Genomic DNA, 288,358 nt, shown 5'->3' on the forward strand with positions numbered 1-288,358 from the left:
ATTCTGAGATCCCATATCCAATTTTAAAAAAAAAATCTCTTAGGAGGAAAAAATGCAGGCCAATTCCCAACATCCAGCCCAGCCTTTCCCAACCTGGCCTTCTGGTTTTCAGAATTACTAGCCAGCGTGGAAGCTAGGAATGGCTAGGGAAATAAGGATGCCAGGTTGGGGAAGGTTGATCTAGCATCAACTCTACTGCTCAGAAAGTCTGTAGGCCCCATGTGGGGATCGCCTACCTGGAAAAAAAGATAGATAATTGGCGCATGATCAAGAACATCCTAGGTAGTTAGATGAGATGGCAAGGCCCATATCTACCTGCTTGTCTTCCGGGAAATAGGTGGCCATATCCACCATGGTAGCCGTTTCGCAAATGAGCAAGCTCTTTCTATGGCTGTGATTTATGAGATCACCTTCAGTATACCCTCAAAACTATCGGCTCAAAAAGGTAATCTGAGCTTCCTTGTCACCCGACTGTGAATGCAATATCTAATAAAGGCAAGGGTACAATTCAATGCTTGTATCATATTTACCTTAGACAATGGAAGGCTTGTGTTTCTTCTCTAGACCTTTTCAACTGGCATTCTTTTTGTGATGTGCTGCTCCTTTCTGTTCAGCGTTGAATAAAAAATTCAGCCTGCTTCTGGGCCATCTTGATGACAGCTTTACTATACAGCATTCCATTCCAGAGGGCTATGGGTCAAACCATAGTGTGTGTGTGTGTGTGTGTGTGTGTGTGTGCGTGTGTGTGTTCTGCCACCAGGTCTGGATCTACCCCAATTCTATAAAAAGAGGGGACATCTGATTTTAGCCAACCGATTTTGTGGGTGGAAGGAGCTGATGCCTTGGGGTGCTGTAGTTCCTTACCCTGCTGAAACATTCCTTTCTCTTACCCTGGGTAATTTTTGTTAACAGAATCATAAGTAGAAGAAAAATGCCTCCAAAGAGATATATGGGATGGAGGGAGCAGAAGAAGGAACCCCAAAATGTGGTCTGTGTGTTGCATATTCCAAAAAGTGACCATCCTTGTTCTTCTCTGTCCATATAATTTAGGTATTTAGGCCTGAAACATGCTGATTACCATGTCTGGTTTGGCCTACGGAAGGGCAGAAGTAGACTATGCAGGAATCCTACACCTAACAGGCACTCACTGGCCACCTCCTTCTTCATATCTTTTTTTTTTCTTTTTTTGCCCTGTATTAATCTATGGAGAGAACCAGTTTGGTGTAGTGGTTAAAGGCACCAGGCTAGAGACCAGGAGTTCTAGTCCCCCCTGAGGCATGAAGCCAGCTGGGGGACCTTGGGCCAGTCCCTCCCTCTCAGCCCCAGGAAGCAGGCAAGGGCAAACCACTGTCAAGAAAGCTGCAGGGACTTCTACGGGTAGTTGCCAGGAGTCAACACTGACTCAAAGGCACCAAAACAATTAATCTAAGAGCAGATAACAGTGCTCCTGAGGTCAAGAGGTAGCCCAGAGTGAGGAAGGCTGATATTCTCTAGATCAACCTAGCCCAACCCAATCACCTGCAAGGCATTGGGACTACAACTCTCCAAATTCCCAGCCAGCCCAGGAATCTCTCCAGCCTGTCTAGCAGACTCTAGCTGGGAAAGGCAGCTCCAGCTCCATGTATCCCAGTGACATGGCCAATTTGGCTTTAGGGAATCTGGGATTTAAAAAACATCTGGAATTCACTAGTTTCCCTAATCCTGCTGTAGCTGTTCTCAGCCTAAATATGTGAAGATGACTCATGACAGAGAAAAAGCAAAATGGCTGCTCCCCCCCCCCCCCAAAGAAAAGGAGAGCCTGGATGCCCTGCAAGGAACTGGGACTGGATTTTCTTTAATAACCCTGCCTTCCTTTCCATTCATCTCTCCTTCTCTCATTGTGCCTAATTTCAGATGAGATTAGGCTCATCTTACTTGGCTAGGCCTAAAAATTTCCACACTCTGAATGTTTGGGGCTGAGAAAGACAATTTACAGCGAAAGAAGAGTAGACAAGCTCAATCAGAGGCTTTGAAAGGGGAGAAATTCCATAATTCCCTTGGCTCCTTGGCAGGAAACAAAGGTTTTGTGTCTGACAGCCAAAAGTCTATAAAAATCAGTTTTTCTGGGTCAAGATGCAATCGGAGAAGGCGGGACAAGATGCTAACTTTTATTGGTGGAGTTCGGAGGGGGTGGGGGGGATGAAAGAAAACTTCAAGCCAGTTCTGACAGGGGGCCCCTGAATGCTCCAGGCAGGTATTTCAGTGTCACTCCAGTAACCACTTAAAAAAAAAAAATGCTAATATGCCTCCCATCTCTTCCTTTGGCAATGGCTAGCCTGCCTTCAACCAAAAAGCCTGAATCCTTGAAAGCGGTGATTTTTTAGATATATCATTTTATGGGGAGGATCCTTCTTTCCCCAATTAATGCAATTTAATAGGGTGAACCCACAACACCTTATGGACCAGGTGTGAGCCATGGGAAACATCCCACTTTTGGCCATACTGACTGGGAACTGTGGGAGTTGTAGTTCCAACAGGCTACATTCAGATGCAGAGTTCATCATGTCATTGGGTTCCATAGTTAAATTCCAGTTAGCCTGCATTAATTGCTAATAATTTGAGTGAGATTGCCTTCATTTTTAAAAGCACAAGGCACATACAGCACAAGCCGAGACCTTTCCCTGGCAGGGAGGTGGACTGATGGGTTCATCTGATCCCAGTGATTCGCAACCTGGTTTCTTCACATGTCAAGTACATGGATGGCTGGCCTTGCACTGTGGGGGGCAACATGGTGGAGATTTTGGCTAATTCCTCTTTTCTCCTGAAGGTGATGGCCTTGCTTTGCATGCTTTTTTTTGGAGGTCTTCCTCTTCTCCCTCTTGCAACAGCTTTTCCAGCAACAGTGTGGGCTGGAGGGAGGAGGAGTAATATACCAGAAAGCCACACCCTTGCCCCCTTCCTCCAGCGCAGGTGGGACTCCACAAAGCACTAACAGGGATTCAGACCAGCTCCTTTCTTTCCCACCCAACAGAATGTTGGAAAGAAATTATGCTGAATGTTGGAAAGGAATTATGTCAAGAGGTTCAGGACTCCGTCCATCTGTCAGCAAGATAACTCTCTCAAAACTGAGCCAAAGGGGACCACATTTGCCCCAATAAGAGAAGCCAGCAAAAGAAAGATTGTCTGTCTTTCTTTCTTTCATTTGGATTTATATGGCTGCCCATTTCACCCTAGCAACTTTGGACGACATAAAAACTCAGTGCAAAATAACAATATATAAATAACATATAGTAGCAAACATGGGCTGGATCCGGCAGGGGTGGGTGGAGAAAATAATTTCCCCATGGATGCCCCTGGAGGAAGCAGCAGCTCACTAGGATGCTGATGCCTCCATTTTAAGCCCCCTCCCATCTCCTTCCCAGTCATGTGACTCAGATCCCAGCTGTTTTCACGGAGTTGGAAAGTTTTGTCCCCCCTAGCTTGTTAAAGTATTACAAGGACAAAAAGGAAATGCCACTTTGACTGGGTTCCCCATATCTTTGCACACCAAAGCAGGCTGTATGTATGGATGAATAAGGCTAGGTTAAGTGGAAAACAAGGCCCAGATCAACCAGTTTAATGACTCACAGGCTGCTTCTCTTCTTGACATTGCCATTCTGCCTAAGAGTAGGGTATTACGATTATGATTATTTTATCCTGCCTTCGTTTATACAACTCAAGGCGGTGGACATACCTAATAATGGTTTTAAACTGACCTTTGGGAGAAGAAAATGAATGGATCATTAGAAGCTGCCATCCATTAAGTTACTCTACTTGGCAGTGATATCCCAGAGTTTCAATGTCTTTCTCAAACCTATCCAGAAGTGAGTCAGGGATCTCTGGCTGGGGCATACATTACACTGATCCATAATGTAGTTTGCTTGGTTTGGGTGTAGCAGGTTGTACTAATCCAGTCAGTGCAGTTTGCAAAGCTCTCTTTATAATTTTGCATGCTATTATTGCATTTTATTATTATATTTTATTATATAAACCAAGGTTAACCAAATCAGAGCTTAGCACAATGTCAGAACCGTAGTATGGATTGGTTTGGCCATCGTGGTGTATGAATCCAACCATCCTGGAATCTTGCACAAACATAGATTATGATTTAGCATTATGTATGAACCAGGCCACTATAACTTATTCAACAAACCATTGTTAAAACAAACTATGATTTAATGTCACCTATGAATCTAGCTTAGGTCATAAAATATGTATTCTACTACTAAACTCTGAGGGTTTTTTTCCTGTTCCCAGAAATAAAAAAGCATAATGCCTTTTCCCCTTCTCTTTCTTGTCACTTTAGCCCATGTCCTGGTATAAAAGTTTGCATTGGCCTACAAGCTCTGTGTGTCTTGGATCAGGCCAATGTGATGTTTGCTTCAGTTGGATTGTGTTCTGCTGGCAAACCTGCGCAAGCTTTGGAGGACCGCAGAGTTCTTCAAGAAGCTCTTTCAGTCCCAGACATCTGGCAAGAAATCTGCAGGAAAGAGTGGTGGAAAAAGATCCCTGACGAAAAACATACCAGGCAAGTGGGGGTGACTGCAATTCAGGAACTTTGTTGATGTCCTAGGAGCAATACAGAGGACACAAACCGAAGCAGGTCAGATATGGTTTGTAAGTACAAAATCTATTAACGAAGTACAACATCTATTAACTATTTACCAAAGAGTTAAAGCAGTTGAGAAATGAAGCCTGGCTTAAAGGTGACTTAATGCTACCTGCCCCCAACCCGACATGTTCCCCATCCACCCTCCCTTTACCTTACAGCGGTGTTGTCCAAACTTGGCCACTTTAAGATGAGTGGACTTCAACTCCCAGAATTCCCCAGCTAGCCATGCCATGCTGGCTGGGGAATTCTGGGAGTTGAAGTCCACTCATCTTAAAGTGGCCAAGTTTGGACAACACTGCCTTACAATGTTTGGCCCCAGGCAGATGAGCACAGATCCAAGCTCAGCACTGAGCTGTAGCCACCCACCATTTTTACAGTATTGTCTTATGGGGCCCATCAGGGGCCCAGAAGCATTCCTGGAGGTAGAGAGGGCTGCCTCACTTTGCAGCTTACTTCTTCTGAGAAATACAGGCAGCAAAAGCAGGTGGATCAGGAAGCCTGACAGAGGCAAGGGAGGGGTCGGGGACTCAGCAGTGTCTTCTCATTCCAACCCAGCTTTGCACAAATGTCATTGTTTGAGGTCTCTCTCCACACGCGCCTTTGGGACCAGAAGGAGAGGTCCTCTAGTGCGAGCACGCCCAGGGAACGATCTGCTTGCTGCCAGTGGGAGCTACGTTAAGCTCTTTTTATTTTCCTAGATTTCCTAAATTGATTTAACACCCTGTATATGGATTATCGGTTGCTATTTTATCTTTGTTTTATAGGTGGATGTTTTATTCTATTTTAGTGGTATGGTATGGTTTTATGAGTGCACACCACCTTGGACACCACTTGGGCATCCCGGGCAGAAAATTAAAAAAATATTTCTTTAAAAGATATTCATAGCAAGGGGTGGGGGAAGAACACCTTGAACACACTAAAGCAGGATAGAAATGCTATCCTTATGCCTTTAATTGCAGACATTTAGTTGCTCGAAGTAAAGGGTTGGAAAAATCTTTGCCAATTTAATGTTTGTGTAAATCATTCTTACAGGCATGATAAGCGCAGGCTTTATAAAAATGGATACCAGCACAAGAAGGTCCGTTTGATCAACTGTGTTGCCTCTTTCCAGCTGTGTATTTCTCTTTATTTTATGCCTGTCTGACACTATAGCAAAAGAAGTTCTCAGTGTTTTTCCTGTTGGTTGTTGGGTTTTTTTACGTCTTGCAGGATAAACTTACACAGCACAGGCCATAATTCCTAGTAGAGCCACAAATCAAGGCTGCTGCATCAGTAAAAGGCAGAGCACATGTTGGAAACTAGAAGAAGTAACAGGCACCAGATTCTTTCTGGCAAAGCTGGAAGAAATGTATGCCAAATACTTGTGAAGGGTCGCAATCAGAAGTAGAAAAATCTGGGATAAGGCTCTCCAAAATGGGATCCGCCTTAATGGGAAAAGCAACCAAGAAGAAATGATGAATAAACAAAGACTACACTGGACCTGCTTAAGTGAAAAGTCCCCAAAAGCTGTAGCCTTCTCAACTGGTGCAGATCCTGCAGCAACTCACAAGCTTCCCATAAGGTGGCAGTTCAATTAATTGGACTCTTCTTCCCCTTTTTAGTAATGCTTTTAACGGATATTTTATGTATTTATATACATTTATGTTTTTAATGTTTGTTGTGAGTCGCCCAGAGTTCCCCCATTGGGGGGAGATGGGCGGGTGAGAAATGTAATAAATAAAATAAAATAAAAAAATAAAAAAATAAATTAAAAAAAACAGTTTTGCAAGACTTTCACAATGAAATCCTCTATACGTGAACCCCAAACTAAGTCCCAGTAAAGTCAGGGCGGTAAGAGCCGGGCTAAACATTGGGGTGACCTCTAGATGGCAATATAGAGATGCAGAACCGTCATTTTTTACCGTCATCCACCGGGCCTCTGGATTTTGCAGTGCAGGTCTGGTAGCCTGAGTGCAGCCTCAGCACATTACCGTGACTGAATTACGTTCCTGTGCAAACTGTTTCCTAATATAGAAAAAACAATTTACAGTATTCCCTGACAGGGTGCCCCAGTACAAAAGGGTAGACAGATCTTCTCCAGTGTAATGAACTTGGTGGAAAGCTAATGGTATTTCAGCAAAAGGCCTTCTTTCTTTTGCATTTGGCCTCCCTATTCCATGCTCCTCTTTACCATACAACAATTTCCAATTCCTAAGGCATTCTCTACCTAGCTAACCGTGGAAACCAAATGGTATTTCACCTAGCAAGCCATAACGTCCACCTACCTCCTGCTCCGGGGGAATCTGACCTTTTTCTCATAAGTGGCATTTGATTTACACAGCATGTTTAGATTGCAACCCACGACTAATCAGTACCGATTCCCTCTCTGCAAATCAGCTATTTAATACCACTCGATCTCATATAACTTTACTGAAAAGTAAGCCTCACAGTGGCCACTACCGCATGGAGACTGTGCCAATTCAAAAGGAGCTCCAGAGTTCTGTGATTTCACAATATCAGCTGCTTTTTTCTTTTTCTTTTTTAAATACTGCAGGTCTGTGGAGTTTATGGATGACCTGTTTCTCCATTTACAGAAACTTCTTGAGTTACCCTTGCTCCGCAAAGTCTTCCAATGGGAACAGTGGCTTGACCGCTTTGCAGCTCTCCGTCATAAGAACCATTCAGATTTTTCCGTGGATATGACCAGACAATTGTATAAAACAAGGAAATGTTTCTGGTGTTCTAGAATCTCTGGATCTAGGGCAGTGATTCAACTGTCTTCTGCTCCTTGTTCTCAGCATTCGGAAACTGGCAGCAGTGAAGGCTATTGTGGATTGTCTTCAAGCTGTTTTTGAAGGTCTGGGGAGTGGAAATGGTGGTGCTGTAGAAGTGCCCTTAGAGCCATTAAACCTCTGAGATTTATTCCCAAGTACGTGCGTATAGGACTGTAGCCTAAATTATTCATTGTCTTTTTGAAGTTAAGAATACTCGTGCCATTTATGTAAGCCATTTTATCTGATTTTACATTAGTCCAATTGCACTTTAGTGGAATCAGTCTAAAACTAAAAGGCAAAAACTCTGTTTATGGGGAAGGGATTGCACAGAAAAACACAGTTAAGATAATATAGCCAAGAAATGTAAACTAGGAAGACAGAAAAACAGTTTTTTCACCAATCATTAAACAATTGACTTACATACCATTTTTCCTGCCAGATACATTCATGGTGATATGGTGGCCAATTGGTACTGAAATAACATTTAATGTTAGGGAAAATACTAACTACCAAGCCTTTAAAGAAGGCAACAGGCCAGTATAGAAAACTTTCATATTCAATCCATGGGCGGTAACATAATCTGTATTCTCATCATGAATTATATCAACATCAGCCAAAAATGATTAGAGTGAAAGCAACCTACATTTTCATCAGGAGGAGGAATATCTTTTGGTTTCTGTCTCAGGATATTCTCTGATCACAGCTTGTAAGTTTCTCTTCTAGCCATTACTGTTCTCTAACACAGAGGCCAGATTCACACGGCATTCGAAACCATAAAAACGGCTAACGAATCCTGACGGCTGTGTTTGTAAAACTTGCTAACTTAAACCAAACCAAGCACAGTAAGATTAGCATCTTCGTGGAATGTAATCTATGGTTGGTTCACACAACACTCACGTTGTGCTGAAATTCAAGTGGTTAACTTGTGGTTCTGTGTGTGGACAAAAACCAACTCCTATGCCTAGTTCTTGGTTCAGAGTGTTGTGCAAACCCAAGAAATGGAGTGAATTTAGTGAATAAGCAGACCAGATGCTCCCAGTTCAAACACTACTGTGAAAAGTCAACCTATTTCCCAGATATTAACAACAATCCCAACCTTGGTAGAATGATAATTGATAGTTGGTGGCTCGGCAATGACGCTGTCAGCTGCAGACTTGTTAATGACCTGGCAAGTGCAGATGTTAGAAAGTTCTCCTATATAGTGACCTTTTGCAACAGTGGAGTTGTCGAACATCAGGAATAACAAAGACAGATTTCGCAGAAATGGAAGGACTCACAACTACCTACCACTGAAGAATGGATAGTAAAGTTAATGGAGTTGGTGGAGATGGCCAGATTGACTACTTTGATTAAAGTAAAGACTCTGACTGGCTTTGTTTCTATTTGGAAATTGCTTCTGGACTTTTTGCTTGAAACTGAAAGAAATGAAATTTTAATTTTGGGATTTGATGACTGATATTTTTTATGGCTATAAAAATACTTTGTATTAGTTTACACATTAGAGTAAGAGGTGAATGTATTATATATTTGTACCTGTACCGAAGAAAGTCTGAAGTTATCCTTTTTTTTTCTTTTTCCTTTTCTGCACTTTAAATTGCCCTCTCTTCTCTGATTTCTTCTTTCCCATTCCCCCTTTTTTTCTGTTTTGTTATATTTTATTCCTTCTTGAAATTTAATAACTTTTTTTTAAAAAAAGGAATACAAAGACAGATTTAATTAGACCTAGACTAATTCATCAGATTGTCAACACATACAGTATCTCATGAATAAAAAAAAATCAAGCTTTCTTATCACACATGTTTTAATTTGCTTAGGATGACTATATAAATTACACGCTATCTATATAAACCACTAAGAATGTCCTCGTTACACCTAACTGGTTTGTTAGTGATTGCAATCTGTGGTCGGCCTCCTTTCCCCCAACCTGCTATATTCCAGAAATCTTTGATAAGACATTTGTTAATCTTTAAGGTGCCATAAGATGCTTCGTTGTTTTCCTTCGCCACCAGCAGCCCTTTCTTACCTTAAGCACGCTTGCTTGCTTGCTCTTGCTCACCCTCCCCACCCCCCAGCACACTTCCACATCCTGTTTATTACCAGGAGTGTGTTTCTCTGCTCATTTCCTTTGTGTTGCAAGAAATACAATTCGACAGGGAAAACAAACATCCCAAAGAGGTGCTAAAAGTGATGCATAAAGATCCCTGTAATTCTTCAGCCACGGATGAGCTCATGGCTCCTGAGGCCCAGCAACGGGGAGTCAGTTTCCACACGGCCATGGACATAGGCCAAGGAGGCATTCTGACCTCCAGGATCCGGAGGTGGGCAGGGTAGCAAAATAGGTCCCTCCCCAACGCAACCCAAGTGATCCTTCAACAGCCCATCTGTACTTGATGTTCATTGAATGGATTTACAGGGAAGCATGCGTGCGTGGTCTTTTCACGCATGCCTGTATACACACCTCTAGGCAATATGCTAGGGCCATGATGGAATGATTAAAAAGCATAAAGCATGGTGCCGGTTTTCCCTTGCATTTGTATATCTGCACACATTCAGAAATATTATATAATTTCAGCAGCGATGAAAAACCTCTCACCCCACTAGGTAACCAGTATAACAGCAGGTTGCTGTGAGAGTACAAAATGGACTTTATCTTTCCAGACTTTGTACAATATTCCTTCAAATAGGAAAAAGCATCCTCAGCAAAGTAGGTATGTGGCTATCAGCCCAGTCCTCTCTCTCTCTCTCTCTCTCTCACACACACACACATTTACAAGGAGTGCAAAGCATTTTCACACAATCAATAGTTAAATGGACCCTTTCAAGAAACAGCTGCATTTTTTTTCCCACTAATGCCCCATCTCCTGTTGCCCCCCCCCCCGACATTTTCTGTATAGTTGAATGTGCGTAGGGTTACCAGATATCTGAACAGGCAAAGGAGGACAGGGACAGTTGGAAAGGAAGACAAATGGGATCGGGGGGGGGGGCGGGGGGAGGATGCGCAGTTTCACTTTCTTGGCATCTGCAACAAAAATTACAGTGAAAAACTGCAAAGTACTTAGGCCTACATGTATATGAAATTACTCTTTCCAAGATCAGAAAGACTGGTTTTTAATGGTAGGAATGTGCTAGAGCCAATTAGGAGGCAAAAGCCTTAAGTGTGCAACTGATTAAGGTCTTGTCTATTTCAGGCAGTAGGGTATCTGCCAGAGGGTATGGGATGGTAGAGGTGGTCCTCATTTAATGACCATTCAAATTTACGCTGAATGAGTGGTAGTAACAACTAGACCTTGTACTTACAGCTGTCGCAGCAACCCTGCAGTCACACGATTGCAGTTTGGGACCTTCCATGCTGGCTTCCCACAAGCAAAGTCAATGGGGAAGCCGGCAGGAAGTCGGAAGCTGCAGTCATGTGAGGTCCTCACTTAACAACCTGCGTGGTCCTCATTTAACAATGGCAACTGGGACTGCTGGAACTGTCATTGCTATAAATGGTGTGGTCACGTAATTTTTTGACTTAACGACCATGTCATTTAACAAATAGTTTCCAGTCCCAATTAGCGTTGTTAAATGAGGATTACCTGTACTAATCTACTAATTATGGTCACAGAGCTGAGTTTGTTAATTTGCAATTGGCACTTACTAAGCGCCGGGCAGAGAAAAGCTGCTCAGGTAGCTTGTTAGATATTCAAAAAGCTGGGCAATATTTGATCTTAAGGCTATGCGTGCCAGACAGAGAACTTGAGGACAAAATAGAGGACATGGTTTCTTTTGCCAGGGGGCTTCTCACAAGCAAAGTCAATGGGGGAAGCCAGATTTGCTTAATGACCACAACAAAAAAGGTGTGACTCATCTAATGACTGCATTGCATAGCGACGGAAGTTCTGGTCCCAATTTTGGTCATAAGTTGAGGACTACCTGCAAAGCACATTTGTCAAAATGGACAGGAACACTTGAAACCTTATAAGAGGGGAAAGAATACTTTACACCAGTGTTTCTCAGCCTTGACAACTTTAAGGTGTGTGGACTTCAACTCTAAGAATTTCCAGCCAGCATGCTGAGAAACACTGCTTTGGACCACAACAGGAAAATGTGCCTGGAAGTTGCATTTACAATGAAAGTGGTATGAGTAGAGTATGATGTCATCCATTCCCGCCCTCCAAAAATGGTGGCTAGCCTTGCCTAGCAATGGGACAACCACGCAGTGCAGATAATCCATAAGGAACAGGAAAGAGGAGAGGTCCACCAAAACCAGAAGGAACGCATGCCCCCATTATTTCCTCCATCTAGAACCCAGTTGGGTGCAAGAACACTGGTAGTAGATTTGTCATTTCCTATTGGACCTCTGCTGGCTACTTCTTTTCTCTAACACTCACCATTTGTCAAGCACCTTTTAAACTGACATTCTAAAGTTGCAAAGTTTGCTTAGCAGAGGGAAATCTGGGATCTGTAGGTGCAGCAAGCAATCCTTTCAAATTGCCTCCAGGGTTTTTTGGGGGGGTAATAATTGTCCTTATGCCTAGCTTAGAATGCCCAGGTTATTGTTTCCCTTTGGTTTAATAGAGTTTGGTGGGGGCTAGCACACCATTCCATCAAAACTGGTTTGTAGCGCACATACCTTTAGATGCATTGCAGTAGCACACTGAGGGGTCTTTCATTTAGCACAGGAGTGGAAAACTTGCAGCCCTCCAGATGTTGCTGAATTACAACTCCCAGCATCCCTCACCATTGGCTAGGAGGCTGAGGATAACTTTATTTGAAGTCTGGTAAGGTGTACAGTACCACAGGTTTCCTACCCCTGAATTAGTACATTCCTAACTCAAGGTCTATCAAATGCTTTACTTTGTGTTGGCTTTCTGATTATAGCTGTCAGGACTGGCTGAGTTATTTGATCCAAGTGACAAAATGGAGATGGCAAGGAGGTTAAAAAGGAGGGAGGCCGTCCTGGAAAAAAGCAGGAAAATCAAGGGAAGAGCCAGAGAGTGAGAGATGAGGGGACACCATGATCGGACCCTATTCAGCTTTGAGGATCAACCTGCAGAATTGTCTTCACCACGGTGTACAGTCAAGAAATGTTATTGAGACCCAGCAGTTCTGTTAGCTGGCAAGAAAGAGATCGGTGGATTTTGAATTCATGTTTCTGCCATACAGGGAGATGTTTGTCTACAGAATCCAACATAAACAATCTCAGCCATCCACAGCTGCAGCGCTAAGGAGCCATCGATACCCCGGGCTTCGTTAAACAAATTGCGGGATGTGGGGGGGGGGGGGCGCTTTCAGAGCTTCCTAAGGACATGGTCACCCAGGGCAGATACAGGCAAAGGAGCATAATGTTCTTGTGCTGTCTGGAATCTAGACAAAGGAGGACTTTGGGCACAAACAGTTTGTCCTGTAGCTAACAAAATTCCCAGCTGTATCCAAAACGTGGGCCTAACGTTATACACAAACATCTATTCCAAAATATCACAACAGCTGCAGTGTTTTGTTTTGTTTGTTTGTTTTTCACTGTTTCTTAGCTTTTTAGGAGAAAAGCAATTTGGAAGGTACAGGTTTTGAACTACAAAGCGGCCTATGAGGAAGTAGGACTCAGGCATCCTCTTCTTCATGACAAATCTTTCCTTCCCCCAAAGGACGTTCATGTTGGGATCCAGACATGGGTAGGGGGACTTTGACTGATTTGCTTCTTAGCCTTTTGAATTATGGCCCCCAGGAAGGACTAGTCCTCAGAGAAGGAGGAGCCAGGGGAAGCCTTGGAGGCCACAGATGGCCAGGGCTGAATGAACCAAGCTGGGAACTCCTGGTTCTGGTGCTGCTAACAAGGTCCCAATGACCTCGAGTTCTGATCTGGCCTCCTCAGAGCAGCCCTCAAGCTTACAGGAACAACATGGGCTTCAGGTCAAGAACAGAGCGTGATGAGGCACTGAAGCACAAGCATGGAACAAAAAGCACTGGGAAATAACAGCCTAGTTGGGAATAGACTAGGGCAACCATATTTGGGTTGAAAAGCCCCAGACAGATATTGGATGACAGCAAAGGGATGCAGAGAACTCTATTTTATTTTTTTATTTTTTTGCTTCCTAGCCAGAGGTCATCGGATTTTTGCAGTCCAGATGGGTAGCCTTAGAGTAGACCCTTGGTAGGTCACATCCCAAGCTGAGCAAGTGCATTCCAGCTTTGTAAGGGCAGAAGGTTGAAGCTTGTGGTGTAAGACTTGCCATTTGGAGGAGACCAGTGTTAAAAACAACGTCCCTGCTTGAAGTGCTTCTTTGACCAGCAGCTGCTTGAAATGTGCCCTGAACTTTGGACTGACTTTGCGGACCTGATATTGCCTTTGTTTTTGCCTTTTGGATCTGGGAGGTGAATTGCTTAGTTTAATTAAAGTCTTGGACTGTCATGTCTCTGCTTTATCCATTGGGACTCGAAAGGCACTTTGTCACTTCCACATTCCCGGCCTGGCCTGTCTGGGCGGGAAAAGACAGCTTGGCTGAGATCAAGGCCCAGACATTCCCCCTCCTGAACTGGAGGCCCACATGGTGCCTTGGAAGGGATTCACAGGGAAGGATTTGCATGGCAGGGCCTGAAAGTGCAGAAACTTTTGAAAAAGTTATACCTACTGGAATGTTCCTCTCTCAAGAGGGATCTGCCCGCTACCAAACTTTTCCTTGTAAAGCCCAGAGAGTTAAGTCCCAAAACTTCAATGACTGGAATCTTTTTTTTTTTTACGTTGGAGGCTGGAGGCCTCCACATACACAGGACACATACACACGCAACCTACACACAAACATATGGGAAGCCCTCATGTATATAATTTTTTAAACTTTGTTAGCCATCCAGAGTCACTACATTTGCAAGATGGAGACCATATAAACCGATCATAAATAAATAAATAAATAAACAAATAACAATTTTTGCTCTTTTTTCTGTTTAAAAAAACAGAATTAAATGCTGCATTTACTTCTTCCTTTTCATATTTTTTCTTGTACACTAGCAATTGTTACATTTATTTCAATTTTACTATTCAGTGTATTGCTGCCATTGCCATTGATTGATTATGTGCCATCAACTCAGTGTCGACCACTAGATTTTCTCCATGACGATATTTCCTTTTTTTCCATATCCCTTTTTCCTCAAGATCTGCTTCTTAATTCTACTGAATGATTGTCTACCGGATGTTCAGAAACTCATCAATCTTCAATATTTCTCATAAACATTCAAACCAACTATGCTTTTTCAATCATTCCTGTTCCATGTGTACATATGAACAGACTTATACTTAAACCACATCTTTAAAACAAAGAGCTCTTTTTCTCAGAAGATGCTCACCAAATGGTCTCCTTTTTCATTCATTCTTTGGTCTCTGAATTGCCCAATCACTTTTCCTGTACTTTCCCATGTGATTCCCATCTTACTCATGTTACCTAACATCATATTTTTCCCATGGATTGCATCATTTCAAATGTTGCGCAATTTCCCCCAAAACTTATCTCTGATTCTTCCTATATTACCATGCACTGGACTATAACATGAAATTATCTCTTATCTATCACTTTGTATTTTCATATATGACCATAACAACCTTAATAAAACCAACTCATACTTTCTGACACACATTAGCCCTTTCATTTATTTAATGAACACCTTCACTTCCCTGCATGTATTCATCAACTCCATTCTACAAATCAAATTCCTTTCATTCAGATCCTGCCTTTTCTAAGTTTCACAGACATCTTCCTTCCTTCTTTCTTTCCTTCCTTCCTTCCTTCCTTCCTTCCTTCCTTCCTTCCTTCCTTCCTTCCTTCCTTCCTTCCTTCCTTCCTTCCCTCAACCATTTATTCAATCATTCATATATCATGGTTGCCACCAGATGGGCCCATACATAAGGATCTCTGCCATCCATCATAGCATGTTCATTTTAATTTTCACATAAAACTTTTCAGTAAGAGTGTATGTATGTTAACAGATTTAGTCTTACTCATGCTATGTGTAGCATTTGCTGCTAATGATAAGAACAGGAACTGTCCATTTTGGCAAAATTTGGTCAGTGTGGTACAAGCAGATCCCAAGCCCCGTTTTACTCCAAGCAAGTTCACACGATTCTATGCAAATGACGACTTCTAATCTAGGGACTATTTTGTAAGCCACCATAATATTCCCCATGTCTCACTATAAATGATGAAAGTAGTGTACTAATACGCACTCCCCATAAGTCTTTTGGAATGACTTAGTTTTCAAAAGTTTCCAGGAGGCTGAAAGTGTTGGGGCCAGTCTAATTTCTATGGGGAGACTATTCTGTAGCACAGGTGAATGGCCTAGAAAAGCAGTGCCTACAGACTTGCACCCCATGGAATTCGTGGAATTAGGAGATCACCAGGAGCTTCTGTCAGAATGCAGAGGTTGGGCCCATATGAAGATAGAGATTTACAACACCTAAGGCAGGTGCCCCCTTAATTCACATTAAAGTAAAAGAGGGAGGAGGAGAAGCACATTCAGACTTGCTTTACTATAGCAGTTCTAATAAAAGTAGTTTTATACCTATTTGGTGTCTGTTTCTTGATCTGGTCTACCTTGTAGGCTTGATACCAATCTTGCAAATCTGAACGTTCTTCCCTCTTCATGTGAATTTGGGGGTGCCTGCCTTAGGTGTCGTTATAAATATCTCAGTATGGGCTTAAGTCACATTTATCTAGAGTGCAGTTTCTTAAACTTTTTTCTCTCAGGACCCCTTCCCACTTTTAAAAATTATGGAGGACCCCAAAAGAGCTTTTGTTCGTATGGGTTACATTTATTGGTATTTACCGTATTAAAAATTCAAATTAATGCATTCATTGCCACTACTGCTTCTCACAATTGTTTAAGATTGTATTATTTTTCAACATAGGCTGGTAAATAATCCTTGGACCACACTTTGAGAAACACTGATCTAGAGAATACTAGGGCTTTAGGTAGACTGAGAAGTAAAAAAAATATTATGCATATGTGTGTAGAAGGCAATGGTAAATCACTTCTTCCTGTATTGTTTCCAGCAAACTGCACGGTATGCCCCTGCATTCCCCAGGATGCGAGTTCAGTTTGAAAGTGACATTACCTTCAGCTTAAAAAATACAGGCCTTGCACAAATGCAACCACTTTACCCTCGTTATGTACTTTCATCATAGGAATGACAGGGTTGAATTCAAATGTTGTCATTCATCTGTATACCTTCCAAAACCCCTTGTTTGCCACACTCTGCTTTTATAACCAAATGCCACAATATGATGCATCATGTAAGATAGTAAACAAAATGTGCATCGAAATGTGCGTTATTTATGGCGGCTCAATGCATCACTTGGTCAGGGGGGAGGAGTGCTGAGACTTGGAATCCAGCCATATTGGGAGGCCCCCCATTTCCTGGCCCTTCAAATGGTTTCTGCAAAGATTAGCACTCAGTGAAATGAGGGCGCAAAAAAAGCACTTCTTGGGGCAATAGGCATGAAGGCGCATACACATTTGGACATGGCCTTTTTTTGTCCCAGCTGAATTCCCAAGCTGGTGTGGACATGGGCCAAAAGGAATGTACGATTAGGAAAATGAGAAACCAAATGACATCACCCCTGGGGAATTATGAGAGGACAACCTGGAACCCAGCAGGGACAACAAAACCGGATGAGGGTAAGGCAGGAAAAGACGAAGCAGGCAGGCAGGCAGGAATGCAGCAGGCAGGACTGAGCATGCTTCGGAAGGGAGCTGAAGAAAGGACCAGGCAGGAGACGGGGGGACGGGAGGAAGAACTGACTCTGTTTTGGAGACAGTGGCAGAACCAAGCGCTTTGATGGTAAATGGTGATTTAAGCCTTTAAGACTCAGAGGAATAAATGACATGGGAATTAAATCATGAGGATGTGTGTGTGCGGTTGTCTGTATAAAATAAGAGCTGGCTTAACTCTTCTTTCTTGTGCTGTAGTCTCAAGGGAATTTTTCTCTGACACTTGGAAAAAAGGGTCCCCCCTCCACCCCAACCAAGATTTCTTGGCTGAATTGAGCTGGCTGTCGCTGAATCCCTGTCTGCCACTGGAGCAACTGGGTTGCCCCAGGCCTTCTCTGGCATGGCAGGATTTTCATCTGCATCCCATTTTGCCCTCTCTGCCGGACACCAGGAGCGCAGCTGCCAGTCCCTCCCTTAGAGGTTCCTGGGTCTTGCGTGAGCAGGCAGGCAGGTGCCTCCGTAAATCACTGGTTAAGAGCAGGAATGGGTTTTCACATGACTCATATTTACATGGAATTGGAGGCCTGATTTATTGCCCACAGAGCAATTACCAGCCATGTTACAGCTGTAGAGCACAGCTGGGTGGGACTGAGGAGAAGATCCATCAGATCTTGTCAGGCAGCAGAAGCTGAGCAAGGCGGGGGCTTTGGGGGAGGCTGGCTGAATTTGAACTAGACTCACTGATGAGCCCCCCACCCCACCCCACCTAGTTCTGATTCATGTTGTCTGCGCTTGCAGCAACTAGCTTTTGCCATACAGATAGAGCACCTCTGAACACATGCAGAGTGTCATCAGCTTATCATTGAGTTAGGGAAGTTCATCTATGTGATTTGTACTTCTGGAGAGAGAAAGACTTGGATGGAGGTGGATTTCTTTTTCAAAAGTGGTGGTGGGTCCAGGGTTAGGTTAACCTTGGCATTCTTAGGCGAATGCTGGGTCTCATTATCAGTTCCACAACTATTGCCCAAGGCCCAAACTCTGGCAGAATAGCAAGGTGGAACCTCCTTAAGGCTTGCTCTGGGAGTTCCTTTCATTTATTTCCCTGCCCTTCTGCTCTCAGTGGGGTGTGGCACTTCAATTTCCCAGCAGAAGTAGCGAGCAAGCAAATCTAGCTAGTTGATTTTTAATTTTAATTGCCACCATGCATCCTGAGGGATGTCTCCTTGAGGCTGCTGGCGCCATCAGAAAAGAGAAAAGCACCTGCGTCCATTCCAGCTTGGAGACCTTTGGATCTTATGATCCATAATCACCAAAACTTTCAAACACTGGAGTCCAGTTTTTCTTACTGACAGTAGACTATCGTAGCTACACATCTTGAGACAGTCCTTTTTTTCGATTTGAATTTTACATTACAAATCAATAAGTAAGAACAGAGGAACATGTGGTGGCTTGAAATTTCCAATGAAAACCTGGACCACAAGCTGAGTCATTTGTTTGCTGTAATGCTATCTATTCTTATTTATTTATTTCTTGTTTCTTTATCTGGAAACAGCCTAGGCCAATGTTTTTCAACCTTGGCAACTTAAGATGTGCCAAGGTTCAAAATGCTGGCTGGGGAATTCTGGGAGTTCAAGTCCATACCTCTTAAAGTTGCCAAGGTTGAAAAACACCGGCCTAGAGGCTATTTAAAGGTATATACATAAATACCCATGGTGCTGTTCCTTCTCGGGATAAGAAATATTATGCAAAGCACACCATGAATTAAATATAGTACCCCAAAGAAATTAAGGCATGAGGTAAGAAAAGGAAATGTAGCTAAAGCTAGTTTACACCACGTCATTCACTGTACTGCTCCGTACCCCTCTATCTGCACACCGTCCTCCCTTCCAACATGTCCATACATCAATTCACACATTCCGATTAACATTCTCGCCCCTCTCTTTTTGAGGATGTAATCACCTCCATCCAATCACAATTTTCTAGATCTCCTCCTCTCAACCCATTCCCTCCTTCTTCCTTGATTTGTTTTGCTATTTAGTCCTTATTTATTCCCTTCTATATGGCCAAACCACTAAACGTACTTAATCTCTACTGGCATTTCAGTTTTGTGCTCCATTCACATTCATTGAGCTTCGGGTCATTCTCGAACCTCTCTCTTTGCTTGTTTTAGCACACACGTCTTAAGTAACCTGTCCCTAATGCACTCACCTCATTTTTCTGTTTCTCTGGACATATCCAACTCCCACTGTTATATAAGTGCATCATGCACTGAGAGCTTTGCTCATGTGAATTAGGCGAGTGCAGTGCAAAACAAGTGGACCCTGCAATCAAGTGGAAGAAACGCTAAGAAAAACAGCAACTCCTCATTGCATCATACGGTCTGCTGAACATTTGCTGCACATCATCCAGGTTCTCTGCCAACAACATGACATTTTCTGCATATCAAGTGCATGCATATTTATATCCCCAATCAAAACAACTGTAACATTACCACAAGCATTCCTTATAAATTTAACCGTAAATGCATAAAACAGCCAAAGAGACTTCACACATCCTTGTTTTACTCCCTGCACAGTGTTGAATCAACACCTAAGAATTCTGTGTATTTTCACACTTCATTTCGATCATATCCTTCATTGCATTCAGCAACCAATCTTCATATTCATGCAGAATGTTCCATAATTCAAGCCTATTCCCTTTATCATACACTTTCTCTAAATAAGCTAATGGACAATAAATTTTCTTTCATATTCATAGATTTCTCAATGTCTTGTTGAAGAGCAACATTCTGGCCTGAACCCCCACCACACACACACACACACACTGTATTTCCCAAATTTTACTCCTGGTTGCTTCTGTCCATCCAATATGATCTGGCAGGGTCAGTGTACTCCAAGTCCCATCAGTAAGGCAATATCATCTTGTAGGGTCTTGGAGACAAGCCTTCTCAGTGGTTATCCCTGCCCTCTGGCAGCATACCCTCTGAAATCTGCAGAGCACCAACTCCCTTCTTTTTGGAAATCTTTGAAGATCTGGCTTTTTCAGCTTTTTCACCCAGGGCAGGGTGAGTTTTCATTTATGTTTTTCATGGTGTGTTATAGGTTTTGTAATTTCCCCAATGTGGGTTTTAGCGATAATATTGATATTTGTTTAATTTGTCTTTCCACATTATTGTTTTAATCCTAATTATCTATACTTTGTAAGCCAGTTTGAGTTGTTGTCATGGCTGCCGCTACCTACAAGTTGATTAAATATATTTTATTCCACCAAGTAAACTTTTTCATTCCATTTGCGTAATTCAACAGTTCTTTGTGGCACTCTGAAACTGAATCCTCAGCACTCTGTTCCATGCAGTTTCCACATCCTCTTTCCTTCCTTACTTCTACTTTCCACTCAGTCTGTTCGGACTCTTAATCTGTCTCCTAATACTTTTCATAGAGGACTTATGGTTTCTCTTCCTACAGTTATTCTACTTTCTTTTCTTTCCTTTTCTTGGTTGTCCAGTTTTTCTCAGGCTCTACTCTTCACCCCATGATATCTCATGGGAGAAGGGAAGAGTCTCCCACCACATGGAGCAGGAAGGCTAGTGAAATGGGATCAGGAAGAATGAGGCAGAACCAAACTGGATTTGAGAGGCAAGAGTGAGCACTGGTGATATGAGTGAGATCATATATTAGAAAGGAGAGAATCTACAGGGCTGGAATAAGCCGATACCTTGAAGCACAAGCTCTACTAAATGCCTGCAGTATAAGTGAGACTGAAAATAAAGGAGATAATTTTCCTGTCCTTTTGTCCACCAAATCATCTCTCAGGTTTATGTTCGGTCTCAAGAGATTCAGCTGGAGCAGAGTGTTAAAAAGGGGGTGGGGGAGATGCCAATGAGGGAACCATTGGGCACCCCTCTTTTAAAGATCATTTAGTGCTGTCACAAAGTTGGACCATGCATGTCATTGCTGGAAGACATGTACACCCGGTGGAATCATGTGGATTGAAAAAATAAGAATCTGATGACATACACATGCTTTTCTTAGCGATCCTGCCACTAAGGGGTTATCACTGACTTGCATGTTGTCCTGCAAAGAGTTAGCTACACATTCAAACCCAGCTCAGTGTATTTCTGAGAACACTGACTCTCCATCATTCAGAGATACACTTGTGGGCTTCCAGGTGTTGCTGAGCTACAACTACAACTCCCATCATCCTTCACTATGGGACATGTTGGTTGGGCTGCTGAGAGTTTGCCAAAATTTGGAGGACCACTAATTCTGCTGGTCCTGAGAAATGATTCCTTAGTTACATGCCTATAATAATTCTACATGCATTTACTTGGGAGCTTGTCCTATTAAAGTTAAAGTAATTAATTTCTGAGTAGACATATATAGAATTGTATTATACACATTAGCTCTTTTTGGTCAAGTCCCAAGATTCCCCTTGCCCCATTTCCCCATGGTTTTAACAGCCAATATAATCCAGAATGCCAAATATGAAAATTCTGCATTACAGAGCTTGCTATTGCAAAGCCGTTACGGGACTATGACTTATTTCACTAATAAATGTTTTAAAGATGCGGCAAGTACCTATAAACCTTTCATATGGAAAACAGTTTAATTTTTTTTTAAAAAAAGCTGGAAGCTGAAAGCATTAGTAGAAGTGTGTTTGTAAGATGACAGAAGGTGTTAGCAGCTGCTGATTTATTTGTATTTTTCTATCAAAACTAAGGGACTGAAGATTTATACAAAAATACAATTTCAGAAGTGTGAAAAAGATCCTGCTTTTGCTCTTTTTTTAATGTTACTAGTGTTACTTTTTTTTCTCTCTTCCATCCTCTGGCCAGTTTTGCAGAGTTTTTAGCCACTCAAGATAGCTTTCCCAGTCCATGAAGCATAATCGTTACTATTATCACACTGTGTATTCATGTGTGAGAATTCTCCTTATTGGAATCATTGGGTTAGTGTCTGTAGCATCAGATATTTATATAATACAGATATATGGGACTATATGTGAGTCTTAAAAGCATATAGTAACTTTACCAGACATTAATGAAAGCCAAAATGTTGCAAGGTTAATCCTTGTGCCACATTTCATTTATTTATTATTGCATTTTTAGGTTGACCGTAACCAAAATGCTCTGTACTGGTGTCCAAGTAAATTAAAAACATAAGCTCCAACCCAATTCATCATGTTGAGAGCAACACATAATAAAACCAAGATGCAACCAGCAGGAAGAATGAGCACAGTGCAGGACATAAAATCAAGGTAAGACCAAAATAAAATAGTATGAAGATTTAACAGCATTTAAAATATCAGAGGGAATAAAAATGCTTGATGAAAAGGCTATAATATAGATGCCACAAAATATCCTCATGGAAGCGCCTGCCACAACTGACAAGGGGTCACCACTGAATCTGTAACCACTTGCCTCACTTCTTTAAAAGTCAGGAATATTTGGAGGAAGACCTCGGCAAAATCCTCAAAATCCTAATAGGAAGACATCCATGTTTTAAAACACCTGCACGCATCTCTCTCTCTCCAGGCTCCAACCTATAAACATTTCACAAAAATTAAACTCCATGCCATTTTTTTTCTTGCCTAGTGCCATTCAGTTGTCTTGGGACTACAACACCCCCAGTTTATCTTGGCTCTTCTGCCTGGGGAGCCTGAATGTGACATTCCCATCACACCTGGAGGACACCAGGCTGAAGACAGCTGTTGCCTCACATCTTCTGCATTTCTATGGATCAGAAGCAAGGTCCAGATGAGCGTTTCCCTTTTCTTTCAAAGTAAGGATACTTTTTGAAAAAGTTTAAATAGGCATCGCTTCACTGACACTTACCTCTTAATGATACAAACTCTTGCAGAGCCAGTCTATCAAAGACCATTGCAGAAAATGTGTACAGGTAATAAGCAACGTACATCTTTTGAACTGCTTTCAGCTCTTCAGGTGGAAAAAATGAAGAGTTTCTTTCTGTTACTCCCCATTTATGCTAGTACAGTGTTACTGCAGGATCATAACACTGAAGTGGGGTAAAGGAGTTGGTGAAGGGAGAGACATGTGCTAAATCATGCATGGCTTCACACGGGCTCTTTGCACCAGTTCAGATTCCGCTGGGTATTTCTGCAATCCTGTGATGTCATCAGTAATTCAACAGCTGAGTCCATTTCTTTCTAGTTCATCTGAAACCGGAGCAAAATTAGATTTCTTTTTCCTAGCACTGCAGCTGTGGTTCATTTTCCCATTGGAGGGAACTCTTGCTTTTCGACATGTGTAACATCCCAGTTTTGGGACTGGAATGTTCCAGAGAACTTCAGAACCTATGGTTTCTCTCCTGAACCATGATGCACTTCCTCCAGATCATGTCATTGCAGGTGGATTCTTAAGTTTTCCAGAAGTATAATCCTTTGAACTGTGAGCTTGAGGTGTTCTGGGGCTGTCCGCTTCTGTTCAGAGAATTTAATTCTAGAAAACTGCCATACCATCCCAGAATAGTCTGCTCTAGGGAGGACTAGAACAGCCTGGACTTTTCTAGAAGTTCGATTTCTGAAATTGTGAGTTTTGCACATAACCATTTCCTTCGCTCCCCTTCCTGACTCTGAGTTTCAGGATCCTGTTACTGGTATCTGCTGTAAGCATAGATGAGAATGTCCTGTAAATAAATAAATTAATTTATTATACTGGTGATTTTTGTTGTTCCAGAATTTAATGTTGCTCAGGGGTGGGAAACTGATTGGATGACTTTTTGCATTCTCCTTTTGTCAACTGGTGGTGAGCACTGACTGCCTCATGTTGTGTGGTGGAGGGTTCAGAGGTGGGGCTGGCACTAGGAAGACCCAGATTCTAGTCCACCCACAGCCACAGAAGCTCAATGGGGAACATAGGGCCATTATTACTCTCTTTGCCTCACAGGGTTGTTTATTATTGAATTATTTGATTTCTATAGCTGCCCAACTCTCAAAGTGATCATGCTGTGGGGAAAAATAAGAGGAGGGACACTGTGTATACCACTTGAAGCTCCTGAACAAAAGACAGGTTATAAACCTAATCAGTAAACTAATAAATACATTTTAATGTCAGCAGAAGACAAATGCAGATCTGTTTCACCCTGCTCTGTGAAAGATTATGGTGTGGAAATGGTTTGATGTGGAAGTGCCTGGATAGGAATGTGAATATGAATCTCTTTACAATGTTGGACTTTCAGAGCCAGTGCAGCCTCACCCTTAGCATGAAGGGTTTCAGTCACAGTGATCTGAATTTAAATGCCTAACCAGGACCACCCGATCGCTGCTGAGGTGAAACAGTGACTAGCACTTCTTTTCCCAAGGCAATGGTTATAATATCTAAAGCCAGCCAAACAGGAGACAGAGAAAATCTTACAAGCACTTCTCTCCACCCCTGTAAGTAACATGTTTGATATCACATCAAATAACTAACAATTTGCTGTCCTATTCTCTACATCAATTCCCCTGTTCCTCTAAAAAGACAAAAGTATATTGTTTTAAAATGTATCACATTCAACCCCTGTCCTGTAAATGCATGATTTACTGGCACATACATCAGGGAAGCAGGATTAACGTGCCATCGCAGAGAGTGTGAAGCAGACTGCATTTTGTGCTGGGCTTTCTCACTATTGCTATCCCCATTAGTAAAGGCACTGTGTGTGTATTTGTGTGTGTGTGTGTGTGTGTGTGTGTGTCTGAACTGGCAAATGCTCACACCTCAAAACGCATGACAAGAATGGGAATCCTTGACTTGACCTGTGAAAGAAAAATCACTATTTATTTATTTAGAATATTTCTGTTCTGTTTCCCTACCAAAGAAAGACATTCATGGTGCCTAAAAAGGGCAGCTAAAAATAAGATCAACAAAAACAAATGCCCACATTGATGACAATAATCCAAAGGATCACATCAAATAGGAAAAAGCCAGATTTCCCCTTAGCTTTAAAAGCCTCCAGTGTCTGTGGAGTTCCCAGAGGTAAGATGACTCCACCGCGATTCGGCACCTACTTCTGCCCCACATCTCCAGTTTTAGGGAACCCATCCCTGGAATGGGGACTGAATGATTTAGATCATTTCCCATTCCAGAAACCCACAAGGAGGCCAGGAGGTGACAAGTTAAGGGCCAGGGCAGATGGGGGAAGCCATGGAGGAGGCTAAATGTTGCAGATCTCCAGGGGCCAACCCAGTGTGCCTTCCCTCCCTGCTTCCATGCTTGCCTCTCCCAGTGAGACTCGAAGGAGCTTTGGCACAGCTCCTTCCTCCTCCCCATCAGCCCATATAAAAGACATCCAGCAATATAATCCTCTTCCTCAGAAGACATTACCCTTAGTTCATCCATTTCATCCAAGAATGCCATTGGTTCAGGTTTTCCATTTTAATCAGGGCTTGCACAGGCCTCAGCCTTGTAATTATCATAAGGTTCCCCTGAGCACGTACAGAGTACTTCGGCCTCATCGGCCAGCAACATACAGTGGAGAATCAAGTAAGTGAATGGACTATGCCTTCCTGTCAGGCTTTAGTCTGGTATATTTTGCCTCTCTCCCCCAAAAAGAGCTCTGCTGGATCAGGCCCCAGCTCCGGCAGTCCTAAACTTTTCAATCTCCCCTTCCGCCCCCTTCCCTGGGATATTGTTGTCCGGATGCTTCAGATTTTTCTTCTGTTGTTTTTCTGTTTTTAAACAGAAAGCTGCCCAGAGTCCTTCTGGAGTCAGGGGGTGGGGGGCACCAAATCTAATGCATAAATACATTTACAGGAGGGTTTATGCTGCTTCAGCACTTACCAAAGAAATACATAGATAACCACACAAAAATGCATAGGGATGTCTGTGATAAATCCCAGGTACCTACAGCGTTAATAGGTCCACCCCTGAAGGTCGGCCTAAAGAACCAAGTTTTTAGAGGCACCGGAGAAGTCCCCAGCCCAGAAGGGAGCGGGTAGCTCTAAACTACGTTGCCCGGGATTTCAGGAGACAGGAGGTAATCCGCTCACTCCTGTCCTAGGAGATCCCTGGTTAGCTTTGTCCCCCATCAACCATTGCTCTTTTCTGCATCTCTGGCTAGCGGATGACCCTCATGCCTCATCGTGGGGACCTCTGCCCCCAGTACAATCCACGATCAGCCGCTTCAGTGTCACCAAAAATAAACCTTCTGCTCGGCCCCAATCAGAAGGCACCAGCCTCGGTTGCCCAACAGGACGGAGGGGCGAGCTCGCCTGTTGACTCCCGGGGCTCGAGAGGGTGGGATGTAAATAAGGCGGTTTATGGGACTGGAGGAGAAACGTGTGCCCCGAGGACAGAATCGCCGATGCGCCATTTCCCGTTCCCACCAGCCCCTCTCTCATTTTATGGCTTAATTAAAATCTGCCCCATAAATCGTCGCACAGCAGCCCGGCCTCCCCCCCCCGCCCCCCCCAAGCCCAGCGGGGTCCAGAGGCTCTTGGCTGTCTTTTAATGAAGAGCTTGATTCATTTGGGAGTAGACCTTTCGCAGAGATGAAGGGAGGAGGTGGCAGGGGTGGGGTGATTACTCCTGGCTCCTTTTCGATGTCCCCTGCCGCCTACCCCCCCCTCCCTCCCCAAATCAGGCCGCCTGACTCTCTCGCTTGTTTTCACTCTCATTCCCATTAAGGATGCTTAAGGAGCCCCATATATTCAGGGTGCCTGCGAAGCAGGAAAAAAGGCGCCCGGCTCAGCAAAACCATTGTCATGGCAACCCCACCCCAGCCGGACAACCCCTCCCCAGCAAAGAGCTCGGCTGCCTCTGTATGCATGGCTCCCAGGCTGGGCGTCGCGAGGAGGGCCGCCCTGAATCAGCGCACATGAGCCGGCAGGCCCGCGGGGCCCTTGGTCAGCTTCCCTGAAAAAGAGTCCTTTCCTGCCGGAGCGTGCCCAGGGTGATGGGCACCCAGGGGGTGCCCTGCTCCGCTTGCAGCATCGGACACAGACACAGCGGAAGGGCCAGGAAAACAGCCCAGGGCCCAAAGGCCACCGCCGTTGCCCGAAGAAAGAGGAGAAGGCTGCATCTGAGGCCTTCTAAGCCTCTGCGCATGTGCGCTTGTGAGAACATAAAGGTGTGTTTGTGTAAATAAACTCATCTCAATAAAATAAATACGTTTTAAATAGCCTTAATTCAATAATTAAATAAAATCATGAAAATCTATGAAAACCTGCATGTTCTGAATACAGGATGGAACGCAAAAGGAAGGTCAGGTGGTTTAAGGGCAAGCGGCCATATCTGGAACTGCACAAGTCTGGAAGAATAGCAGCAGCAAAGAAATGCAGAAAACGCTGTACGTCGGGATTTTGCAGCCCAAGTATGGTAACCCTGGTAGTTTACAAACTCTCCCTCTTTCTCACTCACACACACACACACAGGTACCCATCCTACTATTTGCTTTTGGGTAAGCAGCCTTATGCAAACTGCAGAGAAGGAGTAAGAAATAGTGAGCTAAAGAAAAGGGAGGAAACACAGCTACATAAAGTTTACACTGACCCCATTCACTATACCATCCCCGACTTTTATCTCCTTGCAAACTCTCCTTTGCTTCCCCACCCCCACCCCAAATGCATGGATTCTTTTAAACTAATCACCTTTTTCTTTTTGAAGATTTCTTCAGTTCCATCCAATTGCAATTTTCTTGGTTCTTCCTTTCCCCTCAACCTATTTAGTTTTCCTTCTTAAATTCATTTTGCAGCCCAATTCTCATTCATACTCTCTTTATGTCTCCTTAGTGTGATTTTTTTCACCCTGGTCACTTATTTTTTTACTAGCTTCATTCAGCACCAATTCTTTCTTGACCCCATTGTTTCTTCTTTTACTACACATTCCTTAAGTTCTCCATTCCCACTGCATTCAACTTACATTTATGTGTCTCCTGACATAGTATGCTACTCTCCCTTCCATATAACAATGTGGGCAGAAACATGGTCTCAGACACATTCATTTTCACTTCTTTCAGCATTTAACCATAGCGACCAACCATATACTACTCACTACATTTCTGCCAGGTTGCATGTTTTAACGTTTTTCAGTCCATTTCCCCATCTTTATATAAATCCACCTACTTAACATTCATTCCATTTGCCCCATCAGCTACAATTAACTTGGGTTTTGTTACAGATTAATTTTCAGACTTATACTTTTCACTGCATCATACAAGCTGTCTAACATTTGCTGCAAATAATTGGGATTCTCAGTCAACAAGAGAGCACCATCTGCATACAAAAATACGCGTACGTTCACATCTCTAGCCCACTAGCTCTAATGCCACAAGCATTCCTTATACAATACTGATATCCACAAATATGTTAAACAAACTAGGGGAATCACCCATTGTCTTATTCCACACTTAGTGTTGATCTATTTGCTAACTATTCTATTTATTGTCATGCCTTCTGTACTGCCATCATACATAGCTCTTATCACGTTCAGCAATCATCCTTCAACTCCATATTCACATAGGAAATTGTGTAACTCAAGCCTATTCCCTTTAACGTATGCTTTCTCAGAATCAGCAAATGTACAAATGTTCTTTCTCATTCAACAAAGTTCAAAAATTAAATGATAGATTTAAAAAAAAAATACTAAAATTCAATTTCCAGTTGGGCAATGTCTATTCACCTTTAATTTTTACAACTGATTTCCAGTTCTCATTGTCAAGTCACATATCAGAACAGTTGTTGAAGGGCAGTGGAAAAATACAGGTAGGGGGAAAATGGTAGAGGAATCATCCAAGAGAAGGAATGATAAAAATGACAACCTCCCCCAAGTGTGAAGACACAGGGTAGGAAACAAAATACCTTTTTTTGCTTGCTTGCTTGCTTCTAGAAAGGTAAGAGAGGGCATTATGCAGTTTGGGGTTTGTGGAGTCCTTGGGGTTCTCTGAGCTTGGTTCTTTTCTTGCAAACGTTTGCAAGAAAAGAACCAAGCTCAGAGAACCCCAAGGACTCCACAGTTCAACCCTGAGCTACACATATTCACCTTTGTTGGTAGTTTGGGGTTTGTTTGTTTAAGTTAGATTTAAAAAGAAGAAAGATCCAGAGAATAGATTCTTCAGTTCTGGATTTCAAGTTAGCTGCCTAGCCAGTCAATGCGTTCCAAAGTTCTTATTTAAAATAATGTTAAAGTAGATTCCATTAATGTAAAAACTGTCCACTCTTCTTTTAGGGCATAGAAATCATCCAGTCCTTGCTACACCAGGAATTCTTTCAGTTGGGGGGCCAAATTATGCATTATACCAAGTGATCAGATTCCCAGGATTTATTTTTACTTAATGCCTTGGGGGAAGATACACTGTTTATTTGGCTGGGAAGTTTTCCTCTGCACCATTTTCACATCATAAAATCACTCTTCACCAATGTGGATAGTAATACAGATGGCTCTTTCATGCTTATATCCTCCCTGCCCCACAGACCAGAAAGCACTAAGGCCAGGATTATTTAGATTAAGAAAGCAATGCGGGAAAGGATTATATGCAGGTTTATTTAATTATTTAGAACACTGACCCACTTCCCACTCCCACAGCTGCTCTGAGTAGGTACAGCAAAGCCACCATTAATAGCTTTCAAAAATAAAAATTGGCCTCAGTCTATCTGGCTTCCTTGATCAAATAAATGGTCTCCTCATCCTATAGCTCTGGGTTGTTGGGTTTTGTTTTTTTTTAAAGAAGGTTAAATGGATTGTCAAGGGATATGTTGGCAATGTATATATCTGCAGATATAGAGGATATAGTATACTGTATGTGCATATGTAAAATCCTGATTTAACAGACCATTTGGAGAGAGGAGGCATTCATTAAACCTGGTGGCTGTTAAATCTGAAAGTACGCCATTTTGCACAATGATGTAATTACCCAAATGATATAAATTACATAATATCAAAAGACTGAAAGAATGGTACCTCCTCCACTCCAATCTTCCCGCTCCTGTCATTGATCTTTCCACCAAGCTGTCCATTCACCTCCATCTTCCCAGCACCTTCTCAGAAAATCAGGTAAGTCTTGATTTTATGGACTTTGCTATTTCAAGGGATGTCCAATATTTTGTCCACTGCATCTGAACTCTGTTTAATTGAGGTTTATTAAATCAAGCTTTTAGTACTAAATACACACACACACACACAATTTATCAGAAGTTTCAAATGAATTAGCAATGTTCTAGTGCAGAAGGAGGATTTCTTGGCGTGTGAACCTCTCATTAGTATCTCTGGTCCTCAGTGTCAGATTTGTCACACTGCTATTCACATGACACCCATCTGTCTAGCATGGTAATGCTATGAGATTTTTCACAGAGATAAGAGATTCCAGCATGTACTGAATATTAGTTATTCATGTATTTAATTTTCAAAATATTATTTGATAATTTTGCCTCCCTTGTTTTACTCTGCCCACTCACCTTTTCAAGATTTATGTTTATTTATCAAATTTATGCAGCTGCCCATTTCACGAGTCCGTGACTCTGAGCAGCGTAGGCAAAGGATTGCCTTCCATGTGTTCAATATCATGGCAGAGTCAACTAGTTTAGTTTATCAAAATATAATGTCATAGACCAAACACTGAGTTAACTAATAAATATTTTACCAGATGTTACCAGTTTAATTAAAAAGCCTGAAAAAAGGATCCACATGTTTCTGACACTTTGTTTGGCCTAATAAATATATTGGGCAATTTTTTTCTGGCCAGTTGCTATTATTTTGTGAGAGCTCTTTTGGAAGGACAGCTTATAAATAGCGGTAGATTTGGGAATTTGTTTTTTAATGGATCAACACAGCTACCTACGTTTACGTGTGTCTTGAAACCAATAAAATTGAAAATAGCTTAACTTTGACAGGTTCCTGTCAACAGTGTTGTAGATAATGATTCAGTGGTTTGCATGAAAATATATACCCATGTCTCCCCCACATATTTTCCAACCATCAATATCTAATCACTAATAGCAAAAAGAGAAAGTGCTTTCCCCCACCAGAAAAAAAGACTAATTTCTTTATTTCTTTTGCAGACAGTTTTAAACAAGACTTCATTAATTGTTTAAACTGATTAATGATGGTATAGGAAAATAGAATTAAAATTATATTTCAGCCTCTATGATTTCCCCTCCATCCATTACCTCAGTGCAGTCACAATCCTATCCGAAGTGCCTATTCATCCCTTGTGCTCTTACTTTTTTCTAAACATATATATTGCAGGATGGTTTTCTTTGTAATTTTACCTTTTTATATGGGAATATATCTTTGGCCAATGCTGAGATGGGTGGTAAGCCTCCCCCGCCCCCCATTTCTTACTCCTTTTTTCATTACTGGATTGGTGGGTATTTATAGTAAAATTTCCTTCAGTAGCATCTTCTCACCTCTTTTCTAGCGAAAGTGACTAGGTCAGAGCTGAACCATCTTCATTTCACTTAAGGTTTCTCCCCTCCCTCCCCATTTTTCTTTTCCTTCAGGGGTATCTGCAGGATGTGGTCAAATGGCATCCACAGTAATGCAATCAAAGCTCTGCCCAGTTTTATGTGTGTTGCATCGCACATTTATGTACATTGCACTGTGTTACGTTGCACATTAAAAAATTGGATGGAGCTCCAATCACAATGTTGTGGTCCCGGTGTTGATGTTTTTTATCACACCCTGTGAAAACCCCTATTTTCAACAAAAGGAGAAAAGTATCTGGTCCTTGGAGGCCTCCTCTGGGTGCCCCTGCCAGGGCGCCCAGATTGCTAGCACCACCACCAAATGACCCACATTTGCATCCCAGCCACCGCAGCATTCGGGAGATGCCACCAAACATTGGGCTGGGAAATACAATTATCTTCCTTACAGGAAGGAAAATGCCAAGGGATGGCACTTCTACGGAAAAATGAGTGTGAAATTGATTTTTATCATGGGTGTTCTATTTCTTTCCTTGTTGTTGTAAGCAGCCATGAGGTTGGGAGTATTTGGCTGCTAGTAACAACAGCAGCAACACTGGAGTGGGTACGCATGGATGCATGCATGCCGTCACCTGTATTGATATGCTCAGCTGTGCATCTTGATGTGTCCTGCCCCCTAACCTCTGTCCAGGGCAGCATGTGGTTCTCAAAAGCAAAATTTTGACCACCGCAACAGAAGGAGAAAAGAGAGGCAAATCAGAACACTGAGGTGACTAGGATACTCAGATTTCAAATGCCTGTCTTCCACTGCCTTATCCAGAGGCATAAAGGCAAGAACAGGGATCATAAAATGCAGTACTTTCTTTGTGTGCGTGGTGCCATCAGGTCAGTTTTTGACTCCTGGTGATGCTTGGACTAGTCCCTGCAGTTTTCTTGGCAAGGTTTTTCAGAAGTGGTTTGCCGTTGTCTGCTTCCCAGGGCTGAGAGAGAGTGACCGGCCCAGGGTCACCCAGCTGGCTTCGTGCCTGAGGCGTGACTAGAACTCCCGGTCTCCCAGTTTCTGGCCTGGTGCCTTAACCACTGCATCAAACTGGCTCTCTGTACGAAATGTATATATATGAAAATACTCTGTATATCTTCTGGAACAGCAGGGGAATATATGCATGGCTTTGGATACAAAATTAAGCATCCTGAGGTGCTTAAATGCAATTGTTAAAAATGAGCAGGTGCTAAGCCTCTATCATGATAGTGGTGGAAATGGCAAAAAAAAAAAAAAAAGACTTGTGTCAAATACAGGACAGATCCAACTGATCCACATAGCTATCAAAAGTGCAGTCAAAAGAGCTATGATTAATTACACCTCTCAAAAGGGTTCAGAGATATGAAATACATATATGCTGGTTCTTTGCAAGTGTTTTACCTAGGAACAAACTTGTCCGTATTTATTTTTAAAGAGAGACACAAATGTACTTTAAAATTATATCCTCTGAGCTAGAAGCCGAATTTTCTAATGTTAACAGAGGCAGCTTACCATTGCTCCTTAAGAGAAGGGCATTCCGTCCTTGCCCAGAATACTTTCTTCCTTTTAATTATGACTGTCCTCTTTTCCAGAGCCGACACTGGATTGAAACAGATTCCTACAGAACCCTGACTTGGCTAAAGGAACAGACCCTTGGTGTGCGACTGTAAGAGCCCATGGATGCTCATGTACAAATATCCCTTTGTGACTTTGCTTTTAGAAGAAGGATCACCCATTCTGGTCTTTCATAAGTGAAACGTGTAGATTCTCCATTTTTCTAAACTGGGGTAGCCAGCTGACTGCACAGCCTGTCAGTTTGCCCACAGCGAGATTGTTGACTTCATTGCCAGGCGCTTTAGCAGTGGATCATTAGTTTCTACAATATGGAGTACAAGCTCCAGGGCCTTGCCACCACATAAAAATGGTAGTAAAGGAACCATCCCCGACTATATTGTAAAAACCACATCACATTCGCTGGCTGCATTTCAGGGCTCCCTCCTTCCTGAATCATTTTTCCGTGGCAGCGTTGCTGAAAAGCACCCTTCTTATCACAAGCCCAGGGAGCAAGTGGTAAAAGGGATACTGTATGGGATTGTTAATAGCACTCTGGTAATGACATCTGCATCCTCTGAGTGGCCTGTGAAGTAAAAAGAACGAAAGAAGAGCAACGCCTCTTCCTTTTTAGCTAGTCTGGAAATGGGACTCAAGCAATCAGGGTTGCTTTTCTCATCAGCTGCTGCCTCCTTAGAGCCCCCCCCCCCATGACTCTTATCCACACTGAAGCAAGGCTGGAGCCAGCCTTAAAGTTTGGGGGCATCAAAACGTAGGAGGAGATGCTTATCTGTTCTTTTTAAGGCTTAAACAAGAGGCATACTTTTCCAGTCCTCTGCTTTATCCTGCTTTTTTGTTAAAAAAAAAAAAAGGATGTTTATTTACAAATTACCGGCTGAACAGACAGGATGTGCATGACAGGATGTAATACTGGAGCAGCAACTTAAAAGGCAGTCACACCTGGTGATGGATTATGGCTCTCAAGTCAGTGTTAGCTCTTAATGATCACCTAAATAGACTTTCTCAAGGATGATCTGTCCCCAACCTGGCTCTCCAGGTCTCCCTGTTGCACCTATAGGTGCACCTCATTGCCTCTGTAATCAAGTTTACCCACTTGGCCACTGGTTGTCCTCTTCTTTCCTTTTCTTCCACCTGTCCCAGTATGATGGGCTTCTCAAGGCAGCTGGGTCTTCATATAATGTATCTAGTTTATAACAATCATGGATGCCTTGACTCTAGATAGATTTGTTCTATGATCCATTTTTTTTTTCTTGGCTATCCATGATATTGTCAGGAGTCTTCTCCAACACCAATGCTCAAAAGTGTCAATACTCTTTCATCCTGTTTCTTCAAAGTCCAACTTTCACCTCCATAGAGTATCACGGGGAAAACTACTGCCTGCATAATTGTGACCTTGTAGGTATTGACAGGTCATAGCATCACTACTGTTTAAGATTATTACTTTGAACACCTGATGGTTTCAGTCACATTCCCCCTTTTTAAGGTAAACTAAGCCTTTACAGTACTTTTGTTCTGTTTTCTGTTGAAAATCCTCAGGAAATCACTCCTCCATTTTTCACCAGTTTGCTGCCACATTTCAGTGGTACAATTTCAGCTCGGTCTGAGGGTTGCAAAAAACCAGGAATACAGCTGACATATATTGCCTGCAAGTTGCCCATCATTGTTTTAGAAGCTACAGCTTTTACTGTAAGGCTGCTTTTAGATAAGGCTTTCATTGTGCAACTACACTATTTCGTTCACAGAATTTAACATCTAGAATTGGAAAAAGTCGTAATCCATTTGGAATCTTTGTGGGGTTTTTTTGGTATTGGTGTAATCAGTAGCACTAAGAGCTTTCCTCTGTTTGGAAGCACCCTAGGACAAAGTAACTTCAGAAGATGGCACTTTGAGCTCCAGTGGGGTCACCTGTCAAAAGCAACCTAATTTTTGGTTAATCTTGCACTGAAAATCTCCATCTAGTTCCTTTTCTCCCTGCAAAGTCTCAGATCTGCAATTGCCCAGAGACAACTGGCAATTAGAGAGATAAGACAAGTTGGAAAGTGAAAAAAATGACAATGAAATCACACTTGCCCCCCCCGAACATTCTTCTAATAATGCTGATCTCTGCCCAAAAAAGGAAAGTAAAGTTACAGTTTTGCATTAGGTTACACAGTATAGCTATTAGAAGTTTGAGGAATAATATTTTATTATTAATTCTGCTATGGGTTGAAGTTTTGTGGCTTTGTTCACATAATCCAAGATAAGAGTTAAAAATTCTGAGTAGGGTAAGGTTTTTTGTTTTTGTTTTAATCCCGCCTTTCTTATTTTTATAAATAACTTGGTGGTGGTGGTGAACATACCTAATACTCCTTTCTCCTCCTATTTTCCCCACAACACCACCCCTGAGAGAGAGGGACTGGCCCAGGGTCACCTAGCTGGCTTTCTTGCCTAAGGTGGGAGTAGAACTCACAGACTCCTGCTTTCTAGCCTGGTGCCTTCACCACTAGACCAAACTGGCTCTTTTTTGTTTTCCCAAGTTATCCCAGTTCTATATGTGATCTGATAAAAAGTATCAGTTTGTTGTTAAATCTGATGTGTTCATAATTTTCCATGAAAAATATGAGGAACTGTAAACTGCAAAAGAAAGCAGTGTTCCTATACCTTTCATTACTGCCGAGAAATGGTATTTTCAGCAGATATGGCTTGTGATGCATTTCTACCACTGAAATTCTCTTTTTTACCCAGCTCTTAAAGATGTGGGAGCCCTTTCCTCTTCAGTATCTGGCCATCCTAACCACCTGCAATCTTGGGCTATCAAGAGCACTGCTTTTAAGCATTAAGAATATTCATATATTAATTGAGGTAAGTGCAATGGAGATACCACTTCCCACTATTCAATGCCTGTGCAAGCCACTGACTGGGAGGAGGGAGCCCTGCACTAAACCAAGGCAATTATCCTCTCTCTTCCTGGAAGGAAATCAACAGAAGAGGCCCAGTTGCGGTTCCTGCCTAGAAGACGTGAGATTGATAGATGGAAGGGGCAGGAAGATGAAGTCCTAACACTTTTGAAACCCTGGCCTGGAGATCCCTAAAGCCCATTGAGAAGAGTAATCTGGAGATTTAGAAAGTGGTATCAATAAGTTGATGATGATTGCTATTGACAGCTGGCTGTAGCACTGAATCCGTGCCCCATGACTGTGTAATAGTTAACGAAGTCTAGCAAACTAAGATTTAATCCAAATAAGAAGAAACAAACAGTGGTCAGGGCCTTTTAAATAAGTTCCAAGACAGAATGCTAAGTTGGAAGAGCAGTATCCCTTTTCTTTTGGACATTTGTCCTATGGCATTAAAATTGTTTTTCTCCATTATTTTTATTCATTAAAGTTAATGGTCTAATAAGAGGAATGTGTGGAAAAACCCAACTCTTGGGATTAGTTTGGGCTACCTGAATGGAAATATTCATTAAACTGATCTGATCGTTTAAGGAACTGAACCAGACTTTGACTGGTGCCCCCTTCATGTGTAGGGTCTGGAACAATTGCCCCCATTACTACCTCCAGTGGCAATGAACAGGATCTATAGCAATCCTGGGAAAATGGGATTATGCACTACTGATGAGATTATGCTGACCAGCCTTTCCAAATCTGGAGCCCTCCAAATATATTAGATTACAATCTCTATCACTCATATCCAACATTAGGAGAATTAACATGCACTTTTCCTAAAATGTATGTGTTCCTCTAACCTGGACTTGCTTCTAAGAATACAGGTGGCATCATTGGCAAGGATCACTTTTGATCAGGGACATCCAAGTTGACAGTCACCCAAGAAGTCTCTGCAACTTCCAAGTCAGCTAACAGCAGTGAGGGCTGTGGTTGGAAAATGGAAAGTAATTAGAGGCTCTAGCTGAAGAAAAAGGCTTTCTCCTGATTCACACTAGAAAAGAAATACAAAAGTCTGGTGTTCTACCAGTTGCACTTTTAAGCTTTCCCATTCCATGTTCCTGTTGGCAGATGGCCACACTCATAGCCATACTACACATAGTGGAGGTATCCACATCTCTAATTTATGCCCTTTTCTCTGCTTTATACATGATGGGGCAGAGGATAAAATGGATTAGAAGTACAAAGGCATATTGGGGGAAGGGCTGAACTCTGCCCAGTTCTCTCCCCCTCACAGTCTATTTATTGAGATAATTTTTCAGAAAGGGTTCCAGTAATAATTTAACACACACAGCCTCTTTTCCTCCATCCTATTCTCTAGGATGGCATTGTGTAGCTTGAAGAAAGGGAGGTATGGCATTTTGAATGCTATGGAAGTCTTGGGTGGTTCAAAACCACAGCATATTGCATTGTATCATTATCACACCATCTCAGACTCTAGCAGTTAGCTATAATACACCATTGGCTGAATTTGCTCATCATGTAAGACCATGCTTTATTTTAATCATGATTTGTTCAGCAAGAACAAATCAACAATGGCTGCATCCACAGGACCTTTTAAACTCAGGGTAGAGCCAAATAGGACATGCCTAGTGATATGGTGAGGTCACCAAGTAGATAGGGCCAAATAATGTTGGCCTTTTCTAAGAGGGGACCAAGAGTGGAAATGTTTTCTTTGTCCATTTTCATGGACTGAAAGTCATGAATCAAAGGTATGGCTCTATGCGTACACAGAGAGACACTTAACTTGGCTTGGGAGAATGGCTGCTGGGACTTACTGTGAACAGAGGGAGCAGGCTTGTCTTGGCGCCCTTTTAAAGCAGATGCTCTGCTCCCAGTTCTTCTGCCCCCTTCATCAAAGGGCACTTTACAAAAGGGCAGTGGAGAAGAGGGTGAGGAGGGCTGGGGAGCTTCCAACTCATTTAACCGAAAGCTCCAGCAAGCTGCTTCTCCAGCCAGGGCCGTGACCCCTCCAACTCTCTGTCCTTCATTCCCCCCATAAATCCATCCAATTTATGGGCTTCTGTCTGGCCAGACTGCCAGGGACTGGAGTTCACACTCCCCTGGGAAGTGGGTGGGCAGCATGTGGAGGTGGGGGAGGGAAAGCCTGATCGAGGTTGGGGGTGAAGGAGGGGTTAGAAACTGAACTGGTCAGAGCAGTTTTGTAGCTTGGGGGTGAAGCATTTGGCTCAAAACAAAGTAGGTATTAAGAAAGTTAGATCCAGTACCAATTCCACCCCACTGTCTGGTGCCAAAACAAAACAAAGCCTCTGGTATTTACTGACCATTTTGTTTAGAAATGATTAGATAGATGGAGAAACAGTTTGTAAGTATGTGCACCAGGAATCCACACTCTCAACTTCCCATCCATGATTGATTCTCCCTTTCATGAGAATGTTGCAGAAAGTAAACTGCAGATCTGTGAAACCAACTTCACTCAGTATCTCATTACACGCTTGTAAATGAAATGTGGCTTTTATTTTCAAATGGTGAAGGTATTTAGTCAGACCCAAAGAGACCTCAGGAACCACTAGGAAAGAAAATGAAAGGGTTAAAAAAAAACCAAGACAATTGAGCTGCTGCAGCAGGGAACACATTTTGGTTTGACTGTTTAAAGCAATTTAATTATTTAAATTAAACACCCACATTTTTGAAGATAAATCATATTTACCCAGTGGGCAAAGGTAAATACTCCCTCAAAAGGAGCTAGGCTGCTGGTGACAATATGGAGAAGTCCAGGCAGTCTTCTTGGAAACAAGACAAAAGTAGTTTTCTACTGCCTTCTTTGGGGATATTTTTCTGAGTTCCCAGTCTAGCCTACAACTCTGGATTTTATGGTGGTTTCCTATCTGAGTACTCACCAGATATAGCCAGGATTAGCATAGGTATCTCAGGGGAAGGGAAAGGCGGGGTGGGGTGGAATGATGACATGGGTGAGATGACATCATCAGACAAATGCCACAATTATGTACTTGTATCCTAACATCTGCACTATGACATTGTCAGGCAGATGGTGTCATGGTGGCATTGTTGCAATTTGTTATGAATGGTGCTGGCAATTAACTTTTTTGACATCAGGCAAAACTGGCTAAGTTCTGCCCATCTAAAAGTCATGAATAAGATGGGCATTGGAGAAAAGTACCTGAGTAGGATAGCAGAGGGAATTCTGTCGATTAAGTAGGGTACGCCTCCAAATAGAGAAGATTATAATGTCCATTATCATGACTATGTTGGTTGGAATTAATTAGCTGGAGTGTAGCAGCTTCTAGAGAGGCACCTACCTTCCTCTCCTTTGATGTAAAGCTTTAGGGGGAAAAGTTGTGAAAAGTTTAAACAGGTGCACAGCATTGTATAGATGAAAGGTAGAAGAAGACTTCCATTGATTCTACTTCATGGCAATGGATAGATGCCCATATCCATCACATAGCAAGCTTGACCAACCATTCACAACAACAAGTACGATGGTCAGCTTCTCAAGTTTCTAATCCAGGGTTTCTTAACCTCAGCAACTTTAAGATGCGTGGACTTCAACTCCCAGAATTCTGGGAGTTAAAGTCCATACATCTTTAAGTTGATGAGGTTGAGGAATCCTGTTCTAATCATTTCCCCATCCCCACCACAAGGAAATCCAGCAACTATTAGAGAAAAAATGGATACCATGGCAAAATAACAGCAGCTTTTCAATGGGAAGATAGGGTTGAGCAAAACAGCTCATACAGAAACAAATGGCCAACAATGATTTATTCCCATGCTTCAAAAATCCTTCTCTGGCTGGTTACAGAATTTAAAAAGTATGTGCCATTCAGTTAAGGAGCAAATGCAGACTTCACTACAACAGAAAACATAATTCTAAAATAAAACTACACATCACTGAAACCATGACCAGTTTCACAGACTGTCTTTAACCATACTGTAGCTTCCTTGGTTTAGGTTCACGCATTATATGCTAAGCCATTGTGGCTTGTAAACCTGGATTTACAGTTAGTCTGATAAGCCAAACTATGACTCATTTTATTGGTAAACAATGGCTTGGTTAGTCTTTCACAACTAATCTTTCACAGAATTGCCTAGGAAAAAAACGCAATTTGGCATAGTCTGGTGCTTTTAAAAGCACCTTTGATATGTAGGCATTAATATCTGAAGGTTTTCCTGGGCTTGTAATAAATGGAATCCCCTGCTAATTGCTGCAAATCAAATGGCCATTAAAATGCATAGTTGAAGAATGGCTTCAGCTGTTAGCCATCTTATTTGCCCTGATCCCAGCAAAATGCAAAAAATAATTGGCTGGTTAAAAGGTGTTAGCAATTCTTTTTAATGTATGGTATTTGGAGGGCTAACATTTGTTATATCAGTAGATTAATCATACAAATCTTTGGTTCACTAATTGGTGGGCCCACTGTAGATCATGAGGGCAGATTTTTACTAACTGTGGGTGTTAAGTAATGTTAATATCCCTACACTGCAAAAGTAGGGTGTAGCTAAGATTGAGGATCTCTCTGTTTTCTGCCAGGTAGGAGACAAATAATAACATCTGAGGAGACCTGATTTTAATTGGGAAAATATCTGGGGGAGGCGGGGAGAGATAAGTCCTAGGGCCATGCACACTTTGGAAAGGATTTGGAAGAACTACTTTGGACCTTATTAAAGTAGCTCAACTCTTTTCAGGCATCCACAGTGCTTTAAGGAACCTATTGCTTAAAATTATGGTGGTCCTTAAATGTAAGAGTTTAAATGCAAGCTTTAAAGGCTTTGTAATCAATAGTTCTGATTCTCTTACCTCCCACATCTCTTGCTATTGTAGAACTGATTCTTGAACTGATTCTGAACCTCAACAGAAGTTCTCTCTTGAGGAAAGAAATGTGGCACAGATCTCTCCCATGTGGCCAGGGTGGAGGCGTAAGTTAAGAACCATCATTTTGAAAGGCCAAGAGATCACATTTCCCTTTCTTTAGACTTGCTTCTCTCCAACAAAAATGTAACAAGATCTTATAGCTATGTTGTTGTAACCAGATATTTTTCTTATGGAAACAAGGAAGAAAAACAAGCCCATCTTAGGGATTTTAATTCCAGCGTAGATGATGATGATGAAGATGATGATGATCAGGATTTAATTCTGCTTTTCACTACCAGACAGTTGGTGGTTCAGCTACATTGTAAACTAGTTTGAGAGGGTGCAGCACAAGTTTGGGAAGGGTAATTTTCATTAGTTAGCCACAGATGATATATTTTATATTTTCTCTGGTTTCTGCTTACTCAGAAATGAAAAACCTAGCTTCTTCATAACTCACACACACACACGCGTATATTTCCAATACCTTATTTGTAATGTTAAGCTTAGCCCTGGAATTTCATATGGGAAAAGCAACTGAGGATGGGTCTTAAAGCTTTTGTATCCTGCCGCCTTAAACTGCTGGAAATGAATTAGCCTTTCCAGATTTCATTTCCTCCTCTGCTTTAGCTACAGTGATGACCTGGGGTTCCATCTGGGCTGTATTTGGCCTGGGGTTGATTGATCCCCTTGATTTTTACCTTTCTTGGAGTTAAACAAAAACAAAGACTATACCACCTTATACCATTTTTCCTGTTCCCTTGGGCTAGAAAGGGAAAGTTGCAAAACTCTTGTCAATTTGTCCTGGGTTAAAAAAGTAAAAAACCAAAACCAAAATAGATCTGTCTTTTCACTATTTACACATTCTATCAATGACCTTGTAAAAAGAAAGGGGGGGGGGAGTCTACCTTTTTCATTGTTTCACCAGTGAACTTATTAAAAAATTAGAGTGACCAAAGGCAGTTGGCAAGGACTCTGCATCTCTTTCACCAATACAGCTTTTTGTCTTAAACCAGCTACTCCAAAAGCTGGTTTTAGTTATAACAAAAGACCTTAGGGTTTTGTTTTAAGCATATCTGCATGAAAGTGGCACAGCAGATTTGTAGTAAATAGAATCAATTCATGTATTCAAGTAAGTCAGATGTTAACCATGCTTTCTTCAACCAACTAGCAAAATTCACACAATCACGATGGCCTAGTATATAGTACAAATACAAACACTAGATAGAAAATCACTTTAAAGGAGTTATACATCTCCATGCACAGCACAAATAGCACCTGTGCTCCCCTTGTGATGGAAATAGTGGCAATTGCTACAAAAATTAGTGATTTTTTTTTAGAAAGAGCAGAACAGTATTCCCTGGGAACAGGGTAGACACAAGGGATTAAAAAAAGAAGAAGAAGAAGACACAGTGCTTCACCGTAAGAAGACATGGTTTTGCATGGAATTTTCATATGCTAATTGTTGTGTATAGATGCAAATGCAGAAGCAATGTCTCTTGCTATGGTTTAAATAGATATACAATAGACTTCATCACAGTATGGAAGACTGTAGCCACTTGACCTCTGAGTCTGCTCCGTCTGCTATCCAGAGGCTAATCACGGATGGGTCCCCCTTGCCCTTTTTTCCTGGTTCTTGATTTTAATTCCGACTTGGACTGGACAGGCCTTGAAACAGAGGCCTGACCTCTGTTAAAGTAGTTCACATCCTATCCTCTCAGGAAAAGTAGGGAACATCAGGAATGTAAGTGTCTGAAACAAACAGCATGTCTGCTGATTCCTCAAAAATAAATGAATGTGTGAATAATGCCAAAAGAAAAGGCTAGTGTGAGAGAACCCCCTATGACCTCAAATCTGAACCTATACTAAAAATAAAAGCTGAAGGATGAGAAAACAACATGAATTTCTCCTACTCCAATCTACATTGGCTCAAACAGACAGAGCTGCACAGGGACAGGATCCTGCCAAAGGAAAGAGACCTTCCCAGTATCTTGTTACACAATAAATTTGTGAGGACAGGAGTATTTTCCCCCTCAGCAGAGGAAGAAGTGTTTCCCCAACCCTAGGCAGTTGCAATTTGCAGTTTTCTTCCCTTCTGTGTAGCCTAGAAAGCAAATTCAAAATCTCTTCTCGCTTAACATACCAAGCACAAATAACACAAGAGGCGTTCAGAGGCATTGCCAGAGAAAGCAAGGTACACATGAGAACACCAAAAAGAAAAGCAGCACCCAGGTGCAATATCCTCTTCTACTCTTCTACTCTTGAACTCAACTCAACTTTGCCCCTCACAGAGGTCCTCATCACTATTGAGGAGGAACTGAAGGACCATTTCCTGGAACAACATCAGAGCTGACCATACTGGCAGCAGGAATAAAAACCTGTGGGCAAATTCAAGCTAGGCCCAGAAATCCAAGGTTCTAAGAGGAATAGTTGGCAACCCTATTACAGTTACTTCAAGAAAGGCCAGGTCCTCGTGATGTTTTGCAGAGTCCCTTTTGGATGCCAACATGTTATTATAAGAACTTTGAAGCATTCATATTGGTGCTGGAGTTTACTCGGTTGGGTTTTTTTCTTTCTCCTCGTTCCTTTCCACTGTTCTGTGAGTTGTGTGGGGGTGTCTTTTGGTTTGCCTCAGGACTGGGACCTTCTTAATATTTGTTTTGGTTTGTTATTCAGTCTGTAAATTGATATGGAAGATTTTCTGGCTGACGAATGAGGTGTTCATGTTCCAGATACGCGCATACGTGTATACACAGGGGAACTAAAGTAATTAAATATTGCCTTTTTGTGTTTCCCCCTCCTTTTTTTTATGTACCGAGTTTCTGTCATGTTGATTTATTACCCCATAAATTTTAATATGTTTATTTTTGTTTTATTTAAACATAGATAGTCCATCCAATGGGGTTTTTTTTGTTTGTTTGTGTGTGAATAAGGTCATGAGTACATGTGCCTATGGATACAATCTTTAGTTTAGGCTCATTTTTAGCAAAACTAGCTAATTAAACAAGCACTGTAAACATATTTACACATGGCCTTAACCTCAGTAAAAGTGCTTTTTCAGGGACTCTCAAGTAGCAGAAAAAGCTTCTTTAATGTGCAAATTAACTTCCAATTTAAACTATGACTCCCTCCTACTAGAATCGATGCCATCTTAAATATGACTTGTGTCCTAAATTATAGGAGACAGTCCTCTATGTGAACCTTTGGGCAATCCAACTTTGATTTAAAGATAAAGAGCCCTAAGAAAGAAGAACAAAGAGGGCTTTTGAAGATGCCCCAAATGGAGCAGACATGCAGGTCACTTGGTCACAACCTTCTCCATAATGAAGAACAGTATTGTATGCCGGTTTAAACTGCACCAATAATTTCTGTATTTACAATTATATCTGTAAAACAGCATAGGTGGATTTTATGCAGATCTGCAATTTTTCGGATGATGGATTAAGCAACCATCTAAACTTATTCCAAGCTTAAGCAAATAGAAGAGGAAGTGGCCAAGTCTGTACTGATTTGACCATATACAAATTGAATGGATAAAAAGAAATCAAAGTCACTCCTGGCTGAAGGTACTACCTGATCTGTACATAGTAGGCCAATGAAGCTTGTCTGCGATTTGTGGTGGGGAGAATGTGATGGCAAGAAAAGTTTAATTTGCTAAACTTCTCTGTCAAGCTGCTGTTCAAACCACAGAAGCAAAGCCATTTTAAGAAGCGGCAACTGTACCCAGTACTACGGCTCCAGCAAATGCTCAAAGCCTACAGGGCTTCAGGGAAGTCAATCTCATGTGCTGATTTAAAAAAAATATTTGTTTAGGATAGCATACATGGTGTGAAGCAAAGCACCAGCCACGGAGAGCTGCTGCTGCCTCCTCTGGACTGTTACTTCTGTAGCCTGTCTGCTGTCCTGGGAGAAATGAGAATGAAAGACCAACCAGTGATCAACATACCAAGGAGGCACCAAGTTGATGTGAGAAAATGATGGATAGACCAGCTGTCTTAGGGCCCAGTGAATGAGAGCAAAGACATCAGTCATGCAAACTACATATCGTATAAGGTTTGGGAAGAGTGGAATTGCTGTAAAAGTTGAAAGTTCCCTTGCACGGCTCTGTTCAGAAGGCTTCTTCTCATGTCCCCCTGATTGTGATACAAACATGCCCCCTTAACCCCCTTAGGGAGATTTTTGGATTTTTAAAAAAATAATAAAATTCCCTGTTATTCTAGCTGGTTTTGGAGGACAGTCTCAGTGTGCTACTCACAGGCAAGGGGATCGATCTCATGTTCCTCTAACCATGGCGCAAGCATATCCTGGCAAATGCTTTTTCTTGGCATGGCCTTGATGTTCCCTTTCCCTCATCCCCAGCCTACCACAGCAGAGGCAGCTTAATGCCATGTTTATATGTTCCAATTTTAAAATAGTGCTTTTCCTCTTCTCTTCTTGCCATGGACACAATCCACAATACTTCACTGGCAATTGGTTGATGACAACATCAAGGTTGGATTTGCCTGGCTAGGCCCAAGGCCTGGGAAGACCCACTCTGTGAGTTTTTAGTATGCTACGTACAGTACTGATTGGCTAGTCCCAGTAACACAAACCCCTCTGTCAGTTTAAGAAAGCAACTAAATTTTAAAAATCCCACCCAACCTCTTCCCAAAGATGGCTATTCTGTACTCCTATCTACTCTGGCAACACCCTTGGAGAACCTCATAATAGCATCCCAATATCTTCCAATGTGATTTATGCCGTCGGTTGTCATAATTCCCCCAGTGAACTCTATAAAGGATAACTAGCCCAATCTGAAGTATCCTAAATGGGGCATTTTCAGCAAAATAATTACCAAGGCTGAAGAACAACTGCTGTATGGCTTCTCCTGCCAGCTACTGCATGCAAGAGCTGGGTCCGGGCTCAAGTTCAGGGCAATGATTCCTGATCTGGTGGGGAGGCTACTTCTGAGGAGCGGGTGATTGGGTGATTTACGAACAGACTGGCAAGGCTGTTATCATGACGGATTCACCGTGTCGTTGCCCTCTGGGCTGTGCTCAGCGCCAGCCACTTAGTGAACCACTTCCATTAACATCCATCTCCATCAGAGCAACTCTTTAATCTTCTGACATCAGCACCTCCTTTCCAAGGGCTGCTCTTAAAGAGACAGGGCTCCAGAGTGCGCCTCAAGGGGCTAACCAGGACAGAACTCACCCTGTTTAAGAAGAATTTTCATTGTTGCCAGAAAGGATACATAATGCATTGCTATGTGCCAATATGGGGAAAGGACTAGAGCTATGCAGCGTTTTCCGTTTGATTCCAAAAAAGTGTTTTGCAGTGCACAGGGACATGAATGTAGAACCTGTCTGCAACTCTTTAAAGCAGCTGTATCTTTTTCCAGGATTTGTGCAGTTGCCTTTCATACCCTTTTAGAATTGTATCCAAACAGTTGCATCGGCTAAGGGCAACAGATATGTAAGTCTCCTACCTGGTGATATGGGAAGAAAGTATGTGTTATTTCATCCAGGAGACATTTCAGATGAGGCCAGAGGCTTGATTCTACAGAGAATGTGAACAAAATCCAGTTTAATATACAGTAAGCACTTTTAATTCCCATTTATTACTGTGGGAGACGTGTACATACCTTACTGACACCATGCTTCTTTTCTTTCAGGAATTATTGGCATAATTTACAGACCTTTTTAAACATCCCTTGTGTGACCAAGGAACGGCAAGCAAAGACTCTATTGAAGAAGAGGAGTCAACCCCACTGCATTTCTTGGTGTCTTCCAAGACCTCTGTGTTTTGCTTTATTTTTATTTCATAGACAGTAAAATCTAAGCAAGTATTACTCAGCTATTTTAGAAATCCAAATATATCTTTCCCCAGTCTAAGCACACTATTTAGTTGATAGATTTCTTCCTGTTCCTCCTCCCTTGTGTGGCTATTGAATTTTGAAGTAATACAACTACAAAAGTATTAATATCTGTTGCCACATGCTTATGTCAAACTTTGGTTTAGAATCTATAGCAGCCATCTCCAAACTGGTGCCCCAGAACTGTGTTTAACTCCCACAATCCCCAACTGTGATGTCTGTATTAGAAATGTCTCCTGATCCTCATTCCCAATCCTGCCTATTTCCTTCTCCTAGGTATTCTCTCATAAGGTTTTGCTCCACTCATTTGCAGCAGGCTTAATCCTTGGAAGTTTATATGAAAATGCATTTGTTCATCTCTAAAGTATCACAGAACTTTTTTTGAACCTGGAATTAAAATCCAAGCACATGTGGAGGCCATCAGTTTGGAAAAGCCTGATTTATGTAAAATATAGGATCTATTATTGTTTATGAGAGCCAGTCTGGTGTAGTGATTAAGGCATCATACCAGAAACTGGGAGACTCTGAGTTCTAGTCCTGCCTTAGGCACGAAGCCAGCTGGGTGACCTTGTGCCAGTCTCTCTCTCTCAGCCCTAGGAAGGAAGAAATGGCAAACCACTTCTGAGAAACCTTGCCAAGAAAACTGCAGGGACTTGTCCAGGCAATCGCCAGGAGTCAAGACTGATTCGAAGGCACCAATAATTTATACAAGTATCAATGAGGAAAAGAACTCCAAAGATTGCTCAGTTATGTTCACATGCTTTATGTCTATTCAGTGCACCATCAGAGATTAAAATATATTGAATGTGCTTCAGCCAAAATAACCTGCTTAGGACAAAGCACCTACTGACTTGCCCTGTTCAGAAGAGAAATCTAGATGCTGTGACAAGGCCATGGCAAACCTACATCAAGTTCCTTCTTCTCCCCTCCATAGTAGAAAGTTGCAAAAACATCCTAGGGGGCGGGTCATCAGGTTCTATGTTTCTTCCTTTATCGCTGCAATGGCAACTAATAATAGAAACAATGGTTGGCCAACAGATCGTCTGATGCCATAACTTGTGTTTCAAGGACAAAAAAATGTTCCTCATCACAACCGCTCATTGTAGCCTGTATTCCAACCCAGAGTGCTGGTGGATCAGAGTGGCAGATCAATAAATGAACATTAAATCAAGTAAAAGTACTGTCACTGCATTCCTAATGCTAAGAATTGGCCTGTAGACTGTGTTGGGACTCTAGCATGGCTTGAAGGGTGCTACCACCACAGGTGAGCTAGAGAGTCATGTACATTCAGCTCCGAGGCTTTAAAGGGAGCAACAGTGCATGTCTTCCATGTCGCCAGGATTTGGGTACTTTAAAATTGCCTGAGATATGCAGCGGTTAGTGCTGAACAGAGAAGACACAGCTTCCAATCCTCAGTCAACCATGAAGCTCACTGAATATTTTGGGTTAGAAACCAATTCTCAGCCTAAGATCAAAACAAATAGGCTGCCAAGTGCATGGCCTTCAGCTATTCACCAGATGAAACTGATAAAAATAAAATCTCAGCCAAGTAACTTGGTGACTTGTATGTTTCAGCAAGCTGCTTTGCAACTGATACAATTTGGAAAGCCAGTATTATGGACTGAGACCCATCCCTTTTGGACGTGGAGATCTGAATGTGCGCTGTGGCTCACAATGGGACAGGATGGGAGGAAAAGCAGTCTGTTCTTTCTGTCTTCTAATAGGGAACTGTGACAAGCCTGTGAAATTCCTAACACTCGAAGCACATCTTGCTCCTTGGGCCAACCCATGCTGATATTTCTTAAAAAGTGGAAACAGGGTGCAGTTGTTTAAAGACAACAGGAGTGGTGTGGCTGCTTTTTTCTGCTGTAACTAAACATAAACATTCTTGTGATCTAAGAAGCACAAGCAGCCCTTCAAATATCCTATACGTTGACAAAAAGCCAGAGATGGGGAATACTTATTGGACAGTTTCTGTGATGGAATGGAATTATAAAGGCCAGGCTCAGGGAGATAAACATTTTCTTAGCTCACCAGAACCGCATGGGAGGAACAAGAGGATGAGACTGGCACCTCCCTGGGAATTCACACTGTTGTGGCTTTGGGAGTCTGGGAAGATTCTTGCTAGAGGTTGTAGCTAATAAACATAGCTAGATTGAATTGGCATTGTCTCTTGGAGTTCCTTGGGCTAGGCCTGACATCAATCTTCCCAGACTCAAACCCCAGTTCCCAAAGTCCTCCAGCCACAACAGTGTGAATTCCTCAGGGAGGTGCCAGTCTCATCCTCTTGTTCCTCCTACGCGGTTCTGGTGAGCTAAGAAAATGTTTATCTCCCTGAGCTTGGCCTTCATAATTCCATTCCATCACAGTTTCCATGTTATCATCAACATACTTACCTCCATTCTCTGAAGTAGTTCTAAAATTATTTTTCAAAGGACTTGTGATGGCGATGATGATTGTAACAGCAGAAAAACAGATGTGTAAACAATATGTGTGTGTAGGTAAGCAATTATCTGATCAGTGCCTCAGTGCTGTCTTTTAGTCCAGCCCTTTCCAGCCACTGGTAGGATTTCCCAATGTCAGCCACCTCAGCTATCTGTCGAGGGTACATCCCATGCAGAGTCTGGTCTTGCCATGGCACTTCCTCTGCTTGAACTTCCTCCCATGTCTGCTGCTGCCTCAGGCATTCTCTCAGCAGCTCATCTTTGGGTGCCATCTTACTGATATATTCCTGGATGCTCTGGGTTTCATCCAGGACAGTGGCTTTGACATGTACCAGACCCCGCCCACCCTCTTTGCACCTGGTGTACAGTCTCTGGGTGTTGGACTTGGGGTGGAAACCTCCGTAAATTGTGAGGAGCTTCCAGGTCTTCTTCACAGCAGCCTCCATGTCCTCCTTTGGCCAGCTCACTGTACCAGCAGGGTATCTGACAACTGGCAGGGAATACATGTTGATGGTGTGGATCTTGTTCTTTCCACTGAGCTGGCTCTTCAGGACCTGTCTCATCCTTTGGTGGTACTTGGATGTTGCTGTCTTCCTTGCCTCCTCATCATGGTTCCCGTGTGACTGTGGGATACCCAGGTACTTGTAGCTGGTCTGTGTATCTGCTATGTGGCCCACTGATAGTTCCACTCCATCGGTCTTAACTACCTTCCATCTCTTTACTACCATCCAGTCATACTTCTCCAGTCTGAATGACATCCCAATGTCCTCGCTGTAGATCCATGTCAGGTGGATCAGTGAGTCGATGTCTCATTCACTCTTACCATACAGCTTGATGTCATCCATGTAGAGGAGGTGACTGATGGTAGTTCCACTCTTGAACTTGTACCCATATCCAGCCCTTGTGATTATCTGGCTGAGGGGGTTCAAACCTATACAGAACAGCAGCAGGGACAGTGCATCACCTTGGTATATGCCACACTTGATGGTCACTTGTGTGAGCTGTCTTGAGTTGACTTCCAGTGTTGTCTTCCATAGTCCCATTGAGTTCTTGAGGAAAGTCCTTAGTGTCCTGTTGACTTTATATAGCGCCAGGCATTCACAGATCCATGTGTGCGGCATTGAGTCATAGGCTTTCCTGCAGTCAATCCAGGCTGTGCTCAGATTGGTCTATCTAGACCTTGAGTCTCAGGCAACTGCTCTGTCTATGAGCAACTGGTGTTTTGAGGCTCTGGTGTTGTTCCCAATGCCCTTCTGGGTTGTGCTCAGGTACTGGCCCATATGGTTCTGCAGCTTGGCAGCTATGATGCCTGACAGGACTTTCCATGTTGTGGGGAGGCAGGTTATTGGCCGGTAGTTGGACGGTGCTGTTCCCTTGTGGGGGTCTTTCATGATCAGCACTGTCCTTCCTTGTGTTAGCCAGTCTGGGTGGGAGCCTGCTGCTAGCAGCTGGTTCATCTGTGCTGCTAGGCGATCATGTCCGGGCCAGGTGCTGTCCAGTTCCTCATGGTCTTGACCCACCACTGTGACGGTGACTGGTTCCTGTTCTGGGAGACTGCTGTGGTCTGCTTTCAGGTCCTGCAGCCACTTTGCACTGGTGTTATGCATTTTCTCTTTCTCCCATATGTTCTTCCAGCACTGTTCAGTTTCTACTGTGGTGGCTCTGCTGTTACTGTGTTGTTGCACTGCAGTTGGGAGTACACCTTGGATGGTTCTTTGGAGAACAGGGCATTTATCTTCTTGGCCTCTGCTTCTCTAGTGTATCTCCTTAGCCTGGTAGCCAGTGCTGTGAGCCTTTGTTTAGCAAAGGCTCTAGGGCTTCAGATGGAGTCAGGCCCTGTATTTTTTCAGTAGCCAAATCTTATTTTACTCTCCACACTGTTCTGTAGTTCCACTAACTGACTAACTTCTCTCTGAGTTGCCTTGATCTTAGCCTCCAACCTCATTTTCCAGGGGGGTATGTACTCTGTTCTTCTTGATTGTGTAGCCAAGCATTTCCAGAATTACAGCGACTGTAGTGTATACCAGTTCATTGGTTTGAGTTATGGTGGTAGCAGGGATTGTCTATAATGGAGGGGGTGGCAGTGACGTTCCAGCTTCAGGTGTTGGCTGCACATCCAGTTGTTTTTCTGGGTTTTTTTGAGTCTGGGATGTAATGTGTAGTTGGTGTATCTCAGTTGTAAGAACAGCTTCCTCTTCATTATGTTGAAATGCTGGGTAACTAGCCGTTTCTCAGTTAGTGTGGATGTAGGTTTTCTGTCCATCCATAGTTCCCTCATATGTTTCATATATCCCCTCTCATTAGGTCTACTGTTGTAGTGGCATTCCATCAATTCCAGGTTCTCTTGTCTCATCCATGTATGGTTTGTAACAGTAGCCCACTTATCATCAGACTGTCCTGGTTCCCCAAAATCTGACATGGACCTTGTTAATCCGGGCAACGTCTGAGCTGGCATGACTCTCTTAGTTCATGTCACTCTCATATTTGAGGTAGGCAGGTAAAGCATTAAGGGGTCTTTGCCCAAGGACCCCTACTGGTAAGGTAGATACCACCCGGGATTTGAACACTCCCACATCAAGGGCAGTGCTCTCACCACTACGCTATCCATCCACTCAGAATATATGACATATGCTAGGGAAATACATGCTTGAAATATGCTGGGAAGACAAGAAGAGGACTACAATGTGCCAGAATTCAAGTTGCAAGAAATACCCACAGTGCTAGGTAGTTTTGCCTGAGTCTGAAGAAACCTCATGAGGATGTTGAGCCTTTGGGTGTTTCAGTTGGCCTCCTGCCAGTTGCTTATGATTTGCTGTGCTTGATGGGAAATGAAAGTAAAGATGCCACCTTGGGCAACCTGCATCTGTGCTCAATCATCCTCCTCGTTAGAAACATGAGTTTCTCCAGCTTTAACACAAGGCCCTGTGTGATATAGAGCTATATTTTTGCCCTCTTCTAAAGGCCTCCAGCATCCACTACACACTCCTCATAAAGGTAAATTACACATGGCAATCATGTCACTCCTTTGACAAGCTGAAAGGATTGCAATCCTGCGATCCCATTATGGCCTGGCTTTTCCAAGCCCTCAAATCATTCTTCAACAGTTCCTTCTGCAGTTCAGATTTTTCCAACATCTGTTTCAAAGAAAATACGGGTGCCAAAGTTTGACACGGCAGCCAACAATGTCTCACTGATGCTATAATATCTTTGTGTGTTTCCTTACCCCCCTTCCAATAAATCTATCCAAGATTTACATATTAAGCCCCCCCCAAGTGCAGGGGGATCTCACAGATGAAGATTTACAAACTCAAAACATTCATCCTGCCATTCGTGGATCACTTCCTTCTCTTAACAGGCTAGATGCCTTTCTGATGGATAAAGAAAAATTTACAATATTGTTCTAAATACTGTGGTATATAGATGCTTAATAAAAAAGAAAATATATTGTCCCACTCTAATGCACAGACAGGGAATTGTGGTGGCCAAGGAAAGGGGAGGAAAAAAAAGGAAACAGTTAGGACTGCCAGCTTTTGATTGGTCTTCCCTTTTTAAGAGCAGAGGCACAGAAGTGAAGAAGGTAAAGCTTTCCTGGCATGGGGACAAAGTGAGGGTGGGAAGAAGCTTCAGATGCTCAATTTCTGTTTGCTGTAAAAGGCAGTTCAGCTGAGCCAGTAAAAATCTTAACTGGGCAGAGGCAGCATGTGAAGATAGCTTTGGGGCTTTTTTCTTGCTCTTTTGAAAGGAATAAAGGTACCGACTTTTCAGACAATTGGTATAATTGTGTCCTAAACAGCAAATGATAAACAAGCATTAGTGTATCAAAAGTTTTAATTTCAAATGGTGAAAAGCTACTATGTTACACACACACACACACACACACACACCGTGGATTACTTCTACACGGAGGAGCCAGCCTGACCATTTTTCCCTATTAGTGGCAACAATGAACATTGAAAGATAAGTGTTCCTTCACTGGAGAAGGGAAATGGCTAAATTCCCAAAACTTAGTCTTATTAGGGAAAGGAAAAAGGAAACAAAACGAAATAGGCCTTAGACATGTGGTCAGGGAAGTTTCAGGGGCAGGATGAGTTATTCTTACTGTGGGGTTCACTCACCTGGATTTTATGAATTTCTAAAGGCTTCTTGAGAGGTTTTGTGGTGCAAGAAGAGTGTGGCTTCTTAAGGAAAATGCATATATACTGTACTGTATGTACCTACATTGTGATGATCACAAAATGAGGTGGCCACAGATAAAGGCAGGCCTATAATTAGCCCAAAATTTGGGGGAGGAGCCAAAGAATTAGAGGGCCTGGGCCTTATCTTTTAGCTAGAAAAATTTAGGGGGTGAAGTAATGTGGAGGTTGCCCCCCCCCCCCCCCGCAATCAATCCTGGCTACTCACCTGATAGGAAGAATGCAAATTTTCAAGTTAGGACAGTTCGGAACTGCAGCCCAAGCTTCTTGTATCTTATACCGCTCCCGGCTGTTTCTTAAGCCAAGTCCAGAAATTCTGGTCTGGGTTGCAGGGGGATGGCAACAAGGTCAGACTGGTGCTCAGTCCAGACTATGGTCACCCCATAACCTGCTTTTTGCCCTTTCCATCCATGCAGGAAAAGTAAGGCTTGCTGGCTGGCTGCTGGCTCCCGTGTGGACCCATCTACCAGTACCTGCTTTTTCCTTTTCCTCACTAATCCTCATCTTCCCTTTGCTTTCCCAGATATTTGCATAACCCCCTTCCCACATTGTCTCAACTGACACTAAAGCAGACCCCACCCTGCCCCTTAATGGTGCCATATTTGCTCTCATGCTACAATAATCAAAGCAGTAGGGAGCAGTTGCTGTGTCATTCCTTCTTCTCTGCTGGGCCATGGAAAGAGGAGGGACTGATAGCACAACCTTGCAGAAACAAAGAAGCAGGGTTCCCGTGTTGGAAAGTAAAGTTGTTTTAAAAAATAAAGGGAAAGGAAGCTTTGCATTTCTGTGGGGAGGGGGTAGGAAAGCAAGGGTAGCATGCTTCACCCAGTCTGGACAGAAACTGAAAGGTGTCCACAGGGAAATGTAAGGCCTGAATGGAGTACCAGCTTCTGGGACAGTTCCTTGGTTCAACAGCCATTGTTGGATCAACTGCAAAAATTATTTTTAAAAAATGGCAGCTGCCACCATTGAGGAACATAGCTGCCTGGCAGCTCTGGAAGGTACTGTTAGATTGGTCCACACAGGAGCCAGTCAGCAATCAGCCAGTCAACACTGGAGGGGAGGGGAGGGAGTGGGCCAGCCACTGCAGCCAATCAGAGCTGCATCTGCTGCTAGAATGGAATGTTGCATCGGAGACCATTCACTGTAAAGGGCTTAAGGCGGCTGGAATGGAAAAACAAGAGTTTTGAACCAAACCTGGAGAACATGGGCATCCATTGGGGGCATTGGATCACCATCCATTCCTGTGCCCAGGAAGCAGTGACTGTCCCAGATTAGCAGTGGGCCAAGCAAAAAGTGTGGATCTGCCCATAGATTGGCCGTTAGATGGAATATGAAAATTGTGCCCAGAGTTTTATCTGTGTGCCAGTACATGGCGTATGCTAACCCACACAATTTTATTTGCAAAACATTTATCAGTGACCCCCTTCATTAACAAATAATGGCAAAACATAAACAGAGCACTTTTCCCAAATAACTCAAGCAAGGAAGTAAAATTTCATGCATGCAAATTATTTCCTTAAAGGATCGCTTGAAATACAGTAGATGCATCATAGGGAACTGATAAACAAATGAACATCTTAATTCGTTCCTATGTTTGTGTTTGGCAAAAGGCTGCCTCCCCCATTCTCCCCCCCCCCCATTCAAATGTGAGCCATCTAAGATAATGTCCTTCAGTACTACAAAAATCCAGGAAAAATATTCTAGCATTCTTTTTCACAATCTTTGAAAGAGAAACTATGGCGCAGGACTGTTAAACACGAAAGGCAGTAAACAGCAGAAACAAACAGTGCAACAAAGGAAACTAAGAAGAGGGCACGTACTGTATAACTATCTCTTTCTCGGTAGTTGGCATCTTTTGTTAACTCACTGTATATTCCAGACTACATCATTGTCAAATAGTTGCACTCTTCTGTGAACATCCCATGATTTTTCCTAGAATGGATATACTGTATAACAAGTGTTTTATATAAGCCTGCAGTTGCACTACTAGCCTGCTAAGTATAGCTAGTCAAAGCAGAATTGAAGTTTTTGAAGGACTATTTTATCTTTAATTAAAAGCTTCCTGCTTGTGGAATCAAAAATCACACTGGTTTTTGTTCAGAGCAGTTGGATGATTAGAAATGAATTATTTCCTAATTGCTACTTCGTTTCCAATTTCTGTTAGGGTAGGGAGAGTTTAAACATTTTGTCTGTTATTTTTTTCTTCCCAGCAATTTTCCCGCAGGTGCAGGGTCCACTTTTTCGGATCAACTGAATGTTGATCTGTTGGTTGCAACAGGAATTTAGTGACCAGCTTGTTGCCCAAGCCTGACATTGTGGGCTGAGAGAGAGAGTGACTGGTCCAAAGTCACCTAGCTGGCTTTCATGCCTAAGGCCATAATGTCATGGTTTTGCTTTAAAATTTGTAATGCAATTGTTTTACTATAAAACAAAGGAAAGAAAGAATGCAAATTCCCCTCTCCAGTAATCCTTTATGTTGAAGCATCAAAAGTAGAAGCTGAGTTACAAAGAGACAGAAAAACAATACAGGCTAAGTATGAACCAAAGCTAAGAAAACTACTGTAAATACTTCACTTCATCTGTCCTTATTGCTGACTTCACAGATGTTGCTTCCTGTCTCATGGTTTCAGTCCTATTTTCATTTTGGCAACAGCTAAATTGTTGCAGTTCAGAGGAATATGATGAAGTGGCAAGTCTTTAAAGATGGGAGGTAAAGTAGAATAACAGAGGGGAAGAAACGAAGACAGAAAAAGAAAAGAAAAGAAAGATAATGGATAGAAGGAGGGGTGTTGTATTTTTGTCTCTTTTAAGACTTTTTAAAAAGAAAGAGAGTGAAAAAGTATGATGTTTTGATGGTTTCAAGAGAGAATGGCCCACTCACTGCCAACATGAGCTTCCTGAAGAATTATCTCTGAGGAAATGTAGCTCCTTCTAGAAAAATATTGTTTCCAGTCTTGAATTGTGCAGTGGAATACTTACTCATTCAACATTTGAAATTACCTTGCCTTGATAATCATGCAACTGGTCCAATTAGGTATCTTGCTCATTCTGAGAGTGAGACGGTCTCCAAATTCTCAGGGGGATTTCTTTACTGATGCTCTCTGAAGCGCCAAAACTCCTCTTATCTGTCTTCCTGATATTCTGGTCAATTCTCATAATCTCAGCTGAAGTTGTTCAAGACACAGTCTTCAGTTAACAGTCTGCTTTCTAGACATGTGGGAAGTCTCTTTAGGAAGGGAACTGATATAGGGGGGCAGCTCAGTTCTATGATAGGCATCCCCCCCAGCCCCATTTTTTACAGCCCCAAGAGCGCCTCTGCCCAAACCTGGTAAAAAACCATTGATTTGCAGTTTCATGATTTTCATTCTGTTTTGCCACCTAGGTACTGTATATGAAGCCTCCATTTTGTCCCTGAAAGCCCTCCCTGGACTAAAATGAAATAAGGTTGACAATTCCAGCTCTGCCCATTTCAGTGTGGTCCCCGTGTTCCCAGCAATATCCCTGAAGCCCTCAGAAGCAATGCATCTGTACCTATAACTATGACCTAACTTGTATTTCATTAAATTTATACCCCACTATTCCTCTAGAAGCTGAAGACTGCACACAAAGCATTGCTTCCTCTCATTTTTCCCCATAATAACAATCTTGGGAAGTACATTGAGCCAAGAGAGAATGACTGGCCCAAAGTCACCCAGGGAGTTTCTGTGGCTGGGGGGACTTGAACCTGGGCCTCCCCAGTCTTAGTCCAACACCTTCACCACTACACCACACTGGCTCTTAGTGTAATGGACTCAACTTTGTCCTTTTTACTTTCAGCAAGCCAGAGGGAAGAGTGAGATTAAAGTTGGGGGAATCAGTGCAGAACTGCTCCCCCACCTTGAACCCAAAGCATCTTCTCACCTTGTCTGGTTCCTATTACCTCCTTCCTTCCCAGATTAATTCCATGGCTGGGCAGAGGTGGGGAGAGCAAAGCTGATGCCCAGGGCTTTGATCTCCAAATTAGTTTTATATCTATAGATATTTTCCTTTCCCCCCACCCCACCCCTGACATCCAGCGTGCTGCTGCTTTATGGGCACATGGAGGAAAATCAATACTCTATCAAAGTAATCCTGCTTTTACGGTGAGCTTTCTGGCTGCAGCTGCTATCCATTCTGAGCCTCTAAACACTAACTAAATCTAGTAGCCACTGTTCACCAGCCCTTTTGGGGGTCAATTTGCTCCAGCAGAATTGATTGGGCTCTCAAGAAAGCTGTTTTTTTTATTATTATTGTTGTATTGTATTATCCTTTATTGTATTTATTTATTTTTCTTTTGCGTGGATGTTGTGTTTTGGGGAATGGATTATTTATCATCCACTTACCATATTATTTATGTATGACTACTGCTGCTGCTGTGCTGTTGCAGCAATCATGATATCAGTACTAAGTCCATTCTATATCTAAACTAGGAATTTGTTTATTTTATTTGTGCCTTCAAGCCAGTCTTATTCCTTTTAACTAGCCTCACCTCAGGGGGAATGATGTTCCAGAGGGAGGGGGCTACAGCAAAAAAGGTGCCTCTGCTGAGTCCTGCCAGATGGAACTCCTTCGCAGACGGGACCTGAAGCATACCTCTTCTCCTGGACCTGATGGGACAGGTAGATGTAACCAGGAAGAGACGGTCCCTCAGATAACGGTCCCATGCCATGAAGAACTTTAAAGGACAAAATTAGCACCTTAAATCACACCCAGAAGCAAACTGGCAACCAATGCAGCTTGCAGAAGAGAGATGTAATGTGTACTCTCCCAGGGGCACACATAACTGTCCACGCGGCCGCATTCTGCACCAGCTGAAGCTTCCAGATGTTCTTCAAGGGCAGCCTCATGTACAGCGCATTACAGTAATCCATTCTGGAGGTGACCAGGACATGAGTGACAGTGAGTAGAGCCTCAAATCCAGGAAGGGGCACAGCTGGAGCATAACACCAAGCTGTGCAAAGGCCCTCCTAGCCACAACTGCCACCTGTTCCTCAAGCAGGAGTGCTAAGGTTCAGCTGAAGCCTGTTGTTCATACCAACAAAGAGAGGGAAGCATTCAGTGGGTGCCTTATTCAATTTCCCTGCACTGAAAACCCCCCCTAAGGCCAAGGGATAACTTGTGCCATGCAACTACTCATCAATGGCTAATGTCTGCAACCAGGAGAATAGATAGTGTCCTCCTACCTCAGTATGTCTGTGTGTACCTGCATTAGTGAATACAGATTTTGATCTGTTCCATTTTTAGTGTACTCCTTCTGGACCATTGAAAATATAACTTCCAAGAAAGCATAGAATGTATTGCTCCATTAAACTGTGCAGAAGTAAAATGTTTTCTTATTAACAGATTTATTTTGTACAATTCAAGGCAGGTTACCTAACGCTCCCATTTTGTGAGGGGGGTTGGGCTAAGAGAGAACAACTGGTCCAGAGTCCCCCAGCTGGCTTTCATGCCTAACGAAGGACTAGAACTCACCATCTCCCAATTTCTAGTCCACCACCTTAACCATTACACCAAACTGGTTTCTTTTTTGCAATGTCATCTCAGTTAAAATAGTTTTTCTGGCATGCATAAATGTAACATTTCATGGGAACAGAGTAGGCACGCCACTGAAATCTGCTAGTTAGGGAAAGGAGAAAGATTTATGGTCATCCCAATCTATTACATTTTGCAAAAATGAAAGGAAGCCATGCTTATCCTCTAATGAAAAGTCTCTTCTTTGGACGTGGGCACTTTATTGAGCATGTACTATGCTTTTCCACTGCTTCCACTGTGACTTCTTCTTTTTTAAATTGTTTTACATTTGTATGTCACTCTAGAGCATTTTTGCCCATGAGTGGCTGATGACTATCCTAACCAACAAATATACAGAATTACAGATGATGGAAGATGGGTGAATTATTAAAAAGCTAAAGCAGCAGCATTGGTGTCTAAGAAACAATGTATAATCTACACTGAGTGATAACTTTATTAGGAATAACTAAAGTATTCCAAAATCAGCAGCACCCATTGGGATTTCTAGAATTATTCAGCAGGTTGGATGTTAAAAAGGAAAAAGGAGTGAGAAAGGGAACCTAATCTGGTGTTCAAGCCATAAAATCTGCATTGATCAGCAATATCCCACGAGTAGTACTGTAGTTATATAATTATAATATATATAATATATATTAGTTATGTAATTCTCATATAAAATCCTTTCAAACAATGCCAGCCCCACTAGGTAGACCAGACCAGGAATCAACTCCAGAGGAAGGCTAAGACTTCTTTAATTGAGACTGGCTGTAATAACCGAATCTTGCAAGTCTGATTGACTTGTACTTCCTCCTGCTTCCAGTGAATTAGGGGGCATCTGGCTGAGCTGCTTCCAAATGTTATCTTCTTGTTCTGGACTTAAAAAAATGTTTCAGCCTCTTTTGCCTAGGTCACAGTTCTTGCATATTTCCATCAAGGTCATCTTCCTTACTTTTGTTGTTGTTCAGTTGTTAAGTCGTGTCCGACTCTTCATGACCCCATGAACCATATTGCGCCAGGCCTTCCTGTCCTTCACTGCCTCCCTGAGTTTGCTCATTTTCATGCTCAATCTTCCTTACTCTCTACAAACAAAGACAAGCAACTTCAGATCTTTGTGATCTCACAATATGGGCTATTTGGAAAACTGGCTTTGGGTGGGAAGGAACCCTCTCCCCACCTGCAGGAATTCTTGCCTTACCCCACCTTCCAAACCTGGAGTTCAGGTCTTTCAAGGGGAAATGTAACTTGATCCCTTTTCAGCTCCCCATCATAGGAATCACTTGGATTTGTTTAGTTTTTTAGATTCAGATTTAGATTTAGGCTAACAGTGGTTGTGTGTGCATTTTTTTTTAATTACTATTTTGTATGGCGTGGGAAATTTTTCTTTAATGCAGGACTTGGGGCAGATCAGAGCAGTGCAGTAATTCCTGCCAGTGGGAAAATAATTGTATGTACTTCCCTAGCAAAACCATATGTTAGGTAAATGAGACTTCCCTGGATTAGAAGTGCTTCCTTAGACACCATCTACAGCTCCATGTAGTGAATCATCCCTAGACCTTTTTTACACTACAGACTGTGTAACGGTTGTGAAAGGGGCAGCCATATAAAAGACATAAATAATCTAGAATACTTTTTTAAAATTTTTAAAAAGCACAAGCTCATTCTTAATGCCCTGGATAAAAATCAACTACTGTATCGATAGCAATTTTGTCAAGTTTTTGAAATCAAAAGGACACCAGAAAAAAAAACATATACAGTGGTACCTCTACTTACGAACTGAATCCGTTCCGTGACTCTGATCGCAAGTCGAGTTGGTCGCAAGTCGTAGTAAATTTTCCCATAAGGTTCAATGTAATTACCGTTAATCCGTTCCGGCGTCCGCGGACCACGCGTCAGGGGCGGAAAAACGGCCACTGACCACGCAGCAGGGCAGAAAAAATGGCCGCGGACCACGTGTCAGGGGTGGAAAAACGGCCACGGACCATATGGAACGGGCGGAAAAATGGCCGCAGACCACGTGGCACGGGCGGAAAATGGCCGCGGACCACGTGGCACGGGCGGAAAATGGCCGCGGACCACGTGGCACAGGCAGAAAAATGGCCACAGACCATATGAAACGGGTGGAAAATGGCTGCGGACCATGTGGCATGGGCGGAAAAATGGCCGCAGACCACGTGGAACGGGCGGAAAATGGCTCGTAAGTTGAGGCGAATTCGTAAGTAGAGGTAAATTTTTGGGGCCGGAGCTGATCGTATCTCAAAAATTTCGTAAGTAGGGGCGTTCGTAAGTAGAGGTACCACTGTACTCTGTAGGCTTCAGTGTCCCAGACTTGATTTTTTTCCAACGCTATTGCACCTTAGCTCTTGGGAACTCTTCTTCAGTAAGAGAGTACCAGTTCTTCTTTCAGAAGATCCCAGGACAGCCAGCATTTCAGTAGGACTGAAATCATTCCTGCCTGAGAACATTCAAAGGCACCAGGCGTTGGTCAATATGAACAAGATAGGTCTAACTCTGATTTCCTAAAAGCATGTCACTGTCCCATAGCTATACCCTAGCCTCTTCCATTCCTTCTATAATTTTCTCCAAAATTCCACATTTCAGATTTGGACAGCATAGGATGTGAAATATGAACGTTGGCTTATGTTGCCTCTTCTGTTCTTTTTCTGGAATCTGGGTTTTGCAAGTGGATAGTCAAATGAAGTAGAACACTACGAACTATGCTCAGTTTGGCATCCAAAACTAGCTATTGAGGGGGTGGGATGGAAATTTCTCCTGGAAAAATACTTACGACCACAAATACTTTGTTTTGATTCTGTGTAGTGCCATTGTTTCCATACTGCAATTTCTTTGATGCGATTCCCCTTTCTCTGACTATTTTTTATTCCTTTCTGGACGAGTCACACAAATTCCAACCAAAATCCCACACTGAATAAGCCTTGGATCCAGCCTTGGAGTTCCCAGTGCAGTGACCCAGAGACACCGTAACAACAGCAACAACATGGAAATGCATCCCCTTTAATTTCAAGAATGCCTCTGGGGCTCGAAGAGGCTCCACTTGCTCAGAAAAAGAATAAAGGGGCATGCAGGGTCCTAGGAGCGTCATACAAGAGGCGAAGGGGAGGAAGAACAAGCAACATTATGATCATTCCTCCCCATAGCAACCACTTTGCAAGACCATCTACAACATGTTCTCAACACTGCAAGCCTGTCATGCAACCCCCGAAGAGGCTGGGGAGCCCTGACTTAGTCTAGCCATATTTGATTCTGTTCTAAGGGTTTGGAAGACCCTTTAAACATCAGCCATGTGAACAGTTTCACCGGAAGTGGTATAAAAATCATTGGAAAAGAAGTTATTATTTGACAGGGTTTGTAGCAAAAGAAAACAAATCAGAGCAGGCTGCTTCAGATCAGCTGTGATGTAGATTTAAAGTCAGTGGTAATTGCAGACAGCTTAAATGGGACAATTAATAATAGCTCGCGCTTAATAACACTTTGCTTGGATGATGAGAAGTATAATTCAACATATCTGGAAGGTGCCTAGATGGGGACAAAAAATATACTGAGTATGCAAAGCTTACTTGCTCTTTAGCTTTCATTTTCCCTGGGTACAGTCAACAGCTGTCTTTCATCTGGGATGTTATATGGCAATTTAAAACCCCCCTCCAAAAAATCCCAGATTTAACTATGCCACTATTTCATCATCAGCACATAAATGCAAAGCACTTAAAAAGATCTTTTAGTTGATCCTTTTTTATTCCAACGCCTCACTTTCTGGACAGGTGGGCACCTGTGACCTATTGCCCTGCTATCGTGGGTGCATTGCCAAATGGCTGTGGGCAAGGCCTTCACAAAATCACCATTCACCAAAATCCGGGGAGGTTGCTTCCTTGTTTCCCAGGATGCTCTCTAGCACAACAGCTTACATTTGTCTTCCCCCCCCCCCCCGGATAGATAGGCGTACTTCTGGGAGAAGCAGCGGCCTGCAGCGACTCAACCTTTTCATTTTCTAAGAACATCTATGGAATCTGCAGGTCCCAGAGGTGCCTGGTATGAAGAAGGAGAAGGAGATGCTACAGCATAGCACTTTACCATTTGCAGCTGTCTATTTAAAAAAAAAATAAAGTAAATAATCTAAAAGACAAAGTCAGAGGTTTCAAGGAATCTGGCAAGCTTCAAGGGTCCTGTATGCAGGTTACCCATCCCTGGACTAAAGCATGGAGACTGGACTATGAGTTCATGGTTGCAGAGCAGGAAACAAGGTTTTCCAAATGCATTCCCGACATCCAAAGGACTTGTTCAGACACTGCATGCTGGAAAACAGTGACTGTACAATGCACAGGTGGCGAGGGGATTTCAAACTTTTTCAGGCTATGGAACTTGCCAGTTTAAAGCAATTGTGGAACCTCTGATCAAGAGGCAAAGATCTAATGATAGAAAATAAACCAGGTTAGAGTCAACATTTTTGGTCTGTTTTGCCTTTAGTCTCTCATGGAATCCGATACCCACAGTTTGCAAAAACCTGCACTAACAGATTAACAGATCTTCCAATTACACAGACCTCCTGTTCAGAAAGCAAAAGGTACAAAAGAGGAGAAAAAGTTCAGGCACACTGAACTCAAGATGATTCCCCAAGGATTCAGCTATGAAACCTACTAGAGATCCGACCTAAATATAATAAAGGACAGGGGATTCCTTGGAAGTCCAGAAAACGTTTTCTTATCACTTAAACTACTAAGCATGTTCTGCTCCCGCAGTTCTGTAACTGAGGGTTCTCGGGCAGAGCTGGCAATTCCTGGATTTGACTCATATTATACCTGCCTTTGGATCAGACTTCATTTATGGCAGCATGAATGTTTTTTCAAAGGAACAAATCAGTTGCCTTAAGCAATCACATAAAGCAACTTTCAAGGAGAACAATCCCCCCCACTTGTTATTTGCCCCTTAGTATCTGCAATGTGAGAGCTTACTGCCCCTAACCATGGAGGTTCTCTTTGCCCCTCAAAGCTCTCAGCCCCTGTCATTGCACTTCATAATTAACCACTGGCTGTAACTGAAGTTGTGGCCTCTGTGACGGTTCTCTTTTTGTTTTGCGGTCCGTATGACAACCATAGCAGTATCCAAAAAATCCCTTTCAGGTGCAAAGGGAAACGGCACAAAGCGTCAGAAAAGGAGGTCTCCAGGTCCAAATGCCTGTGCACGCGCGCACACACACACACCAACCCTCTCACACGTTTGCACACATTCTCACGCACGTTATTTTGCAGGCTCCCAGCCTCTCTTCCTGCAATCTAATCCAAGCAGCCCATAAATTTAAAAGGCACAAAGGCGCATTCCTGGCCTGCTCGCTGCCCCCCCCCCAATTCCCCCTGGCTCCGCAGAGTCGCCTGCGCCAATGTTGCGAAGGAGAAGGGATGTTTTTCTCCCCAGTGCTGGCATTCTGAGAGAGTCCCCCATAAATCTCCTCTGCTTTGCTGTACTCCCCTCCTCCATCCCCCTCCAAGTTGTTTCCATTCATTCTAACCTGGTAATTTCATCTTCATGAGCAGCATCAAAAGGAGGGAAGGGGAAAGAAAGGGAGGGAGGGGGAAGCCCAGGAGACAGGAAAAAAGAAAAATCTGGAGGAGATGAAGCTGAGTTGGCTTTTTCTTCCCTTGGCCCCCCATCTCTGACTCTCTGGAGTTGCTTTCAGAATAATAATAAAGAGCCTGGATCAAGAGGCTTTCACGGCAGGCTGGGCTCAAGGACATCCTGTCCTGACAGGGGCTGACTCCCAGCTAAACCTTACTTTTCACCTCACCCCCACCCCCTCCCGCAGCTGACCTTCCCCTTTCATTTCCACAACACAGCTGTGAGGGGACGAGGCTTTCCAATCCTGGAAACACTAGCTTTTGGGCTTCAAAAGAAAAAAAAAAGTCCACAATAATTACAGACATTGCTTTCTATGAAAGACTTATTAGAGGAGTTGCAGCAATCCGCAGTTCAGAAAAGAACCTTGCACCAAATCTTTATCCAGCTATACTCAGAGAAAGCAATCTATTTTGCTCTCAAAAACATACTTGGGGGCTCTTACAGATGGCCGCATTCAAGCGCTATCCCGCAGTCTTTGCGGAAAAGCATGCAGGCATAAACTGCGCTGCCCCCCATGGCTGATCCCTTTTTTATCACAGCAGTGAGCCCAGCTAATGGGGCTCTCCTTACATACATTGTGGGTTAAGTTGAGGACAGGGATCAGTAGATTCCTCTGGCATCATTTTCCCTCCCACCAAGTATCACCTGCCAGTGGGGAAGAAAAACACCATCAAGTCCTCTCCTTAATATGGTTGGGAGAAGGTGGGTAGATGCTCAGAGCAATGGGTTGAGCCACTTGTCAAGTTCCCTGACTAACAGGCAGCAGATGCTAAAGAGTGAAGAGTGGTAAGCGTTCCAGAATAGCCCAAATGACAAGTAAAAGAGGGGGAAGGGGGTGTGGTGAATTGAGAGGGAATGATCAGTAACGTGTGAATGGGTCCTCAACTAACGCTGCAGCAGAATGGCAAGCTCACGGCAAATAGGTGGTAGATGGCCATGGAGAACATGCAGTTGTGACTGGCCTGCAGGCAGTAACAACTCGTTAGCAGGAGGGTAAACAGCACATACTCTCGCCAAGGGCAACGTGAATATAATCTTGCTGACTGCAGCTGCGTGATCCTGGTTCTGGAACTGCTGACGGGCCAGGGCATGAGCGGCTGAGTTTCTGTGCGAGTCCTTGGAAATAATAAAAGTAGAGGAAGCACCGAACCCCCAGCTGGCAGAAATAGAGGGAAACCTGCAACCGTCCAAAGATGACAGAAGTAACACGTGTTCAGCCGTCAGAATCTAGCTGCTTTTCCAGGTTTAGATCAGCTTTGTGCACAGCACAGATGTAGCGCTCATTCCAGACAGCGCTAAACCCATGTTTATAAGGAGCCTATATATGTCAGCCCTCCAAGGTAGGCCAGACTTGGAACTCAAAGACACTCAAGCCAGTACTACTTTTATTATAAGGTTACAGTAACAGAATCTTGCAAGTCTGAATGCCCTTGCCCCCTTCCTCTCTTTATCTTTGTGAGAAGAAGGAGGGTCGTGGCTGAGATGTTTTCTCAAATTATCTTTCTGCCCTGGACTCAGATTTCTTTTATCTGACCACTGTCTTGGTTGCAGCTCTTCCTCCTGCTCCTCAAGGTTATTCCTTCTTCCCATTATATCATAAGACCTGACAAGTGCTATGGAAAGTGCTGGGCAAGCAGGCATTATGTGACCAGAAGCCACAGGTCTGGTCTCTTCTTCAGCCCAAGGGGCCATGGAGGTCAGTTCTCAGAGAGTGGTGGGCTTGCAGCAACCTGAAGTGCGCAATAGAAGTTGTGCAGATGCCAAAACCTGACCATGTCAGCAACCACATAGTCAGTGAAGCATGTCACAAAAATGATCCTGGGAAAAAAGAGAGAACCCCACTTTAAAGCTGGAACAGCCTACCTCTGCAGCAGGCTGGGGGTAAGATAAATGCAACATCATGAGAATAGGGCAGGAAGAAGCAGCTATCAGGACATGTTCATGCCATGATTAGGGAGGTATGAGGAAGAGCCCCTTGCCTGTGAGTAGCACACTGAGTCTACCCTCCAAAACTGACTGGGATAAGGGTGGTTTTATTTGAATCCTCCTAAATAACATGTTTTCAGGGTGTTAAACTTGGCAACGTCTTTATAATATTTTTAAAGCATTATATCTAGTTTCAAAAGGCCACTGAATTTCAGTGGTACCAGAGGAAGGGAGATGGGGACACAGAAGACCATTGAGGAAGGGGTCTTCAGGTTGCATATTATACACACACATACACTCAGTACTATCAATATAGACTCAGGGAGACCCACACACACACCCATCCTAGCTTCAGACAGAGGTCTTTTAAAGTCTACTGGGCACCAGATCAAGTAGGTGTACTAATCTAATATCCCCTATAATATAATGGGATCAATCATTGCCACAGATATATTCTGATGGCCACTAATCACCATAATCCAAGCATACCTGACTCTGGCAGTGATACACTAAGGAGGATGAAGCCTACTGGTGGTTCATTCATTCAACATTAAGAAGACAGTTATCCGCACATTTGACAATCAGATTGTAAGGACAAATTCAATGAGGTTGCTTTCAGTATTCATTAGTACTCATTTGCTGTGCTGGAACTGAGATTAATCCAATCTCCCAGAGAAAGGATTACTATTTTTTAAACTGCAAGTTTTAATAAACAGTGGTATCTTTGAAAAGATGAAACCCAAATCAACATGCAGAGAATATTAGCAAATCAAGGGGTATGAGTGACATAGTTCTAGGATGCTGACAAAATGCTCTCAGTAAAAGAGAAGATTCCAGGGCAACAAGGATTATTGGGGACAATCATATAGCTGCTTTTCGAACTCTTGTCCCATAGGATAATGCTGACATACAAGACAGCATGATGCCTGAATCAATGGCAAGTGGGCATTAATTAGGATTACAACAAGATCACCCGGTGCAATATCAGATGTGGACAAAGGAGATTAGTGTTCCAATGATGTGTTCAGACTGACTGTAATATTTGAATCTGAACTGTTGCTTATTTAACTAAGAGCAGCATTTCCAACCTGCTGTTCTCCCCAGTTTTTGGATTTCACCTCCCGTAACCTCCCAGCCAGCATTCAAATCACAATAAGAAATGATCGTGTCCTCATTCAGACTAGCCATGATGTGATTCAAACAGCTTAGAATGGACCATGCACTCATGAGCATGTACCTCAATGTAATACAAATTGTATATCATGCTATAAACCTGATACATATACATGAGAACAACAAACTGCTGACATAGCACGCGTGTAAAAATACCTTGGTGCGTATAATTCAAGCAAGAATTAGACAATGTGGAATGTATATAGTCTCAGCCAGAATGCACAATGAGCTATTTGTTATCTATTTCAGCCTCCCCCTCAGTGGGTGTCCTCCCAACCTATTCAGACTACAAGCTCTGAAATGGGACATTCTGGGAATTGTAATTCCAACATATCTGTCAGCTGCCAGGGTGGGTAAGGCTGAACTGTCTTGTGAAAGCAAACTGAAGCTGGGATTCCACCCAAAGTTTCTACTGTCATCCTCCTCAGTACAAAAAATGTTTGGTATAGAGAGCCTTGATCCAGCCTTTGAAGTGAGAAAGCAATTTATGGCTGCAAATAGATTGCATAGCACTCCTGCAATGGAGAGTTACAAACTTGTAAGAGAAATGGCTTGGAATAGGGCCAGCTAAAGACAGCCTTGCATAAAGATTAAGTGAATCTGGAGACTTCCTTCCTCTCCTAGCTTTCTTTTAACTTTCAAACGCGCATCCTCTTCTTTCATCCGATCTTTGCATAATGGACGTGCTTAGTTTTGGAACGGGGGGGGGGGGGGATATGAACTATTGAGCCTAATAAATTCATATTGCTGTTGTTACAAAAGTTGCATTTTGCAGATTAAAATTTAGACCAGTATACCTAACTTGGCACTCTCAATATGAAGTGGCCCAAGTAGGAATAGACCAGTTAGGCAAAATACTAACCCCCATATTTCAATGGAGAGATTAAAGCTGCCATTGAATATCTCCATTTACCTAAAAAAAATAAGGCCTATTTCGTTCACTTAAGGGGGATGTGCTTCTGAGCAGAACTGGTTAGGTCTGTATTGTCAGGCTGCTTTTCTAAGTGTTCTCACTTCAGAGACATCCCCGTGGCACACGGTGGAATTTACTTCTGAAATCAGGGGCACTATAAAGGTGGAATTTACTTCTGAAATCAGGGGCACTATAAAGTGCTTCACTTCGGCTAGGATTTGTCTTTTCTTTGCCTTTCCTTTTTTTTGAAGCATCCAAGTTTCCCCGAGGCTTAGCAGTAAATGGGATCTCAGATCATCTGTCAGTCAAAGGCGGCTTCCCTGTTCTGAACGCCTTTTGATTTCTTTCCACGTACTTACAATACATTATACTGATGATCCATGACATTTCGTGCCTGAGGCAGAAAGTCTAAATGAGGCTACTGATGGTGATAAAAATAGAATAACAAATTAATTGACCATTTGCTGCTCTTTAACAGTCACCCAAATTGAATTTCCCACATGTCTCACTCTGCCAAGTAGAAGGACCTACATCCCTGACGTGCATTATAAAAATCTTGGGTTTTAGAATTCAGCTATTACTATATCAGGGCACTTCGTTTCCAGTGATAGTGATCCTTGCTATTAGCAGCAGACGGAGCTAAACAGATAGGATAAAGGATATTGTTTTGCAGAAAATCATGAGTAATATACTAGCTGTACTACACTTGTACAAACAAGGATTAAGACAGTTGCCCCAGTTGTCTCATTAAAACAGATACAGTTGATCATGAGTTTCTTTTATTTTTTGAACAATAAAGTATACTTCATCAATTAAACAAATTTCCAGTGGAGCTTTGTTTTTCAGTTGTGCTATCTTTAGCAGGCGCTCACTCAAAAGGATCATTCCTTGCCATGGGATATATGAAAGTAGGAAAAACTCTGAGCCTGGATTAAACCAAAGCCCTCTTTAGTCCAGGGTTCTGTTCTCACACGTCTTGGGAAGCCCACAAGCAGGATAGTCTCCCTGGACTCAGGTCCCCCAGCCCCTGAAGCTAATGTACTGCTATAGGTGGACGATGACTTTTGAAGTCATTCCAAGTTGGCAGCCATGGCTCCATCCTGTAAGAGCAAATCCCATCATTTCATTTCATGCTGGATAGAGGAGAACTTCCGCCTGCCTGTCCAGAATTGCCCCTCAATTCCAAAAATGTGGATGACTCTAGACTATAACATAATGAGAGCAGAAGGAAGCCACCTCCCTATCTGCTTTCCCCACATTATGCAGTTTCATACCCCCTTCCCCCCCCCTTCCCCCCCCCTTCCCTTATTTATCTTTTCTCTAAACTAAAATGCCCCAAATGCTATAATCCTGCCCTGTAAAGGAATTGCTCCAGTCCTTTGGTCATTTTGCTGGCCCTTTTCTGCCCCTTGTTCAGCTTTACAACGTTCTTTGGCAATCAGAAAGGTAGACCACCTTCCATGTCTGCCCTAGAGCTGTATAAAAGCATTCTGAACCGATGCTAGATCCTTCCCGAATGATCCCCAGCAGCCGCATACTGGGTTGTCCTTTTCATTGACCAAACAGATCAGCCCTAACATGGAGGAATCAATTCTGAATAAATGAAATTGCCTTGAAGTAGCAGCTACCATCTTTAGCTTTTAAGTATTTGAACTGGTATATATTTTATAAAGAATAAATCAATTAAAAAATTAATCCAGCGGTAGAGCCTTTTTACTCAATCAGTAGGTTGCTAATTGATTCATTTAACCATTAGATTCCAGCCAGTGAATTCTCCAGCCTGAATAACATGCATTTTTAAAACTTCTAAGTGTTTTTATTGCATTCTGGTTTACCAATCACATACTTCTGCTTTCTGGCCATGCGTACACCACCATGGGTTAGTAGTGATGCCCTACTTTCTGAATTGGGCTGGAGGTTTTCACTGTCCTTCTGGACCACCCAGAAGTGAACAGTAATCCATTCTGAGATTCTGCTTCATTCCTTTCAGCCCCAGAGGAGTCAGGCTCATTTCAAGGCAAGCCCGAGTTTGCATTCTAATGTGGATTCTGCAAGGCAGCTCTGTTCACCTTCCTATCTGAAAACTGAGAAATTTGGCATCCTTTGTTCCTGACTCTAGGCAGCCCAAGGTTAAAAATAACCACACAAAGCTAGAAGCCTTCAAGTGTGATTCCCCAGGCCAGGGCAAGACCATTCATACCTTCTACCCCCTCTGCAACCGACCATGCATACACAATGCAACCCCCCAGCGGACTGCATATCAAAGCAGGCAGGAAGTTGTTAGTAACATACTCAACGCTGCCTAGAGAGCTCGCGGCTCTCAACTCAGCCTGGGAAAAAAAACAAGCTCAAGCTATTTTGCTTCCCCTCACCCCATCTTTCATTTTACACAAAGAGGCAAAAATTTGTTTTCACTGTAAAAACATTCCCATTTGTATCCTTTTATTTCCCTCCTGAATAAAAAGAAACAGAAATGAGAGTGTCTGGGGGGTGGGAAACATCAGCCCTCTATTTTGTCACAAGATATTAGAGAAGAAAAAAGAATCTTCCTTCCAGGTGGATGTTCTGAATGAAAGTTTTCCCTCTTCCGTACAAGCACGTGGACCCTGTCGATTCATTCTTCAGGATGGGGCAAAGGTCTGCAAGCGAGGAAACTGGGAAAGGACAACCAGTCCCAAGGCATTCTAGAATTCTGACATATCAAGTAGCCCATAATCCTAGCCTAGGCTCATCCTGGCCTGGAATTGGGATGGGCAACCTGAAACACTTCAGCTGCATGTAGCCGTTAGCCTTATTTCAAAGGCCTTCCCTTTCAGGAGGCAAACGCCTCCATACGACTGCCAAGAAAACTACACCAATATACCCACATAGTCATCAGAAATCAAACTTAACTTGAGACAGTCTACCTGTACCAGCAAGAGATCATTTAGGTTTTTCATAAGAGCTTTTGGCTGTTCATTTCAGGCTGCTATGTGGGGGAAAGATGGGAAGGGGAAGAATTAGAAGAAGATTGAGAACAGGCTTCTCCACATAGTTTTAGTGTGGAGTGCTTGCTTTAGCCCCAGCAACCCCACAGCCTCCATCAAATTAGCCCTGATTAAATACAGAGCTCTGCAGATAAATGGTTTCCCAGGTTTAAAAGTTGAAGAAGGAAATAGGACTACACTTATGCTCTGCTTCTGGGCTTCTCATAAGCAGCTACTAATGATTTAAAGTGGATTAGGGTGGCCTTTGGTGGGATCCAAAACGACTCTTCCAGCATCTACAAGTACAGAGGTAGCTGCAAAGCCCTGCAGTCAGGTATATAACTATACACCAGTCTTCAGTGTGAAGCAAAATGTACTAATTGAGTCACTTATTTGATTATGGACCTCTCTCTGTGTCCCAAAGAACAGAACAGCTATTATAATGGCGTGTAAAAGGTATCTCAGCCCACAGAAGGAGAGAAGGCATGGGAAGCATTTCAGAAGGGACCCTCCCTAGTTTTCTGGAGAGTAAAAGGAGAGGGTGGAGAAATACTTTGTCTTGCAAGATTAACACGTAACCTTACAATAAAGATAGAGCTAGTACTGCTGATTGTGCTTCTTGTATGGACTACCCCGCAGGGCTAACAGCTACTAAGATCTCAATTTCTGTGAGTGACAGGGAGCAGTATGATGGAGTAAGGCAGGATTTACTAAGTTCAGTTTTTGGCCTGTGGGCTGAGCCAGAATCCTGAGAAAGTCTATTTGGCTGCCATGTAGGCATGACAGGTCAAAAAAAGGGCTGTGAAAAAAAAGATTAAAAGGCACAAGATTTAAAATAACTAAAATTGATACTTTTAAAAAAGCTTGAAACGTAAGCATCTTCACGGATAAATTGTTTGCTCTTACAGTTGTTACAGGAAGACTAGCACACACAAAAATCATTTTCCTAGGTCTTGGGTGGAAACAGGTAAGGCTTTGAAAGAGGAACATTGACACATCTTTTTTGCATATAAATTAGCCACAGGTTTCTTTGTGATATCAACTAAAATAAACTTGGTGACACCAGAGACAAGCAGCAGCTGACAGATTTGGCTAGCTTAAGCTGTCTTTAGTCAGCAAGGCCGGATTAAGGCCAATGGATGCCCTAAGCATAGCCCAACAATGGTGCCCCCTCACTGGAAGCAAAACTCTGATGCCATAAGATGGAAATGAATGTGATATCCGATGACACCTTCAAACCAAACTTTTAAACTTTAGTCACTCACCATGCCAAAGGGAAAAAAAAAATTAACAACGCAGATTAAAGTCAAACACTGCAGATAAGGACAATTACCAAAAAATTAACTAAAGTCAGTGTGGCAGTGAAAGAGTTAAGGGCATGACAGCTGGGGGGAAAAACTCTAACACATGTTTATTGTGCTTAATGGTTAATCCAGGGCTGTTACTCAGCCTACAAAGAGGTGGTTTACAGTAGAGAAATGTATTGTGAAAAGGTTTGTATGAGGCAAAGATCGGTATCAAAGAAACTGGTCTTCAGCAACACTGCTGGGCAAAGAAACCCCTGGATCTCTGACCTTCCCCACCATTTCTGGCTGCTTCATCCCCTCTGCTTAGTATCCCTTCCCACATTTCCCCCTACCCACCCCAGCACTCTTCCCTCCCACCAGGTATCTCATTCCCTTTCTCCTTTGCTTCCTCTCTTCCCCCCTCCAAACCAACTCATTCTGCCTCCCCTATTCTCTTTCCCGAATTTCTCTCGTATTTGCTTTTTCTTTTCTCCCCCCACTTCCCCCAATATGTTGTGAATGAAAACAAATGTGAAGTTTTTGGCAGACCTTGTCCAAAAAAAAAAAAAACCCCATTAAAATCCAGACAAGAATATTGCCCTACTAGGAAACCAGATTTATATGGATTTGCACATCCCTACTTTCTTGGTCAAAGACATCTTTCTTTTGTTCAATAGTCATCTCTGCTTGGATTACCTGTGGAAATGCTATCAGTGCCAGCAAAATCTATGAATGGAGACAGTAGTGCAATAAGTGTTCAACCAGTGTTTTTCAACCTGAGCAACCTGAAGATGCGTGGACTTCAAATCCCAGAATTTCTCATGCTGGCTGGGGAATTCTGGGAGTTGAAGTCCACACATCTTCAAGTTGCCAAAACACTGGTCCAACAGTACAGATGTTCTGTCATGTTCCAGAGCAATCCATTTACTGTCTTCCCCTCACCTTTTTCTTCAGAATAACCTTCTTGGTTTTTCTATCTCTCTAGAAAGCCTGTTGAAGAGTCCTCTTCCCACTCCTTAGCCAAATTCCTTCAGGAGTAATGGAGGTGTGGGGGGGGGGGGGAACAGTCGTAGCTGTTCTTTGCCCTTTCTTCTCTTTCTCCCTCTCTCTTCCTCCCTGTTAAGCAGCCAACCAGAATAAAGGCAGCTGATATCTACATCTTGCAGAGGAGTTTTGAAGTCTGGATGAAAGTTGCCTGAAGCCCTGGGACAAACAGTTACCCACATCTGCTTTATTTAATAAGAAACAAAAGTACAAATTTCTGTGGGGTTGATATGTCCTGTCTCTAATCAGTGAAGTAAATTAAGATCCTTACACAGCAACAGATAAAATCTGCCTACATTTTAGTTGTAATATAACTAGAGTTGACAACAAAGCATCTTTTGCCAGTACATATACTAAAAATAATAATAATAATAATATTTTCAAAATATGTTGTCTGATGAATACAGAGAACACCTTGGCTATTAAAAAAATAATAATAAACTGAATAACGAATGAAATGAACCGAACACGGCAGCACTTATTCGCGGCTAATGGTGTATACAGAGCCAGACAAGGGTGGCTGCAGGGGATCACAAAACCCAGGATGGCAGTGTGACCACACAAAGCCTTGCCCCTTTTTGGCTTCTGCTGTGGTGCAGGTAAAAAAGAGGTGGGGCTTCCATTGAGAAATTGTGGCCATCTTCATCTTTTCTTTATCTCCTCCTGTGGATGTTATTGCCCTGGAGCACAAATCTGGACATGTTAAGAAAGGTCTACATTACCAGTCAGCTGTAGTTGTAACCAACAGATCCCTTTTAAAAAAATAATGTGTATTTCCCTGCTTAATCTTTACAAGGGAGGAGCTGAACCAGCCTCAGCAGACAGCAGCAAGGTTGTTGGCTGCTACTATGAGGCTGGTGCTGTATCCTCCATGATGATGATGATGATGCCAGGCAAGAAGACAATGAGAGGGAAAGAAAGCTCTCCCTGTAGGTGCCACCTTCAAGTAAACGTAGAGGAGTACAGAGATAGCCTTGAAGAAAGTACACAGCAGCTATTAGGAAAACATGAACTCAGCCCAGAAAGACAGGAAGAGATGAAAAAGAAACTCAAGAAAGTTGTGCCAGAGGAGAAACTCTGTCAGGCTTTCTAGATTCTGTTACTATAGTCTATATCTATACTGTAAAGCAAAGTTCTAGTATTTCTTCTGGTCTCTGTTTCCTGGCCTGATCTACCTCAAAGGGCTGACAGTAAAAGTGATAGGCAGGGGGGAGAGGCAAGATGAGTATTTGTGAAAATGTTGGTAGCCAGTAAAAGCAAGAGAAAAGAGCCTTGTGGTACTTTGCCCAGAGTTCCTTCAAACCTGGGGGTGGTCCCATTATTCACTTCTGAAACCAGCTGTCAGGTGGGTGCTGACATCTTCTGAGACTCTTGGGGCTCACTATCCATTCACTTTCGGTGGTTCTTATAGTGAATGATTTATCTCACGTCTTCGTGGTCATGATAAAACAGAGGGAGGCGACTTGCTGAGCTTCTCCTGAGCCATTCACCTCCACTGGCAGAGAACAGTTGTGTCCACCGTACAATAAAAAAACAAGGCGTTACCTTCAGATGAGGTGGAGGATGTTGTCCGATTGTAGTATTGAAATGTCCATCTGGTAGTTCACTCAGTTTTTGTATCCAAAGGGAGGAGATGGCTCCACTTAAGTTCAGACCCCTGACATTTCTCAAGAGCAGGAATAGAGTGTCCATCCCTTGCCTGCCCCCCAGCCCACTGGAAAGGCGATCTTCACCCACCTTTTTCTGCTATGGGTCAATAGTAGTGATTTTTAATTTATGCCAGTGAAAGCGGCTGTCTGGTTCAACCGCTGTGCTCATTTCATTTTAGGCCAACAACTCCTCTCCAATTTGTTACTGTGTGCTGTGGCAGGAATGCTCCCTCCCCTTTGATCATTGGTCATTGCCCTCTACAGCCATTTCTTTTAGAAGTTCAGCAAGTGAAAAGATGGGCGGGGGTCTTTTTAATAAGTTCACTGATGGGACAGTGAAATGGTGGACCTGTCTTTTTTTCTTCTTCTTCTTCACCAGTTCCTTCTCTATAGATGGAAAAGTAGAAAGTCAGACCGCCTTTTTTTAGCCAAGTGAAATTGACAAGAGTTTTGCCACTTTCCCTTTCTAGCCCAAGGGACTGGAAAAATAGTAAAAAGGGAGCATTTGCTTGCTTGCTTGCTCCTTTTCACGGGCCCAGAAGGAAAAAAGAACCAGCAGAATTCACCAATCCAGGGATTTCTTAATCCAACTTCATTTCCAGCCACTTCATGCACAGGAGGAGCCCAGAAGCTTATCGCTGCAGGGCAGAAAAGCCCCAAGAGTCTCTGACTAGAAGGCTGTATTTTAGGCTGCAAGTCTTTTCGCACTTCCTGGATAGTTCAGCTCAGACAGCAGCATAACAGTCTAATATTTTCTCTACATGTGTAATTATAAGTAAGTTCCACTCTGCTCAATGAGCTTCTTCCTAGGTAACTGGGCATTCATGCGTACCACAGATTGCCATTTTTAAAAATGCAAGTTTACCATAATTTCACTTATAAAAAGGCACTTAGAGAAGCTCCAGGTGGCCCAGTTTCCCTGCCTGTCCCATAAAGCTGTCAAGGCTTAACCTTGCTTTTCTAGAATACTTCGGGAAAACGTGCACCTGTCTGAACATTTCCAGTATTTCCAGTTTACCAGTTAAGCAGCAGGAGCACATGCGCAGTTTGGTGCCAAATTCAAAGATAATTTCCACATGCATATTCCTTACTAGTCAACCGTTGTTGAAGAAAAACAGTGCTTAGTTTTAAAAAATGTGTTTTGAGATTTTAAAAGTTGTCTATGATGCTCAGATCTATGATTTATTCTGGGGGAAGGGGGCAAAAGGTTGTACAATTTGACAGGCATAAATTCGGTCTCAATTCAGATTTTTTTTTTTTTTTGGATCGTAACTTTTTTCCAGGGTGAATACATCTCCAGTTGTATCAAGTGCCATGTGCTGCCCGGGTTGTAATCGCAGGTCAAGATTTCAAATTTTCCTGTGTTAATCACAGGACTAATACAGGTAGTCCCTGGGTTAAGAACACCAGATTTAAGGATGACCCGTAGTTTAGAACGGAGTCTATTGTAGCAAAATTCAAGTTACATACACAATGGTTTGAGTTCATTACACACTACTGCTAAATACAGCATTATATAATAATATTGTTCTGGCTTACGTCCTACAGATTGAAAGGCTACCTTTACTCCCTCACGTGCTGAATTTTTATGCCACGCTGAATTGGATTATCGACCCCCCCCCCAGATAATATCAACAATCTTGCTGGGTTGGCAGAAAAGGAAACGTTTTGGCCACCAAGAGACCCACGTGCAAAAGTAGGTTTCTGGGTGTAACATATTGGTGGTGAAATGAAGCCCCACCCGAGCCGTATCCGCTTCACTTTTCCCAGATCTGGAGTGCAGAAGCTGAAGGACAACAGTCGCCACGAGAAACGAAAGGGAAGCCTACGCGGCGGCGGCGGCGGAGGAGGAGGAGCGTCCCGTGGCCTCAGCCCTCGGGGAGACATTCCACACTGCAGCTGCAGCCCAACGCCACCCTCGCCGAGCCCGGCTCGTAAATTATGTCCCCCTCCTTTCCGCAGAACATCCGGAACAGCCAATCGCGCAGCGCCCATCAATAACCCTGTCAAAGGCCAGCCAATCCGGGGTGCCCCTAAATCAAAGCTGTCAGCCCAACCAGCCAATCGGAAAGGCCGAGCCGTAAATCTTCTAAAAGAAAGGAAAAGGAGGGGTGCTAAGAATCGATACGTGCTGAGGCCTCGGGGAGGGGAGGGGGAGAGGGAGCGCGCCCGCCGGCACGCGAGGCGGAAAGGGGCTGAGCGAAGAATGAGGGAAAGCGGGTGCCGGCCGCCGTGCGCATGCGTGGGCTGGCACGCACGCATTCAGTAGGCTCTACGCTCCGGGCAGCCAGCATCCTACTGATGGTCGTCCGGATGTTTTCAGCCCCGATCTCGTGGCTTTAAATCCAGAACCCAGAAGTCTCTGGTACCTCTTTAACTTTGAGTTGCTTCGCTCCCGCTTAAGGGAAACTTAAGGGCAAAGTCTTTCTCCAGCTGCATTCTTTTTTCACCTCCCCAGCCTAGTTCATAGCTCTGGGGTTTCCTCATGGTCTCCCATCCAAGCAAGAACCGAGTCTGGTCCTCCTCAACTTTTCAAGGTCTGCTGAAGTGAGCTGTCTTCTGTCCTCTAGCCGGGCATGGTAGGCTTACACTGTAAATCTAGTCTTCTGAAGCCATATTTCTTTCAGAGCCCAGCAACAAGCATTTCCCATTCTCTGCCTTCCGTTCCTAGCAAATCCATCCATGTGTAAAACAAATTCCCTTAAGTTTCACTCTCCTCTCCCACTTTTCATTGTTCCATGTTTTGTATACTGAGGGCAGAGGAGATCGTGATTTTCCAATACCGGCTTCTTTCTCAGAAGAACTGCTGGTGTTGTTTGGCCAGTCTCTGACATCTGTTTCTATACAAATGAACTTGGTGGAACAGACAAGCTTCCAAACAGAAACTGCTTGAAAAAAGCATGCAGAACTTAGAGCAAACTGTCACCTTTAAATTTTCAGTGTTTGTCATTTTTGCTTGCTATTTTTATTTTCAGACTGTTTCATATAGCCCTACACCTTTCCCCCAAAAACGAATGATTCTGTATCTTGTAGCTATAATTACCAGCCATAAAAAATATCAGATAAGCAACTACTGGCCATCAATGAAGATAAAAACATCCCTAGAGTTGGTGTAATTCAATTTGTCCCTGGGATATCTCACAACATGGAGGAATCCCCCTAAGCACATGCAAACTATTTCCCCCTAAACCTTTGGAAAATTAGTTTCTAAATGCTTGAGATTAATTACATGGGCCTACGTAGATCTTCTTCAAACTTTGCAATTATTAAATTCAGTGGGACTTACACACATGTAGCTATAGGACTGTAGTTTAAGGAGCATATTTGATGATCTCCAAATGTTTCTCAAATACTGATAAGCCCTGACATAGGCTGGCTTCTCATATTGTACTCCACTATAACATGGTTTATTTGGTGCTGGCTTGGCAAGGTATGTAAACCTTGATGCTGTGGTTTATAAACAAAAGTGGGTAGCTTAACGTTTGGGGCCAGAGAGTACATTTGGAATTTTGAAAGCAGATTGTCAGTGTTCCTCCAAAATAGTTGCTATAGCAGGTGTAGCAAATCAAAAATGCCTATGTACTTAGGGCTGCCATGTCTGGGCTGCAAAAATCCAAACCACCACTAGAGGATGGCAAAGAGACTTTGATGCCACCTAGTATCTGTCCCAATTCTTCAGCCCAGATATGATAGTCCTGCATGTACCAGAAGACACGCAATGCATCACACTATAGCCATTCGCCATTTAATTTTCTAAGAAAGTTTCCGGAATTTGTGTGAGCTAAGAGACGTGGCCACAAATACAGGTTATGTTTAATGCCAGTGCTTTCTTCTATGGCATACTAGTTTTCCCTTCATTTTTCTAATTAGAGAATCTTAAAAAAAAAATTATTATCTAGGGCAGGGAGTTTTGCAGGCACTAAAGAACGGGCTAGCAGGTCCAGCGTCACCGGGGGTATTTCACTCTGGATCCAGAGCTTAGTGTCTTGTGACACTTGCAGTGTATTCTGTTCAGTAATTCACGATTAAGCAAACCATGGGTGAGCTAGGTCATAGTGCACACTCATACCACACACACAATACTTCTCGAAGACAAAGTAAAGGTTCTCCTCTGAGGAAGTGTCCCACAATGGACACTCATTACAGTTGGCAGGTATTGGGGATGGGGCCCTTGTTTTCAAAAGTAAGAGCAGATTAACATGTATCCCATGTGATTTTTTTAAATGTTTCACCAGGTTTTCCATGACCCAGCCACAATAAAGAGAACTAATATGGCCTAATGCAGTATTTCTCATCCTCAGCAATTTTAAGAAGTGTGGACTTCAACTCCCAGAATCCCCCAGATTCTTAAAGTTGCTGAGGATGAGATACACTGGGCTAATGGTTAAGGTGCCAGAGTAGGACTGGGTAGATCCAAGTTTAAATCCACGCTTAGCCAAGGACTTTGCTCTCTCTCTCTCTCTCTCTCTGAGTTGCTATAGTGGGTATAAAATGAGAAAAGATACCCACTTAAGCCACTTTATGCTCCTGAAAAGAAGGATATAAATCTAATGAATGGATGGAAGGAAGGAAGGTAGATTATAGTCTATACTCCCAAAGCCATATTGAGCCCAATAGGACTTACTGGAGTTGTGCAGAGCTTCAAATTCATACTTCTCCTAGGAACAGCATAAACTGGATTAGTCCAGAGTCCATCCAGACAAAATAAGAGACCCACCAACCTGCAGGTTCTACCTGATCCTCCAAAAACTGACCAGAGAACCCCCAGCGGGCTCCTGTCTTGTCTTTTCACACTTCCAGTCTATAGGATTACTTGTTTCATTTAGATTTGTTGAGAAGTAAGAAAGGGATAGCCCACCATGACCTCAAGGGATTTTCCGATCAATAATTTCAAATGCAGCTGAAAATCTGGACTTTCGTGTAGCTTTCATATTTAAGAATAAATCCAGATGAATAATTACAAGCAGAAAACTCAGCATGAGAGATGCCCAACTCAATCCACTGCCCCTTATTTATTTATTACTTTATTTCTCCCCAACCCAACCCCAATACTAGGTGGCTTACAAAAATCTAAAACACCAACATTTAAAAAAAGAAAAGAAAAATTAAATTAAAGTTAAAACAACACTATAATTAATTAAATAAAAAGACAGCAGCAAAAACTACAGAAACCCTGAAGTATGATGTAAAAGTGTAGCTCTTTTCACAAGGACAGAGATGCAGCCACCTGAATTTGGGTGGCAAGGCAAGCTATTCCATAAGACCAAGGAGGCCATAGAAAAGCTCTGCCCGTTCTCTCTAACTCCCCAAAGGGCAGAAACGCAGAGCACCCTTTCCTGCTTTGAATGTACTCCTTCGAGCAGATGGCTCCAAAGGGAAACTGGACACATGTTGTGGAGAACATCTGTACTTTTATCAGAAAGCAGGGGAGCGATAATATTCTCCTCAATGTGTGAGCAGATGCTATTCATTTGATTTCATTCTGCTTTCGTAGGCCCACCATCCAGGTCCTGATCAGATCCAGGTTGGCTTGGCTGCAATGAAATAGCTGCCATCAAACATAAGAGGTTACAGATTGTCAAGTGCCCCATCCATTGTATAAGTTGTGTGTGTGCCTTTGAATCAATCTTGACTCACTTGATAAATGGGAGGGTGGTCAGATGCAAAAGACAGCACTTGGGGGAGCAGCTAGAAGGGGTTTCAACACTGCCTTTGCTGACTTCATCTCCTCTACGTAAGTATCAGAGGCAGGAGCAAAAGAGGAGCGGGTTCCTGTAGCTGTCAGAGGCCTGAGAAGAGGGCAACAGTAAATCCCCCCTTCCACTCCCCACACAATTGGAGTCTTCTCCTCTTGGACATATTAAATAGCAATGTTAATTTGTTGCAGGAATAAAAAAAAGAGCTGCGAAACCTTGGGGTATGAGCAAGCAAATGTTATCTCCTGCCTCCAATTTCTTTAGCTTACAGCTTCTTCTTCCATTTCTGCACTTTTCCTAAGGGGTTTTACTCCAATCAAGGAATAGCATGATAGGGATGTCTGTCTGTCTGAAGATGGTTTCAGGGAGGTATCATTACTCATAATGCCTGGGTATGTGTGTGGGTGTGCCTATCTATCTATCTATCTATCTATCTATCTATCTATCTATCTATCTATCTATCTATCTATCTATCTATCTATCTTCCTTCTTGATGCACTGTTGCCTCTAACTCCCCCAAAATTAGCAGTTTTTTGAAGCAATGCACAAACCTGTGTGTAGCAAGAGGAGGAACATGCTTGCTGTAAGAAGCCATTGCTCTTTCAAAATGCTTTCAACTCTCAGTAAAGCAATGGCCTCAAGAAATGTAACTCTCTGGACCTCCTCACCTCAGACATGCTGGAGGGTTTCATCCACGCAGTTCCTACAGAAAGGCCATTGAGGATTGTGCTGGGAGGGCGGGATGGGGGGGGGGAGAAGGATGGATGATGGGGGGGAGGGAAAGTTTAGACCCTTTGCTTTCTTGCTCAGCAGAGAAAGCCACTGTTTTATTGTGGCAAGCCCTCAGAAGCAAGGGCCATCTGGAAAATGCAGGAAAATTTAGAGGAAGCCACAAGACTGCTTGGCTGTAGACTTGCCCAAGGGCAGCCATGAACATTTGGCCACTCTAGGCAAAGTAGAAAACGGCTAGTTTTAGGGAATATTTAAGCTTGCTTCCAGAGACGGTTCTTGGAAGAAACGCAGGCAGGGTTTCATCATTGGTTTAATTATATAAGATATTTTAAAGCTATTTTCAGGGGGATATAGCTGCTCTTTGCAGTTTAAAGTTTTAGATACTGGTTTTTAACTGTTTTGTAACCCACCCTAGTAAAACTTTGGTTTTGAAGGGCAGCACCACAACTCTTATATGAATGAATAGCTTCTACATCTGAGACCTAATATTGTAAACTGGGAATCAGCAGGACCAGTGCAACCCCCACCCCAGTGACCATGGCATAGACTCCCTCTCCTGTAACTAAAAGGAGGGGGTATTTAGGCAGCAATAAAGACATGGTCTCCATCACATGGCAGCATTTCACCAACTGTAGCTAAGCAGGGTTAGAAGTTGGAAGGGAGACCCCCTAGCAATTTTAGGGCTGTCGGCTGGTAGATCAGAGACAAAAGGCTGCCATGCCTACACCTAGCTGAGTGGTTTAATGCAACACAAGCAGTTTTAAAAAATATGGCGTTAAGTATCTAGAGCAGTGTTTCTCAACCTTGTCAACTTTAAGATGGGTGGACTTCAGCTCCCAGAATTCCCCAGCCATAGGCCTACTATGTATAATGTGGCTTCGGAGGGAGGAAGAAACGAGTAACCTTTTGATCAGAACACATGTCCCTTTGGCATAGGGTGGTGTAATCATTGCACACAATGGAAATAAGGTACAACATATCAAAAAGCCTGCTCCAAAATCCTTGTCTTTTTCCCCAGTCACTCAAACCCATTCCCAAGATGTTTGTGCATTTATGGGAGGGTGGAAACCCCCTTGCGTCCATCTTTCCCCTGGAGATGGAAAAACAGCTGGAGAAGCCTGATTCTGAGTAGATGGAGGAGAAAGAGTTAAGCAACTCCTCCTCCTCCTCTCCCCTGTGGCTCTCTTTCTACTCCGAAGGGCAACTCTTGCAGCTGGGAAAGTCAGAAGGCTAAGATATCATCAGGCAATTATTTAAACCACCTCTCATAAAAAGCTCAGAGAAGACTTATATAACAGATCAGAGAGGAGATAAACAAGACCAAGATGCTGCCGGTGTAGTTCACAAGCAATGTCAAGAAAGCTATAAAATGCAAGGAGCCTTCCTTTGAAAAGTGGCAGCCTTACCCTCAATAGGGGAGTAAAATTCTGAGAATGGAGAGAGTCCTACATCGCTTATTCCCCTGATCCTGGAGGATCCAACAAAACCAATCACACAGTCAGCGTATAGAACACACCCTCACATGATGTGGTGAGGATCACTGATTTCTGTAGTTTTAAAAGATCTAAAAGTCTATTAGCCACTATAGTGAAATAGATTTTGATTCAGAAGCTACATAACTCTGGTCGCCAGATGTGAGATTGACAGGGAGGATTTTTTTTGGTTGGGGGAGGTTTCCCAGAGACATGTAGTTGATTCTTTCTGAAAGCAGGGTGTTGTGCTAGTTTGCTCTGATTCAGAAAGGCTCTTTTTATACAGGTAGTCCTCCTTTAGCAACTGCAATTGGGACTGGCAACTTGGTCATTAAGTGAAGCAGTTGCTAAGTGAAAATCATGTGACTGCAACTGTGCTTACAATTTTACTTCAGTTTTCCTTTACTTCTTGCTACTTCCTTTAGCTGAACTGGAGTTCCTTCTCTTTCTCTTTATCTCCCCATCTTGGTATGGGGTAAATAAGCAAGTGAAAATAAGAGCAGAGAGACACTGCAAAAGTCATAAATGCAAGGACTGGCCACTAAATTGCTCTTTAGAACCGTTGTAACTTCAGACAGTCACTAAACCAGGCAGTCACTAAGCAAGGATTACCTGTACGTAGTATCTTCTTTCTCAGTTTGATTTCCTTATCCCCAGTCTACAACATGTGGGTAATTATCTTACAGGGAAATTGTGGGTTTGAATAAGGTCAAGGGATATTGCTTACCACCAGCCTTAGGGGGTGATAGTCAACCCTGGAATTTTGAAGCGACCCTGGCATATTGTGTGGCAAAGCTGTATATAATCAGAGTTGTGTAGAACCTATAGAAAGCATTCAAAGGCTGCTCCAAGCTGGAGATTTTGATTACAGTTTAGTAGTATAGCTTACTTAGCCACAGAAGTGGTTTGAGGAGGAGGAGAATGCAGAGTAAGTTCTCTTGAGTTTTGCCAGTTCTGTAAGCGCTCACCCACATGGCGTTTGTCTCACTCTGTAGGGCAGCTGTGATTTATTTCTGTGAATATTCTATAGTATTTAGCCCCTTTGATTTGCTCAGTCATCCCTGAAACTCTGTTCAGCCCAGCGATTTGAAGACAGGCGTGTCTGCAGGGTGTGGTCCAAAAAATCAACCCTGAATTGCCTGGCTCCAAGAAAGGTTTGACTCTGTTTGACTCGTTAGCTCTGGACTTCCCTACATCCAGTCTCTTTCTGCTGAGTACTCCTAATTTCTCTGTGCATCAGTGTGGTTGGGGCATTTGGCATTAGCAGTGTTGGCACCAGAGGTGTTAGCTGTGTTTGCGTCTTATAGTAAACACAACTAAGAGCCTCGTGGCATTTTAAAAACCAACATTCCTATGCTTTGGTGGATCCCAGTCCCCTTCATCAAATGCATGGAATCTGATGAAGCAGATAATGACCTCTGAAGCTTATGCTGCCAAAAACATATTTGTTTTTCAGGTGTCAGAGGGTTCTGTGTTGCGTTTCATGTCAGAGAAGACTCCTAGGGGAAGATCTATAATTCAGTGGCACCAGCTTGCTTGCAGAAAGTCCCAGATTGTATCCTTACGATTTTCAGACAGGATTGGCAAGACAAACCTGCCTGAAATCCTAGGAGCCATAAGCATGTCTGTGTGTTAGCCAGGGATAAATGCCCACAAAGCATTTGTGGATAGATTACCAGCCCCAACCACATTCAGAAATAATTGGAGCATAAGCCAGTCTTTGGTGAGACACAGGTTTCTGATTCTGCTGTAAGCATCTTGAAACTAGACATACCTTTGTTCCGATTCAGTGTAAGGCAGCTTTCTATCTTTCTCACGCATACTTACCTTTTAGGCTGCCTGTCCCGTCTCTACATGAGTCACTTCTCTGGTCTGCTCTCCTTCTGTCAGAAGTTAGGCCCAAGTCAGTGAATCCATTCCTGTCCATTCTTGTCCATTCTAGAACCAGGATGAAGAATCTGCAACCCTCTGGAAGTTGTTGAATTACAGTTCCCATCCTTGGCCATGCCTCATTAGCTAGAATGGATGGGAGCTGAAGTTCAAAACTTTGCATGGATGCCTCTAACACAGCAAGGCCCAATGCGGGACCCTCCAGATGTGCTGGAGTACATCTCCTATCAGCCCCAGCTCAGTCACTCTGTAGACCCTTCTCACACATTTTGTTCTGACCGGAGCTACTGACATTTTATCAGGTGCGCCTGGACCCCAGAGACAAGGGTGGGCAAACTTTGGGCGACCTGAAGGTGCCTTTGGAGAGATGCTAGTCAAGGAACGTAGCAGGCAGGAAAACGATCAGTAACATCATACACGCTGGCGGGACTGGGCCTGCAATGAACTGTTGTGTGTTTAGGCTTAGGGGAAGAGGAGTTATTTTTTAATGTATTAAACCAAAAAGAAAGCTCCACGGCTCTTTTAATGACTTTTTCAACTGAAAATGGTGGAAATGAGAGTCTACTTCTCAGTAATTTGCAGCCCAAACTTAGCATGATTTCTGGAGGCCACCACACCAAAAAAGGGAGGCTGCCATTTAGTGCCCACAAATGGCTTATCCCGTCCTGCCTTTTCCCTTTTCTCCACCAATTCTGTTGCTTCATTACTGAAAATAAAAAACGAGGAGCAGTACCAGGAACAGTACTAATAGCAGTAGCATCTGGAAGGCACCATGGAAAGTGAGAGGATATATCAGTGTTGTCCAAACTTGGCCACTTTAAGATGAGTGGACTTCAACTCCCAGAATTCCCCAGCCAGCCATGCTGGCTAGGGAATTCTGGGAGTTGAAGTCCACTCATCTTAAAGTGGCCAAGTTTGGACATCACTGGGATATATTGTGAGGAAGGTTCAAACCAAATTTTCTTCTCCTTTGCCTTCGGAAAAACTGCTGAAAGGCAGACAGACAACCAGCAGGGAAGGTTTATTCATCTCAGCTCAGGGGGGGAAATACTGTATCCAGTGAACTTCTGCTGTCAAAAATGGAGGAGCTGCCATGCTGCAGTCAGAAGTAGGCAGGATCTCAGGCGAGGTTGCCAAGTTATTTGCTAGCGTGCAGTGGCGCCTTTTAAAACTCAGATTCCTTTTTACATGTTCTCCTTTGTGACGTGCACTGCAGAGATTTTATGATGGTTTTATTGCACTCTTTTAATTTGTAAAACTGCCCTAAGTGGGCTTCTAAAAGGACAGCATAAAATCTTCAATAAATAATAAATCCATCAAAGCAAACTGTAATGGCATTTATTCTCTGCAAGATCTCCCAGCCAGTCTTTTCCAATCACAATGAGGCCGTGTCTCAGTTCATCTAAAGATATGGGGCAGGGAGATTTTCTTACCATGGACTGGCTCACCCCACCCCCCATTATATTTAAATTTATTAATTTTCTTCTCCAAGGCAAGAACCGAATTGGCCATTTTTCATCTTCTGCCTTTAACATCAGCTTCATATGTGGGAATTAACTGGTGAAGTTTTTAACAGCAGGGAGGTAAACTTTATTGTTGGTCTGATCCGCAGTTAGCCAACGCGAATGCATTTATCCAGCAGCCAGGGTGGAAAAGCTGACAACTGTACAAAGGAATAGGATGCAGAGCTTCAAGATGCTGATGTAAGTGAAGATGAAATAATGAAACAAATACTGAAAAGTAGCCAGGTACGAATAAGTAAAGGGGTAGCATCCTGCTGGCCCAACCATGATCAGAAATAGCAATAGCAAGATGGGTGTTCCTTCAGTGTCATTCAGACTTTCCCAGCCTGGAACCCTCCAGATGTTACTCCCAGAATTTCAAGGCAGGAAGTGTTGCAGTCCAACCTAGATGGAGGACACCAGATTGGGGAAAGCTGCTGTAACTGTACGCAGTGGAATGGAGAAAGGGGACCCACTTTCAGCTCCTTCCTCCCCGCTGCCATAAATGAATAAATAAGCGATTGAATGAGTGTGAGGGAGAACCAGGCATGACCTCAGTGTTCGTCTGTGGTCCATGGTGCTAAGTGGCAGGATCCTATCTGAGTCTTCATTTAAATATCCCAGAATAACCTGGAATACTTGGGCACTCAAGGGCATTGTGGGAAATTAAAGATAGCAGAATTGCCCCTAATCATACATTTTTGGGACCACTCCTTCAATATATTTTGCCTATGGCAACAACCTGTCCCACACTATACTGGGGTCCAGGTGAGCAATCCTCTGTGATAAATCTGAGATTTTCCCTTGTAGGACGCAGCTTGACTCACTCACATGGTCATCTCATCTTAGGTCTTTCCACTTTGAGCTTTGCCATTGTTCCCAGTTTAGCAACCCACCCTGAAATGTGCATGAAGCTGTCCTCAGACCGTTCATTTCCTTCTATCTTGACTGCCCCAAAGATCAAATCAGAAACCTTTCATCGGGCAGTTTGGGTTGCTGAGCTCCATGGAGATTGGTGGTAGGCCGCATCCTACTTAGTGGTGGGATCTGCCTCTCAGAGATGGCTCCTGGGCCCTCCAGGGTCCCCTTGGTGGTGTAAGACTAGGCTGAAGCTGTCATAACTAAAGATGAAGCAGGCATGTAAGCAGAGGGGATGAAAAGCCAGGTAGATAAGAAGGAAACAAGTCGTTAAGGAAACAAAGGAAAAAATGTTACTTGAACCAGACAAAGGAATTGGGCCTGAGCTTATGGAAAAAGCCCCAATCCCAGCTAATCAACAAATCAAGAACTTTTGGGGATAAAAGGGGTCCTGAAGTCCACCTACTCCTTGAGTTGTCTTTAGATCCAGACTTGGTGGCTTCCGTCCTTCTAGCTAGGGCCTGGCAGCCTAGTTGAGAAAAATGTGGGAAAGTGTAGAAGTGTCTGTGTGTGTGTGCATGTGTGTGTGTGTGTGTGTGTGTGAGAGAGAGAGAGAGAGCGAGAGAGAGCAAGCAAGTAAATGTACACTGTAACCAGTAAAGTTTTGCTGCTACTTTAAATTCACTGGGTCTCCATGTATTCCAAAGAACCTGATGGGCCACAGTGTTCATTTGAAAGTGATTTTGTGTGTGTCCCGAATTATTTCTGGGCTGTTGCCCAGGGCTGTGCGTCTTGTCTGCTCTAGCCGCACCTATCTGGAAGCCCAGGGAGAAAGCAAGGGGGGCTGACAAGATCCCCTTGCCTCAACAGGCTGGGTGTGTGAGTGAGTGACCGACCATAAGCCCAACCTGGGAGTGCGTGTAACAGTGGCAATGCCTTTGGAGCAACACAGTATGAACTCAAGGATTTTTGCAAGATCCCTCTTCTTTGGTGATGGGTTCCTCACTGTGAATTAAAGCAGCAAGGCGAGGTGGAAGAGGGTTGACTGGAAAGAGTCGCATCCTTATTGTTGGCTAGAGGGAGCATAGCTCAGCTGTGGCTATGCACACAACAGTCACAGTGAGGACCGCTGGGAAAACAGCTCTGAGGGCTTGGGGATGGCAAGAGTGGTATCCTGGGAAGAAGGAATAACCTTGAGGGACAGGAGGAAGAGCCACAACCAAGACCACAGTCAGATAAAAGAAATCTGAGTCTGGAGCAGAAATGTAATCTGAGTAAGCCTCTCAGACAGGACCCTCCCTGGTTCTCTTGTAGATACGAGATTCTGTTACTGTAACCTTATAATAAAAGTAGCATTCGCATTCCTGACTTTAGTTTTCTAGTCTGGTCTGCCTTGGAGGACTGACAGGTGGCCATGTGCAACATTTCTGTCTCATGCTTGCTGTCTGCCTGTGGCGCAGCTCAAGCGTTACGTTTTCCGACATTCGGTGCTGGAACTCTCTGGGTTTGGGTGATGCGCTTCCCTGGGAAGGAATTCCTGCCTCTTCACACCTCTCCGTACCTGGGTTGCCATCAAAATGCAATCCTTGAACGCCCTCCCGACTAGATTCTTTTGTAGCTCACCACAAAAATAAACATTGCCCAGTGAGGATGAGGACAAGGCATTGGAGAGCCGCTGGGGGTGGTGCTCCCCTGGAAGAGCACCAGTTGCCTCGTGAGAAGGAGCACTCAGCATTGTGAGGATGTCATGGTGAGGCTATTCAAGGGCAGCACAAAAACGTTTCTGGGACTTTGGGTGGGTGTGAAAACAGTGGTTGTTTGAAAAGGGCCTGACTTAGCCATCCCTGTGATCCACGCAGTCCTCCTCTGTTGCCGCTCCAGGTACGGCCCCTGCTTATCCAGCAGCATGCTGCCCCCTGCTGCTTGATGTTTGAAAATGCAAGGGGATTCTCACAAGGAGAGAATGCCTACATCCTCCTCCTCCTCATTATCCCACCTTGTTTATATATAACTCAAGGTGATGAACTAATACTCCTTCCTCTCCTATTTCCCCACAACAACAACCCTGTGAGGTGGGTTGGGCTGAGAGAGAGTACCTGGCCCAAAGTCACCCAGCCGGCTTTCATGACTAAGGGAGGCCTAGGACTCACCGTCTCCTGGTTTCTAGGCCAGCACCTGAACCACTAGACCCAACTGGCTCTATTCATTCCTGCACACTGGCCAACAAGAATTAAACATTTTCTCCCAGGGCCAGAATATTTTCTCCATCCCCATGTTCACAAGAATAATCTAAATGTAGAACCCAGACATGGAAGATAGAAGCAGATGTTAGAAAAAAGGAGCATCCTACAGCATGTTCATTATATGAATGGGATCTCAGGTTTTGATTTTAGAATACTTATCATTTTCCTTATCATTTAACATGCTTATTATCCATTTTGTTTTACATTATGTGGATGATAATTTTGCATTAATAATTATTATTAATAAATAATATCATTTCTTATATAACCTTTTAAACTATCCACGGGGAGGGGTTTCTTTCAGCTTCCTGTGGCGATTGTAGCTTGGCTGGCTGGCTGGCTGGCTTGTGCCATGTTGAGCTATTCAGTTGCTGGCCCGGTAAAAAAAGAATTTTGCTGCCACAAAGACCAAATCAGCAGAAGATAAATCACAATGTCCTGGTAGTTCCTTGAGTGATTTCCAAGGGACTGGCATGAGTTCTGAGCTCCAATGGTTCAGCAATCACAATAACAGAAGATCTTTTCTCTTCAAGAAATTGGCTGGTGTAATGAAGAAAGCTTGGAGGAGAACAGGAGAAGGCTTGTGTGCAAACGGACTTGGGTCCAACTTCAGACCTGATGCTCAGAGTCATTTCTGCCCTCAGCCTGTGCTTTGGAAAGGCTCGTTCCACAGTTTTGCAATGCCTTAGAGAGCCTCTGTTTTGTACAGGGCTCTGGGGAAAAAAGTAGTTTTCACAAACTTAAAGCTTGTCCAATTCATTATTAAGATCGCTTCTCTCTTTTGGTGAGAATTAGCAAGAAAAGGTGCAGAGTTTTCCTTTCCCGACGCATGGCGTAATTTATGATTCCGTTTCAAGATGTTGTCTCAGGAGGCGTGAAAGATATTTTGCAGAACTTGGAGTTAATTTCCTTTATTGTTTCATAACATTTTTATTATACCCTTCCTTCAAAGAACTTGGCATGTATTGTTCTGCCACATTTTCCCCTTCTATCCCCTCAACCAACCCGTGAGTTAGATTAGGCTGAGCTCACTAACTGCAGTAGCTGCATTGTAAATAAATAGCTGCATGGATTAAAACAGGGTGGGCAAACCACAGCTCATGAACTAGAGTTTTTTTCTTGATAGCCTGGTGCACTTCTGAAGCTGCTAATGACATTTTAAGAGATGTTTTTTACTGTGTATTGCTATCTGCACTGAAATGATCCGCCTTTACAAAATGGCTGCTCCTCTTCTTATGGCTGATGTATCAGGCAGCAACTGAAGCAGGGATATGGATTTTATTTACTGCAATTATTTGCGATTTCATCCAAAAACATACCTTGCCCGGCGATGGAGGAAGAGTGAGGAAAACGGACAAGGAAAGTAATATTCAACGACAGATCTCGGTGCTGTGAGCCACCCTCTGCTGGTGGGGAGTGGTACTGCGGGTACTAACCAAACGCATGGATTTTATTATGGAAGATAGATCTATCACCAGCCATTAGCTAGGACAGTTTTATTTATTTATTAGATTTATATCCCACCTTTCATTCAGGAGCTCATTAAGCCTTCCTCCACACATCTGGAAGGCATTGGGTTGGAGAAGGCTGTTTTAATTAGTTATTCCCATGCTTCACACTTATTTTTTCTATCCAACTTGGAGTTAAAAAAAGAAAAAAGCAAGTGCTCATTGTTGCACCTCCATAACCAACGCACAAAACAGGCCCCATTAACCCTTTTTTACACCGGCACATCTTATGCAGGGTCTTCATATGCATGATAAGTTTAGCACTTTGTCCTTTATACAGGGGTTAAATGCTCTTTTGAAAGAACACTAGATGCGTGTTTAAAATGCACCATTGTGCACACACTTATACTGTTTTACCTACTCCATGGGCTACCTCTGGGTGCTGCTGGCCGTAGCCACCTGCAGCCAGGATCACCATTCCTTGGCAGTGCTAGTCAAGGATGCAGCTTGCTCATAAAGTCACTTCCTCCTGCTTCCTCCTGTGCCGCGTCTTTGTGCTGTTAATCCATCTGATGGGGCACAGGAAGGGTGCGGGGTAAAGCAGGATCCCAAATGCTTCTCACAAACCTTCCTTTGCACCTGTGACCTGTTCGTTGGGTTATTTCTCAACATGGGTCTAACATTCTCAAAAGAACACTAAGCCCATGTTCAAAAATAGCCCAAAAGACACGTTGCAGATGCAGAGCACTTCTGTGCCTGTGATCTGTCACTCAGGCAACTTGAAAAGTGGTATAGTCTCCTTCCTAAATGCCTGCCTGTTCTGTCACTTGCTTTTCCTGCTGAAAGGTGACACTGGGGGGCGGATGATGTCAGAGTAAGCCACCAATTGCCTCCCTTAGCCTTAAAGTAAGAACAGCACCCCTCACTGATCTCATTCCTGAGACAGAACATGGCTTAGCAGTTGGGACAGTGCAACTTATGCTAGTAAATGTTCTGCCAACTGAAGGACTGGAGGCTACCATTTTAACACAATCATCTCACTGTGCCCCAAAAGTCATTCTGATCACAGCCCTTCCTTAAGTCTCTATATTAGCCTTCTGTTAGTTCTCAAATCCTGCATAAGTTCACTGCCTCTATCTTCAAAATACTCCTGCTACTGGACTACCAAGGGAATGGCGGAGGGATGGCGTTAAGAAAGAGACTACAGTGCTGTAACTTTTTTTATTCAAACACAGGGATCATCCAGAGCAGTGTTTCTCAAGCCTGGCAATTTGAAGATGTGTGGACTTCAACTCCCAGAATTCCCCAGCCAGCATCCAGAGGCAAACCTAAGAGGAGCTCGGCATGGAAATGATCTAACCACCCAGGTAAGTTTGCTAGGCCTCTTGTATGAATAACATCCTGTAAGTAATCTATGTATATCTATTGCTCCTGTGATATGAGGCCTGTTTCAAATGTCTACTTTCTATCCACTTTTGCTAGAAGAATTACTGGGTTCACCCCCCTTATTTAGAGATTTCCTGATCATCCAAAGACTCCTCTTTCTGGCTTGCTAACCTGTATACTTGAAACAGCCTCCTGCAAGGCCTCTTTCTTTTCAACCCCCTCCCTTGGGGTCCACCATGCTCCTGTAGTGCTTCATATCGTTACGGGGGGGAGGGGGGAGCACCAGCCTCTTACATCTTATTTATTTAGATCAGTGCCTTTGAATCCTACCAAGGTACTACATGGTCAAGGACGAGGCTAATTCATTTTGTGGAATATGGGCCTGTTATGACAGGTTCACCATGACCAACATTTTATGAATAGTAAGTTTCCCGTGGCAGCCATGTTGAGAGTGTGCTCACCAAATGCTCTCAAAATTACAAGGGTACCCCCGACCACAAAAGGTCCTCTGTCCCCACTTGTAAACACGTTTGGCTGAAATAATAATCTATTCTTTCGCTGGGGATCTTTTGCCTCCATATGCACACGGTATATGTGCAACCCACCAAGAAACACACATGGGAGGATTTGGGGTGGGGGTGGGGTTCCTGCTCATCTATGAATCTGGAACAGAATAGAAAATTATTCCAGCCATGGTCCATGCTGATGTTGGTCTGAATGTCAGATTATAAGCTTCTCAGGGCAAAGATCTGCTCTCTTGATCCGTATAAAGCTGCACATATAATGATGATGAAGAGCTGATACTATTGATGAATAATAAAAACTAAAAAAACTTAAACTTAAAAAACAACAACAAGCAATTCCTTGAAAATATGTAGCCATTCCAGCTACTTTTGATCACGTTGGCAACGCTGCAAAAGAGGCCTGGCGGGTAGTCTGAGCAATGGCGGACAAGCAGCTAACTACTGAGAAGTGCTCCTAACTCAAGAGTCTCTGCCCGTAGCTTGTTCAGGTGAGACCAGCCCACACTGTCCTGCATTCCAACAATCTCTTTTGAATTGTGGATCCCTCCACAGCAAAGGTGGTTGCTACTGCTAGTCTAAAGCAACAGAGCTAAGTGAATGGCTCTCAGACCTGAGGATGAATTTGTTCCCCAGTTGGAGAAGCTGGGGTCACACAATCCCTGGGAATCTCTTCTTTTCACCCTTACTTGGCAGCTGATATTTTAATACAGAATTAGCTGGGTGAATTATATGTAGCAGCAACTTTATATAACCTAGTAGATAGATGTTTGATAAACAACACAAGCAAAATAAGATTTGCAAACAGAGACAAAGCGATTGAGAAGTCCTAAATGTTTTCTGCATTCTATTCCACTCACTGGCGTATTGTTTCTAGCCGTCTCACATATTGCAAGGTTTATATAACATATTGTTCTTGTGATACCAACAGGACTTAGCAAAACTGTTAGCAGCGACAGTCATTGCAGCAGAAGAGAGAGAACGTAGGAGAGCTGAGGGCAAAGTTCTTCCAACCACTTGCTCAGCTTCTTCTCAGTCAATGATGGTTACACCTGAGACCAAGATGGAGAGTGAATGAAGGAGTGAGTGACAGCAGCTACTTTTTTAGTGCTGAGAGACAGAGGCCCTCTGCGTATTTTGGACTGCAATTCTTTCTCATCAGCCCCAGCCAATGGCAATGAAATGGAAGCTGTAGTAGAAAACATCTGGAAGACAGCAGCAGCAGCTGCCTACTCCTGATACATCCAGTGCAGTCTAATGTAAAACACTAACAGCTGAATTGCCAGTACTAAGAACTGAGCATAAATAAGCTATAAATTAGGCAATTGTTTCGGTTTAGAAATGAGACCTAAAGGTGGATTCCCATTCTGAATTATCGCAAAGGCGGTACTTGCAGAAAGTGGGTGCCATCTCTGTGCGTGTTCAGAAAGCCTTGTTCTCGACAGAATGACTCCAGCCACCAATCTTAATCAAAAGTTGGAAGGAAAACCTCCAGGCTAGAGGGCAAAAGCTATTGTAAAGCAGTGGTAGTGCCTCTGCTTTCCATGCAGATGTTCCAGGCTCAATCCAGCACTTCCAGTTAATCTGGAAAAACTCATGACTGGACTAGATCTGGAACTTCTTAGGCTGGCCTGGATTGGATCTTCTTATGATCTCAGGCTGGCTTGAATTGTTTGCTGGTATGAACATGAAAGAAGAGAGACTGGCAACGGGCCTCGTGTTTCTTGCCTGTTTTCCATGGTTCCCGCATTCAAATAATAGGCCCAATAACTTCCTTCTCCTCTGGCAAGACAGCTGGTCTGTAATGAAGCCAGATCATCCTCCATCCACGTATTGGCATCTTCCCAAGCTTTAGCATCTTATGGCTCTGGGTAGTTTGCAGAGTAGCTCAAAATGTAGCGCAGGAACCCACGGGGCGCTTGTCAGCCCGGCAGGTGAGATGCAGCTGCAAGGATGAATGTTTGCATATGCCACTGGCAGTCTTCCCATAGGGAAGGGGCAGGTCTGCATCAGGGAAGGAGGAGGTTTGGCCCAGCAGAACGAAAGAACTGCCACGTTGGATCCATCTAGCAGCCTTCAGATAGTCTGGAAAATAGCAGGAATGCAGCCGTCCTCTCTGTTCCCAACCACCTCATGCGTCTACTCCCTTTCTCAAGTCATTCAAGTGTCTGGCAGAGGAGCTAATACGCACTGCCAAACGAATACTTTGTTTTATTTACTAGACAAGATTGCACAGCAAAAGTTCACCAGCAAAGGGGTTTTATTCCCCCCAGCACAGGGATACAAAATAAGGCAGAAAATATGATATTTTATCAAAATCCCAATAGAACAACACTTTTACAGGCCAAGCTGAAGGTCAAAAAGAAGGTATAAACTGTCACGTTTTCCAGAATACTTCAACAGGTATGCTTAAAAGGGTGGGGTGGGGGAAACAAAGCTATAAATAAAATAATAGTGATGGTAAAGTAGCTGAAGTTGATGGGGCTTGCTTTAAGCAAAACATGGTTTGCTTAATTGGATTTTATTGAAAAAAAAACAGAATTGACTGGGTTCATACAACAGGCATGGCTTAATTGTGGCTTAGCGTGATATGTAAATCACACCTCTGAATCATTTGTCACAATAAAACAGTTTCCTCAGTGGTGATTTAGAGCATCTTCTAGCATTATCCAGTCACCACCATGGCAATGTAACGCCTGCATTCATTACTGCAAAACTGCACAATAGTTGAGTGGCGCTAGAAGATGCTACAAATCCCTAGTGAGGAAATGGCCTGAGCCAGTTCACCCATCACATTAAATGAAGTTTTCATTACAGTTTGGTTGCATAAACTATTTATCTGGTAAACTTATACAGCCGCCCATCTCACATATGTGACTCTGAGTGGTGTACAAAGTTAAAAACACAAAAACAATACAACAAAATAGCCAAGAACATAACCGAAATCATTTAAAAAGCAATTAAAACCATTAAAAAATTATAATCTGAGGGAGAGCGCACTCAATTTCCTTAGCAATACAGCCATTTTGAAGGCTCCATACCCATGTTACCAGTTCCCCAGGCCGGATGGCAAAGCCATGTTTTAAGGGCTTTCTGGAAGGCTGGTAGGGATGGGACTAACCTCACCTCGGGGGGAATGATGTTCCAAAGGTCAGCTGTCACGGTAGAAAAGGCTCTCCTCCTGGGTCCCATCAGATGACATTCCTTCATGGACGGGATCCCCAACATGCCCTTCCTGTGGACCTGATGGGATGGAATTATGAAGGCCAGGCTCAGAGAGATAAACATTTTCTTAGCTCGCCGGAGGACCGTGGGAGCTACAAGAGGATGCGACTGGCACCTCCCTGAGGAATTCACAATGTTGTGGCTGGCATTACTTGGGACCTGGGGTTTCAGTCTGGGAAGATTCTTGCTAGAAGTTGTAGCTAATAAACATAGCTGAACTGAATTTGCATTGTCTCTTGGAGTTCCTTGGGCTAGGCCTGACAGGACCTGATGGGATGGGTAGATGTGACTGGGGAGAGGTAGTCCCTCAAATAACCTGGCCATTATAATGTGTGTAATGAGTATACACGTTAAGCTATGCCATGCTCCAAAAACACACTGTTACAGCTTGACTTAGCTTAATGTGAGGATCCTGCACAGTTTTGACATATTAAGGTGGCAGCAGACATCCAACATAGGCTCTGTCTGGGTGCCATAACAGTTTCAGGTTACGCTTAGGTGGGCCAACTGAAGAATAACAAGGATTGGTCCCCATTCTTGAAAATATAAAATCCAGTTTTTTATTGTTCAAAAAATTAGGGTCAACCTGGAAGAGTCTACTGTAGTTTGTAACTTCTGAGATGACCTAAAGAACATATTGCAATAATTATAACTGGTGATCCAATGAACAGAAATCTGTTCCTGATGAATGTCAATCTGTAAATCAGTTTCATGGGGATATGTTTCTCATATTTTATTGCTCTGTACATTCCAAACCGAGTGAGAGGTTTAAACTACAATCTAACATCTAGGACACCATAGCAACTTTAAAAACTTGCTCTCTAGTCTGTAAACAGTCGTCGTTGTCCATAACTACATAACGCATCTTCCCCATCCTATGTAGAATTAGTTCCCCTGTAAATTAGGAGTTTACAGCTCTTGTTCTCAGTTAGTAGCTGGTCTAGCCCTGCGCTGGGGTATCTGACCGCCCCTGCCTGCCTGAATGCAAAAGTAGTAACATCGAAGTCCCTATCAAGAAAAGCCTCAGATACCATCGTAGAGACATGCTGGCAAAAAAGTTAACAACCCTTTCACAAGAAGACGTTCAAGCAAGGCAATCATCCTTCCTGATTCAACGCCAAATTTATGTGGACTTTTGGGTTTGTTTTTTGGTCCTCCATTGTGAGTTAATCATAACATGTAAGGTTCACAGAATGATTTAAATGGTTCAGAAAAAGAGAACGCTGTGATGCGGAAGCTGCTCCAGCTGGTTTTCTACCTACCCCGGAGCTCTTAAGTAACAGGTCTACTTGGTTAACCATACGTTGTGTGTTTCCTTTTATCCTGTTTTACTTAATTCTATAGCGCGACAAGTCAGACAGCAAAAGGCGGTTCCTGCCCTCTGCCGGCGCCAAATGGTACTACACCTAGGTTTGGATAACAACCCGAGATCTCTTAAACGATTATATGCTGTTGGGACGAGATTTGGATGGAAAAGTGGCAGTTTTGGGAGTCCTGTGCAGGATTTATATCGCAAAGGCCAACGACTGAGGATTCAGGCGGGAAACAGAGTTCTCCTTCGGGTTCAGTGGAAGGATGGCGGCCCTTACCTTCTTCGACAGGTGAGGTCGCCCTCTTCTGGTAAGAGTTATTATAGCAATTCAGCCCTGAAGCAAGGGCGATGCTGCTCGTTTCAATCAGGAGGGATGTTTACAGTATGAAGCTTTACTTCGAAGTAAGTCTACAATAGCATTTATTTCCAGCTAAGTGCAGCCCAGATGAGCAATGTTGCAAACCTATTTGGAAACTAGTCCCATTTAATTCAGTTGCTTTTATTCTGCAATACACATGTAGGAGGCTGGACATAAAGACCTATCTATAGAGGGTTTAGAATACACGAAACAGTAGAGAAAAGTGACAAGGAACGTTTCCCCAGAAATTATAGACATGTCAGGCAACTATTAAGCAGAGCATGAGCGGTTTTTTTTATTGCAAATTTAGTTTAATTTACAGTGTCAAAGTTCCCCAGAGATATATTTAGTAACAGCAAAGAGGACAACCTTTGAATATGCACTCACTTCAGAGAAATGCTTTCTAGATAGAGAAATCTGCAAGGTCTTTACAAATAAGATTGTAGCTGTGTCCTATTTTCCTCCAAGACATTTGAAGCATCACTTGCTTTAGCTTCATAATAAACTATGAAGTAATCTAATCTCATAACTGGTAGGAAGGCCCAGCTTTAGCCCAAAGAGCATCTCAGAATTCCCTTTTCAATGTTTCAATATATTCATTCCAGAAAAAATGAAAATGAAAAAATAATTACTTACCCATTTTTCCTGGCCGAAAAAGAAAAGGAATCTGTGGTTCATTAGTGGGATGCCATGGCCCCCAAATATTTAAATGTTTCTGTGGATCTGACCTAGCCACCTACAAAAGAGGCTGCCTCCTGCATCTCTGAGGGAGTTATTGTTCTGGTCAGGTCTCCTTCCAGTGTGGGGGCAGATCTTTCTGCTGTGTCTCTGTCTCTCATACGGGTCCAGTGTAGTCAGTCAGCAGAATGGTTCTCTCTTAGAAAGGTCACAGCCCAGACAGCATCTCACTGAGATACAGAGCGCAGACTCCTGAGCCAAAATATGAATTAGCCCAGATACATTTTCCTGAAAGGCTACCTAGCAGAAGTCCTGGACTGCGTAACTATTTGTGTGTTTGGGGCCTATAAATGTACAGAAAAACTGACTTTGCGGGCATGCAAGATGGAGGTCCTCTACAGGGCAATTTTGCCTTGAAGCGCCATGCAACTCAGCAAAAATTCCCCAGAAGAAACTGTGTGCGTCATAATCCCAACCTGTCTTCTGCAGAATTTCCACATGTCACACAAACAGTGCAAAACAATAGTTTCATGCCCGAGCCTGGGGCCCTGGGTGCGCGGATGATGGGTTAGATCATGCCCGGCTGCTATGTGTTTTATTTTTATTCTTTATTTTTATATGATGTAAAAATGAGATGGGCAGCTGTATAAATCAAATAAATAAACACACAACCATGATCTGAGAGAAGGACAAAACAAAATACAGTAGCCATGAACTTATGTATATATAGGTTGGTGGGGGTAGTGGTCCCGGCGGTGGTAGGAGCCCTCGGGGCTGTGTCTCCTAAGCTGGGAGAATGGCTCCAACAGATCCCAGGAACAGCATCAGAGCTCTCTGTGCAGAAGAGTGCAGTGCCAGGAATGGCTAAGATCCTGCGCAGAACCCTCAAACTCCCAGGCCTCTGGTAGAGGACCCGAGATTGAGGAAGACACAGACCACCCATGGGAGGAGAGGGGAATTTCCATAGTAAGTCGAAATGTGGAGTTCCATGTCTGTTAGCTGTATATCATGGAAATGAAACTCTTTCTATCGCGCTTTTTGCCAGTTCCACAAAGACTTGAATGAGACTGACCTTAGTTTGATTCCAAAAGCCCGGGCTTAATAAAACAGTGGTTGTTCACATCACATGCTATGCTCAAAGAGGCCACAGCGTGCTGAACCACAACTATTCAACCCCCTTTTAGTCTGATCTGGCAGGTTGTGTGAATGTAACCATGCTGTATACTGAGGCAGAGAACTGGCATTTTGGACTATAGCATATTCCATTGGCCAATCTGCTTGTGGCTAATTGGAGCTGAAGTCAAAATTAGCTAGGGATACAATTTACCTATACCCCTACTTTACCAGCTGCGTGGCAGCCTCTTGATGCTGGGAAAGATGTATCAGTTGAATTTCTGCACAACTCCCGTGCCTTTAAAAACAAAAGTCAACTCTGGGGAGGCGGGGTGGGGAACAGGTAATATATTTTTTCTCTACTCCAGGACAAAAAAAACGCCATTGGCCTGCTGAATTTTTGAATCTTGTAGACAGGCTCAGATGTAATTGTCAACTTGGGTTTTGTTTTTTTAACCAGCCCTTGCCTCTGGGCTTTTAACCCAGAAATCAAGCAAAATAAAATAAAGCATTTTTCTGGATTAACTTTTGCATGTCTGGCTGATAATAAAAGGACAGGAAGGAGGTCCTGGAAAAATGGGGGTGGATGAGAAAAGAGTTTATAACTTAACAGGGATGGGGAACATTCTGGTCTTCCAGATCTTATAACTGTAGCTCCTGGTAATCTCAGTTGGGAAAAATATAGCTGTCTGGTGATCAGAGCAAATGTATGATTCTGGAACAGCTTTATTAGCTGACAATGTCCAAACGGAATTGTCAGCAATTATTTTTAAGCTGTATGGTATTCCCTGTGACACCTTATGGAAGTGAAAGTTGGACTTTGAAGAAGCAAGATAGGATTATTATTGATGCTTTTGAACTTTGCTGTTGGAGAAGACTCCTGAGAATACCGTGGACAGCCAAGAAAACAAATAAATGGATCGTCAAATCAACCCAGAGTTCTCACTTGAGGTACAAATGGCCAAGCTCAAATTATCCTACTTCAGACACTTTATGTGAAGACCTAGCTCTCTGGAGAAGTCTCTGATGCTGAAAGGTGGAAGGAAAGAGCAGAAGAGGTGACCAGCAACAAGGTGGATGGACTTAGTTACATTGGCGATGAGTGCACCATTGGGAGACTTGAAAGACCGGGTTAGGGACAGATTGTCATGGAGAAAATTATCTATGTAGTCGCTAGGAGTTGAAAACAACTTGATGGCACATGATCAATCAATCAATCAATCAATCAATCTGCTCTATCTGGGGCTGTTCGTATGCCCGTTGTTCATATCTGGTCTTTGACAGGCACAAGAAGGAGGGCCTTCTTGGTGTTGGCTCCATCCTTGTCAAGTGTCTGGGCACAGGCACGTACTTCTCCGAGTAAGAGAAACTGTACCTTCTCCAAGGGTTATGGCCCTTAAGAATTTGAAATTTAGACAATTTTTTTTTTTTTAATCCGCACTCAGTCGTTACCAACTCTGCAGTGACTGCCTGGACGAGTCCTTGCAGTTTTCAAGGCAAGGTATTTTGGAAGTGGTTTGCCAGAGCCTCCTTCCTAGAACAGAGCCCAGCTGGCGAGCGCAGGAGGCGGGGTTTCCGTTGCTTCCCGCCTTTTTCGGGCGTGCGCGGCTTCCGCGCTACCGGCAACTGTTCCCAACTCCTTTTGCAAGGCGCTGCCAGTATTTTTCCTCTCACCGGAGTGAGAGTCCCCATTTAACTACTCATGTAAGTTTTCGATCTGCTGGGTTGACAGGAGCTGGGGGAGAAAGCAGGAGCTCATGAAAGCTGTGTTGAAAGAAGTGTTGACCATTTCTGGCTGGCAACTTTCAGCGTCATTAAGCCGCTGCGCCACCGCGTCCCCCTTTTAAATACAAGTTTTCTTTCCTGCTCTGGCCTTAACTGTTTTATATCACTTTTGTGTATGTAATGTGTGTGTGTGCGCGCGCACATGTGTGCATGCGTGCCTTTGAGTCAGTGCTGACTCCAGAACTAGTCCCTGCAGTTTTCTTGGCAAGATTTTCAGAAACAGTTTGCCTTGCCTGCTTCCTGGGTCTGAGAGAGAGGGACTGGCCCAAGGTCACCCAGCTGGCTTCGTGACTAAGGTGGGACTAGAACTCCCGGTTTCGAGCCTGGCACCTTAATCACTAGACCACACTGGCTCACTCTGAGTCAGTTTTTGACTCCTGGCAACTATCTGGACTATTTTCCTGGCAAGATTTTCAGACGTGGTTTGCCCTAGACTCCTTCCTAAGGTTGAGAGGGAGACTGGCCCAAGGTCCCGCGGCTGGTTTCATGCCTCACTTTTGTCCCTACACTTAGACTAGAACTAGAACATTACACAAAAGTGGCTCTCATCACCTTTTTAATTAAAATTTAAATGTTCGTATGTCCGCTGTAATTTAAAATGTTAATTGCTTAAACTGTCTGGAAAAGGCTTTGTTTCCAAACTAGTATAAAGGAATTCTAAATAAAAAAGAACGATGTGTTCCATTCTCATGTATCCCAGTGCTTGAGGGGAAGAGAATGATCATTATTATTATCAGAATAATCTGCTTATAACTCAAGATTCCCTACTCTTTATTCTTAAATGCACCACTCAGTAGAGGGACAAAGCTAGTCTAGTAACTTATCCCCAACTTTCTAACTGCCTCAACTTGTTCCTTCTTCATCCGATCCTCTAGCTCCTTTCTTCCCTGCCAGATGACCCTGCTGCTTGTTATGGTACCCTCCAAAGAGCAGAAAAATAGGGACATCCTTGTAGTCCTCCAGTTCTGTGCCAATGCTCCTTGTCAGAGTCTCTGCACGTGTGCATAAAACTGATTAAATAATGTTGCCAGCTCAATTCTGCCATATTTGCTCAATCTGCCTCTCCCCTAATTTTAAGTATTTTTCTGGTAAAGATAAACTAGGGAGGAAAAACCATAGTGTGGTAAGTGGGTGCTTGTACACATGTGGTTATGCGGAAGCTTGCCAGAACACTGCATTTATTCTCTCTTCTGACCCATACCTTGAGAGAGAAATGGGGAATGCGTGTATCTGCAAGGCTCTGGAGAATGAACAATACTAACAGCTTATGCTAACACGATGTTTACGGAGGATCCCCAAAGGGAGAAATGAAGACAGTGACTGGATTACTAAGCTTGGGTATTTGAAATTAGGGACCATGCTGAGACTGTAGGGAGAGTTGGAGCGTCTTTTCAACAAACCAGAAGCCACACTGATTCATTAAAAATGGTCCCAAAATCTACAGTCAATCTCCTCCTAGAAATAAGCTGCAACTTAGAGGATATGTTGTGCTTAGCATGTCTAATCAAGGTTTGACTAAGCCACAATGGCTGGATTCATAAATTCAGTACTATGCTAAGCCAAGAGCTCTGTGGCGAAATGAAAAAACATTGTCTTTGGGCTATTCCCACTGCTGAGCTGAAGTGCCTCGAGTCAGAAACAAAGTTGTCACAGGAGGGTGCTAGTTTTGACATAATTGTTATCAACATTTAAAATGTATTAGTTGAAGGAATATCTCAACCCAATGGCCTGGAGACCATGCTTGTCACAGGAGGGTGCTAGTTTTGACATAATTGTTATCAAAAAATATAGGTACGTATGGGCTCTGGTTTATTTGATTTAGGCACCACCCGACTCCAGATGACTCTGGGCATCTCACAGCAAGCAAATAAAAAATGTTTCAAGTGCTCTACTGAGAGCTTGTCACATTTTTTAAAGGGCCTGCATAGGACAAAGTCTCTCAGTGCCAAAAAGCTTCTGGGAGAGGATGTCTTCAGAAAGAAGTTGTCCCTCCTGTAGAGGAAAGATATTCCTTGCATTGCTGGCTTGGGGGAAAAGGGGCCAAGAGTGACCCAAAATGAAAGTTGTGTGTGAAAGTAGCCTTAATTCCCTCCCTCCCTTCCCACGTTGAAAAGGAAAGGAGGCTTTTGAAAGAAAAAGAATGTCGGGACATCACTGCAAGAGGCAGAGCAGCATTCTTGCTGTGAAAAGTGCTGCTGTTTCTTTCATTTAGGGCCTATATCCACATTCCTGAACATCTGGGAGGGTTATGGTTGCTGCTCCAGGTTAAAAGTGCTGGGTGCTTCCTCAGACCAAGATGGGCCACTGGTGTAACAGTGAAGGTGCTGGACAAGGAGGTCCAAGTTCTAGTCCAGGCATGGAAGGATTTGAGTCAGACCCCCTCTCTCAGCCTAGCTACCTCACCCAGTTGCTTCAGCAGGGAAGTTTTGAGGAGTGGAGACTGCGTATATTTCCCTGAGCTCCCAGATGAAAGGCAGGACAGAAATCAATGAAATCCATAAATTGACTTGTAGCAGCAGCTCTCCAGGGTTTCAAGCAAGAGACTGTTCGGGTGTTCCTGGGGCTGACCCTGGGATTTTCTACACATAACGCATACGTTCTACCACGAAGCTGGGGCTGGGCTGGGGTGGAGAAATTGGCATCCCTTATTGTCTGGGAAGTCACAAGGACAACACGGCTGATGTTGCAGCACAGAGTGCAGAGGCATTCTGCAACATCAGAGGCGTTTGTCCCAGTGACAAAAGCAGCATTGCTCCATTGTGCTCCAACCTCCACCCCTTTGTGCATGTAGCATCAAAATGCAGTTTCTAAAGGGGTGGAGCTTGTGTCCCTATGATGCAATTGCTTTGCCCATTTGCCCTCTCCTGACAGACAACTGTAGTAGAGAGCTCCTCTTCACTGTTTCAGCCAATCAGCCCTGCCATTTCCCATGATGCCCTGCTCCCCACTGGTGGCCCTGAGTCTGCTCTGGGGGGCTTCATACTCCCCGCCCCCTTCAACTTTTCCCTCCTTAAAAATGTGCTGTTCTTTAGTAAGCCTTCGAGGGAAGGAACTGACAACTCCTCTGAACATAGGAAGTAGAAGAAAGGAGATTGTATGCTACTATCCCAAGCTGGAGCAGTTTTCCCCAACCATGTCCAATATATATTTCAGCTAGCTAGCTAGTTAGTTTACACATGGGGTCTCCAAACCCTTCAGCTCATTGACCCCTTCATGAAGTTTCAGATTGTTCATCGACCCCCAAATATGAAAATAATTTAATACCACTTTAACTAATAGTATTACAGATAACAGCAGCAACATTGGCCCCTTGGATAGTCCATCATATCGACCACTTTGGGGAATCCTGGTTTACACAGCCAATGGGGTGCAGTAGTTAAGTTGCTGGACTAGGAGCCAGGAGACCCAAGTTCTACCCTCAGCCATGGCAGCTCGGGGGGGGGGGGGGCGGGGAGGCTTTGGCCCAGCCACTATTTCCCAGCCAAATGTACCTCACAGGGTGCTTGTTGTGGAGAAAAATAAGAGGATTGAGTATATGTATATTGCTTTCAGCTCCTGAAGAGAGGGTAGAGTATATATCACATACATACATACATTTTTATATGCAATTATCAGAAAGCTATTGTTGGGGAAAACATTTCCCCTCCATAGCAAAAGTAATAAGTAGTAACCATGCATTTAAAGCATTTTAAAAACCACTGTAAAAAAGTTTGAAATCAAATTCCCACTAAAAACCGGCACTTGATTATTTAAGAGAACAAGAAACTAGTTTCTCTTCCTCATAGGAGGGCTGCTGTTTAAAGAGCAAAACACAGGCTTCTTTCTTACCTATTGAGATACCAAGGTTTTCAATCTGTCCTCCCAAAGTGGTGGAGGGAGGGAGGGAGGGAGGAAATCCTGCATATATGTATATTAATCCTCAAGAGCATATAGGGAATTTGGAATCCTTGGTGCTCTCTGAGCTTGGTTCTTTTCTTGCAAACGTTTCATCACCCGGCTAGGTAACATCTTCAGTGCTAGAATGGAATGGGGTTTGCTCTCTGTTTATATACAGTGGCATGCCCTGCCAGTGTTGGTGGGGGTGGGGGTTTGGTTTTGTTTTATTTGTCCCTCCCCCCCCCCCCCCAGTTCCTTGATTAGGGTATTGTTTGCTGCTTGATTGTATGTCTGGTGATAAACTTGGGGTTAATCTCTGCTTATCTGGGTGATGATTGCTGGTCTTTTGTTTTCCTTTTTATTGTCTCTTTTGAATAGTGTGTAGATGTTGTTTATATCTGTGTGCCTGTCGATGGCTGCCTTGTCTGAATACCAAGCTTTCAGGAAGTCCCTCACATTTTTGGATTTCGCTTGGTCTAAGATGCTGGCAGTTTCCCAGTTGAAACTATGGTTAAGTCTGTCCATGTGTTGTGAGATTAAGGAGTTTTCATCATGTCTTCTGACTGCTAGTTGGTGTTCATGGATGCGCTCTGCTAGCCTTCTGCCTGTCCTACATATAGGGACTTTGCTGTGGCATGCAATTATTCTAGTAAACAGAAGGTGGCACTGTTGCTCCACCAATGTGATCACCAAGCAGCGCTGGGTTGGATTCTACTGAACTGGCCAGTGGGGAAGAGAAGGATGCAGAATTTTTAATTTTATTGCTGTTTATTTGTTGTTTCGTGACAGCAAGTGGAGGCATCCAGTGAATGCTTAAATGACAGCAAGTAGAGGCATCCAATGAATGCTTAAATTCAGCTTGTATGGTTAAGAACTTGGGCAGAGAACATCCCCTTTCGCATTTGCTACGCTTAAGCTGTAGGGTTTTGTTTTTTTTTTTAATCTGCGCGCAGTCGTTACCGACTCTGCAGTGACTGCTTGGACGAGTCCTTTGCAGTTTTCAAGGCAAGGTGTTTTGGAAGTGGTTTGCCAGAGCCTCCTTCCTAGAGCAGAGCCCAGCTGGCGAGCGCAGGAGGCGGGTTTTCCGTTGCTTCGCGCCCTTTTCGGGCGCGCGTGGTTTTTCGCGCTTACCGGCAACTGCTCCCAACTCCTTTTTGCAAGGCACCGCCAGCATTTTTCCTCCCACCGGAGTGAGAGTCCCCATTTATCTACTCACATGAGTTTTCGAACTGTTGGGTTTACAGGAACTGGGGAGGAAACAGGAGCTCACCCTGCTAACGCGAAGGCTGGACTCGAACCGCTGAAGCGTCGACCATTTCTGGCCAGCAACTTTCAGCGTCATTAAGCCACTGCGCCACCGCGTCCCCTCGAGCTGTAGGTATGCCTGCTACAAAAGTTTCACCCTACTGCAGCCTGAAGCCATGCTGTCTGAAGAGTATGGGAATTGTAACCTAACCTATCTGGAGGACATGTTGCTACCATCTAGTGGTCATAGGATTTTTGCAGCCCAAATTTGGTACCCCTATGGCTACCTACCTGACTTCTTGGCAGATAGTCCTGTTGGACAGCAGCAGGGAAAACAAGAATCTTGTGATACTTCTAAAGACAAGCATCATTAGCATAGAAAGATTGAGCTAAACTATATTGGCTTCATTTGACTCTGTTGTCTTTGTTGCTGCTGATTGCAGATTAATGCTGAAGGACCAATGCGGAGTCTTCTGGGTTTATTATAGCAGAAGCTTTGGTAGATAAGAGCTCATGTCCCTGAGTGCATGGAAGGTTAATCTTGGATGCATCTCTCTATTCAAGTCAGGAAAATGTCTTGCAATGTTGGGGGGGGGGTTCCCTTCCTTTAAAAACCGCATTAAGCCTATTTTAGGGTTTGCATTATGTTTTTTGCAGCTCCCTTGAAACCCTACCACTGATTTTTGGCAACCCTAACTGGAATTGGATGGAACTCCACGGATCTTATGAAAGAGAACCATGGGTCACATGTAGCTCAGGGTGTCTACTTGTCCATTTGTTTTCCATACTTCCTTAAGGAAAAATAGTACCTGCCCTCAAGAAGCATCTACGGCTAGGATGCAAGATCTGGATGGTAAAAATTGAAAGGACCACTAGATGGCAGCAAAGAGATACCGGAAGCACACTTTCTTTGCTGTCTTCTAGTGGTTGTCCAGAGAACTGCAGTCCAGAGCTAGTAGCTCTAACAGGTAGAAGGGAGAGAAAAGGAGAAGGATGCCAATGACTGGATGTGAATCAGCCATTCAAAGTAGGCTAGGTCAAGAAACAGAGCCTGCAGGGATTGTAGGAATTCTACTTTATCGTTACAGGGTATAGTAACAATCTTGAAAACCTGTCCAAGATTCTCTCAATCCCATCTTATACTAAACAAAATCAAACTCGAGTTTCTTTCTCATGCTTCTTTCAATCTCTGGTTTGTGTAATCTCTTGTCCAAGTCTCTCTAATGGCTCTTTCATATTTTCCCCAAGCTCAGGCCTAAATTCCTTACAATGTGTTCCCATGCTGTTCCATGAACTTCAGTGTTGCAGGTATGATCATTGTGGAAGAGGTCCAAGTGTTTGATCCAACACATTCAGAAAAGGTGAAATATAAGGTGGAATCTAGAAGCCATACACAAAATATAAGGTGGAATCTAGAAGCCATACACAAAATATAAGGTGGAATCTAGTAGAACATACACAAAACTGAAAGCAAAGGAAGGAATCAACCTGAATCTAATTTCTAACTTGTGGTTGCAGTGCTGATAAGCCCTGTTTAAAGAGCTGGATGAGAAATTCAGAAGACAAGAATGAGAGATGAGAAATGTGATAATTAGATAAGAGTTCCAACTGTGAGAAGAGCTTAATTTGGGGGTCTGTTTACAAAGCTGTAACCTTCTGGGTAGATAGTTTTCCAATATTTGGTTTAGGAAGATTCTCCTTTTAGAAAAGTAGAAATGTATTCTGGATGTAGGGCTGGGTTATGGGGGCCATCCCAGTTAATTCAATGGCCACTTTTGCCCTATAGACCATATGTAAACCTGTCTGGATGGCCATCAGTTGGAGAACATAGGAATTTCTGGAAATCTTTTGCATGGGATTGTGGTGTAGACTGGAATCAAAGATTTACAATGGGAAGAAGAGGCTCCTTTCACCATAACAAAGTGGGTGGAGGATAGTGCTGTTGGAAGAGGAAGATGTTTAACTTGGAGGAAGGATTTCCTGCCTGAAAACCATCTTATTCAGCTGACATCCCAGCATCCTATAAATCAAGTTAAATGCACAGGTTTTACAACGTACTACAAAGGCTACTTTCTTAAAAGTCTTGCTAGGGAGTCCGTTCTACTAAATATGTGATTAGGATTGTGCTGTTGCTAAGCGCACCATCTGCCTGCATCAAGAGAAGGTAGTGTTAGGTTGACACCAGGGGACCCAGTTTCAAGTCCCCCCACTGTCTGTGCAATTTAGTTCTCACCTTATCTCAGCCTAACCTACTGCCCAGGGCTATTATTGTGGGAATAAAATCAGGGCTCACCCCTACTTAGAGGAAAGGCAGGATATACATATAAGAAATTATAAACATTGAAAGTGAAGTTTAATGGGCCCTAGAAAATATTGCTAATCACAAAGCTGCAGGAGTTGATGAAATACCGGCAGAATTGTTTAAAACCTTGCCAGTTAACAGCTGCTTGTAGTTTATAACTGTTTGATGTATGCCGCCCTGGGTCTTATGCTGAGTCAGGCGGCTGTATACATCAATTAAATGATAAAAATATAAGTGGATATAGAAAATGCAGCAGTGGGGAAAAGATCAAAAGAAAATGCTAAAGAATGCTCAAGCCCCCCAAATTACTGCACGTATTTCACATGCTGAAGATTTAGCAATCCAGATTTCAACAATAGATGGAATGAGGACTGTGCCCGATGTATAAGCTGGATTCAAAAGAGACAGAGGCACCTGAGATCACACTGTTAACATCCAGTGGACAATGGAAAAGAGTATAAAATTTCAGGAAATGGTATACTGGTTAGAGCCGTATTAGAACAATAGCAGTATGTGTGTGCGTATGTATAAAAATAAAATAAAAAGACATTTATTCTTCCTTTATTAATTATACTAAGGCTTTTGACTAAGTAGACCACAATAAATTGTGAATTACTTTTGAAAAAAATTGATGTACCAGACCATTTGTAAACTGATCAGGTTTAAAGTCCAGAGTCCATTGGAGTTGGGCGGCCAGTAAATTTAATAATAATAATTAATAATAATAACTAGGGAGAGGAGTGTGCCAAGGGTGTCTACCATCACCCTACCTATTTAACTGAAATGCAGACTATACCATGGGAAATGCTGGACTAGAAAAAAAATGTTGGAATTAAAAGTGCTGGAAGAATTTTTAGCAACCTTAGATCTGCTTATGATGCCACCTTGGTGGCTGAAAGTAAGGAAAGCATAAGGGATCTCTTGTTGAAAGTGAAAGATGAGTCTGATGTTTAATATTAAAACAAATACAAACCTAAGCTTATGTTAACTGCTAGTGCCAGTGCAGTGCAGACAGGCAAAGAAGGAGAGAAAGAGTAACAGATGTTATCTGATGGGTTCAAAAATATGTAAGAATGGTTACATGACATAAAGAAACATCTGTTTCTTTGGAAAAAGACTATGAAAAATCTAAACAAAACAAGCGTAGAGGCAACCTATTGTCAACAAAGGTAAGTATGTCAAGGCCTGATGTTCCTAGTTGTAACATATGGCTGTGAAAGTTGGACCATCAGAAAGGCTGAATGAAGAAAAAGCAATGCCTTTGAAGGATGATGCTCAAGAAAAGTATTGAGGACATATTGTACAGCAAGAATAAATCATTCAATACTAGATGAAGTCAAACCAGACGGCTCGCTGGAAGCATTAAAAATGAAGCTAAAGCAAAACTCCTTAGAGAAGACCCTGATGCTTGGAAAAATCACAGGCAACAGAAAAGTATAGCTAGATATTACTGTTGATTCATCAACACACACTTGCAACAACTCAAAGAAGCAGTTACTGATGGACAATCCTGGCAAACTGAGATCCATTAAATCCAGAAGAGTCAGAACAATTGAATGGCAACAATAATATTTCCTTTACTTCATTAGTTCTAAAGTCTGTTTCTTGAGTTAGTAACTCCAGACTCCGGGCAAGGACATTCTTATCTGCTGCAAGAGGACTGAATATATCTTACCCAATTAAGCTACCTGTTGAATCCAATGCATTAAAAGTTCTCACTGGCTGGGATTTATGAGAGATACAGTGGTACCTCGGGATACGAACTTAATCCGTTCCATGACTCTGGGCGTATCCCGAGTTGGTCGCAACCCGAGGCAAATTTCCCCATAAGGTTCAATGTAAATACGGTTAATCCGTTCCGCCCTCCGCCCAAATTTGGTCGCAATCCGAGGCAATTTCCACACCAAACATCTCCTTGCTACCGCGACCTCGCCCACAGGAAGCTGCGATCACGTGGCAGCAGGGAAGATGGCCGCATATCCGGCCCATAACCCGAGGCGAGTTCATAACCCGAGGTAAATTTTTCCTGCCGAAGCTGGTCATAACCCGAAATGTTCGTTAGTAGAGGCGTTCGTATCCCGAGGTACCACTGTAATTTGGTGTAGTGGTGAAGGAACCAGGCTAGAAACCAGGAGACTGTGAATTCTGGTCCCACCTTAGGCATGAAAGCTGGCTGGGTGACTTTGGGCCAGTCACTCTTTCTCAGCCCATGACGTCAGGCTTGGGTGACAAGTTGGTCAGTCAATTCCTGTCGCAGCCAACAGATCAACATTTGGTTGATCCAACAAAAAGCAGACCCTGCATATGTGGGAAAAACACTAGGAAGAAAAAAAAAATCCATCATAGCTGGAGGGCACTAAACTGGGGAAGAAAGGAGAGATCTGACAATTTTTCTCCATTAGTAACGTAGGCAGACTTTGGTCTGAACTTGCAAGATACTTCTTCAATTGGTAAGTCAGAACATGCACTTAGGGTCACATAATACAAAGAAGTTGTGCATCAGTTGATAGATGAACACATAGTCTTCCTCAGACTATGTACTATACTGTGTGTTTTCAGCTTTTGAACACAATAGCGGACTTTCAATTTAATCCAAAAAAACCACTGTGACTTATATATTAAAGATGGAATGACATAATAATGCAGTCAGATGGAAATGAAAGTCCTTCTAACAGAGGGGTAGGGGCCCTGTGGCCTGTCAGTTGTTGCTAAATTATACCCCCCATCATCTTCCAACATTGCTCCAACATGGCTGGGGCTGATAAGCAATTTGGATCAGCACTATCTGGAGTGATGCAGATTTCCCACCTTCTTCCATCATGATCCCACATAGAAAGAGTTGAGAAATCAGACCCTCTGCCCGGGATCCCCCATCCTCCATAGCTGACTTTCTGGTTTGAGAAAATATATTCTGACTTCTCCAAATCTCAGCAGTTGAGTCTAAAACCTTCAAACCCAACTTTGACATCTTTATTACGTGGTATGTAATTAATGTATTGAATTATCTGGCTTAAAAGGGGATAAGATCAATTCACAGAGGTCAGATCTGTCTGTGATTATATGAAACCTCCAGCTATGATAAAAAGTACTAGTTTGTTGAGAGAAAGTAGAAAGAGGGAGCAGTTGCTTTCATGCAGACCTTGTTGGCTGGAAAAAAGAAGGCTGATCTGATTTGACAGGAACTTGATGGCAGGGGGTGGGGTGGGCAGGCAGAGGAGAATAATACTGATTTACTTCATATTATTGTGGTAACTATTCCTGGGATACACACACGAAGTGCTGTGGACAGATTAAAAATCTAGAACACTAAAGATTATTTGCTAGCGAGCCAAAAGATCAAGGCCTAAGAGTTTCTCATGTAAGGTTCCGAAAAGATGTGTTCAAACTCTCCGCGTGGGAAATGCTTCGGTATATTTATGTATTTATGCATAATCAGCATGATTGGAGCTATAAAATGCCCTGTTGTAGACAAAGCATGGGAGGAGGTCTCTTAATGAACCAGACCATCTACCTCCGCTTTCTCCAACCTCAGTGTGCAGCAAAGCCCAACAACTCCCATCTTTCCCAACCATTGGCCGAGAGCGGTGGGATTTGTAGTGCAACATCTCTGCTAGGTACCAGGTGGGGAAGGCAGAGGAGCCTTCCTCTTCCTTGGCCAGACCTTGCTGATCAAGCCGTCCTCTTTTCCCCAAGCAATAAGGAGCTGCACTTAACATTTAGATAGCAAGGCTCACTAATATTCACACCTGGTATTAGTCTCAAATGCTCCCACAAATACCAGAGTGGCAGCAGCACCATGACCCTCATTATTCACAGCTCCTCATTTGTTTGTTTACTTGTTTTCTTTCATCAACCCAGTCTGGTGGTTCAGTGGAGCAAATCCATCTCGACACGAGGGAGCTATTCATCAACTGCAGAAAAACATTGGGTATTAACAATACGTGACCAATAACAAGCCTGCCGAAGTGAGAGGGTGCCAGATACGCCTCAGCAAAGCTGGAAGGGGGGGGGGGGAACGAGACTTGCTGGTTTTGAGCCTGTCTGCAAGTAGTGGTAAGCAAATAGATAGCGTATGGTTAGATGATGATGATGATGATGATGATGATGATGATGATGATGACGACGACGACAATGATTTTGATGCTGCCTGATTCCAACCAATTCTTGCATGGCATTTGCCATTTAACTCATGCAGGAAGCCTAATGCAGTGTGCTCACTCTATAATAAAGCAAATGGAGAAAAACAGAAAGGGCCAGCTGCCATGCGGGGGGAGGGGGCAGTCAAAGAATGGGCTGGACCACCACTTCAGAATGAGGAGGAGAATCATAAACCTGAGGGCTTCTCTTAACAAAGGACCACCGAAGTCCCCTGAACACGGAGAGCAACCATGAAGGATAGCGGCCAGGAGTTCTTCCCCAGTAGGCTATGTTCCTATGTAAGAGATTTATTTTTAGGGGTGGAAAAAAAGAGTTCAGTCATATAAGATGGTGTGGGATCACCCCTTGGCCCTAGTGCTAGCTTCATCCCTTAGCATAACTTAACAATCCCTCTGCAGACAAGCAATTCAGATTTCTGGCAAAAACTCTGACTTCTACTGCAGCATTAAGGTAGAGGGAAGGAAGGAAGAAATAAGAGAACTGCCCTGGTTGTGGATAAGGATCCAGGTAGTGCGAGAGTATTAATTGGTCACCAACGCCTCCCTCCTCTGCTTCTGTCTTTGTAGTTTGATTGATCTCTGAAATGGGCGACAGTTGGACAGACATCTTGAAATAATACAGCATGCGAACAGCACAGCCATTGGGGGGCAGGTGGTTTGCCACCTATATTTGGGGCTGGAGACACAAAATGTGAGAATTCCTACGACAGATCTATGGGGCAACAACATTCTGTTTCTCCCATGATAATTGATCACTTCCTAGAATGCACAAACCACATCACGTGGCGGGGACGGGAGGTAGGAGAAGGGAAGGATGAACTGGCTTCGCCCTTGTAGATCTTGGAGCAACCAGGAGGACGAAGGTGCTTATGTTGTGTGTTCGACCACCCATTATTAATGGAAACGAATGAGAATGAGTCTTCCCGGCCTTGCACTGAATTTCTAGGGGAAAAGCCAAATCTGTTGAATTCCATTCCATATAGTAAAGCCAGGAAAAATAATCATCTGTGTTTTCTTTCTGTCCCCATTTTCTAGTGAGGAAAAAAAAAGTAATTCAGGATTAAAAAAAAAAACACACTGTTTTTAAAGCAAGCATTTCAATCAAGTGCATTTAAGACATGGTCAAAGGGTAAGGCTTTTAAAATAAGATTATTTATAATCATTAGAGAATGAATCAAAGTAACACTTAATTTTCAAATGTGCTGTAGTCCTGTATATTGTGTCTCTATGAAATACTTTTTGTCCAAAATACACATTTTGTTTTGCTTAGAATAAAGTTTATTATATGTAGTTCAACTATATATATATATATATATATATATATATATATATATATATATATATATATATTTTAAATTAAGAATCATAGGGTGATGCAAGGAGCATAGGGTGAAGCAGTTTGCAGCTCTTTCGAGGATTGTTTACAGATTTATTTATATAAAAGCAGGGAATGCTTTTTGCTTACATAGGAGTAAATTCCCTAATTCATGGATCAATATTCTTAGCAATGATCCATAGTATTCAGTGCCCAAAATAGTGGCACTGAACTTGGGAAGCATATTACTAACTTTCAATGGCACAATCATGTGTGTGCATAACATGCTTGTTTTTCATTAAAAGACGCCCCCCTCCCCCACAAGAAAAAAACAGAGTGAGGAACTGGGCCAAACCTTTCACCCCTAAGTCATGGAGGATTAAGAAGAAGTGTATCTCTTCAGAGGAAAAATTAGAAACTGAGAAATATGTTCTTTTTTCATCCCACTGACAATGATAATTTCTTTTGCAACATTAGGATCCTATTATGGCATAGCAGAGGGGACATCTAAATTTGCAGGGAGATGGTGCAGCCTCTTGACTTTTGGAGAGGTGGATATGCAGGAGCAACTGAACACCCATAATTGGACCCAGGGTATCTACAAAGAGTGGTCCAAAAGAATACATCAACAGGTGCAACCATACTGCCTACTAGCTGTACACCAAAGGCAAAGAAGATGTATAGGCACATTAAAAAGGACAGTCATCTAGTTAAAGAACTTTTCTTCTGGAGATTTTATTGTACAGTAAACATTTGCAGCAAACTACAATATGGCACCACACTCATGAATTAAAGTGACTGACTACTGTCCATTTAACCATGGCATGGGTGGTACAAATGGCATTTGAGTGACATCAGGTGAGATGTAACAAGCATTACATAAATTAGAAGTAAAAGTCAGGTGAGAGAAGTTCCCCAAAGGCAACTTCTTACCCAAAGGGAATTTATTTGAAAATATAACTTCCAGAAAACCAACCTTGGAGAGCTAATTATTTGGGACTGGGGTTCCTTCTCCCTACATAGTAGAGCACACATGGAACGTGTCAGTCTTTATTCATTCAGCAAGAAGAGATCTACGATGGGCACTGGCTAGCACAGCCATTAGTTCTCATCAAGAGCAAAAAACAGGTCCTGTGTTCTTCTGAAATATTCTTACAGATGAATCCAAACGTGGAGAAATTTCAGCACATCTTCCAAGACTTCACGGGCCTCAGTAAACAAGAGTGAGAGAAAATCCAAGGGGATGTGTCTAGAATCCCAGCAGTGCAGTTAACTAGGAATTGCTCCAAGGAGATACCAACTGAATCCCTAGTGACAATTCAGTCAGTGGTTTTATGGGTGAAGGCAATGGTGGGAAACTAAGACCCACACATTGCCCTCTTAACTCCCATTTTGCATCTCCAGGTCCCATGGATGAAATTCAGTGGCAACACCACCCCTTTTCAGCAGCACTTTTATTTTAAAATTGAAAATCAGGTGGGTTATGCGTCTGCTTCAACAGTAGCATTAATGAGTTAGCTTCTTAAAGCAGCAACATCTTTTTTAGGCTTATGCAGAAGTCTGAAACAAGACAGACTCCTTCAGCGAACAGTCAAGAGATGCTCATAAGAGATCTGGAATGTTTTTTCTCAGTCATTGTGGAAGAATGATTTTGTATTTCATATACTTTGTTTACATATAATCTCTGTAGGAACCCTCTAGGCATGAAGAATGTGATGGGCCGCTTATCAGGGCTCAGGACTTTGAGGAAGAACAACTCTTCCTTTCCCAATCCTTCTCCCTTTTTATAAAGAAATAGGTTCATCTCTTTGCAGAAGGCAGAAAACAATTGATCCCTGCTTTCTCCTGCACAGAAAAAGGATCTCCCAGCAGAAGACAGGGCAGAATTGTTTTCACCTGACCCTGCAGGAGGAGTCCAAAAAGTCAAGACACAATTGAAGCCCAGTCCCTTTTATACATGTGTGAATGTTGCATGTGCAAAGGGGTGGGGCTTCAAGCATTCTTGACTTTTTGACACCTCCCCCATGGATGCTATTGCAGACTGCTACTTGCTCCCTCATTCCTGCGTAAAATGCCTTGAGAGGATATGGTGGGGGGGTGGGCAGACCTAAGACTTCCCATCCATGCTCCTTCAGATTTTCTGAGTATTTACTTATCTTTGCCACTGAATGTATCAGAGCTTCTGATATACAAAGGGAGTCTGGGTGAATAAATAATACCAAAATTTGGTGCTTATTTCACTTATTTCCTAAAGAAAAGTCACCCAAAATATTCTGTGAAAAAGTAATCACCCCCCTCCTCCATACTTGTGCCAGTTTTCGCTGTAATAACTGCTACCCAAATGCTTCTTCTAATTGGCAATTAGTCTCTCATATCGTTATGTAGGAATTTTGGGCTACTCCTCTATAGCAGATTCCTTCGACTCAGTAATATTTGAGGCTGTTGCAGCATCAGCTGCTCATTTCAGGTTCTGCCACATTTCTGTACAGTGACTCTGGTCATTCCAAAACAAATTGGTGGTTCTTCAGTTTTCTTGTAGACCTGTTTGTCTGCCTGGGATCATGAACTTGCTACACAATCCAGTGCACTTCAGCTTCAGCTCTTCCATAGAATTCCCTGATCCAAAGCAGAATTCATGTTTCCTTCAGTGACAGAGAATCTACTTCTTGAAGCAGCAAAGCACAAACCACAACATTGCCACTTCCATGTCTGAGGTTCTTATTGTGGAGGGCAGGTTTTGGTTTTCCCCACCTAGAGCATTTATGCAGCCTAGAAGCTTGAGATAAGCATTGCTTTTCTTAGTAAGCAATGGCTTCTTGTGTTGCTACTTTTCCATGACTCCCATTTTTACCCAGGTTGTTTCTGATGGTGAAGTCATGAGTAACAACTTTAATTGAAGAGACACCTGCAAATCTCTGGGTGTTGTTCTGGGGTTCTAACTTCCTGGACATTTTTACAGTACAGTCTTGGAATGATTTTGCCAAGACAGGCACTTTTAGTAAGGTTCACGATCCAGATCTTCATTTCAAGACTATGTCTCTGACCACTGGAACCCCAGAGCTTTAGACATGTTCTTCATAAATTTCTTTTGAGGGGAACATGATGTGCCTCTACAGTCTTATGTAGTGAGAACTTCATTGTGATGAGGGGAGCAAAAATGTGTGAGGTTTTATATAGGGCGTATAAACCTGCTTGTTTAATTCTCATACAACTAGCCCTACTGAACTTAGAGAGGGGCAATTGCTTTTTCACACTGATATATCACACTTTGTATATGAAGTAAATGAAATAAGCAGCAATCTTTGCTATTACTTCTTCACTCAGTTTCTATCAGTAGGACCCACATGAAGCTTTGATAACATTTGCTAGCAAATATGCAAAAATTCATAAAATCCAAATGGGGATGAATACATTTTTACAGAACTGTATACAGTTGATCAATATTATTCATATTTTGCAGATGAGGACCCTGAGCAAGCATGACTTGTTAGTCCATGGCAGAATCAAGATTAAAATCAGGCAGCAATTTTCGGTATTAATCTGTTAATCACCATTCCACCAACTTTATAGAGGCAACGTATCAAGCTTCATTTTACACACAAGCAGGATAGGTTAATTTTAGTGTTGGTCCATGCTCTGTGATGAGTCCGGCATAGTGCATTAGGATACGGTGCAGTTAAGCAATCTTCTTTGGCTTTCTGAGCCACCATTCTGCATGCTGGCCCTAGTTGATCGAACTTGAGTTCTACTAAAAAGAAGCAGAATCTCACCCTAGTCCTGATTTCAGTAGTCTTAATCTGAATGCTTAAGGCTATTACATGCTTTGCTAATGTTTCTGCAGAACACAAAACTCTTGGAAGCCTTTATATCCTGATCTCACCCAACAGGATTTTAACACTAAGCCCTGCATGTTCCAGCTGCCAAAGATTAAAGAGGCGGGGAGGGGGGTGAGGAGGGGAAAGATAGGGATACGTTGACTGATACAGAAATGGGTACCTGGAATTTCTTGCTTCTATTGCAATTAATAACATATTAGGCCACATAAATACGCAAGAGGATAAATACTGTAAATTCTACATGGTGGAAGCAAGGATGGTTCACAAGGATAAAAAAGTATGGTGATGCATAGTCAATGGTGTTGGGGTAAATTAGACTGAGTTTGTTTTATTTTCTGTACTGTTTCTCTCCTTTTTTTCTGCACCTTGTATAACACTGCTTACCCCAAAATGGAATAGTGTGATGGGCTTGTATAATATGTCATAGAACTATTGTTTCCAAGTCATAGGTTTTATTCTGCACTGGTCAGAATTCCTTTGGAATATTGTGTCCATATTTTAAAAAAATTTCAGGTACAGAATGGGAGAAGATTGATTAGGGGAGTAAATGAAAGTCCTAGAAATGGTGACAAAATTGCACATGTGTATGGTCAGATGACTGAGAAGCAATATGATAAAATGCTTGTCTTGGGCATCTCTTACAATGCAAGGTTCTAGAGATTCCTGTCATGTCAGAATGCACCCACAATCAATCTGTGGACAAGTCCCTTCTACCTTTTGTTAGGTAAGTCTATGAGCACTAGTTGGCTAAATTTTTAAGGAAGAAGAACTCTCCTTCTCTTGAGATTAAACAGAGGACTTTGCTTTTGTTGTTTTGAAATTTCTCCTGGAAACAGCACCTGGTTGTGGGGAAGAAAGGAATCAAAGCCCACTCTCTGGTTGTGGAGTAAAACTTTCCAGAATGCAGGAAGGGCTTTGACACATCAAGTGAGGTGCAGAGAGTAACTCAATAAATTTTATATGTGCTAAAGGCAAGTACTGTACTCAATTTTCTTCAAAGTTCATTATTTTTCAAGGCCTAACCATCAACCTAGGTAGACCTCCCCTTTATTCCTTCATTCATACTCCTTGATTTGAAGCCTAATACCCATCTGTATTTTTCTCTGCTGTTGGAGGTGGTCAATAAACTCAATACTATTTTAAACAGATATTTTGGTACCAATTCATAATTTGGGGGATTGTAATCTTCTAACATGCTCTGGAGGCACTGGCCAATCCACAGTGACAACCAGATGCTGGTCTTAGGACGTCCCTGTCTTTTTCCAATCAGCAGAAAGGAAAGGCATCCTCCTTCTTTTGGCCTTGGTCCTATAACTGTGGTTGAGGGGAGGAAGAGAAAGTGGTGGCAGCAAATAACAGCTGAAAACCGTAACTGCTCCATCATCCCAGGCTGTCCTAGATGGTGGGATAGCCCCAGTGGTAGGGAAAGAGACTCTTTACATATCTGAATGAAGGAGTTGCTCTTACTCTAAAGAGTAGGTATGTATCTAATTAAGCTTAAATTATAGAAGAATGGATTGTGGCTGAGCATTAAGAGAAACTGGATGATGGGAAAATAATGGAACTAATTATCACGCAACCTTGATTGGAGGTCTTGGCTTGATGGCTGGAGACTGTGCCGCAATGCGCTTACGGGGTACTGGTTTGCTGAAGCATGATCTAGATTAGCTTTACAGAGAAATGGACTAGACCGCCAATGAGACCACTTCCAACTCTGAAATTCTCTGGAGGAAGATTCCAATCAATTAATAAGCTTATGGCTGGCCACTACTGGATAGTGGAAGACAAGCTGTTAGGAAATGACTTCCAGCTCCCATATCACTACTGCATGCCTATAAAGAGCAAAGTGACCCAATGGGATGGCAACGTTGGTTAACATGCTTCTCTTCTATCCTAGTGGTAATACTAGAAAGAAACTGGACAAGGTCAGGATACAAGAGGAAAAATATCTTATAAATAACTGTATTTCTGGATTACAGAGGGAAGAGAGACTGCAGGGAGACTAATATCTAAAATGAACTGAGTTGATCTGTCCTTGAAATATGATGCATCCATGACAATAACCCTGATTAGTGCTTCCCCATGCAACAGCACTAATAATCAACAGGAGGGCAATGAGACTTGCAAAGAGCTAGAGATCTGTCAAAAATGGTGGTCATGTTATAATTTGGTCAGTGCAAGACAAACAGGTAGGAGGGTCAACTGGGGCCAGCAGGTCAATGGAGCAGATCCCACATGGTTCTTCATCGCAGCAGGGACCACTTAATCTGTTCCTTTGCTGACTGCAGTACCTGAAAAGAGAAGAAGGGTAAAAATTGATAGTCAGCTGGATTTCTTGCACAACTATCCACTCACATAACTCTTTTTCAGAAAAATCTCAGAAGAGGAGTTCATTGCACAGACACATTAAAGCTAAAAAAGGGAAATCCAGTATCATGCACATCCAGGGCAAATGCAAATCCTGGGCCCTAAATAAAATAGGGAGAGGGGTTTCCACTTTTTTGAAGCCATAACCGACTGATGGAAATCCTTTGTGGGGTTTCAAATTTTGTAAATGTATTTCCAAGCTATAACAACCTTGCTCATCCCAGAGTGGAAGAGCATCAGACTGAAGAAAGCTATTCAATAGGTCTAAAAATGCAAAGTTTGGAGTATTGTTTTTCAAATGAAAGCTAAGATTAATAGTGCATTCACTTCTGCATCATGCTTCATAATCCACATTTTGGGTACTAGAAGCCCAGCTGCTTCTATCAATGTCTTCAGGTATAACCTCAAGAAAGCTTCACTGGGAGGAAGGGACAAGGACAGCGAGATACATGGAAATAGGATACCAAGCAAAATGTAAAATACTAGACAAAATCTGACCAGAAGACATACCTGTGAGACTGTCTGTTCTGTGAGAGGGACATCCTCCCCCTAAAATAGGGAAGAAGAAAATATGTTTGGTGGGATGCAGAATATCCCATTGATCTTTCTGAAAAATAGATCTACTGGACTCTTTCCTACTTTTGCGTTCCCAAATCAGGGACTACAGTTTGCCACTTAGCCCAATCACTTATCAAGAGTGCGTCCTTTCTCTCCCCTTGCCCCCACAACATCACAGCCCACATGCAGACAATCCCAGACATAGATATGGAATTGTGGCGTCCTTTCATGTGCTGCAAATACAAGCTAAACAACAACTGTCTCTGCCCCTCAGCCAATCAGGTCAGAAAGCTCCTGCCTGTCAGACCGGCTGCCAAGGAAGAAGAGGCCAGATAAGGCTCACTTACACGTACAGCAACCCTGTGTAGCACCTGCTGGGGATCACTCTCTAGAATCACCCTGTAAGAGATAAAGAAATCATTGCTCACCAAATGGGACCACATTCCCTGGTAGCTTTTGGGAGGGGAGGGGTAGCAAGAGTAACAAAGGATGATACTTCCCAAAACAACACAAGGAATTTTTTACCATCAAGAATGAATATTTTATCTGCAGAGAGAGAGATGCGCTAGATCCATACACAAGTAAACCCAAATTTGAGCATGATCAGATTTCTAAAGACGTTGGACTCACCCCCCATCCACAATTTCATCCACTGCCAGGAAAAGGCCTTCCATGCTCTCTAGGAGAGCTCGCTTCTCCACATTCTTTCTGCAAGAGACACCAAATGCTACTGAGCGTGGAGCTAGGGAACTGTGTACCCACCTTAGCCTCTAAAGCCTCCAAAGCACAGGACCTGGTTGAAAACTGACATCCCAAGCACACACACCCTTTCCTTTACTTTAGCATGGTGTTTCCCAACCAGCGATATGGGTACCACTAGAGGCAAACAAATTATCTAGATGGCATGCAACTCTCCCCACCCCAAAATGGGAAAAGGCTTACAAGACAGAGGAAAAGCAGAGTAGGAGGGCAGAGTAGCCGGTGTCCCGTTGAGTATGCTGAGGCAAAGGGAACTAAGTATCTCTGGATGAAGCAACCAGTAGCCTGAAGCCTCTGCTTTCCTAGCCTCTGAAAACCCCATATGGGGTTTTCTCAATTCTCAAACCCACAAGTCCACAGATTAATTTGGCCTCCAAATTATTAATACAAGTAACATGAATACATTTGAGAGGTTTATCTAACCGAAATCGGGTTATTTCTGAGAACAAAAATCAGTCCTCTCCAATGAGTACCCCTTAGACGTCTTGCACGTCAGCTCCCATATACTCAGCCATAGCCAATAAGGAGACTCTTACCGCAACATCTGACTGAGGGAGTCAAAGAGGCAGTTGAGCACAGCCATTAGCATCAGCTGCAAAAGAAAAGCACATCTACATGATCAACATACGTGCATTCACACAATGCCCACACAATGAGCCAAAGGCAACATTCATTCTGGAATATTTGGAGGTTTTTCCAGAAGAGATTGAAGTTTTGCCACAAGTCACTAGGGATCAAAGAAGGGCACAGTGAGCCAGAATTGTGTATCTGCGCGTGCACCATTGGTCCTTTCTCTTAAGTATATGTGAGGTTCTCAGCTTAAGAAGGGATAGAGGGGGCAATGATTCAATCTCGCCACAGCATTCTGTCAAAGGTCAACAGCATGTTTGCAGTCAGATTTCACACAATGTAAGGTATGAGGATACCATCATGTAACAATGATGGCAACCATGTTTTCTTCATATGGAAGGCAGGAAAGTTGAAACTAGATGTGCTACTGCAGACAGCTGCTTTGCTGAACCTGGAATAACATACCTCATTTTCATAGGAGCTGCCGATAACATAAAAATACAAGTCAATGCTGCTCTTGTAAACAACAGTCAGGCCTTCTAAGAGGGCAATCTCACCTGGAACAACAGTGGAGGGAGGTAGACAAACACAACTAAATTATATTTCCAGTCTTGAATAACGGTAATATTCTGATACAGTACAGCCACCCTTCATCTTCAACAGCTGCTTTTGAAGAAAATGTTGCCCCAGAGTTAATGCAGACTTTTGGGAGGGTCCACACTACTGTGGAAACAACTACCTCTTGCTTAAAAAAACGTTTAAACTGGACTGCTGTAATATACTATCAGTACTTACATTCATGCCAATTTGCAATCAATGTTACACAAAGCAGTTATGTGCTACAGGGTGCAGCATGAACCCATATTCCTGCATTAGCTCACATGGACAAAGGTGTAGAGAAGTGCTTCTCAGGAAGCAGGAAACCTGAAAGGAGTATCTTCTTACAGTCATGTAACCCCTGGATGAGTGTTTGATACTATGCAGTAGGAGGGTGCATCAAAAAAGAAAATTTATTCCAAAACTGAACCTTGAACATTTTGGTTGTTTTCACTCAATACAAAATCCAGAGGGGTTTTAGGGGGCAAGCAGGGCAATGCTGGTGGGCCTTACTTCTCTCTACCCTTCTCCTGTGTGGCCTGTGCGTGAGCCTGTACATCTGTCTTCCTTCCTTCGCCTACCTCCACTTAGTTGCTGGTATGCACCAATGCCACGGCTTAGCCATTCTCCCACTCCCAAAACATTTCTTCCCAGAACCTGCATGCTTCAGATTCATGCCTGGATCAAACACACATACTTTGATCCAGATACAGACCACTCAAAATTGGCTATTCTGCGCACAAAACAATTCTTGCCCAGAACATTTTTCATATCCATACTTTGCAGTAAGCCAGAGGATATTTAATCCAATCTGAATCCCATTTTGCAATGGAAGCTGGGTGGACATCTTGGCAAAAGATTTTATGTCTGCTTTTAATTTCAGCCAAGGTTTATACTCAAATGGTAGGTAGGGCCAGGAGAAATTTAACCAATAAAACAGGCCAAAACATTATTTAAGGCTTTCTCCAAAATAATGTTACTTATGAAAACTGTAGAATCATAGAATTCAAAGGAGCCATTTCAACCTGAGTCCTAGATGCTCTAAGCATATACCAAAATTAAAGCATCTACAGGAGATGGCTGTCTAGTATCCATCTGAATGTGTCCAGTGAAGGGGAATCCACCACTTCTTTGAGTAAACTGGTTCTACTGTGAAACTGTTTTTACTATTTGGACATTATCCAGACATTCAATCCAAATGTGCTTTCTGTAACAAGTCCATTACTCTGTCTTGCCCTCTGGGACAATGGAGAGGACATCTTCACCTTCTTCTGGGTCACTCGCTTTCCAGAACTTAAAGAACACTAATATCTTTTCCCTTACACTCAGTTTTTCACAACCAAACATTCCCAGTCTTCTCAATTTCTTCTCCTAAGAGATCTACATGGACTGTTCACCCTTAATGTAGAAGTTAAGCAGGCTTCTCCTAAAAATGAAATGTAAGTTAAAAATAACCTGAGAATTTTTTTAAAAACCACATTCTTAAAATGTTCTTAAAACTTTCTTGTACCTATTGATTCTGTTTTTTCCCACTGGTATAGATCTGGTCTTTGGAATGAATTAACATATTAACAAATATTGGAAAATAATTAAATCATGCTCCATGGAAAACTTACTATCTGTCCGGTGGGTCTTACTGAAAATATTCTTCTCAAAAGCTTTCTGCTCCTTGACTGTGGGGTAGGTGTCGTCGTAATACTAGTAGGGGAAAAGAAAGGCTGATTAGCTAAGAGACAAGGAAAGAAAACAAGTGACCAGGTTCAAGTGAGACTTACAATCATGCTAAAGGTAACATCATGTACTAAAATCAGGAACAGAGGAACTATTATCCTACAAAATTTGGTTAGACAACAATTTCTAGGAACCATGCTGTTTGGGAGTAATGCAAGTTATGAACTCAAGAACACTGAGAGGGTCACTGACTCCTCATATCTCACTTAACTGCACAGTCTGCCACATCTATAAGGCTTGGAAAGGTATCTAAGTTTATTTTCCATCATAATAAATTTGATAGGCACCTCCCTGTTTCCTACAGATGGGGAACTGAGGCAGACCCAAAGCATCTGAGTATGGGTAGGGGAAAGTTGAGCCAAGATCTCATAAATTCTCCAACAAAATCAAATGTAGCTGTAGGCTATGGTGTGGGAAAGACATTACCTTGGTCCTTCAAGATAGCAGATCAAAAAAAGGCATGATAGTTCCATGAAGGAAAAGGAACATTTCTATACTAGAACTTTTTTAATAGATTCTGATTTGGGGAATGGGGAAGCACTGCAGGCAAACCCTGCAATTAGAAATACCATCTGGAGAAATCCAACAGCATTCATTCTATATGAGCCACAGAATCTATAAGAACACCCTAAAGTTTCCTAAAGGCAGTTTCTACCACTTGTCCAAGCTTGGGTTCTTCTAAGAACTTTGAATTTTTCTATTCTTTACAGGCACCACAACTTACCTTAGCAAAAAGACGGTCTCCATCATTGTCTAAAATCAGAATGGCTTTCACTGTGTAGAGAGATGGTTCCTGAAAAAAAAAAAGACACACATTCACTGTTCCATTCAATTAACACCAAGTGCAACTCATTTTAACCAGAGTGCGATGTAGAGATGTATAGCATCATCATCATAGTTGCCACACTGAACAACACTATGTAGATGCTGAGGTGAAATGAAATCTACATTCTGTGCCAAATTTTATTCAGCTGTTGTAATAGCAGTGAATTAAACAAATTAAACCATAGGAAGGGACCATGAAACTCCCCCACTGACCACTGTGGGTCCTATACAACTATATTCTAATTTCCAAGGTTTATAGTTCTACCTATATGTTTTCAAGCTTCACTTCACTTCACACAGTCCTTCACAAGGACTAGAAACTTCATTTCTTTTTCTCGAAGAAGAAACCTGTGATTCTCAAGATGAAGAATTGTCGGAGATCAAATGCCATTTTTGTCTGGTACCATTTTAAAATGTGAAGAACACAAACAGCTCTACTGACGAAGTAAATAAAGAGAACAGCCAAAAACATGCCAGGAATATCAAGATCTGTCATTTCAGGTCTGCACAGTTGTGGCCTATTCAGTCTACCACAGTCACTTGACCAGTTCCGGCAGCCCATTCAGTAAGAGTTGCTGGGAGTTGGGCAGCATATCAATTTAAATAACACCACCACCACCACCAGGTCCTTGGGAAGAACTCGATGGGCGGATAAAAATGCCAAATCCAGCCTAAACATCTGGCTGACTGTGCAACCCATCATCATCATCATTGTCGTTGTCATCCTGGTTTTTTCCCCTCTGCCTTTACAGGACCCAACAAATGGGTTTGGCCTTGTCAAGTACCTGGCAAGTCACGAGAGATGATAATATGTCAAGCTTGGGATATATCACCATGGAGAATGAATTGGTTTATGCAGGCCTGAACTTCTGAATGCTTGTCCAAAGTGGCCCACCACATCAGCAGATTCAAAGCAGTACAAAGGAATGGCTTCTTTTAGAGCTGGAAAATTAGGAAGTCACTATATCCCTGCCTTCTGTTTCTCCTTCCTTTTGAAACAAGAATGTTTTCACAGTGAATCAAGGCACCTTCACACTCAGTCCCATCAGTATGGAAATTGCTTCCATGCAGCACAACCCCATGCCACAGGTGAATATATGATCGCAAAGGCAAGAGTAACTATTTGGGTCTTTCCCATCCCTTGCTGCCAGTTGTGGTAATGAATGTCTGGGAAGGACCATGTGACTGGCACCCCATATCACACACAGGCATGTACCCTTGCAGCATGAGATTCCACCACAACGAAAATGGAGACAAAGTATGCAAAACTCCAACAAACACTGTCATCCTCCCCACTCCCCCCACCAGTGAAAATCACAATGGTGAGAACCACATTTCATTTCAATTTCCAACACAAAACACACATTTTTTCTGTTCCAGACTTCCCCAACCTGGGCAACCTCCATATATATGAATTTTAACTCTCAGCCATGGCCATGCTACTGGGAAATTTTGGCAGTTTAAATGCACAGATCTAAGGGTTTCTTGGTTGGGAAAATTGATCTACCCCAGTTGAACATGGGATAGCAGTATCCCAGCAGGATATCCTCTTTTACATGCCTTTGAAAGAGGTACCATAGAATGTAGGACAACTTCATTGGTCCCACACTCTAGAGTTTGTAAGATGGAAAGTCTAGGCTAGGAAGGGCAAAGTTTATGACACATTACACCTGTGCAAATCTAATGGAGATTGTAATGTAAGGAATTATGTAAAGACTATCTCAAAAACTTGCTGTTGCCATCAAGACACCAATCCAGAACATCCTTAATGTATTATATCCTTGTATTACATTCTGCAAGGCAATACATTTCATTGTTGGAGAAAGACCATTTGTACACTCTTACATATAACCATTTGGCAAGCCATCCTGATATACTCAAAATGCCCTGATTGACACAATTCCTGCTGGATCCCATATTTTGCCTCTTATCACCAGAGGGAGCCCCAAGACTGTGGCATAATCTTCATGAAAGGAACCTAAAGAGGTATAAGACACTACAATTAAAAGTACAGGCTGGTCTTGCATAAATAGAGTGCAGTATCATGTATACATCCTTCCCATATCAACTTTTGGGGATTTTTGCCCACTAAACCATCTATCCTGAACTGGATTTTATACCAGGGATAGACCTACTGTCCCTCCCTCCCTCCCTCAAGCAGGGGCAGAGAATCTCCTAACAGTTGCAAAGAGGAGAGGATTTCAGCTGTATCAGCAAAAAATTTTTTTTTTAAAAAAACACCTTTAATAAGTTCTTGGGGCCTGAGCCTTTTTTATTTTTATGAGAGAAGACAGACTTATAAATTTTGCAGACTGTGACTAAAAACAAGTGAAGGCACCACTCTATACTCAACAGCAGAGCTATGACCAGTTATAGCTCCGTAAGTCAATACAGTATGCAACATGTAAGATTCCAGCCCAACCCTGACATACAAAGTCAAAATTATGGGAAACATGGACCATTTTCCTGTCATGTTTAGAGCTCAATGAGATATTCCAGCAGGATTCAAATAGGAGAACTGTAGCTACATGGTGGAGCACATCCTTTGCATAAAGAAGAACTCAGACAAAGTTCCTAGTGTGTTTCAAGGTAGGCTTAAGAAAAATCCTGTCTGTAATTCTCTAACTAAGCCAGTTACATCAACAATCAGGTCTGGCATAAGGCAGCTTCCCATGCCCCTAATAGCCTTTTGAGGTGAGGCCAGAGAGAGAAAGGGCCAGAAGAGACCCAATTCTTCCCTGCTGGATGCTGAAAAGCTCTCGAGACAAAGTTCTGTGATGCACTGACTTCCATGTAGCCACAGTCAAAGTGTATAACAGAACTTCACCTCAAGCGCTGTAACAGGTCCTCTCTGGAAGCAGAAGACCATCTATGGAGCAGACCTGCACACAGATGTGTTAACCTTGACACAGAGTTTAAGCCTGATTCCTCATCCTGAGCCTCTGTCCTACTGATATGGATCAAGGCCAAGGCAGCATGGAGCATGCTTTTTGAAACAAGGATTCCTGACAACTATGGAAGTGGGCAGCACTTTGTTCTTCTTAAGATTAAGCCTGAAACCATCACAAACCAAAGTCTGGCACCTAAAATTTAAACAAGTGATAACCAAGTTTCTTGCAAACAATACTCTTTTGCAGAGCAACCTGTCTGTATTTCATGCAATTCCATAACAAACTGAGTATTATCCCTGGTACTACAGTCTCCAGCAGTTCTCTGCTTATGGAGGACCCAGATTTGTTACTAGACACTCCATCCTAATTCTACTGAAGAACCAGAATCTAGAATTGTTACAAGGGAAATGGGGCTGGGAATACTCAACACTTCTCAATGCAGTGGCGTTTATATTCTGGGGAATTCTGTGATTTCTGCAATTATTGAGGATTCTTAGATCAGAAGACCAATAAATCAGGCCAGCCAAATTTGAATGACTTACCACTACATGTATATTATGTGGTTCCAAACTTTATTTTCAAGTCATGCAAAGCAGTGTTGAAAACAGACTTGATAAGCTAACTCCTTACACTGATTGAATACACTCTCTTACAAGATTTGCCAGAATAATTTGCTATAAAAAAGGTGATCCATGACTGGGATTGCAAGGGTTTTCTAGCAGTCAAACCATTTGGAGGGAAACATGAAGATAAAAAGCTTGAAAACCACTGGTTTCTCTCACTGCCAAGAAACTGGCAGAGAAATTGCCAAGTTCCATAGGAAGGTGGAGAAAAAAGCTTCAGGATTCCCTTGTGGCTCATTCACTATCAGATAGAAAATGAACATCAACAGACAAATTCAAATGTTTTTCCAACTCTCTTCATTCCCATACACCCACATAAATTCATCTCAGAAATGTAAGAGGCAGAGGTATTATGGGAATTTTCCTCCCTTTCTATAATATTTCACTTCCTATCAGATTAATGTGTATAGATAATGTGAGAGATCCCTGTTTTACATCAAGATGGAGCATCTGAACTCTGCACTGAAGCCCTTGGAAACCGCAAGCACAACAGTATAATATCTAAAGCTATGCAACTAATGACTGATATAAATATATTACGGAAATATTCAGATACCTGATCTAATCCAGACTGAAGGATGCCACAGATATGGACAAACGACTAGGACTCACACTTGTTTTACTTCCAGGAAGAGAAAAAGAGATGGTTACCATATATGTATCAGAGTAGAATTTATACATCTCTTTAGCAGAGAGACCAGTTTATACTGGAGAGAAAGCAATTAAACAAAGTTTAAATCTATAATGAACGCTAACTAGAAGGCCAGAAGTGACATAAATTTCTCTCTGGAGCCTTCCAGTTCAAGCCAAAGGCTGCCTTGAGCAATCAACCATTAGAACAAGACGTTAAGAGTTACTGCACAGTTTATTCTGATCATTTAATTCTGAAGTTTCAATAAATTAAAGTTCAGTCAATTAAACTAGGTGTGCAGTGGCCCAGATGGTCAGGCGATAGCAGCAGCATTGCTATAAAGGTTTTACAGCTGCCAGGACCCTGAGGAAGAAGAGTGTTTGGAAAAGGAGACAAGGTGGGAAGAAATATGTGTGTGCTTGTTTTATTTGCAAAAGATATTTGGAGAGCTGCATGGAGGAGGCAGAGCCATTTTCACTGCAGCCCGCAGAAGGCCAATATAGCCCACATGCAAGGGAACCTCTTCTGGAAAGATGAGGAAATATATTGTTAGAATAAAATGTGTCCAAATCATACCACTCCCAAGTTAGGTAATCAGTGTGGAAAAAGTAGCACATGCTCAAAAACAAAATAAACTGCCTGCATTTTTTCCCCAATACTATCAATGCTGCAGTTCGTAAGAAACTCAAGAGTTAAATCTCTTCCTCTATAGATGATGTTTGGCCATAGATTCAGGAAAAGCCACATCCTGTCCTGTAATTCCCCGTGATATTCATACTCCTAGGTTTACTAAACCATCTTGGAGGTTATAGAATCCACCAGATTAGAGAAGTCTGCTTCCCGCTTTTGAAAATGTGAACAACTCACTTTGATAAACATTGGGGGGGGGGAGGGGTTGGGGTTGGGGAGTATTCACTGATGCAATAAGCCTTATAATCCAACCTCATGTGACTGATACTCAGAAATAACTCCTGCTGAGATCCATCTCATATGTATGGAATGTAGGTTTATAGCTTTATTAACTTTTGATATTATAAGATTGTTGCTTTATGTGTTTCTTATATTGGCTTGCCATACACTCTGATCTGCATTATTAGAAACAGAGGGTGGGGAGAATGACTACTTTTATTTTATTGATGAAATATATTCTATTATGTTCCTACTATCAATATTGCTCAAGGCAGCTAACAATATTGAAATAGATGATAAAATATAAAAAGTGACACTAAAAGTCAATCAGACACATATCTTCTTTAAAAAATGCAGCATACATCCATTAATCCATTAATCCCTCAGTGAACAGCTTAAAAGCCCACCACCTGAATGAATAAAAATGTATTTGCTTGTCAAAACAGAGACAAGAGATTTAGTTAAGCTGCTCTCTCTTGGCCAAGAGATTCAGATCTGTCACCCAGAAAGCCCCCTCTCATATTCCTACCAAACGTGCCTCAGGTGATGGTGTGATGCAAAAAAGGACTCTTCTGAATATCTTAAAACCCAGACAGCCTCTCAAAGGCAAGAAGATGATATTCCAGTCACTCTGATCCCAAGGTATACTGAGTGTGCCCTCAACAGTTAATGGAGCTAATCATAAGCACCTTGGTCAACAGTCCAGCACTGTAAACCAACTGAGGTTTCTGAACACTTTTTCTAAGCAATTCCATGTAGAGAGTGTAAGAGCCGCCCAATAAAGATGTAAAATACTATGTCACCATGGCTGGTATGGACCTTGCCAAACATGGATGCAGTTGGTATATTATCCTTAGCTGTGCCAACACAATTCTAGCCACCAAACCAAGTCCCCAGGGAGCGGTATTATTCTATCCAAGAAAGCTGTTCTGGCATGGTTAATGAAGTGATTCTTGACAATTCTCAAAAACTGTCCCACTCAGAACACATTACAACAGTTCAGTCAGGATGTAATTGAAGCACATTATCAATTTTACCTCCTTGCACACAGCACAAACATGTCTGAATATAGCCTAAGAGAGCTCTAAGGAGTCCATACTGTGGCCCCATTTTTACTAAGGTGTTCGATCAGGCTGTGCCTCTGCAGACTCAAACTGTGGGCCCCACACACATACAAAATCTCTCAGGATTTTTTTAAAGGCAGGTGCTGAGTTCAGGCAAAACATGTAATTTTTCTACCTGCAGTTTCTTTGTTGTCATTATCTCAAATAGATTGTATCAAGTCCAGCTAGAGATATAAAATACCTCAGTGAAAGATTCAGTTTAAGCTCCAGTATGAGTACAAGCAGTTTCCCACAGTTCCAAAATGAAGGCTAAGAATCATCTGCTTCCTACAATCTAGGTAAGATGGGATTTGAACCTGAATATCTTGGTTCAAATTCAACTCAATCCTGGATTGTATATGTAATTTTGGTAAACTGCTATTAAACTGTAAGCAATTGACTGTAAAATTAGAATAACAAAATACCCTCCTAATAGATTTACTGTGATATTGAATGGACTAAGGTCTTTAGCATGTAGCAGGCATATATAAAGACACAAGAATGACAGTTACAATCACAATACAGTAGTAAAAAGCAAATTCAAAATGGATTACCTGCAGGCAAGTTTAATTTCTCTGTGCATTGTTAAGAACATTAGAATGCTTTTCTTTCTCCAAGAACCATTGTTGGCAATATAAAAAATCTTTCCTATTTTAACCTCATGACAATCTACTGAGATCAGCTTATCTTGGAACCACAGACCTAGGATCACTGATGCGGCACCAGGTGCACCAGAAACAAATAAAAAGGTCAAAATCCCTATGCTATTTTGATTTTTTTCAACTCTTTTGTAACTTCTGGGGGGGGGAGACATCCATTTAATAAAATAATAAGTCACTTACTGAGCTACATAGCTAAAAGCATTATATCCCTCTACTACAACTGTTTAGAACTAAACTGAAGTATTGTCAGGAGCACAAATCCAGAATACTACTCAGCTAAACAAGTAGGAGAGCCTAGTAGCTGACCAGTATTGCCTTACCAAATCCTGAAGTCACTAAAGTACTGCACTTTAACGTTTAAAGCAGAGGTGCCCCACTTTTTCTTGGCTACATTACAAAAAGGAGTAGATGGGGCTACACCAGAAACTACCTGTGATTTCATGTCATTTATATTTAATTAAAATTAATTATACTTAGCATGATTACTCTCTAGTTATATATTTAATAATTTATCCTCAATAAATGAAGCTATTTTTTACAAGAGACTGTTCTTGTGCACCCTTTTTAATGCAGGTTCTTGAAATTTTGCTGGGCAAACATTTACAACCAAATCAGCCCACTTTTTTTCAAAGAAGTGCCAGCGTTGTTGGGTACCTGCAAAACCCCAAACCTTCAATGTATTTTCCTGTCTCAAACACTCCTCTTCTTTGCCCTTATTTCTGGATAATCCAGGAGAATCAGAGCTGGAAAGGGGCCATTAAGACCATCAAGCTGAATCTCCTGCTTGGTGCAGGAATCTAAATTAGAGCATCCCAGACATACAGCATGCACACAGTGAAGGAGAGCCCGCCAGTTTTCTGGGTAAGTGGTATCATTATCAATTGTTTTTACTCTTTGGAAGTTCTTTCCAACTTTCAATAGGAATCTGACTTTCTCCATCTTAAATCTATTATCCACTTTCTGCACTGAGGAATGAGAAAGGAGACTTCTTGTGCTTCTTCTATATATCATCCTTTTAAGCTATTTGAGGAGTGCTATCATATCTTTCCTGCCTGTCTTTTTTCAACATCCCCAGCTCCTTCAATCTTTTTCCATAGGCTGTAGCTTTTTGTCCCCTGATCATGCCCTTCTCAGATCCTGTTGAAACTGGGCACAGTACTTGAGGTGAGGTCTGACCAATGGAGAACAGAGCAGAACAATTCCTTCTGTGATTTGCAAATTAGGTTTTTGTTGACAGAGCCTAAAAAAGCATTTGCTTGCTTTGCAGGCACAACACATCGGTGGCTCATTTTCAGTTTGCAATCGATAATTATTTTAAAATCATGCAACTATTAAATGTACTTGCTTCTTTTAAATTGCAGTTACTTTCAGCCCCATTTCTTCAACCTATTGTGATTGTTTTGAATGTTATTTCTGTTCTCTAGGGCAAGGGTTCTCAACCTTTTTTTGCTCATGGCCCCCTTCTGAGCCTCATTTATCTCTGTGATCCCCTCATAGTCACTATTAAAGGTACTTTACTATCTGCACTGTTTATTAATCTGTATCATATACTGTAAACTGTAGTAATTTTCAATAATTATTCTGCTGAAATTAGCACAAAGAATGAGATATGAGGATTATGACAAATTGATTATATGTCTGGCAGTTAAGTTTGGGTGGTCCCCTCAGAAACTTACTGTGCCTCCTTAGAAATATGGCATGACACCATGAGGGACCAGATGGCTCAGGTTGAGAACCACTGTTCTAGAGCAGTATTTCTTAAACTTTTTGCTTTCAAGACCCCTCCCCAAATTATGGAGGACCCCAAAACAGCTTTTGTTTGTATGGTTTATATTTATCAAGAGTTACCGTATTAAAAATTAAAATTGATGCATTCATAGAATATTTATTTATTGAATCATGTAAAAATAACAATATTACACCCATTAGATATTAACATATTTTTCATTAAAAAGCCCTTTCTTTAACAAATAAAAAATATTGAGAAGAGTGACATTGTTTTAAATTTTTGCAACTATCTTCGATATCTGGCAAAAATTTTGATTTTAGCTATCCCAATCAATATTATTCCAACTGCATATCTGATTCCCTCCGTCTCTTAATCCAAATCATTAATGACGCTATTGAAGAATAATGAACCCAAAACTGATCCTTGGGGCCTCCCACTCAATCCCTCTTTCCAGTTTGAGGAGGAACCACTGATGAACATACTTTGATTTTCAAGCCATCTATATATCTACTTAAATGTCACATCATCCAGCTAACGCTTCAATAGTTTGCTTGCCAAAATAGGTACTGTACTTATAAGGAACACTAACCTCTGCATCTTGTCCTATGTGTTTCTCATAGAAAATCTCAATTGGACCCATGTGGCAAGGTAAACCAATGTTTGGCAATAATAAAGGAGAAAAGAATGCAAGATCGTTAAAAGCAGGTGACTCCCCAAACAAATCACCCCTGCCCAAAAGAACTCCCACTATCAGATTTCTTTTTTGCAAAACTACTTTTGTATTGACACTTATTGTCAATCTTACTACTGTATATTACTGTCATCCTAACATAAAGCAAGACAATCCACTATTTTACAAGTTCTACTAAGAGTTCTGCAGTAGAATTTCTGATTCCCTGCTGTTCAACAATAGCAGATAGAAGCACCTGCCTAGTTTTGAATGCTAAGGAGGATCAGGGTTGGCTAGTACTTGGATGGGAGACCTGCAAGCTACATTAGGAAATCAAAAAAACATCCAGAAGAAAGCAATGGAAAACTACTTCCATACTGCTACTAAGAATATTATAGGGTTATATCCATGAAGTCAACAGAAATCAAGCTTGGCTCAAAGGCATCTTTACCCACATCTAAATTACACTGCCAAGAGAAAGTACCACGAGTTCCAAGACAAATTCCTAGGCCTATCATTCTTTAATTCTGTGTCCTTTGCATTACTTTGAGGCATTGGCTGATGGATCTTTAGGTTTTCATTACCTTCTCAGATGCCTGAAGTCTACTAACCCTGCCTTAGAAAATTGTAACTGATGCCCCCTAAAAAGGAGACCTTCCCAACACTAGTGGTATTAGACCATAGGGATAAAATCTGATATTATAATTCACTACAAGCACAGTAGATAATAATAATAAAAAAGAGGTTGGGGTGCAGAAGAGTCAAAATTTGAAAATCATTCATAAAATTTAATGAAGTAGGCTGGTCATACTAGAAGCAGTTTCAAAATGTCGTTAAAGGCTGCAAATTATAAATTATTCCATCTATTATTATAATTTCTGCCATAATAAAAATATTTTTCTCTTCAGACTTCAAAATATATTTCAGCACCTATAAAATATCAAGCACCTCAGAGTGTTTTATTGATCTTGTATTTGTATTAATGGCATGTTATGTATTTGAAATGTGGCTGACTGACAAAGAGATGAATACATACAGGTTCTCCACTGTTCAGAATAAGGCCAACACCACAGGTTTGGGGACCTTATTGAGTACCTCAAGATTTCGACCCAAGCCTGCAAAACAATTTATAAAGCACAGAGATTCCAACTGAAAGTCACTCTCAGCAGGATATATTTCCAGAAGCTGTCAGTACTTCAAACCAGAAAATTGTGCTAAACAGGATTCCAAAATTTCAAATATAAGCATGTGAGATGCATATATGATTTCATAGTATCCCATGTTGTGCTACAATTGTAGATATTTAGCCAGCAGTCAGTGAACATTTATTGTTCCATGTTTTACAAGATATGTTCAGTGGAACAGTGGAATCATGGAAAATCAAATTTCACTATAACCTTTATGAAAACCGCAGATGTGAATAATATATGGGTTTACAATGTGCAATGCTAAGCATGTATACTTATAAATAAGTTATACTGATTTCAAATGAAACTTACTCTCAACAAGTACATTTAGAATTACTAGCTCAACCTCAGAAAGTATATTGTTGTCAGGTTTCTCATCAGTAATCTATCAATAGATGGTAACAGGAGGTGGAATTCTTTGTAAATTTGTGGTAGATCTACCAAGATGCTGGATTAGATGGAGTTTTGACTGGATTCAGAAGGGCTGTTATTTCTTTCTTATCTGTTTGACAGACTAGATTAACACTACCATTTGGTCCAATATAGATATGTTATGGAAAGAACTTCAGCAGGGAAAATTTTCCCATGGTTTATCTATATTTTTTATCTGTCTTGAAGCTGTTAGGAGGCTGAACTCTGGGGAGAGTTGGACATTTCAATTCGGAATTCATACTTAAATGGTCTTCCTATAATATCAAGGTACTCTCCAGATGCCCTCAAAGGTTTGGGGCAGAGATACACAACCTTTCATAGGACAAAGATTTCTTGGCTTTTAAAAGGTACGATGGGGCATGTGCTCCAAAATGGAAACTCGATCAGGCCAATGATTAAATCTTAAATTTAATTAATTAATTAAATCAATTAACTAGATATTAAGGCAATTAAGATGAATAAAATGCAGTGAATATGATTTGTGCCTTCTAGCACATTAAAAATTACAGTTTAGAGTGTCCTTGATTGCAGTGTGCATAAATCAAGTAAGTAAGTAAATAAATAAATGTGGCAGCACTTTTTGAAAGTGCTTTTTGTGCTTTGAGGGCCGGTTTAGACTCTTCCTGATTACCCTTTACTTATGGAATGAGCATTTCAGGAAGATAAGCTTTTTTTGGCATCAGAGCAAACCTTTATAAAAGTGTTATTTCGGCTTAATTTTAAAAATAAAATTGCATTTTATTTTTCTTCTTTAAGTACTACCAAACAATTCTGAGAAGACAACATTTCAGAATAGAAATATATATATATTTTAAATAAAGAAACAAAAGATCACTGAGTTGCATTGCCCAAGGAAGCTGCAGATCACTCTGCTATATCCGTTTATCTTGGTCCCCAGCAATGTTCAGACTTTTTACCCATTTTTTCCACTTTTTTGGGGGAAAAAAAAGGCTGAGGAACATCTGCTTTTTGCAGGGAGATCACTGAAGATACATGCCAGGGTTACACAGGCAGTGACCAATCTCTCCCTCAGCCTGCTGTCCCCTCTCCGCCATACGGACCGGCCCAGCCTCCCTGCGTCTCCTCAGGTAGCTGGGCCCGGACTCTCTCCTGAGGATCTCGAGCCAGGCCCAGAAGCACCCCAGCAGCAACAGAGTAGTTCCGCCCCGCCCACCTGCCCGTCTCCATGGTAACAGGCGCGCACCCCAGCAATTCTCCCTCTCCCCTCTCTTGCCCCTCCGGCTCCTACCAGGATCAGCGCCTCCATCTTGGTCGCCCCGGTGCCGACGTGGAGCAGCAGCCGCGGCTGCACAGCATTGGCTGGCTCCACGCCAATCTGTTTCTTAGACCACGCCTCCACCTTTCTAAGCAGCTGCTCATTGGTTAAGTCGCTTCTTCCTCGTCTAACCTGCGCATCCCGTTTTCCTACCTCCTTCAGCCAGGCAATCTTCTGCGAATTTCTAGCGTAAGGCGTCACGCCTTACTTTGAAGACCCTCCTCCGCCTGTGATTCGAAGATAAGGTTGTCGGTCACTTGCCAACTGATCGATGCCGAGGAAGACGGGGAACGGAGGAATGTGACTGTTTCCATGGTGAATGAGACAGCGGTTAGGCCGTTTCGGACCTGGATAATGATTGGCCAGATGCGATCACATGACCAGGAAGCGACTCTGTTCCTGCAAATGGGGAAGGAGAGTTTGTTGCGCTCTCAGGGAGGGATTTCTTGCTGGTTTTTTAACTGGGGGGGTTGTATGAAGGATTGTCACGAAGATTCAATGGAAGTATTTGGCATGATCCCGTTATTAGGATTACAGCTGTACTGGGACGTCTTGGAGGAATCAAACGGACAAGCACGCAAAGTGGAGATGGAGAAAGTTGTGTTGGTCGGCGGCAAAGCGACTTGTGGCATTTTAAAGGCGAACGCATTTATCATTTAGCATTCATCAGCTGGAACTTGCTTCCTAAAATCCGTGAAGTACGATCTGTGATTGATCACGCGCCTAATTTGGGGAGCGATGGCTGTAAACGGCGCGAGCAAAAGGAAATTGAAGGATGTCGCTCCGCAGAAATGCAGACATACAGCCCGGCGTGGCGTACTTCCCTTCAACATACGTTTTCACTGAGTTACACGATCTTAACTCCTAATTCAAGAGTGCATAGGATTGGGGTCTCAGTTAGAAAGTATCTACTGTAAAACAGAAACGACCAAACAAAATGCTGAGTCCAGAAAAAAAACAAAACGCTGCGTACAAATGATTCCTAAGAATAAGTGCCGTTTCTGCCTTGGGTAAAATCGACACTAACTTAGGGGCTAATTCATTTGCAAGGGATGCCAGATCTGAGCTGCAGGAATCTCGATGGCCACTAGATGGTAGCAAGGAACTAGACTTTTTGCTGTCTCCAGTGGTCATCCAGATTTTGCCAGCCTGGATTCATAGCCCTAATATTTGCCCCTCCCTTCAGTTTTGTTGTGGGAATTGTATATTCTTATATCTTTTCTCTGTTATATTTTGTTACATTTGATGGTATTACAACTTTTAAAAAGAAAAGCCTCTTCCCTTATTTTACTCAGGGCCATCTTGGATTTTAGAAAAGGACAAGCCTACCTTCCTATTTCTTCCCTCTTGTTCCTGTACCTTTGGATTTCCCTCCCTGCTTTTCCACCATTATTCCAATGCTTTCTCAGCATTACTGGAACTTCCTCCACTACTGAAGAAATTAAATCTCTTAAATGGAGGTCAGCTAAAATTGACATTTACCTGATGACAAGCATACGGTATTTAAAATTCTTCCTGTTTACGTTCCCCAAGATTTTTCAAAGTGCCTGTATCTCATTAAGTACTGTGAATCATATCTGTCTGTGTAAATTAATTACTGTTAATAGTTGAATCTCTTGACCGCTGTGTCTCATCAGGATGTTCCTTCTGTCATTGTTTCTATGATTTCGTCCCCTTTGTCCTATTGATTGAAAGTTTACCTATGTACAAGAAATGTATAAAAACCAATATCAATATGCTGTAGGGAGGAGAGTAGCAAGGCAGAGAGAGAAATGCCTATACTATATTCCTCCCAGTTCCAGAATTTAAAATAAAGTATTATTGCCTTTTGCCCTGTCTGCAAATGTTGCAAATTTCCTTGTTTCATTCTGATTTTTGTCCAACACTGGTGACATTTACCCTTTGCCCACAATGGTGAGCTGGGCTGAAAGGCACTTCTCAGAACATGGCTGAAAAGGTCATAACGTTCCAGCTGGTCCTTCATCTTCACTCTTTTGTAATATTTTCTGTCCAACTTCTAAGACAGACAAATCAGATGTATTTATTTGTGTTAGATTTATGTCCTGCCTTTTTCCAGGTGCCCATAGCATTCCAGTTCCCCCCCTCCACCACACTGTATGGTAGGCTGGGCTGGGAGAAAATGACTGACCCAAATTCACCTAGTAAGATCCCATGGCTGATGTTGGACGTATCTGCATTCTCCCAGCCCTAGTCCAACGTTTTATCCTCTACACTTCAGTGGCTCTCTTGCCTGATCAATAACAGTGAAGCCTTGGCAGATGATTTCAAGGAGCCATCGGAGAGCTCTGTGGCAGAAAGAATCACCAGAGGGCCAATTTTAATTTCAGAGGAAAGTCCCTCAAAAGTATATCTTCTGTTACACAATTACCTATTTATCATTGCTATAATTACTATGAAGGGGAAATTGTTATTGCTCAGCAATGTCTGAAGAATTGCAGCTGCCTACTCTTTTTCTCATAAGAGTTCTCACATGTCATGGCTATGTATGCTAAAAGAATGAAAAAGCACGAAACACTGACAAAAGGTTGGTCTGTTTTTCTGTGAGGGAGTTCCGTTGAAAAAAATCACAACAGAGATAAAAGGAGGAAATACATATCAGTGTTATATTTTATCCTTGCAAAAGTAGACTAGCGCTTCATCAAGCTTTTGCCTATATGCTGAAAATGATAAACTCTCTTCCTTTCCTTTTGCCATGCTGCTGCAGGTCCAGGACAAAGTTGGTAAACTGTCCATTTTACTTTTTTCCCCTCTTAAAATTAAAAGCTTAGTACATTTTTGCTTCCAAGAACTCTACAGCAACAGACTCTTCCAAAAGAGCTAATGATTGATTGTGAGAGAGGTGAAGTTGTACGTCATTAAATGCACAATTAGGCACATTCTATATGACATTTAGAGAAATGGATACAATAGGCAACTGCAGATGAAATAAAGCAAGACTCTTTGAAGATACCTACTGCATTAATTCTCATATTTATTATGGTATAGTTGCTAGGGAATTCAAAATTGCTACAACTAGCATTAAAGCTGAGAAGATACAACAATGCTTGAGCCTGTTGTGGGAACAAAGTGTGATGGAATTAAGGCTATGAGATCTGGGCTGACCCTCAATGGCAGCAAAGAGATGGAAACAACGCTAACTCTTTCCTGCCATCTAGTGAATGTCCAGATTTTTGCAGCCCACTGGTAGTTGCAGTGTAGTATGAACACTCAACCATGGATTTATGATTTAGAATGCTCTGTGAACCTGATCCATTGTGGCTTACTTAATAGACCATAGCATAACATGATCTATAAATTGGATTTCTCTGCTTGAGGTATTTGAGGAATTGACATTTTTCCACTGAACAGAGATGTTGAGAGAAAGGGAGGAGTCAGTGGGCAAATGCAAACCAGGATGTGTTTTTACCAACTGTATTGTATTGATATACCAGATTGCAAAATGCAAGAAGTTCAGAGGGTTGAATTGCACAATATATTAAAAAAAACAAGACTGTTTCTCCTACTTGAAACAACCATGATTTTGTTGGCGGTATTTCCCGTGCTTTCTACAGAAGGGAAAGACCAAGTGTTTGACATAACATCTCACCAAAATGTTGATCCAGCCAATGCTTAAAAGATTCTAATTGAAAGATCCAGGTATCTTAACAAAGATATGTAATCTTAGCTAGCTATTAGAAGACAAAGGGTGCCCTAGGGCTATTTAAGCATATCTTCAGAATGCATGTGAAAAGGGTACTGTACTATGTAGAGAAGATCAGTGATGTCTTATTATTGACAGTTGATGCAAAAACAAAACTGGACTAGTAAAGAATCTCAATTTACTATAAAACAACGTGAGATTCTTGTTCTAGGCAACTGATGTTGCATGTCATAAAATAGTATTTAAGATTTAATATTAATAATACCAACTATTGTTTGTTTTTTTACTACCTGAAGAGCGTTTGCTGGATTTCTGTCACAGGTGCAAAATAACTTGGTTTGACTGCGCACTTCACACTGAAGCCAAGGGAAGGCCTTTTGCCCCTCTTTTTTTTTCTTTTTTGCTGCTTTCCCTCTGGCAGCAAAAAGACTTGGGTGAGAAAATGACTAGTGTTGAAAAAGTAGTTGCAAGCATACTTTGCATGCTAGCAATCTAGCAATTGCTTCTTATGTATTATTTTATAAGAGATCCAGATGATTAGGTTCTCCTGTTGTTCCCCCCAACCTATGTTTCCCACCATTTCTTCTGCTGTTTTCTTTACCAAGGAAGGAGGAGGAGGAGGAGGAGGAGGAGGAAGAGGAAGAGGAAGAGGAGGAAGATGGAAGTGCTGCATCATGTCTTTTGATCAATTGTCCTAAGAGTGCTCCACCTGGATGCAGAGAGACAAGACTTAAGCTTCATGTCAAGGCACTGAGACAAGATTCACCCATAACGCCTCCCTTCCACGTTCCCAACTCTCTCACCTCCCACAAGCAAAGTTGCAATCATAACCATCGCTCAATCTATATTGGGACCTTTTGCAGCAGTCTGCTACATAGAAAGATAGTAAGTGCTGCATTTTTCTGCTCACCTGAAAGCACTGCTAATTAAAAAAAAATTAATTAGAATTTTACCATATAATAAAAGTATAAAAAAATGAAAAGAAAAATAAGAAAAAGAAAAAAATAGGAAAGAAGAAAAGAAGTAAAAAAAGAAAGAAAACAGAATTTTGACCTCCGTCCTCCTTTCCATAGAGTAATTGCCATCTTGCTCTTTCCCCTCTTTCTTTAACCTTTTTAATCCCCAATTCATCAGTTCTGTCCTTTCTTCTTTTTTGCTGAGTCCATATAAGGCTTCCAGTCTTTTAAAAAAAGTCTTTATCGTTTTTTTTCCCCGATCAGACTGGTCAGCTTCGCCATTTCCGCAAGTTCTGTCAATTTTATAATCCAATCCTCTACTGTGGGTATTTCATTATTTTTCCATCTTTGTGAATACAATAATCTTGCTGCAGTTATCATATACGATATTAGTTTCCGATGCTTCTTTTCTAGTTCAGCATCCGTAAAACCCAATAAAAAGCACTGCCTATTTAATTTTTGTGCATTGGGATACATGGATTGGAGGTTTTTCCCTCTTTAAGAGCATCACTCTGTGAGTGATATGTTGCCCTTGTTTGCATTCCAGTAAGGACAGGGTCAGATCTGTGGTGGAGAGGGAAGTATTAAAAACAGCAAGGCTTCTTCTTTTACTCTGCCCATCTTTTTTTTTCTCCTTCTTCTATGGGCTCTACAGGAATGAGAAACTTAAATCTGAAATTATCCTTTTAACATAAGTCTATCCTGGCTATCTTGTGGAGTCAAAGGAGAAACATGCTTTTGAACTACTACAGCTGCCAAAATCTGAGTCCTTTAGAAGATTCCTATACTGCACAATAGATGGTCATATGGTAAAGGAGCCTATTTTTCCAAAAAGAAAAGACATGCACACATTCATAATAAGTACAGTACTCTGTATTCTATATTGTACAATATTATACATTCTGTATGATACAGTATTATGTATTTCCCCTTCTTAAGTACCCTATGCATATATTCATAATACATACAGTAAAATCTGTTTTACAAAGCCCATTCAGAGGCAACCGACAACATTGGAATTCAGACTGCTTTGTTTGATGAATCAGTGCAAGCAATGTTCATATATTTTATGTAAATTGTGTATATGTTACATAAATTATAGGCAATTTATATAAAAGTATGCAATTTACATAAATCTTACATTATGTAAATTCATTAACAGATGTTTGGCTTCAACAAATATTCCCAATTAGTCCATAAAAATCTAATTTTCACTGTATGTAGATTCTTATCATGCTACCGTCTTTAGGAACTTTAGGCAGCACAAAGAGAAGGAGTAAGAAGCAGCAAAGAAATTAAAGACATGAGTTAAGAAAAAGAAAGCATAGCTGAAAATAGTTTATACCAACCCCATTTACTATAACTCTTCATAACTTTGCAAACCAGTCTTATTCCACCATGTCCGCACACTGCTTCATATATTACTTTTTGGTCTTTAAACTTCTCACCTCTCTTTTTCAGAACCTCATGAATTCCATCCAACCACAACTTTATTGATCTTCCTCTTGGTCGATGCATTCTTCATGTGTGTGTGTGTGTATGCATATATGTATATGTATATATTTGAAATTGAATTCTCATTCATAATCTCTATAACAAAACCACCTCGGAGTACTTCTTTGATACTGGTCATTCATTTTCCCCCAAACTCGTACTGTTTCTTCTATTATCACCATTTACTGGAGGATAACATGTCACGATCACCAACCTATGGATTCCTCCTTTCATACTCATCCACGGATGATACCAATTCATATTTTTAGGCATATATTTTAGACTTTTCATTCATAATTAAAACTACGTCTTTACTTTCTTTCATGAACTCATTCTCATCGATTCCACTCTACAAGATCAGACTACCTTTCTTCAGATGATTACATTCTTCTTTGTCTTAGTTTCTCATACAACTTACCTTTTTTAATTCCATTCATTAATTTAAGCTCTTTACTGCATATTCCTTTCTAAACTGCAATTTTCCATATTCCATGACTAACAGCAGATTGGTCCATATATATTGACCTCCACTGCTTATCATGATTTTGGTCAATCAAGGCTTGTGTATAATGCTTTTTATTAAGATAGAGAAGGTGTAGACTAGGCTACCACTCTTATGATACATGCAACATTCCCTGTTAATGATGAGAACAGTGTCAGCTAGTTTTAGTATATTTTTGGCTCGGTACGCCATAAGAACAACCAAAGTCCAAGCATCTGCACACTACTCTGTGTAAATTCTCTCATCTAGGGACTATTTGCAAGCCAACTTATTAGGAGCTATACAGAACTCTGTGGAGTATATTGTTCTGAAGGCAAGTATTGTTCTGAAAAAGTATTTTCAGGGTTTTACAATCTTTTGCCAAATCTATGAGTCGGGAATCTGTGAGTAGAATGGATTTAGTTAAAAAAATGACCAGTTGTTTCTTGTCAAGCACTGCTTATTGGAAACAAAGAGCCTTGGCACATCCTATTTCAGAAAGAACAATAGAAAGGGTGTGAATGTACAACTCTGCTGAGCCTAAAAATACATTAAGATTGGTAAAATGAATAGTGGGATCTTTGGGATAACAGGGAAGCAGGATTTCACTTTGGTGGCCTAGTAGGGTATAAACCAATCTGTGTACAGGTAGTCCTCGTTTAGTGAACACAATTGGGACCAGCAACTTGGTCATTAAGCAAAGCAGTTGCTAAATGAACCTACAACTATGCTTATGGACTTACTTCAGCTTTCCTTTGCTTTACAGGCCTGCAGAGGTCATAAATGCAAGGACTGGTTGCAAAGTTACTTTTCATCATGGTTGTAACTGTGAATGGTTACTAAACAAGGAAGTCGCTAAATGAGGACTATCTCTACATCCAATGGTTTCTGTGGATTGCAGTCAAATGATAGAAAACTCTGCAGGAGGTACAGGACACATCTCTTGCACGGGATCACATAGGTTGCTGGGGATTACAATTCTAGGGCCATTCAGTGCAGATGACATCCCACAACATCTGGTACATGAGTGTACTGGAAGGAAGGCATACAGAACTGTGTCAGCTTTTTGCTAGGATACTGTCCATTGCAGGAGCAATGGCCTCGGCACCACACTCCTTGCCCCCTTCATTGGCAACAGTAGCATAAGAAAGAGGCAGCGTGGCTTAGTTCTAGCTTTTCAGCTCAGCCCCACACAGAAATCCTATGTTGTGTCAAGAAATCTCAGGAAGCAGTGAAAGTAATGCTTGTGGACAGGTAAGGAAGAAGGACCATATCACTGATTATGTTTCCCCCTTCAAAATAGCCTGACAGGGTTCTCTCCAAGTTGATACCAAAAAAAAAAAAAAAAAGCAACTGAGAAAAACCATTGCACTTTAAATGATGAGAAAATACATTTAAGGTTCACAACATTTTCTGTAGTGTTTATAGCTGTACTATGATAAGAGTTTGTTCTGAGGATAGTATGAAATAATTATACCTTTCTAATATCAAAGTGGTAGATAGCTTCTGCTTTTTAGGATCAACCATCAACGGTAAAGGAACAAGCAGTAAGAAATATACCATAGAATAGCGCTTGATAGAGTAGCCACGAAGGTCTTGGAAAAGCTATTCGGATGCCATGATGTGTTTGTGCCAGAAAGATCAGAATAGTGCAAGCCACGGTATTCCCTGTATAGAAGCAAAAGTTGGACTTTGAAAAAGCAGGATAGAAAGAACATTGATGCTTTTGAAATTTGGTGTTGGAGAAAACTCCTAAGAATACCTTGGACAGCCAAGAAAACAACGAAACAAATAGATCATCAAACAGATTAATCCAGAGCTCTCACTCAAGGCACAAATGACCAGATTCAAATTATCTTACTTTTTTACTTGAGTAAAAATCCTTAGCTTGACCTCCCTGTTTTTGTAAAGAATACTGTATGCAGATCCCAAGTTGTGTCAGATGTGGTAGGTCATAAGGAACACTAGAGCTGTTTTAACAGTGGAGTTATAAGCTCCCTAGAAGCAATCTAGTTAGGTTGGCTGGAGCATCATGAACCAGGGGGAGTTTCTGAACACTTTTTAAACACAGCCCCATATGGAATGTGTGAAAATAATCTAGCCACAATGTAACTTGGCCAACCTTGGTCAAGTTGAATATCTGCTAAGAAAGAATACACTCTTGGGCATTTGAGTCAGAGTTCAGCGCAATCTGGATCATAGTTTCCTTATCTTCAGGGCAGATGAACAGGAAGTCATCATGCTTTGGATTAAGCTTCAGTCAATTTGTCCTTCTCTTATGCATTAACAACATGCAACACTGATTTAGAAGCTGATTAACTTCTTGAATTTCAGTGGAAAACAGAGTAAGAAACAGAGAAAGAAAGTCTGTTGATGTCATTATCTCACTGTTATCACCAATCAAAAGCTCCAGCCAAACTCTTCCGGTACATTAAAAAGCATGGGGGATAAAACAGTACCCTGAAGAATGCTTGAGTTATTATAATATTGCCATATTATTAAATAAGTCTTCCAGAGCACTGTCTCAAACTATTTTCCAAGAAGGAATGGAAACAACATAAATATATTCCCTAGTTCTTGGGTTAGATTGTAATTTGCCTTACACACAAGCCAGGTACCTAGATATTTATTTGTTATCATTTCCTTTCCACTGAAGACACTAGGGGATTGTAAATTTTCTTCCTTTTTGCATTTTTTTTTAAACCAAGAAATCCTAATTTAAGCACTACTTACCTATGCATAGGAAATAAAGGATGGTCCCCCACTGTAAAGTCTGACCTCGGTCAGACATGGGCAAGTATGCCAAATGAATATACACTCAAATCCCTGTACTGTACAATCACAGATATTTTTTGTACGAGGCTATTTTTAATGTTTTAATTTCAGTCCTTGCAGTCATGTTTCATCTGCCAAACTTTGGACAATCACTAGGTGGCAGTAGAGATAGAAACAAGTCTGTTTGCTGCCATCTAGTGGTAGTTCTGATTTATGTACCTTATCTATGGTAGGCCTTAATAAATAGCGCACCTGTGTCACAGTGTCAAGACCAAGTAAAATGTCCACACAGACAAGAAGTGAAGCTCTAGGCTTCTAAAACTGGGACAGTCCGTTGTTATTCCACTTACGAATTAAAGTGGAAAAGGCATGGCTGGGAACACCAGGAGGAGCCCTCTATCTGAAAACATGGTTGTTTTCTTCCTTAAAGGGAGAGAGGAAGGATTCTCCTCCTTCCAACATTTATTTTGCCATAATAAATATATTAGACTTTTTAAGGTGTCATAAAACTGTTTGCTTGCTAAAATAAATTTATCTTGCTGCTTTCCCAGAATACGGTGGTACCTATGGTAGGGAGGAGTCAATTTCACCATTAAGTCCTTAAGGAAGGGATGGGCAATACCCTGTAGCTTGCATTCTGCAGCAGGCATCAGTCATAGCTTGTGCCATAGGTATGTGCACATACATACACATGCTTACACATACACCGCTTTCCCAGTTCAGCATGGAGGCACGTTCTGAGAAGCCTTTGTGCCTCCCCTTGCTAAGCAGCAGGATGGTGGTGGGCAATTTAAACAGAGAAAAGTTAAGCTGCATGTTTGATTAGCCCACCAAAAGCCATCACCAGGTCATTGGTTATTCCTCGAAGACTTGGGGCAGAGATGGTAATGAGGTAGCAGCAGTGGCAGGAGCAGCATGGAGAAGGGAAAGGGACCATGGGCCCCAAGGCAGACCATATATGAGGCCTCCAAGAGCCACGTGTTAACCTTTGCTCAGATGTGCATTCAGGAACCGTTCAGATCAGTACCTGAGGGCCTCAGGAGCATTTCCTTCACCTCAGCACAATTTCTTTCCTCTCTTGCTATTTAGAAGCAGCTCCTAGTCCTTTCCCCTTCATGGATCACTGCCTTGTCGTGGCGAAGGGGCTTGCGTAACTCAGTGAAGCCACGAGCTATACCGTGCAGGGCCACCCAAGACGGACAGGTCATGACAGAGAGTTCTGACAAAATGTGGTCCACTGGAGAAGGAAATGGCAACCCACTCCAGTATCCTTGCCAAGAAAACCCCATGGACAATGTTAAAAGGCTAAAAGATATGACGCCGGAAGATGAGCCCCTCAGGTCGGAAGGTGTCCAATATGCTACTGGGGAAGAGCAGAGGGCAATTCCAAGTAGCTCCAGAAAGAGTGAAGCGGCTGGGCCAAAACCGAAAGGACGTTCAGCTGTGGATGTATCTGGAAGCGAAAAGAAGGTCCGATGCTGTAAAGAACAATATTGTATAGGTACCTGGAATGTAAGATCTATGAACCAAGGCAAGCTGGATGTGGTCAAACATGAGATGACAAGATTGAACATCGACATCTTGGGAATCAGCGAACTGAAATGGACGGGAATGGGTGAATTTAATTCGGGTGACCATTATATCTACTACTGTGGGCAAGAAACCCTTAGAAGAAATGGAGTTGCACTCATAGTCAATAAGAGAGTGGGAAAGGCAGTAATGGGGTACAACCTCAAAAACGACAGAATGATCTCAGCGCGTATCCAAGGCAAACCATTCAATATCACAGTCATCCAAGTCTATGCCCCAACCACTGATGCTGAAGCAGCTGAAGTTGACCGCTTCTATGAAGACCTACAACACCTTCTAGAACTAGCACCAAAAAAAGATGTCCTTTTCATCATAGGGGATTGGAATGCTAAAGTAGGAAGTCAAGGAGTAATCGGAATAACAGGCAAGTTTGGCCTTGGAGTACAAAATGAAGCAGGGCAAAGGCTAATAGAGTTCTGTCAAGAGAACAAGCTAGTTATAGCAAACACTCTTTTCCAACAACACAGGAGACGACTCTACACATGGACATCACCAGATGGTCAATACCGAAACCAGATTGATTATATACTTTGCAGCCAAAGATGGAGAAGCTCTATACAGACAGCAAAAACAAGACCAGGAGCTGACTGTGGCTCAGATCATGAGCTTCTTACTGCAAAATTTAGGCTTAAATTGAAGAATGTAGGGAAAACCACTAGACCACTCAGGTATGACTTAGATCATATTCCTTGTGAGTACACAGTGAAGGTGATGAATAGATTTAGAGGATTAGATTTGGTAGACAGAGTGCCTGAAGAACTATGGACGGAGGTCCGTAACATTGTACAGGAGGCAGCCACTAAAACCATCCCAAAGAAAAAGAAATGCAAGAAAGCAAAATGGCTGTCTGATGAGGCTTTACAAATAGCTGTGGAAAGAAGGAATGTAAAAAGCAAGGGTGAAAGGGAAAGATATAAGCAACTGAATGCAGATTTCCAGAGAATAGCAAGGAGAGATAAGAAGGCCTTCTTAAATGAACAATGCAAAGAAATTGAGGAAAACAATAGAATGGGGAAGACTAGAGATCTCTACAAGAAAATTGGAGATATGAAAGGAACGTTTAGTGCAAAGATGGGCATGATAAAGGACAAAAAAGGCAGGGACCTAACAGAAGCAGAAGAGATTAAGAAGCGGTGGCAAGAATACACAGAAGAACTATACAAGAAAGATCTTAAAGTCCCTGATGTCCACGCTGGTGTGATCACTGACCTTGAGCCAGACATCCTAGAGAGTGAAGTCAAGTGGGCCTTAGGAAGCATTGCTAACAACAAAGCTAGTGGAGATGACAGTATTCCAGCTGAGTTATTTAAAATACTAAAAGATGATGGTGTTAAAGTGCTGCACTCAATATGCCAGCAAGTTTGGAAAACGCAACAGTGGCCACAGGATTGGAAAAGGTCAGTTTATGTTCCAATTCCAAAGAAGGGCAACGCCAAAGAATGCTCAAACTATTGCACAATTGCACTCATTTCACATGCTAGCAAGGTTATGCTCAAAATCCTACAAGCTAGGCTTCAGCAATACATGAACCGATAACTACCGGATGTACAAGCTGGGTTTCGAAGAGGCAGAGGAACTAGAGATCAAATCGCCAACATTCGCTGGATCATGGAGAAAGCACGAGAGTTCCAGAAAAATATCTACTTCTGCTTCATTGACTATGCAAAAGCCTTTGATTGTGTGGATCACAACAAACTGTGGCAAATTCTTAAAGAGATGGGGGTACCAGACCACCTTACCTGTCTCCTGAGAAATCTGTATGCGGGCCAAGAAGCAACAGTTAGAACCGGTCATGGAACAACCGATTGGTTCAAAATAGGGAAAGGTGTACGACAAGGCTGTATACTGTCACTCTGCTTATTTAACCTATATGCAGAGTACGTCATGAGAAATGCCAGGCTGGAAGAATCACAAGCCGGAATCAAGATTGCAGGGAGAATCATCAACAACCTCAGATATGCGGACGATACCACCCTAATGGCAGAAAGTGAAGAAGAACTAAAGAGCCTCTTGATGAGGGTGAAAGAGGAGAGTGCAAAAGCTGGCTTGAAACTCAACATTAAAAAAACTAAGATCATGGCATCTGGACCCATCAATTCCTGGCAAATAGAAGGGGTAGAAATGGAAGCAGTAACAGACTTCATTTATTTGGGCTCCAAGATCACCGCAGACGGAGACTGCAGCCATGAAATTAAAAGACGCTTGCTCCTTGGGAGGAAAGCTATGGCAAGCCTAGATAGCATATTAAAAAGCAGAGACGTCACCTTGCCGACAAAGATCCGCATAGTCAAAGCTATGGTTTTTCCAGTAGTAATGTATGGCTGTGAGAGCTGGACCATAAAAAAGGCCGAACGCCGAAGAATTGATGCCTTTGAACTGTGGTGCTGGAGAAGACTCTTGAGAGTCCCCTGGACTGCTAGGACGTCAAACCAGTCAATCTTAAAGGAAATCAACCCTGATTGCTCATTGGAAGGATCGATAATGAAGCTCAAGCTCAGATATTTTGGTCACCTAATGCGAAGAGAGATCTCTTTGGAGAAGACCCTGATGCTGGGAAAGATTGAAGGCAAAAGGAGAAGAGGACGGCAGAGGATGAGATGGTTAGATAGCATCACTGAAGCAATGAGCATGAAACTGAGCAAACTCAGGGAGGCAGTGAAGGACAGGAAGGCCTGGCGCAATATGGTTCATGGGGTCACGAAGAGTCGGACACGACTTAACGACTGAACAACAACAACCTAGTCCTTTGCCTGGATCTTTCTGTGACTTTGTCCCTGGTTAAGGAAACTGATTCAGGGGTGTCTACAAGGAGATAAAAAATGTTAAGTATGGCAGTTGCAGCTGCACAAATTCCTGCCTCTTTTTACTTACACCGCACCCAATTCACAAAAAATGGAGCAGGACTTTGATTGTGTGGTGGCAACCACTATCTTGACTTGTTTGATTCCCCCTTCCCCCTGCAGGTGCCCCTGATCTGATTGACAGCTTTGCTTTGCTTTGCTCTGCTTTCTTTACTGCGGCTGTTGGTTATTATATGGCTATTATAGTTCTCCTTAGCTAGTTGCTTAAAAGCTCTCCTCTCTGGCTACGTGTCAGTGGTGCTAAGGATCTATGTCTATAAGGCTGAGAGAACTGCCCAGGCGAGTGCAACGGTCTCCTTAACTCAGCCCCCACAGACTGCCACAGGCACCAAAAGATAATGGGCACAAGCACACAGGCTCATGGCAGTTTCAAACGTGGCTTTGTGTGTGAAGTTGCCCTGCTTCAAATGCAAAATCCTATGAGGATCCAGACTTCATTGTCTTCCCTTTGTAACCACCTGTATTTTCTCACCTCTTCTATGCTTTTCTTTATGAAGAAAGCCCATTAGGAAAGATGGCACAGCTCTTGATTGGCAGGGCTTGAAACCATCTGTTTGAAAGCCTCCTTTGTTCTACCTTAACCACTAGAGCTAAGTGGGGGTACAGCTTTTGAGGACTGGTGAGCATCAAGTGATCTTATTAAAGAACTCTCTTCTGTTTCCCCACAGACAGAGCGCAGTATGATGGGGATGAGAAAAGGGAGTGGAACCTAGATTGTCTCAGTGCCCCATGCAGTGCTATGTTCACATATTATTTTTAGTCTTAATTTTAATTGGTTGGTCTTGTCTTGGCATGTTGGGTAAACCCACCATTGTGGCTTTTAAACCATGGCTAACCCTTCACTTTGTGCAAGTCCATCCAACTGTGGCTTGTAAGCGGTGGCTTAGTGTGATCACAAGATCAGCAAGTGAGCAAATAAATTCTAGGAATGTTTTACAGCTCATAATGGAATAATCTCTGAATGTCTTTTGTAGCCCACTGCCCAGGAACTTGCGGCTGCATTTGAACAGGGGATGTTCTTCTATGCCTTCTATCTCAACCATTGCCTGTTTAATATAGATATCCAAAAACTGACTTAGTGCAATGTGAAAATCGGCTTCATGTGCAATATCACGTTCTGATCCTCCTTGTGTTCTTGTACCTGCTTTGCAACCTACTCCTGGTGTGTCTGGCTCTCATCTTATTATGCCAACTTGTTGGATCCTTGCAAGGGAGCATGTCTAATTGTTCAGTCCATGCATCGCAAAATTGTGTATTTTGTGAAGCAACAGGACTAATGCATGTGTAAAAAGTGATGTCTAATGAAAAAGTAAGCATTTTGATCACTTTGGGTGGGAGGAAAGAAGTAGAAGAAATTGTTTTAGTAGATACTTCAAGGTACTGGTATTATCTAAAGGCAAGCAGGTTGCAATTTCTACTATATAGTTTAAGCAAACTATGTTAGCTCCACATAGTTTGGAGCTCCATTGATAAAATAAAGCAAATATATGAAAATATGTATGGTAATGTGCTAGGGCAGTCTTCCTCAACTCCAGTGTTCTGCACGTGATGTGGACTTCGACTTCCAGAATTCCCTAACCAGCATGGCCATTACTAACAATTCTTAGAGTTGAAGTCCATCCATTTGGAGGGGGTCCTGGTTGGGATAGGTTATATTAGAGAATCATGTGATGGAAATGAAGCCTGAATTGTTGTAATACTCAGAAAAGGTGGGGCAGGTAAAGATGCTCTGCCACTGACTTAGGGGCAGAAAAAGGGATCTGGAAAGGGATAATGGAAGGACTTAAGAAGGTAGCAGGCTTGGTAGTAGTAGAAATGTGGAATTGGATTAGGAATTGCTTTAGGAAAAGAAAGCTGAATGGAAACTGGTATCGAAGATATATGTACAATAAAGAAGAGATTTTCATGATAACAATACTTAGCAGAGGTGAACTCCAAAAAATGCTCAGTCATTAAAATAAGTCAATTGTATTGCTAGGTTCCATTGAATATAGTGTACAGAAAGCTCAATTGTTCCTGTCTTCTTTCTCTTCTTTCTTGATCAGCCATCCCTGGAGAAGACCCTCTGGATTTATATTGTGGATCTTATCCTGCTTCATGTATCCCACAACCTCAGGCAGACTCTGTTTTTCCTATGGAGGAAGTACTGTAACTCTGTCAGAAGTGGGCAATCAGAAAGTTCTATGCTACTTTGCCTGAGGATGAGGCATTGGTGCTGGCTTTCTACCACATATGCGGTAACAAACTCTGTGAGGCCTACAAGAGGTAAAAAGACTTGTAGAGATTGTCTTCCTACTCCATAAGTTTGGTTGGATAGGAAGGATGCTGCTATTCAGGTCCTATGAAACTATGTCTAGAAGTTCTTAAAGCAGTTTTGGGCTCTTACCAGCTGTTTCCTAAAGAAACCTGAGAAACGTAACGTCATGAGATGGTGAGTTATGTATATCTCACAGTCAATTCTCTGTAACTCTATCAGAGTAAGGTTTCCAGGATTCTTTGAGGAGAATCACAGCAGTTGTGTTGTTATCAAAACAATGTTGGTTTGTATAGTAGTTATTACTAAGACCATCAAGGAATCTCCAGGCGAATGAGTCCTTAACATTACATATGTCTAGGCTTTGTCCTGAGATTGGTTTGAAATATTTCTCCCAATTCTTGGGTGACAAACTGAAGGAGCATTTCAAGGAAAACTGCTGGTTTGCCTGTGAACTGTGATCTGCCTGATTTGTTAAAAGAAATGTCCTGCTGTCTCTTCTTTCTCTTTCCCACCAAGCAGAAAGAGATCATGTTTCATGCCCACTCAATAGAGGACTACCAATATTTCCTAGAGAGGGATCTTTTCCATGCCACGGGAGCCCCTGAGATCAAATCTACAGTATCTGCATGAAGAATTTTGACCCTTGCTTAGCATGGTTACGCGGTGCAGCTTTTAGCAAAGGCAGTTACTTTGCCAGGGATAAAGCCTACTCAGATATGTAGGTCATAGAAAAGTATTAAACAAAGTGTGTGTTTCTCACCAAAGTATTAACAGGATATTGGATTAAAGCTCACTGGAAGTTTACACAGCCTTTTGTTTGGTGTGGCTCCTGCACAAATTCTGTGGGTAGCCCTGTGGATACAGTGCTATCTGTACTTCCTGATTTGCTATAATGAGGGCACCCGTGGCTGTGGATATCTGAATTAAGAAGGCCTTTCTGTTCCTCTTGGCCTTTGGCTATGCTGCTTGGGAACTCAGGGAGCTGTAGCCCAGTAGGGAAGACTGCTTCAGGACTTGAATATTGATCAGGTGTGCACATTCATCTCCATGTGCAACAGAGGAATTTCAAATTCTTCTCTCCTGTTTTATTTATTTATTTATTTTTACTTTCTTCTTCAATCAGCAGTTAGGAAGACAGTTTGTTTCAGCGGATGCAATCTCTTGGATTGATCTCTTCCTTCTCGCTATGTCCTTAGCTGTGTCCTAAAAGACCTAGGATCTTTTTTTCCCCTCCTTATATGTATGGTTTGCTTTTTGAACTATACTTCGGTTCCTAAACTTAACATTAACTAGGGAAGCTAACATTTAAACGTTGGAGGTTAGACCCTGATTTATATATTTGGGTTTTAGAAATATGTTGTAATTAAAATTCAACTTTGTTCACTGTTACATTGTACACTGCTGTAATTTATTGTACTATTATCATTAGCCATCTTGGTGGAGAAGCAAGATGTTGTGTGGGTGTGTCTTGGGGAATCTGCTTAGAGTGATATCTTACCTTCTCAAGGGCTTCAGTTAGAGGGTAAAGTAATGAAGCCAAATGTTTTTTAAAAATTAAGGCACCAACTATAAACAGATTTGAGATCTGTGCTGCCAAACTCCAGGCAACCACTAGGTGGCATCAAAGTTTCCCACATTTTGCTGCTCTCTGCTGGTTATTTGAATATTTGCAGCACATCTATTAATCCTATCCTGGACTTTCCATTCCAAGGAAATATTCATGGATGTGCAAACCACCATGACCATTTTTTTTTTTTAACTTAAAGGGCAGTTCTGAAAGATCCAGGAACTCTCTGCAGGGTCTAGAGACAATGCCCCTTGAGAGTGAATTACAAGTTTTGCAGTCCACCCTTCTTCATATCAACTCAAAAGTCCAGTAATCCCTTGCCAGGGAGTACATTATGAATGTACTCCCTGGCAAATATTAATAGGAGTGAATAGGATGCACACAGATACATACACGTACACACACCCGTAGCATATGGTGCTGGAGGGTAGGAGTCCCTCCCCTGAACTCTGCAGTACAGTGTGGGGAGGCTCCTCAGATGAGTCTCTGGGGGACCTGACTGTTGGAGTGGAGGGAAGCGCCTGGGTTAGGAATAACTGCCACCAAAGCCTGTCAGCTTGTTATACAGGAAGTTAGGAAGGCGGATGCATTGTGAGGAGCTGATAACTCAACACAACGCTCCTTCCTGGCCTTGCCAGCTGCCTCCCCTCCTCCTCCGCTGGTTTCATAATATCCCACAGGCCCAGGGGAGTGGCCTCAAGGGGGAGAGTGGGTTTGACGGGGCCTCTTCCAGGCACCGTTTTGGCCTGGCATGTGCTCTTTCCTTGTGCTGCTGATATAAGCCAAGCTGGTTCTCCGAGTGAGGCAATAGGGTAACTTTAGTGACTAACACCGCCTCGGAGCAGTTGACCATCCATCTCCTTCCCCATTGAATCACCGAGCCCACCCAGACGGGGAAGAAAGCCTGGGTGCCCATTCCAAAAGGCTGAATCTCTGCCAGGCCGCAGCAAGGGATGGAGCCACTGAGGAAAAAGGGGCCAACCGTACTTGGGTGGCGATACCCTTCCAAATCCTGACCCCCCCCCCCCCAAATGTTAGAGTTATTGTTGTCAGAATGATTCTACTTGTAGAGCTGCTCCAAGAGTGACCTTGAGAGTCCTACAGTTCCTCCAATGGTCACTTTGGCACACACCTCCCCTCCCCTCCCTGTCCCCCCCCCTTTTTTTTTTGGTTATTTCTGAGTGACATAGGTCAGAATTCCTTTCTTTTATGCACAGAGGCCTTCAGGGAATATCCAGAAATAGGTCTAACCCTTGAGGGTTTTGAGGGGTCCATATGGCAGAAGGAGACAGGAGGCACCACAGAAACCACAGTAACTGCCTTCCTGTGGTGGGCAGTCTTGAAAGATACAACTGTGGGGCAGAACAAGGTAGGAGAAGGATGGGGACTTAGAATGGGAGAAACACATCCAGAGCTGTGTGCCTGCCACCCAGCTGATGACCATTTGCTACATGGTTTGTAAAAGGGGCTATATGTGACACTCCATATTTTGTCCTAAGTGACCAGAGAATTGAGCTTCAGCTCCTTTTTGACTCGGTTGCATGAACCTAATAAGTAGCTGAGTGGTGGTCAATACAATGCCAGCTTGAATCCACAGTGGGGTATATTCTTCTCTATGAAAAAGTCCATTGTAAATTGGCATAGTTCAGAAAAAAGTACAGAGGATTGGATTCTGAGGCTGAATTGATATCTGAGATTCTTATGCATGCATAACAGTTATGTATGATACAGCTTTCCTGCCCTTGCGTTTCAGTTATGCTACATGAAGTTTTAATTTTCAGCCTTTTTCCTTACAGTTCTAACACCAGTTTTAGGTTGGTCACAAACGCAACACACTGAGCCAACGTTTTCTTTGTTTTTTTATAATTTTATTAAAGATTTTTTTCAAAAGAAGATAAAAACTAATACAAACTAGTTTAAAGTAAGAAAAAGAAAAAAAAAAGAAAGAAATAAAAAAGAAAGTTAAATGTGCAGGAAAGGAAAAAATAGTAAAAGAAAAATAGAAAAGAAAGAAAAAAGATACAAAGAAGTAGCTTCCAATCTTCTTTACAGCAGCTATAAGTACAATTATAAATTTACCTCTTACTCTATGGTTATAACATGACTCTCTTCTTTCACTGAGCTAACATTTCCATTGATTTTTTTTTTCTGTGACTTCATGAGTAACCATAGTGTGTACAGGTTTTTAGATGTGCACCTTGAATATTATTTTGCACCAACCTTTAGCCCAGTTTAATTCAGTTTGAATATTTAGACCTTTGAATAATTTGAGTCATCTATAAATATGGCAGCTTCAGTATTCCTGTTTGCAGCATCAATAAGTTGTTAAATAACACTGGTTCCTAATGAGGAACTTAACTTACACCATTACTTAAAAATACTTAATTTTTATCCTGGACTTCCTGTTTTAACTTGTGATTTGTTTTCTTATTCTGTGATAGTTTTTTGTTTTTCTTTACAAAAACATTTAACAGTACAAACCTACATTAAATCATTTATGTCTACCGTTTTTTGCTATTCAAAGTTTGCTGAAATGTGGGTTATTTTTCATTAGCAAGACTGATTCCGCTACATATCTCACAATGCAAAGTTTAAGCACCCTTTACACAACTGGCGTGTTCTGACAGACCTGTAGGTTTTTGGATTTTCTCTCCTTTTAAATATGTTTTTTAAAATTGCTGTTCTTCAATCAAGGAGCCTTTTATTTATTTTTATAATTTATTTTAACTGAAGATTAGGTTGTATGCAAGTGTACTGATAGTTGGAAACCAAGGGACAAAACAACTGGATGTTTCCTAATCTATTTTTAAAACTGGAGTATTGTCCAGTGCAGGTTTAATTTGTGCATGGAGGAAAGGGCCGCAGGATATAGGAAACAAAAGATACTCTGTTCCTCAAGTAGACATTGCTCAAATGAAATTTAGTTTGTAAACTTTGGTTCTTTATAAATGTAAATTAAACCAACTTTCTCAGCTTATTGAAACAATGCATCTCCACAGCTTATTGTTATAGTAAGTCAGAGTATTAATGCTGGGGATGGAGGCTGAGTGATAAACCCTTCTAATGTACAACATCTAGCATACATAGCATAGCTTAAGAAAAACATTTTTTTCATGTTAAACAAGCCTAAAAGGATGTCATATTGTTTTGAAAACTTCTGGTGGGATCATAATGATAATCTCATTTTCTTGGACTCCAAATGTCTAAATCATCTTAGTCCACTCTGCCATGGATTACTTTACCCTGCCAGAAGAGGAACACACCTCAAACAATAGCAATTCCTAGTAAGAATATAATTATCTGCTCCTTAATTACTTTTGTCAGTTACAATTTATATAGAACATGGGAAGTAGTTGAAGGGAGAATAATGAAAGTTTGAAGCAAGCAGTCTGGTATCCAAGCATTTCTCCCCCCGCCATTTTCCTCCACCTGCTACAGAAGGCCACCCCTCCCAAAGGGGCCATCCCACTCCAGCAAGAAAACAAAGACCTCTTTATCACTCCCCTACACATTTGGGAAGTTTGCAAGCACAAGAACCTTTCTTAAAGGCACAGGTAGGTTCTCTGTCCTTGTTCTGTTTTGGAAGCATCAACACAATAAACTCAATTCTAGAATTTGGAACTACATTATCTTTAGATGTCCACAGTTCGTTCATTCTCCCACCTATGCATGCTAGATCATACATCTAAAATTGACAATAGTAGCTATCAGATAAATACATACCTGAACTAGGCTTCAAATATGAAACTTGAGAGCAAAAAATACCATGAAATTCTTTTCAAGCGCTCAATAAATATATCTATTTTCCACACACTAGTACACCTTTATAAACCTCCACATTTTTGTAAACTTCCTTTTTATAAATAGGATATCCAAGTAATCTGCATTAAATCGACTTTATATATACAGACATATACTTTTCCAACCATACAGGCTAGGAGACAAGTGTTTTTATTTCTATACTAAAGGATAATATTGATTGATTGTGTTCACTTACCATTGGACTGAGATGACTCTCAGTGCGTAGCACTATAAAATGTAAAAACCAATGAAAACACAAAATTACCATAGTGGTAACATGGACTTCTAGGTCTTAGTGAAAAAGGTACACATTAAGAAATCATTGAATCATGATGGTAGCCACCCAGCAAGTCTTAAAGAACTCAAATGTGAAGTCACTGATCGTTTGACAAAAATAAATCATTTATTAACATAACCTTATATAACCACTATGGTTTATCTCAGGCAACTTGAGAATTGGACTCTAATATGAAAACTAAGATTCTTTTTTTAAGGATTTTGAAAATGTTCCAAAGTCATAATACCCAGAAGCCTTTGAGATTTGCCTTGCAGGCAGTTTTAAAATAGGCTGAATCTGACGAGGGGGTACAATTTTCGATTTCTTTCTTTTGGGAGAGGGAATACCCATTTCACTTTAAAGATAAACTCTGCATGCCAAACATCTCTTTGCTCGGGCAATGCTCCTAACATTGCAGGATTCTCTTTGCTGCGTACCTCTGCAAACGATGTAAAACAGCGCATAGTGTTTGTACTGAATGCCCTTCTGGATGCTGACACAGAGTGGGTGTATCCCATTTGTGCCTGTGTTGTAATTAAGTGTGGTCTTGATTTTTCTTCCCTGTTCTTGCTATACAGTACCCCATTCTCTGGCTTGCTTGACTGTGTGGTAACTCAGAGTAGTTTAGATCCTTTCTCTCGCTTTCTTCCTTTTGGTATATGTATGTGTTATTGAAGTGATCTGTCTGTTTTCTTTCCTTGAACACTGAACACTTAGATAGGACACTATTCCGTGGAGTGTATTTCTTGGAAAGTTAGAGCGCAATACAGGGTTTCTTGGGGAGGGGAAAATATACTGCTAGGGCCATCTCCACTGCTACCGGCACTGTGGTTTCCCTGCCCCTTGCACAGGGGCGGCTCCTGTTATGTAATATCAGCAGCCCCCAGCGAGGCGAGGCGGGGCTCACACTGTACAGCTCTGGCCACCTGGAGTCTGGGACAACAGCAGCGATGGAGGCACCCTGAAGCCCCATAGCAACTGGGCCGGGAGAGGTGGAAGGCGCTCACACGTGGGGAAAATTGGGGGTCCTTTCTCCTGCACATCCTGGAGGAAAGCCTCTTCTTCCCCACCCCCAAGCTGCACACCTGGCTAGACAGCTAGGAATTTCAGCAGGTAAGGGGCTATGCCACAGCCTCAAAGGATATCATTGTTTCCATTCCTGTTAGGGAAGGAGGGAGGGTGGATGCTATTCCTGTACCTGAATGCCTAACCAGGCAAGATTTGGGGGTGGGGGAATCTGACTAAATGGGAACTCTAACCAAATGTGTGTTTGAAACTCCAGGACCAGTCAATTGCTTGGCCCATGGAGCTACGCATCACCTTCAAAAGGTTCCCCGAGAAACGAGTTCTGCTGGATTGTAGTTCCTGTCTCAAGGCATTAGGCTTTTGCTTGATTTTAAATCCTTCATCAGTGGGCAATTTGCTCAGATGTCCTAAATACTACAGAACATGATCCTAGGGATTTGCTGGGAAATATGTGAGAATGGAAAGCAAATTGAAGGGTTTTTTGCTCACCCGTCAGTTCTGATGTGGAAGTTGCAAGTGTGTTGATGTGGTATTTTGCTCAGGAACTTTGCGATAATACCCTCTGAGCTGCTCTTTTTTAGGCAACATAGCTGGAGAAAATGCAACTTCCTAGTGAGGGCTGAACTCCTAGGGGAGCGGGGAGATCAATGCAAGCATGAGTGAAGACCATACACGCAAGACCATACACAAGCAACAATCTCCTGCATGCATAGAGGAACATATAACTGTGAAAATGACAAAGACAGTTGTGGTTTCTGAATGACTAACAAATTTATTATGGCATAAACTTTCCTGGACTACAATCCTCTTACAATGTATGTTGATAAATTTCCTGTAATAAATTTGTTAGCTTGTAAGGTGCCATAAGATTCTGTCTGTTGAACATGGTTATAACCACTAGAAAGTATTACTGTAGAGGTTCGCTTACAAATGGTGCAGCATGCAGGCAATTGTGTGCACAAATACCACTCTGGGATACAGAGGTACTTAAAGAGAATCCTGTGTATTACCAAGTCTTTTGAATGTTCTTGTGAGCTCACACCAGAAACTATATGGTGGGTATACTTGGGCCACACAGATCATGGAACTCACTGAGTAACACGTTCTGCCTTATCCATCTCACGGCATTGTTGTTGTGGGATTTAAATTAGGGTAGATCTCATGTAAGCAGTTTGCATGGGATATAATGCAGGATATAAATGCAGCAAACAAATAAAATATGAAGTGTGATAGAAAGCATTTATTGCGGATATCAGAAAAATCAAATATTTTGGTATTTGCAACCATTGGATTAATACTGGTATTTTACAGTATGCATGCTTGGGAAACTTGTTTTCATAAAATGAGAGAAATAATTGCAAATCCGTAAAATAAAATGTAATATAAAAAATAAAATATTTCAGGCCCCATAGTATTCGATAATGGGTAGGAATTGTTCACAGTGGATGGAGCTGGGAAATTTTGTCTGGGGCGAGGCACCCAGTTTAATTTGTTCTATGACTTAAAGCCAGGAATCAGGTTTGGATGTTATGGCTGGTGTAGGAAAATGTGTGAAGCATGTGAAACAGAGTAGCACAACAGGATAAGCTCAAATCCTTGTTTAGCTAAGAAGCTCCTTCATTGACTTTGACCAAATTACTCTGCATGATGCCAGTAGGTAGCCAGGTACAGGCAGCCACTGGATCTGATGATCAATAGAGGCCAAAGCAAGATTATCGGTTGTAGGTATTTTTGGTTGTTTTGCAGAGCACTAAAAGTGGCCGAGAGCTTTTAATGTTTGTGGTGCATGTATGCTCATTACATTTTTTTTACCTCTAGTAAAGAAGTTTTTTTAGGTTTGCGGTATTATTTCAGACACCTGAAAATCTATTTGACCGGAGATAAAATTGAGAGTAAAGAAATGTAGGTGAGCTAGCATGTCCATCAGCAAAACTGAACAGACTCTTTGAGTTGTATCTCATTGATTTATCCTTTATGCTTTGTGGTACATTGATATAGATTGCGTTTCCTGTACAATCTTGGTGAAGAGGCTAGTATGTAGTAAGAGTTAGTGACCCAGCTCACACAGATGCTTAGCCATTATGTGGCTGTTTGGTCCTGGCTTAGCAAGTTGTACAAATTATGATATGAAGAAGATGGTGAGATGGAAATTTTGACTAGAGCCCTTTGGTTACGTCTGGCTTGTTTTCCCTGAGCAGTTCCCTCCGCTCTTTCAGTATTCTATAGTCTCTTTCACTAATGCAGTTTCCTCCTAATGCAGTGTAGCAGAACTGTTTCTGATGCAGCCCAAGTTGTCTATGATTTATAAGGACGCAGTTGCAAACTCACGTTTTAAAATCACTGTAATACAAGGTTTGGTGAGCATGCAAAACTATGTGACAAGTTGTGGATGTGTGGATATACATTTCTGTGTGTACATGTGTATACATACCTGTGCACATGTTTTCATTCTTCTGGGTATGTATAGGTGACACCACTTTATTTATTTTTGTCTAAACTGGAATTCAGCGAGGAGTCTGGAAAAAACTTCATATGTTGTTCTAGGGGCAGAAGTGGGAATCTTCTATCAAACTTACTGTGGGCCCAATATACATCAATGGATATGTTCCACTATACATTGATATAGTATTCAAAAGTCACATACTCACATGTTCCATCACTCAGATTAATTCATTCCCATTCCTATATCCCATTTAGGGGCCGTGTAAATAAATGTTATGCATGGGAATATAAGAGAGAACAATGCAGACATAAGCAGATTATGTGCTAGGGAGCAAGACTGATTTCACAGTTGTGTGTGGCCTTTCTGTGTACTTGCTTTTTGTAGCAGCAACCAGCACCTCTTCTTCAGTTGACATATTTTGATCATGAATATATGCATTTTTGCAACAAAATGAGTTTCCAGGTCAATTGCAGTAGAGTTGAATGGGAGGATAAGAAGCAAGCAACTGCTTGATGGACCAATTGCAAAGGCTCAGGATAGGAGTTACTTTCCTTCAGGTTTAACCCAGTATTATAGATTTTGACTGACAAGAGCAACTGCTTTCCAAGTCTTGACTAAAGGTTTTCCCTATCACCAGTTAAATGATCATTCTAACTAGAGATGTCTGCCAATATATGCTTTACCGTTAGGCTGTGGTTTTAAGGGTCTGGGGTGAATTGCAAATTATCCATTCAGAAGAGGAATGGGAAGGTTTCTTTGGGTCTCTGCATAAAGCATGTATTGCAGTGATGAATTTACCTCATTCTAGGCATTCTGGCCAGATAGAAATGTAGGTTGGTTACCTACTTATTTGTTGCCTAGCAAAAAATACCCTCAAATAGTGCCTGCATAAAATGTTCTCCTCTTGCTTGTCACAACACTTTCTCTGAATATGGAGATTCTATTTAGTAGATGCTTGGCACCCATAACCCATGTTTCCATTTCATGAATCTGTTTAATCAATTAAAAAAAAAAAGCAATCTAAGGCAATTGCCATTGCCACCTCCAGTTGTAATAACTTCTGTCAGTCACTAAGAACAATCTTACAAATCTAGCCAGCCTTTTCCAAACTTGGATGTATTCCTGGATATTATTCAACTACAGCTCCCACCCACTCCAGTGAATATAACCAGTAAGCAGAAATAATGGGGGTCACAGTCCAACAATGTTAGAAAAAGATGAATAATCCCTTATTCTGTATTTACCAACACCTAGCTAGAACCCTCTAGGCCCACTTTCCAAATTCCCTCTCAAGCAGCTTAACTTTCATGAAAAGCTGTTGACAGACTTGTTCTCACCCATTGAAAACTCTTGTGTCATTTACCTCATTATTGCTTGGAGGGTGAGAGAAACGAGGAAGAGAATTTAACATTTTGGAGCTCTGCTAAAGCCTTGCTCATATTCATGTATTTTCTTCCCCCTACCCATGGATGGAGGTGTCCTAGAAGTTCTGGGTGTGCTTCTTCTTTCTTGTGCAACATCCCAACAGAGAGGTTGAGGAAATTGCAGGACCAGTCTCTGTCGAAATACACACTAAAAAAGCAAAGAGTGAGTGGTGATAACGGACCACAAAGGGAGAATGGGGGAAGAAGATCAGGGAACATTCACTTTCAGATATTTGGTGCTTTCTACAGTAACATTTTTTCTCAGGACATGCTGGCTGGGGAATTCTGGGAGTTGAAGTCCACTCATCTTAAAGTGACCAAGTTTGGACAACACTGCCATAGGCTATGGTAGCTAAGGGAGATGGCATTCAAAAATGTTTGGATGGCAAACAACCATATTTGTCCATCCTTGAGTACCAAACAAGAAACATCCCACAGTTAGCACTAGAAAGCAGGGCCAGTGATTTTCAAAAGAGATGTGCTAGATCTGAAGTGTATAGTGATCGATATGATTCACCCAGCTATCCAAATCCAAATATTATCTACTCTGGCAGTTGGGGACTTAGCAAGATCTCCAACAGAAAGAAGACTTTCTATCCCTGATATCTGATTCCCCATTCTCACAATTGGAGATGGCAGTGACTGAAAGCAAGGTAGCTGTATGAGGAAGATAACCTGAGTGCTACTACTGAGCTATTGTCTATCCATAACTCTTTTTTTCCTGTAGCTTCTCCCCACAGGTCTAATTTAATTATTATTCTCTTCCCATAGCACCTTGGCAATTGTATTTATAGGAGGAGGTCTTAGCAATTTCTCAACAGGGAACTCAATAGTTCCCAAGATTCTTTGAAGAAGCCATGCTTGTTAGAACAAGAAAGAGCCATCCAAAAATCATAAGAGATTTATTGCACTTTAAGAAGGGTGGCCAAAGAATAGTTGGGCTCAATTCCTTCTCCTGAAGCAAAATGGATTTATAGCTGAATTTTATCGCAGTTGTATTGATGGAGCAATGCAGCAACTGGCTATTTTAGGGAAGCGGAGAAACAGCCTTATAGCATACATAGTTTTTCTTTCAACAGAAAGGAATGGTCAGGTGGTTCAGAAATAAAGACAGGGGAATGGGGGAACTGCCCAGGCCCCAGAAACTGCCACCTGCAGTAGTTTCTTCACTCTGCCAACAGCCAGGTCAGCCCTAAGATGGGCCAGGAGTCCAGAATCCTTAACAGCAGCTAACAAAGCAGACTTTGGTTGAGATATTTTTATGCTGTGCTATATTTGAAAAGTTTAAGATGTTCTCTCTGTACTCTTCGGTAGATTTGCTTCTATAGATTAACTTGGCTAGTTGTCTGGAATTTGTCATGATGATTAAAGTGACATAAGGGGTGTGAGAGAAAGCAGAAAATATATATGGTAAATGAATCCAGAACTGTACAGACCTAAAGTAATAATATTTTTCAAATTCCTAAGTAATTGCAGTTGAACTTCTAGTTATTTGATCTTCCGAGATTTTAACCCATGTGCATAGTTGCGTAATTGCTTCATGCATTTTAACAAAAGTTAATGTTTCTCCATCTCATTCCATCGCTCTGGTGCAATCTTTCCCAGTCTGTTTCATGATGTCAACCAGTTAAACAGTGCCCAATGTTTTCCCTAAGTCTGACACCTCACTAGCAGAAGTGAGCAAAGCACGTTACACTTAATGGACATTTCTGCTGTTGGTGCTGCAGATAGATAATTTTAGACTTTTAATTGTGTAATGTGAGTGTGTATGTGTCTTTTTAGATCATAATGTTGATTGCAATAACCCAGTTCTGTTGCATTTGGAACCTTCTGCTGAATTATGGCTTAGACTTCTGCCCAAAGTATTCCATGATGTTACCATTGTATGCTTCTGCCCTGTTGCCACAAGAAAATTTGGAATCCTTAAAAAAGCAGGAACTACCCACAGGTAGCAGGAATTACCCACTATATTTTTTATCTCTCTTGGCATATGCTTCCCCTCCCAGACTTGTGCAGAAGTAAAAATAGATTTTTAACCCACTTCATTCTACATGGGTCTGGAATAGATAATAAATAATGTTTTGAAACAATAGGAACAATCTAAGGGGAAAAAATCCAGCAAGTATTAGTAGTGACTAAAGTACACAAACATAGAAAATACCTCACATTGCCTGACCATTGCTTAATCTAGCTTGGTATATTTTCCTATCACCATATCAAATGTAAACTGATATAAACCTATAGAATCACAATGCCTTTTTTCAAGAAATGATACTGCCAAACTCATTGCCATGATATTAAGGTGATAACCTAGTTAAAGAAATCTGCTGATGAAACAAGAGTTTTAACTGGTTAATCACTAATTCATGGATTATGTTTGCACATGATTAAATACTGTAGTTCCAGAATAAGACAATGGTATATGTAATATGTACTATACTGTCTTATATTTTTCCTGCACATGAAGGAAGGGGAAATGCCTCTTCTTAGGTGGCATTGTTCATCAGCATTTTTAATAAATACTTTTACTACAAATATGAATATTTAATTAACTGAGGGGCTTTTTTTAAAGCCACATTTAATTAGTGAATTATTTAAACAGTAAAACCCTAAATACATATGAATGAAAAAATTAACATGTTCTTGTAGAAGGTTTCGTCAATAGATATTTGGTTCAGAAACCTTGAAGACTACTGGGCTAGATCACACACCAGATATATTTTAATTTCATTGTCGTGTGTTTCAGGTACATTGCTGTGAAAACACTGTTTAGAAAGTGAGGCTTTCTTACTCACTGACAGACAGGTCTGTGAGTTTAAGAGTATTTGTACACGGGGTACAATACACTTGTGCAGTACTAGATCTCTTCCAAATAGCTGAGCACTTACTTCTGAGGTGCTGAGCAATGGCTGGTCATGCAGCCTTTTTCACAGAATTTGACTAAGGAGAGAACAGGACTGGCAAATTTATTTGGCCTGTGACTGTCATCACATAACCCTGTTGGATAGCTGAGTGCCCCCACCAAAAAAAAAAAAAAAAACCTCTTCCAAAATCTTGTGATATCATTAAATCTTGTAAGATTTGGGCAAATCTTGCTCCCTGATCTTGCGAGTTCTCCATAGGAACACTGAAAACAGATAAGCTGGTAATTTGGTTAGATTATAGTCATTTTATAAATTTATTTTGTTTTGTTTTAGAAACATGTCTAGATGCTGTTTGGGGTCAGACTGGGTACCTTGAAATCCATGGATACGATTTCTGGCCCTCATAAGAGGTTAAAATGTATTTATGTAAACATTTTATACCTTGCCTTTTACTTAAATTCTCACAGCTTGCAACATATTGCAATAATACATGCAAGGAAATGCATCAGGTAAAAGGCAGGTGAATCAGACCCGTGACAGATCATTCTGCTTCTTTCTAGAGTTAGTTGTATGGATCAACAAAAAGGCCATATAAACTAAAATAATATGCACAAATAAATTGTGAAGCAAGGGATCACTGAAAGAATCTTCGTAATCCCTCAAATTAGAGACTTCTGGATATGCCAGAACAGTAAGAGATCACAGTGTGGATCTTTTGACAGGAAGAAACAAGTGTCCATGAGAGGCAATTCAGAATTCATAAAGCACCCAGACACAACCAGACTCGTGCAGTACAACATCCTTGGTATATACACTTAAGAGTGCAGCTTTTGAATCCAGCCAATTGTCATCTTCAAGGGGGTTTGGAACAGATTACAATTGCCTTGATTAATCATACACTGAATGCAAGTTTTCTGTTAATCCCCATTGATCAGTTTAATTCATATAATCATGGATTAATGAAATTGTATGGTCTGGTTTCTTTGAAAAATAGTAAACCTTGACACTAATAATAACGAGCATAGTTTGATGGAAAAGCAGGTCACAAATGGAACTCTGCAATATATAGTTCTGAGTGGTGTGGAAACCAGACCCTTATTCTCTTGTCCTCCATATTTTTTCTGACGATAATGACAATTTGCAGAGAGTTGTTGACACTTACAAGTTGCAGAGGGGGTTTTTTTTTAGGGAAGCATGACTACGTAAAATGAAAGGATTTCGCTTGTTTCAGATCCCTAGTTTAGATGTGCCTACTCTGGGGTATTCCTATCGTGTCCTTGAGCTGAGCTCCTCCACAGCTGCCCACTTCTTGGTATGTGAGGGTGGTTGTTTGTTCAGGAGTTAAGAATATCAGTGGGCTTGTTTCCAGTAAGAGGAGACAGTGGGAGGAATAGAATATTGTATATGCAACAAAAGTTTATCAAGACAGGATGGTGCTTAACACACATGTTCATCTAGAAGCGTTGCGACTGGTCTTGCCTTCTCTTTGTTAGTACACTGTCAGTCCAAGATATTTTGTTACCTGGAGTGGAGCTTAAGGGGAGTGCATGTAAACACACACAGCTGGGCCAGCACTTAACTCCCCCCCCCCCAGTTCAGAAGCCAATTCTTGTATTCATTGTCATATCTTGCCCTCTCTCCATACTGCCATTCGAAGCCAGTTACTCACCTTGGTGCAGAGCAGGCTTGGATCTATAAATGGAGAAGTAAATAGGGACTATAAGCCATCCCTGGCAGGCACAGCCTCTGTATTTTTAGGATAAGCAGCAGGTTATCCAGAGAAAGGTGCACGTGTAGTACTGAACAGTACCTGAAGGAGGACAGGCACAGGAGATCATGCTAGATCTGTCAATCCTCTTCTTCCTCTCATTTGTCACTCATTGCTTGTGACTTGGCCTGCATTTCCTGTTTGCTGGGTGCAAAATGCCCAGCCTTCCTTCTGCAAGCCAAATGGTTATCGTAGGTCTGTTTGTGGGTCTATGGATTTTAGTATCAGAATAGGGTTTTGTGATTTAATGTAAGAGCAGGGCTATGCATTTTACATTCACATTCATACACAAAGACACACACCAGTATAAACAAAAATGCACAGTTTCTCTTGTGTTGCATAATTTATTCTGGTTTTGGTAATAAGGGGAGCAATGCGTTCTCCACCCTTAACCACAGGAAATCTTATTCAACAACTCCTCTGCCTTCTGAAATTTCTCCAGGCTTTGCCCATCTAATTAAGCCTTAAGAGCTGGTAACTTGCTGTTCCAAGAGTTGTAAACTAAGATTCTTAAACAGCTATATCCTGCCATCATTACTGCGTTTCCTGACTTTCCTTGTTCTGTCATGGAATGATGAGATTCAACGATCAAGAATAGAGTTTAGCTTGGGAACCTTGATTCATTTTCTCTGCCCCTGCTGAAAATACTCTTCAAGGCCTTCTTGGTGGGTGTTCTCAGGCTTCGGAACTTCCTGGACCATCCTTCTCTACATTTAAAATAAAAAACTGGTTTTAAAAAAAAACCCCATCCAGCTGGTTTTCATAGTACGGTTGCCTTCCCATACATCTATTGTGATTGTTTTTTAAAGCCCCACAATAACTTTGTGTTGGCTCTGAAATTTCCAGTTGGGCAATACATTTAAGGCCAACTATAGTGTCGCAGAATGTTTCTTTTAAAGCCACATATAGATACTAGCAACAAAATGATAAATCTTTTCCCTCTGGAATTAGCTACTTGTATCATCCTCTTCTCATTTTTTTTCCTTGACTGAAGATGGAAAATAGAATTGGAGGAGAATTAAAATAGCATATTGGTGGTATTGCTTATTCCATGGTGCCGCTGAGAAGTATTTGGCTACAACTCCCAGCTCAGAAGAAGAACATTCTTGGATCAGGGCAGAAGCCTATCTAGTAATTCCACTTAAGAAAAGTTGGCACAGATGTTGCTTTTTGCCTATATACCAAAATCATACAAAAACATATTTGCTTGCCCAGTGCAAACAAGCAAGCAGGCAGTAAAAATCAAAAAGAAGAGGAGCAGCTAGCAACTATGGTCATGAGGGAGTAGGCTCTGAATGAGAGAAAACCAGAGAACTGTTGTTGAGTTATTAACATTTTAACATAAGCTAATAATTGAGTAATTAAAGAAGATGCCTTGCCCAAGGGTCCCCCAAAACATGGAGCTGACTCTCATATTTCTATCTCCACCTCATTCACAATTGCTCAGGATTGTAACTTGGAAGTAGGTGGGGAATGTACTTTATTCTCATGGCAACCCTGTAGAAACAGGGTTTACATGACACAGTAAGCGTACTGTAGTTTGTTTGTTTGGAGGTTAGCTGTTGGAAGCCTGCCAATTGGTTAACTCACTTAAACAAATCATGGCTCAGAGTGGAGGAATACAATGGGTGGCCTTTCTGAGACTTTGAGGTCCTATTTGAACATGATTTCTGAAAATAAGGCTTAATTTCATGCCATTTTGAGGTGGGAAACTAATGAAAACAATAGTGTAACCTATTCCACAGTTAAAAAGCAAAGGAAACTCTATTCACATGTTGATTTGGCCTCACCTATTTTGCAGCCTTACTACACCAAAAACATCCTATGGGATATCGTGTAGGCACTACGTGAAATCTTGTAATTTCACGAACCCAATGCCACTATTGAAAAGGCTTGTTCTCTTGTACCCACCAGCCTTCCCAACTTGGAAAAAGGTCTTAGTTGACAGCCTTTCCTCTAAACCTCTGGAAAAAGCTTCAATACATGAAAATAGGGGCACTATGGGATCAACTCAGTAAGTTCTTACAGTTACGATCAGGGCACAAAGCACAGGCAATCTCAGCTTCATGGATTTTAGCCTGACTTGACAAAAAAGGAAGATGATGGGAGGGACTGGGCTACTATCATTCCACCTCTTCTATTGCATCCCACCACATTTTCCCTCCAACTGTTCTTATCCCTTAGTGGTGATCTCAGCTCGCTCTTTGCATGATTTCTAACATGAATAAAGTTGTGGGCCCAGAGCTCTTGACTGATGAGCAGCTGACAAAACACCCTGCACATATACAAAAAACTCTCCAACCCTTCTCAGGGCAAGCCCTAGGACTGATAAGAGGGTTGTTATCTTTCTCTTGCAGGAACAAACTTGGCACCCTTGTGGCTTCATGAATGTCTGATCCAGGCAGCTGCACGCTGCAGATTCACAGGGCTGGTGCAGAGGTAAGGGGAAGAAACATAGCAGCTTATCGGGGACCAGATGGGCAATCCCACCCTTACCAAATTGGGTCTAAGAAATGGAGGCAGGAAAAAAGGAAAAAGTTTCTGGAAATCAACCAGAAAGAGAAAGTTGCAGACTGTTCTATTCTACTGCCCCCTAGAGAAATCTCCCTTATCATCTTTTGGGCTAGGAGATGAGGCTAAAAAAGTGAAGAAGCTATAGAAAGCCTACAGAGTAGGGCTCCTGGAATTCTTTCTATCCGTTTTGCCAGTAGTGGCCATAAAAAGTGTTTGTATTTCATCTGTGTAATAAATTAATGTGCTTGTCTGTGTTTCTGTTTTTGCTTTCTCCTCGTGTCACATCTGTGTGTTTTTGTGCCCAGATGGTCTGCACGTGCCCCATTCTAGGGCGTATGACCAAGAAGAAGGAGAGCTTAAAATAGAGCAGTCAGCGGCATTCTGAGTCACGGCCCAGTTGCTTCTCCTACTGGAATATCCTGGGAGATATATATTTTTTTCTCCACAGCCCTGGTGGGGTCCAACCCATTTTCAAACTTGATCTTTCTTTAGCCAGCTCCTCCCATCACACTTGACCTTCAGGAGAGAGTGCTACTTCATCCAGAACAGGCCACCTTCCTAATATCCAGGCCTGTGAATCATTGGTTTCCTGGATTCAGCTTCAGTTTATTGGACCTCATCCTGTCCATTGCATTGTCTCCAAGCAACTGTCAGCCTCTGATTCATGTGGAAAGGAGAGACAGAGGCATGACCAGCCTAGAGACAGAGGCATGACCAATGGCATTATGAAAGGCAAGGTATTGTGACAGTCAGTGCTGGCAAAAGTGGCCCTAACTGGGCCTTCAGTGTTTAAAACAACCAAACCTGGCAGTGGTTTCCTGCAAGGCCAGCATTTGCCTAAGGTGGCACAGAGGGAAGGAGCACAGCAACAAGCAGAAGTGGGCTGTGGGTGCGGCAGACAACCTCAGCACATACTGACTCAAGTAGCCACCAGATGGCAGCAAAGAGATGCCAAACCCTCTATCTCTTTCCTGCCATCTAGTGATCATCTGGATTTCTTTCTGCCTCTCTTTCTCTCACTTTTATTTGGCAGTAAACCTTTTGCCACCTTTTTCTCAGCTTTGGGTGTTGAACACACATACATAATGTTTTATAATAGTTTTGTCTGGTCTTGTGTCTCTTTCCTTCTGGCCTAGCTGGTTTCAGCCCCCAGGCAAATCCACCATCAGCCATAGAAGCTCACTAGGTCTGGGTAACTTCGGAGCAGTTATTCTCATTCAGCCTGGCCTACTTCACAGGATTGTTGTGGGAAACATTGGAGGTGAGGGCATCTTGTATACTACCCTGAGCACCTGGAGGAAAAGTAGTATATAGATGCAATAAACAAATAAATACATAAAATAGAGCAGGCTGCTGAGCAATTTGCTTGGTCTGCTTCAAGAATAGCCTTGAGCAGCCCCTCCAGCACCCAAGAAAGCTGCGCTGGGTGGTTCACTGAAAATGCAGCAAATATGGAAAAGTAAGCCTCCTTGGCAGCAGCATCCCCTGCCACATTATAGTTGCCCTGTACATTCTGAACTCTGCTCAGTTGTATCGGCTGCAAGACTTATATCATTCAGGCTCTGATTGTGTACGATTTGTTTAATTGGCTAAAACTCCTCAGGGGCATTCTGGGTTCCTCCTAATCAGTGAAAGGACATTCAGGGCAAAAGTATCAGTGGCCCTTGTCATTGCTCTATTGTAGAGTGAGACCATAATCGCTTATTCATGAGCTTGGATAATCTCCCAGAGCAAGTATCCCAAATTTCATAAGTCTCCAAGTGCAGGTCATGTGAATTTGTTCCTGATGCTTACAAGGGAGAGAGGCACATCAGAAAGTGATCCATTCATGTTAATGGGATGATCCTTGCTCTTCAACCCCTGGCTTACTCCCAATCCATCCTGCTCCCAAAACCCAGATTGAGAATAGGCTCTACAATATGTGTTGGGCCTCTGATATTGTCAGTGGTGGCCATAAAGTCCTGACTTGGAGTTGAAAATACCTGCTCTGACTCTCTGACCCAATACTGGCACAGCCTTTAGAGCCAGTTCCAAGACTGACTGATTTCCTGGTGAGGTACAGAATTCCTACACTGTAAATGTCTCTAACTTCTCCCCACCTGGCCTACTCAGTAACTGGGCACAATTGGGCCAGGCCATTCAGCCAATTGGGTCTCAGTGATGCAGGTCAGCCTTTTTTTAAAAAAAAATCTTGGATGAGTGCTGTCTTGTTTTGAACTGACCCGGCAGAGACTAACAGCTCTACAAGATGAGAGAGGAGGCAGCATCTCTGTACCTCTAATGCCCTGACCCTCAAATTCCCCATAACCCTGCTGATTACAGTAGATCCAGATTTGAGGGGCAAAATTTGATTCAGAGCATATGTGGGTAGGTACAAAATACCTGTAGAAACACCCTAAAGCAGCTGTGCCTTTGCCCAGGCCTGCATGGCTGCCACTCATAACTGGCACACAATCCCAGGAAAAGGTACCTTTGGTTTATAAAGTTCCCAGCAGGTACTATTTATGAATCCACATATGCTCCAAATTGCCCTTTGAATCAATATTGCTACTTTAGACCCCCTGTGGCCCACCTTCATTAAGGCACATGTTGCCTCCAAGAATAGACAATGCGTCCAACGGAATTGCATAATTGGTCTAATTCTATATACCATCTCCAGGCAACAAAGTAGAAAACCAGTACTGTATAGTCCACACTGAGCAAAGTTCTTAATGAAGGACTACAAAACAGCCTGCATAGCTCCAAGTCAACCTCAATAGAACTATATGTGCTCTCTCTCTGTATAGTACATATGTGACATGTATTATATAGACAGGTGTTGTCTATTAGTCTATACAAACTTAAACATTATGTAGTATCTACTGTTCAGCAATACTTTAATAAGGACTAACTAAAATGATACAAAAGAGAATGCAAGCTTTTGTGTTTGTGTGTGTGTGAACGTATCACTGAATTAATCAAAGCCCAATTCACAATTGGTTTTGTTTTCTTCTCATACATCAATAGGACTATGATTGCTTTTTTAAAAATTATATTTTAAATATATTTTATATTTAAAATTTTAAAATTATATTCATGTAATTGTTGAGTTTTTGTATTGCAAATACTGTATTGTTTTTAACTTGACATAGCCTCAGAAAGATTACAAAAATCATAATCAAATAGTAAGAAGAGATACAGACAGTAGATAGATATTAGAATGCATGTATTGAATTGATGACTTGCCATAATCTGCAATCAGCCTATAGCTTTTAAAACAGCTGATTAATAGATTGAGGCTAAACTCACAGCTTAATGTAAAGCAAAAGAGAAAGTTTGGTTGGTTGAAACACGGTAAGCTAGGACATATTTCTGTCATTCTGTCTGATGTGAACGGCAAACTATGATGATAGTTGTCATCAAAGTAAGTTAGATGGTTGTTGGGGAAAGGTTAAGATAGAACAATGGTTTGCTAGTCAAATAGCAGAGATCACAGTGGTAGATAATCTAGTACACACCTCTCCTCCACCCAACACACATGAATTTGGATGGAAGTCAGATGTTTCACAAAGATGTGCCAAATGTTTACCCTAAAAAACTACCCAAGCATCCTGCTAACTCATAGGTAGCAGAAATATTCAAGATCCGTTTCATCTGATGGTTTCTCCTTTTCCTATTACAGAACTTTGCTGCCACGGCTGATCTTGGAGGTACCCTGCTGGAGCAGACACTGGTCAGAAGTCGACCTGATAAAATGCCACCCTGCCCACCCCAGCAGGGATGGGCTCGGAGTGCCTTCCTCCCTTTGTATAACCCCCTGGCAGGGGGGGAAGCTTGCTCACAGGGGGAAATGGAGTTAACCTGGCAAGAGATTCTCTCAATCTCAGAATTGCAGGTAAGCATGGGGCTGACAAAATATGAAATACTATTATCTGGGCAGCTTTGAGGATAGGTTGGATTTATTGACAATAGTCAAAGTAGTAGCTGAAATGGGAAGTTTCTGCATAGTGCAAGGCAATGGGGAAGGAGGCAGTAAGGTGAAGAGGATTTGTTCAATACAGGTAGTCCTTGCTTAACGACCACAATTGGGACTGGCAACTCTGTCACCAAGGTCTCAGTAATTAAACAAGACATCACGTGATTGCAACTTGCAATTTTACTGCTGGCTTCTCCATTGACTCTGCTTGTCAGAAGCCAACTGTGAAGCAGCAAATGGCAATCATGTGACTGTGAGACGCTGCAGTGGTCAGTTGTAAAGGCCATAAACTACAGTTTACAAAGTACAATGGCTTGGTTCACATTTTGTCCTTAGTCAAGAGGCAAACAACATTATGGCTTAGCATGATGTCTGAACCCAGTCATAATATTTGTAATGAAGTTGGGCAGCCCATAAATTTAATAATAAACAAAACAAACAGCCTCTCTTGCAGGAAGTAGATCTTTATTTCTCCTTCCCTTGTCTTCTCCATCTGGGGTCAATTTACAACCCTTGGCCTTGTATAAAGTGATTCATTCAGATCTTTGGCAAGAATGGTCTCCCTTTTCCCTGGCAGCCAGCTGGGTGAAGCTAAAGAAAAGGGGAGAAAAACTAAGAGCAAAATCTGTCACACACAGTTTCTGCAGTGGGCAAGGTCAAAAAAGAAAGTGATTTACAAACTGTAAAGCCCTTGGTTTTCTAACTGAACACACCATTACTAGAAGAGCACTTTTCTAGTCTTAAACCCTGAACTGAATGCTGTAGCTGCACATTGCTTGCTTTTGTCTCCCCCCCCCCTTTTTTTTTGCCTTTAGAAGAGGTGGTGTATTTCATTTGGTACTTTTGCGGACTTTTACAGCCTTAACATACTGATATTTCTTTTTCTCAATAGTCATGTTCTGGCTGCCTTTTTGCTGGCAATCATCAAGTTCACTAATAGTTCAAATGATTTAGATCAGTCTCAATCTAGAATTTCTTCCTTCCGTTAATGACTGAACTCCAGGCACCCACTCACCAATAGCTATGCTGGCTAAAAGGTGCTGGGATTTCAGCAAAATTGGGCAGCTACTCTACTCTTCACACTGTAAGATGTATATTTTCAACTTACCGATGAGCCCCTTTGTTGCACCCAGGGCAGGTGTAGAGCATACACTTTGCAGGGATGAAGATAGCATTAAGGAAACCTCCTGCCCACATTTTCTTGGGAATAATTGATTTTAAATCGGTGGCCTTCATTTCCAAATCGATATGTAGAAGATTGTACTGTTTTGTTTTGTTTTGCTTGTAACTTTATTTAGAAAACTAATCAAGCTACAGATACAGAGTGAGGAATATCTGACTTGGCAATGGATAATAAAATATACAGTAAAAACAATAACCTAGAGTAAAAAAACAGTAATTAAAATTTAAACATATCACAGCAGAATTAATAAACATTAAAAAGAGGTAAGAACAAATCAAGATTCCAGCAACAACTTTTGTATATACTAGGGTAAACAAACAGAATTTGGCCCATTAAGTTTTGCAAAAAGGATAACTCTTTCCCAAATTGAATCAATGATAACTTTTCTAGTCTATCCCAACATCTCCCAACTTTTATACATCAATTTTTCCATAACAACAATCTTCCATAATTTTTTCATACCAGAGATCTAATGATGGAGGCTCTGAATTTTTCTAATATTGTGCTTTATTATTCCGTTATGGTCCCAATATATGTTTACTGTCATTATTTAGTGAGACGACTCAAAGAACTGAAAACATAACTGTTCAGTTCATGATAGTTGCTGCAAGGTTGGCTGAAGATTATACTGTTGAAGTACTCCGTGGAATGGGTGGAGCACATCCCACAGCTACAAAATATGCATTTGTGGGGGTTGGTCCCTCCACAGAGGAGTGTACTGAATCCAAGTTGCAGGGTGGCAGGTATCCATTACATCCATCTGCCTTTTTAATCTTGAATCTCCCAACACTGCCCCCATTCAACAGTAGACCCTGGGGAGAAGTGAGGTGGGGGAAACCATGTACAATGGGGGATCTGTCCGATGGGATGAATCATTCTTTTGTTCTTGGGGGAATGCTATCAACCCATCTTAAGGGGCTCGGCACCTGCAGTCCTTTTGAGTGCCCCTTTTCTTTGCTTTCTCCCCCTGCCCTTTCAGTGATAAGAACATTAGGTAGGGGGGAAGTTATGCTTGGTTTGGGAAGTTATGTTTGTATTACAGTAACATACTAAGTCAATAGCTAAATAGAGAAAGCAATTTTTTTTACCTAAAATGCTTTCAATGACATTTCTCTTGGAAAAGAGTATTGGGAACACTTGCAATTTAGTGAAAGAAACCAGAGAGGATTTTGAGATTGGACTAGGGTATAGGGGATTCACTGTCAGAACACAGTCTGGGCAAACCATCAGAAATTCCTTGAATTTGACTGAAATCTTCCCAAACCTCGCTTGTGCATTTTTAGCGTTCTTTACTTGGGGGTGAGGGGCAGGGGGAGCCTCTGCGATTTCTTTTCAACATGCTTTTTTCTTCCTGCAGGGTCTTGATATGCCAGCTGAGAGTTGCTATGATCCAGCTTTATGTGGTCATTCCCAACAGATGGTACCACCTCCTAGCTATGGGCCATGCACAGGGACGGGAGATAGTTCGGTTTCCAATTACAATCACCCTGCTCCAGCATATGAGCATTCCTACCCAGAAACTCTGCCTGCTTCTTGTACGCTTTACAGCTACACTGGCATGCTGATCTCTTCCTCTCTTGAGCCTCCAGGACCTGCTACGCTAGGCGGATATAAAGGGGTACCAGGGATGATGTTGGGGAGAGAGCTAACTAGTGGCTATGGACCACAGGGACCTTGCAAGCTCCAAGAAGATCTGGAATCAGACTCTGGATTATCTCTTAATTACAGTGATGCAGAGTCACTGGAAGCTGAGGGACTGGAGCGGGCAGAATATCCATCCCTCTATCCTTTGGACCATACTCCAGCATACCCTCTATTGGCCCCTGTCCCAGAGATGCCCTTTCCCGACCACCACCCAGAACATTCTTTGGAAAAAGGGCGGAGCCCACGGGGAGAATTAGCTGGTAGCAGGGATGAACGTCGGGCTCTAGCCATGAAAATCCCCTTCCCTGTTGAAAAAATCATCAACCTGCCAGTGGATGACTTCAATGAGCTGCTGTCACGCTTCCCACTGAGTGAGCCTCAGCTGGCACTAATCCGGGATATCCGCCGCCGTGGCAAGAATAAAGTGGCAGCTCAAAATTGTCGCAAGCGCAAACTAGAGACATTGGTGCACCTGGAGCAGGAGCTGGATGAACTAAGTCGTGAGCGACAGCGCTTGTTACAGGACCGTGGAGAATTTAACAGGAGTCTGACACTGACCAAGCAGAAGCTGGGAGCCCTCTACCACCAAGTCTTTTGCATGTTGCGGGATGAAGCTGGCAATGCCTACTCTCCTGAGGAGTATGTGCTGCAGCTCACGGTTGATGGCGGTGTCTTCCTTGTTCCACGCAACAAGCAGTCAGAAAGTACCAATGGCTGAACTGAACAAGCTGTGGTGGAAACTGGGGAGATGGAATGGAGTCAGTTGACCCTCACAAACACCTCTCTTGGGATCTGAGGCTACCCAAATGTTAACATTTGAAACAGCAGGCAGAATAGCAACCTGAATATCACTATTCATTCAAAACTGGGTGTCTTTGAACTTAATAGCATTCAAATTACACAGAACTATTTTTCATTTTGTTAGGAGAAAAACAGGGTTTAATGAATACAGTACCTAGAATCTCAAAGTCCACGCATACAGCCTCCTAAAACGTAGAACTAGCCAGTGTGGCCAATTGTGAAGGATGATGAATTATAATCCCAACAATATTTGGAAGACTGCTTATTTTGTAATCTTCAACCCTTTGCTTACTTTGGTAGTTTGAGCCAGTTGGCTTCATCCTTGTATACAATATATAAGGCACTTCCTAATGAAATGGAGTATGCTCAGATTATGGCTTTAAAACATTTCCCAACCTACTGGATTACAATTTCCGCTATCCAGAGCGAGCATGAAAAAGCCTACTATAAATTAACTGTACATCCCTTTCTACACATTTCCAGAATGTTGAATTAAAAATTTTTAAAAACGGAAGTAGAACTCTGCTAAATCCTAGTTAAGGCTATACTGCATAGAGACATTGGAAAATACTGTTTGTATTCAGAACTGTATGATCTAAGTGTGTTTCCCATTTTCTTTAATCTTGTCATACATTTTCAAATCTGCTGTTCCTTTTCACAGCACTTGCTAAGGCCATTTCCACTGTACATCAGTCAAAAAAGAATTGGCAGCAAAGGGTTTAAAAGATTTATTATTTTTAAAGGCTACCGAAAAGGCAGAAGGAATCTGTGTACTTCTAGGAGCTTACCACATTATCCCAGCAATTAGAATAAATGATGCAATCTTAGAAAAGAACCAAAACACGTACTCTCTATATTTCCAGCATGGATTAGCAAATTCTAAGATTATCAAATTGCATAGGGAATCTAGTAGCACCTTTTCAAACTAACAAATTTTATAAAAAGGCACAAGCTTTCATGAGCTGTAGCTCACAAAAGTATATGCCTTTTTAAATGTTAGCCTGAAAAAGTGCTATCAGACTGATTTTTGGCTATCATATGGTACTTTCTCCACATTGCCTCAGTACATAACATTGACATTTTTTAACTTGTGAGCTGAATGCAATGTGAAACTTGTTGCAGAAGTTGTCCTAATGTCCATCCCACAAAACCTTGTTTTTAATTCACATTCTGACTCTTCAGTTATAAACATGGATGCCAAAACAATCAATAAGATGTCTTTGAACAAAATCTATACATGTGGATAGTCATCTAGATCTAGTTTCTAGCTTTGTAAACACAATAGGATCTCTGCTGCATGTAGTATTCTCTGGGTACAGCTAATGATCTGAAGAGTTGTATGTGTCCATTGTCACAAATAGATCACTTTCTGGTCAGCTTTACAAATGGCTGGTTAAAATGTGACTCAGGCATCTGATGGATCCCAGAAACTATGATATGTACTTGCAAAGCTTTTTATGTCTGTTGATGTTCTGTTCATCATGGCTGTCCTATGGACAAAAAAAAAAAAAGGCCTCCAAGATACTTGACTGTCATTCCTAAGTGCCCTTTTTCCTCAGAGCCAAACCAGCCTGTTGATTTACCAAGGAGTTCAGCCTGCTATGGAAAGGATGGGATGACAGCTAGAAGGCAAGGGAAGAATATATTGGCAAATATATTGAATACTGAGAAATGACAAAACGAAGTTGATAAAAACTGATATTGTAAAGACAAAGCCAGAATCAGATTACTTTCTTATTAGCTGCAGAGGGAACATAAATCATATACTGTAGAAAAATTACTCAAGAGTAAATATTGTTACAAAAGAAAACTACACATAAAACAACCAGATTAATTACAGTACCAAAATCCCTGTGTGTTAAATTGCCTGTAATACTCCATGACTAAAATACTGTCATCTGGTGAAAAATCTGTCCTTTTGTCTGAGGGTGGTAGTACAACATAGTATGAAGATAAGAAGTGGTTTCAAAATGCCAAAGGAAACTTGATACTGTGTTTGCTGGTCTCTTGGGTCAGAAGCAATAGAGATCAAGAAATAAGCCTGTTTTGCTCCCTCCTTTGCTGCAGAGGTCTGCAAATGGGCTTTTATCTCTGTTCACTGTCGTTTTAGATTTTGGTGGAGCCAAGATTTGAGGTCATTGAGGAAGACAAAGCTATTGCTTTAAGAAAACCTTGTCCCTCCTATTAAATGGAAGGGACTGTCCCCAAGGTTTTGAGAGGATTGTACCTCCTGGTTGATGGGATGGACTCCTGTGTTTAAAAGAAACAATTTTAAGACCTCCACCAAACTCTCCTCACTAGGCGATCCATGTAATTATAGCCCAAATATTCAATTTCTGCAAAAGATGATTTCAAACTCCAGATGCACACAGATGTTACTGTTTACTCCACTCGAGTTTTGGCTAGGCTGTGGCATAATGCTTTGGTGACAGCTTTTAACAGGAATTAGAAAGCCCTGTTTTGCAGTGGTTCTGGTTGGTCTATCTTGACTACTAGAAAAGGCATGTTTGCATAAAATGTAAAGGTGGTACAAATGCATAGATTTGCTTTACCAGTTCAACTATAATACCTAGAAGTATTTGGCAAGTTACATATCCCCTATATAATAAACTCCAGGCCAACTGGTTAGGAAAGTATTAGTGCCAGAAACTCAGCTGAATGACAAGCCAAAGAACTTGATTTTGAATGATATAGTTTGGGTATTGAGACAGCTCAGGGCATTTGCTTTTTTTTAATTGCTGTTCTGCATAAATGAGGGCTAGTCATCAGATGTAGGGGAAAATAGCATCTACAACGGATATGAGTGGTCGATGCAGCCCTCCAGCATCCTTTTGTGCTTTGCCAAGAAGATAGGGCTTTTGTGGTCTGCTAAGAAAACTTGTCATTTGGGGGAAAAGGAGTTAAAATGGGTCAAGCCTCACAGAGAATTAAGGCACTCATTTCCTCAACCTTGTTTTTCAGATCCTGTCCCTATTTTTGGATTATGACCCTTAGCATGCCACGCAAACCCTGGCACTTGACCCAACAGAAGTTACACGCACTGATCTACAATGAAAGGATCTTTCTCCAAAACGTTAAGGGCAAGAATTACTGTTCTCACGTTCCCTAGGTCACTATCAGGCAGCTGTGTGCAGCTCACGGTTTAATGAAGGCCATACTCCCAATTTCTTGCATTTCTATATCATTTTAGGGAAGCTAATTTACAAGGACATATAGGTAAAAATGGCTGGATTTCACATAGTTTAGAAAATGTTTCTGAAAATATCCATTAGTTTGTCTCTCAGACTAATGCTGATTTGTTATTATAGAAGTTTATCCATTCTTCTTTAAGAAGCATATTCTAACATCTTATTAGAAGAGATGTTGTTAGCAAGTCAGAAGAAGGTAGCCAAGTAATTTATATCAAAAACTTTTATTAAATAAAGCTATTCATAAGAATAGATTATACATACAGCTACCCAGCAGCAATTTAGCTTTCTTTGAAAGGCTTATGGTACATCAAGCTGAAGAGTCCTGCAAAACAAATAGTAATAATGAACTTTAAGATTAGACATGATGGTAAAAGCATGGGAAGGGGCACTTCTGGACACTAAACTTCTCATTTCCTAGTAGTATGTTAACTTCCACCACTATGCTAAACAAGTAATCATTAAGAGTTTACCAATTTACCATCTACCTCTCAAGTTAACTTGTGGCACAAGTTCATTTATGTTAGTATATTTCACTTGTATTGGTAACCTTATTCCCACTGTTTAGCATTGTTTTTACCTTTAAAAAGAAAAAGGAAATCCAAAGACATTCCATCTGTCAGGAACAAAGGCATTTTAGCATCAGACAGCTCCTCTTTTCCTACAAAAAGGAAGAAATATTAAATACCACCCACTTTTATTGAGTCCCTATTAATACTTTACGTGAGCAACCCCACCCCCCATAAATTCCTCTGCCTTTATAGCAGCACAGCCAGTGCACTGTGGTACAACACTAAATTGTTTAAGTCAACAAGGCCACACAAAGAGGGATGAAAAGGCAGTACTTTCATTTAAGTACATGTCATTAGCCATGTTGCCAGGCCTGTGACAGTAAAATATTAATCAGCAATGTTCTATCCATCTACTGCTTGTATATTACAGCACTGGGTGAATTAAAAGATAGCTAGACTGGTATTTGCAAGGTAAACTCAGTCTTGGAGAAAGTTTAGTAGGGTAACAAAACTGTATAGGACATAAGTAAAATCTGTTCTTACCTACCAGTACAGTAATATAACCTTTCCTTCCTTCTGCGTCTGACTGCTAGTCCTAAGAGCAAGGATCCTTACTCTCGTCTGACTCCTTCCGATGGTCACTGAGTACTCCCTTCTAGTCAGCAGAAGCCTGCACCTGGCTTATCTGTCCACTCGACTCAAAACACGTGTCTACTCTCAGCTGTAGTAGCGTCTGAGCTGGAAGCCATTCGGAGCTATGCTTGCTAGCCGTTCCTAGTAGCTCAAACATCTGCATGCCTCCCGGTTTTGTAATGCTACTTAGTTTTCGGGTCCTGGTGTGCTCTCCTTTGTTGTGGTTATGCTACCATGCCAAAAACGAGTATTATTTCGTGAATCCTGAGGTCTTGTCAGGATCCACCTGCTATTGCAAACTCAGCCACGGAAAAACCCATCAGGACTATTAATTTTGCATTCTAAATTAAACCAGTCACCAATCAGAAGTTTTATATATAAATACACTTGTACACACACCATATACAAGCACCATTGCAACCATAAACATATTTAAGCACACATTTGTCCTATTTCATAAGACACTAGGATGGAAATGCTACAGGTGTACTCAGATCTCACAGATTAATTGACCAAGGTATAATGTAATTCCATGCCACATCTACACCCCTCCAAATTTTAAGTGCATTTCTATTTCCATCTCATGGAACAGAAACATACTACGAAGCAATGTTTAATGGAACCAGAAAGTAGGACCCCATTTTCTGTGGTAAGAGTTGCATTAAGGGAGAAAATATATGAAATGTATTTCATAAAATGGAAACAATCAATTTCTGGAGTTTCAAAATGCAACTTTAACTGAAATGAGAACCTTCTTGGCTCCCTCACTGGAATGAACAGATTTGGGGATAATTAGGTTACTTTAAGTGCCTCTAGCAGCAAATTAGTAGCACCTTTAATGCTACAAGATTAGTTTAAGAGTGTACCAGTAAGATTCATACTATATTCCTCATGCTGGAATTTCTCTCGATACAAAACCTAGTCTATTTTTGAGAAAAGAGAGCACACTGTCAAATCTTAGTTTAAACCAATGGCTTTTTATAAAATTTTGCTTAACAGGCATCAATTATATGAACTAGCTTTTTAAATCAATGTACAACCTCATGACTCCTCCCCCATCCCCATTAGTTGGAATACTTTTATCCATTTTAGCAACTGTTAACATTTGAGGGATAATCTTACATGTTCAGCTAGCAGTGCATGAGAAGTCATGTATTTTGCTAATCTCTCCAGTGAAGCAATCTGTCCATTTCCATTATAAAAATGAGACTGCAAAAGTAAGCCACAATAACTTCCCAATTATTGGAGATTGCACAACTTTTGACAGTTAGCTGACTGATTCTCTTGCTGTCAATCTCAAGAAGTTAAAAATTTTCTAGTACAGATAAAATTGATACTGTATTTGGAGCAACCCAGATCCAACTGGATAACTGCCTAGAGCTGTCAACACAAGCATGGCAGGCTGTAGTAATGATTTGCCAAATGTCCCATTTCAAGCTGCTCGTTTGAGCTGCTGTGCCCATATGCTGATGTGGACAGCCTTTTTATTTGCCTTTAATCCAGCATATAAAACCTCTTGCCTTAGTCACTGGCACCCTTTACACTCAACCAGAAAAAAGGGGAGACTTGAGCTGAAAAAGCAAACAGGAAAGAACAATTTTCAAGCTACCAAGAAGATGTCCTTATTCAAATAAGGAATACATTTTGGAAGTGGTTCTTCATTGAGGCAATCTCTGCAATTTGTCTTCCATGAAGTTGAACAAGACACAACATCAATAAATTTGGCTTTGAATATAAAAAATTATTGGCATTTTGAGAATCGTTCTCTGCTATTTGACTCTTCACTAAGCTTTTCCATGTAGTGAAAATCAATGTACATTAACTTATAGTAAACTAACTTTACACAGCACATTTAAAAAAAAGACACATTTATTCAGCGTCATGATCAGTCTATTACAGTTCGCAGTCAACAGCATGGGTGTGGAAAAAAATAATCTACATAAAAACCCTGGTTGGAATGCTTTGCACTTTCCACAGAACACAAAAACTAAAATATCCTGTTATACAGTTAGTCACAAATACAGTCCTGATGTTTGCAAACAAGCGCTTGTCTAACACATGTCTTCATGAGGCAGTTCTACCCTGCCACAACTGTGTTTGGCTGAGTTCACAACTGTGGTAACCTGTAGCTTCCCTGTCACTTCTCTGGCTCTCCTCTCCTGCTAAGCTTTGTTTCCTGTTGAATAATATGGAATAAAGTTGTTAATCTAAACATATTGAGACTCAAGGCTATAATCCAATATCAAGTTTGTTCCCCCGATTGCCAGTCCATATATTAGCTTTAACATCTGCATTTTATTCCAAATATGCTTAAACTACAATAACTTGCTCAGCCACATTATGAGTTACTGTTACAATTCATTTAGCACTGCATATTTATCCATGAGCAAATGGAGAAAGTCTTACCTAGGAATTAAAACCGCCTTCCACCACCATAGCTACTGCCACTACCAGAGCCACCATAGCCACCTTAAAAAAAAGAAAAGTTTCCTTTTCTTATGCAGTAAGAGACTAAAGGGAGAAGAGGCAATGTTCGTTATCTTAAATGGGAATAGGTCAGAAGAATGAGAGATTGTTTAGAAAGAACAGAATACAACAGTCTTTATAAAGAGAAAGAATGAAGAAACTGAGTGGTTGACCTCAGTTTTTCATGCCTACCATTCAAGAATTCAATGAGAAATTAACATGATCCATTTTCTCTCTAGTCAATTAGATCATACACTTACCACCACTTCCACCATACGGACCAGAGCTCCTGCCTCCAAAGTTTCCTCCTTTCATGGGCCCAAAATTTGAAGACTGGTTATTGTAACTGCCAAAGTCATTGTAGCTTCCACCACCTCCAAAGTTGCTCCCTGGACAGAATAAAAAACATCCACTCATCTACAAGGCCCAAAATTTTACATCTATAAAACAAGGAACACTAATTCCTTGTTATATTTAACTCTGTCTAGATACATTTTCCCAAACATACTGGGCATGTTTAAATGAAGGCACATGCTAAGACTACCATACTAGACTGCAAAAATTCATACCACTAATAGATGGCAGCAAAGATTTGGTTTTATGTATCTTTTTGCTATCATCTAGACATATCAGCCCTGGCAGATATTCCCTATTATAACACCTTAGCATTCCAGCTAAAATTCTAGTACATAAATTGGTAATTTTAACACTCAAAATCAACATGACATTTACCTCCACTGCCACCGCCAAAGCCACCACCTCCATTGTTGTATCCATCATAGCTTCCGCTGCCACCATAACCCCGGCTTCCTCCAGAGTATCCAGGGCCACTGCCTCCATAACCTACAAAACAGACAAGACACTGTTCTATTAAATAATTGCAGGATAGCACTGCCTATCACAAAAATAGATGCATACTTTACAATCTCTATTTAAAATGAACTTAAAAGTCCACAGAAAGGCCATCTTTCTGCTGTATGAGGAAGAAAAAGCATCAGAGTAGAGATAAAAATTCTTGTTCAGTTGGTAATTATCCTCTACAACTCACTGGGCAACTTACAACTGCACTGCTGAAAGGAGGCTGAAAAATTGGACTATTGGACTGTTTTTACTCATATGCTATATTAAAGATACCTATGTCCTAAAAATAAATCAACACTATTAAATGACAGCCATATGAAAGTCTACTACAGCAATTTACAAAAGCTGCATGATCTTACCATCATTGCCAAACCCATTATAGCCATCTCCGCTGCCCCCATATCCCCCGCCGCCACCACCGCTGCGGCTGCCAAACCCACCTGAGGAAAAACAAGATACTTATTAGCATTTTGATCTTATTTCAGATTGATGGTGAACTTCAGTACACCCACTCAGCAAAATCACAAGCACATAAGTTTGGTATTTGTATAAAAAATTAAAAGTACATGGAAAAGATACACCAATTCAAAGCACTGCTCAATCCTATCAAGAAATCTAGTAATCTAGGTAAGATGCAACAATGTATTCCTTTAAGCCCTTACTGTGATTAAGGTCTTAAAGTGAACCAAACTTTAAAAACCTTACTCACCACGGCCTCCGAAGTTGCTGCCACGGTTGAAATTATCACCACTGCCAAATCCACCTCCACGCCCACTGCCAAAGCTTCCAGAGCTACTACGACCTAAGAAGAACAACCACAGGTAGTATTCCTGGAAAATATCACTACAGATGTGTCTGTGTTTAAGTACTGCACACTTACCTCGCTGACTGGAAGAGGCACTGGCCATTTCCTGTTTTGACAAAGCTTTCCTGACTTCACAATTATGCCCATTTACAGTATGGTATTTCTGAACTAGACATGAAAAGATAAAATGGCATCAAAATCTTAGAAACTACATAAAGAGAACACACAGCAAGTTGAAACACAGCTGGAAGAATGAAATGAGACACTTACTGACAATCTTGTCCACAGAGTCATGATCATCAAAAGTAACAAAGGCAAACCCTCTCTTTTTGCCACTGCCACGATCAGTCATTATCTCTATAACTTCAATCTTGCCATACTGTTCAAAGTAGTCCCTCAAATGGTGTTCCTCTGTATCTTCCTTAATCCCCCCAACAAAGATTTTCTTCACTGTCAAGTGGGCTCCAGGTCTCTGAGAATCCTATAATGAGGCAGGACAAAAACATTTGAAAATCCAGTATTTGTAATCTAATATGCTTCACTTAGCTACTTGGTAATTATCCTTACTGCCAGAGAACACATGATGCATCTTAAAGACATGAATATCTAAAATTTCAAACCTATGAATTGCAAATTTTAAAGTGGTTATAACCGTGAATTTATTTCCCCAAGCTGGCACTGCAGAAACACAACTCATTTCAATCTCAGCCAACATAGCTACTGGTAGAGTAGAAGGAAGGGAAGTCTAGTTAATACACTTACTAAATTCCGTTTTCCTCCCAAATGCAATTCATGGTTAATTTTAAAAAAGGAGAACTTATTTAAGAAAACCTACATGACCATCCATCTTATCTATCCCAACTTTGCATAGCTCACAACAGCAACCATAAAAACATGTAAGAAACAATAATTTAATTTAAACGAAAGATAACTAATGCAGCAGTAACTATTGAACCAACAATGTTATTGCTACTCTGTGTAGGATACATGGGCTGCAATGTCTTGGGCTTCCAGCATTCTTGCTAATTCTTTGAACCTTTTGACTATGCATCCAACAGTAGTTCTTACTTCTCTGGATACTGCTCTCTTTGGTTCAACAACTCTACCATCAACCTTGTGCGGTCTGGCATTCATGGCAGCATCAACCTCTTCCACTGTTGAGTAGGTGACAAATCCAAACCCCCTGGAGCGCTTAGTATTTGGGTCTCTCATTACCTAAGAAGAAACATACATCTTACAGCCTTGCTATAAAATATACAATACACATATCATGTCTTCAAACAAAGGTTTGAATGTGTGGTTCAATCCATATTTAATTTAGAAAAAACAAATTGCCCTGTATTAATATATTACTGCCTTAATTCCAGGAGAAAAAAAAAAAAGCAAAGTTAGTATTTTATCTAGTAGGTGGGAGTTTTCCTTCTTTTTCTGAGTATCCTACTTACTAGTCCTGAATCTACAAAGTCCTGTATCCCTTTTTTACTCTACCTGGTAATTCAGGCAAAATACAAAGTCCACAAATTAACACATATACTTACCACACAATCTGTAAGTGTGCCCCATTGCTCAAAATGATTGCGAAGGCTCTCATCTGTTGTTTCAAAACTGAGGCCACCAATAAACAGTTTACGCAGCTGTTCAGGTTCCTTGGGGGACTGAAATAGAGAAGCAGGGCAAGAGTAGGAAGGATACTATCACAGCACTCAGATACATCATATAATGGGAGGCCATACTGAAAGTCTGCATGATTTATTCAGCATTTTATTAGAATACTAGGCCCCACCAGCCAGAGCCAGGTGAAAAGTGCAGGATCAGGTTTGCAGAAGTTAGCTAATAATTAAGAAACAGAGTGCTTTTAGCCACATGCACAGGCAATATAGCTGTTGTCAGTACCAGAACCAAGCTCACAAATCTTTTTCACACAAAAATCTATTCCAGGCTTCCTGGTGTGTGTGTTTAGCTTTTGCAGTTACTAGATAAAAACCTAAGTAATGTGGAGATCATCCAGTACGCCCTATTTTTTCTTTGCATTTTATGACAGCAGAATGGACCAATCTTTCACCCTGAAATAATTAACTACTTTGCTTGTTATCATTCTAAATAGAATTCTAAGACAGAACACTAATGTTAACATGCAGCACCAATGCAATTAAGCTACCTAAAGCATATACATTATTGGTACTGTTACACCCTATAAGGAATATATTTTAGGAACAAAGCCACCAGTTCTGATGTGCCCAAATAAGTAGAAATACAACAAGCTGTCCTTTTGCAGCTTGCTTTTAAGGCAATTCATATGCTTATTAGGCCTACAAAAAACATCATTGTCTTAATAAACGTATCCCCCTTCCCCCAAATTCAGGTGTATTTTAGTGTTTCCAGCAAAGTAGTTCTTATATGATACTTAGAGTAAACACACCATTCATTTCAGGAAAAAAAAAGGCGAGATTACATTCAAATTACAGAACGGCAACATTCTAGCAACCTTAAAACTTCTGATGAGAGAACAAGACACATACAATGACAGGGAACACGCTTTCTGAGCACCCCTACTTGTCAATGTAAGTGCTTTCAATCTTTTAATGTATTTAACTGGAGCTTTCTCGGATACAAGAAGACTCGCTTCAGAATGAGCATGCATCCTTTTCTCACCCCCCACACAAAAATCATTTGAAGGAAAGAAAGGGGAAAAGGAGACCCAACAGGTCGCCTCTTCCCATTTGCACAGGCAAGTTGGAGCGGAGAAATGTTAAATTAAGGGCCGGAAAACGGGCCAGTGAAGACAAAGCGAGTGAGCACGTGGCGTTCGCATCGTCCCATCCCCCGCACGCAACCCCCAAACTGGTCAGTAAAGTGCGCAGGCGCGTGCGTGCATCTATAGTTCCGCCCGCCGCACAGCGCAAGCGCAGCCATTACGACCGCCGGAGATAGCTGTGAACGCCACGCACTGGAAAAGATGGCGCCTAAGCTAGGCAAGACAACGCGCATGCGTAGTTTGAAGGCACCGGGGGGGGGGACGTAGGCCCAACCGGGGAAGAAAGGAAGACCTACTACAAAAAGGAGTCAGAAAGCCAAACGCAGGCGAGCGGCGGAAAAGACGAGTGCAAAATAAAAACAATGCATTTCAGGAGCGGGAATGAGGGGGAAAAACGGTATTTGTAACACTTACTGCGTTAGGCGACAAATCGCACCCATAATCAGACGATCCCTAAAGGCAAAGGAGACATAATTCCACAAAAACAAGCCACTGGTTTAGAGTCGAAAGAACAGAATAAAAGCGCCCATTATAGGCTCTTACCTCAGACTTCGACATGTTGGCGGTAGCAAATGGGTAAGGCCACTCTTCTTCACGAACGACGCTACCTCTCGCTGTACCCGATACCGAAAGGGGCAGAGTCACCCGTGCGCCGCCGCCTCACTATCAACACCCACCCCCGCCCATTCTCATTGGATGGCTGTGTAGCTTTTGTCGATTCCCATTGGGCAATGAGCAAATAGTCTGCCTCCTAGTGGATGAACACGTAAAGGTTACGCCCATTTCTCGTCATTTTCCCACCTTCTTTGCCTTTCTATTGGTTGGATTTCTGTCACTCCTTTGCTTTGGTGAATTTTCCCGCCCTGTACTCCTGGAGCTCCAGCTGCAAGGCAACACCCTTCTCCTTCACATTGCTTCCTTCTGATTGGGCACTTCGGAGCGTAACTTCTTCTGATTGGTTTTTACTGCCGGCCATCTTTTTAGAGATTGGCCCGTTTTCTCTTCATTCATTGTTATAGAGGCGGGAATTAAGTTGGTGCTCTAAACGGTTTGGGTCGGTGGTTAGAACTATATTCATCCCTGTGGTGGTGAAGGTACATGCCAGGGTAGAAGGGGAAAAAAGATCGTTTTATGTATAAAACTTGCTTCCAGGCAGGCGTACACGGTGAGGCGTACTGTACATATGCGCATGCGTCTTGAAATATATCCGCCGAAGGGGGGGGAAATGGTGGTTGTGGACGATACTAAGGAGGTGCGCGCGCCTCACGCCAGCGCGGTGAAGCTGGGAAGGGGGCGGAGGGGCTAGCGCGTGCGCACTAGAAAGCTGTTTTGGCGGGCGTTGCGCAGAAGCGGTGGCTGTGAGGGGGTACAAACCAGGGAGGGGGAAGTTGGTTTCGCACCGAGCCGTTACTTTCCCCAGGTGAGCGACCACGGGAAACAGTCTTGACGGGTAGCGCGTTACCGAGAGCCAGTGATTCTACGGGAGGGGGCGTGGTTTCGGCGTGATTGGGAGCCTGATTGACTGAGCCGTGAGGTACCGTTGGGGGGAGGGCGGGGCTTGCATCTTGGGCGGGGCCCTCGAAAGTGAGTGACAGCTGAATGAGTGAAAGCTTGAGGCAGTTAAGAGCGTAAGAGCGTTGAGATGTGGAGTGTGAAGTAACAGGCATTTTAACCAACGGGGGTGCTGCGTTTGTCTTCGGGAGGGTTGGTCCGGTGCTGTTTGATTGATGTGCAGTCTGGCCAATGAACTGCTGCCCGGCTACAAGGAGCCTTCCTTATGAAGGCGGAGGTATCTCGGAGTGAAAAGCTTTCCCGCCATGACTCCCCCCGCCCTGCGGAGAGGCGCTTCTCTGGCTTGCGTCTTACTCTGTTTCCCGTGCAGGATTTCTCACAAAGCTTTTTCCCCGATCCACAAAAAGTGGGAGTCGTTCTCTGTAAAAGTGGTGGCTGGGTATCTGCACCTTCACTTACATGGTTTCTAGATTATCTGCGGAGGGTTTTACACATTTTTTTTCAACAAAAATATCCGTATCTAGTTATGTCGATGCCCTAGCCTTGACCATCCTTTCCTGTGCATCCATAATTCTTTAGACGGTCCCTTAATGTCTGGAAGCCTGTACCAGGAATGTGATGGTTGCAAGTCTTTGATTTCCAAAGATTTTAAACCTTACAATCCCAGAAATTACATGATATGAACTACTTAATATGCATACATTCTAAAATATTTACTATGGTAAATATTCTTTGCACTTTTATAATACCTGTTCTTTTTACTATTCTCCTTGGTTTATATAATTTTACTTTAAAATAGATTGGACTGAAAGGTAGGTTGTTAATTTTTGTCTACTCTGGCAGCATTTATGTGAGATCTCATATTAAGTCTTTAAGGAATGAACCTGTAGAGAATTTTGTTGTGATAATATTAATTATGAATCTTTGAGAAGATCAAAGTATACATTTATATTTTATCTGTAATCTTAACATAGTTAAATGCAGGCTTTTTTTTCAATTTTAAAGAAACTTGCTTGTGGAACTAATAAGCATCTGGATGTTCCTAGTAAATCTTCATTGACTTAAAAATATGAAAGCATTGTTTCCATACAAGTAAGTTCCTTTCCCTTTCTGTTCATGCTTGGATTGTTTTGCAGTAAGCCAAGAGGTATATAGTTATTCTGCATAATGGCAATAAAGATACACTTTATGTAGCCCTAGTGCGAAACCTGCAATACCTGGAGATCTATGAACGCATGTATTTGTGTTTGGTGTTGATGACAAACTTTGAAAACTATTTACCTGAGTTCTACAATTGTTTGTGGAAAGCATTCACCTCCATGAGGAAAGAAATGAAGTATCATTGTTCACAATAAACTCATGTTGTTATGGCATGAAGATCACCTTTCTTTTAGTGACAAATAGGAATTGCTAATGAAATGGACTATATAGTTAGCTTCACACTAGTACCAAGTCTGCCCAACAACAGTTGGTGCCAGATGTCATGACTGTGTGTACATATATACAGTTCTGAAGTAAGGGTAAAACTTAAATTGATTGCTGGAATGGTGATAAAGTTGTAGTTGGTTCTCAGTCATAATTAACTAGGAACTACATGTATATGAGATGTAGTATGCCTGGAAAAAAAGCCTTAATGGGCAACTCAGTGCAATTCAGGGATATTAGGTTCAAAATGTTCTTAACTCTTCTATTGTCCCCCACACTTGCAGTGTTTTTCATGTTGGCCATATATAGCCATGATGGCCTATAAATAGTGCATATGAGGGTGAGCCTGGCTTACATGGAGCTCTTTACACTGTAAAGTTTACAGGTAAGTACTTTTTGCATCCTAGCTTTTTGATTAAATCAGTGTTTAGCATGGAAGAGATGGTTTTGCCTATTTACAATAATTTGGGCAGATAAACAGTATCCTGATTATCAGAAACCTGATGGCTTGGCTCAAGAGCAGAAGAAAACTGAAGAGTAATCACAAGGATGCAGCTTGGAACATGGTAGCATTCAAGAGATTTCAAGAAAGATTCCTCTTGAAATGGAAAAAGTTGATTACTTAATCTCAAAGTGGGTTATGTTGATACATTTTAGTTTATTTTCTCAGTAAAAAGGAATGCTAATAATATTGGCTTGCTCTTAAATAGAATCTTCACCCAAAAAATAGCAGAATCTAAACTTTTGGCCATTTATCCCACATACTATTTATACTGCAGCATTATTTTTGCTTAAGGATGTAACATTTTTTCTGTTTCCTATGATATACATAGAATGAGTAACATTGCTTCTTTGGCTAATCCCATCCATATTTACATAAACCTTTGAATAAAGTAGGAATAGGTTGTGAAAGAGCATATATGATTGAGTTACACATGAACATAGCTTACATGAGCAAAGGATGGAAAACTGTATTTATTAAGGAGACAGAAAGTAATTGCTTTCTATGCAAAGCTTGAAACCCAGCATGTTAAGATGCATAGGTAATGCTGGGAGCCCTGAAATGACAACGTGCCCATTGATACGTTTCTTGGTGCCTATCAAACTCTTGCCTGCTAAATGTTGTTTGTAGATAGTTTTAACTGGGAAACAATGGAAAACTATCACGCTGCAAAGCAAACCACCAGCCTTGAGTATAAGTTGGATTTCAGCTATGCCTTATGATTCCATAGACAGGCTTAGAAGATAAGAATAGGTGGCTTCAGTAAAAGTGCCCATAATATGCTCCCAAAATTCTAAGTGTGTCCATTGGCCCAAAAAATGTTGGAAATCCTTGAAACAGAAGAACAAAGATCACACGTAGGTTCAGTGGATGATCAGATTGTGTGTGTGTATGTAACATTTCTAATAATTTGCTAGTTCTTAGGTACAGAGGTGAGTCCATAGTAATAAATGTAACGTGTGACTTGAGGCAAATCAAGAATTCTGACTAAACTACAAAATGAAATGGTGGCAGACTCTATCCATTTGTTCCTGTTTTGCCTGTCCCTTCATGAAGGTAGGTAAACCAGGCATGGAGGAGATTATAGTAGTGTGACATCCAATCCAAGAATTAAAAGCACAATTCCCTACACTACTAAGATTTAATAAGTCAACAAAAGCCTCTAGGTTTGGTGGCTTAGCCACTTTGAAAAGCATTTAAACTTTTTTTTTTTTTACTCTCTGGGAGGAACGTAATCTCTCTAAATTATCCAGATTTTGCTGTGCTGTATAATCTTTAACCAGGCAGTACATATCCAAAAGGGTTATTTCTCAGTGCATTGATGCAAGCAAAGCACTCATTCTCGGAATATTAAAGTAGTGGTGTCCCCCAGAAGGCTCAGCACAACTCTGTGAAAGATTTTCTCTAATTGTCTTTACATTAGTGTGTGTACATAGACAACACTTCCATTGAGACTACCAGTGAAGCAGCTGTATTTGAAGAGGCATGCAGAAACAACCAGGGAAAGCCTTCAAAGCAGTTGTGTTGAGTTTTCCAGAAGACATGGCTACTTTAGCACTGTAAGAATGGTTGCTTTGCTTGTGCCTGTGCTTTCCAAAGCAGCTATTTCAGATACTACGTGTAGCCCTACTAAGTACTTGAAAAAGAATATATCTATAGTAGAATCCCCATAGATATTTACATTAGCTCAAGGGAGTGAGAACAATTTCTTTCATTAGGCATTTCAGTTTTTTAAAAAGTATGTTTGTGATGTTGTATATGAAGGCACTAAATAAATTGCTATATGTTTAAAATAAATTCAGAAAAAGAAACCCATTTAATGAGATAAGGCAATATATATTTAAGCAAGCCCCTTCTAACTGAGAATGTATGTGTACTCTATAATTTTATATTTATCAATAAATATTAATGAAAAATTAACCAGCAAGTAACATCCAAAAAAGTCTCTAGAATTCAGTAATCTGATTCTTTGGTGAAACCTGGTGTTTCAACATTTCTTCTTTGTTTACAATATTACTATTCCAAAAAAAAATGTTTTGTTTTAATGTAAATTTTATCTCTATTTTTCATGCACGTTAAAATAAGAATTAGGTTAATACAGGTAAATTGGCAATGTAACTTTGATCTAGTTGCTGTATATTGTCTTCAGCATGCTGTATGAACACTTTCTGAACAACAGATCTGCTTACAGTATTAAGCTAACTTAAACTATCCAATAAAACATCTGTATTTCTGATTTGCTATTCTAATAAATCCTTTTCATATACAAAAGCAAATATATTTCAATAATTTAAATGGTTTAACTGCAGTGGCTACCAATATTTTTATTTAAATTATTGTGAATGTCAAAACAATGAGAATTTTAGAACTTTTCTGTTTTCAAACCTGTTTTTTTTTTTCTTTTAAAGTTGAATGATAAGTTCTCTCTTCTGTTGCTTTTCGGGTAAGATGACTATTGCTGATTTCAGGATCAGGAATAGTTATTGTTAAATATGAAGTTCATATTGTTAAATATGAAGTGAATATTTGATAAAAGTTGTGCAAAGACAGATATATTGAAATTAAACTGTATGTATTATTTTGAGATGTATAATTGTAGTTTTGCAAAAAGTTCAAAACATTCCAAGGTGGATAAATCATTTAAAGCAAAATTTGAAGACAACTTTATAGAGCCACAAGAGTTAACTTGAGGATACAATCTGTATACAAGAAATTAACTAATATAAAATCAGTATATACACATTTTAAAAAAAAACATCAGTGCTATTCCATACAGCAGTACACATTTGTAGTTGTATTTGCATTGTATAAATGATGTTCATTTTACAAGGTTCAAATATCTTTTTTTTTTTTCACCTTAAGAGGATATTTAACCATGCTAATCTATCAGGTAGCTGGTGTAATGAGATGTCAGTCTAATCTCAGGATAGTTTTAAAACTATATAAAAAAAATGGAATAAGTTCTAAGGAAAGCATGATTTTTAAGCTGCTGCCTCCCATATTTACTGGTGAGTAAAAAGATTAAAGTTGGTTGCAGTGACAATTTTGAGTGGAAAACACTTTTTATTTTGTGCAAGAGATGCACTGATTCTCTTCCCTTCTGTTGCAGCACTTAATATTGCTACAGTTCTGGAAAGACCCCTGGCCCATAAGTTTGCTGCCACAAGGACTGGCGTTGTTTGTAGAAGCAGAATGCTGCTTCCTTTTTGGTTACAAGCATGGTCATAAATTCCTGACAATTAGCATATCCCCCTTATTGCTGCAAGAGCAAAATTTAATCAAGTGTTTATTTATAACATGTATTTCTCATCCTTCTTTCAAAGATCTCAAATTTGCATCTTCAAAAAATTGGCAGGACTGGGAAATTTCACACTAGCTTATCAATTTTAATTTTTTGAACCACATAATGTCTTCTGTGGTCTAGAGGAGACAACTGTGGTATTATGGGAACTTTGAGGTATTCTCATCAGATTAATTGATGATTAGGCAATACTGAATAAATATTAACTATTGTAATATTAAGTGTGGATGTATATATTAATAACCAGATAAGCTAAAAGGCAATGTTTAGGGTGATTTCTGAAATGGACACAATCATATTTTAGATTGGAAGGAGTTCTCTATTTTTATATAGCAGAAGAATGGAAATGATTGAAGCATAGTGCATGCTTTGTAAATAGAAAAGACAATTTAGTTCAAACTGTATCTGGAAGTGAGTACTTTCCACCATCACCTATCTTGATAGTCGAAAGTCAGATGAAGCTAGTTGTGTTCAAATTTCATAAATAAATGGTGTGTGTATATATATATGTGTGTGTGTGTGTGTGTGTTTGTGTTTAATTTACAGCATAGTCATTTTTTTTTCTCTTCAATGATTTGATCCTTAAATTATGTTGTAGGAGTTCCTTGTTAATAAAAATATCAGAAATATAAGATTACAAAGCAATATGAAACACAGCTTAGTCATAAAATAAAATCAGGCAGGAAGAGGTACATTATGGAGTGAGTTTCAGAGTAGGTTTCAATGTATTGTTGTTAAACTGGAATAAGAACCATGTTCATGAGAGGTTCAACAATAGTTTTTGTCAGACAACTGGTGATAGTGTAGGCTACTGCTATTGCTATAAAAATAATTTTAGATGTAGATAACAATCTTTAAGAAATTTATTTGATCATATTTTGACACTATAATTTTAAGAATTTTCATGGTCAACATTCTAATTATCTTAAATTTAGACATCAGTAGATAACTCTAAGGCAGGTGCACCAATAATTATTTTGTAATGAAAAGCAATTTAAAGATGTTTCTTCAGGAAAAGTATGTTTAATTCAAAAGTTTTCAGGAGGCAGCAGATGGCTGTTCTTGTAGGGGCTTGGATGCTAAACAAGGATTGGGCTTGATTGATATTTGGATGGAAGGATATTCCATCAGGGAGTATCATGTATATAACTAGACTGGGAAGTTAAAAAACATCCCTGAAGAAGGCAATAGCAAATCAAGAAAACTACATGGACACATCCATGAAATCACCAGGAGTCAAGCTTGTCTCAAAGGAAGCTTTACTTTTTACAAATAGTTCTGGACAATTGGGCAATACCATGTTTTTAGTGATAATAAATTGTATTATGGATGGGTTCTGATTAAATATTTCTGCAAAGTTTCCATTATGAAATAGAAACTGTTCTTTCTCCTCTCAACAATCCTTTGCCCTCAAAATCTGCTCTAGAATTATCCTGGGCAAGGAGAATGAGGGGAGGTTTTATAGAGTAAGCATATGTATACTGAAGTATCATTGGATTTTGCCTTATATTATTAAAATGAACATATATGACTTCAACAGGATAGTGTGATTTTAGTATTTACATTTTTGTGCTGATTGGTATTAGATTTATTACTAGTTTCAGCCGCTTTGTTCCATAGGACTCATTCATCTGATAAAATTGTAACCCTTACAGTTAACATTAAACAAACATGGGATTCCACCTCAGAAGATATCTCAGCTGTGATTGGAAGTTATTTGGAAGGAGGATGAATATTCACATCAGTGCTACTAAGGATGATACTGATAGTCAGTATATTAATATGACCATAAATGTTGAAAATCTTAATTATATTATGGACTGACAGCTAAAATGAGATTGGGAGCACTCACCAAACTATTTGAAGAAATGGGAACATTTCAACAATGAATATCAAAGGTCATCCAATTTGGACATTTCATTTGGACATCATAGAAACTGACAAGCAACTAACAAAATGGGGGCTACATATTGCCATCCCTTAATTCTCCAGATTTCAGTGGCATGTAGCTATATTTGCAACATATATTAAAATCATTTTAAATTCAAGCAATGTTTTTAATTATTGTCTGAATAAACTACAATTCTGAATTTTATACATCAAACATATTTTAATCAGCAAATGATCTATATAATTCATTTTATAAAGTCATGATCTATAAAGAGCAGATGTTCCTTTTTTTCTCCCAGAATTCCCATTTTTCCTTTGCAGACTTCCCCTCCACCCCCACCCCCCAGTTGCTTCAAAATTACCAGAAGTGCTACCTCTGTAGCAACAGCTAAGTATCAGGAGCGGAAGAATAAAGCTGACTGTCTGAAGCCAGCTGAATTTTTGTATCAAGTGAACTGTCTAGTAGTCACAAGTACATTGATCTCTTGTTAGAAATCATTATGAAATGAGCCAAGGCTGCTTGAACAAACTTTGATTGGAGAACATGAACTGGATAGGTAGTATCAGCACTATGAAATGAGCCAAGGCTGCTTGAACAAACTTTGATCAGAGAACATGAACTGGATAGGTAGAAAAATGCTGTTCTGTGGTAAAACCAGCAGATTTCCACTGGATTCTTCATCACATAGAAGTTTTTAGTATATTGTTTATCTTGTGGTCAAATGACTTCTCCAGTACAAGGGTGGACAACCCATAGGTTCCATCCAGACTTTCACTATCCCATTTGCACTCCCTCCCCCAAATCAGAAGATTGTGCTACTGAAATTCAGTGGCAAAATGGCTAAGTCTCAGCAGTGTGACCTGTCTCTGTCTCTGTCTGCATTAATTTGGTTTTAATGGTGGGAATAGAAGGGGGGGAGAAACTGGGAGAATGGAGTGAGAGACCTTGCAAAGGATTCCCACTCCCTTTCCATTTCCATCATTAAAACAGCTCAGACTCTAAAGTTGGTTCTGTCCTGTCTGGTGATGCCACTATGTCTTTTGATGGTTTCCTGTTGTCCTCTGGAATGTTGAAAGAATGAAATGTGGCCCTTGACCCTTGAAACCTTGTTTTCAAAACTTTGTCCAGCCTTGCAGTACCACATTCAATCTGGCATATTCCTTAATGAAAACTCTAATAAGAATGATAGCAATGAATGAAATTAGTTTTAAAAACTCAATCCTCAAATCATTGAAACAGTTAATTACATTCATTCACCCTGTTTTTAAACTGCTAGTTGCTGAAGATTGCCAAACAGAGGCAGTTTACTTCTAGTAAATCATATGGTGTGTTACTGTAATGATGGTCCCTCAAGATGAAAACATTTGAGAAAAGTGACTTAGATTTTCATTATGTTAAATTTAGCATTGCAGTCCAGCAAACAGCTACCAAACAGTGGAAAAAAGTCAGGAGGAAAATCTTCCAGTTACCTGATATTTGTACAAACTAAAAGTAGCAAGACAATTGTGTAAAATACAGAACTGTATGGGAAAAGATAGAAAGTTTCTGCGCAAAAAAGTTGCCTTTTGTGTTTAATACATATAGCATGAAGACTGTATCAAAATGGGGTGTAAATTTCCTTTGTATCAGTATTAATGATAAAGCTTAGTTTCCACAATTTAAATGCTAATCTTCCTAAGATAGCTTGGATCGCTAGAATGTGGTCATAAATCATACAGCATTGACTTTCCTGAGAACTTTTGAAAGTGTGGTAGATGTAAAAGGTAAGAGTATATGTGAAGATAACTTTACTGATGTTCTTTCAGTTCTCCAGAATAAAGACCAGTGTAGGTTTTCATGGTTTGGACAAAGTATGTCATATTTTCAGTTTAATGAAAGCTGTCTGATCCTGGCATGGAATGTTATTAAAGCTAACATTTAAAGTTCTGCTTTAAGAGTTCTCATCTTACATTGGAATTCTTTGTTTACCTTTATTCTGATTGAACTATACAGATATATATTAAAATCCTTTACAATCCAAGAACATCACATTTAAAGGGTTTTGGAAAATATCTGTTTTGATTTTTGGTCAAAATGACACCTATTGAAGGCCAAACAGGCTGAAGAAAAGAATATTGGCTTGGTTTATCTTTTCCAGAAGCTCAGAACTGCAGATACAGAAGCTGCCCATATTTGCAACAGGAGTAGGTAGAATGGGGCATGTTCATCCTATAAGTAGGTGAAACTAGTTAGTTTTCAGGATTGTGGTCATGCTGTGTTTTTATATGCTTAGTGCTGCAGGAGAAGGATCACTCCTTCAACAGGGAGGAGAAATAATTTGTGTGAAACCAATTCATACATAAACATGTATGTGAATTTAAAATCCATGTTGTGTTATTCATAAAATGCAATACTGCATAAGTACAAGTTTGTTACATTTTGTAGTTATGAACCTAGCGAGCAGTATTTAGAGACATTTTTCTTAGTTCTCCAAATTATGTAACTGATTCGCTTTCTAAAGCCAACAAGATTATTAGAAAGCTTTCTGTTTGTATGCTCTTTGGAACCAAATTTTTGGTTGCCATTCAAATAACATTATATCTGCAACACTGAGCACATTTTATGATATTGTGGCACAATAACTCACACTAAAATATCAGTAGAGACACTTGAGAAAACCTACAAGGTTCAATACCTTCTGGTGTGGTTTGTTTCTCCTGTCATCAGCCATTATATTTTTTACAGCTTTTAAATTGCTATAGAGAGAAATTGCTTTGGATTATAATGGATGGTTAACAGTCTGCCAAGGGTACTCTTGCATGGGGTGGATGAAAGTTCAATACTATTTTGGTTTTATGCCTCTAAGTTCTAGGCTATATAACAAATATAATTCGTTTGACAAATGCGTTGGAGTGATACTAGAGTACAAAACTATATGGCATATTAAAAGAGGCATTGCCAAGCCCTTAATCAAATTTTTGGTAAATAATTAAATTCCAGCCACTTTCCAAGTTTACTGAGTATGTGCTTGAGACTTCTGTGGGCCTTGTCTGGTATGTGGTTATGCTTTGGGGTTTACTAGGAGAACAGACCCAAAAAGGAAATTTACACAGATTAGTCTTTTCTTGGAACTTTATAATTAGAAATAGAGACTAGCTGCCAGAATCCAGTATGTCCATCAGGTTCATTTTATAAGAGGATTATTAGCTTAATATTCTCTGAACCTCATATTTAATTGATAGCTGTAGGTAACTAGGAATTGCAGATAAGTGAATGCATTGGGTAGAATGCAGATAAATGCTAGAAGAGGGCATTGTCATAATTTATTATAACAGCTTGTTTTAAAAAGACAGATAATTTGGAAAGTTTCAGATACTCCTGTTTTTATAGTTGCAACAGTCATATAATGTAGGTTAGATTTAGTTTAAGATAATGAGTTGAACTATGAGAAGATTTCAGAAATTTTATCCCACTGCTTTTATTTGCTTGCAACTCCTAGTAACCATCACCAAACTTCAAATAAATGCATGGAATGTAATATTATTTGTTTTGTTCATACTAAAGATTTGTTTGGTAGTATTTTACTATGCAAGTAGAAGGGTATCTCATTAGGTCCTCTTAAAAACCCACTGTAGGGTATCCTCAAAAATACTGGCATTAGCTTGGGTTATAATAAAAAGAAAGAACACTAAACACCAATAATCCCTTCCTACCTCTTGGAAAGTGTTTTGGCTTATATAGTGGCATTGTTAAATCCATTTACAGCAAAATGTATGTCCTTGACTCTATTATGTCTCTATGTACCCAAGAGGACCTAAGTCTAAATAAATTCTAAAAGCAATAATTTTTATATGGAGTTTAAAAGTTAAATGGTGTCATATAAATTTTTTAAAGAAGCTTCTTAGATCAGGCTTGAGTTCTTGAATGGCTTCTAAACATTGAAGAACAGAGCAATTAAGGCATTGATCACTCACAAATCATTTTTCTATGGAGCAGAATACTGAGCAAACATTCCAAATGCAATTTCCTTAATTGGGATGTTTTGAAAGTGCTATCAGCAGTTGTAAAATACTCCCTCCTTGAATTGGGTTACTGTAATAATAATAGACTTGCAATTATCAGTATCATTCCACACAGTGGATTGACTGAGACAGTTAAATACTTTAGTGTCTGAATATCCTTTTTTCTGCTGTGCTCTCCTGTCATAACCAAATTTTCCTATGTCTTCGTAATATGGTTCAATGTCATGTGCAGCTGTTGAATATGATTAATTGTTCTCCAAAATACTCTGGTAATTACACAACCAGCAGAATATCTTAATTTTTTTAACACACATATTATTCTCTTTTGAGGTAAGCAATATTATGCAAATTACAGAAAAGGACTAAGAAATAGTAAGCTATCCTTCTGTCTGTGTATCTATCAATCTAATTAATTAGATAAGGAAAAACCCAGAAATATATCTTAATCTAGTTTGCACCAAAAATATTCACTATACCTTTTCATACCTTTCCATTCTTACATTTGTGTGTGTGTGTGTGCATATATTGCCTTTATATTTCATCAGCTCCATTCAGATGTGACTTACCCTCCCCATATCACTCAACCTTCTATACAACTAAGTGACAGAAGTGCAATTTTAGCCATTTTTTGGCAAGCATGTATTGTTTAAATCCTTCCCTGTCTAACTCCTTACCAGGCACACTTAGCAAAGCAATTGTAAAGAATTATGGAGATGCCGTTGAAGAAGGAACTCAACAGCAATTAGGTAAATACCAGTTTGGCCCTGGAAGGGAGGAAGGACTAAGAAAGTGACTCAAGATTGTTCTACCTTGATTCTGTTGGGTATATGGGGAGGGGGAGGGGGGAAGAAACTCTGTCGGGCCTTCAAGATTCTGTTATACAATTCAATAATCAAGTGGAGTTATAGTACTTGTAGTGTCTGTTTCCTGATGTGGCCTACCCCAAATGACTGACAGCAATTTTCTGTAGTTTTTGCATTTATTCTTATTACCTTTCCCTTTATGTAAGGAATCAGTAACTATTCTTCCCTTTGTCAGGCACAAACGCAATATTCTCATACCCATTAAATAAGCTGCACAGCTATTCCAAATGCAGCCTTACCATTTTTCAACATTCTCAGAGCATTTTAAACTTCCTTTTCATCATTTTCCCCTTGGGGACTATGATTTATAGCATTTCAGTTCCAGTCATCCAGCATTTACTCACTTCAGTTTCATCCAAATTGTTTCATCATTCTTATTCTTAATTTTGTCCACTTTCTATCAGAGGCTCCTTGTTTAGCCCTTTTCATTCATTTCCAAAACACTTTTTTTCATTGCTATCAAAGTTGCTGTTTTCTCTGCCTTCTTAATGGTTCCTTTTCACTACATTCTTTGTATCTAACTTTTTCTCTGCATACACATACAATATGTTGCATTATTTCTGAAGCATGTTTACATGCATCCTTCATCCACAGTCTGTCTCACCCCATCATTCCACCAAACATCTCTTTCATAGTTTCCATTAGCATGACTCAACAGATTACTGCGGCACTCTGTAACATAATCATGTTTATTCTGTTTCACACAGTTTCTATGTACACTTTTTTGGCTACTGTCCATTAATTCTGTCCAGACATTAAATTTTTTTCATGTAAGACTTGTATTTTTCTCTTCTTGCATTCATTCTACTTTAGCTTTTTTCACCTCTTTCCTTCCATATCCATTTTCTCTCTCAAGATCTACTCTTGATTCTACCAGATACAGTGGGGCAAAAAAGTATTTAGTCAGCCACCAATTGTGCAAGTTCTCCCACTTAAAAAGATGAGAGAGGCCTGTAATTTTCATCATAGGTATACCTCAACTATGAGAGACAAAATGAGAAAAAAAATCCAGAAAATCACATTGTCTGATTTTTAAAGAATTTATTTGCAAATCATGGTGGAAAATAAGTATTTGGTCAATATCAAAAGTTCATCTCAATACTTTGTTATATATCCTTTGTTGGCAATGACAGAGGTCAAACGTTTTCTGTAAGTCTTCACAAGGTTTTCACACACTGTTGCTGGTATTTTGGCCTATTCCTCCATGCAGATCTCCTCTAGAGCAGTGATGTTTTGGGGCTGTTGCTGGGCAACACGGACTTTCAACTCCCTCCAAAGGTTTTCCATGGGGTTGAGATCTGGAGACTGGCTAGGCCACTCCAGGACCTTGAAATGCTTCTTACGAAGCCACTCCTTCATTGCCCGAGCGGTGTGTTTGGGATCATTGTCATGCTGAAAGACCCAGCCACGTTTCATCTTCAATGCCCTTGCTGATGGAAGGAGGTGTTCACTCAAAATCTCACGATACATGGCCCAATTCATTCTTTCCTTTACACAGATCAGTCGTCCTGGTCCCTTTGCAGAAAAACAGCCCCAAAGCATGATGTTTCCACCCCCATGCTTCATAGTAGGTATGGTGTTTTTTGGATGCAACTCAGCATTCTCTCTCCTCCAAACACGACGAGTTGAGTTTAGACCAAAAGTTTCTACTTTGGTTTCATCTGACCATATGACATTCTCCCAATCCTCTTCTGGATCATCCAAATGCTCTCTAGCAAACTTCAGACGGGCCCGGACATGTACTGGCTTAAGCAGGGGGACACATCTGGCACTGGAGGATTTGAGTCCCTGGCGACGTAGTGTGTTACTGATGGTAGCCTTTGTTACTTTGGTCCCAGCTCTCTGCAGGTCATTCACTAGGTCCCCCCGTGTGGTTCTGGGATTTTTGCTCACCGTTCTTGTGATCATTTTGACCCCACAAGGTGAGATCTTGCGTGGAGCCCCAGATCGAGGGAGATTATCAGTGGTCTTGTATGTCTTCCATTTTCTAATTATTGCTCCCACAGTTGATTTCTTCACACCAAGCTGCTTGCCTATTGCAGATTCAGTCTTCCCAGCCTGGTGCAGGTCTACAATTTTGTTTCTGGTGTCCTTCAACAGCTCTTTGGTCTTGGCCATAGTGGAGTTTGGAGTGTGACTGTTTGAGGTTGTGGACAGGTGTCTTTTATACTGATAACAAGGTCAAACAGGTGCCATTACTACAGGTAACGAGTGGAGGACAGAGGAGCCTCTTAAAGAAGTAGTTACAGGTCTGTGAGAGCCAGACATCTTGCTTGTTTGTAGGTGACCAAATACTTATTTTCCACCATGATTTGCAAATAAATTCTTTAAAAATCAGACAATGTGATTTTCTGGATTTTTTTCCTCATTTTGTCTCTCATAGTTGAGGTATACCTATGATGAAAATTACAGGCCTCTCTCATCTTTTTAAGTGGGAGAACTTGCACAATTGGTGGCTGACTAAATACTTTTTTGCCCCACTGTAAGTATTTTCTCCCATTCAGAATCTCACCATGCTTGCATTTTTCATTAATTTTCTCAATATTTTAGCATAAACATATCAGTCATGCTTTTTTATTCATTCCTTTTCCACGTGTATACATGACTAGATTGGCCTTTCTGTAAGCAAATACTGTAATCAACAGTCACCATTCTCATTCATTCTTGTGTCTCCAAATGGCCTAAATACTTTTCTTGTGTCTCGTTCTCACCTATTCATTCATGTCATCTAGCAGACCATTGTTTTTTTCCTGGATCACATTAATATGGAATATTTTTCTGAAAATGTATCCCTAATTTTCCCATTATTACCATTTCCTAGAGCACAACATCAACAATCACCAACTCATGAATTCCTACTTTTATATTTATTTATTAAATTTATCTGCTGCCTATCTCCCCCAGAGGGTGACTCTGATTGTTATATCCACAACCAGATAAAAGCAATACTTTCTAACAGCTCTTTCAAAAGGCTGTCCTTGGACCCAGCAGTTTTCAATAACTATCAACCAGTCTCCAACCTTCCCTTTTTGGTGAAGGTTGTTGAGAAGATGGTCAGTCTGCAGCTGAGGAGAACCCTGGAAGAAATGCATTATGACCCATTTCAGTCAGGTTTCAGGCCCATACTTAGTACTGGGCAGCTTTGATTGCACTTGTTGATGACTTGTGGCAGAGCTGGAATGGTGGTGGTGCATCCATCTTTGTGCCTTATGACTTGATCTCTTGGCAGCTTTCAACACTGTCGACCACGGTATCCTTCTGAGCCAGCTCTGTGGGTTGGGGCTTGGGGGCACCATTTTATGTAGTTCTCTTCCTTCAGGCTGGTTCCAGTCAGTGCTGGTTGGTGGGGAGAGCTCGTTCCCTAGGCCCTTCATCTGTGGGGTGCTGCAGGGTTCTATTCTCTCTCCCCTCCTTTCCAACATCTACGTGAAACCACTGGGTGAGGTCATCCACATATCCTGGCTAAGCTTACCAAAATCAGCCCTCTCACTCCCTCCAAGACCACGCTCTTTCTGGTCATCCACCAGTTTTGGGTTTGGTATCATCAGTACCATAGAAACTGGGAGACTGTGAGTTCTAGTCCTGCCCAAGCACAACGCCAGCTGGGTGATCTTGGGCTGGACACAATTGAATGGATTAAAAAAAAATCAGTATGCTGATGATATCCAATTATATCTTTCGACTCTGGGTTGTCCAAATAAGGCTATCAAGGTTCTGTCCCAGTGCCTGGAGGCTGTGCAGGTTTGGATGGGGAGAAACTGTCTCCGACTCAGTCCTACCAAGACCAAGTGGCTGTGAGTGTTTGAACTGCCCAGATCTGGGGATATTCCAACTTTGACCTTGGATGGGGTTGCACTTCCCCATTCAAGGATGGTCTGCAATTTGGAGGTCTTCCTGGACTCACAGCTCCTGCTCAATGAGCAGGTGGCAGCTATGGCCAGGAAAGCTTTTGTCCAACCACCTGGTGCACCAGTTGCACCCTTTCCTAGATCAGGGGCCCTTCAGACAATCGCTTATGCCCTGGTCACCTCACGACTTGACTACTGCAATGCGCTTTACATGGGCTTCAGCTGGTCCAGAATGCAGTGGTGCGAGATGGGCATCCTTGGTATGCCCATGTAACCTTTTTGCTTCATGAGCTGTACTGATTGACAGTTTTCTTCCAGGTGTGATTCAAAATGCTGGTCGCCACCTATAAAGCCCTACATGGCATAGGACCTGGTTACTTGAATGACTGCCTGTCTCCCATAGTATCTGCCCAGCTGGTTCGATCTTGCAGGGTTGACATGCTCTGGGTTCCACTGATTAAACAGTGCCATCTATCTGGACCCTGAAGTGTGCTTTCTCTGTGGCAGCCCCTGCCCTCTGGAATGAGATCCCCCCAAAAAATTTGAATAGCTCCGACCCTACTGGTATTTTGAAGAGCCTTAAAGATCTGGCTCTTTGCCCAGGCCTTTGACAAGGACAGCTCATGCCCCTTCCTTCCTTTTTGTTCCCTTCTGGGTTTGTTTGCTTTGCCATCTTTGTCTTGTGCTGTTTTTGTGGGGTTTAAAAAAAATTTTTTTTGTTCTTAAATGTTTTTAACAATTGTAAACTGCCCAGAGTGACTGGGAGTCAGGTGGCATATACATTTAATAAATTATTATCATCATTATCTATTCATAATTTAATCTACAACTTTTATTCAGATCCCTTTCTTTTAGTTTCACAGATGCACATCATGGATGTTATTTTTTGTTTGTTTGTTTTGTTAATTCATGCTGTTTATAATTTACTCCTCTTTAATTGGAGTAAAGTTATAGTCTCCCATATACTATGGACCTCAGCAGAAAGGTTAATAAATACTGATCTCTGCTGACTATTCTGTGTTGATTGATCAAAGTGTTCATGTAATGCTTTTTAGTAATATAGAGAAGGTACAACCTAAATTGCCAGCCTTAATCATAATTGTGCCACATACACTGCATTCGGAAAGTATTCAGACCCCCTTCACTTTTTCCAATTTTGTATTGTTGCAGCCTGATACTACAATCGTTCAAATTCATTTTTTTCTCATTAATCTACACTTAGTACCCCATAATGACAAAGTGAAAACAGAATTTTAGAAATGTCTGTAAATTTATTAAAAAGGAAAAACTGAAATATCACATTGACATAAGTATTGAGACCCTTTGCAACAACACTTGAAATTTAGCTCAGGTGCCTCTTGATAGTTGCTGAGCTGTTTTTACACCTTGATTGGAGTCCACCTGTGGTAAATTAAATTGATTGGACATGATTTGGAAAGGCACACACCTCTCTATAGAAGGCTTCACAGCTGACAATGCATACTGTACCAGAGCAAAAGCCATGAGGTCAAAGGAACTGCCTGCAGAGCTCAGAGACAGGATTATTGCAAGGCACAGATCTGGGGAAGATCTGAAGGTTCCCAAGAGCACAGTGGCCTCCATAATTCTCAAATGGAAGAAGTTTGGCACAACCAGGACTCTTCCAAGAGCTGGTCACCCGGCCAAACTGAGCAATCGGGGGAGAAGAGCCATAGTAAGAGAGGTGACCAAGAACCCGATGGTCACTCTGAGCTCCAGAGATCCTGTGTGGAGATGGGACAAAGTTCCAGAAGGATAACCATCACTGCAGCCCTCCACCGATCTCGGCTTTCTGGCAGAGTGGCTAGACGGAAGCCTCTCCTCAGTGCAAAACACACGAAAGCCCACTTGGAGTTTGCAAAAAAGCACCTGAAGGACTCTCAGACTGTGAGGAACTAGATTCTCTGGTCTGATGAAACCAAGACTGAACTGTTTGGCCTCAATTCTAAACGTTATGTCTGGAGGAAACCAGGCACCGCTCATCACCTGCCCAATACCATCCCAAGAGTGAAGCATGGTGGTGGCAGCATCATGCTGTGGGGGTGTTTTTCAGCAGTAGGGACTGGGAGACTGGTCAGGGTTGAGGGAAAGCTGAATGGCGCAAAGTACAGAGATATCCTCAATGAAAACCTGTTCCACAGTGCTCAGGACCTCAGACTGGGCCGAAGGTTCACCTTTCAACGTGACAACGATCCTAAGCACACAGCCAAGACAACACAGGAATGGCTTAGGGACAACTCTGTGAATGTCCTAGAGTGGCCCAGCCAGAGCCCTGACTTGAACCCTATTGAACATCTCTGGAGAGACCTGAAAATGGCTGTCCACCGACGGTCCCCATCCAACATGATTGAGCTTGAGAGGATTTGCAAAGAAGAAGGGCAGAAAATCCCCCAATCCAAGTGTGCAAAGCTTGTTGTGTCATACTGAAAAAGACTTGAAGCTGTAATTGCTGCCAAAGGTGCTTCAACAAAGTACTGAGTAAAGGGTCTGAATACTTATGCCAATGTGATATTTCAGTTTTTCCTTTTTAATAAATTTACAGACATTTCTAAAATTCTGTTTTCACTTTGTCATTATGGGGTACTAAGTGTAGATTAATGAATTTGAACGATTGTAGTATCAGGCTGCAACATAACAAAATTGAAAAAAGTGAAGGGGGTCTGAATACTTTCCAAATGCACTGTATAGCAATCCATGCAATAAAGAGAACAATGATCAATTTTGGCACATTTTGATCAGTATGCCACAAGTGCAAGTGAACTCTAGATTTGCCTCTAATGTACTGTACTCACATTCTCTGTGTAAGCTAGGATCTAATTATTAATTAGAAGGATTTTGTACTCAGGGTGCCTTATTTTGTAAAATAACTAAACATTAAAAATACTGGACTTTGTAAACTTCTTTATACGTGGATAGTGGTAATAGGATTTGTTCTTTCAATACTTTGGTGGAAGTTATGTTAATATTTTAAACACATCAATCTTAGAGATATTCCCCAGGGAATTTTGTCATCTTGTCATTAATGTATTGTTGAAACTATAACAATACATTATTTGATGTACAGTGATGGCTGTACTGTATATTATATATATATCCTAATTAGATTTTTAAAATGTTTCAATTTTAAATACTCCTACAGAATATCTATCACAGTATTACAAGAGTATTGCAAATATTTGCTCCATAGACTTAAAAATAAATTATGGCATTTTGATGATAAAATTCCTAAATCAAGTTTTGATTAATTTTCAGGCTGAATGGCTGTAATCTAATTTTCTATTATCCTGATGTTTTGCAAGCAGCTGTGGCTGGCATCTTCAGAGGCAGAGTAAGCTGTTTTGTGGTGTACCTTTCAGTAGCTCACATGCAAAAACAATACCTAAAGATCTGATTATTTTTGTTTGCTTATTTTCTGGACAAGCATAAAAATACTTGGTAATAGATGGGTTTGGAGTAATGTCTAAAGTTTACACTTTCCTGTAGTGAGAAAGAGTTATATTCAAAGTGCTAACAAAAAAAAATCACATAAATTTACTTTACACTAAATAAATAAAACAAGATGACAATATGGTTGATTAAAACCTTAGCTCTCCCAGCATTAATAATTGCAATAAAGGCCAGCCTGGATAGTATAACTTCTTCAACAATGTATGATTCTTCATAAAGTCTGCCAGTACCCAAACTATACTTCCTTCAACATTGAGTTTGAACCTAAGGAAATGGACAGGGTCCTTGATACTGTAGATCTGACTGTCTTTTTTTAGATCCACACCCCTCCTGGTGGTTAAAGCCTCCAGGAAGAGTTGTTGTTGTTCAGTCGTTAAGTCGTGTCTGACTCTTCGTGACCCCATGAACCATATTGCGCCAGGCTTTCCTGTCCTTCACTGCCAGGAAGAGTGCATGTAGGCAAATCCATGTGATGGTTATTCCTTGAGAAATGGGCTAGTTCCGTCAACTCTGAAGAGGCAGTGGTCCAGCCCGCCTCAGGAAACCATCATTAGATCCTACAGATTTGAACAACTGCTGTCCTGTCTCTTATAAGAGAAGGTGGTAGGATTGCAGCTCCCAAGGCCCCTGGAGGAAGTGGATTAATAGTATTTTGCAGAGTAGATAGATTTGGTTAGGACAATTTAAATGCAATCTATTAAATGGGAAAATATTAAACTGATTCAAAATAATGAGGTTTAGCACTGTACTATGATAGATTGCAACAAGCACTAAGACCTTGAGCTGGAAATCATACTCAGGCTCACTAATAAATAAAATAATTGTTTAAATGTAGATGTCTTTTCCCTGTGCTCCATCCCTGTAATATTTAATGGATTTTAGCCTTCTGGAAGTACAGTAAAACAGGGATTTCCAGACCTCAGTTCAGAAGACCTTGGAAGCAACAGACAGAATTTCATTTTGGGCTTCACTTTCACTTGGACAAAATCTGTTTAGGGATGAAATCCAAAGCAAATTTTCCACTGTTAATAAAGCAGTTCAAAACACTGATGTAATTTTATATCAGTTGTATCCATTTACAATATTGTGCAATTATATTGATGAAAGTGATGCAAAACATTGATTATATAAGTATGCAAAATGTTGTGGGTGAGTGCAAATTGTTTAATTTGTGTCAATTTGAGTGTAAAGGGCATTGAAATTTAACAGATGTTCCTTCTACCCAAATGATCAAATAAATTGAGATTTTAATATATACTAAACCAGTCAATTTTCTTAGAGTTTTGCAAGAAAATAACAGTTTTAAAGAAGGTGTAAGAAGCTATCAGGTTATATACCTGATTGTTAACTTGGTTGCTTGTATTTTTATCAGTGCCAAATGCAAATGTTTCCATTGTAGAAATACAGTTATATTAGCATTGCTGTAAAATGCCAGCATGATTCTATCTGTTACTGCCAATTCTGTTGCTCTGCTGGATAGACTAGAACTTCCTTTCCTTTCCTTAACTTTCCTTTCCCCTTTCCCCAGGTATAAAAGCCTAATTGCATGGAGAACTAGAACAAATAGAAACGTATTACTTTTCCACTGTCTTAGAGAGCATTATTCCTAAATGCAGTAACATCTTTTGCATACTTTCATGTGTAATCCCCATAGGATTTCTCATTCCATATGGGACACTGACTTTATATAATCTATCCAGGCAGTAACATCATACCCACACCTAAAACTAAGGAGCATGCTTCTCCAGGGCCATAGGTTCCCTAAAATGACTCAAGGATACAGTACTCTCTTTTTAGATGGGTGGGAATTAGGCTGTGATGGATATATCTATACCTATAATGGCATAGGCTTGCCAGTCATGGAATGTATGGACAAAGAATATTTTATAATACAGTAACTATTCCAGACTGTTATCTGACCTAAAAGGAAATTACAGTGAAGCAATGGGAGCCTGCTTAAAAATGGAAGTTCCTGTTTTCTACCAAATGTTTGTTATTGTATATTAATTTTTTAAAACTCAGTTAATAGCCATATTAAAGTACGCATTTTCCAGGGAGCTACCGGGCAACTGATAAGGAAAAGCTAAAAAATGCTCTGTACCAAGCACAGCTGAATAGTGTTTATAAACTAATCATCTACTATATTCAAATTAGTTAAAACTGGGAGTGTAATTTATAATTGTCCAAAGAAAGTATAATTATCCCGCCCCACCCCCTTGTGGTCTTGTAACTCATATGGTACAGGTAATTGATTTCTTACTGTTGGAAGATCTGAAGAGCCAGACTAGGGACAGATCATCCTGGAGAAGTATTCACTAAGAGTAGACACCGGCTTGATGGCATGTAATCAATCAAATCCACATGTTTCCTTGGAGGGCGGAATATTAGCATTCACTCAGAGCTGAGTCCTCATAAGCCAATATTTCAAACTGTGGTGAATGTTTATAGCTAACTTATAAATTGCTGGAAAAATAATGCCTTTTTATAAGTAGCTGTGGCAGAACTTTAGCTACTGATCCATGAACACACCAGCACTGCATTCCAGTTTATTGTAGCCATAACAGTGGGGCTCTAGGTCATAAGAAGAATCAGTCATTTCAGTTATTTAATCTTTCAACCCCACTTCTGAATCAAACTCTTACTTGTTTATATGGCATTTCTTTTCAATTTAATTTTGCCCATTAATACTTCCACTAAATTACCTAATTAACAAATGAATTCTCCAACTGCTATGAATATAAATAACCTTTTAAGAATGTGTCTTGTTTTTACAATGGGAAGATGCAGATTTAAGATAATGTGTTTACCTTTTAACTGTTCAGAAGTGGAACAACATTTGAAGATTTTTTTTTTTACAAAGTAAACATTCAGATACTGTCAAACAAAAATTTAAGTTTTTCATGTTCAGGGATAATCTTGCTGTCAAGAGTGTCATTTCTATTTCTGTTTTCCTGTCCTTTTTATTCCTAAATCTTCCTTTTTGAAATCTGCTCTCCATCTACATTCCTAATACAGTATTCTCAAAATGACTCCTATCCCTTCCCCCAGTCACTATACCACCAAAGCGTTAAAATGTTTATATGCTTCTGTAACATGTGTAATAGGGGAAATCTAGCAATACAAGCAAATTTATATTTTCTGTAAATTACACTATAGTATAATGGTTAAGGAGTTGGACTTTGATTAGGGGGACCCAGGTTCAAATATACCCTTAGCCATAGAAACTTACTAGGTAGCTTTGGACCGGTCACTCTTTTTCAGGCTAATCTACCTCACAAGGTTGTTGTGGAGATGAAATGAAGGGCAATCCTCATGGAAGCCCCCTTGAGCATTTGGAAGATAGAATGCCAATCTATCAAGTAAATACAGTATATTTACTTGATTATTATAACAGTAATTCCTGTTATAATGGTAATTTCTTGTAAATTCCAACTTGACCACTTACATATTTTCTGCCTTTTCTCTCCTCAACTAAGTTACTTGGAGTACAAACCTATTCTTTTGTATTGTATTCCAAAGTAAGTACTTCATTGGTTCTTACTTCCAGGAAGTGAAATATAGCCTTAGTACCTGCAAACTTTTATACTGAACAGATTTACAACTATTAGGAGAAAGTACATACCTTTTATGTTCAACGTTATTCTAATAGCAAAACTTTAGTAATTTCTGCAAGTTCATCATAGCTTTCTATGGGTATATATTGGATTTGGCTGAACCTGGATCCTGAGGCAAAGTAAGGTAAATTGGAACAGATTTTAATTCTGCTCCATGGAGGAGCACAAAAGTCTGAACATGGTCATTGACTTTAACAAAGTTTCACTGTGATCGGTTTCCAAGAGGACCTGTAAAAAGTGCTAAAAAGGAAAAAAAATGGGGGGGCACATTTCTTCATGCACTTAAGTAAACATTAAGGTAGGGAAAAAGAGGGAGAACCATACTTACTGTAGTAATCAGGATTCTCCCTCTGCTCTTGAGAAGATTTTTAAACTTCTACCTGGCAAAGAGTAGAGAGGACAACATTTGTGCTCCCTCAGATTCCTTTCACTGGGATTATTTGGGCTCCGCTGTCTGCTCTGCTTTTTTAAAAGAATCCTTTATTCAAATTTTCTAGACTGGAGAGGTAGAAAAAATAAATAAAAGGATGGGAGTATGTAGTGCACAAGTGTAACTAAAAAAAAAAAGCTGGTAAGGCAAGCCCTATTAGAAGCAGCAGAAAATCTGTTTTAGACACTACAGGATAACTTATATCTAAAAAAGCAATAACTACCACCCAGTTTTTTTTTAAAAATAGTCTGATATTCTTTAGGTTCTTCTGTTTTCTATCCCTTGTGATGGTTGCTTATTTTTCTTCCTCAGATTGAGCCATGCACGATCTCTTACCTTACATTATGAGGAGATAAATGTTTATAGATACTTCCAACCTTTTTCTCCTGCTTCATATCCTTTGATAAAATACTTCCTCATTTTCCTTCAGTAATATTAGTTGACTAATCTTTCCTAATTCGTTTTTCACAGTCTGAAATTTTACCCCTCCTCAGGGTATTCTGTCTTCTGACTGAAAACCAGTTCTCCAGGGTATGTAGCTTCAAAATCCCTGTACCTATTTCAGTGAAAAATAGCTTGCTTTCAGATTTCGTCCTATTTCACTGAAAAAGAAAGCTGCAACTGTTTGTGTTTTCTTCCCTGCTAATCAGTAGAAGTCTTGTTTTAACCATCTCTCCATCCACAAGTGAGTTGGAATAGACTAATCCTAAAGTAACATGGGGTATATTAGGCTGTTTTCAAATCTCCAGTTTTGGAGCACTCACTCTTCTGTGAAGGATTCTATTTTCACCACAGTCTGAAGTATACTGGTATTAGGCATAAACTTGTTTTATAAAAGTTTGAGTACCTGTCCACAATTTCCATGGCACAATTCTTTTGGGTAGTGGGGCAAGGCAAAAAGGCTGTACGCCTTCAGTAGTTATGCAGAAGAATGGCTTTAGCAGATGTAACTAGTACATGAGTTGTTTGCACTTGGCCATTTCACTGTTGGGTCCAGGGCTGCAAACAAGATTCATATCTTAATTTGGTTATTGTGTACAGTATGCCTGCTGTATATCCTTGGTCTGACCTTTAACCTATTCTAGTCTGAAACATACAAGAAGGCTAACAGTCTTACAGGTACGTTGTACACAGCAGATGAAAATGACAAATCATTTTGTTTTCTGGAAGCTCTATATGAATTATTCATTTAAAATGGGCGTGGGAGCTGAAATTACCATACCGTTCATTTTTAGAATAAGCATCTGTGGATGGAGGCAAGGACAAGATTTTCTGTTGGTTTTGGTCATCATTCATTTTAAATCATTGCTACCTGTGTTAAACACATTTTAGAGGAAAGGTAGAATTTAAATCAATAAGGGTTAGGAATATACTAATAAATGTAGGAGATTGGGCTTGATTTGAATATACTCATTGTTCATTTATAAAGAATTTCATATTTAAAATGAACAGCCAAACAGTATTCAGATCCAATCAGTTCTGCAATAAACATTAAAAATTGGTATTTAATAATTTGTGAACTAATGTTATGATTGTAGATTTTTCTTCTGAGATGAATACAGTTTTTCTGGATGCTATAAATTATATCAATTAGTTCAGCTGCACAGTCCTTGGTGACTAGTATCAGAACAGTTGGTATTTCAGCTGAACGTCGGTACCTTTAACATGATATGTGGCTTTGTGGATTATTATGCACGTATCAGCCATCTTAAAGGAGAACCTGGAAGAAAAGCACTAATTGTTCATTTCTCATAGGTATAGAAATGCTCCTCTAAAATATGCTTCCAGATTTCCCTGTAAGCAATGAATGGTAGTAACCAGACAGTGAGACCTTTGAGATGTGTACTATATGGGTGGATGTTGCAGCGTGAGATTTATGGAAACAGAAACTGGTTTGCAGTTACCACCAATTAACATTTCACTTCCGATTTGCAGGAATTGGGTAGCCTTGGTGCATTAGGTACAACTTCTGCGCTATGGGAAAAAGAAACAAGAGGACAGCAGATAGTTCGTCCTCTGAAGATGAGGAGGAATATGTTGTGGAGAAGGTTCTAGACAGGCGTGTTGTGAAGGGTCAAGTGGAGTATCTTCTCAAGTGGAAAGGATTCTCTGAGTAAGTCCAACTTTCCTTCTGACATGGGCTTTGATCTTTCTTGGTAGCAGAGCTCCAGGCAGTGCTTCAAATTAAAACTCCATTGCCATTATTCAAGCTTTCCCTTAAAGGAGGAAGGTAAACCCCCACAGGTGGGAGCTTGCTTTGCTCACTCCAAATAGGGCGTGCATCCATTTAAACAAGTGGGTCGTGAGGCAAGGCCTGGGACCTTAAAATGTGTTTTGAAAATACTGGCATCTGCGTTCCCTCTCTCACTTCACAGAGTTGGTAGTTCCACTTGAGTTATTCACCAGCACTATTGCCTAAATAGTTTTATCATTTTGAATTTTCTGAGTTGGGGAAGGCATTTTGATTAAATATTCTGGTGACCCTTCTGTGTATTGCTTTAAAGAGCTGCTTAGGGGAAAAAAAGATAATTCCCTCCACTCCAATTAATACTGATGTATTAATTCTGCAATAATTAATTCTGTGATCTTAGCTCCCCCATTGTGGATTGGACCTTTGCCCCACCTGGCTAATAAAAGCAGCCAAGAAGGGGACTAGAAGTGGGATCCAGGCTGTAATCAATAACTCTTTGAGAGAAGGGGAAATGCTAGAGGCCCTTAGAGGCGCTGGTCCATCCCTCCTTTAAGAGACCAGGTCTGGATCTAACAAAATTGGACTACCATCCTTTCTCTAACCTTCCCTTTTTAATTAAGTGGTGGAGCTGCAATTGCAGAAGGCTCTGGAGGGTGGATTATCTGAACTCTTGGCAGCTTGAGTTCAGACCTGGGCATGAGATGGAACCATGTTAGTCACTCTTATGGGTGTCCTATACTGAGGTTTGGATGTGACCATCCTTGTCCTCCTGAATCTCTTAGCAGCCTTTGATACCGTCGACCACAGTATCCTTCTGGATTGCCTACAAGGGTTGAGAGTTGGAGGCATGGTGTTGTAGTGGCTCCGCTCCTACCTGAGGTGTCCAGATGGTGATTGTGGAGGGAAAGAGATCAAACTCATAGGCAGCTCTGTATGGGGTACCCTAGAGTTGAGTCCTTTCCCCTATCCTCTTCAACATCTACATGAAACCACTGGGAGAGGTTATTCATCGGTTTGGAGTGAGGTATCATCAATAAACGATTGCACTTCTCTACCCTAGGCCTGCTAGGAGGAAAGATGGAAGTCATGACCTGATGTCTGGAGCCAGTCAGGGTCAGGATAGGGAAAAACAGGCTCAAACTCAACCCAAACAAGACAGAATGGCTGTTGATTCACAGGCTGTTTGATTCCAGGATTGCACCATCTTTGTGCAAAGTGCATCTTTGTGCAAAGTGCAGGCTCACAATCAGTTTGTGTTTGTGGACTCATGGCTACTGGTCAAAGAACAGGTGGAGACCATGGCCAGAAGGGCTTTTGCACAGCTTCAGCTGGTTCACCATTCACAGCTTACCTGGAACTCGATGCATTGAAGATAATTGCTCATGCCCTTGTCATCTCCAAATAAATTACTAGCTAACTAGTAATTACTAGTACATGGGGTTGCCCTTGAAGACCATGTGGAAGCTTCAGGTGGTCCAGAACACAACAGTATGCATGCTCAGTCAGTCACAAAACTGCCTCTGTTGCAGGAGCTGCAATGGTTACCAGTAGGTTTCCAAGTGCGATTCAAGACTCTGTTCACTACCTACAAAGCCCTACAATGGCTGAAGCCCTGGTATCTTAGGGAGTGCCTTTTTCCAACTGTTTCTGCCCCTTCTACCCAAACAACTAAGGAGTGCCTGCTAAGAATTCCCATCTATCAGAAAGTACTGCAGAAGGGGGCCCAGTGATGGGTGTTCTCTGTAGCAGCTCCCCTCCTTGGCATAGTTTGCCCCCAAGGCAAGGATGCCCCAATCCTCATGACCTTCCAGAAGCAGGTAGAAACATGATTCTTTTGGAAGGCCTTCAGGGATTAATTTTTACCAATTACACCATATTCAATAAATTTAAGATTACTTTTAACATTAAATTAAATTGAGATTTAATTGAATTACCATTTTAATATTATATCAACTTGTTGCATCTTATATATAAATTTTGTAAGCTCCCTGAATAATTCTGATTTCTTGAGATAGATAAATCTCTCATAGATATATAATTCAAACACAGAATGTTGGTATTGGGTGTGAAACAGCATCCTGAATATTTCCGTTTTTACTTTTTTAAAGTACCTTTCTAGCTGCTACAGTGATTAAAATAAGTTTGAAAGCTGTAATTCAATGCCTGAAAATCTGCAGAGCCAAGATGGGCCAAGCAGAATCTCCAGGATTATGTAATGGAATTTAAGCGAATAGACAACTTTGTCCCACTCTACAGTTAGATGTATCAGAGCAAGATATGCAGAATAATGTTTTTTTTAAGCACCAGAGATGCACATTCCTTCTCATTTGACCCATTACAAAATAATTGCTCTCAAAAAATTTTTGTGAATGTGTGTATTCATGTCCATTTGTATCCTGGTTTATTAACCTGGGTTCTTCAGGGCAGCTTTATAATTCCAAAAGATCAAGCTGGGTTATCTATTTGTAGAATCATTATCTACAAGGTTCAGATTTCAGGATGAGATATTTAAATGGATGCACACTACTTGATTCTAGGAAGGCAAGTTCATCAAGCTGATATTGAGGTGCTGACCTATTGTGCAGCAGTTGAAACAGGTCCATCTGATATCACAGCAAAAAAGGAGAAACTTTCTATATTTGGGGGGCTTGCAGTGTTTCAGTTAATCAGAAAGTTTCTATGTCCTATAACATGCTGAGGCCTTACTCTGTTACCAAAGAAAAACAGCTATTGCTTACTAATCCACCCAGAGTCATTGGGAATTGGGTGGCATATAAATATTATTATTATTCCCAAGATGCTTTGATATATATGATGCTTTACTGTGATCTTATCTATTGGATACAAATTAGCCTAATTAATCTGTGGGATTTTTTTTCCTTTCACTCCGTCATGTCCATTTTTCCTTGAGTGGATTTGTTTAACATCAAGCCTGGAGAAGGTGTTTCTTTGAGCCTCAAACATTAGTTTGCTGCCATGAGGTTTTTAGTTGGCTTTAATAAAGGATGTATTATAATATAGCTATTTATTGGCATTTATTTAACATCTTAATTAGTAACTATCTTAAGGGACCTGATGTGCAATATAGGGTGTCTTCTCAGAAATATTTTGCATTTTAAGCAGTCATGTAGGTCTGGTATACAGGAAAGTCCCCCTACTATTTGGGGAAATACCCTCTGCCTGAATATAATATTTGTTATTTCTAATGTTCCATTTGAGAAAGTCACTCTTGGAGTATGTATTTCTATAATCAGATGTACATCTAATGTTTTATATATCAGGGTATCAAAACTGATTTGTAAATAATATCCCTATGCAATGAGGTGGTGGGGAAGAATAACAAATTTCTTAAGTGACTGAATACATGTTTTTGAAGCAAGGGCAAACTCTGTGATTGGAATTCTTTCTAATCTGAAATTGAAATTGAGTATAAAGTTGGGTTTTAAACCAAATCTAGCTTAGAGTAAACAACCATGAGAAACAATTGTATTGGTTTGGTGAATGTCCTGAATTCCTGAAAAAAAATGGAATTGTTCTTTCATATAGTGATTATTGTACATGAATTACCACTTCTCATTTGATGTTTGTGATCACTGAGTGGGAATGTCTTCAATTTTTCTTCTGTTTGTTATTCTCCTTTCCCCCCATTGTTGCCCATCTCTTGTTGTGTCAGGGAGCATAATACCTGGGAACCTGAAAAGAACCTTGACTGCCCTGAACTGATTGCTGAGTTTATGAAAAAATACAAAAAAATGAAGGAAGGTGAAAACAAGCCCCGGGAGAAATCAGAGGGCACCAAGCGAAAGTCTAGCCTCGCCAACAACACTGAAGAGATCAAAGCCAAAAAGAAGAGAGAGGTGAGTATCCTGCTGGAGGTCTTTCCTCGCCCCATGACAAATTCCGTTCAGCATTCTTGTGTAGGCAGTTCTTTCTTTGCTTTAAAATTGGACAATTTAGATTTTCAAGTATATCAGGAGTTGGAAAACACCTTTTCAAAGTAAAGCCTCTACTTCATTTGTGCCAATTTTTACATGCCTCTTGTGGAAAACTATCCTGTAAAACAGGATGAACTAATTGCCACCACTCATTGTAAAGAAAAGAAACACTAAAATAATTACGACCTTTAAAATATAATAAAGATTAACAATCAAACAGGGTACTATCTAGAGTAGATTAAGATCTGAAGAAATGCAATTTATCAGTTGAAAGCTGGCTAAAGCAGGATTCCTAATTGTGACAATAAACAAAGCATGCATAAGGCTAAAGACTTCTCTGTCTAGATAGACTCTTCCTTTTTGTTATCTTCAGTTTGCTTCAACCTCTTGTAACTTTTGTCTCTTTAGAAGAAGGAGCTTTGAAAGCCTGTAGTTTAGGAATCTAAAGAATATGTATAGCCAAATATCTGATCTTTAGTGCTGAAATTATAGGATGCTCAGAGCAGACAGGATGCATCAGGGAGCCAGGGGAAATAATCTCCCTGGGGGTTCTGAAGACAGGTGCTGCATTGAATGCAGTGCAATGGATATTTCTCAGTTGCTTTGTCTTAGGAAGTGTGCCTGCTCTGTCATGGCTTGACCTTTGGAATAGCGTCCTTCTGGAGGTTTGGATTGCCTGACTCTGCAATGTTCTTTAAATACTTGGCCTTTTTCTGGGATAGGTTGATGATATGCCCATGTGATGCATATTATTGATTTTGGTTGTAGTGTGTTTTCCACCTATTACATAATGTTTTTTATGTTGTTTTTAGGTATTGTACTGGTTTTAATTGTATAGAATGCTGCCTGGAATCTGCTTTCAGTTGGGGTGGCCTTACAAATTGTAATTATAACTAAATATAAATTATCTTCATTCATTAATTCATTAATTCATTAATTCATTAATTCATTAATTCATTCATTCTTTCATTCAACTTATATGGTCACTCACTTGCCAAGTTATTAAAACACATCTTTATGGGGCACTGTGAACCTGTGAAATCTGTATAAATGAGGATCTTTGAGTGGCATTTTATGTCTTGCCATTCCCCTCTGGAAGAGAAAATCATCTATGTGTTCATTATTTTTTTTATAACTTTATTTGAAAAAATGCCCTGCCCTTTACTGCTGTGCCTGTACAAAATTATGGCTAGGTTACTAGAGATTCAAATCTGCACTCTACTGTCAGCTCTTAATGAAATCATAAGGGGTAATAAGGTCATGTGTTTCATATCCAGCAGATTATTATTAGTGCATTTGGATTACAGTTTTATAACCCATTATGTATTTTTCTTAAAATTTGGGAAGTAAATCTGTCCATTGTGAAATGAGTGGTTTGTTTCCTGCCAGAGCTACTTCTGTTCTCTAACATTTAGGTTGCCATGGTTCCCCTTTCAACATGGTGCCTCTGTTTTTTTCAGAGCTAGTGATTAGAGCTATGCATAGACAGGGATTCACAGAGGTGGTTGAGCCTAGCTCCCTGTTCAGTGCAGGAATCCAAATTAAAACATTCTGACAGGTGCCTTTCTAGCTTCTGCTTCAACACATCCAGTGAATGGGAGTCCACAACACCTCTGGATAGTTGTTTCCATTGTTATATCACTCTTCTTGTTAGAATGTTTTTCCTAACATTTAGTTGAACATTCCATTCAGTGGCCTGTAACTTAAATTTAGCATCCTAAACTTTGGTCCTAAGAAGATTCTGTATGATATCCTTCCATGTATTTGAAGAATGCTTTCATTATTCCCCCTCAGTCTTCTCAAGGCTAAACATTCCCAGCTTCTTCATGGTATTTAATCATTGGTACCGATAACTAAGCTCTGGAATCTTAACAGCAGTCTCTGGCCTTCTGGAAGAGCATCAAGACCTAGCATGGGCATTCACATGGTGGTTTGAGGATGCTCTCCCTTAAATTTGTATATCTTTGTAAAGATTTTTATAGCTTTCTTTTTTACTTGTAAGCCACCTAGAGTTACTTGTACAGTGAAGTGGGCAGCACATAAATTTGATCAATCCATCAATCAATCAATCAATCAATCAATCAAAATACAATCAATCCATAAATTAGCCTTCTGAGGAGGCCATACATCAGCAGAGAACTGCTGGGAATCATAGATTGGCAAGGAAGTCATTGCTGATCAGATATGCTTCTGAGCACCATGATCTTTGTACACCTTCTTCCTATGGCCAATGTATGCGGTGTTTGGTGTATGATATTTCTGTAAAAAAAGTGCATGGATAGATGAGGTTGTTTTGCTCTGGTAACTTCTACCACAAGGCATTTATTACAATTTTTGCTCCTTTACTGCTAAGTTAGAAACCTAATTAATTGTTGTTCTTATGTAGGTATCTTCTCTGGTTCTTTTAATACTTAGGTATGAGAAAGGAACAAGGAAAGCAGCTTTTCAGTAACACGTTCCTTGCTGTGCTATATCTTGTTGCAGTGTCCCAAAAAATACAATGTCCCAATCGCCCTGTGGATGGTCCCTTTAGTAGCCTGACCAGTTACTTCTGGCTCACTTTCAGATCTTGTGGGTATGTTATAAGGATGGAGGAGAGGCCACCATCAAAGGAACCAATCTGAAATGGATTGAGATTGCAGTGCTCCTCCACAGTTTTCCCTGCTCAGCAGTAGACAGGTTTGAGCTACCTGCTATTGTTTTGGTGCATTGGGATTGTAACATTAGAGTTGAGAGGTACAGTAACTGCTTGCCACAGTCTCTGTTTCTCAAGTCCCAAGTGACTGACACCCAGATAGCAGTGTCTGGTACTGTTTGTAGCTCAGGACTCTTCTCATTCTCCAGTGTTTCTTCCCAGATCCGCTTCCTGCAACAAGAGGCTACCCCAGTTTCAATGGAACAATGGTAGATATCCATTAGATGTAACTTTTCTGGAAAATTCTTCCCACACAATACCATATCCTCACAAAGACACATTATCCTGTGCTCGTTTGATCCAGCCATTGAAACTATATCACAAAATGTCAGTTTTGGGCTTTGAGAAATTCTCTAGTGGTAGAGGAGTGACCAATTCTGATTCTGCACACATGGTGGCTTACCAAATGCTATGTACACGTATAATGTATGGCTTTACAGATTTTACTTCAGCCTCCTGTATTCTTTAGGGGCTCAGGAATACAAGGAAGCTTGTAAAAGGCATGTCTCTTTTATAAAAGTGTTTTGGTATCTCAAGACTCTGCAGTGGTATTAGCACTATATTCAAAGCAAAATACTTATTTGGATTTTTTATTATTGTTGGTGTCACTATATTTCTTTTTTCTCTACCTGGCTGATTGCAAGCCTTTTGGGGAGCCCTAATGAAGGGCTGTCTGTCTTATAGCGTGGATTTCATTGATTTATACGTAAGGCATGTTTGGGGCATGCCATTTAAAGCACAGGAGGAGAATGTAGGCACAGGCGTGGAATCTTCAACCCACCAAACTTACTTTCAGTATGGAACTCGACTGTGGGAATACATACCCAGAGGAATATCAGCATTCCCTTTTGCACAAGCTTCTGTGTTTATTGTTAATTAAAAGTTGTATGATCTGGTTTTTGGGGGCCCAAAGAAGACATTAATAAATTGTACATAAATACAGATAAAATAAAATCTAAATGAATGCTCAAACTATAATTAAAACCTCAAACATAATCGGAGTGAAAAAAAGTTGTCTGTCTATGTACCTTGGTGCTGTAAAGGAATATTTACAAGCTCGCTTAGGTAGAACAGTCTGTCTGTAATCACAGATAGTGTCCTACACTGTCACAATGCAGGGCTGAATCTTAAAAATAGTTACAAATAATGCCTGCTGAAAATACAGTATTTTATAAAGTAATATAATTTAATGAATCAATCATCCAATTACTGCTCTGGCTAAGATAATTTGTATGTACAGACCTTTGCTTTAAAGAATTTTTGCTACCAAGTTGCTGGATGATGTAATAGCAATAGATCTTTAAGGCTACATTGATTTCAATGGCTGTTGGTACTTTAGGGAATTAGATGCTTTTAAAATGTTCAGAAACTCCACTGTTTCACATGCCTATTCATCTAAATTGGATGGGGAAGCTATAGCCCTCCAGGTAAAATGCTGCACTACAACTCCCAATAGCCCCAGCTGTCTTGGCCAGTAGTAAGGAATGCTGGGAGTGGTTGCTTAGCAATATCTGGAGGGTTGTAAGTACTCACCTCTACTGAATCTAGATATATAATTGTTTTAAAGTTTTGTTTCTGCATTGAGTTCCCCGTTTCTCCTACCATCATCGTGCATGTCTTGGGAGGTTAAGGCCAATTCATATCTTAAAATTTCCCACACTACACTGATCTTGCCTTATTTTTTTTAAGTTCATTTAAGAATATTTCCTATCCATAGTATTAGACATTTCTGAACAATTAAAAGGCAAGAGAGCTGAAGTACTATGATGCCTTTCTTTTGCAATATATTACATGGTTTGTAGATTCATTCATTCCTCTGGGGTGTACCAGTCACTAAATGAGCTCTTTCAGTTTTGTTGCAGTCTCTATTCTTTCACTTACCATCACAGGTTAATGTATTTCTTTTCTTCTCCTTCTTTCTCACTTTGCAACCGGCTTTAGTACTTCAGAAAAAGCCAAGCTGTCTGCCTCTGACATGCTTGGTCTGTATAGCTGCATCTGCTAGACAGTATGTGTGAGCAACAAATGTGTGGATCTCTAGCAGAATAGCGTGTGGTGGTGGTGGTGCTGCTGCTGCTGCTGCTGCTGCAAAGCAGGGAGAACACTCTCGCTCCAGGCTTGCAGTGACTGAAAGCTGTTACCAGCCTTCAGATGGTATGTGCAGAGGGAGCTGATTGACCCTTGTCTGGGGCCCCGGAGGTTTAAGCTCTCGGTTGCAACAACAACCAACCAAAAAAATCCCCCCTTCTGCATGAATGGGACACACCCATCGACGGCACCACCGGCACAAAGACCTCAAGGACCGTGAGAGCCCATAGAGGTGGTGCGCTCTGGAGCGGGGGAGGCGTAGCAGGGATGGGGAGCTTTGGAAATCGCGAATGGCTGCTGCTGCAGCAGCTGCAAAGGCAAGATGACTTAATTCCCTCAATCTGCCCATTGCTTTCTTAGCCCATTTTCATGGCGACTTCGGGTCCTTCCCCCCTCCCCCCTCCCACCTTTTAGGCTTCTTTCCTCCACCTCGACAATCTCTCCCTTTCCCAACATCTAGCGAGAGAGAGTGTAAAGATTAATAATACAGACAGAAAAGATATTAAGGCCTCCTCGGCTGCTAATTACAATCACGCCACGTATGGCATCTGTTTATCACCTGCTTCTGAGTGCCCCTGGAAGCCTCTCTACTTCATGGTTGAGGGAGACTAACAAATGGCCAAGGAATAGGAATAGGAATAGGAATATTTTTAACTCTTCTTTTTCTCTTGCTTTCTCTCCATCAGAGCACCGATATTGCCAGGGGCTTTGAAAGAGGATTGGAGCCAGAAAAAATCATCGGAGCCACAGACTCCTGTGGAGATTTAATGTTCCTAATGAAATGGTGAGTGTGCTTCTTTATTTTTAATTTTTTTTTAAATCAATCCTGTTGTCTGATACTGCATTTTTCTCCTTTGTGGAATAACCGGTAAATTAATACTCTTGGGTGAAGTGCCATGGTTTAATGGTTCAATGGCAGTTTGTTGGCTGGGCTTTGTTCTCCCTGGAGTGGACGTTAAGCTCTGCTTCACAGATGCAGTCCACCCTGAGCTTATGGATTTCGCTTACAGGAAGGCAAACTTACTGTCTCCCTCCTTGTTCCCCAAATGTGTAGAGAGCACAGGAAATCCTTCTGGAAAGGTTTTGACTTGCCTCTTGTTTTTGTTCCTGAGCTTATCTCAGCTGGAAGCCTCTCTGCAGGCAGGCAGGCAGGCAGAGAGAGTTGGCCAGGCAGCATATGCAGCAGCTGCCCCTCCCCCCAGCAGAAGCAGAGACAAAGAGCAGAGCCTGGCTTATCAGCCAGACAGAGGTTATAGCACAGCTGCCTTTGAGAAAATTGCCTTTTGCTCCCCAATCTTCCTCCTCCCCAGCCCCATCAAGATTCCATCTTAGGAGCAGGTCTTCCCCCACATCAAGGCAGCGGAGAAAATAAACCCTTGTCCTCCTTTCCTGTCTCTAAAGCTGGCTGGGCTGAGATGGATGGGGCTGCTGCTCCTCACAAGACAGAGTGGGGGCGGGGATCCAGCTGCAGGCCACTCTTTGGAGAAGGAGTGGGGGGTGGGGAGGGAGAACAGCAAGGACTAAAGGGCTTGGTAGTTTTCCACCATCCTGTTTTCTTTGTTATGTGACCAAATACTGGGGGTGGTGAGTGAATGGAAACCAGGTCTCTGAATTTTCCTGTAAGGGTTACAATTCCTGGCTTGGGAATTTCTGTAGCATCACCTGTATTACAATCACAGTTTAATAGTGGTTGTGTATTTTGAGGCCCTCATTTTCAAATCCCAGGTTATGGATCAAAGTAAGACTTAAAATGTTTACTGTTTTTTGATTATATGTGAATATCTAGGCTTCTCACTGTCAGCTCATCTGAATTCTAAAGGACAAGACATGTATTCAGTAAAGCTAATAGCAGAGTAATATTTTAGACAATGTCCTGAATATATAAAATTCTTTGCTGTACTTACTGTTTATAAGAATTATAGTAAATACTATAAAGAATTTTGTACATTCCAGTGAGCTAGATTGCTCTTACTGATTTGTAAAGAAACTGAATTTAAAAGAATGTGACTTGGCCAAGGTTTTGATTCAAACCTAGGGCTTGTAGGCCAGGACCAAATTATTGCTTGGAGTGCATTTCCACTCAATCCAGTAAATTAGCTGGTTCAAAAGAGCCTAATCTCCTAAACAGTGGAATTAATCTGTAATATAGGACATTGTTAGAACAGATTGCAGAGTTCATCTACATTAATTGTAATTGCTCTGTACTGTACATTAGATTATTTTTTATCTTACCTTTGAAATTGACAGTGCCCTGTGCTCATTAGTAACATGTAATAGCTATTTTGGCTCTTTAACTCATTTATTGAATTAAGGTTGCAGTCCTGTTTCATTTACTCTGGAGGAACCCCAGTGAAAATCAAAGATTTTCTTCTGAAAATTTTATCAGATAGCAATTGTTTGCAAATTTAATAAGTAGCAACTTCTTTTATAGCTGTAAGAAAAAAAGCTATATTTATTTTTCAGTTCTGTTGGAATATGAAATATTATACTTACTGCTTTTTTTAAAAAAAAAGAAAGCAAACCAACTCAGGCAACCACAATGGTAAAATCTTGGCTTAAACATATTTATTTGTACTGATTGTCATTGAGCACCATCAGTTTTAGTTACTGAAGATGATTGTGAAAGCTTTTGCATTGCAGACTATAACTACTAATGTTGGAGAAAATGTTTAAAAGAAAACCCATCCTCAAATTTCTTTTAACAGAATTGGGGGGCTGGCATAGTTATGGGGCACGCTGACAGACAACAGAGTTCTTGTCTCAATGTTTGTTTGTCATTTGCGTCTCATCAATTAAGTGGGTGGAGATTAATTCTGATGAAATCTTTAGTTAAGTGCATCCATTAATTAATTAAAGTTTGCTGCAGTACTACTATTCTTTATCTGGTAGTTAGGTAAGCAGGTAGGTCAGTTGTGGGTGGAGCTGAACAACAGACAAAGCTAATAAACCAACTGATGCTTTTCTGTATTAGAATTCCTCATCCAGGTGCTACCTAGCTGTGCTCTCCAGTGGCCATATTGGCAGGGGATGGTGGAAGCTATAGTCCAGGGCAGATGGAGGGGATCTGGTCTGCATTATGAATTTATTCCATGTCATCAGCTTCTGTAATTACTTTTTCTGAAGCATAAAAATTGGTATACATTCCCCCAAAATTCTTAAACTTGGGACAAAACATAGAAAATGTGTTTGGATGGTTATTCAAGAGACACCTTTCATAGTTTTCTTTTTATAATGCACTCAACTATCCCCACGAAGTACCTTATATTTATTCTTGCTATTGCCTATTCCTGTCCTTATATTTAAGGCAAGCTTATATTTTACTGATCTATTTGGTTTGCTTGATGTTTTTGCAGTTCATCATTTGTCTATAGGACTTTTTTCATCTGTCATATGACTTTGCATTAAGATTTTAAAATATAAAATACATCTTTAAAACGTGTTCTGTAAAGAATAGGAAAATGCACATTTGCAGAAAGACAACATTCAAGTTCTGCCAAATGCATATATAAAGAAAATGAAATTCAGGAATCTGAGGAACAATTTTAGGGGGTGCTGCATTGTAAACATTTGGTGTACTTTTCTGTCCTTGAATTGTGAGATCTCTTCTGAAACTGGGCAGTCATCCAAATGAGGACGCTTAATTAATTAACCATATGCCTTTCAATTGATTGATTATAAATAGATAAAAATAATTCTGAAGCAAAATTGAAAGGTTCTGAAGATGTGTGCCTCTTTTAAGATAATACCTCTGGAAATTGGGCATGCCTCTCAAGAAGAGGCTTGCTTGCTGCCTTCAACTCTTATAAGTACTTGCACTAAAAATAATTTGTCATTAACTAAAACCTTCAGCTTAGTTAATCAAGGGCATAATGTTAGTGAACAGATTTTTAAAAAATAGTTTTTGATAGTTTGATTTAATGTTGGCATACTTGAAAATGCAAAGCTCCTGGAAAAAATTAAAGAGGAGGTGTCTCCCTATGTTTTTCTTCCCCTTTGAAAGACTTGTTTCCTTTTGCAATTTAGTCATTTCGTAGATGAGGAGAATTGCGGAAAAAATACATCTATCCACTTTATCGATTACAGCAGCAGAGGGAGCAATGAAATTTCTTTTTGAATGTTAGTAGCAATTACAACACCAGTAAACTTTCTGTAGTATTAGGCCCAGCCGTTTCAAAAAATTGGATCCCACAGGAGATACCAGCAGGGTCCTCCAGTTACCAGCTAACACTCAGAAGTAGCTGGAACAAAAGAAACTGCTGGCAGTATCCCTCAAACAAATTGTCCAGGAATAGCAGTTGCTGATTAAAGCAGTAGCATATTCACACTGAAACATACAAATAGTATTATATGCAATAAATGTACACTAAAAATACATAGAATCAGTGGATGTCAAAAACTTTGCAATACCTGCCTCCCATCATAATCCCAAGTTAATTGGCATTTCAGGTGTATACTCCTGCCTCCTCTGGTTGTGCTGTTTTGTTGTTGTTTTCCATTATAAAATGTGCCTAAAATCTTGTTTATTCTTATAGTACAACCTGTTGGATGGAATGTTTTTGCTTAACCAGCTAGTGATCAGTCCTGCTTTTGTTTATCTCTTCAGGAAAGACACGGATGAGGCTGATCTGGTTCTAGCAAAAGAAGCCAATGTGAAGTGCCCTCAAATTGTGATAGCATTTTATGAAGAGAGACTGACCTGGCATGCATACCCAGAAGATGCTGAAAACAAAGAGCGGGAAGCAGTGAAAAGCTAAAGTGGCTGGGGTTCTCTGTCCGTCCATAATTGTACATATCCACCCTCCCTTCCCCTTTGCCCAAATGCATCCATGGAAATGTGCTTATTACTGTGCTCGACAGGAGAAACGTTGATATTGGTTGGTTTAGTCATAACATAAATGGTGTGAGTCACGTTCAGTTTCCCTCCAAGAGATTGACGTGCAGTGTGTGTTCTTCTGTCACCTCATCTCATAATTAATAACAATAATGGTTCTTGTTTTTAAAGCTCCTTCAGAGTTTCCAGGCCTTTTTTCCTGCCTGGCTGTTTAGTTCTGCATCTCTTCTATTTCATCATGTTGTTTGTAGAGAATTGTTAACTGTCATTGTTACTGACTTAAAAGTGGCAGGAGCTCCCTGAATTCAGGACAGACCCAACTGACCTAGCACAGTCTTTGGATTCTTAGGTCACCCAAATCACAGTCAAGCCAGATCTTGGGGGATGGGGGCAGGGCTTTTTCTAGTTTATTTCAGAATTGCTAACAGGTTGCTTGAATTGCATTCAAAGATGCTAGATAGCCATTTTCACCCTAATTTTCTAACTGCAGGTCAGAACAGGTACCTTTTGGAGAACAAATAGAAGTTAATTAGTTGGCAAGGATAGCATTCCTCTTTTCAACCTGTCCTTTTATACAAAGAGATTTAGTCCTATTCCTTTCCTTTCCTTTCCTTTCCTTTCCTTTCCTTTCCTTTCCTTTCCTTTCCTTTCCTTTCCTTTCCTTTCCTTTCCTTTCCTTTCCTTCGTCTCTTACCTTTCTTTATCAGTGGTGCTGTTTGCATGACACGTTTAACTAGGTCATGGGGGTATCTAATTATGTTGTATGTACTCCAAAACTGAGTTAATTGGCCTATAACTTCCTCTGGCAACAAATCCCCCCCCCCTTTGTGCAGACTACTTACTAGAGAATTAACTCCCCCTTTTAGCAACTGTGATCAAAATGTAATCCTAGAGAATCCCCATAAAAATGGGGCTTCTGTGGACATTCCATTTCTATAGTCCTATTGATTTTTCATTCAATGTACTCGGGGGGGGGTGAGAAAAATGAGCAGGTACAGTTGGGGTGTGTAAGTCCATGAATCTGCAATGACCCCAACCTTAATTGTATTGTGGCAACTCTATTTTAAATTTACTTTCCTGGGGGTGGAAGGGACAGCAGGAAGTAAGGAAGGAAGTGATGCCTCCTGCAAGGACTAAACACATTGTCACTGAATGCCTGTGTCATCTGGGATCATGTGCCCTGAGTGTGCCAATGTGAATTAACTGGCTTAAAAAGAACTGGGTCATTCATGTTGCACAAATAGGGCCTGTGTGTTATGTAGGTAAGTAGTTCAGCCAAACAGTGTCATACTTGGAATCTTTCTGTTATACTGTAATTCCTTCTTTTTTTCTTTTTTATAAAGACCCAGAATTGTGGTTCCAAAATTCTAATTTGATTTGTTTCTGGGCTCTTAGTTGTTTCTTTACAGACTTCCTCTGTGCTGTTTCATATTAGTATGTAAATCTGTTATTTCCGGAAGAAACATTTACTTCAGATATATTTTCAGAGGAAACTACCAGCTGAACATAGCTGGCTGATAGGCCACTGGCTACATATCTAGAACAGCTCAGAAAATGCAAAAGTTGTCCCAGACTGGCATTTTTATTCTATACGGTTGACAGTTAAAATGTATCTATTAGTAATGTAACAATAAAATAATACCATGTTACAGAATAAGGATATTGTTGGACTGCAAATCCAATCATCCTTCATCATTGGGTGTGCTGGCTAGGGTGGATGGGAATTGGAGTCCAAGAATATCTGGAGGGTCACACTTTGCCTGTCCCTCACTTAGAATGCTGATCATTACAAATGCTATTTCAGCAGTGGCTTCCTTCTTGTTCTTTGGTTGCAGGACAGGGTAACAGAAAGCAAGTGATGGAATTCACCTTGTTAGATCCCTTTCTCATGACAAAGTCCATGCATGTTTTATTTCATATGGAATGCCTGCATTGTGTAGCATGGTTGGGAATTCATTTTCATCTTCATGTTCCACTGCTACATACTCACTTTGCTGCATCAGCTTTGAAAAGTGCCAATTTCCAACTACCTGAATTTCTGGATACCTCACAACAAAAGGGTCATCCATGCTAGTAAGATTTGGTAGGAGCTTGGATCATTATTGAAATGGTACAGGTTACTTACACTTTAAAATGTTCACTGGTCCTTACATTTATTTCAGAGTCTGGGATTTAACCTCTTTTGCCTCTGCTCCCTTAGCAATGTTCATATTGTTTTTTATAGCAGGGAGAGATGTTCCCACCAATGCTCAGTCAGAAAATCCTGCCACTATTTCATTTCTGTATTGTTGAATTTCTTTCCTTTTCTTTAGCAGGCAGATGAAATGGGTTGCCATCCTTCCATTTATGTATTCTGTACCCTGCTAATCTATCAGGAATTGCAACTGGGCATGGTTTGAAGTAGCATGATGTGAATTGCATTTGTGGCACAACTAGTGAGTCATACGTCATTAGGTCTTCTTATATTTTGCTAAATGCCCGGCACCAGAATAATTTGGTGGCATTTTTGTTTTGGTGGATTTCCTTTGATTCAATTGTTAAGTGTACTTATGTCAACCATATAGAGATAAAAAAAACATTTATGAAAAATGCATATCCTAATTTGATTGGATCATATCATTCCTTGTATGTAGTTTAAGAACCTATTTTGCAACCAGTCCATCTTTCAGTGGTTTTGAGGCAGGTTTGCCTTTAGGGTATGCAGCCTCTATGGCTTTGCCCAGCATATTGTTTTGGGACTGAATAGATTTTCACCGTTTGCTTCCTTAATGGAGATGGGTGACGCTTTAAGAATTTACTTCAAAGCGGATTCTGTTGAACGAAATGCACTGATGCAAAAGAACATCAATTAGTAGAGATGTGATGTTTCTCTTCTAGAAATTACTTGGCACAGTCATTTTCAAAAGTGTTGAACAAGAGATATGTGAAAGTTCAGACTAGATTATAGACTGGACTTTAGCTTTGCACTTCTGATTCCACTTGAAAGCTGTCATATATAGACAGAAGCATAGCTGCCTGGATTTGGTTAATAGCCAGCTACTGCTCTTGAATCCCACTGAACTTTTTTTTTAACTCTTGACTGCATTAGTTCTTCAGTGTGAGGGTGTTTTCATTCATCCCTCCCTTAACCACATGAGCTGGAAGAGGATAGCAGTTGCAAAACAGGATTTCGGAAGCTATATGGATTTAACAGTATGTTTGCATGTAATTTGTACCATTTACACGCTGAATAAATAATTACTTGAGGTTTTTTGAGTCAAGAAGAGCCTCAGGTTCTGCTTTTTGCATGTGACTGTCTCAAAGGAGAAAAAGTCCCTTTCCTTTCATCCATTATACTTCTTCACAGAAAACTAGTTATCCTGCCCCACACCCTTGGAATTCTCTAGTTATGACTGCTGGAGAGGTCAAGTTATTGTGTATCGTATGGCTACCGTGAAGGATAAAAACAGTAGAGATCACAATTTACTAATAGCCATCTGTTTGAAATGAAGCAGCACATAAAGACCCCTCGGTACTCCACATCTTCCTGAAAGGAAGGCTATTCTGAATTTAAGCTAACCCCTTCAAGAACAGGAAGAACAGAAAAAATACAACTGCCTGTTCAATATCCAGTTTGTGCAACTTACCACCTCCCTATCTAAAATTGCCAACTCCAGCGGAAACCAATCCTAAAGGTTTTCCCCACCCCACATAGATGTGTTTATGTGACACATACATTGACCAGAACCCGCCCTCCAACAAGGACAAGGCCAGGACAAAAAATAAATAAAAAATTGAATTAATAACTAATGATCAAAATTAATTGCCTGTAAAACAAGGCACCCATTTATAAAACTAAATGATTTCTGTGTAATACAAACCCAGCATTCTTATGCAAACAGGATACATACATTCACGAGAGCCCATTTCCTTTCAGCAAAACCACAAAGAAAAACAGAATGGCAATGGGAGGAAGGGAAGGGGAGTTACACTGGGAAGAGAAGGAAAAAGTGGTAAACCAAACTGGGTGGAGATGGAAGAATGAGGAGAGGAAAGGAAAGGAAGACCATTTGCCTCCATAAACAGACAAGTATCTGCAAGGAGTTGGAAGAGAGGGACAAACTACCACCATCTCTTGTGCCTCACTGAGAGTGAGGGCTCTAGAAAAATTCCTGTGAAGTTCAGGGATAAAGGAGGCATTTTTTTTGAATGCCCTTGATGTCCTGTTTGTTAGGCTATTAGCTCAGGTGGGAACAATGACTCCGTTAGCTTCTGAGGGGGAAAAAAATGGTGTCCTCGGCTATCGGCTACTTAGTAGGAGGGGTGAGGAAAACATAGTGTTAAAGCCAGAAAAAAATACCAGATTTCTGAAAAGGCAGTGCTGAGAGTCAGCAAGAGAGTGGCATACTTGCCTCAGAGCCTTATGTCCCCTTCAGAGGCTGTACACCCTTAGCTGTGGTTTCTTTCTCTTCCCCTCAAGCACTGGCCGATGCCCACCTGCGATTTACAGCAGCATGCAGCCAGACTCAGCCATCACTGAGGTGATTTAAGGCCTGTCCTCATTATTGTTACATTGGCAGGATGATGGCAGGAAGATTCCAGGTGCTCTAAGTCAACCAAGGTGTTCCTCAACCTTGGCCGCTTTCGGATGTGTGGACTCCAACTCCCAGAATTCCCCAGCCAGCAACTCCTGGGAGTTGGAGTCCACACATCTGAAAGTGGCCAAGGTTGAGGAACACTGCTCTAAGTCACTCCTGGGGATTTCACCTATGCCTCAGTTTTTCTCTCTGCATTGTCTGGAATTTGTGAAAGTGGGCAAAGAAGTAAGAGGAGTGTTGAGTCTGGAGCAAGGCAAGTGCTCTGGATGGTCTGTAGTCTGTCACTGGAAACATTCTTTTCTGTGCTGCAGCCCTGCAGCCAAGCCTAAGATGGAGAAAGTCTCCGCTGTTACCAACTATTAGCTTTCCAGTCCACACCTTTCTAGCACACCAGCAAAGTGCAAGCCAGAATCAAGTTGAATCACAGGCTAAATAAGAGACATTTCACTAACGGCATCGAGGAGCTAACTCTGATAGCCTTTAGGTATTAAAGTCCTGCTGTCCCACTGATTTCTCACTTTATTCTGAAATGCATAGGAGAGGAAGCTTAAGAAAGCCTTGAAGTGCACCTCTCTTTCCTACTCCTGTATGTACATGTACCAGCCTAAAAGCTATCTTCTTCATGAGCAGCTGCTAATAGAAGTTCTTATAAAGAGTTCATAAGGAAGACTTCTCTGATTGCAAGCACTTGTGGGTCTGGCTAAAAAGAAAGGCATTTCAGGAAGTTAATAGATAGCGATAATGCCGTTGTCCAAGGGCATATGTTGCTTAAAACTGCCCTTAGTAAAAAAAAAAAAAAAAAAAACCACTGGCACTTCTCTTCCTCTGCAAGTATTTGTGCTATGATTTTGAGATGGACTTGTGCACGTGTGTTTTAAATATCTACTCTTGTACAGCCTCGTGAATGCATGCATGTGACTGATATGTTGCCATGTGGGGAGAATAATTAGAATAACTAGAATACAATCTTAGCCTTCTTCCACCCCCACCCCCACAATTTAAATTTTTATTTTGGATGCACCATTAATATAAAGTAGCACACAGGGCCCTTCACAGTTTGGCAAATTTTATAAAAGTCTGAAGGTTCCTAGAGTTCTTTGCCAAACTTAAATGAATCAAAAATTGGGCATCTGGACACTTGAAGGACTGTTTTAGCTGCTAGAGCTGAGATGCTAAAATCCTAGCCTTCTCTACTGGCAGAAATGTAAGTACAGTAACAGCTTTTAGTAACTTCCACAATGTGACCTATGGTGTGATATGGTTTAACCCTGTTCAAAGGCTCTTTTTTTAAAGGTTTTTTAAGCCACCAACAAAGGATGCCCAGATTGGGTTTTTTTAAAAGAAAAAAAAGTTTCCACCCTTTAGCTGAAGATCCTGTAAGTTTGTCTTTCTTAGTGTAGTAGAACTAGCCAGCTGATTCTAAATTTCCAGGATTTCTAAGCCATTCATGCTGCATTTAGGTGGCTTCTAAATTGATCCCACCTCCTCACTCTTTGGCTCCTGGTCTAAATGTTTCAATGGCAAAAAAAAAAAAAAAAAAGCATTTTGGTGTCAGCTTTCTTGCGTCTTCTTATATTTGGAGGTTGTAGGGAATGGGGTGTACGTGTGTGATGGGTTGGGAGGTTTGAATCTTGGCTTTCACTAAAGGTTTGTCATTGTGTGTGTCTGTTTAAATATTTGCACATTTTAAACTGAATACTACTACTCTCTGAATTCATCAGAAATTAAGTTTATGGTAAGACTTTAAATATGCAGGTGCAGTTTTCTGATGCAACCCTTTCTTAAGAGGCTATCAAAAATGAATTGTTATCCTCAGTCACCTAAGCATGGATTAAAATACAAAGAGAATTAATTTTGTGTTAATTAAACTCATTAATTTTTGATTAACAATTTAATTTTTACCCGGGTGGCATTTAAATCTTCTTGGCTGTATGGGCTGTAATGACTCTTGTCTCCTCCCACCAGTGGGAGGAGGAAGAGGAGAGAAATCAACCAGCCAGCACAATTTGAATTATCTCAGATCCTCTATGCCACTGCTGCCTTTCCTTTGTGACACATGACCTACTAACTGTAATTTTGGCCAAAACTATAGTTTATGTAATTTGGTATTTAGCCATATGACAAAATTGGTTCCGTTTTGGCCCATGGTTCGTTTTTTCTTCCTTTCTTCCTTTCCCTCCCTCCCTCCCTCTATTTTGGGGACAACTTTGATCTTAGATTAGCATTTCCAAGGAACAAAGGGCACAATTCACTGGGAACCTTTTCTGTGCAATTCTCTAGTCGTAAATTTGAACTGCATGAGAGACATCTGAGATAATACCTCACTTCACTGCTTCAAAAGCAAACACCCCCATTTCTTTCCTTCTGAGAAATGAAAACAGCTGGCTTAAGGAACTGCTCTGCTGTTGACCAAGCTTTCTGCCTGTCTGGATCCAACTATCTCTGGCTGATAAGACTGCATGAATTGTTCACTCTGGGTTGATGCCACAGTTCTTCCTACAACAGTTTGAATCATTTGCAAAGGCATGTCAAAACTGCAGGCTTTGCTTGCAGCAAACAGTGTGGAAGATTCATGGACACATATTTGGATCCCGGTGAAAACACAAACCCGTTTGTGTCATGTGCGTAGAACATGTGAAAGGGCCTTGGAGGTCTAATGCCCCTGGTGCTGGTTACAGAAGTGAAATATATCCAGGTTCCCTATGATCAGTATTAGACTCCTGATGAAAAAGAAAAAAATGATGTGTCAACTCTTCTTCTCCCAACCCCAGCAACATCCTGCCCTCCACAACAGATTGTTGAACTTTTGGCTAACAGTGTGTCTGTGCATGTGTGTTAGACCTCTTTTGGGGTAACATTTTAGCCAAACTTTCTGATTCTAAGCTAATGTAGGTTATGCTGTTTTTTAAAGTGTGAAAATAATTTTTAAAATGAGCTATTTGTTGTACGACTTGACATGTTACAAACAAACCTCTCTCCTATGCCCTGTATTCCTCATCTCTGCTCTTTCATATTTCTTGTATCAGTTCTAATAAATGGTTACTTTTCAGTACAGGCTGTTGTCTTTTATTCACTCTTCCCTTTTTTAAACCCTTCAATATTGTCTGAATATGGTTATGTTTAATATGTTTTGTTGCTGTTTAGATTTGGAAGGTAGTCTTGACGTAGAGAATTTGACCCTAAAGCGTAGCAGTGAAGTTAGCAAAATTTAGCTGCTTACCCTACCGAATGTGCGGCTGTACAACTGCCATAGTATAGGTGCCAGTGACTTTTAGTTTTTCTGGACCTGAGACTTAGTTTTAATTCCACCTTTCATTACTTTTAATCCTCCCTTCCCTTTTCCTCCCTCTGTGATTGCCTTTCTCAACCAAGGGCCCTCCAGATATTCTGAGCTGTAACATCCATCTATAGCCAATGTGGTCTCCATCATCCTGGCTGGGAATAATTGTTAGATTTGCAGGTCAATACATCTGGAGGGCGATAGCTGAGGACTGCAGTTCTGTGGAAGCAGTTTTCTGAGTGGACTACCCACCTACCATTTTAGGTTTTGTGCAGAGTCATCCTTTTCTGATTGTTGGGTAGCAGCAGTATCAATGTATAACCTACCAATGAACGGAGCTTGAAACACCAGTTGGTGTATCTCTTCCCTTTCTTGTACGAGCTTCTTAGGTTCAACGCTCTCCTTCCCTCCTCTGCAGTAGTCCCTGTCAGTGCAGCATCCAGGGGTGGGAACAGATCACAACTTTTTATACAGAAGGAGAAAAACTGATGAAGACCAGGGAATACTCTCAAAGCAAAGTAGCAGCTTTCAGCCATTAAGAATCAAGATTCCTTCTCTGTGTAGTCTGGTCTACTTCTGAGTGGGATGGGATGGGATGGGATGGGATGGGATGGGATGGGATGGGATGGGATGTTAGGAATTCTCTTCAGGGAAGAAGGCATTGCATGTATCTCCCCCTGTAGAGTGATGGAAGAGAAAGAACTGCTTACTTATGTGTAAAATACCAACGAAGAGAAAGGTGAGGCAGGATACTAAAGATTAACTTGCATCACAAAGAATATTCCAAAAGACTTGCATGCTGATGATACGTAAGGATAGTTCTGACTCTCACAAAAGGGAGTTCTGCATGGTAGGGGGCATTTCTGTGAAGGCTTTGTCCCTATTTAACTTACTTTAAAGGAGGTCTAAGGAATAAGGCCTCTGGTATAGGCGCCCCTTCTTATAACTCCCCCACTATATAAGTCAAAACCAGTCCTTTGAATTGGGCCTGGAAATGCAACTGAAACCAAGTCATTGTTATATGTTCTTGCTGCCTAGAATAACAGCAGCCATGTTATTGCATTTGGCACCAGTAGAATTCCAGATTTTCAAAGATAATTCTTCTCCAAAATCCTTATATTGTTTGACCAGGAATACAGTGATTGCTGGGCTTCCCAATAGCATAGAATGAGTAAGAAATCTGACACTCAGATGACAGCTGCCCTGGCCTGTATATATATATGTCAATATATATATATGTCAAATCCTGTCAAGATTTTAGTGGCTTCCTATAAGATTGCAGAAAAATTCAATGATCTTGCTTGCAATCTCATGAAAATTTTGTAATTTGTGGGAGAATGCCCAAAGCTAGGAAAGTGTGCCAGGGGGTCATTAAAACTCATTGTGTGAAGCGTGCCCTCCTACAAATACTGTAGTCTCTTTCCCAACATGACAATTTGGTTTTTTAAAAAAAGGATTCTCATAGTGCCAGTGTGGAATTTTGTTTTTTGAAGACTAGATGGATGGTGGATGATAGCATTTGAGCATATACATATGTATAAAAAGTCTGGGATATTACATATACACACATCTCAAATTTCCCTGGAGAGGATGTGACCTTCATTGGAGGGTGGAATACTCCCTATTCATGGCAGAAATAATCTCTAGGAGGCTAATGAACAGCTATGCAAGCTAAAACAAAGAGCATGGCTCTTCATCATTAGTCTGTGGGTTTTTGCAAGCACAGCAAAAAGAAAGAATTTTAGTCAAGAATCTGGGCATTGTGAGAATTGCAGCATACTCACCTACCTACTTCCCCATCATACTATTCCTTTTCAGAGTAAGAAACATTATGGAAAGTACAGAAATAGAGTAAGAAGTAGCCAGCTAAAGAAATTACAGGAGTTGAGAAAAGGAAATATAACAAGAATTTAGTTTACATCAACGGTATTAATTATATATCTCCATAACTTTCTGTCCTTGCAAACCATCCTTCTTTTCACTACATCCATCCAGCCACAATATTCTTGACTTTCTCAGTCTTCTTCTCAACCCATTAACTCTTCCTTCATATATTTGCTTTGTGATTCGATCCTCATTCATTCTCCCTCTAAGATCAAACAATCTCAATATACTTCTCTTGTACTGGTCAGTTATTTTGGTACTCCATCTATATGCATTTATCAAACATTCATTCTTGATCCTATAGCTTCTTGTCTTACAACATACACCCCATTCCCATTGCATTCACTTTTGTTTCCCCTGATCTATCTAACTTACACATTCATCTAACAAAGTGGGCAGAGGTATGCTCTTTTACACAGAGCACTTCCACTTCTTTCAACAAGCATTCCCTCCTTGCAATAGACCACATATTATCCATTACCTTTCTACCAGCATTTGCATATTTTAAAATTTCCCTGTCTTTAGTAAACATTCTATCAGGGTTCACAAATTAATTTATTTACTCTGGGGTGTTTTTTTTTTTTGCCATGTGTAACTTCAATCATTCACTCCATTCCTCTTTCAAACACAACTTCCTTCAGCATTCTGTACATTAATGTTCAAATCCATATTCCTTTGATATCATGCAATCTACCTAACATTCACTGTAAATCTTTCAAATTCTCAGACAAAAATATAATCTGCATACATAAGTATGTACATATGCCCATGATGAACATTCTTACATATTCATCAATACATTAAACAAACAAGGATATATCACATATTGTTCTCTTACTCCCTGCTCAATGTTAAACCACTAGTTAAGCATTCTATTTATCTTTTGCACATGGCTTATTCCTATCATATTCTGCTCTTACTGCACTCAGCAAACAAATTTCAACTCCTTATTCATGCACGATATTCTATAATCCAAGGGTATTATACAATTTCTCTGAGTCAATATACAATAAACTTGCTTTTATTGCAAAACAGAGCTGAGCAAAACTCAGAGCTTGCCTGGCATAATCTTCACTGCTCTTCCCACATTTTGCTCATTGATACAACTTGTACCTTTTCTATCAAACATTTAATAAACTCATCCCCTGCAGTTTCTGCATTCACTCTTGCTACCTTTCCCTTACTATAGAGGAATAATAATGGCATTCTTTCAAACATCACAGTACAGTCTTCATTAAGCAAGTCATACAGCCACTCTATAGGCAAAACGCATCCATATCCTTTAGTTTCTTTAATTATTCCATCTACTGCTCCAGCCTTATAATTTTTGAACATCCTGATAGCACTTATAACTTCATCACTTTTTTCTTGGATACTTGGGTTCATAGCATTAATTTCAATTCCATTATCTCTAGAAGAGTCAGAGGTCCCACCAATTTTTGTCCTCTCTTCCTGACAATTTCATCTGTCAAAAATGGAAGAAAGAAATAGGGGAAGGGGTCTGCTATCCTGGTCCGAATCTTCCCCAACCAGGAGGAACTGGTTGAGGAAATGAAGGTGACTGTTACCTTAGGAAAAAGTGATCATATTATCCTTGAATGTGTGATATCCAGGGGAGAAGGAAGTGAGAAGAGCCAGATCCACATACTGAACTTCAGAGGAGGGGATCTTGATGGTCTCCAAGGAAAAGAATGTTGGATCCAAGAGCCTGAAACCTTGAAGGAGAAAAGTGTCCAGGAAGGATGAGAAATCCTATGAAATGAAATAACTGAAGGCACAGTCACAAACAATTTCTATAAGAAGGAAAAATGAGAGATATCTAAAGAGGCCAGTGTGGATACAAGTAGAGCTGTCTAAAATGTTAAAGAGAAAAAGCGACATGTATCAGAAATGAAAAGAGGGGTACCTAAACTAAGAAGAATGTAAGGTAGTCCCCACAAACTGTAGGAACTCTCTCAGAAAAGCTAAATCTCAGATGAGCTGTGGTTTGTGAGAAACATCCCCCAAAGTTTTTAGGGTACATGAGAGAAAAGGAAGGCCAAAGAGGGTGTAGGTCTGTTGCAAGAAGGAAGCAGTAAATGAGTATTGGGTGACAGTGAAAAGACAGAACTTCTTAACTCCTATTTTGTCCCTGTCTTCTCTCAGAAGGGAATGGAACTCTAGCTGATCATTGTTATGCCACAAGGAGAAGGAGAGAACTGCAGCTCAAGATAAGCAAGAAGAGGGTAAGACAGGACAGGGCTAATTTAAACAAATTCAAATCTCCAGGACCAGATGGGTTACATTCTAGGGTACTGAAGGCACTGGCAGTGGTCATTGAAGAACTGCTCTGGTAATCTCTGAAAACTCCTGGAGGACTGGCAAGGTCCCTGAAGATTGAAGGAGAGCAAATGTCACCCCATCTTCAAAAGGGTGAAGGAGGACCTGGAAAATTACACACCTGTCAGTTTGATGTCTATACTGTACTGGCCAAGGTCTTCAAACAGATTATGAAACAGCATGCTTGTGACTTGGTTAGGCATGCTACAATTAATAGGAGCCAGCATGGATTTGTCACAAATAAATCATGCCAGACAAACCTTATCTCCTTCTTTGATAGGGTAGATCAGGGAAATGCCATTAACCTAATCTACCTGACTGAAGGATAAGAGAGGTTGGCTTGGCAGTGGTACATATGAAAAAGATCTGGGTGTTCTTGTCAACCCCAAGTTAAATATGAACTGGCACTGTAATACAGCTACCAAAAAGGCAAACGCTATCTTGGTGTTCATTAACAGGAACACACAATCCAGATCACAAGAAGTATGGTAATTATTCTACTTTACTATACCCTGGTCAGACACATTTGGAGTAGTGTCCAGTTTTGAATACCAACAGATCAGAAAGGACAGTGATATATTGGAGCAAATTCAGAGGAGAGCTATCAAGAGAATGAGGGGTCTGGAAACAAAGCCCTATGACACACGGCTAAAGGATCTGGTTATGTTTAGCCTATGGAAGGAATGACTGAAGGCATAGCAGTCTTCAAACACAGTCATGTGAAAAAGAAAGTACACCCTCTTTGAGTTCTATGGTTTTATGTATCAGGACATAATAAAAATCATCTGGTCCTTAGCAGTTCTCAAAAGTAGGTAAATACCACCTCAGATGAACAATATACGACATATTACACCATGTCATCATTTATTTTACAAAAAGAAAGCCAAAATGGAGAAGCCATGTGTGAAAACCTAAGTACACCTTATGATTCAATAGCTTGCAGAACCACCTTCAGCAGCAAGAATGTGAAGTAATCATTTTCTGTATGAGTTTATCAGTCTCTCACATTGTTGTGGAGGAATTTTGGCCCACTCTTCTTTACAACGTTGCTTCAGTTCATTGAGGTTTGCGGGCATTTGTTTATGCACAGTTCTCTTGAGGTCCCGCCACAGCATTTCAGTCGGGTTGAGGTCTGGACTTTGACTGGGCCGCTGCAACACCTTGATTCTTTTCTTTTTCAGCCATTCTGTTGTAGATTTACTGGTGTGCTTGGGATCATTGTTCTGTTGCATGACCCAATGTTGGCCAAGCTTTAGCTGTCAGACAGATAGCCTCACATTTGACTCTAGAATACTTTGGCATACAGAAGAGTTCATGGTCGACTCAATGACTGTAAGGTGCTCAGGTCCTGTGGCTGCAAAACAAGCCCAAATCATCGCCACTCTACCACCGTGCTTGATGGTTGGTATGAGATACTTTGGTCTCGTCTGTCCAAAGGACAGTGTTCCAGAAATCTGGTGATTTGTTCAGATGCAACTTTGCAAACCTAAGCTGTGCTGCCATGTTCTTTTTAGAGAAAAAAGGCTTTCTCCTGGCAACCCTTCCAAACAAACCATACTTGTTCAGTCTTTTTCTAATTGTACTATCATGAACTGTAACATTTAACATGCTAACTGAGGCCTGTCGAGTCTGAGATGTAACTCTTGGATTTTTTGCAATTTCTCTGAGCATTGCACGGTCTGACCTTGGAGTGAATTTGCTGGGACATCCACTTCTGGGAAGATTGGCAACTGTCTTGAATGTTTTCCACTTGTGAATAATCTTCCTCACTGTAGAATGATGGACTTCAAATTGTTTGGAAATGGCCTTATAACCTTTCCCAGATTGATGGGCAGCAACAATTACTTCTCTAAGATCATTGCTGATGTCTTTACTCTTTGGCATTGTGTTAACACACACCTCAATACTCAAGACCAGCAAACTCCTAAAACTTCGGCTTTTATAGAGGTCATCACAGTTGCTGATGATCAATTGATCAAGGGCATTTGATTAGCAGCACCTGGCTGCTACTTAGCCTCTTCATACCTACGGAAGCAGTAAGGATGTACTTAGTTTTTCACCATGGCTTCTCCATTTTGGCTTTCTTTTTGTAAAATAAATGATGACATGGCATAATATGTCATGTGTTGTTGTTCATCTGAGGTTGTATTTACCTTCTTTGGAGAACTGCTAAGGACCAGATGATTTTTATTATGTCCTGATATGTAAAACCATAGAACTCAAAGAGGGTGTACTTTCTTTTTCACATGACTGTATCTGAAGATTTGTCACACAGAAAATGGAGTGCATTTATTTTCTATTGGTAGGACAAAAACTAATACAATAGGTTAAGACTATAAGGAAATAGGTTCAGGCTAGACTTCAGGAGGAACTTCCTTACTGTACTAGCTGTCAGCCAGTGGAACAGGCCATCATATGGTGGATTCTCCTTTTCTGGCAGTCTTCAAACCATGCCTGGATAGTCATCACTCAGGGATACTCTAGGGGATTTTGCACTGAGCAGGCGTTTGGATCTATGATTACAGAAAAAATGTACAAAAGGTTAATTATTTGGTTTATCACTGTGTATTTACTGCCAGAGAAGAGATTCACTGGAGAATTTATTTTTCCTCAAATACCAAAATAACTTGGTGTGCTACCAAATGTCTTCCTCAGGCAGCAAAATGTCTGGGCCCAGCCCTGCTTACTGATTTACAAGGGCTCCCTCTGCATTTAAGTCAAGGGTCTAACTCTGTGTCTGGAGGCTGTAGGGGTTTGGATGGGGAGAAATAGACTTGGGCTTAGCCCTAACAAGACCCAGTGGCTGTGGATTTTAAGGCCTCCTGGATATGGAGATTTCCCATCTCTAGTTCTAGATGGGATTATACTCCCCCAGACAGACCCAGTGCACAATCTGGGCTTCCTCCTTAGCTTTGCTTCTCCTGCTTGAAGAGCAGGTGACAGCTTAGCTCAGAGGGCCTTTGCATGCTCTGTGCTGAGCTTTTCCTCTAGTGCCATCTGGTGGTCACAGTGTTTCTCTTTAATGCAACATAACCATGTCACTCATCAAGGGTCCTATTGGCGTGCAAATATGATACAACTAAGCAAATCCCTATGCAAAGCAGTTTGCAGGAGGGTCTGGGGGGGCCAGGGGGCAGAGATGCCTGATGCATCTCAATCTGCATTTGGTACTCTGGCCTTAAAAATTGTTCTCCATTTGTGTTTTTTTTCTTTTTTCAATCTCATAAATAGGAATGCCTCCAAGTAATGCTAAGCTTAAAAAAAAGTCACCGGGAATTTTTTTTCACCAAAGCTTCCAAAGATTTATTAAGAGCAAAAATTAGATAACAATAATAAGAAATATACACACAGTCATCTAAAAGAAATTATAGCAAGATTCTATATACAGCAATTAAACAACTGTAAAGCTTATGTGCACCAGATACTATGCTTGCTTTAAATATTTATACATTACCTAATACAACTGTCCTAACAATTTGGGACAGGAATCAAGACTAAAAGTTAATTATATCACCAATCACCAAGGTCTTGATACTTTACAACACAACACAGCTAGAACAATAACAACAACAAAAACCAAGGTACAATAGTTGCAAAGCAAAATTAGAGTAGGAACAAATGCTCAGGAACATACAAAGGCTACCCAAAATAAGTAGGACTCTACATGGTTAAAAATGTTTTGGCAGAGGTCCTTCAGAGAGCATGGGAATGTAAGTACAGTACCTCTTTAAAGTAGCTACATCTCTCTTCATGCTCCATGCAAACCTGAAAAAAAAAGTTGCAGAGCTTTTAAACAGGGGCTGTGCTTATGCGTTCTGAAGTGCTTCTTCTGAATCATTTTTTGAAGTGTGTGCAACCCTACAAATAAGCACCAGTTGAAAAGTCCCTTTTCCCTCAGAACCCATCTGCTTGGTATCAGGAAATCTTAAGGTCCAGGTAGATCTGTACAGATCTGTCATTCTGTGGTCTCCTGGCCCCAACTTTGGTTAGGGTCCAGAAACAGACTGTGGAGCATTAAAGGTGGCCAAACCATGGCATGCTCATATTCCCTAGCTTTGCTTAGGAGTCTTGCAACTCTTCTGAAATTTCTGAGCTATCTCCAGATGGTGGTAGTTCACCAAAAGTTAGCCCCTGGCTAGCAGACTGTACAGGCACATAGTTCTCCTGAGCAGTCTTCCCCACCCGTGTTGTTTCCATTTCTGAGAATACAGAATAGTATAAAATAGCTATTTCTGTTGAAACAGAAGAGTGCTTCATTATTTTTATTTATTTCTATTTTGTTCATTTTCACTTTGCATCTTGACCTCTTTTTGTTCGACAGTCCACTTCTTTACAAGTGCTACTCCTGTAGGGTCTGTCCTGTGTTCTCTAAAGTAGACTGTTGCCTCAGATGTGGTACACACAGGACAGGTTCTGGCCACTGTCCTGCCCCACAACTGAGGTAGCACTCAAGTTTAGGGAGCACAGGACAGACCCTACAGGAGTGGCACATGGGGCTGCTCCCCCCCACCCTTTCCCATCACTTCTCATCTGCCATCCCCACCCAGCATCAGCAACCTGGGATAGATAATTTCTCTACCCAGTAGTAGGGTCGGCTGGCTTGGCAAGCTTTGCATATTTGTGATTGCAAAACCACTTTGACAATTTTCCTACAGTTTTAACCTACAGTTAAAATATGACTCACCAGCACATGCAACCCTTGTCTGATATGTTATCCTTCTAAGAGTACCTGCATTCAGCTGTAGTTGCAGTGCAAGAAAACTTCCCGTTATTTATTTATCGATAAAAGGACTATCCCACCTAAAGCATAACACTTCTATTCCATCATTAAAAGCAGCTGCAGAGTAGGGTACAATCTGTTGCATGGTAAAGGGAAGAAAAGGCAAATTATGCCTGCTATTACCTGTGCTGCCTTAGGCTGTGTGGTTCCCATGGAATGCTAACCAAAACGCTACTGGCTTTTATCAGCTCCTCAAAGGCATTGCTTCTGGTAGCACCACCCATGGTCAAATTATAGCAGAATCACTGCAAAACTACTGCTCTGAGCACCTCTAGCCACTGGTTATACTGCAGGTGAGAGTGGCTGGCTGACCTTGTCTAGGCTGAGAAGCTAAGTGGCTTCAGGCCTGGTGTGAGAACCGTGGTACCCAATGAAAGCAACTCTCAATGAAACCAATGCAGGTTCAAAGGAAAGTTCATTTATTGGAAAGTAGTGAACAGCTCTGGAAACATAGCTGGAAGTGAGTCCCACGTGTGCGCCAAAGCTTAGTTTTATCTCACTCCCATTTCACCCCTTCTGTCTTTGGATCTCCTCTGTGCATGTCGAAGATGTTCTCGGGTTCCCACATTGGTATGACCTTGGGCATTCCTGAGAGCCAGATAATGGCCCATCTGGCCTCACAGTTAACATTCCAACCTTCTCTCCCTCCCTCTCTACTGTAATAGAAGAAATGAAGCAAGCGAGCTAGTAGTGCAAGTGATTAATTGCAAGAATTCCGACACCCGGTTAGTACATGGATGGGATTCCCCCTAGTAGTCCCCAAAGCCTGGGAAGTCCAAAAGCTTCCCACCAGAAGGCAAGGCACATAATGTTTCTTTTTCTGTTGTCAGGAAAACTGCATGGACTTACCCATGAATGCACCAGGAGTTAAGCTTGACCCAAAGGAAGCTTTTCTTATCAAATGTGAGCTCTGCTAAAACCCAGATGATCACTAGATGGCAAAATGAGATACTGGGAAACCCTAACTCTTGGCTGCCAGCTTGTGGTCATCCAGGTTTAGGCAGCTGAGATTTGGGGCTGCTGGGAGTTGTAGTTCTGCAATATCCAGAGGTCCACCCCTGAATTCCAGCATAAGAGGGGGATGCTAACCAACCATTATGCTATATTATACCATGTTTTTTCCCCCCAGAAATATCCAAAGAGGCTTACATGTCAGTATAAAAATGTTCAAAAAAAGAATTAAACCATTAACATTTAAAGAAAGTAACTGAAATCCCAAAGCCAGCAAACATAACCATTTTACAGAGGCAATAATAAGTATTTAAAAGCTAGCTTGTACATTAAAAGGCAGCCTGAAAAAAGGATTTGGGTAATTGCCTTAAGAGAGAGCAACAGGTGGAGGCTCGCTACACTCGTTCACATTTAAAATCAGGTCAGAGGATGCAAACTCCAGGGTTCCCCTAATTAATTAGTTGGCCTTCAACTGTTGAGTCAGGATTATGGGTTTGCAGCCTCACCAATGATGGCTTGCAGTAGTAGCAACCATTACTTAAATTATGGCTTTAAAAAAAAACTGTTTTGCCTACCAGTTTATAGCAGGCCTGAAAAGTTGAGGGCAATTACTAATACAAACTGAGCTGTAGATACAAAACTTCCATCTAGGGAGGTTCCTGGTACACCTAAGATGCACTAGGATCAAGATTACTCAGATTAGTGGTCATCTTGTTCCACATTCACTAAGGTAAGGGCAATATTCAGTTTAATCTTTGAAAGATGCAAGGGTGAACTGCAGGCAGAGGATTTTATGTCATAGAGCAGCTAAGAGGAAAACAGGAAGTTGGAAACTATACCCCCGTTTGCCAAGGTTCTGTTCTGGAGTAGAAGCAATCTTTTCACCTGGTGAAATTTGGAATTCTGGAAACATATTTTGTCTGTTCTCTCAAAATGGCTGCTGTGTGTGTGTGTGTTTGTTCACAAACTGATTACCCATGACGCTCTTGTACCAGAAACAGTTGACCTCATTCTCTGTTGCTCCCTCTAGCCCTCCAGGGTGCTCTTGATCATCTCTGTTTACTGTGGTAATGTTTCTCTGCAGATGTTCCCATTTCCAAACTTTCCTGAGCTGCTGTTTTTGGTTTTGAGAGTGTTTGGAGTCAGCCTAGATAGTGGAGAGAGTCATCTTGTAAACAGAAATAAGCCTAGGACTGTAGTTGGACTGCAAAGATTCAGATGGTCACTAGATGGCAGCAAACACTTACAATAAAGGTTTCTGTATCTCTTTGCTGTCATCTAGCAGCCAGGCCCTGCTTTGCTTTCTAGCTGGGCGTTGAATCTTGTTCCTCTTAGAGAATTTACCAAAGAATAAAGTCAGTTGGGCTCCAAAGATTCCTGGTGGGTAACAAGGTCTTTATGGGCACCCTTGACAAATTTCCAAGAGTAAAAATTGAGACACATCGTAAATTATCCTACTTATTGTTAGCCCATAACTCAGTTTCTCAAAAATTGCAGGCAAGGATTGCAAGCCAAAAGCCAAGCTCTGAAGTTAAGATTTGGAAAGGCATCTTTGCAACAAAGCAGCTGTCAGTACTTCCTAGGACTTCTTGTTCCCTATTGTGCTCTTTCTTGTATGCAAAATGATTTCCAGAGGCAATGCAAGTTAATGGATGACTAACAAGCAATAGAGCAGAGGAGATCTTCTCCTCCAACCCTATTTCCCATTTCACCAGGAGGTACCACCAAGAAAGCTGATTGAGGCATCATCAAGAGAACCTGATTAACTGGGGCCATTTTTATGACTGTTGCTTCCTATGCTCACACTGCCTGCTGAACCACAGGTTCAGAAGTCAGTGTTTTTGATTGATTGATGATGTGCCATTCGTTTAGGGCTACAATATCTAGGCTGTTAAAAAAATCAGATGACTACTAGATGGTAGCAAGGAGTTATTTGGTAGCCTTATGCCTATGACCAGATTTAATCCCTAGCACCACAAGATCCTTTGCCAGTCTTGTTAAACTGACCAAGTGTCCCGCTATACAGTAATGTCTGCAACAAATTGTGATGATGTCCAAATGAAGAAATGTGTGTGAAGATGTCATTATACAGATGCTCTGCTTACATCCATGCATCAAAATCATCTCACATACAGTATGTTGGCAAATGCTCCCCCTGCAGACTCCCAGGCTGCTACAAGGCAGTTCCCAACCTGCTTACTACTCTATTTTGTCCCCAGACATAAAATACAATGTCAGATGTCCATTTGAGATCCATAGAAGGTACTGGTCCCTGTGTTCCTCACATGTTGCAAATCTATTATAACTCTGCCTATTGTATAGCTTTTAAAAGCAGCAGGCTGTAAACTGCAAACGTGGTAAGTCTCCTCTCTCCCCCCTTCCTGGGTTCTCCTTGCATTAGGCTCAGCTTCCCATCTCTTTTGATTAGGTGTTATTGCCGTTACTTAAGAAAACAAGAAAAGGGGTTGGGGATCGATGCTGAAAAATATCCAGGCTCCACACCTAGGCAATTCTTTTGGGGCATAACCAAACCCAAAGTAACCATGGCTAGTCAGGATTGGCAGCAATTTCCCCAGTTCTGTGGTGGAGACTGAACCTCAGAGCTTTTGCATGCAAGTCATGTGCTCTCCCATTAAGTTATAGCCGATCAAGAAGGAACTGTGAGCTTTAACATTAATTAAAGAAAATAAATACAAAGGATTGTCACTTAAAATGACTCCAGTTTCTTGGAAACTGGGCATATTTTATACCATATTCAGTTGCACCCTACAACAACAGAATAATATATGCATGTGATGAAAAGAGAAAGTAGGAAGCATAATTAGAATTTAACAAACTCTTTTACTACTGGTGATATTTTATACTCTTAGATATTTATACCTTGTTAATCTACACTATAGGTACCTGGGATTTATTGCTACTTTATCCTACATGGAAACTTTATGAATTTACTGTTCGTGTTTATTCATTGTCAGGTATTAATCAATTTGGTGTGGCTTTGTCAATAGACTGTAGTTATTGGTCTCTCAGTGGCCACCAGGTGGCGCATGAGATAGGAAGAAACCAGAGAATTCCCTTGCTGGGTAGCTAATAACAGCTACCTTTCCACTGAAAAAGGCTGGCTGGGGAATTCTGGGAGTTGAAGTCCACACATCTTCAAGCTGCCAAGGTTGAGAAACACTGTCATTCTAGACACTGTCATTTGAAGCTGTCAATCAATACTGCATACAGTAATGCTAATCTTGTTATTTCAGCACTACCTGATTGAAGCACCTTAATCATCAGCAGACCTAGAACTTGGCCGGAGGTCATCCATTGCCGTTATCTTCTTATGATAACAACGGATCTTAAAGGGATAAAGAATGCATTCCGCAGTCCTGAAAAGGCACAGTGCTTTCCTGTGGGTTGTCATTCAACAACTGTGGGGAAACTATATAAATGTCTTCGAACTACAACTCCCAGGATCCCTCACTGTTAAGCTGGCTGGGATTCACCTGCATCCAGAGACCTGCAAGTTCCCCTTGTCAGCTGAAATGCTAGTGGACCAGGGGGTGGGGGACAACTGAGCACCATTTGCACAGCAGTGCAGAGAGACTGCGTTGTGTTGCTTTGCTAAGCTCTTAAGTACAATTTCTAAGGAAAAGGACCCGGTATCTGGCCAAGAGCGACCTCCCTGTTTGAGAACCTGCCACCCAGCATGGACGACACTGTATTAGATCAGGGTTTCCCAAACTTGGCAACTTTAAGACGGGTGGACTTCAATTCCCAGAATTCTGGGAGTTGAAGTCCACCCGTCTTAAAGTTGCCAAGTTTGGGAAACCCTGTATTAGATGAACAAACCCTCTAGCCTGACTTCTCATTTGTTAAGACAAAGCCTGTGGGCTGGGAAATAGAAAGCTTCTGGTGTAGATACTATCTCAGCCAAGTTCACTGAATGGTGAATGGATGGGAGCAAAATCTGGGATTGCATTGAAGCAATTATGTTGAAACAGAGCATTGTATTGAAGCAGTAGACGACCATTCAGAAACGTCCCTTAATAATCAAATGTAATTTAGCTTGCATTGAAGGCTGGACAAAGAGGCAGATATCCAGGAACACTTTTAGCAAAATGAATAGAAGCATTCCCAGTGAATCCACACCGTTTTATCACCATTTGAAATAAGAGAAGTAATAAACAGGGCTAACTATACAGCAGCTTTCTCCACTGAATTATTACCTTCAGAGTCTAAATTTATCTAATTGTACTGCTGACTAGTCCAATCAGAGACATAATAAATTTAGCAACCTGGGATATCAGAATTCAAAACGTGCTGGGCTATGTTGGGAAATTGTCAGAGTAACAGAACGGGGCATTTCTCTTCTGTCCCTCCATTTCCTACCAAACTTTCCCAAATGCCTTGATTTTCCCTCACTCTCTTCACTTTTGGGAAAAAGGAATGGTCTCACACCCGCCATTTTTCTTCCAGCCCAGGAAAACTTCAAACTGTCCTATTGTGTAGAGAAGCCAAGAAAGTTTGGCAAACAGCTGAAATTCATCTAATAGAGCAAGAGGCTGACATCTGGAGTGTTTGTTCTGACTAAAATTTATTTAACTTTTCTTTTTATTAATTTGAATATAATTAAACACACACACCCTCTCCAAGGCTGAAAAAGGGATAACCAAAATACACACACTTGGATTCATGGTCATCCACAGCTGGGCCCATGAATGTTGACCTTCACCATCCCTTGTGGTTTGGTTAACCTAGGTTTTCACTTAATGCTGCATAAAGAAAGATTGCATTGCCAGCTTTAGACATGCCCATATATTTCCTGATAATGGTAAGGATACAATAGGGTTAAGCTCTGGCAAATTTTGTCCAGTATATCACAAGCACAACTAAAATCCAGTTTTACCCCAACCATGCTCAAACATCTAGGCAAGTGAGGACATGCAGTGGGCAGTGAGAATAACCTTGGGAGACAGGAGGAGGAGGAGGACCCCAGCCCAGGCAATGGTCAGTCAAGAGATATCTCAGCTGACAGAAGGAATGGGGGTGGAGAAAACATCTCAGAAGGGACCCTCCCTAGTTCTCTGGAAAGTAAAAGCAAAGGAGGGCTTTCAGACTTGCAAGATTCTGTTACTGTAACCCTACAATAAAGGTAGTATTAGTACTCATGGTTTTGGTTTCCTGTCTGGACTGCCTCGAAGGGCTGACAAGACTTCTAATATAAAGACTACTTGCAAGCCAATGCACTATTGCCTGCATCCCCCCGGCTAGGAAGCACACACAGTGTACCGACACACCCAGCATGAGATAGAGGGAGATATGTAAAGACCAACAGGCAATGTATGAATCAATGTATGGACATGGGAGCACAAGTGGTTTTCAAGGACAGGAATGCAGAGGCATAGTGAAGGGTTAGTGCTGGTGCAAATCAAATGTAATTAGATTTTCTTTCCTTTCCTTTCCTCTCATCTCATGCCTTTGAATTCCTTTGCTTGCTACTTCTTTGTTTTCTGTCTTTTCGTCACATTCCCTGCTCTAAAGAGGAATAGCCTGAATTTATATGTATGGATGAATGGATGAATGAATTCGTAACAGTAAACAGATCAGCCACCAAACCAATGTAATATTTCCTCTAACATTTTTAAAGCCCTCATGATACCATTAAGCACAAATATCTCTTTCATGATTTTTAAAAAAAATATGTAAGAGTAACATCTTGATTATTTTGGCAGCAAGCAGAATCCTAGAAAAACTGTCCCCTTGCTAAGTTATTTGAATCCATAATTTACACGTTTTGGATAGCTGAAACCCAGACTTTCCATTTTTACTACACATTAAAAAACATAATTCCAGACTGGTTGAAATCCTGGCTTATTTCTGTGGCATTATCAGCATGGACTGGGGTTTGTAAACTACCATGGCAGTTGGGCCTGTTCATGCTACCTCTTATTGCCCACATAGTCTTGGGCTTTTGCTCTAGCAAAGAGCTGCTATTGAACGTGTGGCTGGCATGAGGCAATCCCAAATCCACAAGCACAGCTGGAGGCTGGACCTGGATTTTTTTTGTCCAGTCAAGCCTTGTCCATCTTAAATGCCCTTCAGATATGTGGCCTTCAACTCCCAGAATTCTTTGGTGACGGGGGGATTCTGGGATTAAAGACCACATTTCTGAAGAGTGACAGGTTGGGGGATACTGTACCAATCTTCCACTAAGTGGCGAGGTGCCTTTGATCTCCCTTTTCTCTTGGCCATGCTGCCTCACAGGTGGCACCAATCGCAGGGGCTAAGATGAACAGCATGGATTTCACACACACACACACACTCTGGGTGTTGGGAAGCTGCTACTGTCTGGATGGGCCTTGGAAAGTGGCCGTGATATGTCATGATGAAGGGACAGAAGCAAAACTAGGAAAAAGACGTGGCACAGCGGGAAACAGATTTGGGTAGCCGTTGTTCTTCCTTGCCCCACCCCACCCCAATTTCCTTCCAAATTTCTCTCATAGCTGAGATTTTGGGCCTGCAAACTTTGGTTCTTTCTTGGTCTGCTTTCTTTCCACTCACTGAAGACACCTTGCTGAATTACTGCTTGCGGCCTTGTAAAATCTTATGAAGACATCTGTAGTGCTACTTGAGTTTATGATTCGTGACCCTTGGCTGCTCACTGTAAATGCGCCAGCTCTGGTGGGCTGGCATCTGGGAGCTGTCAGCCGTGCAGCTTCAGGCGAATTCCTCAGGTGTGAGATAGCGAGGAAGAGAAAGGAGACGAGAGGGAGAGAAAGGGATTTCCCCATAGTTTGATGGATCTGGAGCAAGGAATGGGGCAAAGGTGGCTTCAGACTACCTTGACTGCATGTCCATCATCTGCTTTGGAGAGGGCTTCGGCTACAATCATTACAATAACTTGACATTTATGGGGGGGAGTTGACCTTCTAGGTTCCTATAATTATAGGCATCCTAGGGACCAATGCACATGGTATGTGCATTTATACATGATGTTAAAGTGTGCATGCAACATTTACAATGGAAAGTGCTTTGCCTATGGCACATACATAACCGACCTTATTGAATTAGAACTCACTGGGGGAAACACACATGACTTATTTTCTGTGAGTCTCAATGTCAGAAAGAGGGAGAAGGAACACTCCTGAACATGTGCAGAGTGTTTTTACACTACAGATACATACACGCAGCCAGCAAGGGGAGGCCCTAGCTTAACTGTAACCCACAAGCTTTGCATGTAGATTCCAGCACCAGTCTCTGCCATGACCAGCTAAAATGGTAGATGCTTTTCTGAAATTGCTCCAAAGTTGGGGAATAACCTGTACTTCCTTCAGGCTTTCTGGAGTGGGTAAAACATAACCAAAAAGTTTTTAGCTCCTGCTAATTCTTTCTCTCTCCCACTTCCCTTTGAGATAGTTAATATTTGTTGCGGTGATGGATTTTTATGTTTTAATGCACTCTTTACAAGCTGATGCTACTTTTCCTCTCGCTAAGCTTTGAGGTACCCAGTGGCCAAGTCAACGTGATTTTTTAAAATAACTATTCAGCCTTTTATAAATTGAAAATTAAACTTTCCTGAAGTTTAAAGAACATTTAACTGAATTTTCTTATGACTCAACCTGGCTTGCTGACGGGCCGAAATCTTGAATCAGAGCACCTTGCACTGCAACATTTTGTGGCAGCTTACACTCATTTTTCAAATAAGAAATTACTGCTCCGTCCTGCATGTTCTTGTCTGCAATGGTTGGTGGGATGCATGGATCTCCGCATCAAACTGCAGAGCAGATCATTGAGGCTGGCTTGCAGGGAGCAAAAAGGTGGTGTAAATTTGGAAGGAAAGGTATTCAGTTCAGAATCCACCTGTTAATTCAGGTAATTTTCTCTATAAGCCTGTATTGGTAACCCTCGGGTTGTACACACGAAGGGTCGATGGTAATGCTGAGACTCAGAGAATAAGGATGTGCTGAGGTCACCTGCAGGTCTTTTGCTAATAAGGGTTCGTACTTGTCTTTTTGGGATATGCCAAGAGATGCATTCTTCAGAAAAAATGCTGGTGGGCTGGATTCCAGCGGGCTGAGAGGTAGGAATGCTTATTCTGTTTTTCCAGGAGGGGGCAGTTATTGCCTTTCCGACGCAAAATGACTAAAAAGCCTGGGTGACCAGCTGAATGGAGCCAACCCCTTTCTGACACCACACCGCCAATTAATTCCCATCCAACTTGCAGTTCACCTACCAGGCTGGGTGAGGGCTGGCAGATATGTCAGCAATCCCAGAGGGCCCTGGCAGGCAGGGAGGGGGCTGAGCAAATTGGCCACCGTCTGCTGGAGGGCGTACCCACAGGCTTCCCACAGCCGCATGATGGGGCTGCTCGGTGGAAGGAAAAACTCAGTCAAAACAAGGAGATGCTACTGGCAGCCCTGTTCTGCTGCTGTGCCTGAAAGGAAGCGCTAATGCTGGCAGACAGCGTGGAGTTTTAGGTGTGGTTTCTCTTTTCCAGGTAGTGAGCAGAGGAAAGGCTAACTGCCCTCTGTTTAGAAGTTATTCTTTATACCAGGCAAAGGTATCAAAAATATTTAGGGAAGAGGCTCTCTCTGGGTTCATTCATGCCCCATCAAACAAATAACCTAAGAACAGCTTTGTGGACTGGTACCGAGGTCCGCCCAGCAAAGCTCAACATGGATCAGATGGATGCTTCAAGAGGCATATAAGCAGGGCTGGGACGATGATACAGGTTGTTGTTGTCTAGCGACCACAGTTAGGACCGGCAACTCAGTTGTAAGCAAAAGGTTTGCTAAGTGCAACCATGACTATGCTTATGATCTATCTTCAACTTTCCTTTGCTTTACAGACCTGCAAAGGTTGTAATGTGAGGATTGTTCGCAAAGTTACTTTTTCATCACTGTTGTAACTATGAACGGTCGCTAAACAAGGCAGCTGCTAAACAAGGATTGCCTGTACTCTTTCTTGATTGTTTGTCCCCAGTCTTCTAAGCTGAACTACCATTGGACTTGGAGTTTCTGTTTGCCGTCTTGATAAAATAAGCATTTTCTCCACAAATCCTTTTTAAAAACCATCTAAACTCTGAGCCATGAACAGGCTTTTATTACAAGGAAAGTCCCTTGAGTGTTGAAGTCCTCTCTTTTTGTTAGCGTTCTTGCATTGGTTGACTCTTAGCCTATATGAGAGAGAGTGGCAGCAGGCCACGTTGAATGTCAGATTGCAAGATCTGCTGTGGCAAAGATTCAGTCTCCACAAATTTGTGCACTTAGAAGTCTCTTGTTTTTTAAAAAATTAAGGCCTGGAATGAGGCGTTATCCACACACAACATGGACTAGAGCAGAAATGGTGACCTGCAAAATCCTTTAGTGTGTGCTCCATCAGACATAAGTCCGTTTGCCCAGAGGCACATCAGTAGCACAGCCTTCCCCAACCTGACCAGGAATTCAGGCAGTTGCAGTTCCCACACATCTGCAGGGGACAGGTTGAGAGACCTTGTTCCCAACACACCTGGATGACTATTCTATTCAATGAACCGAGACAGCCAGAAGGGGTTGTTTGTAGGATTGCAAGCAAACATCCTAATCCATCTTTGTCCTTCCATTGGGGGAATCTCCCTTCTTAGGAGCTAATCATCTCCAAAAACCTGGCAGGGGGCAGCAGCAGAAGAGATGAATGGCAGAAACTCAAGACTGGCCATGTTAGCTAGGAATTCTGGAAGTTGAAGTTCCAGCAGGACTAGGGGGGTACAACCTGGAGAAAAGACCAAACCTCACATTTAACTAGAGCCTCTGCAGTCAATTGGGGCAGGTTTAATTATTTCCTTAGTTTTATCATTCCCATTGGGGAAAAATACTCAAACATCACAACATCACAACAGGATCACAACAGGAGTACCACCTGTCAACTGTCTCATGATGACACATAAGATTTATGTGCATGTTTGTATATCATACCTATACACTTAAGGAGATGCACTGCTCACGTCTCTGCAATCCAGAGGAATTCTCTCCCTCTGCATAATGCTCTTCACTTTCAGCCAGTCACTTTGTCCCAGCCCAACACACTTCACAGATTTGTTGTTTGTGAGGGAAAATGGGACAAGGGAGCCCTGTGCTCCTGAACAAAAGGCAGAACATAAATTTAATAAATACATCAATAAATGGCTCAGGATTTTGGCTAGGACCACGTTTATTATTTATTGGGCTTAATGCTGCTTCAGTCATGATTGACTCTGACTAGCATATATGCCCAAAACAGTAATCAGAGAAAAACAAAAAAGGCATAACCAGCCTACCTATTTTTACCCTTCTGTCTGTGCTCCCTTGAAAAAAAGTATATCCTGTTCCTCTTCTTCCAAGTTTTGGCTATGACATGCTACAACCACAGGTTTGGGGCCATAGTTTAGATCAGTGTTTCTCGGCCTTGGCCACTTGAAGATGTGTGGACTTCAACTCCCAGAATTCCCCAGCCAACATGGCTGGTTGGGGAATTCTGGGAGTTGAACTCCACACATCTTCAAGTGGCCAAGGCCGAGAAACACTGGTTTAGATGCTTAGCTCTGCAGCTTTAAAAAGTATCTGTAACTGATGAAAATCAGCACCCATTTCAGCAATGATTCAGATTCTCTTGTATCAATTTAAAGTAAATTTAGGCCCTGGAATTATAGATCTTACGCATTTCTCTTGCTGCTGCTTAATTTTGAGACCTCTCTATTGAGTTGTGTCTTGGACATGTCAGAGTCATACTCTGAAGGCATCATTGTTCATTAGTGAGTAGAGATTCCCAATCTCTGTGTTCGGACCTCCAGAGGACTGTGAACAAATTTGAGGTGGGGGGGGGCTTGTCCACGCAAAGCAGAATCACTGTCAGTACTTACTTCTGCTCTGCGTGGACAAGGTAGCGGCCAGCTTGTCCATGTAAAACCCTGAGTGAGTTCTGAAAAGTTCACCTTTGTGCAAAGTGGGATCGCTGTCAGAACTTGCTCCTGTCTGCCTGGACAAGCTGATGGCAAGGTCAAGATTTTCTATAATTGCTGCTATAATGACCACATATCAATTCAGAATAAAATTACAATGGCTGTCTCAGAAATAAAACCCAGATTCCGGGAAGGATGCCAAGCCAAACAAGTTCATCCTCCCTATTAACTAATATAGTTTTAAATTGGATTGTTTTGTTATTTCTTCCCACTGGAAATATTTTATTTTATAAAGTTCTAAAATTCGATCATCGTTTTATTTGCTATGTAGATAGAAATGCAACTATTCAAAATTAGTGGTTTATTTATTTAATTTGATTGGATTCCGGCACTGCCTGACTCCAGACTGACTCTGGGAGGCTCACAATATAAGCAGAACAAGATAAAACACAAAAAGGTAAATAAAAATACACTAAAGGAAATAAACCAGATGGAAAATTTGGACAGCCAACACCAAAAGGTATGCAATGTATGTCAAGCGCATCTAACAAGAGCTTCCATCCAGCTGACCCCGGGGAGAAGAGCCAGGTCTTTAAGGCCCTCCTGAATGCCATCAGGGTGGGAGCTACACAAATCTTGGGGGGAGCTCATTCCAGAGGGCAGGCCTCACCCCACCTTAACTTCATGTAATCAATAGTTCATGCAGGAGGAATGGACACATTCATTTCTCAGTTTAAAGCGGTGTTTTTCAAACTTGGCAACTTTAAGATGTGTGGACTTCAACTCCCACAGTAGAGTTGAAGTTGAAGTTGGAAACTGAAGTCCACACGTCTTAAAGTTGCCAAGTTGGAAAAACACTGCTTTAAAGGGCTGTGGTCTGCAGCGTGCAAGAACTCAGAAGTGACGGAAAAGCAAAAGGATGTCTGGAGAGTATGGGAGCCCCCAGTCCTTGAGCCCTCACCTATTCAGCGTTCCTGGTTCCATCTGATGAGCTTTGCTGTGATCCCACCACCATCCATTTTCAGGATTTTCTTTGCAGCTCCTTTTATCTTATCTTTAAAGATAAGGAAAATACATCCCTTTGCAGCTGGGAAAAAAAAAAAAAAGCATTGCTTCTCAAGAGGCTGAAACGGACTTTTCATGCCAAATTTCTTGCTTGCACTGTCTGAGAATACAAGCATGGAATACAGGGAGTCCCCAGGTTAAGAACAGCTGGGTTACAGATGACCCATAGTTAAGAACGGAGCCTATTGTAGCAAAATTCGAGTTAAATACACAATGATTTGAGTTAAATACACAATGGTTCGAATTCATTATACTTATTCTAATTATACTACTTACTCATTATACTACTTATACAGTATTATACAAGAATATTGTTCCAGCTTACATGCAAATTCAACTTAAGAACAGACCTTGGGAATGGAACTTGTTCTTAAAACGGGGACTACCTGTATACAGACAGCCTTGCTTAAATGATGTAAGAAACTGCATTGCAGAACTTCTGTAGCCTCCTTGTTGTTTGATATCCAATTGAGGGAGCCTTGACATTCCCCCGGTGCCTCTCCTTGATCTTTTTGGCCTGCCTGCCTCATCTCTCTCCAGACACCAAGGTCTGCAGGCTCTGACTCCACAAGCCTCAGATATCTCAATTCCAGGCAAAAGAACGATTCCCAAATCCATGGCTCAAAGCCTACACTGTAAAAAAAAAAAAAAAAATAGCCCTGATCCTGACCCAGTCTGAAAATCATGTGGATGTAGGATACCTCAAGGCCAGGCCTGCAGCTCCTCTCCATAAATTTGTTGCTGAGTGTGTTCAGACAAAATAAGCAACATCCCCAACAATCCCAGTAGAATAAAGTATATTTATTAGTTAACACTGGGGATATTCATCAAAGTATATTTATTAGGTACCAGGGAGGACATTAATTTAACCAAGTGCAGAGATGCACAGACCAGATTGCAATAGAACAGGCCTGATTCCTCCTCCTCCTCCTCTTCCTCCATAGTTAGCTGGGGAGTCTCCACTTTAAGACTTGGTTTCAGGCAAGATAATTTCATATGCCAGCACTGTTCCATCTGTGTGAATATTGCAAAACAGGGAGGGAGCAGATCTCATCAGCAGAATACTCACTTTCCATGCAAAAGGTTGCTGGCATTTATGGTGAAAAGGGGAACTGCAGATAATGGGGAAAATCTCCTTTACCAGAGACCCCAGAGAGCAGTTTAACCTATACCTGGAGGAACAGAGAGAGGGCTAATTGCTCGACCAGTAGCTTAGCTAGTAACTGTGGTGCTGGAGTTTGGACTGGTCCCGCTTTCAGTCTCTCCCACACCCATCAGACTCCTTGCTGAAAAAAAATCCAGAAAGGGTTCTATCTTCCATTTAGGTTTCCCATATCACGCCACCCTCCAGCCACTGATTAACTCATTCTCCCCTGCCCTTCCCAGACACTGGCGCTCCCCCACTTCTCTCCTCTGACTGGACTGCTCTGCAGATCTGAGCTGTCCTCAGGCCCATCTTCTGGATTTTTCACATAGGATAGCCTAGAGCAGTGATTCTCAAAGTGTGTTCAGAGGACCCCTAGGGGTCCCCGAGGCTGTTTCAGGGTGTCTGTGAAGTCAGATAAATATTTTAAAAATGTCTCATTTTTCGTTTCTCATACAGTAAATACTGATAGAGATAACCCACATAAACCAAAGCTCTTTGGGATCCTCAATCATTTTTAAGAATGTAAAGAGGTCCCAAGATCAAAATGTTTGAGAACTGCTGGCTTAGAGGGTCTCTGGAGAAACTACAAGGAAGGAGGAGAAACCATCAGGGCTTGATGACGCAGCCTGGCAAGGGGCATGTTTGGAGGGAAGAAGAGCCTAGGAGGAACCAGGGGAGGAGTTGGTGCCTAAACACACACGTGAGTGTGTGGGGTGGGGGGGTGGGGGGGTTGGAAAGGTCCTTAGAAGGGGTCAAGCCCTGGCAGCTGCTCCCAACCAAGAAAGCTAGATTCTCGTGGAGTCTCATTAACTAGGTTTCCGGAAATAGGGTTAGGTTATAGAATTCTTGGCAATTGAATACCTGTACTTTAGCACCCTACTTCATTTGAGTCGATCCTCTTGCCAGCTCCTGTTGACGTGGTGGGGAGGCGGCTGCCTGTTTTCCACAATAAAGGAAGAGAGGGCATGCGTCCAAACTTGCACTATTTTGCAAACTGTCCTCCTCGTTGCCCAGCTCTGAGAAATACATTGCAGAAATATCCGTCCCAGGGCATACTCACCCCAGCACTACCACTGCTTCTGTCTTCTAATCTTAGAAAACATCTCCTGGAGGATTCTGAGTAGCTGAAGCAACATTGTTGGGCTGTCCCTTCTCAGGGTTGCATTGGAATGGTTGTCCTGAGCCATGGCAGGGAATGTTTTTGGTTTGGGTGTTTGTTATATATTGAAGCTGGTCTGAATGCTATGAGGGTTAGGCCACGGGGCAAGAGGAGAGATAAGAAGGAGCAGTCCTTTCAATGTGCAAATAGTAACCTGCTCAATTACTCTATTTTGTTTTATTTGTGAAAGATTACAGGTGGTCCTCGACTTATGACCACAATTGGGACTGGAACTTCCATCACTAAGCAATGCAATTGTTAAATGAGTCACGCCTGATTTTACAACCTTTTTTGCTGCAGTCATTAAGCAAATCACCATGGTCAAGTGAATCATGTGGTCATTAAGCAAATCTGGCTTCCCCCATTGACTTTGCTTGTCGGAAGCTGGCTGGAAAGGTTGCAAATGGCGCTCATGAGACACCAGAATGCTGCAACTGTTGTAAATACATGCCAGTTGCCAAGGGTCCGAATTTTGATCATGTGACCACGGGGACGCTGCGGTGGTTGTAAGTGCGAAGTCATTTGTAAGTCATTTTTTTCAGTGCTGTCATAACTTCGAATGGTTGTTAAACTAATGGTCGTAAGTTGAGGACTACCTGTATTAGGCAAAGGGGTAAAGGTAATGGAGAAGAGCATGTAAGAGACGCAGCAATGTACGTAAAACAAACCCTGTACAGTATTACACTTGGCTACCACTGCAGACTGACAAATGCCAGTCTCATCAGACATTTCTTGCCTTGGTCACTGGTGGATGACAGTCACTGGGTGGTTTTGAGGCCAGGTACCACCATTTCACTTAATCTTCTTCACAGAGTTGTTGTTAGGGCAAAATGGAGCTGAGGGGAAGACACAAATAGCACCTTGAGCCATTACAGAGCATATTTATTTATTACAGGAGTTATCTGTCTTTCAAAACCAGCTGAAAACTGAATTTTTTCCCAAAGGGTGTTTAGGGGTTGACACCAGGTACTGTTTTGGGGTCTGTATGTATTGCATTTTTTATTATTTATGATTACGTTATTGTTCTTATTTGTGAGCTGCCAAGAATCTATTTAGGAGTGAGGCAGGATTTAAAGCTGATTAATATAAATGAATGAATGAGTGAGATTTGTGGAAAGAAAATTAGAATTTTTGGACAAGTAGAAAATTGGCAAAGTACTGGCAACATCAGCAACTGGACTATCTTCATTCTCAAGTCCAGCTCCACAAAGATGTGGGTTTGTTGGCTGTGTGAAGTGGCGCTTTATTCCCAAGAGCTGGTTGCAAGTAGGCGATAAGAAGAACAGGTTGTCTGTCAGCCAAAGCCCCTGGAGTCCTTTACGCACCCATTGCACTTGAAGAGCCCGGGCACGATCTGACATGATCTCAGCTTCCCTTGTTTATGGCATGCCACAATTTAAAGCACCTGTTTAAAGCCCTGGAATGATCAGATCTCTCCATGCATGGAGTGGCCAAATGCCCCCGAGAGCTTTAAAACCGCACAGAGCAGAGAGCTGTCACTGGGTGAGCTGTGCCAAAGGAGGCTGTGATGCCAATCATTGCTTTCTGCTCACGCTGCCACACAGCAGCATCCATTTCAATTAAGAGGCAGTGTTTTTTAATTTGTGCAGCCGCCACAGCTCTCTGCTTGGAGACTGGCATCTGAAGAGGAAGGATGGGGAGACGGGACCCTGGGCACTGGCTCACCACCTTTTAAATCAGCTTGGCTCCTGTGCTGTTAGCAGCTGCTCAACCCCAAGAAATGACCTGGGTGAAGGTTTCTTTGGGGCCAGGAATATGAACAGAAAATAAACTTTGTTTGCTTCAATTCCGGACGTCACGAACTGCTCAAAGCAGTTTTCCTCCTCTTATGTTGCCAGCGTAATAAGACAGAGGAACGGGAAGATGCAACTTCCCAGCAGGAGCCAAGAGAAGCTCCTGTCTTCCTCAAATGATATGCATGCATTTTATGGATGAAAGCAGGAGAAGGCTACATGTGCGTCAGATAGTATATTTAATAGGCATTTCCACTCACAGCTGAGTGCGTGTTATGTGTTTGTTTTACTTGGCGCATGGCAAGACATCAATGCATCATTCCTGGCTATCGCATATGTAATTGCCCCCCAGGCAGTTTTTTTATGGCTGGGTACAACCATTTTATCCTTTAGGCTGGTTGCCAGAATAGGAGTGCTTGCCTTCTTCCTGCCAGGGTTTTGAAAGTTTTGGGAGAGAGACTCCCTTCAGCCCCATCAACATCTGAAATGTATTTAGCCATAACTCAGAAGAGAACTCTTTTTGGAAACTCTGCAAACTCTGAAACATCTTTCCTTGGAAGTTCCATTTAATAGCATTTTGTTAAATCAGTCCTTGAGCTGCATTTGAGGTGTGCAAGATGTGGGAGAGCTTTCTGGCGTTCCCATTATTCCCTGCAGTGGAACACACAAGTTGTTTGAAGTTTTGTTAAGTTGGACAATTTGTTCCAAGCATGGAACAAAACAGGTTTCGTGTTATGGCAACAGGCCTGCTCTGGAGGCATTTTTGCTGGGTGCTGAGAAAGTCAAAAGCGAAAAAGGTGGTGGTGTGGGTGTGCCTTGAGATCTCTTAGCCTTGCTCCTTTGGCTTGTTAAGGCCTTCCCTATTTATTTCCAGGTGATATTATTTTAGCAGTGTATTTTTCTTGCTGTTACTTGTAAACTTGATTTAAAAAAAACTATCTGCTATAAAATCCTGCCTTACAGTAACTCCCCCAAATTATAAACGTTTATCTCAACAACTAGTTTAGCTTTAAATTTTAAACAACTGGAAATAAAAATGGATTGCTAACGTAGCACATTCAGCTGCATCATTGCTTCTCTGCTTGCATAGTTTATGTGGCATCAACTAGGACTATATAAATCAGTGTTTCTCAACCTTGGAACTTTAAGATATGTGCACTTCAACTCCCAGAATTCCCCAGCCAGCATGGCTGGCTGGGGAATTCTGGGAGTTGAAGTGCACATATCTTAAAGTTCCAAGGTTGAGAAACACTGGTATAGATGAATCATAGCAACTTGTACATCATCTTTGTCCAAACTCAAGGCCCCAGTTACCTTAGACTATAGCATTCGCATAATCTTTTGCCATACTGAGTATTACCCAAAACATTTGGAAGGCACCAGGTGAAGGAAGACTACTAATACATCCAGACTGTAGGCACATGGCCTCTAAGTCAGTATATTCCCCATTCCTCCCACATAGGCACGCACAAATTCTGGCAAACGTCTACCTGAGATTTTCTGTCTTTATGGGTTGAATGTGACTTTGCCAACGTGCATCATAAGTGAGAAGAGAGAACCTTATTTTGCAGTCCAGTGGCATTTGTCTCTCCTTGGCCCATTGCCTTTGCTCCTTTCATACTAAACTAGATGGTTTGGGGTTCTGCCAGATAGTTGCCAACCATTCAGTTGGGCACAGACAGGGCTGAAAGCTGTGGTCTTTGGTTTATCTATTCATTTTAACTAAGCAAGAACTCAGTGGCTTCAGGATTGTACCTGTGTTGATGTGTGTGTGTTTACAGCAATCCCTGTGATTTCAGGATAGCAAGTGTGGTTGTTATGATAATGCTTTTTACAACAGAACTTTGGAGTTATGCCCACAAATCCTCCTGCTGGCTCATTAACTCAAAGTCTGCACTTAGTGGGCTTGATGAATTAGGAAATAACTTCTGAAGAGACTGTTCTTGCTTATGTCACTCCTGAGGCTTGTAAGTATCTTCTTACAATGGTAGAAAGTTAGCTTAGAGGAATTATGGAACACCCATCCTCATTACCACCACCATTAACTATGATGATGCAGCAGTAAAGAACAGCAAACCAGGAAACACGTGTCTATTTAAATGTCAGTCTGGAACATCCCAATCTAACGTCCATTTAAAATGGAGATGCTGCCATTTTTAAGACTACCTTGCCCCAACTCTCAAATACTGCATGACCTCCTATGCTCATAACAGGGGGAAGAGTCCGTGCTCATGTGGATTTTTCTTTCGTCAGTGCCAGCCAGATTAGCCAACTGCCGAAGGTGATGGAAACTGTAATCAAGCCACATCTGGAAGATCACACATTCCTCTCCCTCCACAGTATTTCCCTTTATTGAGCTTCTGCAATGTGTGAAGTTTTCCTAGCAACAACAGGACTATTATGATTATTTTCCAACTCAGAAATGTGTAATATAACTTTAAGTAATCTCCCCATACAGATGAATCTCGGGACTCACTTAGCACCCCCAGGGATGAGAAGTGATAGAAAATGGAAGGAATTCTACTCGATACAGCTGTGTAGAAGAGAATTTTTTTTTTTTTTTAAAGGAATCCCCTTCTCCAGTAGAGTCAGAATAGGAATAAAATAAGGATAATGATTTATCAAGAAGAGATAGCTGAAAATAGGGCCATTGGGCATACTGGAGAAGGACAGATTCTTTTCCACCCTCCAATCTATACTTACTAGTCAAGGAAAGAAGTGAGAGAAGTTTGACATGCAATGATGTTGTGAGGGCAGAAATCCAGCAGTGGTGAGTATTCCAGACTGACAACCAGGCAGTTCTTGACTGCTTCTGAACAGCTGAGGGCCCCTATGAAACTCCAGGAAAGTTATTCCCTTTCACGAGCCTGACCTCTACATTCCCGTTCTAGATGGCCTGTAAGGAAGGGTTAAGACAGCCCCCGCTCTGTTTTGCCTCCATCCTTCTAGCTGCTAGGGGGGCATTCAGAGGAAGGACTGCTCGACTGCTCTTTAAAGCCCCTTTCCTTTTTGTTCTGCTCAATCCTCTCCAGGGTTCTGTGTAAATTCCACAAGCCCAAACCATCCCAAAGAAAGCAGAATGTTGCATTGCTTTATTACCGATTGATTGATTAGATTTGATTTGTATTTCCACCTTTCCTCAAAGGACTAGAAAGTGGTATACACCGTGGTGCTTCAAAGTTTGTGAACCCGTTTGAATTTTCAATATTTCTGCATAAATATGAACTAAAACGTGATTTCTCCACACCAGTCCTAAAACCAGATAAAGAGAACCCAATTAAACAGATGAGTCAAAAACATTATACTTGTTCATTTATTTATTGAGGAAAATGATCCAAAGTTACATACTTGTGTGTGGCAAAAGTATGTGAGCCTTTGCTTTCAGTAACTGGTGTGGCCCCCTTGGGCAGCAATAACTGCAACTAAACGTTTCCAATAACTGCTGATCGGTCCTGCACATCAGCTTGGAGAAACTTTAGCCCATTCCTTCTTACAGAACAGTTTCAACTCTGGGATATGGGTGGGCTTCTTCACATGAGCTCCCCGCTTCAGGTTGTTCCACAACATTTCTATAGGATTAAGGACTTTGACTTGGCCATTCCAAAACATTAACTTTCTTCTGCTTTAACTATCCTTTGGTCATACAACCTGTGTGTTTTGGGTTGTTGTCTTGCTGCCTAATTCACTTTCTCTTGAGCTTCAGTTCACACACAGATTCCCTGACAGTTTCCTGTAGAATTTGCTGGTACAATTCAGAATTCATAGTTCCATCAATGATGGCAAGCTGTCCTGGTCCAGATGCAGCAAAGCAGGCCCAAACCATGACACTGCCACCACCATGTGTCACAGATGGGATAAGGTTCCTGTGTTGGAATGAAGTATTTGCAATCAGGTAGCAACCTGCCCTAGCTTTCTTTCCCAACTGGGTCCCTTCCAGTTGTGCTGGGCAACAATTTCCGTGATCCTTACATGAAAAGCCTAATGGCCATGCTAACTGATGACAATGGGAATATGTCAGCAGGAGCCACAGAAAAGGGTTGTGAGGGTAAAGGATTCCCTCTATCCATCCATCCACCCAAAGTTTCATTCTTCATTCTTTGAATCCTGTCTTCATTCTTAAGTTAAAGTCTCCTTTGAGCTGAGCATGCCTCCTGGTGACCACATAAACAATTCCACGTTGTTTTCTTAGCAACAGTTCTGAAGTGTTGGCCATTGCCTTCTTTCCCTATATTTTCTCAACTTCCCAGTCTAGCCTACAGCCCTGGGACTTCCAGGTGAATTTCCCACCTGAGTACCAATCACATCTGGCCCTGTTGAGTTTTTGGGGATCGGCCAAGGTCAGCTAAGTGTTGCCACCTAGCTGACCTCTGAAGCCAAACACAAGAGCTTCGTGTTGCCACCTAGCTGACGTCTGAAGCAGCCCAAGGGATTCGTTATTCCAAATACTTCCCCTTGAACCAGGAAAAAAAGTAGACCTTCTTTCTTAAGCCTCCTCCCTATTCCCAGTATATGTAAAGAAAGTACATTACCCTGAGCACAGAACAAAATGCTCCAGGCTGGCACGTCCCCAGCCTGTCTGAGTGGATGGTGCCCACTTGCCTCTGCTTGCCAGCCATTCATCGCAGAAGGCACTAGACATCAGTGAACAGTTTTTAATAAGCAATTGGTATTTAACTGGCTAAAAGGTACTAAATGTCAGATCGGGGAACTCCAAATCCATTGCAGGTTTAATGGACTAGGAATGCAATCCATTAATTGCTTCTGTTTTATGTTAATTACACTGCGCCAGGGATTGATGGCCTAGCTGCCCTGCCAGCTCCTGCCATGCTGGCAAACTCTGCCGTGCTGGGAGGTCTGGGGATGGAACAGAGTCTGCTAGTCTGAGAAAGTCTCGAGGGCTTGTGGACACTGCTAGGGGCCCTCCCATTTCAGGGAGAGATAGGAAGTTGGGGGAGAACTTTCAGAGTCAGTTTCCACTCAAGAGAAAGGAGCATTCTGGGCATTTTTGTAATACCTGTTGTCAAATTAGAAGCTGAACATGGAGAAGGACATCATCATGGAGGTAATGCTAGTCTTTAAAACAGCATCAAGTCTTCCCAAAGCAAACCGGCATAGCAGATCTGTGTCCCCCCACCCACCAACCCCAAGCTGCCAATTCTCAGCCAGCATACTTTTCTGTCTCTTCTGCTGTCCAACTCACTGTTTCTTTCCCATAGTCCAGGTTAGATCTGTACAGGTAAGATGCTTCTTTTACTAATAGGCTCCAGTTCTCTTAAGCCCTGATGGTCATTTAGGCTGACATCCATCACCCACTTTGCGTTGTAAATCAAACCAGTACCCCATTTTGCTGTCCCTCACGTTACACAATTGAGATTCCCAGAGAGGAAGGATGCTATCTAAAAGTGTACAACAACAACTACTATTACAATACTATTATGTTTGTTGTGCTGGAGGGGTAAATGTGCTCCAGGCAAAAAAAGAAAGACAAGCTCTGTATGAGCATTTTAGGGAAAACCATGGAGGAGGATGCTGGTCTGTTTTGCATGTTTAAGGAAGAGAATGCTATCTCCTTGCCACTGCTCAACGGACAGGGTGTTGAGACAAACTGCTCCTGGATACATTCGGTACTTGGACAGTCAGTCCAACAGAGCATGATTGGTTGTTTCATATGTCACAGTAAGCTGTAAGTTGTTTAGCCATGGTGTGTTGAATGAACTACACTTGGCTTCACACAGTATGCAAAGCCATAAATGATGGTTTACAGACCACAGGGGCTAAACTCACACAGCATGCTAAGCCAGAAGGCAACTACACTTTGGCTTCACACCTGGTATGAGTCAGGCTGTAGATCACCAGCAGGATTGGCAACTCTGGGTAGAGTTCTGTGGCTTTAATTGTTGTGGGCCAAGCAGAATTCAGCTCACATCACAGCCTGTTATACCGGGGAGTTTCCTGGTAATGCAACCTTTAGTCTGTGTGTGTGTGATGTCCTGAACCACAGCCTTTTTTTTTTAATTATTATTATTTTTGAACCTTCAGATTAGTTTTGATTCCTGACAACTGCAGAAATTCTGCAGTTTTCTTGCCAACATTTTCAGAGGTTGCCCTTGCCTCCTTCCTAGGGCTGAGAGAGCGACCAGCTCCAAGTCACCCAGCTGGCTGCTGCCCCCAAGGCAGGATTAGACACAATCTCCCAGTTCCTAGCCAGTTGCCTTTAACTATTGCACCAAACTGGTACTTAAACCCCAACTGGCTAATCCTATTTTAGCCTGAAGCATTGGATAAACCCAGGTCAAGTGTTGTATAAACCAAAAAGCTTGGGCTAATTCAGGAAATCATGGTTAAATTAACCATGCATGAAGGAAACACAGTTCATAGGTACTCTTGTAATGCAGAACATTTGTTGTTTTTTTAGTACAAATGTGTAGGGTAAAAAGATTGACTGACCACAGTAGTTGGTGCAAATCCTTCTCAGCCACAAGTTCCACTGAATTCCTTGGGGCTGACTCCAAATGAGTTTATTAACAGGGGTCAGAAACCTGCTCTGGACACCTTCCCACATCCCTCATGACTACCGTAGCCAGGCTGGTTGGGGCTGCTGGGAATTGTAGTTCAGCAACTTACGAAGGAGTTCTGCCTTGGGGTGCAGTTCTGTAACTTACACCCTCAGTGTGACCGCCAAGACCCCGGCCAGGCCTGGGCGCGGCACCTGTTACGTTAGGAACGGGGCCCATCTGTCCTCCCCGCGCCCCATGCCCGTGCCTCGAGGGCGGGGCTTCTCTTCGTCCTACTCATCCGGTTTCTGCCAGCTGGGCCCGCTGCCCCTCCCCTGCGACTGCTCTCTGCCGCCGCGCTCCCCGCCTTTCTTTAATCGCCGCGCAGCCAACCTCCACTTATTTAACTCTCCTAATCTGCCTCCATAACTCACTCCCGCCAGCCTCCTTCATCATTTTTGTAGCCGTTCTCCCCACTCCTTCCAGTTTGTCAATATCTTTCGGGTAATGAACTGCTTTTGCGGAGAGAGCAGGAGAAAGAGGGGGACGAGGCGGCGGCCGCCTGCCGTGGCGACGGAGGGAACGGGGCGGGGGGTGCGTGGGGGGCTGGAGCAGGAGCGCCGTTTGAGGGGGAAAGCGAAGGGTCTGTCTCTCGGGCGGCTTTCGCTGTCCTTTGATGAATCTGGACCAGCGACCCCCGCTTTCCCATGCCTGCGTGCACAGGCACAGCTTCATTTGCGTCAAGGTTTGGTCGGGGCTGTTTGGGGAGAAGGGAACAGCTTGAGTACGGGTTAGGACCGTCTGAACGTGCTTCAGAGGACGATTCAGGAGAAGAAGCCCTTACGTAACACGGACTTTGTGAGAGGCATTCCAGATTCTAGGATGGTAGTCGCTCACCAAATAGATTTCTGTTCTGGTGCCACTTTTAAAGAAATTAATTCGATTTTGCAGATTCAGGTGTAATTTTTGCCAAGGTTAGGCCAGCCCCCTGATGGGTTGGAACCACAGTCCCCTGAACTTCTGGGCAGAATGGATGCCTTAAGCAGTATTTCCCTCTACCTCAATTCCTACACATCCTATTGTCATGCGAGAATAATAACTATCCAGGGCTCTTGTGATCACAAAGTGTTTGAACACTTTTCAGTCTGTTATGTGGAGACACTTCAGAATGGTTGAGCTGTCTTTGTGTTACGATGGAGCCTTTTAAAAAAAGCAGTGCGATTCTCTTTGCGTTAGCATTCTTTTCATGGCTGAATTCTGCTTCACCGGTTGTGATGTTTGTATGAGTGTGTGTGGGAGGGAAATGCTAAGATGGTGACTGCACATCACACTTTCTGTCAACCAGAGCTATCTTCGCTTGTTCTGTCCCTCTCTGTGTAGAAGCAGAGGTGTTTTCCAATGCTGAGGACAGGACTCTCAAGTGACTCACATACTGCAAGGTCTCTGCCCTAAAAATGAAATATCTGAATGAGAGTTGGTGAACACATTCAGTCCACCATTCCACATATTAAATGTAAATATATATTTTTTCCCAACAAGTCTGGGGGTCCCCTGGCGGGAGGGAGCCTGCGCACTGTACTATATGATATGGAATATCTCCTCTCTTGTGATCTTGCTGTATTTGTTTTTATCCATGTTTATTGCTTAACTGATTTTATTGAATGTTTTAATCTCTGGCTTTATTATACACCACCCAGAGTCACTTTATGTGAGATGGGCAGCCATATAAATGTGATAAATAAATAAAATCTGATAATCTGGCAGTGTGCAAATTTGTGTATAGGTGTGGTTGAAAGCATAGCTGGGTTGCAGGGATAGAAAGGGATGGATAAATACAGAGGCATCCTACAGAAACAGTCATACAGTTGTGATGCAAGTGCCAACCCCTTTGTGTGTATGTGCAATGTTATATGACACACATACTCATGGGCAGGGCTTGCAGTGCAACGCAACCCTGCTTTCATCGTTTGCTGTGCCTCCCTCATGGATCCTGCTAGGATGTAGTGAGTGGTGTTGGTATAAATTTGCTTAGTTATGCTTCCTTTTTTCTTTAACTGGTGTCCTTAATTTCTTTGGCTCATTGTTGTTTTTTTACTTTTTTTTTGTTTGCACTCTGCATAACGTTGCTTACTACAAAAAGGAATAGTGTGGTGGATATTCATGTCTGTATGCAATCGGTCACTCGAGGATAAGTAGCCAGAAAGCTTCCAGTTGCCTGGGACTGACTCTAACCTTCCCTTGCTGCAAAGCATCAGTTATACACCTGGGGGCACCACTTACTCAGCCTTTAATCTGTGTTTCAGGAGTCCAGGATATAGTAATGATACAAGCACAGTGAACACTTCCTCCACAGACCGCTTTCGGGTGCAAAGAATCCAAATGACCGCTAGAGGATAGAAAAGAGATTGTGTCATGTCTGTGCTTGTGGTTGTCCAGATTTTTGCAGCCCAAATCTGGTAGCCTTAGCCTAGTTACGTTGGTCTCTCTCCCCCCCCCCCCCCAATCCCCAGTGATCTTCCTCAGAGTGAGAACAGCTTTCAAGGTCTCTTCCTCTTTGAAAAAGCACATGCTGACAAAGATAGGCTCTGGGCTGGTTGGCATGCAAATCTTGTGTTTCATTCTTGAGCCGTAGTCCCTTAGGACTCCCACATCAGGGCTGCAAAAATTCAGATGACTGCATGATGGCAGCAAAGAGAGACAGAAAACTCTAGCTATACCATGTCATACATTTGTGGCATAATTGAACACACACAAAGGGCATCCGTGCCTAAGGGGACAAAGGAGAGAAAGACATTGTTATGCCCTACATGAAATGAGGCCTCTTGAGTGCTATGATTTATTCTTTTCATTTGATTTCTCTTCTGTCCTCGGTCTAAGAATGCTGGGCTGGTAATAGCAGGGACCATCGCTCAGTGGCAAAGCACCGGCTGTGCGTGCAGACCATTGCAGGTTCCACTTATAAAAGGATTTTGAGTAGGACTGGAATGACCTTTGGCTAGGCTTCTCCAGCCTGCAACTCCTGGCTTTGCTGTTGCAGTTTTCTTGTGTGTTGTAGTCCCAGCATTGTTGAGGGTGGAGACCAGCTTGAGGAAGGCCTGCTTTGATCCTGAACAGTCTCTGCAAAAGCTCCCATTCCCAGCAACCCATTAATCGACGCCTCCCAGGAAACCATTCATCAACCAACCTCTGAGTTAAAATCTGAACACAGACTATAACTATTGCAAGGCAACCCCCTCCCCCCACAACTTCTGAACCATTATGCTGAGAAGCATCACTGGGATGCAGGGTGAAACTTCTGCAAAAACTGATCAATACCTCAATATTGATCCATATCGGATTAGATCTCAATAAAGATCTCCCAAAGCCTGGAGAACCCAGCAAGTAAGTCTGTAGAAAAACTTCAATAATCAGTTTGATTACAATTATGCCGTATCACTTAACTCACCCTTGAATGGCAGCCCCAAGAGAAAAGGTTTTACCACTTCCCAAGCATATTCAGGCTCCCAGCTTGACAGCTCTCCACAAAAGGTGGACGCTCACGGGAGAGAGACTCTCTTAGCCGCAGATCTTAGAGTCGGTCACTGTACCAACGTGGCTTCCCAGGCATCTGGGGACATGGTGAGGGATCATCGGACTAGACCTTCTCTACAAGAAGATGCTCAGCCAGCATTGGGAGGGGGCAGCATTTTTGGGAACACCTTCTTAATGTTTGCTTTGCCTTCGCTCTCTTTAATAAATGCCTTCCCTGCCAGCATCTGAGCTACAGTTTATGGCACCGTCACCTGTGCCTGAACTCACCACTGTAATAAAGCAGCAGGAAAGGCGGGGAGGGGGCACAAGGCTGTTATTTCCCCTGCTTGGGCTGTGCTCTTGGAAAGAAATGTTGGCCGGGGAAAGGTAGGAAAAGGCTTGGGAGGGGAAGAGAGAGATGCTTTTCTCGCCTAGCCTGCAAACTGGAGCCCTTTTGGAGCATGATGGAAAGCTGGCAAGAGAATCCTTCCCCAAGAATGAGGTTCTGGGCATACATGGCCTTAAACAGTGCTGGATATCGCTGTCCTGTGCTCACAGCAATGAAGTGGTTGCGTTGTTGTTAGGGAGATCAGGGTGATGATGCAGGAGAGTTGCAGGGATGCTTTGGAGGGCTTCACATCATCAGATTGGCACCATCTGTGGTCCTGCTGCACGGGGCTCCTTGAGTCTTGGCATCTCCACAGTCCTACTGCAATTACTGCAGAAAGGAGTTTGCTTGGATGGAGGGATCCTCCAGCAGGCAGCCCTAGAACACATCTGCCTGCCAAGGTCTTGCTTTGGGAGGCATGAAAGTAATGTCCTCCTGAGCATGTGCAGACAATGTTCTAAGAACTACTGGATGGTGAGAGCCAAGCCATCCACACCCAAGACGTAAGACCAGTGGGGAAACTTTGGTCCTTTAGATGGGAAGAACAGCTCCCAACACTGATCATTATTGGTCATGCTAGCAGGGGCTGTTGGGAGTTGTCGTTCAGGCTCGCTTCACCTTATTTAAGGGGATGACTGTAGAGAAGGGTGTGGCTGCTGGGCAGGATAAGCTCTGCTAGTTAAACCTCTCTCTCAAGATCACGAAGTATTTTCTGTGAATGGCTTTGTGGATTCTTCTGTTGCATTCTGTACATGTATATATACTTCCGAAAAGCTAAATATCTCCTCCAACTCTGTCTACTGTAGGCAGAGTACAGATCATACAGGTAGGTTTCGATTATAGGTAGTCCTCACTTAACAACCACAAGTGGGACTGGAATTTAGGTTGCTAAGTGATGTGATCATTAAGCAAATCATCATGTGACCGGACCCAATTTTATGACTTTTTTGCAGTGGCCATTAAGCAAATCGCACAGTCATTAAGTGAATCACATGGTCGCTAAATGAATCACATGGTAATTAAGTGGATCATGTGGTTCCCTATTGATTTTGCTTGCTAGAAGCTGGCTGGAAAGGTTGCAGACTGTGATCATGTGACCCCAGGATACTGCAACTGGTGTAAGTGTGAGCTGGTTGCCAAGTGCCTGGATCATGATCATATGACTGCAGGGGTGCTGTGATGGTCATAACTTCAAGCACCAGTCGTAAGTCACTTTTTAGTGCAGTTGTAATTTCAAACGGTCACTAAACGAACAGTCATAAGCAAGGACTACCTGTGGTGCTGATAATGAATCTCATGAAATGATCACATTATTTGAATTTGCACTATTCAAAGAGATATTTCTATGGAAAGTAGGGTAATTGGTTCCAGCTCGATGGAAATAGGCAATGAAAATATTTAAACACAAATTTTTATATGTTTATTAATGAAATATAGCAGTAAAAGATTAAACGAATATTCTTACAACTTAAATTTATTTTTAATGAAGTCACAGTTATAGAAAGCAAAATAAAAACAAATTATAAAAATCATTCCTATCTTCTAATAATCTTCTAATTATGAGAGAGATCTCATAAATATTTAAAATAAATAAAGTGAACAAAGGGCAAGCTGGAGAATAAACCCATATCCAAAGCGTATCTGCTATCTCCTGTATTCTGCTGTATTTTTTCAAAATGAGCCTCTTCTTTTTCCTTGAATAGAACCTTCCTTTTCTCCATTTTGCACACACAACGATTAGCACCTAAAACCCCAATGGAACTGTGTGTTTGCTAGCCTTAACTGCATGTGCACTAGCCCTGCATTAACTGAATTTTGGCTTGTGTTAAACACGACTTGGTATCAATTTATAATTGCACTAAATTGAATATCACACTATTTGAACTCACACTAAACGCAACCTACCTGTATTATAAAAACATTCCTGGTCTAGGACTTCCAGGGAAGAAATGGCAAAATGAAGATGGCTTCACAAAAAGTGGAGCCGATGACTGGTGGAATGAAGAGCTGGCGAGTAGACTAGGTATTCGTAATTCCTCTCCAGACAAGGAGAGGACTTGAGATTGCCCATAAGTACTCCAGGAGGAGATCGCAAGACAGTAGTCTCTGGGGGTTTAGAGCTCTAGGAGATAAGGGAATAACCATCTTGCTCAAACTGCGGTCAGCACCTTTAAAAGGACACCAGGTTTGCATGCTTCCTTTTCTAATCACTTTCAGAAATTGCTTGTTAACTGCTTTTCAGCTATTAGGACCCTTTGGATCCATGAGTCTGAAAACACCAGGTGAGTTTCCTTCAATCCTTAGCGAAAGAAGTTTTAAATACAAGTTTAAGGACTTAAAGATTTTTTTTTTAAAAAAATAAACAGCAAAAGGGTGATTAGAACTTTGATTTTGGAAAGTTACAAACAGACTAAGGGTTCAATGGATTTGAAATAAGATTTTGGAATTAATTATAAGAATCCTTCCTGTGGGAAAATGCTTTTGTTTTGAATTCTTTTTAAAAAACATGATAGGATGAGATTTTGAAGGTTGGACGCTAGAGGGAACTAAAGATTACAATTAAAGGAGAAGAACACTTAAATTTGACTTACTAGAATGAAGCAAAATATTTTAACTTCTCAAAGAGCGTTGCCCTTGAATTACTGCCTGTGAAACTTATTTTTATTATTATTATTATGGGTAATCTACAATTAGATTCACAGTCAAAGACTGGTGAAAACGTAATAATTCAAGTCCTAACAAAGGACCTAAGTATTATTAAGGTAGCGTCTGAGGATATAGGTAGTTCCAAGCAGTGTATTTTGTTGTATAATTAGGGCGTTCAGGTCCGATATATTCAAAATTTCCAAATATCGAGGGAATCCTTGAGGTATTGCTCCAAGGGCTCCAATTACAACGGATTGATATAACAACGGATTTCTTTTTCCACAAGCGTTCAACTTCAATCTGCAAGTCCTGGTATTTCATAATTTTTTCCAATTGCTTTTCCTCAATCCTAGCGCCACCCGGTATAGCAACATCAATGAACCAGACTTTCTTCTTTTCAAGGGCTGTTATATCAGGCATGTTATGAATTATTATTAACCCCCAGTGAGGCACTAACTTGCCGTGGTTGCAGGGCTTGCATGCTCTGAGAAGGATGAGAGCTATCCCAGAGGTTCAACCATACTGGACAGGTTTCATCAGAGGAGCCAGACGAAGAGTGTCCCTCCCATAAACAATATGGTGAGATGGAATTTACAGAAACCTATACCAGATCAGTCATCACCCAGGTCAACAAGGACCGTGCTAGGTGTTCTAGTTCTTGGACTTCTAGTGACAAGTGGGCTACAGGACTCAGGACTGTTGGCTGAGCAACCAGGGCCAGCAGCTGCAGGACCCCTGGAAGAAAAGTTGTTTACCTGTTGCAGATGATGATGATGATGATGCGTTCTCTTTGGTTCCTGGCCTTTCCCACCTTGGTGCTTTTAGATGTATTAAAAAACAGTCCCCTTCATCTCCAGCCAGCACAGCCTCTCCGAAGAGCTCAGAATTACAGGCATTTGCACTCCCATGACTCCCAGGCCAGATTAACACTCAAAACAGCAAAGCGGAGTTGAAATATCAGTGTCTCTTCCAGCTCTGTAGGTTCAAGACTCCATTTCCTTCCCTCCAAACCTCTTCTTATTTTTCACATTCCATTGTGCAATTTGCTTAACCCTGTTCATTTTCATTCTGCAGGAAATGGATTTCAGTGTTGATAATGGAAACAGCATGGAAATATTAGAGTTGCAAGGCAAAGGGAGAGAAAAAATTAGGTATGCATTCCACAACTGGAAACTGTTTCGATGGAGCTGTTGGAGTGATCCATCTGAAATGGGCTTGCATGTATATGAGGAAGATAATGTGCCAGCCTTCCTGTTGAAGAAGGACAAGTTGAAAATATATCAAGAACCCTCTGTCAGTGCCCGCCTGTGTCAATGCCAATGCATCATTAGGCCCTCTATTTTCATATTAATTTTAAACATGAAACAGACACTACAGGGTAAATCTTCCCAGTCATTTTTACATAACCACCTTGTTTTTCTTGCCTCACTAGGCAAGGTTTCTAACACAAACTAGAAAAGTTTGTTTCCTCTCAAGGATGAGATCAATACCACTTTTAACAGAATACTTTCAGAGGAAAAGGTATCTTGCAATAACAACAACAGTCATACAAGTGTAGGCAATCTGGGTGGGGGGAGAATAGCTGCCATTTTGGAATTTTGGGAGCACGTTAGGGATGCTGTCTGTAAGTGGCCATAGATAGATAGATAGATAGATAGATAGATAGTTAGTTAGTTAGTTAGTCAGTCAGTCAGTCAGTGCCTTCAAGTTAGCTTTGTGACTCCTGGTGGCTGCTTGGCCACGTCCCTGCAGTTTTCTTGGCAAGGTTTTTCAGAAGTGGCTTGCCCTTGCCTCCTTCCTAGGGCTGAGAGAGAGGGACTGGCCCAAGGTCACCCAGCTGGCTTCATGCCTAAGGTGGGACTGGAACTCACGGCCTCCCGGTTTCTGGCCTGCTGCCTTCACCGTGACACCAAACTGGCTCTCATACTGTGGGGAGTTTCAAAATAACCTTTTAGCAGATGAGGCTGCTCTCTGCTGCCTCTTCCAGCCCCCACATGCTCTCTGCCATCTTAGCTATCCTTCCCCAACCCCCCCCCCTTTTTTTCATTTTTCATCACACTTTCCAACAACGCACTGGATTCCAGACATTCAACACTTATTTTCTAAGAATGCCTGCAGGAGCACGTGAGATTTGGAGGCATTCTTAGGAATACAATTAATGCTGAAAACAAATGCATTTCAGCATGCCAGCATCACACTTTTAAAAAATGAAAGCATCTTTTAAAGATGCAGGCGGGGCAGGAAGTCTGGCAGGAAGGGGTCCTCAAGCATATTAGCAACAGGCTGTCACATCACGGCGGTTAGACCTTTGTAAGAAAAGGCACCTAAAGAGGCAGTGAACATGCTCTTAAAACAGTGTTGTCCAAACTTGGCCACTTTAAGATGAGTGGACTTCAACTCCCAGAATTCCCCAGCCAGCATGGGTGGCTGGGGAATTCTGGGAGTTGAAGTCCACTCATCTTAAAGTGGCCAAGTTTGGACAACACTGTCTTAAATGATCTCAGTTCATCCCTGCAAAGCATCTCTACCCTGAACACTCAGCAAATACTTGAGGCCTGTATTTTTAAATCCTGAAGTTGGATTTTAGGGTTTGATAATCGATAATACTTGGTAGCGGAGGTGCAGTGGTATATGATATTTGAAAAACAGAAGCTTCTGGTATGTTTTATTTGTTGCCTGCCACAAATATTAAGATATATCAACTCAGTTTAGAACATGGGATTGCTGAATTATGAACTAATACTAGCATGGCAGAATTGGAGAATGTCAACAAATTCGACATATATTTTTTCATTTTCAATAATTGTCAGCTTAGTGGGGACATTTTTAAATGGAAAGATAATCTAATCACAGACCTCCTGGCACGATAATCTAATTTTATCCCAAGCCTTCTGTTTTTATTTCAATTTTTATCCTTGACACTTGGTTGTCCACCAGTTCCAGAGGTGTTTCTCCCTTTTTGTAGCTAATGGACAAGCAAAGTCTTTCTTGCAACTAAATGCACATTTATGCCACAATAGTAAATAAACTGATTGATCCAAGCTTTGGTGTTACACCTTCCTCCAGCCAACATGCAAAATGGCTGTTCTTTGGAAGTTTCTGGGCATATCAACGCAACTAAGCTAAACTGCTTTTCTCTGTGAGGAAGCCTGGAATCTGCATTTCCCTGAAGATGCTCCAAGTCTGTGAGATTCCTCCAAACAAAAATTGTGCTGTGGGACAACAGTACTGTAAGGTACAGATTTTATGTGCAGAGGCGTCTGAAGTTCTCTGTTCACTTATTAAGAGGCCTGGACAAAATATTAGCTTGATTTGTTTATAACTTCATTGGAGAGTAGTTCTCAAGAAGCTGTTCTCTCATTTCGTCCCGCAGAGGGTGCTCAAGCCCATTTTTTCCTACCAGGATGTTCTGGTGAGCATCTATAGTAGAGCCCTGCTTTCCTGGCCCACGATGTTCATGGCCGCTCATTCCCGTGCAGCATGTTCAGCTGAAGTCTGCCTTGCAACCTATAACAACATTGAAGAAACATTGGTCACAGTTGATGGAGACTTTGCCTCCCATCCCTCGCTGGGAACCATAGTCTTTGCCTTCCAAGAGCTCCGGATCCATCCAGCTAGACTTCTGTGTTTGCCCGTGGAGCCCTGGGCTGGGTTTAGTTGGAAGCAGGCACTAAGCTAAGTGGATCTACTGCAGCCAAGCTCTCACAAGGTTAAGGACCATCAAGTTCCAAAGCAGGATATCCAGGTGGCATCGAGATCGGCACCACTTCCCCTTGTTGGCTAACACTGAGCTTTATTTGTCCCACCCAAGCAGGGAGAACAGCTCATTTCCACAGTCGGGTCATCTGTCCCTTTTCCTTGAAAACTCTCCAGCTGTGTTGCTGTACAGGTAAAGAGAGGAACAGATGATCAGATCTGGGAAGGCATGGGTCATGGCAGCATTTTGCCATCTGATGAGATCTGGCATGAGGACGATTTGCCCGGGGTCATTACACAACAGCACCTGGCTTTTTTGGGGAGAGTCTTACAGGTTGTGCTTCTTTTCTCATAATGGCAGGAAACCACTCTGTTCGTTTCCAGCAGTAGTGATAAGAGAAGATCCCTGGGGGCACAAGCAATGGGCTCAGGGCCATAGACTGCTCACTTTAGTTCTAACTGGAGGGTGTGGGTTAAGGTGGACTTCCTGCATCGTTGGGCACTCGCCCATTTACTCCAACCACACATTCATTTGATGACTCTAGGAAACTGCTAAAGCTAAAGCTAAAGGAAACTGCTCAGCCCTGACTCTGGAATGTGATATGTGTGTGTGAGAGAGAGAATACTGGCCTTATTTAAAGGACTGTTGTTCAGGAAATTGACATAATATGCATGGAGTGCTCTGAACTTTCTGTAAACACCATCAAAAGGACCCAATAATATGAGTGGATTTCTGCATACATGTCTTCCAAAATGCATTGGCAAATGTTCCCTGTTGCACAAAAAGGATTTTGGTCCTGAACTTTAATTCAGTTGGAGGAAATGAAATCAGTTGGAAAACCTGCCCTTTCAGGCCACTCGCCTACCTCTGGGTGAACAGGAAAAAGTCATTGACATCCTGGTACTGAAGCAGCTGCTTCCGGTTCTGGATTAGGACTGCAATGCAAAGTAACACTTCAAATGTAATCTCATCCCGATCCACGGATGTGATTGGAGCTGGTGCCTCCACACCTACGAGCAGAGAACAGGATGTGTTTGACAAGACCTTCTCCTGAACTGGGACTAATGTAAGATCGGTTTTGGAAGACTTCTGGAAGGAAGAGATGTGGTAGCAATTGTGGGAGATGTTAGTTACTACAGTGAGGAAGAATAGGGTCAGAGATTTTTTTTCTTGGTCACACTTTTTCTTGGTCACACTTCCTTTGAAGAAACCAACATTCTATCTGCTTCTAGAGCTAAAGCAAAAGTTATACAACATTTAGTAGGCACCAACATTCTGCTCCCCATGTCAATATATATGGATTTCAAATGCAATTTTTACTTACCAGGGTAGCTAGCTCAAGGCAGAAAATCAGAATATCACCAAGATGATAGGATTGGTGTGTATTTTTAATAACTGATAATTTTATGTCATATTTGATTTGAAATCTATCACCAATTGCTTTGATCATCAGTCATAATCCATGTCAAAGTATCTTTTAAATAAAGGTATAGTTGTTTTTTTTTAAGCACAGTTAATAGGAGTTGTCCATTAATGGTATTCTCAAACTTCCTGCTGTAAGTTAGCTGCCTCATCCTACTTAGGGAGAGGGACTATCCCACTTTACTCTTCTCTTGTCCCAAAATCACAGTGGCCTGTCTGTGCTGCCCCAGGTGAGGTATCACATATAGTCCTGCATATAAACTCCATGCAACTTGAACATCAGCAATGTTAAGGATAAACTTGGTTTAAAAGAATCTGTCTTTTTCAGTGCTGGTTTCTGATTTCTACTGAAGTTTCATTTCTTATCTTTTACAATATGATCCCTCCCATCTTAAGTCTGAGGTAGTACAGTCTATTCTACTACTTGCAGGATCCACCACCTCTTTTTGCTGTATATTTGAACCATGTCCCAAACCAGCCTTCCCTAACTTAGTGCTCCAGATGTATTAGACTACATTTCTAAGATTTCCAACCAGCATCAAGATATGCAGAAGGTGCCATGTTGAGGAAGACTGCCTATGTCTACCAATATTAATAGTTTGGAATACTAGAATACTGACCAAGTATGGCCATATAATGAATTTTGATAAACAATTGCAGCTTAGGAGGACAGCTTTCTCTATTCTCAAGCTGTTTCCAGCCTAGCCTGCCAAAGGCCCCTGCCCTTCTTTACGTCTACATCTTTCAGCTTCCTGGATCAGTATCTGAAACCTCAGCTCATGTTTCTGAGCATTTACTGTGGCTCTGGCTTGAGAAGATGTGGATCCTTCTTCCCCATGGAGAACTGCTCACCTTCCCTGCGTGTCCGCCATATCCAGGCACCAAAGTTCAACTTTCCAGACTCCAAAGCACTGATTTCCAGGACTCTCACAGCATCCGAGTGTTCTAAGTCCTTCTGGAAAAGTAGCAGCAGCCACCTGGGATGGAGGCAGGAGAGCTGTGGCAGAAGCTAAGGAAGAAAGCCTGCTCTCCTAGCCTCTCTCCTGACCCCAGCCTCAACCCCAACCCACTTTCCCATCTATAGATGCTTCCTCAGCCAATTATGTCTGCTGCAAAAAGCTTGCTGAGGTTCAACCCAGGCATTTATTTTAAATATTATGTTCTGGAGAAGGTAAGAGGTCCATCTGAGGATGGATAGACTGTACTTCTTTCACTGTTTAATCATCAAATCTGAAATGAGGGGGCAGGGTTTCCATGTCTAGAACCTAATTATGGTCCTCTCTCCATTGTTTAGTTAGTACTCTCTGTTCCTTCTTTGGGCCATCTGAAAAGTAAACCAGCATAAACAGGGCTGTCTCTGCTGCTCTTCTCAGATGCCTGCACTCTGCTTTGCCTCTTGGTGATGATGTCTTGATTTTGCATTTGCAAGATGTGCTATGCACACTTGTGTTGGATCAAGTGTTAGCCTGCTTTTTTGTGAGCAACACCCAGCCAGCTCCCAACCCTGCCTAACAGTTGGGAGTTTGGTGGGATGTTTTGAGAGATGATCAGAAAAGGGTCCAGCTTTTGAAAGGGCCAGACAGCTCCCAACTCTTGGTTTGAAAGAGCCAGACTCTCCTGCTGCCACATGGCCCTGCAGGACAGTGCCCAGGGACTAGAGGGTATGGCCACCATAGCTGAAAGGACCAGGAGCCACTTTGCAGACTGCACCCACTAAAGGCCACGTTACTGCTCCACCCTAAAATAAAACTGAGGCTTGCTACCGGCTCAGGGGGGAAAATATGATTTTAATATTGGACCAGTAAGGGCAATTTAAGGCTGGGATGAGATGGGGATGAAATGAAAGCAATGTCATGGGATCACAGCAGTAAAACAGATGTTCCTGAGATATGCCGTTCTTATGCACAAGTGGAGTCAAGACCTCTGTTTTCAAACAGGAGTAGCTCTGCCAGGTTAAGGAAGACTTAGGCCAGGGGCCCATTGGGGGTCCTTACACCCAACTCTTGGGATTTTAGACTCTTCCTCCCCCTCCCATTTCTCATTTCCACCCAGGCCTCTTCCCCCTCCCCATCATGCTCCTTTTGATCATCTGGCTTCCCAGGAAGCAGCAGAGACATCTTTCTCCCCCCCACCCCGGCTTTTTTTTCTAATATCTTCCATGTGAAAAATCAAGATAGTGGGCTGCACAGCTGCTTAGCTCTGTGGGTTGTTAAAACTCTTTCTAACAAGTTACTTCTTTGTAATTTTTTTTAAAAAGGGCTTTAAGGTTTTTAAACAGGTGAAAGGAATGACAGAAAGGGTATTCCTCGCATTGTGTAGCAGGGGATGGGGGGGGGGGAGAGAGAGAGAGAAAGCGTACATATGTGTGTAAGCCAGCCAGCCAGTTGTGGGAGAAACAAGCGCATAGGGCAGGACTTCTTCTAAATTTGTTTGGAAGAAGCCTGCATACTAGATTTAGGAGCCTTCCATAGTGTGGGACCTGGGAACCTGTACCTGTACCTAGCGGTCCAGCCCTAATAGCACTGCCACCCTGCTCGGTTGCCAGCATCTGCCTTTTATGGCATTAAGGAATGCAGATGAGCACTGTTACAGCAGATGGCAGCACCTGGGTGACCGGGTCTGATCTCAGAAAGCTAAATTAAGCCAGCTTAATACTTGAATGGGAGACTACCAGGAATCCCAGGGCTATTGGCTAGACTGGGAGTTGAAAAACATCCCAGAATGAGGCAATGGCAAATCACTTTTGTATCTGTAGAGGAGAGAGGGAGTGGCCTTGAAGGACCGGAGGAAGAGCCACCACCAAGGCAACAGTGAGATAAAAGTGGTCTGAGCCCAGGTCAAAAATGTAACTTGAGGAAATATCTCAGACAAACCCCTCCCTAGCTCACATGGAGATAATGGGCAGGAGGGGGAAGCACATTCAGACTTGCAAGATTCTGTTACTGTACCTTTACAATAAAACTAGTCCTGATCTACATGGCATCAGTTTCCTAGTCTGGTCTACCTTGTTGGGCTGACAGTTATCACTGCTAAGCAAACAATACAGTTGTTGTTGTTCAGTCGTTAAGTCGTGTCTGACTCTTCGTGACCCCATGAACCATATTGCGCCAGGCCTTCCTGTCCTTCACTGCCTCCCTGAGTTTGCTCAGTTTCATGCTCATTGCTTCAGTGATGCTATCTAACCATCTCATCCTCTGCCGTCCTCTTCTCCTTTTGCCTTCAATCTTTCCCAGCATCAGGGTCTTTTCCAAAGACTCCTCTCTTCGCATTAGGTGACCAAAGTATCTGAGCTTGAGCTTCATTATCAGTCCTTCCAATGAACAATCAGAGTTGATTTCCTTTAAGATTGACTGGTTTGACCTCCTAGCAGTCCAGGGGACTCTTAAGAGTCTTCTCCAGCACCACAGTTCAAAGGCATCAATTCTTTGGCGCTCAGTCTTCTTTATGGTCCAGCTCTCACAGCCATACATTACTACTGGAAAAACCATAGCTTTGACTATGCGGATCTTTGTCGGCAAGGTGACGTCTCTGCTTTTTAATATGCTATCTAGGTTTGCCATAGCTTTCCTCCCAAGGAGCAAGCGTCTTTTAATTTCATGGCTGCAATCTCTGTCTGCGGTGATCTTGGAGCCCAAATAAATGAAGTCTGTTACTGCTTCCATTTCTACCCCTTCCATTTGCCAGGAATTGATGGGGCCAGATGCCATGATCTTAGTTTTTTTAATGTTGAGTTTCAAGCCAGCTTTTGCACTCTCCTCTTTCACCCTCATCAAGAGGCTCTTTAGTTCTTCTTCACTTTCTGCCATTAGGGTGGTATCGTCTGCATATCTGAGGTTATTGATGATTCTCCCTGCAATCTTAATTCCGGCTTGTGATTCTTCCAGCCTGGCATTTCTCATGATGTACTCTGCATATAGGTTAAAAAAGCAGAGTGACAGTATACAGCCTTGTCGTACTCCTTTCCCTATTTTGAACCAATCGGTTGTTCCGTGACTGGTTCTAACTGTTGCTTCTTGGCCCGCATACAGATTTCTCAGGAGACAGGTAAGATGGTCTGGTACCCCCATCTCTTTAAGAATTTGCCACAGTTTGTTGTGATCCACACAATCAAAGGCTTTTGCATAGTCAATGAAGCAGAAGTAGATATTTTTCTGGAACTCTCGTGCTTTCTCCATGATCCAGCGAATGTTGGCAATTTGATCTCTAGATCCTCTGCCTCTTCGAAACCCAGCTTGTACATCCGGTAGTTCTCGGTTCATGTACTGCTGAAGCCTAGCTTGTAGGATTTTGAGCATAACCTTGCTAGCATGTGAAATGAGTGCAATTGTGCGATAGTTTGAGCATTCTTTGGCATTGCCCTTCTTTGGAATTGGAACGTAAACTGACCTTTTCCAATCCCGTGGCCACTGTTGAGTTTTCCAAACTTGCTGGCATATTGAGTGGAGCACTTTAACAGCATCATCTTTTAGTATTTTAAATAACTCAGCTGGAATACTGTCATCTCCACTAGCTTTGTTGTTAGCAATGCTTCCTAAGGCCCACTTGACTTCACTCTCTAGGATGTCTGGCTCAAGGTCAGTGACCACACCAGCATGGACATCAGGGACATTAAGATCTTTCTTGTATAGTTCTTCTGTGTATTCTTGCCACCTCTTCTTAATCTCTTCTGCTTCTGTTAGGTCCCTGCCTTTTTTGTCCTTTATCATGCCCATCTTTGTACTAAACGTTCCTTTGATATCTCCAATTTTCTTGAAGAGATCTCTAGTCTTCCCCATTCTATTGTTTTCCTCAATTTCTTTGCATTGTTCATTTAAGAAGGCCTTCTTATCTCTCCTTGCTATTCTCTGGAAATCTGCATTCAGTTGCTTATATCTTTCCCTTTCACCCTTGCTTTTTACATTCCTTCTTTCCACAGCTATTTGTAATGCCTCATCAGACAGCCATTTTGCTTTCTTGCATTTCTTTTTCCTTGGGATGGTTTTAGTTGCTGCCTCCTGTACAATGTTACAGACCTCCGTCCATAGTTCTTCAGGCACTCTGTCTACCAAATCTAATCCTCTAAATCTATTCATCACCTTCACTGTGTACGCACAAGGAATATGATCTAAGTCATACCTGAGTGGTCTAGTGGTTTTCCCTACATTCTTCAATTTAAGCCTAAATTTTGCAGTAAGAAGCTCATGATCTGAGCCACAGTCAGCTCCTGGTCTTGTTTTTGCTGTCTGTATAGAGCTTCTCCATCTTTGGCTGCAAAGTATGTAATCAATCTGGTTTCGGTATTGACCATCTGGTGATGTCCATGTGTAGAGTCGTCTCTTGTGTTGTTGGAAAAGAGTGTTTGCTATGACTAGCTTGTTCTCTTGACAGAACTCTATTAGCCTTTGCCCTGCTTCATTT

General features: G+C 41.6%; 5 protein-coding genes and 1 pseudogene across 11 annotated transcripts in view; 3 read left to right on the forward strand and 3 right to left on the reverse strand.

Annotated features, from left to right (window-relative positions):
- The first annotated feature begins 3,886 nt into the window (after positions 1–3,886).
- Positions 3,887–208,007, forward strand: LOC148216287 (uncharacterized; annotated as a pseudogene).
- COPZ1 (coat protein complex I subunit zeta 1) lies at positions 117,999–137,948 on the reverse strand. Of its 2 annotated transcripts, XM_007421319.4 has the most exons (9): positions 137,802–137,948; positions 125,615–125,683; positions 124,776–124,857; positions 123,028–123,119; positions 122,529–122,584; positions 121,864–121,941; positions 121,581–121,632; positions 121,186–121,224; positions 117,999–120,599 (listed from the first exon to the last, which is right to left on the reverse strand). In XM_007421319.4, the coding sequence occupies exons 1-9, from the start codon at positions 137,817–137,819 to the stop codon at positions 120,552–120,554; spliced, it is 534 nt and encodes a 177-aa protein (XP_007421381.1). In that variant the 5' UTR covers positions 137,820–137,948; the 3' UTR covers positions 117,999–120,551. The 2 variants fall into 2 exon arrangements, with proteins under 2 accessions (XP_007421381.1, XP_087994131.1); XM_088138005.1 differs by lacking the exon at positions 121,864–121,941.
- On the forward strand, positions 160,403–179,446 carry NFE2 (nuclear factor, erythroid 2). The gene is made up of 4 exons (XM_025175615.2): positions 160,403–160,661; positions 171,431–171,512; positions 175,249–175,461; positions 178,083–179,446. Exons 2-4 carry the CDS (start codon positions 171,462–171,464, stop codon positions 179,085–179,087), a joined length of 1,269 nt encoding a protein of 422 aa, XP_025031383.2. The 5' UTR covers positions 160,403–160,661; positions 171,431–171,461; the 3' UTR covers positions 179,088–179,446.
- On the reverse strand, positions 183,642–191,085 carry HNRNPA1 (heterogeneous nuclear ribonucleoprotein A1). Of its 3 annotated transcripts, XM_007442124.3 has the most exons (12): positions 190,934–191,084; positions 190,805–190,843; positions 189,174–189,290; positions 188,704–188,850; positions 187,906–188,116; positions 187,711–187,803; positions 187,540–187,632; positions 187,190–187,270; positions 186,702–186,812; positions 186,230–186,358; positions 185,910–185,972; positions 183,642–185,679 (listed from the first exon to the last, which is right to left on the reverse strand). In XM_007442124.3, exons 1-11 carry the CDS (start codon positions 190,946–190,948, stop codon positions 185,917–185,919), a joined length of 1,092 nt encoding a protein of 363 aa, XP_007442186.1. In that variant the 5' UTR covers positions 190,949–191,084; the 3' UTR covers positions 183,642–185,679; positions 185,910–185,916. The 3 variants fall into 3 exon arrangements, with proteins under 3 accessions (XP_007442186.1, XP_007442188.1, XP_087994132.1); XM_007442126.4 differs by lacking the exon at positions 190,805–190,843 and having other exon boundaries at positions 190,934–191,085; XM_088138006.1 differs by lacking the exon at positions 185,910–185,972 and having other exon boundaries at positions 186,226–186,358; positions 190,934–191,085.
- On the forward strand, positions 191,463–236,562 carry CBX5 (chromobox 5). Of its 4 annotated transcripts, XR_015795676.1 has the most exons (6): positions 191,659–191,810; positions 217,178–217,355; positions 221,107–221,290; positions 226,838–226,935; positions 230,755–235,582; positions 235,689–236,562. XR_015795676.1 is itself a non-coding variant. In XM_088138009.1 (5 exons), the coding sequence occupies exons 2-5, from the start codon at positions 217,219–217,221 to the stop codon at positions 230,903–230,905; spliced, it is 570 nt and encodes a 189-aa protein (XP_087994135.1). In that variant the 5' UTR covers positions 191,463–191,484; positions 217,178–217,218; the 3' UTR covers positions 230,906–236,562. The 4 variants fall into 4 exon arrangements, 3 of the variants coding, with proteins under 3 accessions (XP_087994135.1, XP_087994134.1, XP_087994133.1); XM_088138009.1 differs by lacking the exon at positions 191,659–191,810 and adding an exon at positions 191,463–191,484 and having other exon boundaries at positions 230,755–236,562; XM_088138008.1 differs by lacking the exon at positions 191,659–191,810 and adding an exon at positions 191,476–191,555 and having other exon boundaries at positions 230,755–236,562.
- A 44,735-nt stretch (positions 236,563–281,297) lies between these two features.
- LOC112540151 (uncharacterized) overlaps positions 281,298–288,358 on the reverse strand; it is a 22,750-nt gene continuing 15,689 nt past the window's right edge. Inside the window, exons 10-12 of the mRNA XM_088138485.1 lie at positions 283,814–283,938; positions 282,405–282,549; positions 281,298–281,349 (exon numbers count right to left, since the gene is read on the reverse strand). Of these exons, the coding sequence (XP_087994611.1) occupies positions 281,298–281,349; positions 282,405–282,549; positions 283,814–283,938 (322 nt within the window). The remainder of the gene's footprint in view (positions 281,350–282,404; positions 282,550–283,813; positions 283,939–288,358) is intronic.

Source organism: Python bivittatus, unplaced genomic scaffold, assembly GCF_059951505.1.
Source record: "Python bivittatus isolate LINGU-HERP-01145 unplaced genomic scaffold, Pbiv_v1 ctg000220_np1212, whole genome shotgun sequence".
Classification (NCBI taxonomy): domain Eukaryota; kingdom Metazoa; phylum Chordata; class Lepidosauria; order Squamata; family Pythonidae; genus Python; species Python bivittatus.

What these genes read in the sequence shown, in the direction of transcription:
- CBX5 (XM_088138009.1), top strand. Translation starts at nt 217,219, where the DNA reads ATGGGAAAAAGAAACAAGAGGACAGCAGATAGTTCGTCCTCTGAAGAT. An exon ending in AAGCCAAAAAGAAGAGAGAG is followed by an intron (nt 221,291 to 226,837) that starts GTGAGTATCCTG and finishes TCTCTCCATCAG; the next exon opens with AGCACCGATATTGCCAGGGG. An exon ending in TTAATGTTCCTAATGAAATG is followed by an intron (nt 226,936 to 230,754) that starts GTGAGTGTGCTT and finishes TTATCTCTTCAG; the next exon opens with GAAAGACACGGATGAGGCTG.
- COPZ1 (XM_007421319.4), bottom strand. An exon ending in GATGAAATTGTGGATGGGGG is followed by an intron (nt 121,633 to 121,863) that starts GTGAGTCCAACG and finishes TATCTCTTACAG; the next exon opens with GGTGATTCTAGAGAGTGATC. An exon ending in CAGAACAGACAGTCTCACAG is followed by an intron (nt 120,600 to 121,185) that starts GTATGTCTTCTG and finishes TTCTCTTTTCAG; the next exon opens with GTACTGCAGTCAGCAAAGGA.
- HNRNPA1 (XM_088138006.1), bottom strand. An exon ending in AGAGAGCAGTATCCAGAGAA is followed by an intron (nt 188,117 to 188,703) that starts GTAAGAACTACT and finishes GCCTCATTATAG; the next exon opens with GATTCTCAGAGACCTGGAGC. An exon ending in TATGGTGGAAGTGGTGGTAA is followed by an intron (nt 185,680 to 186,225) that starts GTGTATGATCTA and finishes ATTATTCAACAG; the next exon opens with GAAACAAAGCTTAGCAGGAG.
- NFE2 (XM_025175615.2), top strand. Translation starts at nt 171,462, where the DNA reads ATGTCTGATCCAGGCAGCTGCACGCTGCAGATTCACAGGGCTGGTGCA. An exon ending in TTCACAGGGCTGGTGCAGAG is followed by an intron (nt 171,513 to 175,248) that starts GTAAGGGGAAGA and finishes TTCCTATTACAG; the next exon opens with AACTTTGCTGCCACGGCTGA. An exon ending in TCTCAATCTCAGAATTGCAG is followed by an intron (nt 175,462 to 178,082) that starts GTAAGCATGGGG and finishes TTCTTCCTGCAG; the next exon opens with GGTCTTGATATGCCAGCTGA.